Source organism: Pogona vitticeps, chromosome 1 (assembly GCF_051106095.1).
Source record: "Pogona vitticeps strain Pit_001003342236 chromosome 1, PviZW2.1, whole genome shotgun sequence".
Classification (NCBI taxonomy): Eukaryota; Metazoa; Chordata; class Lepidosauria; order Squamata; family Agamidae; genus Pogona; species Pogona vitticeps.
In genome coordinates, this window is record NC_135783.1 from 59,154,333 (window position 1) to 59,442,589 (window position 288,257).

The 288,257-nt window shown below is 41.1% G+C and overlaps 3 protein-coding genes and 1 long non-coding RNA gene across 10 annotated transcripts; 2 read left to right on the top strand and 2 right to left on the bottom strand.

Moving 5' to 3' along the window:
- Nucleotides 1-5,065: 5,065 nt before the first annotated feature.
- On the top strand, nucleotides 5,066-53,698 carry TARBP1 (tRNA guanosine 2 -O-methyltransferase TARBP1). 3 transcript variants are annotated; one of them, XM_078383148.1, is made up of 31 exons: nucleotides 5,066-5,236; nucleotides 9,224-9,321; nucleotides 10,152-10,221; nucleotides 11,675-11,823; nucleotides 12,743-12,795; nucleotides 13,846-13,943; nucleotides 15,306-15,441; nucleotides 15,525-15,621; nucleotides 16,150-16,239; nucleotides 17,876-18,014; nucleotides 27,716-27,815; nucleotides 29,576-29,745; nucleotides 31,055-31,152; nucleotides 32,073-32,234; nucleotides 33,787-33,977; nucleotides 34,386-34,638; nucleotides 34,737-34,925; nucleotides 37,769-37,968; nucleotides 38,130-38,201; nucleotides 39,090-39,287; nucleotides 41,167-41,287; nucleotides 41,926-42,036; nucleotides 42,333-42,482; nucleotides 43,076-43,162; nucleotides 44,584-44,780; nucleotides 46,527-46,608; nucleotides 48,431-48,602; nucleotides 48,828-49,019; nucleotides 49,697-49,821; nucleotides 50,901-51,037; nucleotides 53,371-53,698. In XM_078383148.1, the coding sequence occupies exons 1-31, from the start codon at nucleotides 5,119-5,121 to the stop codon at nucleotides 53,534-53,536; spliced, it is 4,221 nt and encodes a 1,406-aa protein (XP_078239274.1). In that variant the 5' UTR covers nucleotides 5,066-5,118; the 3' UTR covers nucleotides 53,537-53,698. The 3 variants fall into 3 exon arrangements, with proteins under 3 accessions (XP_078239274.1, XP_078239273.1, XP_072849414.2); XM_078383147.1 differs by lacking the exon at nucleotides 5,066-5,236 and adding an exon at nucleotides 5,282-6,264; XM_072993313.2 differs by lacking the exons at nucleotides 5,066-5,236; nucleotides 39,090-39,287 and adding an exon at nucleotides 5,283-6,264.
- Nucleotides 53,699-55,233: 1,535 nt separating this feature from the next.
- On the bottom strand, nucleotides 55,234-61,260 carry COA6 (cytochrome c oxidase assembly factor 6). 2 transcript variants are annotated; one of them, XM_020786932.3, is made up of 3 exons: nucleotides 61,175-61,260; nucleotides 57,386-57,537; nucleotides 55,234-55,593 (listed from the first exon to the last, which is right to left on the bottom strand). In XM_020786932.3, exons 2-3 carry the CDS (start codon nucleotides 57,527-57,529, stop codon nucleotides 55,501-55,503), a joined length of 237 nt encoding a protein of 78 aa, XP_020642591.3. In that variant the 5' UTR covers nucleotides 57,530-57,537; nucleotides 61,175-61,260; the 3' UTR covers nucleotides 55,234-55,500. The 2 variants fall into 2 exon arrangements, with proteins under 2 accessions (XP_020642591.3, XP_078239275.1); XM_078383149.1 differs by lacking the exon at nucleotides 61,175-61,260 and adding an exon at nucleotides 60,977-61,110.
- Nucleotides 61,261-74,424: 13,164 nt separating this feature from the next.
- SLC35F3 (solute carrier family 35 member F3) lies at nucleotides 74,425-241,146 on the bottom strand. Of its 4 annotated transcripts, none has more exons than XM_072993347.2 (8): nucleotides 241,048-241,146; nucleotides 239,957-240,189; nucleotides 117,859-118,183; nucleotides 91,332-91,551; nucleotides 83,844-83,969; nucleotides 79,894-80,086; nucleotides 78,868-78,957; nucleotides 74,425-76,302 (listed from the first exon to the last, which is right to left on the bottom strand). In XM_072993347.2, the coding sequence occupies exons 1-8, from the start codon at nucleotides 241,098-241,100 to the stop codon at nucleotides 76,058-76,060; spliced, it is 1,485 nt and encodes a 494-aa protein (XP_072849448.1). In that variant the 5' UTR covers nucleotides 241,101-241,146; the 3' UTR covers nucleotides 74,425-76,057. The 4 variants fall into 4 exon arrangements, with proteins under 4 accessions (XP_072849448.1, XP_072849457.1, XP_072849465.1 ...); XM_072993356.2 differs by lacking the exon at nucleotides 241,048-241,146 and adding an exon at nucleotides 240,494-240,659; XM_072993364.2 differs by lacking the exon at nucleotides 241,048-241,146 and adding an exon at nucleotides 240,481-240,630.
- LOC110075528 (uncharacterized) lies at nucleotides 146,292-148,878 on the top strand. Its single transcript, XR_002299982.3, has 3 exons — nucleotides 146,292-146,421; nucleotides 146,503-146,564; nucleotides 148,739-148,878. It is a non-coding gene; the product is annotated as an uncharacterized LOC110075528 (long non-coding RNA).
- Nucleotides 241,147-288,257: the final 47,111 nt, after the last annotated feature.

Here is a 288,257-nt window from a genome sequence, read left to right on the forward strand (position 1 = left end):
TGAGCGAGCTGAGATTAATTTCCTATCAAATTAAAGGGGTCTAATTTCAATTTACTTATATTGCATTTACACTACATAGTCATAGCTGTTTGATATTACTTTAAATGTCATGGCTCCATCCTATTGAACTGCAGGGTCTGCAGTCTGGTTAAGTGACGTAAGAATTCCCTCCTATAAATCTAGACAGCTCTTCCTATAAATCTAGACAGCTAATAACAGTGAGCATACAAATGCTAAGAAAGGATCAAACAAATGCCGTACAAAAAACATAAGCAAACACCAAAACACATTCAGTGCTGTAACGTGCAACAATCCATTTTAAAACCCCTCTCAGGCAGCCATTCGCTCAGGGAAAGCTTGCCTGAAGAGAAAGGTCTTTGCTTGCTTGCAGAGGGACAGCAAAGATGGGGCCATCCTGGCCTCCTGAGGGAAGGAGTTCCAAACTCTGGGAGCAGCAACAGAGAAGGGCCTCTCCTGTGTCTCCACCAGACACACCTGTGAAGGTAGTGGGACCAAGAAAACAGCGTCCTCTGATAATCTTAATACTCGAGCAGGGTCAGAAAGGGAGATGTGGTCCTTGAGACAGCTTGGACCCAAGTTATTTAGGGCTTTGTAGGTTAGAACCAGCCCTTTGAATTCAGCTCGGAAAGGATTGTAATGGGGGGGGGGGAGGTTATGTGATCCTTGTAACCAGAAACACAATGTGTGTTAATTAAAATAATTAGGACATACAAATGAGAGCCAGAGTTGATCTTTCCCTTATATCACTAGATGGTAAAATCCAAATATTTTTAGGATGATCTGTCTTTGATGCTTGGCAATACAGAATCTAAAAATATCCACTGTAGCTAAAGAATAAGAAGATGCTGCAGCAAGGCTGTTTGCTAAACCTCAGCATAGACAAGCTGACAAAATAAGGGAGAATTAGGACAGAGATTACTAGGCCATCAATCTCTTCTTCACTGCCTCTCCTTTGTTTGGAAAGATTGGGGTGAATGAGGCATTGTAATCATTTTATTGTCAGGGAGCTCAAAAGACGGCAGACCAAAGGGGCCCCTTTAGATCTCTCTGTGATTACACTGGATCTGCAAAGATTTCTCATAATTATTTAACAGCGGCACATTAAAATGTCAGTTCCCTTCAGTTCTGTCACTCATATTCCGTGCTCAGAATCCTTTGATTATATGTGTGTGCCTGTTGTGATGAACTGCTTGGGCTATTTTGAAGTTCTAGTGCATGTGCATGCACACACACTCCAAAATAAAAATCCCGAAGTAGATCCTGTAAGCTTGAAATCTGCTATTCTGGCCTTGAAAAAAATATTTAATTATTTTCCTCTGAGGATGATTATAACCCAATGTGATTCCCAGTGCAGTGTAGTGGATAGCGTGAAGGACTAAGACTTTGGAGGACAGGGTTCAAATCTGCACTTGGCCATGGAAACTCCTTGGGGGAGTTTCAATATCTTAATATCTTCAATATCTCACTTGCCTTGAAAACCTTATTAGGGTGGCTATACATTGGTTCCAACCTGATAGCATAGAAACACATGTAGTTATATCAGGAGTGGAAAGGATGGATCTTGTAGGTCTGCAAGTACAATGCCTAGATTTTCAGCTCCCTCCACCTAAGAATAACTAGCCCAAGGAGAGCAAAATGTGAGAGAAGAGTGGATCCACTGAAGTCCAGCTTATAGGACAAGAAAGGGAACGATCTCCTTTCTCCTTCCACCTAGTAGCTAGAACAGGCCACAGGCCACCTTCTCAGCTAAGAAGTAAGTACAATGGCAAGGAAGCTTACGAAACCAATGTAAGAAACAATTCTTCAGTTCAGTAGATATTAAATGGATAGAACTGCGAGAAGGGAACAGAAGCAGAAGATACATTTTCCCATGTATTTGGCTTCTCTTGGCTTCTCTTCCCATTTGCTACCTTGCCTTACTAATTCTGATGGAACACAAGTCGCCACAAGCATGAGCTGTATAAAAGGATGTATGCAACATATCAGGAGGTAGTGAGCATATAACATTGAGAGGGGATGAATATTGTGCTAAAAAGGATGGGCAACATGCATGGAATGTAAAAACAGTATTTCAGGCTCTGGTTCCATTTACTGCCTAACTGTTTCCCTGTCTTTACAGGCAAGAGCAAAACTGCAGCTTCTGTCTCTTCAGATCTATCCAGCATGGTGACAGTAACTTCGTGCTTTTCTCGACTTCATTATCAGTAGGACTTGTGCATTGACTTGGTTAGAGCAATGCGGGAAATGAAGGAGCTCAGGGCCAGCCTAAGGGATCTTATTACTTAAAGCAAAGGATAAAGATTTCCCCATTCCCTAAATAGCTGGATTGGTAGTTGAATCATCAATACTAAAAATGGGTCAGTGTCCTCTAAGGCCTCCTAAGGATAGTGGAATAGCTGCTTAAGGGAAGAAGGTAAGCAATGTGGGCGCAGTCATGTCCTTCAACACCTCATTTCCATTCTCTGTCTCCCACCATCTGCTGCTTGAGGTGATTGCCTTACTAAGGGTTATGGCTGGGACAGCCCTGACATGGTCATAACTTTTAATGGCAATGCCAAGGAGGCCATTTTATCAGGTGCATGTTAAAAATAAACTTAGGGTGTGATCATACGGTCACATACCTTGCATTTTGGGCTGCTTTTGGTGTGATCTGGTGCAGGCTATTGCCCTGCGATCACACAACATGTGGGCGATAGCACACAAGCTCAACCTTAACCCATGCCCAAGCTGTACCTTTTTGTTTCAGTGGCAGGGCGACTCCTTTTTGGGGCTGGGCTTGAGCATTTCCGATTGATGGAAAGGTCACTTCAAGGGAGATCGCCCCCGGCAAAGCAACTCTTTCTGGTGCCATCAGATGTGCACCTTTCTTGCCATCTGATCAAACCGTTACTATTAACCATCCTTAACAAAAAGTAGACAGGAGTAAAAAGATCTTATGGACCCCTCTATAAACTTATCACGAGAGACTGGAGTGCATATCCTTGGGCAAGGAATTTCACTGACCTCTTTTTACCTGTCAGGATTTCTCAAAGATCTCACAATCATTTTAATTTTTGATACAGATACAGATCAGTGTGCATGAACGGAAACTAATTGTTTTCTCTAATAGCACGGCTACAGGTGACAATGGTGGAGCTCACACCTCTCTCTTGTCTCTCCATCCTTGTTTTTAAAATTCCCTTTTCTTTACGTTTCTGTGCTCTTTAGGATTTTAATGTACAAACTGTATGTTTTAAGCTGAAATATTACATGTGCTTAATGGACTTGGAATGAATTCCAAGCATTGCCCTTGCTGGAGCTCCAAGTAGCTATATTATTAATAAAGTTATAAAGCAAATAAAATTATAAAAGAGATTCTGTGAGGTGGGTAAGACTGAGAGTGGCTGGCATGAGGTTACTCCATGATTTTCACCAGGCAGAGTAGAATCAGATGTTATATACACATATTGATTAGAGTTGAAAGCAAGTAAATGTTGGAGAAATGACTGAGGGAATCTTTTAGATTTGCAAAATCAGATATCAAAGGAACCCCAGGATTCAAGATTGCTGACCAAGCAGATCCGGCTAATTTACATATCCCGGAAAAGCCTCTGCCACAACACTTGGCCAAGTCCATTGGTTACAGATTTTCCTCTTGTTATGTCTATAATGTCTCTCTTTTGCCCTTTGCCCATTATAGCTTGGAGTTCTCATGCCTCATTCCAGCATCCTAACCACTACGTGACACTGGTTCTAATTTCCACAGTAGCCAGACAGATGCCTCCAGAAGGAGGATATGAAGACAAAAGCCCTCTTCTCTGGTACTCCTCCAGAAACTGTTTAGCACACTTATGCTTGAAGTAGGTGGTTCTAAATGTCTTGTGGCACAGTGGTTAAATTGCAGCACTGCAACCAAAACTCTGCTCACAACCCAGGTTCAATCCCAGGTAGCCAACTCAAGGTTCACTCAGCCTTCCATTTTATCTCTACACCTCTATAACTTTCCTAACATTCATATATTCAACCCAGTACTGCTGTGATGACAGCAACTGTCCTAGCAGTGTTTGTAACATGTGCAAGACATAACCACTGCACTAAAAAAATTTTAAAATAATAAAATGCACAAATTAGCTTTGGGTCACACCTTCCTCTCTAGCCCCATTAGTTGAGAGCAAGGCTTTGGGTGCCCAACAAATCCAAACCATAACTTTTGGCCTGCTGAGATCACCCACTCCTGCTCTGATCTAGTGAACACAGGAACTGTTGCAGCCTCTAGAAGTTTTCAGGGTGCAACTTTCATGACTCTTCAAGGTACAGTAGCAGTATCTCCTGGCTACAGATGACAGGCCCATGTTGTAACATCTAGCTGTCTAGCGGACCAAACTGTTCCATCTCCATCCCAGAACCATTTGCAGGGAATTACCTACGTACTCCAAGATTTAGAAAGCACCAGACCTTTTAGAGATAAATCTAGTGGTAAATATTAGGAAAATAAATGGGAATATACTTTCATTTATTTTCCTTTTATGAATATAAAACTTCCCTCTTCTTTGGAGTGGAGGTGGCACCATATTTTCCTCCTATTCCTTTTACATGGGGGGGGGCCCACGTCCATGTTCAAGGACAGACTGAGTGGGAGATCCCTCGCCCTAAATGCACAGTTACCCAGACCTACTGGGATATGTCACACAGTTACACTAAGCTGCCACCAACCATTCCCTGTAAGAAGTCACACAGACCAGGGATGGATTTTTAAACAATAAAAAGAATAAGGTTTATTTTAAATACACACAGGGAAAAATAAACAATCAGGTGAATAGGATAAAGTAACGTGGCTTATTCTCACACATACAAGCATACAGTTTGGTAACATCAGTGCTGTTATGTAACAGTAAATATTAGGAAAATAAATGGGAATATACTTTCATTTATTTTCCTTTTATGAATATAAAACTTCCCTCTTCTTTGGAGTGGAGGTGGCACCATATTTTCCTCCTATTCCTTTTACATGGGGGGGGGCCCACGTCCATGTTCAAGGACAGACTGAGTGGGAGATCCCTCGCCCTAAATGCACAGTTACAGCCCTTGCCATTTCCAAGTGATACAGTGAAAAGAGTCATGGGGAGGACAGAGATGAAGAAGACTGCCTCCCGCTCTTCTGCTTCTGCCTGTCCGATGGCTCTTCGGGGTGCCAAAAAGCCAAAGCAGAGGACGCGAAACCACCGCAAGGCCTGTCGTATGTACAGCCGTGCCTCGCTTTGCCCAGAGTCGCTTTAAGCGCAAAGGCTGCTGGGGGAGAGCGAGGGAAAAAAACCGGGAAGGCAGGCCTTCGCTGGCTCCTCTCCTGCTGCTGCCGGTCTGCCTTTCCGCCCGCCATGGATGTGGTGCTGGCCGACGCGCTGCTCTCGCAGTGCCCGGATTCAGGAGCGTTGCTGCGGGCGGTGCGCGGCGCAGGGGGGCCGTTCTCGGTCGAGCAAGCGGAGACGTTGCGTTTCCTCCTCGAACGGGCGGCGGCGGCGGGAGGTTGGCGCGGGCGAGGCGATGAAGGAGAGGCGGCGCTGAGGAAGGTCGCTCTGGAGGCGGCCCGGGACCTGTGCCTCCCGGCGCTGCTCGGCCCCGACGGCGGCGGCGGCCACTTGGCCGGTGCTTCCCCGGAGGGGCGGGCGCGCCTGGTGAGAGCCGCCTGCCGAGCGCTGCGCTGCTGCGCCTCTCTTGGCGGGGCGCCGCTGGCCGAAGGCTTAGCCTGGGAGGCGCTGGGCGTTTGCGAGGGGACGGCGCGGCCGCGGGCGGAGGCCGCCGTCGAGCTCCTGGCCGCCGTGGCCCCTTGGCTGCAGGAGCCGGCGCTGCTGGAGCGAACGGTGGGGGTGGCCCTCCAGCTCTTCAGGGAAGATGGCGAGGAGGCGCAAGCGTCGCTGGTGGCCGGCGAGCTGCTCCCGGCGTTGGGGAGGAACGCTGCCGCCCAGGGGCGCGTCTGGGAAGGGCTCCTGCGGTCGCCCCCGGAGGGCTCCCGGCCGGTGAGCCGGACCCTGCTGGTCCTGAGCGCCCTCTCGGACGCGCTGTTCCCCGGCGGCGCTGGGGCGGAGGGCGAAGCTGCCCCGTTGCTCGAGGCCAGGCGCTGCAGTAGCTTCTGGAGAGTGGTGCAGGAGGGACTGACGGAGAGCGACGCCCTGTGCAGGAAGAGGGCCCGCTACCTGCTGAAGCGAGCGGTGGACGCCTCGGAGAGCCTGCGCTGGGAGGGCAGGTGCAGCCAGGACCCTGGAACTGGTACCGCGCCGATGATTGACCCCCCTCGCCTAGCCGGCCACCCCAAAAGGAATATGCTAGACGCACAGCCTCTGTTCTTACACCTTTTTAATGAGTGATGTTTTTTTTTTGGGGGGGGGAGCTTCCCTGGTTAAACCGCAGAAGCCTCTGTGCTGCAAGGTCGGAAGACCAGCAGTCATAAGATCGAATCCACGCAAGGGAGTGAGCACCCATCGCTTGTCCCAGCTCCTGCCAACCTAACAGTTTGAAAGCATGTAAAAATGCGAGTAGATAAATAGGTACCACAACCGTGGGAAGGTAACAGCGTTCTGTGTTTAGTCGCGCTGTCCACATGACCACAGAAATGGTCTAGGGACAAACGCTGGCTCTATGGCTTGGATGAGCACCACCCCATAGAGTTGGACACGACTGGACTAAATGTCAAGGGGAACCTTTACCTTTACCTAGGTTCCCTGTGCTGATTTTCCCAGTTGTGGCCCACTGGTCTCCTCTGTCCAGGGTAGCTTTCAACTGTTGGTTCCATTCCATGTGTCATTTTAAACCTGGGTTAGGTGCAATCTGCTGAAAATTGCATCTTGCCTGTGGCATACGATATGGAACAGCTGGCCTTAGGCTGGAAATAAGGGGAGTTTGTACTGGATGGCTGCATTCAGAATTCAATCCTTTAAGTGGTTAGGTTGACTGGACTGTGTCTTAGAATTATAATGAATGTGTCACCACACACACACACACACACACACACACACACACACACACACAAAACTTACTTATACAGTTGTGTTCAAAATTATTCAACCCCCACTGAAATTGAATGTTTTGGCCATTTTGACATTGATTTTGATCATTCAGTCATCTTGCTTACATTTACATGAAAGAGGCACTTGTAGGTCAGAGAAATATAACCTTAAGTTTATAATGAAATAACCACAAATGTCTTTTCTGTGCTCACATCATTATTAGTTTTTATTCAACCCCCAAGTGACATTCAATCTTAGTACTTAGTACAACATCCTTTTACAGTTATAACAGCTTTTAAACGTGAAGCATAGCTTGACACAAGTGTCTTGCAGTGATCTACGGGTATCTTCGCCCATTCTTCATGGGCAAAAGCCTCCAGTTCAGCCAAATTCTTAGGCTTGCGCACTGCAACTGCTTTCTTTAAGTCCCACCAGAGGTTCTCAATCGGATTTAAGTCTGGTGACTGCGATGGCCACTCCAAAATGTTCCAGCCTTTCCTCTGCAACCATGCTCTAGTGGACTTGGAGGTATGCTTGGGATCGTTGTCCTGTTGAAAGGTCCAACGTCTCCCAAGCCTCAGGTGTGTGATGGACTGCATCACATTTTCATCCAATATCTCCTGGTACTGAAGAGAATTCATAGTACCTTATACACGCTGAAGCTTCCCTGTACCTGCAGAAGCAAAACAGCCCCAAAGCATTATTGACCCTCCGCCATGCTTCACAGTAGGCAAGGTGTTCTTTTCGTCATATGCCTTGTTCTTCCTCCTCCAAACATAGCGTTGATCCATGGGCCCAAACAGTTCTAATTTTGTTTCATCAGTCCACAGAACACTATCCCACAACTTTTGTGGTTTGCCCACATGACTTTTGGCATACTGCAGTCGACTCTTCTTATTCTTGGGAGACAGCAAGGGGGTGCGCCTGGGGGTTCTGGCATGGAGACCTTCATTAAGCAGTATGCGCCTTATTGTCTGAGCTGAAACTTCTATACCCACATCTGACAAATCTTTTTTCAGTTCCTCAGCAGTCACACGGGGACTTTTCACCACTCTACGCTTTAGGTAGCGCGCAGCAGTCGAAGTCAGCATCTTCTTTCTTCCACGACCAGGTAGCATTTCAACAGTGCCCTTTGCCTTGAATTTGTGAATGATGCTTCCTATGGTGTCTCTTGGTATGTTTAACTTCTTTGCAATCTTCTTATAGCCATTGCCCTTCTTGTGAAGACAAATCACCTCTTCTCTTGTCTTCCTGGACCATTCTCTTGACTTCACCATGTTTGTAACCACACCAGTAAATGTCTAGAAGGAGCTGAGTATCACAGTCATTTTAAAGCTGCCTAATTGGTGCTTATTATGCTTGATTGGTGCTCGGTGACATCCACAGATGTTTTCAATACCTGATCGAAAACACCTGAATGAACCTCTCTTCTTCAGAGTGGTAGTCTTTAAGGGGTTGAATAATTGTGGCAATGAAGAAACCACAAAAGAAACATTTACTACTGTATTACATAAACAATTGATGTTATTTTAGTTGCATTTGGTTCTTTAAAACGTCCTTGTAGGATTTCATTCTGAATACAATTCCAAATGTACACTATAGTCCCTAAACCCCTTTACAGCATTGGGGGTTGAATAATTTTGAACACAACTGTAATTCTCCTTAAGATATATATAAGCAGCACATCTGGAAATTTAGTAAATTTTTATGCAAGTGTTTTTTATGCAAGTGTTTCACAGAGAAAATTTAGTTGTGCAATTCTAATTAAAATTCTAATTTAAAAAACCTAATTAAAAAAATTAAAAATTAAAAACCCTAACTTACTACTGATGCTGTAGTTTTCAAGACTTCCAAAATGCCATCCCTCTAAAGGCTGCAGGCTCCAGCCCACAGGCTGCTAGGTAACTATGGGGGTGTTTGTAGTGTGGTACAAGAGGGCCTTACATCTATAGTGCTTTCCATTTGCCTTGGAGCAAGAGTAGTGTTCCAGTAACATGCAGAATGAGTTGGAGAGAAAGTCATACTGTTGGCCTACCTCAGTACTTGCTGTCCATCAACCTGGGAAGCTTGTGCTTTCAGTGAATCTTGCTGATTGTTTGTGTGGTAATTGGCTTGATTTGATTACTACTTTCTTGTTAGTACTTTCTAATCTATAGACCTTTATTTATATATTGCTGTTGCTTGGAGGAAAACTATATTTTATTTGCTTATCTGTCATGTAGGACCATGTCTGTTCTGGTGGTGTGCTGACAAAAATAATCAACTTACTCAGTTTTGGGAGAATTACATTTTAATTATGGAGACTTTGGAAGGAAATCAGGTAAACTTGCAAGATTTTTCCAAATCATCGCTGAGATTTGGTGTTTGTCGTTGATGGAAATATACAAAACAATGCCATGAATACTGTAGAAAGTAAAGGCGGAAACTAACATGTGGTAGTTGGTTTTGTTTATTGGTAAGCAAAATCTTCCATGCCTTTGGGACTTCTGTAAATATGTAGTTTATATAGTTATTTAAACTCCATTTTCTATGGCTGTGGGGAGGTAAGAGTTTGAGAAGCAAGCGACCTATTCAGTTTAAGTTCCACCGCAGTAGAGGACAATACCATGTGCAAGGAAAGTGCTGAACCGTGGTTAGACAGATATTTTGCTGTGTAGTCGCTACAATTTTTGTGCACGTGGAATTACAGTGGTCATGTCAGTTAGGGTGGGTGGAAGGCATAGACCTGATCTGCTTCTTGAATACTAGGTACTTCTCAGTAACTTAGTAAAACTTTTGATTTCTAGTTGTTTTGTGGCAACAAAATGACATCTTCCTCCTTGATCATACTGCTGGAAGTAAAACAGTTTGGGGGTAACTAGTTTATTTTTTGTTCGGAAGGGCTTTGAGAGCTGTTCCATTCTAGTACTTTAAGCAAATTCCTCAGCTCAGAATTCTTCCATTATAAGTCTATGTCTTTCGCTTCAGTTAGATATCTAGTACAGTATATAGGGTTTTTTAAAAAGGTAATTCCCACAAGTCTGAAATCTGCTTATATTTGCTGTAAATTGTTGGGACAAGTAGACCTTTAACTCTTAACTACACTAACAGTTCTTTTGATTTGCAGAGTAAATCAAACTAAATTAATAATGCCTATGTTTTAAATTTCAGATACATGTTGTAAAACCAGTGTTGCCCAAGTTAAATAGTTTATATGAACATGCAGTATCAGAACAAAAAGGTAAGATTATATTATGGATAATTATCATTAATTTGTCGGGCACTGAAGGATAGGTTTATATATATGTACTAGGAAACATATCCAGCTGCACCCAGTTAAAAAACCCATGACTCTCATCTTGATACTTTGCTCTTCTGTCTGGTCTTTCAAAGTCTTTCTTTCACACTGGGCTCTTCTCTTTCCTCCCTGGTACTCCTTCAGCTTATACTAGGATTTGGAAGCCCATCAGACGCACCCCAGAGGTGTACCTTTTTCTTTAGCCCATGACAATGTTTTCACCACACTAGTCTTTCTTCTCCCTCCAGCCCCCAGTACTCATGGGACAGAAGTGTAACTTCTTTTGACTCCAGCTGCCAGCATCCTTCGAGCTAGGAGGGCCAAGCAAAATATACCTTATATAGTTATTTAAATTGGTTAATGGATAGTGTCCTTGAAAAATGTGTTTCTAGCTCTGAACATTTTGCATATAAATCCACAAGTCCCATAGACCCTCTGCAACCAAGGCCAGTGAAGATATGCCATCCATTTATTGAAACTGAGATCTTGGTGGCGCTCATGCAAAATCACATGTTTCTGGCTCTTACCTTTCTGGACACTTTTTTGGGACAGAATCACAAATAGATTTTCAATTTTACTTGAATGTTTTTCAAGACTACAGAAGTTTTTGAAATTTGGTCGCTCATCAGTTTAAGTAATAGTTTTTCAACCCAGATTGTAGTCTGGTATTTCTTTCTTTACATTTCCTATAAAATGAGTAGTTATGGATTCTGATACTCCACCATGTTTAAAGAACATACAAAACATTTTGACTTAACAGCATGTAATTATTATGAGTTGATGTAGCTCAGTGGCTTGGAGCACTTGGCTGTGGAGCCAACAGCTCAAAGTTCATAGACCCAGTGTGCCTCCCAGAAAAGGGGCCAACTAAGATCACCCAAAGCATATGTGATGGATGGGCTTATGTTTTCTGCTGCCCTTGTGGATTTTGGCAAGCTGCATGGTCCCAAAGCACCAGCAGAATTAGAGACTGGAAAGCCACTTCTGCACTTTATAAATAATAATAACTTCAATACTTCCCAGCCCCACCTCCTCCAGTGGGTGTCCACGAAGGCAGTGCCCAGAGGTGGGGCAGGGAAGCCAGGGTGTTTTTTGCCCATTTTAATTATTAATTTAATAATAGTATGTATACCTGATAAGCTCTGTTTTATCCACTGTCCAATTAAATAAAAATATAATATAATAATAATATTTATTTATATTGCGCTCTATACCAGAGTGCATTCCAATAGTCAAAAACAGTTAAAATACAACCATAACATAATTACAGTAATAAAAACATACAGTAAGCAATTCATTCAATAAGACAATTATCAAAATAACTATAAAAGGTTGAGAGATGGCTGTCATTTAGAATCTTGTTGAAAATTTATATTTATCTTTTTTAACATCACAGATTGTTGGGTGCTTCATCCATCATGGCACATGTGCATTTACAAAAGAATGTTTGAGAGTGAAAACAAAACATTGGCAAAAGAAGGAATTTTTCACTTTCTTGAAATCTGGCAAGCCAAACATCTCCCCACATCTCCAGCTTTTTCAGAGGTACGATTTTCTGTTTCACTTTGAACGCCACTGTCTGTTTCCCTTGGGGAAAAAGTTAAAATCACTTGTCATTTTCATCATGCACATTTTAGAAATTATTATAAGCAAAGAGCAAAGGCAGCATACGAGTAGGATCATGGGAAAACAACATTTCTCCATCAGTATACAAACATTCTTCTTAAATATCTGGGACTCCCATTGATTGGTTTACTGTGATAATGAGGAGTAATGAGGGCAGGGGAATCGCTCAGTCTTTTGTCTAAATCAGAACTTGCATGTGCACACAGACAAAATAGGGTCAGGGCCATTGATAAGGAAGCTGTGCTTTAAGACTTTCATGCATCTTCTTAATGAGTCTCATCTCGCTGTGCAGGATCATAGCCGAAAAGCCAAATATCATAGGTGCTGTAACTGTTACGTGCATCAGCCTAGCAAGATTTATCTCACTTGGGTGCATGGGAGAAGTGGAGCTGGCAGGGGGTGGAGTAGTATCATTTCAGTTACAGCATTTCTGGAAGATATTTGTAAGAGTAAGTAATTCATATTTCTTTAGAAAGAAAAAATAATCTCGTTCATCAATTAGTACAGTTCTGGAAATACTTTAACCTCTCCCATTGCTTTCAAAATATAAAATTCAGTTGAATTTGTGGATAAAGAACCTTCGGTATTTTATACAGCTGATCTGTAACTCTTTTACACATTTTTGGTGGGGTTTAATTTTTCCCCCCTTTTTCTCTTAAAAAACCCATATTGAACACTTTTTAAGGGTGGAATTGCATAGTCTGATGTTATTAAGATGTCTGTTGGTGCCAGTTTTAATGAAGAACAGTTTTATGAGCATTTATATTCTGTACAGCAAATAAAATACTGTATTTGTTTGTGCTGTTTCTTTTAATGCAAATATCATTTCTTTATTTAGTTTGTCATTGGCCCTTTAATGGATGCTCTTTCAGAAAGTTCTTTTTACAGCAGGTAATGCATTATTTTCAGTTAAAGACTAAGTAGATTTCTTCAGATACTGAGAAATAAGCAGACTGTTTGAGTGCCAACCATATATTAACCTTGTACAAGGGCCAAATGTTCACAACTATGTTTTATAGCATTTGAGCTTGGATCATCCCTTAGACCATCCCTTCAGTGAGGAAACAGACTGAAAAAAACCTCAGCAGATGGTAACATAGCTGTTATCCTCAACATCCAGTTATATAAACCTATGGTATAACATACATTTACAGTACTGTAAGCAATTCAGATTATTCTGTCTAAAAAAAGGATAGAGAGAGGTCGCCAATGTACAGAAAAGTATTTCAGATGTCACAATTGCTAACTGGTGATAATTGAAAACAAGAATTGGGGATGTTTCATCCAATGTTTGACGTTCTGTTGGGACACAACCTTTCATCAGTGAACCTAGTTAATTATACACCCTTGCTAGTTTAGGCTGTGCTTGTGTTCAAATGTGTGGAACTAAAATTTTAAATGATATTTTAAAAAACAGAGAGTTGGATCTAGAAGTAAAGGTGCACAAGGGGCTGGCTTTTCTGCATCAAGAGAGTCCCCTGATCCTGCCCCAAAAGCCTGCTGCATGAGTTGAGGGATACTGCTGAATGTGGTGGATTGTGGCATGAGGGAGAAGGAGACCAAAGGTGACATGTAGGCCACCTGCTGTATTTGGAAGCTTTGATAATTGGAAAGATCTCTGTGTGATCCTTAGTAGCCACTCTTTTTTTCTCAGCCTTCTGTGTCTCAGCTAACACTAGGCTTTTTCAAGGGGGCTGAACACTGCCAGGGAGAGCAGAGGCAGGAAACTCAGCTCATGTGAGCCCCCTTGTACATTTTTATCTCTGGGACAAATCCAGTTAAGTCTTTTGCTAATTAATCTGTCATTTTATATTCCTCTTAAAGTATAGAAATATTGGCAGTATGCAAGTTGGCTTGTTCACTAATGATCAGCTAAAAGGTTGTCACCTGTTTGCAGGCTAACCTTTGAGTTTACCCAATATATTTCTCTGTTTTTAACAGGTTGCCAGGTCAGACAACAGGCACGTGTCCTTCACTAGGAATCAAGCTGCAAAAATTTCTGACTGCTTTCTTCACAAACCTCCCAGAGGAAGAAAAAAGTATGTTACATGTTTTATTCTCGTATTACTTGAAAACACTCATGCAGTAGCCAAATCCTGCTGTTTAGTGTAGTAAATCCCACGAGAGTATGCCTGTTGAATCAATGGCGACTTGGTGAGGCAGGTCCTCTGTAAGTTCCATTGATTCAAATGGAGGGGGGCTGTTTAAAGTAAATACGGAGGAGGTACGCACTAAATCCCCATTGATTCCAAAGCCGTACTCTAGTGTGATTTACCACTCTAAGCAACAGGATTTTGGCCAGTATGACCAGAGCAAGAAGCTAGTTGAGAAGAAGGAAATGCTCAATGCAAATGTAGCCCTTGCATTTAGACTGCCACCTTGCCTGTACTGTGAGCCTCTGTATTGAGAATAAGCAGCAGCTGTGCTCAGAAAGTGCCTTGCTGTCATTCTTGCAGTGATGTCACATTCATTTATTTATACCATGCTTTGTTGCCAAAATGTACATAATGGCAGACTCAGGATCACTGCATATATTTTCAGGTAAGATGTTGCTTGTTCTTGAACATGTGGGGAAAGACTGGGACATTTAGAACTTTTCTGAGATACAGCTGTTCTCAGATTCCTTCCTCTTTGCTCTCAATTTAAGACTACTGAGAGCAGGTGGAATGCTGGTGCAAGCTTGGCTGCGGATGGGAGGCTGTGCATGCAGGACCTTTTACATTGTTATTTAGCCATGGGAGGCTGATCACTAGCTTTCCATCATTTTGAACACTTAACTTGCTGCCATTGGATGACTTTTTTCACTGGAAACCTGAGGTCTGCTAAAATGGAACTGAACAATAGTTTAGTGCAGTGGTTCTTAACCTTGGGTTACCCAGGTGTTTTTGAACTGCAACTCCCAGAAATCCCAGCCAGCACAGCTGGTGGTGAAGGCTTCTGGGAGTTGCAGTCCAAAAACACCCGAGTAACCCAAGGTTCAGAACCACTGGTTTAGTGGAAGAGAGTGCTTATGAGCCACAGCATGGGAAGAACCTAACACCTGTTCTGATTTTGGGAAGAGAACAAGGCCTTTTGTTGTTGCTTGACCAGGAAGGGAGGGAGGGAGGGAGGGAGGAAGGAAGGAAGGATTTGCTGCAAATGATAGAAAGGTCTGCCAGTAAGTCATGATTCCCCTTCTGCATACCTCTCTTCTACTATACTTTGCTGGCTCATTAGTATTTATACATCTGTTGGTGGGGAAACTTGTATACTAGGCTTAATGGAGAGAATAGATATATCCAGAAATCATTTGCAGTGCAGAATTAGGTTCTTCAGGCAGTGCTGTAGGAGAGAGTTTTTGAATATTTGTTTTGTTTGTTTTATTTAGTGTCTAAAAATTGTTTTGGATTTTTTTTTTAAAGGTAGTTTCTTGTTAAAATTTATCCAGAAGATGAGCAAGAGGCACTGGTGTGCGGTACCTATTTTGTTTTTTTCCATGGCTCTGTCAAACATTCCCACATGTAGAGCACTGGATGCTGAAGGACTCCTGGCTCTGCGGTAACATTCTGATTTTTTGTTACTCAAATATTTTGCTACCTTGTTTCACTGGGCAGCTTTTCAACATACATCTTCTTTTGCAGAGATGTCCTGCAGTGTACTATGATTACACATCAAATTCTCCTACGAGGGGCGGCCCAGTGCGCTCTCCTGAAAGCAGCAATGCACTTGGTAGATACAGTAAGTGTTTCCAATCTGGAGTATAATTGCATTGAATTTTGAGGAAATTATTTTGCCAGATCTAGCTTAGTATTTTTTTGGAGAGTCCTGTTCTCTTATAATGTTCTTGTGCTGCTCTTTGACTGGAATAAATGCTACATTAAATTGCATTTAACACTGTGGATGTATAGACAGTCTTTGTGTGGTAACGATGATAGCTTTAAAGTCTACTTTAATCTTGATCACTATATTCTGAATTTTAAAAAATTAAGCTAAAATGAATATTGGTTACTAAAATTAACACTGTTCTTTTCATTTTAAATGAGCATTAGAGAGTAAGAGTTTGTAAAGCGTTGTATCATCAGATATGGTTAAGTGAACGTAACAAAAATGTATGTTTTTCATTGAATCAATGTGACGGAGTGATAATTTGCTTTTTTCTGTTTTATATAATTTATAAAATAACAGTATTTTGTTTCTGCTGTAACACTGAACAGAACATGTGTTTTCTTCGTTTCTATTGAACCCCACTTCAATTGGTTTATTTAGGAGAAAGTATCCCTTTCAGATATTTCAAACTTCATTGTATCCCTGAGACCAGATGAGTCATTAGGGAGAGGGACCACATTGTGGAGAGAGGTAAGAGAAATGGAATTGGAGGACGAAGCTAATTGCTCAGTTGTGTGTTTTGGGGATATCTCTCCTGATCATGGAGACAGTATCTAATACTTATGGGATCAGCAATATGAATGCACAGCCTGGCTTCTTTCCTGCTGCAGCCCTTTAAAAAGCCTCTTGTGCAAAACAAGGAGAACCTGTAGAAAGGCCTGGGCTGTCATGTGGGGACTGTGAGGAGAGTGGGAAATCACAGGCAAGAGGGTTCCATGCAGTATGAGCGAACAGGCCAACATAACCTGCCTCTTCTCAGTTTTCAGTTCTGTTATTTCAGCCTCTTTCTCTACATGTCCAATCTCAGACCTTTCCGAAGTGTCCTCTGAACCTCAAGAGAGGCTTCTTGGAGATGTAGGGGGTCACAACAGAAAAAAAAGCAAAGGTTTGGGAGACTTCTGCATTAGTGGAATCCTCCTTGAAATTCTTTGGCTCCAGCAGCTACTTAATCTTAAATATTTTTTCTGATATTAATAACATCATTTCAGTGTTGAAATACAACATCTGGCCATTCTGTTTTGCCATATTTATTATTATTACTTTATAAATCTCTTTATCATATTAGGGCAGTGTATAGGCAGGAAAAATGAGCAATACACTAGAATGCATTTTTGAGAACAAAAGCTGCAAATAACATTTGAAAAGAGAAATAACCCTTTGATCATGTTGGAACAAATAAAAATGTTTTCGCTTGGTGCTTAGAGGATAGCAGTGTTAACATTAGACTCTCCCTTGGGAAGACATTCAATAGGTTGGGCTATACAACTTCCTCTTTGGTATCTATGGCATTAAGAGAGTGATTAGGATGTTCAGTTTTAGCCAGCAGTGCTATAGCAGTTCAAATTTTAGAATTCACTCATATCTAAATAGATTGGTGATGTATGTGTTTGGTTTACAAGATTTCAGAGATAAGCTAAAATACTTCACTAGCTGTAAGCAGGCAAATACAATTTACAAATAGTTTGTAAAACAGCTTAATGATAGGCTGGAATAATACTATATATACTTGAGTATGAGCCTAGTTTTTCAGCACAATTTTTTTTTTTTTGCTAAAAAAGCACTCCCTCGGCTTATACTCAAGTTAGTGTCAAAATTACATGTTCTCCCCTGCAGTGCGGGTGTTCCCCGGACTCCCCCGCTCATCTATGGTCACCTGTAGCCTCTGTGGGTGGTCCGATGACCCGAGTTAAGTACACTGCATTTCCGCTTCCAGGACATTCCTATCCTCCTCCTGCTGCATATCTATGTACCCACCTTCCTCCTCCACCCTCCGTCTCCCTCCATCTTGTTACACAGCAGTAGAGCAGTAGATAATTGCAGCATCCGGTATGAGTCCTCCCTCCGCAGGCAGTGAAGTGTGTCTCGCAGCTTAGAAGGGCAGTATCTTCAAAAACATTTAACCTATGATGCCTCAATTAATATAATTTTATTGGTAATCTATTTTTATTTTTGAAATTTACCAGTAACTGCTGCATTTTCCACCCTCGGCTTATACTTGAGTCAATAAGTTTTCCCAGTTTTTTGTGTTAAAATTGGGTGCCTTGGCTTATATTCAGGTTGGCTTATACTCGAGTATATACAGTAATTTGTTTTTTTCTCCCCTTAGCTTTGCGATTGGTTGCTTATAAATGACAAACACTTTCGAAGACCTTTAAATTGCAGTTTACCAGAAGACAAAACTGTATTAAATACCTATGTGCAACTTCTTATGGAAGATTATCTGAAAATACCAGTTACAGCAGATTGTAAGTAGTTGTGAAAATATTGTAAATGATATTGTGTATTAGCTTAGTAAGGAGATCAGTAAAATTGTTTTAGAGGATAAAACTTTATTTACTTTAAAAGTTCCAAGTTGACCAACTTAGCATCCGTGCTACAGCTGACCAAGTCTGGGCCTGGTTGTTGCCTGGATGAAGAACCATTGCAAGATTCTTGTACTGTGCTTAGAGTTCTATGAATGAGTTCCATGGAGGAATACCAGACATCTATATGAAATATACATACATGAGTTAAACTAGCAAAATTATGACATTATATGGATAACACCTGCCTGTGACAAATTACATGATTGGTTTTTAGCTGCCCAGAGTGGTCGAACAGACCAGATGGGTGGGAGGCAAATCAATCAATCAATCAATCAATCAATCAATCAATCAATCAATCAATCAATCAATCAATCAATCAATATCTGTATCTGAAGATGTCCATACTAGCCTATATCAGTTGGTGTTCTTTGTTTTGTTTCTCTTTGATTTCCAAAGTAATGTTTTTTTCCTGGATACCTTAGTAGAGTGCCTAGCAATACAGAATTCCCTTCTGTGTGGGTGGCCATATTTCACCACTCCCTTATTGGCATAGATTAGGCATCCTTCAGTCTCGTGAGACTATGGTAATGTGCTCTGAATAGAGGACTTGGAACGGCGTCTAGTGTGGCTGAGGAGGCCAATTCGAGAGTGACAATCCCTTCCACACGGAAGACAAGTACAATCTGTCCCCTTCCAGCTCCCTGATTTTGCTGGTTTCAGGACTTCCTCTTTGCCTCGGCCTGCTGGACAAGCGTCTCTTCAAAATGGGAGAGGCCATGATGCACCACCTGCCTCCAGGATGAATGCTCAGATGTCAAAGTTTCCCATCTGTTCAAGTCCATTCCTAAAGCCTTCAGATCCCGCTTGCAGATATCCTTGTATCACAGCTATGGTCTCCCTCTGGGTTGCTTTCCCTGCACTAATTCTCCATACGGATCTTTTGGAATCCAACCATCGGCCATTCTCATGACATGCCTGAGCCAACATAGACGTCGCTGTTTCAATAATGTATGCATGCTAAAAATCCAAGCTCGTTCTAGGACTACTCTATTTGGAACTTTGTCCTGCCATGTGATACCAAAAACGTATATGAAACGTTTTAAACTTCCTCTCCTGCTGTGCACAAAGGGTCCAGGACTCACGGCAGTACAGGAGTGTACTCAGGACACAGGCTCTATAGACCTGGATCTTGGTATATGCTGCCAGCTTCTTATTGAGTCATGCTCTCTTTGTGAGTCTAGAAAACATGGTAGCTGCTTTGCCAATGTGTTTATCCAGTTCAACATCTAGGGAGGGGGTCTCAGAGATCGAGGTGGACATCCAGTCTTGGGAAGGATTGTAAAAAGGATATCCCTGCTAACCAAGTCAAAGGCCTTTGTAAGATCTATGAAGGCCACAAAGAGTGGCTGTCGTTGTTTCCTACATTTCTCCTGCAACTGTCGGAGGGAGAATACCATGTCAGTGGTGGATCTATTAGCTCGAAATCCACATTGCGATTCTGGAGAGACTCTGTCTGCAAGCACCTGAAGCCTCTTCAGCACAACATGGGCAAGCAGCTTCCCTACAACACTGAGAAGAGAGATGCCACAGTAGTTATTGCAGTCGCCCCTGTCTCCTTTGTTCTTATACAATGTGACAATGTTTGCATCCTTCATGTCCTGTGGTACTCCACCTTCGCTCCAGCAAAGACAAAAGACTTATACAGCTCAGTGGTGATGATCTCTTTACAGCATTTCAGCAGGGATGTTATCCTTCCCAGGTCTCTTGCCGGAGGTGAGGAAATCCAAGGCTGCTTTTATTTCCGCTAAAGTTGGTTCGCTGTCCAACTCTTCCAAGACAGGAAATGTTGAAGGTAGCAGGAAAAGAGGAAGACCAAAGATGAGGTGAATCAACTCCATAAAGGAAATTGTAGTCTTGAGTTTGCAAGGGTTCTTAAAGACAGGACATTTTGGAGATCACTCATTCATAAAATTGTGTAAGCCAGAGGTAAAACAAAAAGCAAAGCAAAGCATGTTGGTTATATACCACCCCATAGCACTTATATCACTTTCCGGGCAGTTTACAATTTAAATATGCATGCTAGACGTTCCCCCACCCCCAGCAAGCTGGGTATTCAATTCACCAGCCTCAGAAGGATGGAAGGCTGAGTCAACCTGGCACCGGCTACCTGGGATTGAACTTGGGTCGTGAGCAGAGTTTTGGCTGCAGTACTGTAGTTTAGCCACTGTGTCATGCGGCTCCTTAACACAAGACTCCTCGTGTTGTGTGTGTGTCAGCATACAAACACAACAGTAGCCTATCCTGTCATTTCTCTTGGCAAACCTGTTTTGAACCCAGGGGAATTTTGGAAATCCTAGTTGACATGATATACAGATCTGCTGTTCAAAGCAAAATGTCAAAAGTCCCATTGGTGCACAAAACCTTCAGCGTGCATGAAGTAGTTCTTTAGGTAAAAGTAAAGGTTCCCCTTAACAATTTTTGTCCAGTCGTGTTCGACTCTAGGGGGCGGTGCTCATCCCTGTTTCCAAGCCATGGAGCCAGCGTTTTGTCCGAAGACAATCTTCCGTGGTCACATGGCCAGTGTGACTTAGACACGGAACGCTGTTACCTTCCCACTGAGGTGGTCCCTATTTATCTACTCGCATTTACATGCTTTCGAACCTCTAGGTTGGCGGGAGCTGGGACAAGCGATGGGGGCTCACTCCGTCGCGTGGATTCGATCTTACGACTGCTTGGTCTTCTGACCCTGCAGCACAGGCTTCTGCGGTTTAGCCCACAGCGCCACCACGTCAGATCTGATATATTAATTTCTTGAGATTTAAGCCTCATTAAAATTATTTAGCATATTGTTTTCTGATATTACTGATAACAGGGTGATACTGATAACCTATGTTCTAGAACAAAGTCCAGGTAAATAATTAAAATCACAGAATTTTTAAAAACACATTTCTGACTTGTCAGTTCTGTGAAGCATGTTACACACTGTTTAATTGTTTATTTTCATTTAATTTTTTTCCCCTGAGATTCTTGTCACAGATTTAGTTACTGAAACACTTCTAAATCCCAACCATTGTTATCTTCTCTTGGTGGAAAAAGAATCAGTTATATTGTATATACATTTCAAGACATTCAGTCAAAACAAAGCTTGTGAAATGCACTGGTTAAGTGAGATGAATCCCAGTCTAAGTATGTTTGGAATCAGCTTGCCTGTTAAAATCCATGCTGTGATAATCAAAGGTTGTTTCATACTAACTATTTAAAAGTTAGTTTTTTTAAAAAAAGAAACACCTATTGATGTATATGAGGATTTGTTTTATATAAAAGGGCAACAGACTTTCCCTTCAGACATGCTGCTTTCCTTCATTCGTGAAAGTAATTTTGGTGCTATTCGATGCTTCTGACTCCCCCACTGTATTTTTGTTGTATTCAGGGGGAAAACTTATTATAAATCATCATAGTTTCAATCTTTTTGAAAACTTTGTGTATAACACAGTAATTAGGACAGTGGGTCAGATGTTGAAATAACAGCATGTATGATTTATGATTGAATGTCCTCACGGGGTCTTCAAAGGTTTGAAGAAATGTTATGATCTTTTGCAGTTAAAATAGAAAAAAAAAGAGTGAATAAAAGAAACCAAGAAAGGAAAGGAAACATAGAACAAAACCTTGATTTCCCTTGCTTGTTTGTGTCAAACATGGCTTTTCTAACCTACGTCTCCATTAAAAAAAACAAAAGTAAAACCAAGGTGAGCAATAACTGTCTCATAACTAGGCCTGAAGCCAGATTGAAGTGGGTCAAGAACCTCTGGAGAGGAGAGACCATAACCTGCTCTAGAACCTTCCCCAAGAATGGGATATTAGATATTAGTCAGTAATTACAGTGGTGCCCCGCATAGCGACGATAATACGTTCCGGATAAATCGTCGCTATCCGGATTTGTTGCTATATGGGGCAAAAAACCCCATAGGAACGCATTAAACTCTGTTTAATGCGTTCCTATGTGGGGGAAACTCACCATTATGCGAAGATCCTCCATAGGGGCGGTCATTTTTGGTGCCTCTAAAGCGAGGCAACACAGCAGGCGGCCATTTTGGAACCGCCGATCAGCTGTGCGAAAATGGGGCCTTTGGGAGGACCGCGGGGGAGGGCTCCCCTGCGGTCCTTCCGAAGCCCCCACCGGCATTTTTGCCTAGCTGAGCGGTGGTGGTTTCAGAAGGACTGCAGGGGAGGGTTCCCCCACGGTCCTTTGGAAGCTCCTGCCGCTCAGCTGGGGGAAAATGCCGGCGGTGGCTTTGCGAGCATCACGGGGAAGAGCTGCCCCGTGGTCCTTCTGAAGCCCCTGCCGGTCAGCTGGGGGAAAATGGGGCCTATGGGGAAAAATCGCAAAGCAATTTTTCCCCATATGCAACATCGAAATGCGATCGCAAAAAAGCCATCGCTATGCCGATTCGTCGTTAAACGGGGCGCCCGTTAAGCGAGGCACCACTGTATTCAGTATTGTGGGGTCCAAAGAGGGCTTTTTTAAACGAATGATCTTACTATTGCCTTCTTGAAGCAAGATGAAATCCCTTTCTGTTGCATCAGGCATTCACTGCTCCTCCTACCCAATCAACTAGCCCCTTTCTCATGGCTTTTATGAGCCAGGAAGGCCAAGGATCCATCAGGCACGTGGTAGCCCTTACCTCCTCGAGGATCCTGACCACATCATCAGGTTGCAGCAACTGAAACTCATCCATTAACACAAGAAACAGGGGACACTGTTACATTCACAGGGCCTGAAACAGCTACCACAACCCAAGAGAGAGTGCAGCTCAACTTAAATCTTTAAGGAGAAAAGGTTACAGTTTTTAAAATTGAAGACAAGATTGAAGTAGTGATTAAAAAGAATTGTGGCATCAGCGCCTATGGAACTGAAACTATGAGACGTTTCCAAACCTCACAAATTTTCTTGGTGCCATCGACAAAGAGTTGTCTGAGGAGGACAGATTACTTATCACACAACATTTGGAAAATGTGTAGCATAGTTTCTGTGAATATGTTCCTGGTACAAGCAAAAACTGGATTAGAGATCAATTTTTAGTTAATGTATATGAACTAGAGGGGCTCATAGGAGCAGGGGAAGACAAGCTCATAGAAATATCCACAGGTGGTGCTCTGAAACTGCAGTTCAAGGAACAAGCAGTCCCTTCCAAATTTCACCTACAAGCAGACTTTCCAGAACTATCAAAGAGACCTATGAAAGTATTGATGCATTTTGTAATGACATACTTGTGTGAAAAATCATTCTCTGCTCTAGTTTATCTTATAAGTAGAGAAACCATTTGAAAAACATAAGAGTCAGAACTCAGAATTCAAGTTTCAGCTATTAAGCCTGATATAACAAGGCTTGTAAGTGGAATGCAGCACCAGCCTTCTCATTCATTATACAGTGGTGCCTCGCTTAGCGACGTTAATCCGTGCAGCAAAAACCGCTGCTAAGCGATTTCATTGCTAAGCAATTTTAAAAAGCTCATAGAAACGCATTGAAACCCCTTCAGTGCGTTCCTATGGGCTCAAAAACTAACCTTATGCAAAAATCCTCCATTGCGGCAGCCATTTTTGGTGCCTCTAAAGCGAGGCAACACAGCGGGCGGCTATTTTGGAACCACCAATCAGCTGTGCGAAAATGGGGCCTTTGCGATGATCACGGGGAAGCGATCATCGCAAAGGTCCGCCGATCAGCTGCCTGAAAATGGGGGCTTTGCGATGATCGCTTCGCTGCGATCATCGCAAAGCGAATTTTCCCCATGGGGCCATCGCAAAGCGATCACTTTTGCGATCGCAAAACAGCATCCCAAAGCGATTTCTTCACTATGTGGAGAGACTGCTATGCAAGGCACCACTGTACTTATATGAATAGGATGTATTCGCTTTTTCCCACCTGACTTGTGTTTAATTAGGTACAATTTTGTACAAATTATATTCATGTCGTTATTTAGCTTTCATTTTCGTGTGACATTTTGTATAGGTGTATATTAATGATTTTATATGCTTGTAATTTCAGTTTCACCAGCAAGAATTTATTATTATTATTATTATTATTATTATTATTATTATTATTATTATTATTATTATTATTATTATTATTATTATTATTATTATTATTATTGGTGGTGGTGGTGGTGGTGGTGGTAGTAGTAGTAGTAGTAGTAGTAAACAATACCAGGCACAGTCAATCAACATTATAAAACACTGAGTGGTATACAGGTTTTAACCAAAAATGTAAGGTCTGTTAAATATTGATGCAGTATGTATGCTGTTCCTAATATTGCTAATTTTTGTAGTTGCTGCTGTGATGCTGATGACAATGATTAAATTTGTATGGAATCATTCCAATAAAAATATCATAATAGGAGTGTGAGCACTAACAGATTAACTTATTTCTCCCTTCTCTCCAAATTTGAAGACCCCTAATAAGAAACTTTAAATAAATATTTTATGCACTTTAGAGTTTTAAATCTTCAGTTAAGTCTTAGTGGCAAAAAAAGATATTTATTTATTTAACTTATATGCCACCCACACTACCCAAAGGTCCAGAGGTGGGATTGACCCGGTTCGCACCGGTTCCATAGAGGTGGTTGTTATTTTTTATTTTAGTTCGGAGATCCGGTTACTGGCCTGAGATGAATGAAGCTGGAGGAGCCAGGTGACCAGCGACGAGCGGGGGAGGGAGGGGGGCTATGTGTTTTTTTTCAAGTTAAAGATAACTAAGGCTGTTGCTCTGACAATTTGAGGAGACAAATGGCAGGCAGATTGCTTAATCAAAAACAGGAAGACAGCTATCAGTTTTTTAACACTAGTAAGATTTACCATCAGGCCAGAGTTGAAGAAAGCAGATCAACATATCAAAGAGAAATCAAAACTATCCAGACATTCAGGCTGGGGGCTGGAGGGACTGCAGGAGGAGGAGGGACTAAAGCATACTAATCAAGGATTTGTGACCAGCATCTTCAAGAGGACTGTGTTGAGATAGGTTTAAGTTTCAAGCTTTCATTTTTGAGATTATTCAAGTAAGTAAGTATAATACATAAAAGGCAAACTATGTTTAAGTATAAAGCTGGCTTTTTATTAACTATTTCCCTGCCTTAGCTGTTTGCCATGCAGTCTTGACTCTGGCAGGCAAAGACTTTTGTGGTAGGCTTTTTTAACATGCAAACTGCTGTGGAGAAATGGAGGGAGGGAAATGAAATGGGATTGCTTTTTTAAATTTTTATCATGTAAAATATATTTTCAAAATTATTTCAGCAGGATTCCCTTTAGAACCTTTTAGCATTTATGTATTATTGCATCTTTATGCTGCCTTATAGTGGGATGTAAAAAAAAATATTTATCATTGTGTCAGGGTTTGTGAACCACTGGAGACACTCTGCAGGGAGAAAGATGGGTTAAAAATAAAAACAAACAAACAAACAACCCAAGGCTCCAGGGTTTTAAAAAAACGGATACTTCTATTTTTTGAAAGAAATAAATACCTGAACTTTGGAGAAAAAAGGTCAGAAGCCTGTTGGTGATTAATTAGTTATTTAGATTTTCAGGGAGGGAACATGCCACTTTTTCCATTGGTATGCAGAAATCTAGTATTTAGGATCTATGGAAAAACTAATGGGGAACCAGGCTCTATCAGGTATTATATTTTATTATGATGATAAAAAATTTAAAAGTGGCTAAGGGCATCTATTTGCGAAGGCTTTCATGGCTGGGATCTGATGGTTGTTGTGGGTTTTTCAGGAAGAACAATTTTCAGAACACGGCCAAAGAGCCCGAAAAAAACCGACAACAAACAATTAAGGGAATAACCTTTCAACTTTCTGGAACTGGCAGTTAGATGCATAAAAAACCTGTTGTTGCTGTTATTGTTATGTGTCATCAAATTCCCCCCTACTTAGGGTGCCCCTAGGAATGAGCAATCTCCAACATGGCCTGGCCTCAACAGCCCTGCCCATCTATTGCAAACTCAAGCTTGTGGTTTCCTTAGGGAGTAGGTCTATCTTGCATTTGGCCTTCCTCTTTCCCTGCTGCCTTCTACCTTTCCCAGTATTATGGTCTTTTTCAATCTATGCCTGCCTTCTCATGATGTGCCCGAAGTAGGACTTTTCCACAGAACCTGGAATGGGGAAGGATTAAATGATTGTGGCATTGTTCAGAGACCAGTTCACATCCCAGGGTGGCAGCCCTCTCTTGCTTGTGCTACAGAAAAAGCTTCATTATTACTATTACTGTTGCTCTGGGGTAAGAACTTTTTTCCACGAAGGGGTCAGAGAATTTGAGAGTTATTCTCAAGTTCATCTTCGCTTTACATGTGTGTTACGTGCCATTCAAGATGACCCTAATGGGCCTTTCAAGGCAAGTGAGGTTCTCCTTCTTCTTCCTTCCCTTCTTCCCACACAACTACCTTCCTTGTTTCCCCAGAGCAGGGAATAGAGATTAAACCTGCACTGTATGGGGTTACACAGCACTCTCCCTGAAAACTAAGGCTTGTATTTTAGGACTCTTCCCTGAGGACTTGTGTGGGGCTGAAGGAGAAAAGGGGCAGCAGAGGAGGACAGAGGAGATGAAAATGGAAGGTGGAAATTTGGGGAAGACAGTGGAGGGGGGGGAGTCTTATGTTTTTGGTGAAACTGTGGCATGAAGGAAAAGTGGAAAATGAGAAGAGGAAGCAGCTGCCAGGGCTCTGAGGGAAGCCATCATCACTTCCAGCGCCGCCAGCAACACCAACACCCCCAAAGCGACTGACGAGGAGAAGCGGTGGGTGCGGGGTGGAGGGGAAAGATGGAGATGGAGGAGACCTCAGAGGAGTCAGTAACTGAAGGACCGATTGAGGTGGTGGGGGTGAGGTGGAGTGGCGACAGACTGAAAAGGGAACATGCCTTCCAAGCCAGAAGGAAGCGGGGGGGGGGGAAGAACTCCACAACAGGTGCGCAAAGGCGGCCTCCAGGTAACAACAAACAGGGCTATCAGTCATTTCAGGAGCAGGAAAGGGGAGGGAAGCATTTTTTACTGATGAGCTATAGGGCAAAATAGGAGGTAAAGGGAAGGAGAGATGTGTCAGTTCTCTGTCAAACTTGGTCATAAGCACCCACTGTGAGGTGTGTGTTTGTGTGTGTGTTTTTGGCACATGCCCATGGTAAGGGTAACAGCAGCAGTATGCCCAAACAGATGCACTTATCCAGATGTCTTAATTATGTGAGAAGTAGTTGTGATAATAGGCAGTAGGGGGACCACTGTGGAAGAAATCCTCATCAGATCCCACTGTCCTGGGCATTTACTTACTTATTTACATATTTATTTACATATTTATTTATATATTTACATATTTATTTATTTATTTATTTATTTATTTATTTATTTATTTATTTATTTATTTATTTATTTATCTATCTATCTATCTATCTATCATTAGGACATAGAACCTGTTGTTAATTTATTTGAATCCCACCACTGCAAAGGTCTCTATTTAAGGGGGGGCATGGTAAAGAAAAGGTTAAGAACTGTTGAATTAGAATATTTATAATTGAATTAAATAGCTTTCAGCACATCCATGTACATCAGTGCAACACTTAATTTCTTTTAAGTTATGTATACGTATATATTCACATTTACAGCAACAGAAGGTTCCCTGATGCCTGATTGGACTGATGCCAAACTTGTAGCTACAGTGATACTTCTGACTGCAGATGTGGAAGAAATGAGGCATGGATACAAGTAAATATTGTTCCATGTATATAATTGTGTTTTAAGTGCAGTAGGATGCCCCTATCCATGGGATCAATATTACCCATTGCCTGAAAATATTAAATTTAAAAAATTCGCAATGATGTGGAAATCCATGATGTAATTACCAGAACTGACCACTAGAGGGGCCTCAGAGAACTCTGTGCATAGGGTTCACTATTATCTGTGCATTTTTAGAATCTGTGCGTGGGTGGGGGGAAGCTTGGAACCAATCCCCCATGGATACTGCAGTTCTACTGTATCCTGTTTTTTTTAATTATTATTACATTTGTCAGTGTGAAAGACAATTAAACAAGTTTTGTCCCGTTAGTAAAAATAGTCCAGGGGAGAATTACAACAAAAGCAGTTATAATAATTCATATCTTTCATAGGAATATGTTGTATAGAAGGGAGTCAGCAGGTAACTGAGATAGAGAAATATTTTAAAATCTGATTTATATTTTTAAAATATTTTGTATACCATGGTTTTAAATTTTAATTGCTTTTAAAAAATTAATAGCTGGTTTTAAATTTTTGTATGCCACCTGAGGTAACCAGCAGGGGAGAAAAGTAGTATAAAAATCGAGCACAGAGAAGGATATCCCCAGTTTAAGTCCCCAGATCTTAAAAGTGTTGTAGTTTGCCGTTTGTTCTGTGAGTGAGTAGCTGGGAAGTCTATCGATCTGCGCGGTCATTCTTGAATCCAGCTTCTCAATGTGGTTATTAAAAGGAAGGTTATTAGAAGAAAGCGGCCAGCTCTGTCCCACCCACCCCTTTCTCAGTTGTAGACCTGAAAAAGTAGCAGAAACCTTCCCCTTAAGAGTCAGGCATGGGGAGAGCAGCGTCTGAAGAGAAGGAGTGCCATCCTTCTCTCACTGTGTTGACAAAGCTGAGCAGGATTTCAGTATAAGGCAGTTTAGGAATGAGGTTAAGCTTGAATGTTGTGGGAATCATATTCTTCCCATCTTAAATTACAGTAAGGCACTAAAACAGGCATGATATGCCATCCAAATGACACCACAGAAGGAAAGTTGGCTGGAGAACCGTGATGGTTTATAAGGTAATTGAAAGTGGCTTGGTGGGGCCAAATAGTGTAAATACATTTGGTCTCACTGTTGCGTCTGGTCAAATAAGCTTTGTTGGCTTTTGAAACAATACAGAAACAGAGACATAAGCAGAGTAAACGTACATAGGATAAACAATAAATAACCCTTAGTGCTTTTGAAAGGTGGAGGTGTGTCTTTGGTGACAGTAACCTGCCTTCCGTTGTAATACAGTGGTGCCCCGCTTAACGATGTTAATTCGTTCCAGCGAAACCACTGTAGAACGAAAACGTCGTAAAGCAAAAATAAAAAACCTATTGAAACGCATTAAAACCCGGTTAATGCGTTCCAATTGGCTAAAAACTCACCGTCAAGCGAAGATCCTCCATACGGCGGCCATTTTCTGTGGCTGTATAGCGAGGAATCCGTCCCTAAGCACAGCGGGGAGCCATTTTGAGCACCTGGCGGCCATTTTGAAAACCCGACGATTGTCGTAATGCGAAGACAGGGAACCGATCATCGCGCAGTGAAATTCCCCCATTTAAAACATTGCGATCACAAAAACATTGTCGTGAAGCAGATTCATTGTAATGCGGGGTAATCATTAAGTGGGGCACAACTGTATTAATGAATGTAGCTTATCTACTTAGAAATCTGCAAAGCAGACAGTAGAGTATGTTTATCATTTCTATGTTTGTGTAATACCAGGGGCAGTACAGAACGGGTTGAGCTGAAGTGTCTCCTAAATCCTCTGCTGGATGTCTTGCTGAAGCTTGGCGCTAATCCATACATCTCTTCATTGAAAACCAATAAAAGCCTACAGCTGCTATTGAAGCTACTGCAATTGTGTTCAGTCAAGTGTTCCAGCCCGCAAGCTGGTCAGTGCTGTATCTTCAGAATGATGCTTTTACCAATTCTAATCCTCTAAATGGCGTAACTAGTGACAAGCAACTGAACGACGTAACCAGTCGTAATAGTTCATGCTGAAACATGAATTAATAGCTCAGATCTTGCCAGGAGGTGAGACTGAGGAGCCTAACGCCGCAGGAGGCCCGGAAGGAAAAAACAAGAAACTGGGCCTTCTCGGTGGTGGCTCCTCGTCTTTGGAATAGCCTCCCTCCTGAGATTTGCATGGCCCCTTCCCGGGGCATCTTCAGACACCAACTGAAAACCTGGCTGTTCAAGCAAGCCTTTCCTCCATCCACCATCTGATTTTGTTTTTTGTGCCTTCTCCCATCTGGATCGTTGTGTTTTTTAGTAATATGTTGTTATGGTTTTAAACTGTATTTAGATTTGATATGTTGTTACCCGCCCAGAGTAGTCGGTACGACTAGATGGGCAAGCTATAAATGTAACAAATAAATAAATAACTAAAGATCAAGTGGTGATACAAAAGCTTCCAAAGCATCTTAGAGCAGTGGTCCTCAGCCTTGGGTCTCCAGATGTTCTTGGACTACAACTCCCAGAAGCCTTCGCCATCACCTGTGCTGGCCAGGATTTCTGGGAGTTGAAGTCCAAGAACATTTGGAGACCCAAGGTTGGGGACCACTGTCTTAGAGGGTATTAAAGTATCCCTAACAAATATTAGCTTTGATACAGGGACAATATAATATGTGTTCCTTTTTTCTTATTGTATGAATGAGAATTCTCTCCCCCCCCCCCCCAGTATTACTGGTTTTTAAATATATCTTTATTTCGTTATGTTGACAGTTTAGATAATCATTCAAAATGACCCCCAAGAGCTATTCCACTCTTAGAAACTGGAATAAAAGATAGTGCATTCCATTTTAATCTTAAAATATGTGTTTTGAAGATGACATTGAGCTGGTGTCTCGGTTGGTGGAAGGCTTCTCTCAGTGGAGTATGGGAAGGAACACGTCTCCTGATTTCCCACTCCCCCACCCATCTGTTCTGAAGGGTTGGAGGAGCTTCAGAAAAGATTTGGGATAAATGTGATGCCGCAAGGGGAGGAGAAAGTCAAACCTGTTCCCCTTTGCTCTGGCAAAAGCTACCCATCAATTGGATCCATATACCAAACTTTGGCTTTAATCTTAGATACTGTATATTCAGTTGTATCTTTTACCCATGGTAGAATATACTGTCTAGGGTTCTCAATTAGATTTCTGTTTTATAGCTTTGGGAGAAATACATGTGTGTAGTATTTTAATATAATTAATTTTTATACAGATGGAATAACAACATTTCTCCAGAAGGCATTGTTGCCTGCTACAGAAAGTATTTTGGATTTTTTCCTCAGAAGATTTGCAGCTCGTGAATTGAACACTGTGAGTCATCCGTGCAGAGATTAGTTTGGAGAAATTGTATTTGTTCTTATTCTGCAAGGAAGCAATATTATTGCTTCCTTGCAGAATGCTGAGAAAATTGTCTAAAGAGTAAATTGTTTTTTTTTTTTTTTGCTGTGTTTGATAATTGTTTACCAAAGCAGAAAATTTAAAATCTCTTTCCAACTTTGTAAAAATATTTGGAACCATGTGCAAAAAAAAAAAAAAAAAGTTTGATGGATTTTATTTCATTTTTGTGTGGCTTCGGTAGAGAAAAGCCTTTGGGAGTGTGTGTGTGTGTTGGGGAAGGGAATAATTAATTGATATTCATTTATGTAATGTGTCTTGGTTGATACTTTACTATGGAAAAACAGTGTCCATTTAAATATGGTGCCAGACTTGATTTATAAGAGTGTTGGAATAATGTGTTGCAGTGTTTAGCTGTCGGAACTCTGAAGCTTATGTAACTGGGATGGAAGGGGAGTAAGGGCTGATGAACAACAATATTGGCAACCCCTGGTCTGCTCTGGCATGTTGACTGCCTGCACACCAGGATGTGAACGGTAGAAATATCTAGGCTTTGTTGATCTCCTGTGGTATCCCTCTGCAGGAGAAGACCTGGGTCCAGCGAACTGCAGAAGTAGTTTTGTATGTGTGGATGTCTATGTCAGCAACCATTCATCCTGTATCACAAAGTAATTCTAAACTTGAGGGTTTTGAACATTTGCTCCTGAGATGTTATAGGGCAACCTGATGATGAGGAGTTGGGGGAATGTTTAAAAAAACTTATTGTGCTTCTGTAAAATAGATCTGTGGATTTCATTCATAAATCATATGGCTTAAAGTAATTATTAGAAATGTTTTTCTGTCTTTTTTGGGATTTTTAAAATGGAGTTCTGTAAAAAGGTATGCATTCATTTCAGATCTCAGATTTGCAGCACTGTAACTTGTATCTGGATGTGTTGTCAGAGATAACAAGCTTCTGCTCAGTCACTGGCTGGAATATGGGACCTTCTGTCTGCCGTTTCATCTCCTCTCTGATAGATGCCTCCCTCTGCAATCTGCAGGAGATAAGCAGTGAAGAGGTAATCTTGAAAGTCCTAAAACAGGAAGCTGAGTCATAACCTTACACTTCATACAAATGTTTTCACAAAATAATATGTTGTGCTTTCCATGATAGTAAACATCCGAGATAAGTGCAATTTAGTTTCAAACCTTGGCTTTGCTCTAGCATTCACCGAAGAAAACCTGATAAATACCATGTTAGATACAAAGACATTTTAGAAAACTAATTGTTTCCAATTCTTTCCTTGAAACTTACACAAAATTCCATTTATTAACAGAAAGCAGATTTATTTATTTTTAAAATTGTATTTATGTTTTGCCTTTCCCCCTATATATATTGTAACAAACATTATGATAAATAAATTACAATATCAAAAAAGATTAAATAATTCAGAAACATTCATGTTTAGTGTTCTAGATCAGTGGTCCCCAACCTTGGGCTTCCAGATGTTCTTGGACTTCAACTCCCAGAAATCCTGGCCAGCAGAGGTGATGGTGAAGGCTTCTGGGTGTTGTAGTCCAAGAACATCTGGAGGCCCAAGGTTGGGGACAACTGTTCTAGATAAAATACGTAGTAGCAGATGTGCAAATACTGATTTGTGCATCTGGCAAACCCCTGTGATCTCTCATGTGACCTGCCACGCTGCATTTGAAAAGGATGGGAAAACTGGGTTTTTATGACCCCTAAGTGTTAACTCTTTGGATTCAAGCCAGCTCCAAATTTAGCTAAGAAAAAAGGAATATAAATAGTAAGCCTGCCTACTCTTGTACATGCACGTGCATGCGAATTTAGCACTTTTAAGGGACTGACATCTAAATAATAGTTTTTTAAGTGTTAATAGAATGAAGCATTATTAGAATAGATTATGCCTGTTATTGACCAAAATGCATGATCTTTATCAGATACTTCCAGTCTTTTCTCTGGACAGATTCTGAAATTGCTTCTGTTATTATGGTTGCAATTGAAAATGTAACATACATTTCAGTCCAGTGTCACAAATACTTGGTTAGTTATGTTTGGAGACAGCAGACCCATTAAAATCAATGGTAGCTTGTCATTCAGCCTTGACAACCCAAGTACCACTGAATCGGTGGACTTCGTCCAGGTCTGAATCCTGCCTATTAAGCTTAGAGTTTGAACCTGGTTACCTCAGCTTATGGTGAATTAGATGTTACAAGTCTGACATTAAATGTAAGCATGTTCTCTCTGTCTTATTATATGTATATTTTATATCTATGAGGAACAACATTCCAAAAGAGAATCTTCCCTTGACAGTTCCTTCCAGCCCTGTTTTAATGGGCTCTTTCACTGTACACAAGCCCTCTTTTACCATACAGGCTTTTGCCTGTAGTCTGGCCCCCAGTGGAAACATCCTGCTCCGTCCCCATAAAGATAAAGAAAACCATTTGTGGTGGGGGAAAAAGTATACTGCTCATGATTTGTGCTAAAGATATTTTAATCTGTATTCAAATCAGTAGAAACATCTTTATTGATGCATTTCCCCCCATCATTCATTGGAGAACATTGTAATAAGTTTACACAGTGATGTGACTTTGTGCCTTCAATTTTAGGACACAAAACTTGGGAAACAGATTCAGAAGGTAGTGAGCATGGCATCACTGTCTGTGGTTTGTAAAATAATCCGTCAGAAGCCAGCTCTTCATCTTGAATCTCTGCCATCTGTTTTCATCTTGAAGAAATCTATTTCCTGTTTTCAACTTAACCATGTGTTAAAGAAACCTTGCTGTATGGAAAAAAATAAGTATGTGTGTTAATTTAAGTATTTTACTCAAATACTCTAATATTCTAAATTTTTAATCTGCTTTCTTTACTCCTACCTTAATCCAAAATGCAGAATAACTTGGTGACTTCTTTATCCTTCTGACTTTTCAGTTCCTGATGTGTTCCTATTATCACATTCCTACTTAGTAGGTAAGGATTTTAGGGCTTAACTAACCTTGTAGTCATAAGCACACTTACTTGGAAGTATGTTCCCAATAAGTGTCTGTAGGGTTGTGCTGTTAATGAAGTGCTGTTAGTAGATCTTGATCACTAGTCAGATATTAAATTTAGTCTCTATTTTGTTTGAGGAACTACTTAGACACCTTAAGTCTTTTTGTAAAAGAATTACAGTCTCCAAAATGACCTACAGGTATTCTTACCTTTACAGTTCTCTTGAGGAACCAGTGTCTCATCAAGGATGGGGAAAAGTTGTAGCACGCTACCTACATGATCAGTGGGTTTGTCTTCATTTTGTCATGAGTGGTTCTCAAAGCCAATCTAAGGACAAGAATCTGGAACAATTTTTGCCTGATCTTCAAAGGTTTACAGAAATCTTTCAGGCAGCATTAGAAGCACTAACAGTTCTACCATCTGATCATGTTTTACCTGTGCTGCATTGCATGAAAATAATGACTTCCAAGGTAAATTATTTAAAATGATGTATTTGTTTATAATATAGTTTTGATTATTACTATTATTTTGTCACAAACTATATATTATTTCTTCTTTTTGGCTGTAGCTTCTGGAATCTTCTGAATCATTGTGCATTCAGGCTTTTGACTTAGCATGGAAAATTGTAGTTTCTCTGTGCAACACACAGCTGATCTTTTGGCCTAATTTAAAGGCTTTTGTTCAGTTTGTGTTTGATCCTGAAATTCTTGCTGCTGCAGCAAAGAACAAAACCCAAATATACATGAAGATAAAGGAGGTAAAATATTTAAATCTCATGGCTAAATTTTTGTTGTCAATGGTTGCATTTAGATGATTCTGTTTCTACTTCAGCCGAGATATGTATGTGCTCTTGCATGGCTCTTTTGCGCACTGCTGAGCTGTGATTACACCAGGAATTGTGGATGTGAGCTTCAGAACAAGGTTTAATCTGGGGCATTAAACCTTGTTCTGAATTTGATTTAATATCCTAGTTTATTCTGAAGCAGCTAAGTAGTGTCTTCTACTGTCTAGGTCTATACAGTAAGCAGAAATGCTCATGCATATCTTGCCTCAACAAGCTTTTTCTGTCTCTGTGGAAGAACAAGTTTATGAGAAATGAGTTTCTTGATTTTTGTCCAACATGTTCACATAGAATATAAGCTTTTAAATGTTAACATTAAAACTCTAATCAATCTTTGTGTAAGAATGATCACTGGAGATAATATCTTTGTTGCCATACTTGGTGTGAGAATTGGAACAAGATTTTTCATTCCTATCATAATGAATTAAGAGTTATAGAAGCGTATGTCCCGGATCCGTTTCAGTCGGGCTTCAGGCCGCATCATGGCACGGAAACGGCATTGGTTGCCCTGCTGGAGGGTCTACTTAGGGAGGGTGTCAGGGGCAAAATGTCCTCCTTGATATCTCAGCCGCCTTTGATACTGTTGACCATGGTATTCTCCTGGGGAGGTTCTCTGAGTTGGGGATTGGTCGCCTTTCTCTCACTTGGCTCCGGTCCTTCTTGGAGGGCAGTCTTTAGAGAGTGCAACTTGGGGCGAATGTACAGTATTGGCCCCGGGGTCCCACAGGGTTCGATCATCTCCCCAATGCTGTTTAGCATCTATATGAGGCTGTTGGGGGGTGTCATCCGGGGATGTGGAGCTTTGTGTCGCCAATACACTGATGGCATCCAGCTCTACATCTCCTTTTTCCCATCTACAGTGGATGCTGTTCTGTCCCTTGGATGCTGCCTAGAGGCCGTTATGCAATGGATGCAGTCGAATGGACTGAGGTTGAACCCTAACAAGACAGAGGTCCTGTGGGTGGGTGGCCCCGATGTCAGTAGTTTGGGGAACTCCCTCTCTTTTTTGGGGTGTGTGTGTGACTCTCACCACAAAGAAATTGGTTTGCAGTCTAGGGGTCCATCTTGACCCGGCGCTTACCATGGAGACCCAGGTAGTGTCCGTGGTTTGGTCTACCCACTTACATCTTTGGTGGATCACCCAGCTGCATTCCTATCTAGACACGGGGGCGCTCACCACGTTGGTCCATGCGCTTGTAGTCCCAAGAATAGACTACTGTAACACTCTCTACGTGGGGCTTCCTTTGAGACTGATGCAGAAGCTTCAGATGGTCCAGAACATGGCGGCCAGTCTATTAACAGGGGTGAAAAGATTTTACCATATTTCCCCTATACTGGCCACCTTACACTGGCTACCTATTCACTTCCGCATTGATTACAAGGTGTTAACCATTACATATAAAGCCCTTAATGGTTTAGGACCTCGATACCTGGCAGGGCGCCTTCTTCTGCTCAGCTCTACCCATATCACCCACTCCAGTCAGGCTGGGTGGCTGAGGGGCCTAACGCCAAGAGAGGCCCAGTGGGAAAAAAACAGAAATCGGGTCTTCTTGGCAGTGGCCCCTCGGCTTTGAAACAACTTACCTGCTGAGATCTGCCTGGCTCCCTTGCTGAGGGCCTTCAAGACTAACTTGAAGTCATGGCTATACAGGCAGGCCTTTCCTACAGCCATTCCTTAGCCTATCTCCTCTTTTCTTCTTTTTCTTTTCTCTCCTTCTTCCTTTTCTCCCCCCCCCTTTTCTTTTTTCCTTTCCCATCTTGGGTTAATCTGGATTTTACCTTAGTTTTTTTTTTCTATTATATGTAAACCACCCAGAGTAGACCCATTCTAGATGGGCGGTATATAAATCTAATAAATAAATTTTTTAAAATATAAATTATGTGTTTTTCATTAGTACTTCAAGTCCAGATAAATAAAAGTGTATTGAACTTCTTAAAACACATGAAAAAGTAGGAGAAAAACATTAGAAAGAATCAAGTATCTTATGTTAACATAGTACTGCACATTAACATACTACTATGCATCCTCTCCATCACCCTTTTTACCACCTTTATTGCCATCTGTTTTAATTTCCCTAATCATGTATTAATTTATTTTTTATCATGTTTTTAATATTATTCCTTATAGAGTGGCCTGGTTGCCAGATGGTGAGGGATATAAATTCAATTAATTAATTAATTAATTAATTAATTAATTAATTAATTAAATAAATAAATAAATAAATAAATAAATAAATAAATAAATAAATAAATAAATAAATAAATAAATAAATAAATAAAGTCTCACATATTTTGAAAATGTACAGTATGTAAAACTGTGTACTTGAGCAGATTCTTGTTCACACATTGGACTTCCCCTCCTGTGTCCCTACAACCCTTCGAAAACAGCTCATCACAAGAGATCTGAGGTGTGTTCCACCAGTGGCCACACACATTTGGATGCAACCATGTGGTCAAGTATCCTTTAGGGCTTGCCTAGCTAGTGGAACTGTGTCTGTCTTCAGAAAGCATATAGACAGCAGTAGTTCTTCCTTCCACAAGCAGCCCCTCATGTTTCCCCAAAGCCTGCTTCCGTGCTCCAGAGGGCTGAAAGACTCTCTTGGTAAACCTTTTAGGTGTCATGGATGGCTGCAGGTGGGAGGGAAGGAGAGGAAAATCATTTAGTGTTTTCACTAGTGCAACGTTGTATTTAGGCTTTGGCTTGTGTGTTTGTATTTCTTATTAAGAAATAAGGCTATTATTTCTTTTCCTCCTCTTAGATCATGTTTCAGATGATAGAAATGTCTTCTACAAAAACGGGAGTGTTAAATGTACTTTTGAGTTATTGTTGCCAATCTTGGGTATGTCCAACTCCTGCTGACACAACTGTTGCAGAAAACGCCTTTTCAAATGCTTTGAATTATAGCGAACTTCTTATAGAGGCATGTTTGTTTGGAACTGTTTTCAGACGCGATCAAAGGTAAAAAAAGAGAGAAATATTTACTGTATATGGGGAATATTTCCTCTTGACTTACTGGCTGTATAGCCTAAACTGTAGTAAGTTATATTAAATAAATGAACAGTCCTTATTCTCCCCCCCCCTTTTTTTCTTCACCTTTTAAATAACAAACTAATACCAAGACTCATCCAGGAGGTGTGTGCTTTTGTAGAAGGCCTTGGATCTGGATGTGCAGCAAATGTTGTTACAGAGAGGTCAGTATTTATTTTATTTGGTTTTGAAATAACACTCAGCTTTGTGCCACTTTCTCCTCCATACTTCTTTGGAAACCTTTCAAAGAAGTATGATAATAAATGAACTCTATGATTGTATATGTTCCAGCTTATTAAATGTATGCATGAGATGTATGCAAATACATATTTTGATATTGATCCTGAATAAACCCAATCATCAATATAGGCATATTACAGCTTTTCTTCAGAATCATAGTTTAGCTGCAGTGTGTTTAACAGTAGGCTGCTAAGAGCTGACTGTGAAAAAGAAAGAACAAGGTAAATATACCTTGGTTGTTTTTAATACAACGTGCCTGTAATCCAAAGAACAACATGACAAGCTCTGTTCAACTCAGGGAACGTCCACCTTCTGTATTTTGAAGTGTGGCCCTCCATACCACATGGCATATCCCATCGGAAATCAACAAGCATTCCTAAAGCAGTTTGTGGCATGGGCCTAAACCCTCATCCCACCTAAAGTATACTTCTTGAACTGCTGGGATTATGATTCAATAGGTCTGCTGTGGTTCGAACTGGCAAATAAAATTTCGAACCACGGCACGAGGTTCTGCTGTTTATAGAAAACAAAAATTAGTAGGAATGGCCAAACTGTTTGAATACATCTAAAATAGATTTTGGCTCCATTGGCTGCTCCAGCCGGAGACAGAGTACAGTGGTGCCTTGACTTACGAACTTAATTGGTTCCAGAACTCTGGTCGTAACTCAAAATGGTTGTAACTCAGAGCAGCATTTTCCATTGAAATACATTGAAATGCAATTAATCCGTTCTGGCCGAAGGGAAAAAAATTACTAAAAAAAAAAATCACTGCAAGACTCATCGGAAACACGATTAATCTCTTCTGGCCAAAGGGAGAAAAAAAGAAAGAAAAGTAATCAAGCGTGCAAGACCCATCAGAAATGCAAAGAAAACAAAGCAAAAGGCAAGCAAAGCAAGCAGAGCACATCAGAAATGCAAGGAAAGCAAAGGAAAAAGCAAGGGAAGCAAGCAGAGCACATCGGAAATGCAAAGAAAGAAGAGGTGTCGGCATCTTTTTTTTTCTTTGCAGAGTAAGATACTATTCTCTCTTCTGCATTGAAATAATTTTAGCAAGGAACAGGGTTTTCCATTGTATATGTTACAATGGTTTTTCCATAGTTTTTTTGTGGATTGCTTCAATAGGATTAATAACTTCCTTCTCAAAGCTGATTTTGGTAGGGCATTTTATTCTCATCTGTCTGTAAAATCTGCAGGAGTGCTGTTTAGTCCTGCAGTCTATACTGCATGACTAAAACAGCATGCTTTCAGAGTGCTCACAACTCAAGCTAGAGTTGTAAGGCAGTTGCATATGTCTTAGGGATATCTGATAAGCTGTTTACACAGTAAAAAGCATTTGCTTTCAAAAAAGTGAGTGCACAAGGCAGCAGGCAAGCAGGACTCTTTCTCCTTCTACACCTTACCTCACTGCTGTTCTGCTGCTTTTAAAGCAATTTTTCCCCCTGGCATGGGAGAAAATTCCTCAAAGCTCAAGAGTGCAACAACATAATTCAGGGAAGAAGGCTAGGTGTTACTCTCTTTCTCTGCACACTCTCTTTTGTGTAAGATGTAGATTCCACAAATCTATTTTGACAGAAACATTTAAGTAACATGTTCTTGCTCTCCCACTTCTAGTTTGGATACCAGTGAATAATTATTCCAGAAAGTGAGGTTTCATGCTCCAAAGTTCCCTTCTCAGTTTTACTCACAGGAACGAAAAAGGTTTAGCTAAGACACAAGAAAATATTGTATTGTTCCATTTGTCATAATAGGACAAAATTCTTGCAGGGAAAAAAGATCTTCATAGGTTTGAGAACTGGGCTGAAAACATCAGAATGAAATGTAACAGGTAAAGTTCTACAGCTAGGGGGAAAAATCAAATGCACAGTTACAAGATGGGGGATATTTGGCTCAGTATTACTATGAGTGAGAAGGATCTTGGAATTGTTGTAGATCAAAAGCTGACTATGAGCTAATAGTGTGATGTGGCTGCAAAAAAGGCAAATGTGATTTTAGGATGTATAAACAGAAGTATAGTCTCCAAGGTTTATGAGGTACTAATTCCTCTCTATTCAGCACTGGTTAGGTCTAATCTAAAGTGCTGTGTCCAGTTCTGATCACCACACTTTAAAAAGGATGCCAATAAACTGGAATAATTTCAGAGGAGGGCAAAAAGTATTATCAGGGGACTAGAAATCAAACCCTGTGAGGAAATACAGAAAGGGCTGGGCATGTTTAGCCTTGAGAAAAGAAAAATGAGTGGAGATATGATAGTACTTTTCAAATACCTGAAAGGTAGTCATACAAAGGAAGCACAGGATCTGTTCTCGATCATAACAGAGTAGAAGGTATGTCATAATGGTTTCAAGCTAAAGGAAGCCAGATTTCGGTTGAATATTGGGAAAACCTTCTTAGTTGTTAGAGCAGTGTGACAGTGGGACCAATTAGGAGGTGGTAAGAACTCCAACGCTGGAGGCATTCAAGAAAAAATTGGACAACTATCTATCTGATCTACTTTGATGGATTCTTGCATTGAGCAGGGGGTTGGACTCGATGGTCTTAAAAGCCCGTTCCAACTCATTTGTTCTGTGAAATAATCTGTGTGAGGTGGTCTCATATCAGAAGCTGGATTTTTCCTTGTTTTAATTTAACTTTACAAAATATTCCACTTAGGCATGTACAGTCTTGTGCTGATTTCAGGGGATGCAAGTTCCATGGATTTCAGTGGGACTTGCTCCCCTGTTGATATTTTGGGCTCTTTTAATGAGAAATGCAAGGTAAAAATATTTTAAATAAACAATAAATAAATAAATACGTGCATGGTTGCGGCCTCAGTTTTCAAACCAGTAGTCAATATTATTGGGAAAAGTGTGATACCTAGTTCTGACACATATCTACTGTAATTTGTTACAGCGTGAACAGAGATGACCATTACGTGAGAGTTTGTGCTGTAAAATTTCTCTGCTTGTTAGATGAGTCAAATACATTGCACAAGAAGTTTATAGAAGACTTTGTTATTAAACTACTTGATAAAGTAAGGATCTTTACGTTCAAATATTCATGAAAATGCTAGATCTTGTCAGCTGCATGCCTGTCCTCCATACAGAGAGAGGATGGATTGTTCCTTACACTTCTGCTTGCTTGTTTGCTTGCTGTAATTGCAGTTTATACTAAACATAAGATAGATAAATGGCATTGTTTCAAATGATGCTTAACATCTGAGTACTTCTATTTAAATTTTACTGGCATGTTCTGTTGCTGCTCTAGCTAACCTCCAAATAGTTTTCCTAGAGAACTGAAAAGTTAAAATGGGGTTTTGCAATGTTATCAAAATTCAATAATTCATTGTTACACGAAGACTCAGAAATAAACTCTGGCACCTTCCCAATATTATATGGATAATATAATAACCAGGAAGACATCCCAAAAGATGCCACTACTGAACTTCAACATTTCTTCAAATGGTATATTTCTCGTTCGAGACACTGGTTTAAGAAGAAAGTTATATCTGTTCAAATTTATATTTGCAGCATTGGACTTCTCCATGTTGCAGAGGAAGGCTGGGGTGTAAATTATAAAATAAATAAATTATTGTTGCTGTGCTTTTTGGCAAATACTGAACTAATCCTATGCACCCAGAATATTTACTCTTCGTGTTTATATTGTTTGCAGGATGAACTCATGTCTAAATCAAAAGTCCACTATTATGTGAATTCTTCACAACACAGGATTAAAAATCGACTGTGGCAGACATTGCTAGTTCTGTTTCCAAAACTTCACGAGGTATTACCTTATGCTGATTTTGTTTTCATTTGCTTTCATGAGGTGTAATCTTATATTGAAGACGTACAATGAAAATGTGATAATAAAAGAGGGAAATGTAAATTTTGGTCACCAATTGTACATTAGATTATTTGAGAAATAGGGTGTTCTAATATTGTGAGTCATTCAAATTTCCACAAAATAAACCTCTTTTAAAATTATGTGCAATCTGGGAAAATTGTGATGGGTTCATGTGTGCATAGTGAAGGAGGTTTACAAAGCACAAAATATGTCTCTCTCTCTCTCTCTCTTTTAAGGATTTCTTAACTAGAATCGTTGACAGGATTCTACAGGCTGGATGTAGCAATAATCAAGCATCTGTAAAATATTTCATAGAATGGAATATCATCTTGATTCTACATAGATTTCCCCATTTTCTTCAAAAATTCTGGGATTGTTTTAACTTTGTGAGTATTCAGTTTTGAGTAATTCAGGCATACATGTGTTTCTTTAACAATGATTGCATAGAAGAACATCGGTCTTAACTGATTGATCAGGCAATGCAATAATATGCATTCCTTTGTTTAGATGGATTCTTTAGCTAATGTGCTGCCTTGAATGTTCTGCAACCAGAATTTTTATAGAAACAGAGGAACTGTAATTAAGGTTCAGTTTTATGGAGAAGCTGGCCAGTATCTGCATGTTTTAATCATCATCATCATCTTAGAACTGCAGAGCTGGAAGGGACTCTCATGAAGTGTAATAGCTCCATAGCTGGAGAATTCAGCATTTCCCTCTCCCGATTTCAGACTTGCAGTTATGCAATGCAGAGATTTATTGCTATCTGTGGGGTTAGTGGATCCCTCCCTACCCCCATGCAAGGAGTGGAAATAGAGGAACCACATGTAAAGTACATGGTTCTCTGTCCTTATTCACAAACAGAGTACTGACCAAAAGTGACTGTTATTACTAGGGCCAACATTGATAGAGAAGTATGATGAATGTGAAAGAAATATGTCATGAAAAAGTCTTTGATACTAACAGACAGCTTACTCTTCAGGATGAAGACAGCCTTAAAACATGTGTTTGCACGTTTTTAGCAGTACTATCCCGTTTTGACATAATTCTCCAGAATATATCTGAAAAGGTAAGTGTTGTTCTGCTTGAAACTGATTAATAGAATAGAGGGGGGGAAAAGATCCCTGACCCTTGTAAAATCCACCTGGGATTACTGCAGGACAGTCCATGAGGGGTTGCCTTGGAAAACAAATTGGAAACTCAGAGGCAGACCAAAGGCCTGTCTAGTCCATTGCCTGATTTCTCAAATGTCTAGGATGAGATGGTGCTTGTCCTCTCCAGTTGAGGTTGTTTCTCAGCAGCTGGCGTTGACACCCCTATGGATTCTTGAGATAATACACAGTGAAATAGAGGTGATACACAGCTGTCACGGCTTTCAGCCATGGATAGCTTAGACTTTGATGAAGTGGTCCAACCTCCTTTATTACGTAGGTGGCCATCACTACCTCTTGATGTAACAGGTTCCATAATTTTAACTACATGCTGTATGAAAAAAAATTGTCCTGAATTTCTATCACATCTGTTATGTCCTGCCCATGCTTACTCTCCTTTCCCCAATAAACATCAGTTAGCTAGGCTGCTAACAGGTACGGGTCATTTGGAACATATCTCACCTGTTTTCAAACAGCCAGAGTATCTTCCCATGTTTTTGGACTCTAGTGCAGACCTCTGGTTTTAAGATACAATGCTTGATACAGTTCGATAGATGCTATTTCAAAGCTTGCCTACTCCTCTCTATGAACTTGTACAATTATTAATTTCCAAAGAAATAGTTGTGTCAGTCTGTCTAAGAATGTTGGCAAAAGAACCCCCTTTTGGTCAAATACTGTGGTACTTTAAAGATTAGCAGTTTTATTTCATTTTGAATTTTCATGGATCAACTTCAGTGAAAGCTCCACTTCCTCCAATACAGGAAGGGACTACACAGTCTTCATATTTATACACATCACCACAACTGTGTTAGGATACAAGATAACTGACAAAATGGCAGAGATATACAGAAATGGGACTATCCAGCTGTTCATTATTTAATATATCAGGTCATAGGCAGAATAAAATACAGTAAGATAGGTGACATGGCTGTCAGAGGGATGCTGAATAGTGTTTCAGGGGCAGGGGCCAGTCTGTCAAGGGAGATGGCTTGTAAGCTCTCTGGATTTTAATCCTTGTTTTAAAATGCCAGAATAAAATGCTTAAACGAATAAAGTTTTATTAAATAAGGGATTTCAACATTTGCTGTATAATTTGGAGTCAGAAATTGTAGTAGTGAACCATAGTTAGGCATGAAGCTGAAAAGCGTTTCTGATATTCTGATGATGGTTACCTTGGATACCTGGAGAGAACTGCAGTGATGACTGAGCATCCAAGCTAATTCATTCCCAAGTATTAAATGTTACATGTACAGAAACTGGATCGATCATATGTATCTGATTTCTTCCACAGCTTTGTGGAAATCAGATTTATGAAGTAAGAATGCTTTTCTCCATTTAGATTCCCGCTTTGAAGAAAGGCCTTGTTGTTGTCCTGCAGTGGTGTTTCCATCACAATTTCAGTATCCGTCTGTATGCTTTAATTGCCCTTAAGAAAATTTGGGGAATGTGCAAAGCATCACACGTGGATGATTTTGAAACTTTAACTCCAGTTATTGAGAGTAGTCTTCTTCAAGCAGAAAGGATGCATGGAACAGGGTTAGTGGCACATTTTATTCAAAACATCTATCTATCTATCTATCTATCTATCTATCTATCTATCTATCTATCTATCTATCTATCTATCTATCTATCTATCTATCTTTCTTTCTTTCTTTCTTTCTTTCTTTCTTTCTTTCTTTCTTTCTTTCTTTCTTTCTTTCTTTCTTTCTTTCTTTCTTTCTTTCTTTCTTTCTTATTGTTCTCATATCCCTGCTTGGTCGTGGGAACTCTTTGGTAGGGTAGAACTGGTAAAACCACTTCTTAAATATCCGACTTACCTTGAAAGCCCTATTAGGGTCACCATAATTTGGTTCCAACTTGAAAGCACTTAACATAACACATAAAATTTGCTTGTTATAAATGTGTCAATCCTTTAAAACAGGAATATTTTAGATCACTTATGGATGAGTTAGAGCTTCTTTGGTATTTCTGTTGTGGTCATATGATTAAGTTTTTTAAAACAAATTCAGCAGCAACAGGTGGACTGAAATTACTCCAGTTGACTTCAGTCCTTAAAATAGGACAGACTATAAAATGAAGTATGTAAGCCTGTTTTAATTTTATTTCAGGCGGGCTTTGTTTGAGATTCTTCTCTTTAAAACACAATGGGTAAAAGAACTCAAACTCAGACTATCATTGCTGAGATTTGATGACAGTATATTTCACTTCCGCTCTTATTTCACATGCAGAGTAACAGGAGCATGATAATCATGCTGGTCCATAGATACAGCATGGGAAAACAAAGTTGTGCTTACAGAAAAGGTTTAGAAGGTACCAAATCTCTATCTTAATTCTGCTGAAGCAAAAACTTACTATTGGTGTTTATTTGAATAGGCAAATAGTGGAGCAATTTGTACTGTAGCTCTCCAGATCCTGTGGACTCCAGCTCCCATCATCTTCAACCACTGACCATACTGTCTGGGGCGGATGGGAGTCGGGAGTCCAACAGTATATGGAAGAGCCACCGATTCCCCATCCCCGTAGGATAGAAAATGATTTGCTGATAAGGAAGCTGAATGCCACTGCATCATTGCAGGTACTGGGGTGTCTGCATCCTGGGTGCTTCTTCCCTTTTCTGTACCACAGCTCTGAGAGCAGGACTGATGAATCCATGTGGTCTGCCAGATGCTGTTTGGCTGTAGCTGCTGCCCCCCGCCAAGTCAGTGGGAGGTAGTAAGGGATGATGAGAGCTTGAGTCCAGCTATATCTGGAGGGTCACATAATCACATAGTAGGTCTTAAACTTTGTAGGCAGCTTATACTTTTCCAATCTCATTTTTGTCAACGTTGAATATATTTCACAGGCTCAGGGGACATTATTCCAAGTGTTCATTTAACAATGGCTTCTAATGCCAAATCTTCCAACTGCATTTTAAATGCCACTGGACAATGAAGCAGTTGTCTGTCATTTTCTTACAGCACAAAAAAGACTAGAAGAAATCCAGTGCATACTTCTTGCAGTCATTGCTCAGTGGGTTGCAACCATACAGAGATCCACAAATCTGTGTACACTCATTTGTTATTGTTAAGTCCTGTCCGACTCTTGGTGACACTCAGTGGGACTCCCTTATTGATTCTGTGGCGAAAGCTCAACCTTGCATGAAAGGAATGTGTGTGTAGACCAGGGCCCTTTATAGAAACCATATGGAGCTCCTTATGTGCCAGGAAGAAATCCTTGGCTTAGCATGATGCTTTGTGACTTTCTAATTGCAATTTTCCTACTTATTATTTTTACAACATGCAGCAATGCTAAAAAGAATTGGCAGCGTATTCAGAAACACTTCTTCTTTGAAAAATTCCATCCAATTGAGGATTATTGTCTTGAGGTATGTACAGAATGCACGAACGTTCAGGATTTTTTTTTTAAAAAAAATCTGTTCTAGGTCAGTCCATCCATCTGTCCTATTGCTGAACGTGACCGTGTGGCAATGCCATGTTAAGATTAGTTTCAGGGAGACTGGCTTCACATCCCCATTTAGTTATGCAGCTCACTGGGTGATTGTGGGTCACTGGCTGTCTTGGCTTCATCTACCTCACAAGATTGTTCTGAGCAAAAACAAACAAACAAACAAACAAACAAAACAACTACAAAAGGGAAGAGCCCAATAGAGGTCTTCAATAGAAATCCAGAGGGAAAGGATTGCATAAAAACTAAATATGTCAACATTAGGGATGTTATATGAAATGAATGAAATGCAATTCTGGGTAAAGAGCTAGAGCATCAACCTCAAACTTTTCGATTTTACCATGTGTCATGCGCTGTTTTCACTGCAGAATCCAATAATGTATATTTTTCTAATGAGGCTTTGTCGGAACGATCCAACCGTGCCCCAGAAATATGGAAACCTTGTGTCACAGCAGTATTCATGCTTGCATTTGTACAATTTGATGCTCTATCTCGGGGGTGGTCAATTAATTTCTATAGGGGGCCACATGAAAAATCTGAACTGTGTTTGGGGGTGGGTAGTAATAGGCCCGCATTGGGTTGTGCGGTGAACGAACTACAAGGCTGACATAGTTAACTCTCTAAACCTTTTAGAGAGTTAACTATGGGAGCATTGTAATTCGTTCACTGCGGGGGGGAACCCCCCCCCGACACTGAGCTAACTCACCTGTCCTCCATTCCCCCGCAGCCTTCCACTCCGACTGTCTTCTATCCCGCGCAGGTGACATGATGTGTCATCACGTCACCTGCACAAGGATCGCTTCCAGCCTCTTGAGCCGCAGGCTCCACAGCCTGCGGCTCAAGAGTAACAGTCCCAGCATCGGATCTCGTGAGTTTTGCTTACTGCCATGTTGGGTGACCGGAGCTGGAGCTCCGGCTCACTCAGTGGCAACGGGTGGGCCAGACAGGAGCGGCTCGCAGGCCGCACTTTGCCCAGGTCTGCTCTATCTTGTGCATTTCTATTCAGAATCAAGCTTTACTGAGGCCAGTAAGATTTACTCCTCCATTGAAGATAGGATCACAAACTTATTCTGCTTTTTGTTGGCGGAATTTTACAAATTCCTGAAATCCTTCTTCCCAGATCTTTGGAAACCAAGCCCACTTCTCATGCCTTCAGGCCTAACTCTGTAAAAGACAGAAACTGGCTTTAATAAAGACCTTAGTTGGGCTGTTGAATTCTGTGTTTGCATGGAATCTCAGGATACACACAAACCATCACATAATATAGGAGACAATATCCTTTTCTGTGAAAGGTGAAATTGATGATTACTGACTGGCAATGTGTCTTTGTTTTATATACTGTATAGTTTCTGAGCAGATAAGGTTATCTGTGCCTACATCCCATTTAGGTCAGTGGGGTTTAAATCCTGATGGGAGACATTTAAGCGTGTGCTTACTTGTTTAATCTGTCTGTGGAGCCAGAGGTTGGGAGCTGGATTCCCCACAGTGCTTCCTATGAAGTAGAGCCAGCCTGTGTGGCCTTGGGCAAGCTGCACAGTATCAGGGGTGCCCCCAGAAGAAGGCAATGGGAAACCGCTCCTGTGTATTCTTTACCTTAGAAACCCCTTAAAGTCTCCATATGTCAGAATTGACTTGATGGCACATAATTACTTTTCTTTTAGAATAATTCTGTTTGGTTTTCTCAGCCACATACATTTTAATATTTTTAATTTTAATTGATTTTTGAAAATATTATTTTTCAGACAATATTTTACACACTGCCACGTCTTTCAGAAACTGCTGAGGAGGAGTGGATTTCTGTCTCTAAATTCACTGCCTTCCAAGACCTCCCGCTGAGCCCAACATTTCCGTGTTCTCATTCTTGCGCTGCGCTCCTTGATCTAACGCCAAGTGACTGGTCTCAGCAAGATATGGGTGAATAGTTTTTATTTTGAATACATGTAGTAGTGTGAACTTACTATAAAACAGCTATGTGTGTTTTATAAGGTACCAGTAAAACATATTATGTGGCATTTAAGAACACAAATGGCTATTGAGTAGGAATGGTATATTTGTCCTAAAAAACTGTAGTCCTACAAACTGTGGCTAGGATTTCCAAGACTTTTTTTTGCATTTGAATAATTAAACAGTATCTCTCAGGTCTGAATTCATTGGAGCCATGTAATAAAAGGCAATGGACAGACGTTCAAAAAAAAATTATTCCTTGGAAGGATAGTATTCCCGAGTTGGATCTAGAGCTTGTGTTTCAAGATCGGGCTACTAAACTTGGCAAATCAAACAGTAAACTGATTGTAGTGGCTTCGCTCCTCGATAAACCAACCAATTTGGGAGGTAAGATATTCCCCACTTTTATCAAGTAGCATTTAGAAAGCAAGTTATGTAGTTTATATTTTAAAAGTAACAAACATACATTGTATTTAACCATGGTATTATAAGAATTTTCAGGAGAGTTTCTTTCGTATTGGTAATTGAATGCTAGACGAGTTTGCAGCAATTTGTTATAGGTTATGTATATTTGTCATAAGCTGGCGGGATAGCTTAGTGGTTTTGGAGGTTGGGAGTTTGATCCCCAATGGGCCTCCTGTGCGTAGAGCTGGCCTGTGTGGCCTTGGGCAAGCTGCACTGTTCTAGGATGCCCCCAGAAGAAGGGAATGGGACACCACTTCTGAGTATTCTCTACCTAGAAAACCCTAAAAAATATCACCATTAGTCAAAATTGACTTAGCAGCACATGACTCCTCTTTCCTTCTCTCTCCTAGTGTTTTATCCAATTGTTGAAAGTTTCCCTCTTTGTAAAATGGTTTTTATTATTGCTGTCCCCTTTGTTGTGAGCCGCCTAGAGTGGTCAATCGACTAGATAGGCGGGATATAAATAAAATAAATAAATAAATAAATGATTATTATTTTTCATACCTCGTTTAAAATCTTGAAGGCAATAAGTGTTTGGGTATGGCCAGATTTGAAACAGAAACTGACCACATGCTCAAAATACTCTGCTTCTTTCATAGGGTTATGTCGCACATGTGAAATATTTGGTGCATCTGCTCTAGTTGTTGGCAGTCTTCATTACATAAACGACAAACAATTTCAGTACCTCAGTGTTTCTGCTGAACAATGGGTTTGCCTTATTGAGGTGAGTAAAAAAAAAGTTTAAAAATTGCTTCCAGTTGTTTTGAACAGGCATGCCTAGCTGATGCACCCAGAAGCTTTATTTCAGTGTCAAGATGTTGCACATAATCTACAGCGCTTTTGACTTAAATAGCAAGGGGCAGCTTGCCCCTGAAAATAAGACTTATGCATGTTTCTAGATAATATGACCCATGGCTGGACAGAGCACTGAGACAAGGCCCAGAGCCTTCCTGCCCTGCTTGTGGAAACGAGATGGTTCCCAGACTGAGACCGTAGCTTTTCTTTTGAGCCACATAGAGTAACTTATCAGACTATATAGCAGGTACCCAGTGCATAGTGGATAATGAGGCAGGCTAGGACTCTGGAGACCAGGATTCAAATCCTCTTAGTCTTGGAACCTTACTGGAGGAGTTAAATTGGTAAAACCACTCCTTAAATATCTCAATACCACATATAAGGCCCTAAACGGTTTGGGACCTCGATATTTGGCGGAACGCCTTCACCCACCAAGTTCTACCCGGACCACCCGTGCGAGCCAGGAGGTGAGGCTGAGGAGCCTGACGCCGAGGGAGGCCCGGAGGGAGAAGACGCGAAACCGGGCCTTCTCGGTGGTGGCTCCTCGCCTTTGGAACAGTCTCCCTCCTGAGATTCGCGCGGCCCCTACCCTGGGTACATTTAAAACTCAACTAAAAACATGGTTCTATGTTAAGGCCTTCCCTCCTGCCAGCATCTAATCTAATTTAATTCATTTGACTTTCCTTATCTATCTATTATTTATGATTTATGTTATGTTTTGTTAATTGATATTTTCGATTTATGTTATTATAATTGTATATATGTTGCTGTTAGCCGCTCAGAGTGATATAGACTTATCAGATGGGCGGGATATAAGTCAAATAAATAAATAAATAAAATAAAATAAATGTATGTCGGTTCCAACTTAATGGCATATAACAACACATGAAACTTTTGATTGATCAAACTCTGGCATGTTTGCTGACATAACTATTTTGTTATGTATTAATGAAGATGGTATATATATATTTTTAAAAATCTGTAACCATCTCATTTTTTAATGTGCAGGTAAAACCATTTCAGCTTGTTGATTATTTAGAGCAGAAGAAAATAGAAGGTTACACTATAATAGGTGTGGAGCAAACAGCTAAAAGTTGTGATCTAACAGAGTACTCCTTTCCAGAAAAATCCTTGTTACTGTTGGGGTAAGTGAAAGAAGTGTTTTCTTTCTTAAACCTATTTTTCAAACAAGGATGTGGAACCCTTACTGCTAAGGGCTACACTGGAGATCATCTATTTGGGGTCTGTGTGTGTGTTTGTGTGTGTGCGGGGGGTACATGCTGGGGGTGGCTGAGCATGAAGCCCTCCCCCTCCCTTACATCCACATCTCTCTAGTCAGCAGACTTCCTGTAACACAAATTTTTCTTGCAGGCAGTCTGATTTGCAAAGGGCTGTTTGCCCACGTGCCCATCACCACTCTGTTTAAGCATTTTTACTGCCTTTTTTTCTGGGTACTATATACAGTGGTGCCTCGCTTAACGAGCGCACCGTTTAACGAAGAATCCGTATAGCGATCCCTTTTTGGGGATCGCTATACGGATCAGCCCCAATCGCCGCACTCGCTTTGCGACGATTGGGGCGTCCGGCGGCCATTTTGGAGCCACCGAACAGCTGATCGGTGGCTCCAAAATGGCCGCCGGATGACCCGAAATGGCCCCTATCAGTGTTTTCGCGCCCTCCCCTTGCTTACGGAGGTCGCGAAAACGCTGCGGGGGGGCATTTCGGGCCATCCGCGGCCGTTTTAATGGCCGCGGATGACCCGAAATGCCCCCCCGCAGCGTTTTCGCGACCTCCGTAAGCAAGGGGAGGGCGCGAAAACACTGATAGGGGCCATTTCGGGTCATGCGGCGGCCATTTTGGAGCCGCTCCAAAATGGCCGCCGGACGCGAAAACATCGCTGGAGGGGTAAGTTTCCACGCTTATTGGAACGCATTAAACTAAGTTTAATGCGTTCCAGTAGGCTTTCCTTACCCGCACAGCGATGTTTTCGTATAGCGAAGGTTAATCCGGAACGGATTAACCTCGCTATACGGGGCACCACTGTACATGTAAAATTAGGCCAAGAGCCAGAAATGCTCCAGATTGACTGTAGAATCAGATGCTGTACAGAAACAGATGAAGGTCTCAACTTTTGGTCCCTCAGTGGCCCTTTAGTGCAGAGGTCACTTGCTCCAGAGTCCAGATGCTTGTTAATTTGTGTTTTAAAATCAAAAAATGCTTGTATATGTAACAATCCACATGCAGCAAATGGTGTGAAATAATACCCTCATTGAGGGGCAGAGTCTCACCTCAAAATATTGCCACCACTCACTTCTAGTGACTGTGCCTTAGCTAGTTACTCCACTGAAGAGGGAATGGAATACAACATATTTTCTGTCTTAGGTGCAAGTGAAAACAGAGATGTCTTAAATGCACTATTACGGTAGTTATGGAAGGGCATGAAGAGGAAGAGATGTAACTACTAGAAGTAGGCATGTTTGTGTTTTGCACTACTGCTCCCAGAATTTCCCAAAACGCAAACATATGCACATCCCTTGTAACTAACATAGTAACATCTCCATTATTTGAATCCTCTGGAGTTCCCAAATTCCACAACAGAGGCTGGACCTCTCAGATGTCCAGTCTACTTCCAAGCTGTTGGAAGTGCTAGGCTATATTTCCACAACCAGGATGAAAATACCTGAAGCTTCTTATTTAGTGTGTGAATATTGCTCTTTCGAATCCAGTACCATTAGCAGTTCTCCAAGGCCCAAAGCAGATCCTTGTTAACTGCTATCATTTTAGTTACCTCCCACATGGATTACTATAATGCACTCTACATAGGGTTTCCCTTGAAAAGTGTTTGCAGATTTCAGCAAGTCCAAAATGCTGTTGCCAGAGCGTTAACTGGAGCCGGTTTCGGGGATCGCTTAACTCCCTGCTAACAGCTCCAATGGCTGTAGGTCTGTTTCTGGGAACCATTTAGGTTTTGACCTATAAAACTGTGAACAACAACAAAACCCTGTATCTCCCTTTATGGGACTACCTGGGTTTTAAAATCATCTTACTTCTGCCACCTGCTCAGATGCATTTGGAGAGGACATGAGTGGACTTTTTCTGTTGCTGCTCCGAAGCTGTGGAACTCCCTCCCAGGTTGCCCCCCCCCTTGCTCTTTCCACAAGCAGTGAGAGAATCTTCTTTTCAGACATGTTTTTTCTCAGTAACTGCCTGCCAAAGAAGAGGTTCCTATAAACTAGGCTACTTTTAAAAAAATGTTTTTAAATACTGTATTTTATAAAATATTGAAAACCACTTCAGGTACTCTTGAAGAGTAAAATAGGGTATAAATATTTTATGTACATCAATAATAAATACTTTTTATCTGGTTGTAACATATGAATAAATATGCAACTGTCTATATGCAAAGCTTGTGCTCTGTTAGCAAATCATGGATCTTCATTGCTTACTGTAACAAATTGTTGCATTTTTTTCTGAGCAGAAATGAGCACGAGGGAATCCCTGTAAACCTGATCCAGCAGTTGGATACTTGTGTAGAAATTCCTCAGCAAGGAGTTATTCGATCACTTAATGTCCATGTAAGCGGAGCTCTGCTCATTTGGGAATATACAAGACAACAGATTTTGAAGGGAAAACAATCAAGGTGAACACATAACTCTTATGAAAACTGTTGTTCTGATGGTGCTATAAAATCCAATGAGTTTTTAATAACATTGTCGAAAGAAAGTTTATAGTTACATGCTTTTAAAAAATGTAAATACCTTAAACCATGACTGTATTAAAATTATCCAATAAAGATTCTTTCAATACATGGGTGTCTTTGTAGCTTTCTTGGTTGATGCTACTTAACTCTTGGTTCTGTTGCTCTAAAACCATGACCCAAATTCTGTTAGTTACACTTGCAAGTGTAACAGAAACAGCCTAACCTTTGGAGGTGAAATGCCTCAAGTTAAGAAATCACTGTAAACATTACTTGTTTTGTACTGAGACACATGACTTGGCATGCAACAAATGACATGCACAATGATTTCTTAACTTGAGGAAATTTGCCACCAAAGGTTATTCTCTTTGCATACTGCTAATGTAAAACCCCAACAGGATTTTGGCCAACCTGTATTCTTTTGAGGGTTTTGTTCTGTATTGACCAACGATATGCCTTGCATGCAGTGTACGACTACAAATGGAAATATAGGTGTTAATCCTCCTCTTCTGTGCACTGGACACCTAATTTAGCCAGACCCCACAGGAACAGTGGTTGCACAGAGCTGTAGGTGCCATGTAACGAGCCCATGAACACATACTCTAACACAAAGATCATGGGGCATCTGGTTCCATACTGTACTTTTTAGTCAAGGGTCAAGTACAGTGGTGCCCCGCATAGCGACGTTAATCCGTTCTGGATTAATCGTCGCTATCCGGAAACATCGCAATGCAGGGGGGAAACCCCAAAGTTTAATGCGTTCCTATGTGGCGAAAACTCACCGTTATGCAAAGATCCTCCATAGCGCCGCCATTTTCGCTGCCTCGGTAAGCGAAGAAGTCGCGCGAAAATGGTTGCGGTGGCCATTTTGGAACCGCTGATCAGCTGTTCCGCAAACGCTTACCGATCATCGCAATGCAATGTTTAGGCTATTAAAACATCGCAATGCGATCGCATTAGCGATCCCAAAAAATAGATCGCTATGTGGATTCGTCGTTAAACGGTGCGCTCGTTATGCGAGGCACCACTGTATTAATGATTGCCTGGCTTCAGTTTGAAAGATTTCATATTTTTAAATTATGTACTTTCATATTCACAGTACAAAGAATCCCTCCACATTGTATGCACATAGGTGTGTCAGCAAAAATGAAAAGCACTACCAAAAAGAACTATTCATTAGTAGTTAGGCCAGCCTAGGTTTACATACTCCTTCATTCTCTCTCAGAACTGCACAATAGGCAATACCTGCCTTTTCTTGATCAAGTAAGAGGGCTACTTGGATATAGGATAAAGATTCTGACTGTGGAAAAATTCAGTCAGTGCAACACTTAGGTGCATGCAATTTATGCCCCACTATGGGTACAATAGAAAATCTAGCAAATGGCCAAGACAAAGCTATTGAAGTAGCCCACTTCTTGTAAAAAACCAGTCTAATTATCTTATTTTATTTTGTTATTAATTTTACGTATATTTCATATATGTCCATAATTTTAAATTGTGCAATGCTCCGATATAAAGAAAGAATGCTTATCTTACCTGCATGTCAGAAAGGAAAATCAATATGTGAAAACCCTATGAATGGAGAGGAAACTATGTATAAAAGAAGAATATAGTGATGAATTCATAAGATGCTATGGAGAGGGATACCACATACTATTCACACTTTATTGGTGGTTGCAGCCTTTCCGTCATGATTGTTGCATGGGGGTCCCTTCCCTTCACCATGTACTTCACATGATGAGGTGAGCTGGAACTTTCAGACCAAGGCCGAAAAAACAAACATAGCTCCTCATATAATTTTTTAGGCCATTGGACTTATTTACTGATAATCAGTACTTTAAGTATCGCCATTGATACTGTTCTTCTGCAAACATCTTTGCAATTAATGTCTTTCCAACAGTCGATGGGTACCTACGACTTGTTTGGCGCTAAAGGTTCAAATCCTTTGGTTTCCAACAGTGCTTTGTATTTCAGATACTCTCTTCTTCTGTTGAAGTATTTAACCTGTTTTGAACAAGATTCCTATTAAATAACAAAGCAGGCATAAAAAAATTCTAGCACACCAACAAAAATATGAACTATATATGACATTTATGTTTGTTAGATTTACATCCTGCATTTCTTCCAATGAACTCAAGGCAGCTTGCGTGCCTCTTCCTTCCTCCTCCCGACAATCCTAAGAGGTTAAGTTGTAATGAAGTGCAGTAACTGGCCTGGGGTTACCCACTGAGAATCATCTTCGAGTCCAAAACACTAACCACTAAACCACACTGGCTCTCTCAGATTTTATCACTGCAAACATGTTCAACTACTTGGAAATGCTGATCTCAGCTAAGTCATGGCATCACAACACCTTTGGTGAAGGTCTTCTCACTTACACAAGAAGAGAGTTCTTGTGTCTTCTCGCTGTAAAGTAAGAGGGATAGGGATATGTCATAACTTTCTATTCATCAAGAGGTACAATTCTGTCTCCAGAGGCCTGCATCAGGACAAAAGCTTTCCAGCAAGGTTCCCTCTAAGGTACACGCCTGCCTACATGACTACCTGCCTCTATGCAGGGCTCCTTCTCCTTCGCATACCCACGGCAATTGATCTAGTCATGACAGAACCCGGTGCAGGAGGGAGGGAGTCGCAGAACCCAGAGTGGGAGGGAGGCTGCGTCCCACCCAATGGGGCTGAATAGAGGGAATGTCGCTGCACAGCATAATATATTTTTCAATGGACATATAATGCCAGGATGTTTGAGATACCAGCAACAACTGTTCTATGAATGGCCACTGAATAATTGTCACTTGTCAGTACTTTCTGTAATCAATTTCCCTCTGACTCACTGTTTACAATTTTGTTCTCCCCACTCTGTATTCATGAATTTAATATAGTTGGCATAGCCTGGGAAAGCTTATGCTATAATAATTTGTTCATCTTTAACATACAAGTTTTTTTATAATTAACAGTACAGTGGGGTCTTGACTTAAGAACGGCTTGAGTTAAGAACATTTTGACTTAAGAACCGCTCTCATAGGAAAATATTGACTTGACTTACATACTTAGATTTGAGTTAAGAACTGAAAAAAACCCACGTGGGAGGCAGGGAAAGTGCAAAATTTGAACTTTCAGTTAACTGTTGGCCAGTGAAAAGGGTGCCTGTCTGCTTCCTCACTTCTCCCAGTGTTTAGAGAGTGGATTGGGAGACAGTCTTCAGACTGCCTGGTACTGTACTGCCTGGACTGTATTTTCCCTGCCTTCCCTGAACCTTTCTGGACCTAAGAAAAAAAGAAACAAAATATCCCCCTCTAGTGGTCGAAGGCAGAATAGCAGCTTCCCATTAGTTTCTATGGACAGAAAAGAGCAGATACGGATCAAATGGTTTTCAATGCATTCCTATGGGAAATGCAGATTTGACCTGAGAACTTTTTGACTTGAGAACCGCCTTCCAATATGGATTAAGTTCTCAAGTCAAGACCCCACTGTATTAGTAGTGGTAGAGACAGAAAGACAAGTCTATTTTACCCCTTTGCCTCTATTTCAATTGCTTGGCCCAGTATGCTGTTCATTTGGGCCTCATGCAGAACAGTACCTTACATGCACGGTTTCTTTCTGGCTGCCACCTGCACAAGGGGGAAGCCACTGCTCCCCTGTGCAAATGAAGATCTCCAGCCTGCACAATCACAAGACAGAGATCAGCAGGAGGAAGTGTGGACGCCTCTCCCTGCAGAACCATCACACTCCATGAAAAGAAATGGGATTCTAAATTAAGAATTAATATTTCGTTGAATACCATGTTAGTGTTACTTACCCATTGCTGTGGGCATGTTTTCTCAAAAGTACCCTTACATGTTTCACACTTAGTTGTGTCTTCCAAGTTTTCATCTAAGCACTTCCAGTACTCATCCCGGGCCTCCCAGCAAGCCTTCCTTTCCTTCATTGATGGTGCTGACATTTTGGTGTCTAGTAATAAAAGAGTACAGATTTATCATTCTTGAATGGCTTGTGAAATTCTGCAGTTTAGAAGAATTACCAATCAATTTTGCACTTTACTTGGATGTCAAGTCCTTCTCATTTCACTGGCATTTATGTTCCAATAATATGCTTAGCAGTTCAACCAGCGCTTAAAATCAGTGAACAGCATGGATCTGAACCTGGATCTTGCCTGTCTTAGTCTATATTCTTTAACAACTGCCTGGAAGCAGGCGGTGCATCATGGCCTCTTCCAGTTTGAAGACACTTGTCCAGCAGGCCAAGGCAAAGAGGCAATCCCGAAACCAGCAAAATCAGGGAGCTGGACAGGGGACAGTTTGTATTTGTCTTCAGTGTGGAAAGGATTGTCACTCTCGAACTGGCCTTCTCAGCCACACTAGACGCTGTTCCAAGACCTCTATTCAGAGCACGTTACCACAGTCTCTTGAGACTGAAGGATGCTTACAATGCATGCTTACTTAGTACAGAATTAAACACTATTCAGTTACAGTTCAAAGCAATTCCTTCAATAAGAGTATTTTTTATTTTTACAATTTCAATATTTATAAATAATTGAAAAAACAAATGTAGCATCTAAAGGTGATTGAAATCCACTACTTTTTGCTAGCTGGAAATAGAATAATTCCATCATGGGGCTTGAAACTTTAAGTATATGCCAGAGCAGGCCAAACTCATTCAGCATCCTTATTACAGTGGATATAAAAAGTTTACATACCCCTGTCAAAATGTCTAGTGTCTGTGATGTAAAAAAATGAGACAAAGATAAATCATTTCAGAACTTTTTCGACCTTTAATGAGACCTATGAACTGTACAACTCAGTTGAACATTTAACTGAAATGTTTTGGGTGGAGAGAAGTAAAAACAAAAAACATTTTAATAGGGGTGTAAACTTTTTATATCCACTGTATGTCAGGCCATACTAACTCTGCAGTCAGTACTAACCATCAGAAAATGCTCAGGTAAGATTTCAGCAGGCTGTACTGTTGTTCCTTAGTCTTCTGATCATTCCACCCGCTCCCACATCTTAGAGTCTCTGGGGAAAACTAAAGCTGATATGCACCTTTAAAGGTGTGTTGTTTCCCTGCTGATGCTTAAGTACTACACACTGGTTTGGGGGCTGCCACTCCCTTGATTACTACAGTTTCAGTGTGAAGCAGTCAGATTTTAAATGGAACTATATAGTACAGTGAATGATTGTGTACTACAACAAATGCTTGAATGCGCAGGCCCCAGCAACTGATAAATTTCCCCATCCTTGCAGAACTGTGTCCAAGAGGTAACAAAAATCCTACAATCCAAAGACATGGTTGGGCAATACCATTATTAGACTACTAAAAAACAGAATATATCCACATGAAAACTAGCTTCCGTTTTTGATATTTTAGTGTTTTAATAAAAGTATCACTCTACCTTGTCTTTGGATTGTGTACAAGGACCACATGACTATCTTTTTTTGAAGGGCCAAAAACCATTCTTTTAGATATTACAGAACAGATGAACTGTCATTCTTAGACTGTTAACATGTATTAAACAGTGAATTGGTATACAGTACTAAGCTGCATACAGAAGCCTCAGCAGAAGAACTTAAATGCTCAAAATAATAACAGATTTTCAAATGAAGGTTTTTAACAATGCTGAAAGCATCTATTCCTGAGGATTTCTTCTATTATTTTTTAGCATTTTAAGCAGACAAATTATAAATGGCAAATATTAACTATTTACCATATTTTTGTATATAAGATGATACTTTTGTCTAATATATTTAGATTAAAACTTGAGGGTCATCTTATACAGGGAAATAAGGAGGCGGGAGGGATCAAAGACCTAAGCTTTCTCTTAGAGTAGAAACAGGGAAGAAGTGTTTCTCCAGACACAATTCTAGCCAGGTCATGACAGAATGCCATGCCTAGCAAGCTCAGTCAACAAGCTTTGAGGGCTTTCTCAGGCTCAACTGTACCAGCACAATTGCTATTGTTTCTTGCAATTATAACTTTCACACATTAATTGACACATCCTTCAATCCGGAAGAATTTTCACCAGAAGATAGAGAAAATATTGATCAGAATTATACTAGTTGAGTTAAGAGAATTTAAAAGGCATTTTTCTACATGAATGGAGAATTTAAAATTAAGACCCCTGTAGGAAAAAGGCAAGCTAGAAAATGATACAACAATTTATTTAGGAGTAAAGAACAGGGTTCATTTCTGAATAGACAGACATGAGATTGTGCTGTAGAATGTGCCTGGGGGGGGGGGCAGGAGACATCAAAAAACATCAGTGCTGAAACACTGCTGCAAGTATGCCCATCAACTGACTGGAAAAATCCGATACCAGTACATCTAAAACTGTATTTCTATCTTTGCCAGCAGGAAAAAGGCTCCAAGGACCATGTATATTCACTTCACAGTAACCTCCCAGTATTCAAATGTATATTCTACCTTTCACAAAGCATTCCAAAGTAGATTGCAACACAAAACACACACAAAAATGCACACACCGGGGAAAGGATGATAGATGTTGTAGTCCAACAACATCTGAAACATGGCAAGCTGCCCCTTCCTTCTTTCAACTACAACACTGATGCCCACTCCCCTTCTTCCTGCCCTGCAACAATCATCAAAGCAGGAAGCAGGCAATCTGTCAGGTGGTGAGGTTTGTATCCTGCCTTTCCTCCCATGAATTCGGGATATCATACATCAGCCATTCTCAATGGGGCCATACGGCCACTGGGTACATCTCAAGGGGGCCACAGACTGGAAACAATTCTTCACAAGCCCCCTTATAAGGTCCATTATGCAACTTACACAGTCCTGATTTGGCCTATATTTCTTTGAAATTATGTTTATGTTAAAGGCTCCCTTGCTCCTGACTTTAACCTCACAGGGACAAGGTCATTCCTTCCTTTCAGGGATCAGGACAGAAGAGAAACTTAAGTGTCCTAAGCTGTGCGCACACACGCACACGATAGCTGCCGTCATGAACTTTACTGGAGAGACTGTTGGGACGAGAATGGGCTAAGCCCTATTTGAAATTCCCACCTGCCCATGAAGTTTACTGGGTGACCTTGAACCAGTGCATCTCTATCAGCCTGAGGCATCTCACGAAGTGGGTGTGAGAATAAGAAACAGGCAGGAGGAGCTCCTCTGAGGAAAGACGGGACGAACATTCCCCCCCCCCGTCTCTTATCCACACGACCGGCGGAGACACGCCTCGGGGCGGGTGGGAGAAAAGCCAGGGGGGACCGCAGCCGCCTCTCGCACGGCATTTCCCCCCCCCCCCGGGGTCTCAAAATGCTCGAGATAACCGCAAACTGTCAAGGGAAGGTAAACGAGGTTCCCAAGAGCGCGGGCGGAAGAGAGAAGGGACCCCCACACACACCGCCCGCCCGCCTCCTCGTCGCCCGCTCACCTCGTGGAGGAGGGCGGCGCGGGTGGAGAGCCGAGGCCGGAGAGAGCGTCCCGGCGCCGCCTCGTACATCGGGCTGGGCCCTGCGGGGAAAGAAGAGCAGCGCCGGAAGCGTCACGCGAAAGGGGACCCACCAAACCTCGCCTTCCTGCAACCCCCCGGACAAGCGAAGGCTCCGAGAGGATCTCTACCGCCACTTACCTCCACGCTTCCGGTAAAGTTGAGGAAACCCCGGATATACAGCGAGGTGAACCGGAAACGTTTGGGCCGCCGGGAAGCCTGTAGGAGAGAGGAGGGCGTGTGCTCCCACCTGTGGTGCTTGGTCCCTGGGCGGTGATCAAGGGTGCCAGGGCGCCCGTGTGTGCAATTTCCAGTCACCCGCCGGGGGCTGCTGGGCTGTAAAATAAAAACGTTTGAGCGTCTATATGGCGTCGCCCCCATGTTTGGTCTTTCCAGCTTGTGATTTTCATTGCTCTTCGTGGTCCGTCTGCAGTTATGCCGGTTCCTGGTTGATTCCCGTTGTCTGTCGTTGACTCAACATGCAGTAGCTGTTATGTGCCATCAGGTTGCCCATGTATGGCAATCCTCCAGAAAGCCCTGGCATTAAGAATTGTGGTTGTTGTGGGTTTTTCGGGCTCTTTGGCCGTGTTCTGAAGGTTGTTCTTCCTGACATTTCAGCAATCTTTCTGGCCAAAATTTTCAGAGGACTGGAGTAGGAACTCTATGGACAGAGTTCCTACTCCAGTCCTCTGAAGATGCCGGCCATAGAGACTGGTGAAACATCCGGAAGAACCACCTTCAGAACATGGCCAAAGAGCCCGAAAAACCCACAACCATTAGATCCCAGCTGTGAAAGCCTTCGCAAATACATTAAGAGTTGTATTCATGTCCTGCAGACAAAAGGCTCTGTCTTTCTTCTGTTTAATTAGTCCCTGTCAAGTTTCGTTTTCCTCTCTTGCCTCTGCTTTCAACTTTTCCCAGCATTATTCTCTTTTCCAGTAAGTCTTATTTTCTCCTGGTATGCTCAAAGTGACAGATTTTACTTTCTTGGGCTCCATGATCCCTGCAGATGGGGACAGCAGCCACAAAATTAAAAGACGCCTGCTTCTTGGGAGGAAAGTGATGACAAACCTAGACAGCATCTTAAAACGCAGAGACATCACCTTGCCAACAAAGGTCTGCATAGTCAAAGCTATGGTTTTTCCAGTAGTGATGTATGGAAGTGAGAGCTTGGACCATAAAGAAGGCTGGCCACTGAAGAGTTGATGCTTTATAATTGTGATGCTGGAGGAGGCTCTTGGGAGTCCCCTGGACTGCAAGGAGAACAAACCTATCCATTTTGAAGGAAATCAACACTGAGTGCTCACTGGAAGGGCAGATCCTGAAACTGAGGCTCCAATACTTTGGCCATCTCACGAGAAGAGAAGACTCCCTGGAAAAGACCCTGATGTTGGGAAAGTGTGAAGGCAAGAGGAGTAGGGGACGATAGAGGATGAGATAGTTGGACAGTGTCACTGAAGCTACCAACATGAATTTGACCCAACTCCGGGAGGCAGTGGAAGACAGGAGAGCCTGGCGTGCTCTGGTTCATTGGGTCACAAAGAGTCAGACACGACTTAACAACAACAAATGCCCAAAGTACAGTAGTTTCTGTTTAGTTGTTTTTGCTTCTAGAGTAAGTTCAAGCTTGATTTGATCTTATACCTAGTTGCCTTTCTGGCAATCCAGGGTATCCTTGTGTCACACAATTTGATTGTCCTAATGTATAATCTATATTCTGAACAAGAGCCTGGTGTTAGGATAGACTATGGAGGAGAAAGATGATTTCTAGTATTTTAAATCTGTTCATTAGTGTGTGCTTATCATACAGAAATGTGTATCATACAGAAAACTGGATCACATTTGGTTGAAGTAGAACTGCAAATTAGTGGAAGAAATATCAATAATTAAGTTCACGTTAGCGAGACTTAATGTTTTACCCTCTAAGCTCATGGAGAGAAGATTTCAACATATACACATCTCTGATTGCCTGTGTCCATATAATGATGGCCAAGTGGAAACTGTAGGTTATATCATACTGTACTGTAGTTTCTATAGAGATCTACGTGCCAACCTCCTGAGCCCAATCATTCTCAGATATCCAGGGAGACCTGATGAATTTTACATCAAACTACTTCTTACCGATCAAGACTCCCTTATTACATGCTCTGCTACAAAAATTTGTGCAGCCGCAATGATACAGCGCTCCCTTATAGTCTCCTGTGTTCACAGGTTGACTGGTTTTAGCATGAGGGTGGTTTATTGTCGAGTGTAAAGAAATGTTCTGGTCCCAGCCAAAGGGAAGAAATATTTACAGATTTTTACAAATATGTAGGAAGGACTCCCTGTAACCCAAAGACCCTGTCCAAACACGATCCAATGATTCAAAGGATAGCTATAAAAATGCTGCAATTGATTCTCCCCATATTTTACAACCAGTACACAAGTATTTGTTGCACACTTTTTAAATTACATTTATATATTTTAACCATATAATATGTTTTATGAAGTGGCTGTACACTTTTTAAATTGCATATTTTATATTTTAACCACATATGTTTTATGAACTGATTGTACATTTTTAAACTGCATTTTGTATATTTTAGCCATAAATATGTTTTATGAGCTGGTCACCCGACCCTAATAAATAAATTCAATTAAGTTACACAGGTGATACCATGTTACTGGCAGAAAAAAGCAACTGAGTTACTGAGGGAGAAGGAAGAAACTACAAAATCAAGTTTACAGCTAAGGAGAAAAAAGTAGCATCTATACTTTCGTTTCTGAAAGTTGTAAACTGAAAGAAAAACTTCTCTAACATCTATTACTGTTTTTTTCATAGTTCAGCTTCTCGGCATAACCGTGCCTCTGTATTTAAACACAGAGGCACTTTAATGTAATTATTTAATTATATTAAAGCAGTCATATATATGTAAATAGGTGAGTTTTAATATTTAACAAAGTCTCTCTCTCTCTCTCGTCAGGTTATTTCAGAGAAAAGGCAAGCCAACATGGTTGCCTGGCAGAACAATTTTCTATTCAGAATGTTCTAGAACAGTGGTTCCTAATCTTGGGTAAACCAGGTGTTCTTGTACTGCAACTCCCAGAAACCTGGGCCAGCACAGCTGGTGGTGAAGGCTTCTAGGAATTGCAGTCCAAGAATACCTGGTTTACCAAAGGGTGGGAACCACTGCCATAGACAATCAGCTTAAGCCCATGTTACACTAGCCTAGGATACCCATTGTGGTGTGGTGGATAGAGCAAAGAACTAGGGTTCTGGAAAACAGGGTTTGAATCTCCAGTGGATCATGGAAACTCACTGGAATTGTGGAACTGATAAAGCCACTCCTTAAATATCCCACTTACCTTGTGAATTGGTGATTTTTCACTTACCTTGAAAGCCCTATTAGGGTTGCTATAAGTTGACTCTGACTTGAGGACACATGACAACAACGCTCTCCTAATTATAGGGATAGGATGTTTATACGTGACTTTGTTTATTTATGTTTTGTCTGTTACACTTGACGATTTCATTAGTCACAAGACCAATATGAAGTTCCATAGCCTTTGCTAGATTAGAGGAAGTTTGCTGATTAAGAAAACAAGAAACATCTATTTTTTTTCTTTTTCCTTAGAAAAATAAATGATTTTTGCTGTGGCTCTACTCAGTTAACATTGATATTTGCATGACAAGAAAACATAATAGGAAAAACAGTTTACTTTCGTGTCTTTAGAAAAATGAATGGGACTGTATCAGTTTGTTAATTACTCTGCAGTGACCTCTAATGGATATTCAGTATATTGCTACTTAGAAGGTTACTTTTTTTGGTGACAACTCAAAGCCATCTTTTTCAAGGTTACATCTACTTGCCCTAAAGTAATCTCTAACAGCCAAAGCATTGATGTTCAAAACTCCATGTTATGATCACATTTCACATTTCCAGAGCTGCAATTCTTTAAGCATTTCAACATTTTTAAGCAGTTCAGTGTTTGTTCCCTATAAATTACCAATGCCTGGTCTAGTCTAGCAGTGGCCTGTGAATTACATCTTGTCCTTTGGGGCAGAGGGTAGTTCCCCCCCCCCCGAGCCTGGAAGTTGAAGGGAACACAATATAGAATCACTGATGGAAAATATCTTGAAGCCTCTTTCCCAAGTAAATAGACCTCTGTTTTCAGTCAGGTCATAGCATTCTAAAGCAGGGCAGCTGTGACCTTCCCACAGTTTTTAAACTACACCCCCAAAATCTTGCATCACTAGTTGTAGTCATTAGGGTTGATGGGGTTTATAAGCAAATTGTATCTGGACAGTCACAGTTGCTTACCCTTCTGTTCAATGGTCAGTTCCAGTCATTCTAGAGAGTACAAAAGTTCTCATGTCATTTGTGAATTAATTTTCTCATCTCCCAAGAAGCAAAATGTATAGCAAAGTCGATGGAATATTCAGAACTTGAGGTACGGGAAGTGTCCTTGCTCTCCTAGTTAAACTATATTGTACTTATCTGGAACTACTAGTTGTGCAGCAATCTCAGTTGTCCAGCTTGCTTCCTCCTAGGGAGTGGGTGTGCTATTATGGGGTTTTCTTCAAGTAAGTAACTGGGGTGGGCTGACTGTCATTGGGCACAATGAGATAACTGTTTTAGATGAAGGATCTTAGGTCAGCAGCATCAGCTCCGTGGTCACTCTCCTCTGTTGGAGAAGACAGCTCCGTTTACTGCCCCCAAGCCAGCCTGCTGCACTCAGATGCAGTGGAAGATCATATCACTTTGCCACTGTTGAAGTAGAAATAACTGTCAGTCTAGTTTGCTTCAACAGGTGATTAGGTATTCTATTTTCTCTTTTGCCTGAGATAGCAGAGCATCTTAGACCGGAAATGGACAGGATGGCCTTTTGGCCCAGTTGGAAACCAGAGTGACCAGTGCCTAATTTGTCAAGTAACAAAGAACTGAAATTTTGGTGTACAGATGAGCAGTACTAGATAGAAAGCAAGCTATAGCTTCCAAACAATTATATATTCTTCTGACAACAGAATAAGAAGGGATGGCTCATGTTTCCATGGGAACTGTCAGGGTACTGAGAACACTTAAGTAAGGGCTCAACTTGGATGTTTGCATTTCTCAAAGGCCTCCAATAGAGGCTCCAAGCAGGCCTATGGTAGTACATTTGAACTCCCATGGCATACTTCTGTATGATTATGTCGATACCCGAAGGTGGTATCTTTATTTGTTCAAGGTTCCACTATGTTCCTTGCCTGTATAATTTTCTGTCTTGTGGAAAAAGATGGCCACGCAACTCTCATGAAAACCCCTTGCCACAAGAGAGAGAAAGAGCATGGGGGTCTATCTTTTGCTTTGTCTAAAATTTGCTCAAGGATACTCAGTTGCATATGCTGCATAATATTGTTACATATCTGTTTCTGGTCAACAGCATTTTGAAAAACATTCATCCTTACCAGTTCTGCATAGAAGTAGATCATGGAGTGGGCGGAAGGGACACCTTACACCAACATTTCAGGAACGGGAGAGTCCCCATTCCTGCTCTGGGCATAAACTGAACTTTTACAGAGTTTTTTTTCCCAATATTCTTTAATCAGAACCATATCTTTGCTGATTCTTCAAAACTGCTAAGAATCAGGAACTAGCAAGAAGTCTGTCAGAATTAGAACTGAAGCATTGTCTTTCAGGGGTTATACTTGCCCAGAATCAGTTATCCTATATTGTATGTTATGACACAAATATTTTTTAGAGAGGATCATAACACCTCTTATAGTACATAAAATGATCAAACAGACCAAATGGATTAAAAATTCAGAATTGTCTAGTCTATATACATACAGTACACTGAACCAGGTTAGACATTTAAGTGTCAGCATTCAGTAGAAGAGGCACCAGGACCCAGTCTAGAGCAAGACCACAGGAACAAGGTAGAACCAGCCCCACAGCCCAAGCAGAGACCAACCAGCTGGGGTTTTGAGTCCCAACAGCAGCCAGGTGGAAGGATGATGCAAATCGTGGCTGGGGATGCAGGACAGGCAAGGCAGAAATCAACAGGCAAAGGCAGGAACAAGAACAACACAGCCAGAGACCTTCATTGCTGAGGCAAACGTCTGTGGGGAAGGCCTGTTCTTATATAGTCCAGTCCTTAGCTTCCCCAGGTGGCACTCCTGAAGAGCTGATCAACAGCTGCAGGGACTTACAATCCTTAGAGCAGTTCTTCCCAGAGAGATGGGAACGATCCTGCCTGCACTAAGATTGCTGGGTTCCAGCAAGGCCCCAGTCCTGACACTAAGAGGGTGACTGCATTGGCATTTGTCTTGCTGTTTGGTCCACTGTGGAGGCTAACCAGCTTGCTTCTTTTGCCAGTAGCCAGTATTTTTTATTATACTTATTTGTCAGCATTGCTGGTTCTGTTAAAAATAATATAATTATCTTTTAATTTGTTTTTAATTATACCTATATTTCATATAAATCCATAGTTTTAAATTGTGCAGCATTCTGATGTGAATAAAGAGAGTGTTGTGGTTTTTTGGGGTGTACCGAAAAGTAAAGCTCAAAAATTAGGTGTCAGTTCCTAGAAATTTGCAAGTGAGATGACATGTGTCCAAAATTACTAATTCTGGAATTTTAGGAAGCAAATTAGGAACTATTGCCAATTGTTTTTGATGAGAGTGCTTGTAAGATTTTCTGCCTTTTATGCCACAGCAAATCAGCTGGTTTTGAGAAAGATGAATTCTGACATGGTGAGAGCACCGTTTGCTGGCCTGCCTCACACAGCAAAATGTTGTGAGTTCATTCTGTTTCAGGTGTTATTAAGAGACACTGGGTTTTTAAAAAGATTTTTTGGCGAACAGGTAGATTTTGGAAGATGGGAGATGAGTAAATCTTGTGCCTATCTTGGAAAGCTATGTACTGGTTGGCTTGAGGGTTACAATGGATAAAATTTTAGAACAGATTATTACAAGACTGGAGGCATCCTTCAATCTCAAGAGACTATGGTAACGTGCTCTGTATGGAGGACTTGGAACAGTGCCTATTGTGGCTGAGGAGGCCAATTCGAGAGTGACAATCTCTTCCACACTGAAGATAAATCCAGTCTGACCCCTGTCCAGCTCCCTGCTTTTGCTGCTTTTGTGACTTCCTCTTCACCTCAGCCTGCTGGATAAGGGTCTCTTCAAATTGGGAGAGGCCGTGATGCAATGCCTGCCTCCAGATTGAACGCTCAGATGTCAGGGTTTCCCATCTGTTGAGGTCCATTCCCAAGGCCTTCAGATCCTGCTTGCTGATATCCTTGTATCGCAGCTGTGGTCTCCCTCTGAGGCGATTTCCCTGCACTAACTCTCCATACAGGAGATCTTTTGAAATCTGACCATCAGCCATTCTCACAACATGCCCAAGCCAATGTAGACGTCACTGTTTCAGTAATGTATACATGGTAAAAATTCCAGCTCGATCTAGGACTACTCTATTTGAAACTTTGTCCTGCCAGGTGATACCAAAAATGCGTTGGAGACAACGCTCATGGAGGATGCATTGAATAAATCAAAGGTGTAAAGACAGAATATGTGAATCCTAACTTGGCGTAAGTTTATAGAAAGATGAATCACGATGTCTCAGTTAACTTGCAATTTGAATGTGAGCCAGAGGTGTAATGTGGCTCCTACAAACAGGAATATAATCTTTGGCTGCATTAACAGAAGCATAATATTCAGATTAGGAACAATAATAGTTCTTTCTCTATTCTGTCCTGGCCAGGAAGTATCTTCAGTACTATGCCAAGTTTGGGGCATAAAACTTTTAAGAAGAAACATTCAAAGGAGGTTGGCCAGGATAGTAAAGGGCCTGGAAAATAAAACTTATGAATTTAAAACAGTTGCCTATGTTTAACCTGAAAAAATAAGGGAAAGCATGACAGCTATCTGCAAATATATCTTATCATATGAAGCATGATTTTTGCTGCTCTACAGGGCAGAACTAGATCACTGTGTGGAAATTTGAAAGAAATATTTTTTTAAATTAAACATCAAGATAATCTTTCTTAAGGATAAAAGGTGCTGTACAGTGAAGCAAACTCCCTTGGGAGATTGTAGGATCTCCTTTGCTGGGGGTATTTTCATGGACAATGGGTGGAATCCCTCAAATATGTTACAGTTGCACCTATCACTGTAGGTTCTGCACTAAAGATATATAATTGTATGAAAACATACAGAATTTTATTTGAGACCTTTATAATCATACCTTTCTTTTTACCTTTATTGTTGAAACTTAATAAAAAATTTACAAGCAAAAAAATTGTTGTCCTTTCCCCCAGAACAGTGATGTTCTAACACAAAATCTATTCATTTTGATTTGACTGAGGAAATCTATAAAAATAAGAATACTCAGCATTCAAAACCCGATGAGTGACTTCGTGCTTCATTCCTCCCCACTGAGATCAATGGACATGACATTGGTTAATTTTTGCTGGCTTATATTCAGTCCATGCAGCAGCTTGTAAACTCCTTCATAAGTCCCAATGGATTGTAAAAATCCATAAAGAATAAAATTGATAATGCTTGTCTCGTTAAGAACTTTCTGAGTGAACCCCCCCCATGAAAACCAATTTGTGAGAATGGATGAAAAGTGAATTTCATTCACTTCACAAAAATTGTCATCCTAATATTCTGTAAAACCTCTAAGTGGAAAACCAAGGTCATTCATATTCATCCACAATTAGATGTTTTAATGAAGGATTTATTTCTTTTTTTAAAAAAGAATTGGTATTTTTTTCCATTTGGCTACAAAAGGAAAGGGTGAGTCTTGCCAAGATGAAAACATGTTTCTTGATCATCAGTCTTTGCAGTGATCTGCTTGTGGTGTTTCGGAACCTCTACAAAGTTGTTGGACACAGACTGTGGTACAGCTCACCTGTGCCTAAATTAATGTAAACGAGGTGCATTAGAAGTGACCCAAAGGAGCTGTACATAGAACATTGAACTAGTTGAACTCAAACCTTTACCTTTACCAAATGCTGAAAGAGAGCCACTTATTGAAAAAAGCTTGAACTTCCCTAGAGGCAAAGGCTAAAACAGGTAAGTGGGGGAAGAATCATTTAAGTAAATGCACAGCTGGCATTTTACAGTTGGCCATTAACTTCCCCCCTCCCAGGCAAGATTGGAGTACTTCCCTGCTTTCCTAAACCCATCACACAGCGACCTATGTATAACTGATTGTAACACAAGTTGTACTCCTATGATTTCCTATGCAGAGATGAATGTCAACTCTTTATCTCTGTCCAAACAGCCCTAATGAAATGTATTATTTTAACATGGAATTTGGATTTCCCCCCCCCTTGGATGGAGGCTCATAACATTGTACAGGAGGCAGCAACAAAAACCATCCCAAAGAAAAGGAAATGCAAGAAAGCAAAGTGGCTGTCCAACGAGGCCTTACAAATAAGCAGAGAAGGGAAACAAAATGCAAGGGAGATAGGGAAAGTTACAGAAAATGGAATGCAGACTTCCAAGAAATAGTAAGGAGAGACAAGAGGGCCTTCTTAAATGAACAGTGCAAAGAAATAGAGGAAAATAATAGAAAGGGAAAAACCAGAGATCTGTTCAAGAAAACTGGAGATATTAAAAGAACATTTTGTGCAAAGATGGACATGATAAAGGAGGAAAATGGTAGGAACCTCACAGAAGCAGAAGACATCAAGAAGAGGTGGCAAAAATACAAAGAGGAATTATACCAGAAAAATCTGGATGTCCCGGACAGCCCAGATAGTGTGGTTGCTGACCTTGAGCCAGACATCCTGGAGAGTGAAGTCAAGTGGGCCTTAGAAAGCATGGCTAGCAAGGCCAGTGAAGGTGATGGCATTCCAGTCAAACTATCTATCTATCTATCTATCTATCTATCTATCTATCTATCTATCTATCTATCTATCTATCTATCTATCTATCTATCTATCTATCTATCTATCTATCTATCTATCTATCTATCTATCTATCTATCTATCTATCTATCTATCTATCTATCTATCTATCTATCTATTTATTTATTTATTTATCTTATATGCTGCCCACACTACCCAAAGGTCTCTGGGTGGCTTATAACATTTAAAATGCAATAAAGTCAAAACAATTAAAATGCAATTACAATTTAAAATCTTAAAAGATGACGCTGTTAAGGTGCTACACCCAATATGCCAGCAAGTTTGGAAAACTCAACAGTGACCAGAGGATTGGAAAAGATCAGTCTACATCCCAATCCCAAAGAACATCAGTGCCAAAGAATGCTCCAACCACCGTACAATTGCACTCATTTCACATGCTAGCAAGGTTATGCTCAAAATCCTCCAAGGTAGGCTTCAGCAGTATGTGGACCGAGAACCCCCAGAAGTACAAGCTGGATTCCGAAGGGGCAGAGGAACTAGAGACCAAATTGCTAATATGCCCTGGATTATGGAGAAAGCCAGAGTTCCAGAAAAATATCTACTTCTGCTTCATTGACTACGCAAAAGCCTTTGACTGTGTGGACCACAGCAAACTATGGGAAGTCCTTAAAGAAATGGGAGTGCCTGACGACTTTATCTATCTCCCAAGAAATCTATATGTGGGACAGGAAGCAAGAGTTAGAACTGAATATGGAACAACTGATTGGTTCAAAATTGGGAAAGGAGTACGACAAGGCTGTATATAGTCTCCCTGCTTATTTAACTTATATGCAGAATATATCATGCAAAAGGCAGGACCGGAGGAATCCCAAAATGGAATTAAGATTGCCGGAAGAAATATCAGCAACCTCAGATATGCACATGATGCCACTCTGATGGCAGAAAGTGAGGAGGAATTAAAGAACCTCTTAATGAGGGTGAAAGAGGAGAGGAAAAAAATGGCCTGAAGCTCAACATCAAAAAAAACCCTATGATCATGGTCACTGGTCCCATCACCTCCTGGCAAATAGAAGGGAAAGATATGGAGGCAGGGACAGATTTTACCTTTTTGGGCTCCATGATCACTGCAGATGGTGACAGCAGCCACAAAATTAAAAGATGCCTGCTTCTTGGGAGGAAAGTGATGACAAACCTATACAGCATCTTAAAAAGCAGAGACATCACCTTGCCAACAAAGGTCAGCATAGTCAAAGCTATGTTTTTTCCAGTAGCGATGTATGGAAGTGAGAGCTGGACCACAAAGAAGGCTGACCGCAGAATAATTGATGCTTTTGAATTTTGGTGCTGGAGGAGACTCCCCTGAACTGGAAGGAGAACAAACCTATCCATTATGATGGAAATCAACCCCGAGTGCTCACTGGAAGGACAGATCCTGAAGCTGAGGCTCCAATACTTTGGCCATCTCATGAAAAGACTCCCTGGAAAAGACCCTGATGTTGTGAAAGTGTGAAGGCAAGAGGAGAAGGAGACAACAGAGGATGAGATGGTTGGACAGTGTTACCGAAGCTACCAACATGAATTTGACCCAACTCCGGGAGGCAGTGGAAGACAGGCCTGGCATGCTCTGGTCCATGGTGTCACGAAGAGCTGGACACAACTTAACAACAACAACAATATCTAACTAGCCCAATGATTTTTCCTATGTTCTTCAGTTTAAGCTTGGGTTTTGCTATAAGAAGCTGAGGATCATAGCCACAATCAGCTCCAGGTCTTGTTTTTGCTGACTCTATAGAGCTTCTCCATCTTTGAGTGCAGAGAACATAATCAATCTGATGTCAGTACTGCCCATCTGGTGATGTCCATGTGTAGAGTCGCCTCTTGGTTGTTGGAAAAGAGTGTTTGTGATGACCAGCTTGTTTTCTTGACAAGACTCTATTAGCCTTTGCCCTGCTTCGTTTTGAACTCCAAGGCCAAACTTACCTGTTGTTCCTTTTATCTCTTGACTCCCTATTTTAGCATTCCAATCTCCTATAATGAGAAGAACATCTTTCTTTGGTGTCATTTCTAGAAGGTGTTGTATGTCTTCATAGATTTGGTCAGTTTCAGCCTCTTCGGCATTGGTGTTTGGTGCATAAATTTGATTATCCTGTTGAAACATCTGCCTTGGATTCGTATTGAAATCATTCTATCATTTTTAAGATTGTATTCCAGTACAGCTTTCCCCATTCTTTTACAATGAGGACTACTCCATTTCTTCTATGGGATTCTTGCTTACAATAGTAGATATAATTGTCTGAGTTGAATTCACCCATTCCCATCCATTTTAGTTCAATGTCAGGCTGTCAATGTTTACAAGTATTCTTGCCATCTCTTGTTTGACCATAGCCAGCTTACCAAGGTTCATAGATCTTACATTCCAGGCTGCTATGCAGTATTTTTCTTTGCAGCATTGGACTTTCCATTCACTTCCAGGCACATCCGCAGCTGAGCATCCTTTCGGCTTTGGCCCAACCTCTTCATTAGCTCTGGAGCTACTTGTCCTCTGCTCTTCCTCAGTAGCACGTTGGATGCCTTCCAACCTGAGGGGCTCTTCTTCCAATGTCATATTTTTAGCCTTTTTTTTCTGCCCATGGAGTTTTCTTGGCAAAAAAACTGGAGTGATATTTCCATTTCCTACTCCAGGTGGATTACGTTTAGTCAGAACTCTCCACTATGACCTGTCCGCCTTGGGTGTCCCTGCATGGCATAGCCCATAGCTTCTCGGAATTACTCAAGCCCCTTCACCATGACAAAGCAGCAATCCATGAAAGGGCAGCAATCCATGAAGGGGATTTGCTGTAGAAACTCCCAAATCAGTACTAAGTATCTCTAAGCAATCTTGCATCCATGCAAGAATGGTAATATGGCATGGAACTTGTAGGACTGATGTTTAATATACTAGAAACCCTCAAATGACTACTAAGTACTCTCTAAGCACAGTAAATACATATATACATATGTATTTTCTGAACTGTTCTTTAGCCTTTTCTGAAGTCTAAGCTTACTTGCAATATGGGTCAATTACCTTTTTGTCTACACCAGTGGTCCCCAACCTTGGGCCTCCAGATGTTTTTGGACTACAACTCCCAGAAGTCTTTACCACCACCTCTGCTGGTCAGGATTTCTTGGAGTTGAAGTCCAAGAACATCTGGAGGTTCAAGGTTGGGGACCACAGGTCTAGACAGTATCATCATTTTAGGTATCTGTCTGATCTCACCACTTTCCTTTCAGTTAAGAGGGGAACATTTAATTGCCAAAGCTTTTTTGCCCATTATGGTCAGAATCCTATTGCCTAAACACACATCACATAAGCATCATCCCAAATGATATAGTGCTGAATGGACAGCACAAGCAATGTCAGTGTAGGTGTGACCCTGTGGAAAAAGTCTTTGTGAAGGTTCCAGTACAAGGGCCCTTTTCCCGTATCTCTTATATTGTCACTTTGGTCAAACAAAATGTTTCTTAGTAAAAATAACACTCAGAATGCAGGAAGCAAAGCAAACTCTTGATTTGATATGAACTTTCAGTCGTTTTTATTAATTTTGTCAAGCAGATAACTGAATCTGAAATTGATTCAATAAAAAGTTGAGAAGTGAATGCCACCCCCATTTGACATAAAAAATGCCATGGAGACAGCACGTATCATTGGGTTATGGCAAATTTCAAAATAACGTTTTTCATTTTGTATGCAGCAATGTAAACTTCAAAAATAGTAAACTATAACCTTTGCTTGCTTCTCTGTACATATTACATGGTCTATCACAGATAGAAATTTAATGGCAAACCAAAATTGGATAAGTAAACAGCTTGGTGCTTAACAAGTTTTGTAAAAAGTGTTAGCTTTGATGTAAATATCTTGCATGTTTTTTTTTTTAAAAAACAACTCTCATAGCAATGAAATAAAAGCAAGTGACTATTCATCTCATAGTCCCCTGTATTCTCCCTGGTATACACATCATAAGTTCTGTTCCACTGTAAGTAGCTGATTGTTTCATTATTAGTTTTTCAGCAAGGTTCTTATACACAGGATTTGACAGAAAGAAAGGTCAGGAGCAGAGTCTCCAAGACCCACGTACAGGGGGAAAAATCCATCTGTAGCAAAAGACTTTGTAGTCCCCGAATTCTGTTCTGCACTCCCGTTAATCAGTGGCTTGAATCAGGCACTCATTGATTTCTTTGGGAGTTTCAAAAACACTGCATCTGCAGAAGAGACTCCTCAAGTCATACGACCAACACAGGCAACTTGCAGTGTGACCTACTTCTACACAGACAGTGGACTAGAATTCTGTAGAAGGCACTATATTGTTCCCTTGCATGAGATTAAGCATGAGGTGCAGTTATGCACAGTAAAGGATCTGACACGCAAATCCCTTGAGAACTGTCCCTGGTGAAAGTCTGCTAAGATGGATAGAAGGTGTACAAGGTAGCCATATAGGAAGGAGGCTCCCATACTCTTGCACAGCTGCCGTTCATTTCAGTGGAGCTTTCACACAAAAAATTCCTGTCTGGTGGCGCCCCAGTAGTCTTAATTGCTCCCCCCCTCATGCTTTAGTGCAAAATGTAAAGAAGTACAGTATTCTTAATTTTATTATGGAACCAAGTGCACTTAATCTGCACCATGCAATCTCCCTCCCATCCAATTTCTCACCCTTGTGAAATATTTTCTTTTGGTTTATTTGAAAATGTTTAGCATATAGCTCTGGTAAAAAATAAGCTTACAATAGCATAGCATCTCTCTATTTCTCTTCTCTGTTTTTCTCTATTTATATATATAGATATATTATATATATATTTGTAAATCACAGTGTGCGATGTGTCATTCAGTACCTAATATTCAAAATATATGCCCTGCTTCTGATGATGACTGATCATTAAAACAATATATGCAAAGATTAGTCATTTATACATTACATTCATTTAAAAAGAGTTTCATTTTTGCCTTTCGTCAAAGAAATTCTCTCAAGTGAAAGATCTGATGTGAAATAGTGCAGGCAATTTGGACATGCTGATTCTTGATGCCTCTGAGACTGTTATTATCAAAACTGTACATCTATGTACACTGCATTGAACATATGTGCTTTGAAAGAAAACATCTGTGAATTACAGCATACAATGTTAAGAGTTTCCATTAAAAAAATAATATTAATGTGTGAACGATGACATGGATGGGCGTGTTCTCCTGCTTTTATTTTGCAATCCTGACACAATGTCTCCATTTCCCTCTGGAATCTCTTCCTTCTTTCGCACTTTGAGGCGGGTGAGCAGCTTTATTAACCATTCATCCCACTCCTCAGGTAAAAGCAGCAGGAGGAAGCCCAGGCCAATGATCACAATGGCAATGACACGGACGCTGTTGAAGACAATGTCACTCGAGTAGTGATCCACAACTGCATGGAACATTGAACAGATATCATTAGGGCCTAGAAAGCATTATCTATCTACGGTTGATCACATTCATACTCAGTAACACAACCAGACGTCCCATAGAGGCAAATAAATAAATACTGATGAAGTGAAGCTACCAGTGGTACTAAATCTTCCATATACTCAACCCTCTAACTCTAAATGTAGAGAGTTAGTTCTGGCACCTCCAAAGCCCTACACTAGCCCATCAGGATGACTCATGATACAGTGGTGCCTTGCTAGACAGTTACCTCGCATGACAGTTTTTTCGCTAGACATTGACTTTTTGCGATCGCTATAGTGATTCGCAAAACAGTGATTCCTATGGGGGAATTTTGCTGGACAATGTTTGGTCCCTGCTTCACAAACCAATTTTTGCTAGATGATGATTTTGACAGCTCCCTCCGCGCTTGCAAAACAGGTGTTTTTGGGACCTAAGCTTCGCAAGACAGCGATTTAAACAGCTGATCGGCGGTTCGCAAAGCGGCTTTCCTATGGCCAATCTTCGCTAGACAACGATGATTCTTCCCCATTGGAACGCATTAAACAGGTTTCAATGCATTCCAATGGGGAAATGCTTTCCACTAGACAATGATTTCGCTAAACAGCGATTTCAGTGGAACGGATTATCATCGTCTAGTGAAGCACCACTGTATATCAAAAACCGCTTCAGGCACTCCCCTCTATCCTGGATGTACTGTGCTTGTTATGCAGCATAGTGGGGAAAGAGCTGCTCTTCAAGAAACTGATGGCAGCTAGAATGAACCGTACTAGTTCTGTGTCTGGTTAATCTTGCCCAGCCCTGTGTCTGTTTGTTTGGAAGTTCTGTTTATATGAAAGGAACTCTGCTAAATTCAGCATGGCTTACTCCTTGCTCCCAATCTAGGACTGGAGTTTTAGCATGTTATCAGTATATTTTAGTATACTGTATGTTATTGTCCTGAACCTGTTCAGATCTTCAAGAGATGCCATCTTCAGAATGCTAACACTGGCAGAGGTCTGCCTTTATGACACAAGGGACTGAGTTACTGGACAAAAATCTTGTGTCACTGAATTGAAGTAAAACATTTAAGGTTTCCTGACATATGCTCACACTGAAGAAATATGCTTTGTATTTCCTTAGGTTTTAAAACACACTAAACTAAGGTATACTACCAATATTGTGGTCTTAACTACAACAAAAGGTATCAAATCTGAAATTGCCCTTAATCTCACCGAATAGTATAACCCAACAGTCACTAGACATTTGGATAGGCATTAAAAGCTGTTTTTTTTTCCTACTCCCCTTGCCCACAAACATCCACTCATTCTAAAGAAGAAAATGCAATTGACTAATGTACTTTAATTAAAAGGCTTTGGATCTGTATATGATAGTTTGCCTAAATAGATGAATGTGAAGAGGAATCATGGCATTGATGAAAAACCTGTGGATAAAGCTAAGAGTCACCTACAAAATTTGGGGGTGAGGCACCCCTCCTCTTGATTCATGAGCTGCCCCTGAAGAAAAGCTATTTTTTCTTCAAACATTAATATTTGCTTGAAATACTAAAGGGATAATTCTCTCCCTTGTTTTGGGTGCACCAAATGTTAGGTTCTCAGCTGAGAATTAGCTCATTTTACATTCTGGATCATGATGACTAGCTCTAATAGCTGTGAGTGTGTGCAGTTACTCAGTGGAAAAATGCAAATGGATCCACTGTGAAATCGGGTTTCCAGCAGTTAATCTGCTTCAGCCAAACATAGAAGAATCAGCAGAGAGAAGGGTGGAGTTCAGCCTTGTTTACAGCTTGCTAACCATTTTAATCCCATCCTCTCCACACCTGATCCTTGTTTCTAGCTTGTTAAGAAAAAAAGAGAAAACAGAGAGAGAGAGAGAGAGGGAGGGAGAGGACGTTTTAAGGTAGGTCTGCTCTGACCATCCAGATTTGCGGGAGACACAGTTAAAACAGAACTACCTTAAAACTTCTTCCTCTCTCTTTCTGCTGAGACCTCACTCTTTCAAACCATAATGTTGAAATTTTGCACAGGGCCCAAACTAACAGAAAAATTTCCTGTGCAAGTTACTTTAATACAAGTAGAAAGTGAACAAGGGCTTAGTAATCTGCCTGTACACAGTGCTTCATTCCACTGAAGTTGAAACTCTGGCCTTTCAATGTGAACATCAATACCATAACAGTATATTAATTACAAGTAGAAAAAATTAGGCTGATCACATTGCTACAATAAACCTCTTTGCTATTTAAATGCCAGAATCCTGTTGGTTAATTATGCTGACGTAAACTACTGTGGCAAAATGCCACTAGTTAACAAGATAACACTTGCATTCCTCATGATGTAGCTTGTCAAAACACCTGGTGCATGATGAGAGATACAAGTGGTGACTTATTAACTAGCAAAATTTCACCACTGCAGTTTATGTCATTGCATTTCATACCGGCATAATTATCCTCTGCAAATAAGATGTATGCCTTAATACAAATTATTTGTGGTTCAATCTGTAACTAGATAAGCATGCAATTTAATTTTTTTAAAAATAAAACAATTCTTACCAGCATTTACAGGTACGCTTAATACAATTCCAAGAGATATTAAGGTAGGATATGTAATAGCAATCCCAAAATTTAATAAAATATTGAATGCTGAAACAAGAAAAAAAATTGTTTGATCTGTTGAGAGATTGCTGCACATATTACAGATTACTTGTATAAAAATAAAAAGGTTCCAAGAGATACACAATGCATGTATTATAATACATGGTGCTGAAGAACAATACAAAATGTCTGGAGATTCAGGACAGATGAAAAAAGAATTACTTGTTCATATACCCTGCATGGTTAAACTATGGATTTGCACATACAAAATGTGATTATGGCCACTAAGCCAGATGGCTTTAAAAGGGAATTAAACAAGCCATGCGGGGCAAGGCTATCAAGGCTACTATATATATCTTTGGTACAATTGAGCAGGGCTTTTTCTTATTATCACTCTACCTAGTTGTCTGTTTATGTATTTATTTGAAGTATTCTTGTCCCATTTTCCTCCTTAAAAAGGACCCAAGGCATCTACATCATTAGAAGACAATATTTAAAAGCTAAAAACATTAAATATACAATTATTTAAAAGAATCGAACAAATGCCATACTGAACTCACAAAAACAGATTCAAAGCAACAAGGCATGACACTCCATTTAAAAACCCCTCCCAGGTAGTCAGTCATTCAGGGAAAGCCTGGCTGAAGAGGAAGGCCTTTGTCTGCTTGCAGAAGGACAGCAACGATGGGGCCAGCCTGGCCTCCTGTGGGAGGGAGTTCCAGAGTCTGGGAGCAGCAACAGAGAAGGGCCTCTCCCGTGTCCCCACCAAATGCACCTGCAAAGGCCATGGGACCAAGAGAAAGGCCTCCCCTGATTATCTGAACACTTGGGCAGCTCATAAATGGAGATGTGATCCTTGAGGTAGCTTGGACTGTTTAGGGCTTTATAACAGGTTAAAGCCAGCACTCTGAATTGTGCCTGGAAAAAGAATGGGAAAGGGAGGTGTTACCGTATAGGTATTAGCTAAGTAAAATATGTACTTACTCAATAATAGGACTGAAAATCCACAAATGCTTCCCCAAGGAATGGCATCAAAAGAACTCCAGTATTCAACTTTGGTAAAGTAAAGGATGACAGGGATACAGGTAACAAAAAGGATATTGAAGACTGCTAGCACTGACAAAAATAAGGCAGCTTCTCCATATTTAGCACTGCCCAGAAGAAGCTTAAACAAAACCTGTAACACAAAACAAGAAACAGTTTGAAAACCAGGGTTTACAAAAGACCTTGAAAAGCCAAAACCATGCATTCAGAAGTGGCTTTGTAGATGGGTCTCACCATCCATTGTTGCGCAGTAGCAAACTGCCCTCTAGCTGGGATGGTAATTCTACGCCACTCCGGTACAGTTCTATAATGGAAACTGCCTGCTCTTCAGTGGAATGGAGAGCAGAATGGAGAAAGAGAAAGCCTTGACAGATCCCACTGAGTAGCTACTGACAGGAGGTAACGACCTCTACTCAAGGGCATTTGAAAGCCCATTGCTGGGTGATAGGCTCAAGATTGCTGACATCAGTCTTTATAGCCTCAGGCTTTATCAGCCCAGCAAAACCACTATGAGACACTGTTAAGTGAGGAAACCGACTCATGCAAAAGCTGGCAAGTTGTGTGGACATTTAAAAAAAGATGGTTCCTGCCACTAGAAGGTGTGTCGGCATAGCTCATACTGCACCGTTCTGGAGATAAGCAAGGACTGTTATGACACTGATTTGCAGTACCTCTTACCAAAATTACATCTCAGCTATTATTGCCTATACTACTGCTGCAACTTAATCATCCACAATGGCTGTAATACAGAATCATAAATGAGAATAAAAATAAAAAAATCAAATAAATTAGAAAGCTCCCTTATACTCTCAATCAAACAATTAGCCTATCTAGCCAGATTTGCCAATTTTAACAGGCAACAGCTATTTAGCAGCTTTTCCTAGCCCTGGTTAGCAGTCCCTGGTGGTTTCCTGTAGCTGCTAAAAGCAAAGACTGAATGAGCCCAGGCTGGCTCCTGCCAGTGGTTGCTCAGGTATCTGGGGGCTGAGGCACTGACTAACCAGTTTCAAATTCCAAATGGGTCGCCCCTAATGTGTTATTCAGCATAGCAAATGATAGCACAGATCCTAAGCAGCTTTTGAGAGGTGCATGTACTAATTCAGTGCACATCCGACCCCAGATAGCTTGGTTAGGCATTTCTCGTGTGTGCAGAGCTGTATGTACCTTAGGGACAGATGCCACTGTGGCCGTGCAAAATGGAGCAGGACAGTGAACAGCTGGGGTTTTGCCCAAAATCCCTTCCACTAGCTTGCTACTGAAAGCATTCCTATCCAACTGCCTTTTTTCGACAACTGCCAGAAACTGCCATCCCACTGTGTGTCACATAGTGCGTCACACTGGGGCCACTTCATTTATTTCATTACACATTTAAAGCATAATGGGCACCAAATTACCACGATAAGCATAAGAAATAGAGACCGTCTATTTGGGGGACATTGCTCATTTCCACTGGGCTGATGTCCTAATACCACTGGATTTCATGCAGTGCTGGGTGTCTGCCGGCTTGCATGACAGCAGAATCCAATCTAGGGAGGCATTCCCCCTTCCCCCTGCAGCCCCCTGATCACCTCCAAAATGTGAGCACTCTCTGGAGCCAATTTCTCAGCGGCTCCTGGGGCTGGAGAAATGCACGGGTGTCATGTTGTTATGTGCTGCCAAGCAGGAACAAACTTATAGTGACCCTAACAGGACTTCTATGGTAAGGGAGATATTTAAGGACAGGCTTTACCACTTCTACACATACCCCATAAGTTTCCATGGCCAAGTGGGGATTTGAACCCAGGTTTGCAAATTCCTAGGCTATCAATCTCTCCACTGCACCACATGGGGTACCTTGTTAGATTTGGCTAATTGAATATTATTGTGTGGACCCATCTGTTTATCCATATACTTCTCATATGCCTTGTTTTAGGATATGAAAGGAAGGTTCTGCAAAGTTACTGGTATAGAATATTAATACTGTATATATACCAACTTGTGCTTTGCTAAGAAGCATACAGTATTGGAATGGCTGATTGCTATCAGAAAACTTGCTGACATACTCAAGGTCTCTGTTCTATTTACTGTCACCTCTCATTCTATTCCTTTTTACACAATTAGTGTTAATGAGATCTACCACCTGCAATTATCTCACATGTCCCTTTTATTTTAGTTCTCCTGACAGCATTTTCATTTAACCCAAAGGAATAAAGCAATGTCATTGACAGAACAGCAACAGAGACATCTCTTCAGAGAGACTTGGTCACTGTCTTTATATGCTCATCATGCCAACTCTCAGATACAGGCCAGTAGGTATTAAATCTGAAGCCAAGCTGCTCTTCTCACATCCACAAGACACCTGTCTGGTGCTCAGTTTGCTGAAGGAAAACAGGCAGTGGGAAAATGCCATGTTTAGCAAATGTGGGAGTCAGCTGCAACAACAGATTTAAGCCAACAACTGGTGGTAAATATTTCTTTTCCACCGTACATCGATGCAGGTACTATTCACAAGTGTTTAAACTCAATCTGGTGGATTCTGTGTGTTGTTTTTTTTACATAATTCTGAGTACTCAATTATTAATAACTTTGGAGAGTTTGCACATTCTGAAAAAAAAATAAAACCATTAAATCTTTGAAGCATAAGCAAAGTGAGACTAGCAGATTAGAGTCTTCATTATACTACATATGCCATAAACACTAAGGCCCTAATGTTAGAGAGTTATAATATGGCAAAGGAAAATATGTATTGCTTTCCCCCTATCCAGTGGTCATTGGGTAGACCCACTGCCATTTTTCCTCTTGCTCTACTGAATACAATAACCAATTGTAATTCAGTTAAAAACAATTCCTACTCTCTGTGTTTAAAAAACACATAAAAATATGGCAAAGGAATGTGTCGTAGAGAAACAAAATCCACACAATAATCAGCAAAGCTCCTAAAAAAGAATACTGGATAGTGGGAGACTTCTGCAAAGTGGTTGGCTTGATTTTAGAATAGCTCTAATGTTTAGCTGACGTAGTTGAATAGGAAGCAGTGGCACCTTTATGTCTTTCATACCTATTTTAATGAATTAATGAATTAATAATAATATTTTAACCCGCCTTTCTCCTAAAAGGGGACCCAAGGCAGTTTAATCATTAAAAACATAGTATTAAATTCTAAAAATAGTACATTATTCAATTATTTAAAAAGAATTAAATAAAATAAAATAAACATTATATTAAAATGTTAGATAAAACAATTTAAAAGCAACAAACATGCAAACGATCCTGTGACACGATGTAGAATGTTCTAGAGACAATCAGCAAGGAAACCTCCTTCATCCTCCTTTCATTAGAAATAGGAAAAGATTTATCCACATGGATGCAGGTGAAGTAGAAGCCCTCTCTAGCCATTTTAGGCAATTGGCAGCAAAATGTGCCAAGTCTCAAAAACAGTGAATGGTGCTATTTCAGAAACCTGGAACTAAATATGGCCATCTCCAGGCTGAGCTTTTAATTGTATAATGGACCTGCCTCATTCGTGGGATTTTTCAGAGGATCTAGGCAATGATGTCTTCAATTTATAATCTGTGTTTCCCCAGCTCTTTTTGGAATACCTTTTGATTGGCAATGCTTAGCTCCTTCTATTTGGAGGCACCTAGAGGGGCCCAGGGTCTAGCTCTTCAGCATCTCCATCAGCTATTTTCCTTCCAACCACTCCTCTGGCGCGATACCTAGCAATTCTGCTTTGCAGAATTCACTTTTAGGTTGGTATATTAAATACCATAACTCCTGTGTAGAGCTGTAGTCTTGTGTAAACAAAATGTACATCCTGATTCTTAGAAGTACTGAAGGATAGGTCTGAAGACACTTCAGTGTGCAAAGCTGGTCTACCTACAGGGTAATTATGAGAGACTGAACATACTTACTTTGTAGAGTGCTGACGTTGAGGCAGACCCCACAACCAGGGCTATTCCAATAACTGAATGACTGTGGAAACCATCAGCATATGTCATCATGACTATCCCTGCAATCGCAAGTATAGCAGCCACGATCTGTATGGATACACGGTACCAATGTGTTAAGTATTCCTTGAAGTCTGGGAGAGACACTCAAAAGCCCTCTCTAATAAGGAAGGTACCATCTAGCCTGTTTCTTCTAAAAGACTGTAACCAGTGTAATCGACCTTTATGTTGCACAGTAACAGCCAGCACTAAAACACACAAACACAGAGATTGTACTCTACTAAAAACCAACCCAAACTAAAAACTGCCACATTAGCAGTTATGAAGAGACTGTATCAGGCCCCAGTACAGCAAGCAAAAACTCTTTGAAAGTATATCCTAGCTAGCAACCATAATGTGGAGTAATACTATGGTAGCTAGCAGACTGTTGATGTGCGCTCTGTCATTGGAGGAGTCATGCTACATGATAAAAATAATAGACATGTATTTCAGAGTTACTGCTAGTACTAAAAATAATGCAAATCTCAGTTGGGTCATTATCTACCACTACGGGAAGTTTTATGTCTAGATCTTTCTGTGTACAGGTAGGACACAATTTTTTTAGGTGTGGCCCCTTAGTGAAAATCATCTAAAGTCAGTTTTGAAATAATAGGGAATAGAATATTGTGCTGATAGTGTTTACTTCAGAAAATAAGTGAACAGTTTTGACCATAAGAGCATTATCAATTTAAATGATTCACAGCAAGCTGAATCCAATGCCATGCAAGCAAACTTGTGCTTGTTTTATGAGGTGTTCCATTCTCATCTGTACTCTTCCACGCATACATCCCAAGCTTGGGAAGTCTCCTTACTCTTTAGAGCAGGATTTGAGGGCATGGGGAGACTGCAAAAAGCTGGGTGGGGCATGCCAGATCTTTGGTGGAAACAGTTCTGGCTTTTGGGGGAAAAACTGGATTTCAAATCTATTTGTATAAATTACAGTGAACTGGGAAGCTTGAAATTAACCCTCTTTCTCTGTAACAGAGAGGTTAGAATGGTCCAGTACCTGCTAATATCAAACAACATTACACTAAGACATCTTGCTGGATTCAGCAGAGATGGGGTACACACATTAACCAAAACATTACAATTAAGAACCTGTTTGGTTCCAGAAGGTGTAGAATGTTGAGATGTGAGTTGGTGGGGCGAAGATAAATTAATTGGCCAGCTGAAGCCTCTAAGAGGTTATAGAAATATCCTGGAGTTGCTGGGAGGCTGCCTCTGCCGTGAGGTAATACCTTTTCCTCACTATTCTAATCTTGTATGACCAACCACAGGATAACTTTTTATATTCTCATACTGAAGAGATGCAGATGTCACTTTATGAAATAATGGTTGAAATCCTGCTGCAAAGGTATGCAAACTTTTAGAGGTGAATTGCCGTTAAATTAGGAAATCTAGCTAGACATTACCTACTGCATGCTGAGTCATGTAATTCAGTATATAACAGATAATATTTATGAAGACTTCTTGTTGCTTAGTTGTTAAGTCGTGTTCGACTCTTCGTGACCCCATGGACCAAAGCACACTAGGCCCTCCTGTCTTCCACTGCCTCCCAGAGTTTGGTCAGATTCATATTGGTAGCTTCGGTGACACTGTCCAACCTCTCGTCCTCTGTTGTCCCCTTTTCCTCTTGCCTTCAGACTTTCCCAACATCAGGGTCTTTTCCAGGGAGTCTTCTCTTCTCATCAGATGGCCAAAGTGTTGGAGCCTCAGTTTCAGGATCTGTCTTTCCAGTGAACACTCAGGGTTGATTTCCTTTAGAATTGATAGGTTTGTTCTCTTTGCAGTCCAGGGGACTCTCAAGAGCCTCCTCCAGCACCACAATTCAAAGGCATCAATTCTTCGGCCGTCTGCTTTCTTTATGGTCCAGCTCTCACTTCCATACATCGCTACTGGAAAAACCATAGCTTTGACTATGCAGACCTTTGTTGGCAAGGTGATGTCTCTGCTTTTTAAGATGCTGTCTAGGTTGTCATCTCTTTCCTCCCAAGAAGCAGGCATCTTTTAATTTTGTGGCTCTTGTCACCATCATGGAGCCCAAAAAGGTAAAATCTGTCCCTGCCTCCATATCGTTCCCTTCTATGTGCCAGGAGGTGATGGGGCCAGTGGCTATGATCTTAGTTTTTTTTGATGTTGAGCTTCAGGCCATTTTTTGCACTCTCCTCTTTCACCCTCACTAAGAGGTTCTTTAATTCCTTCTCACTTTCTGCCATCAGAGTGGTATCATTTGCATATCTGAGATTGTTGATACAGTATTTTTTCTGGTAATCTTAATTCCAGAAGACTTCCTAACTACCATTAATTCACTTCCAAAAGTTGTACTGTTTGCATAACTGTGCATCAAGATTTCAGCCAATGTCAAAATGTCACAATCAATATATAATCCATCTATTCACACAATAAAAACAGCATAGGTACAGTTACAGAACTCAGTCCACCATGAAGAAAAACAACAGTAGATGTTAAAAGATATTTTTAATCTGAGAAAGGGGATTTGTCTGTGCTTGCTAGAATTAGTGCATGTTTTACTAATGACTCAGGAGAAGACTGAATCAAGATTGTCTTTCAAAAGCAGGACATAATGTTAATTCAGCTTTACAAAAAGTACAACAGCTTTCAATCAATCACCTTTGGCACCTTGATCCCCACTGACTCCAGTGACTCTTGCTCTCAAAAAGTGTGGATGACAGCTGAAATAGCTTCTTAGCCTAAACATGCAAAGCCAACTTTGCATGTTTAGGAAAGAAAGAAAAAATGTGCCTTTCTGCTTTCATTCAGGGAGACTTTCTTGGGAGACAGCTTAACCTAAACCTCTGGTCACTGGCCATCATAATTATGTATGACTGAATTCTCAATAGACCACACAGCATTTCCATGAAATCTGAACTGACAGGCAGCTTCTTTCCTCTGGAACCACAAACTGCCTGTGAGAGACAGACAATATATTGATTTTAAGGTGGTGTTTAGTTTCTTTTCCTTATAAGGGACTATTTGAGAACTACATTATAGATTTTCTGGCAAGTCAGCTTTTCCCAGTCAACATTGATAGAAAAGAAGGAGGAATTGTACAACCTAAATAGTCAGTTTCTTAAATCACTGACCAAACAATAACAGCAGCAACAAGAAGGTGTTCAAGAGGTTTATTTTGCACTACTGTATGGAAATGACTTTTCTCAGTGGATTTAGGCAGCCAGTTGCCCCAGTAATCTTGAACTAACCATTATTTGGAAAGCTTCTGAAGTTGCTTGTGAAAATGTTTTTAAAGACATAAAATCCATTTTATAACCATCTAATCTGAAGCTCTTGAGATAAAAAAAAATTCTCTCAAATTTGAGTACAAGAGTGTTGAAAAGAACTGGAAAAGATGAAGGCTGAAAATTAATTATACTTGCCATGTTTAAAAAAATGGTGCGAAATAACTATGTATAGGGAAGTAATATTATTTTAAAGATTTTACCCATGGATATATTGCTCATGAAGGCTAGATTTTAGGCCCATTGACTGCCAATTACGTGATGGCAGTCACATCATTCCTTCTCGGATGCGCACATTAAAATGATGAAAAGGTCCAAGTGAAGGTGAGAGCAATGCCATCAGGAGGCCAGACTCTGTTATGAGCCTGGACTCCTAGCAGCATCATGCAAGGTGGAATGGGCACAGCTGAGGTATCAAGGGTAATAGTTGCCATCAGCAGAAGAGAATGGCTAATTCTAATGGTGATGGAGATGACAACAGTGGTAGCTGAAGGTGACACTCTCAGAGGAGGCAACAACAAATAACTTCAAACTAACTTTTTTTAGTACTGCATGAAAGGTGGCAATCCTAAACCACTGCCTAACTTTTCTTACCTTGAAAACAGGAAGCAATGGTAAACCACTGTTTTTACCTTTATAACCCACACCAAAATGAAACATTAGCTAATGCTGGAAGATGATACTCCTAGGTTGAAAAGCATTCAAATCAGCTACTGGGGAAAAGCAAAGAACAAGCACAAAAAGTGCTGCTGCTAACAAGGGAACTAGATCAAAGCCAGAAGGACACTTAGTGACTGACGTGCACAGAACTGAAAATAAAGTCCGATGCGACACGGCACATACAATTAGAACATGGAATGTAAGAAGTATGAATCAAGGTAAACTGGAAACTGGAAAGCAAGTAATGGAATGCATAAACATTGCAGTGCTTGGTGCCAGTGAACTAAAGTGGACTGGAATGAGATATTTTCAGTCAGGCAACTACAAAGTGTTCTACTTTGGAAATTATAAATGGAAAGAAACCGAGTGGCTCTAGCACCGAGACAAGATGTAGCACAGCCAGTTAGAGGCTGTAACACAAGGTCTAACCAAATAATATCAGTCAGATTCTGTGAAAAATCTAACAACATAACCATCATTCAAGTCTATGCTGCAGATACAGATGCTGAACAAGATCAAATTGAAAGCTTTTATGCAAGCTTTCCAAGATAAAATCTTAAAATGTACAGAAGAACAAGCCTTGCCGAGGGGACTGGAGGAAAAGTCCCTTGCAGGGTACAAACCGTGATGGGGATGTATAATCTCCAGGCTTAAAAGTCAGGTATCTCCAAATGCCAGTGGCAGGGGAGGGGTACCAGGAGACAGGTATCTAGTTGCCTCATGTGTTCCCAGAGGCACTGTGAAATACATGAAACTGGACTAGATGGGCCCTTGGCCTGATGCAGCAGGGCTCTTCTTATGTTCTTATGCTCTTAAGCATTCAGGAGGAAACTGATCAAACACCAAAACAAGATATGATTATAATCATAGGTGACAGGAACACCTAAGTTGGAAACAAAGCAGAACCAACTGTTGTTGCTAAATTTGGTCTAGGGCAGGGGTCTCCAAACTTTCTAGTATGAGGATCAGAAGAGAGAAGTCTGGGGAAGGGCAGGAACTTTGTTGTTTCCCCGTGGCACAGAGAGCGAGAGCACGCATGTTAGGGTAGGGGACAAGTGGGAGACCAATCCTGTTGCCAGACACTGTTAGGGAAGGCAGGGAGGTGGGGGCAGGGTGGGAAAGGTCCTAGAGTCTGGACTGGGCTGGATAAAAAGGCAAGGCAGGCCAGATGTGGCCCACGGGCTATAGTTTGGAGATCCCTGGTCTTGGGGATGAAAAGGAATCAGGAAAATATAGAATTCTGTGAAGCCAACAATGTTTATTGCAAATGCATGCTTCAAGCAGCCAAAGAGATGACTGTACACACTGGCATCCCCAGACCATCAATACAGAAATCAAATAGACTATGTAGTTGGAAACAGGAGATGGAAAAGCTGAATTCTCCCTGCCAAAACAAGACCAGGAGCAGATTGTGGTTTTGATCATAAACTATTATATACAACATTTCAATAAACTGGGAAAAACACTGAAATAATTGCAGTGCCAAGATATAATTTAAACAACATTCCTGATTAATTTAATGTCCACACAAAGAACAGATCTGCATTCCTAAACTCAACTGACCATGAACCAGAAGAATTGTGGATTGAAACCAGGTATATCATTAGGCAACAATGCAAAAAGACAATTCCTGTAGTAAAGAAAAGGCTAGATGGATTATGGAAGAAACACTTAAAATATTAAAAGATGGGCAAGAAGCAAAAGTAAAAGGTGACAGAAATAGAATCAGAAGCCTGAATGCAGTTTTTTCAGGGATTGTTATGTAGAGACAAAGAGAACTGCTACAGAAGCCAATGCAAATAAATAGAGAACAACAAATGGGGGAAAACAAGAGTTCCAATACATCAAAGTGAAATTAAAGCCTATATTAGGAATCCTGAATGACCAACAGGGAAGCACACTATCTGACCAGGAAAAAATAAAGAGAAGATGGGAAATGTATATTGAGGACCTCTACAGAAGAATGGCAGATTCCTTTGCAGATGAATCCTATGATGAAAAACCTGCAGTTCTAGAAAGTAAAATGAAAGCTGCCTTGAATGCACTGGGAGGAAATAAATCACTTGGGTAGACATAATTTTAGAAGAGGTAGCCATGTTAGTCTGATGGGATACCAGTAAAACTATTTCAAGCCACAGACGCTGAATCTATCAAAATCTTAACAAGAATATGCCAACAAATACAGAAAACAAAACAATGGCACGCAGACTGGAATATAAATTTCAGTCCCCCAGAAAGGATATGCCAAGGAATGAAGTAACTAAAGGACTATTGTTCTTCTTTCCCATGCAAACAATGTGATGCTCAAGATGTTGCAACAAAGTCTTTTGCCTTATATGGTATGAGAAATGCTAGATTTTCAAGCTGGATTCTGAAAATGAAGAGGTACTTGAGATCACAATGCAAATATCTGCTGGCCCTGGAGCACACCAAAGAATTTCAAAAGAAGATCAGTGTATGCTAAGCCCCTGACTGTGTAGATCATGAGAAACTATGGGTTGTTCTGAAAGAAATGGGTGTGCTTCAGCACGTGATTGTCCTGATGTGTAACCTGTCTTGTGGGCAAGAAATTACCATTAGGGAAGAATATGGAGGGAGAGAATGTTTTCCTTTATTTATTTATTTATTTATTTGATTAAAGCAAGAAAATCAGAAAAAGGTGCATTTTATCTTCTTATCTCTTCAATATGTATGCAGAACGTATCTTACAGAAAGCCAGATTAGATTCAGATAAAGGAGGAGTGAAAATCTGGTGGAAGAAACATCAATAATTTAAGAGAAATTGCCAAAGCAGGACTACAGCCGAATGTTAAGAAAACTACACAACTTTAATGTTGGCAATAAATAAATTGAAATTGATAAAGACTTTGTATACCTTGGTTCAATCATCAAATGGAGACTGCAGCCAGGAAATCGGCAAGAGACTGAGATTTGGAAGGACAGCAATGAAGGAATTAGAAAAGATAATCAAGTGTAAGCATGTGTCACTGGAGAACATGATCAAGATCATTCACACTACTGTATTCCCAGTCAATATGTACGGGTATGAAAACTGGACATTAAAGAAAGCTGATAGGAAAAAAATGATTCATTTGAAATGTAGTGCTGGAGGAAAGTTTTGTAAATACACTGGACTGCCAAATAGGGGAACAAGTGGGTCCTAAAGCAAATCAAGCCTGAATTATCTCTGGAGACAAAAATGGAGAAACCAACATTTTCATATGGGCTCATCATTAGGATTCTATGAAAAAGACAATAATGCTGGGAAAGGTGGAAGACTGTAGGAAAAGAGGAAGACTAAATATTAGTGGATTGGCTCCCTAAAGGAAGCCACAGGCTAGGATTTAGAACAGCGGAACAGGGCTGTAGAGGATACGACATTTTGGAGATTGCTCATTCATAGGATTGCCATAAATTGGAAGTGACTTGAGAGCAGGTAAAAATAACAGTGACAATAGATATAACAATGAAAAAGAAAATATAGTTAATGACTTACCCTCACTCCCATGAATCTGTCCCTAAGAACAATCCATGAAAGCAAGAAAACAAAAGCTTTGTTGCAGCAGAACAACACGGAGACATCTGTAGTGTTTATTTTTTTTATTGCATGTAAGTACAGGTAGTTTGTGAGTGTCCAAAGAACACCAAAGGGTGCTGCCTTGGTAAAAAATGCCTTCAGTGTCAAGCCATTGTCTCCAAAAAAGCGACAGCACTCCCTAAAATGAAACAAACACAACAATATATTATTAAGCACAGTAGGATGCAAAAATCAATAGATTCCTTAAAGACTAACCTATACCTCAAAGCCCTCTGAAATTGCTTGAAAGTTGAAACTGTATTGGTCAAATGCCCATGAGTCACAATTTTCTGTAATTTTTTATTACACAGAATGCTCATGAACGTCATAATTCATAAGGACACTTAATTCTGTTGCTTTAATATTATAATTTGCCTTGAGGATAGTCTTGAGGAGAAAAAGCTCAGTATACATGTTTTAAATACAGAAATAAATTGCTATTTCTCAGGGACCCAGGATATCTGCTGTCAAACAGTGTGTATACTGTTTTCCATCAGAGTTGGGCATTCTACAAGCCATGCCGTGCCTGAAAGTTCTTGGTTTTCCCTTTCTTTCCCTCTCCCCCCTTTCCCTTTCTGTTTCATGTACTTTTAGAACTGTCTTGCTTTTCTTCATCCTGAAGCCATAAGAAGATGATCCAGTTCAAGAATGGAATATACTGCAAACAACAATTCCAAGAAGTACTACTACTACTAGATTTGTCCCTTCAACAGCGCTGGTGTAAGGGGCGCCAATACCTTTGTGTAGTTCAAAATCTGTGTATAACTCTTATGCCCCATCTCATGAGAAGAGAAGACTCCCTGGAAAAGACCCTTATGTTGGGAAAGTCTGAAGGCAAGAGGAAAAGGGGACGACAGAGGACAAGATGGTTGGACAGTGTCACCGAAGCAACCAACATGAATTTGACCCAACTCCGGGAGGCAGTGGAAGACAGGAAGGCCTGGTGTGCTCTGGTCCATGGGGTCACGAAGAGTCAGAAATGACTAAATGGCTAACAACAACAACAGATTATTTCTATGCCTTCTGTTTTGAACTCATGCCCCTGGTTGTGAGTGGCTAGACACACAGTATTTATTTATTTAAAAGCTGTGTAAAACCAAAACCACGCTGTTCAGACCTGTGCAGTTCAAGGGAGAAGTGTACTAGTAGTATTACTCAGAATCACAGAATTCTCCATTGCTCAGGTATTAGAAGATCCTATATGAGAAATCAGTAGAGGTTAAAAATGTTTTATCAGAACCAGTGATGCAGTAACAGCTAGGAGGGCAGAACCTGTATCCCTAGAGAGGGCCCTTCAAATATTTGATTTGGATTAGTCATAAGGCAGGAACTCAGGAGAGAGGACTCCAAGAATACTAGTCTGTTTTATGTCACATCTAGCCTGACTTTCAGAGACTCCTTTCACTAATGTACAGGACATACAAATACAAAATACTGTACTCTTGGTTCACAATGATATATAAGAGCAGTTTAAAAAGAATTAAACTCTGTAAACGCCTTAATTTTCCATTTCTGTCTTTGTACAATGTAAATTATATTATATAACTTTATGTGAATTGTGTAATGAAATCTGTGTGCATAAGACAATGTAAATCACACAAATATCACTTCAATGCAGCCCAGATCCAAAAGAACGGCAGGAAAATTAATTTATAGCTGAACTGTTGCTTAAATTCTCACATGAACAAAAGGTCCCAAGGTTCCAATACATGTCACATATCATTTGTGATGAAATTCTTAACTGTGTAACTAGGTCACCCGGAGACCCACTTAGTTACACATTCAGTGCACCATATGTGGTGCAGTCTATGAAGTTTAAAAAGCAGTTCTTGTGAATTGGTAATCCAAATAATTTCAAAACAACAACAACAACAACAAGCTGAAACAAAGATCAGGAAGGTGGATTTATTTGGCACTGAGATAAAGTACAAAAGCTTGCCAGGTTATATCGTTCGTTCGTTCGTTTAGTCGCGTCCGACTCTTCGTGACCCCATGGACCAGAGCACGCCAGGCCCTCCTATCTTCCACTGCCTCCCAGAGTTGGGTCAGATTCATGTTGGTTGCTTCGGTGACACTGTCCAACCATCTCATCCTCTGTCGTCCCCCTTCCAGGTTATATAACTGGAACCAAAAACATCATCCCTGGTGACTCAGTAATGAGGGCTTTGTACTGTACATTACAAATGCAAATCTGTTATAGTATGGAGTTTGAATGCAGTCTGCTGGTAGCTAAGGTGGCAGATTTGTGGCAGATCAGGGGTACCCCATTCCTTGAGATTTCAAACTTAAATCTTGAGACCTATAGGTGTGACCTGGTGATGTCCTAAGGGATATGTTCTTGACCTGTTACAGCAACAATTGCAAGATGCTGTGTCTATATAATGAACATGGTGACACAATGAAGGTAGCAACCAATGAAGTAATTTTAGCAAGGGTATACCTCTGCAGAGTCTGTTGGGAGAAATTTTGAAAGGTTAAGTTTGCAAAGAAGCAAATGCATTGCCAGATGTAAAAAGAACAGTTTTCTAAAGCAGAGGTGGGACAAAATTAAATTTGGGTTTACCGGCAGTTTTCTTGTTAGGATGTTAAGTGTAATCACCTTGAATGTTCACTACTTGTGTTAATAATGCCTCTATCATGATGGAGTCTTATTACTAGGAATATATGGCTGTCATGAGAATTTCAACATTCCCCAAAGATGCTTCCTATTCCACTTTATCCCATTTCCATCTCCAAACCATATACACTATGTATATATAAACGGTAGCCTAGATACCATATTCCATATGTCTGAAGAGAAGTACAGTACTGTAATCTAAAGCCCACATAAAATAGTTTTGTTACTCTCAAAGGAGCCACATTATTCCTTTTTCTGTTACATCTCTGTTCAGTATGTCAATATGATCCAAAAACAATATCAGGCTCACCAAGTCAACAGCATCCTATTCTCTCAGATTCTGTTCACATCCTGAGAGCTGTATGTAACCTATAGAGTTATCAGGTCTCAAACCTCAAGCCAGAGCTGGAGACCTGATAACTCTATAGGTTACATTGATATACCGATATGTGAGTGTTCCCAAGAGGTCAGCAGCACACTTTATCACAAGAATAAAAGAAATGCTCTGACCTCATTAACATCAGGGGTCAACAGGAACGTTTCCAAAGAGATCCAAAGGAGGAAAAGGCAGAGAAAAGCAACATCTTGCTTGTTGAGAAATGTGACAGTTTACTGAAAGAACAAGCTTTTCTTCTGGAATGTTAAGCAAACTGGATGCCAGCATCACTATACCAGTATCACAATGCAGATTTGATATAAGGGTAAGCATGCTGCTGGGGGAACCTGCTGCTCATCCACCACCACAAATGGGACCTATAAGGAAAGCACAAAGCCATACTGTACCTTGCTAGAAATCTGCATATTTTGGAGGACAGGTGTACTAATCGGGTGGGGGTGGGGAAATGTGTCTGCATTTTCAAGGAATCACAGCACATGTTAAGGATTTTTGTTCACATATTTTTTTTTCTGCACAAACTGCTATTAAAAATAAAACTCAGAAGAGTAACATACCCTAACAGTGCACTTCGTTTTTTTATGGTGTGCTGAAAACGTCTCTCATGAGAATTTCAACTTTCCCCATTCAATCTGATAGAAGACAACTTCTCTTCCAAAAGAACAGGAAACAGGAGAAGTTTTTCAGAAATCCAGGTTCAGGATTCTAATGAGGTAAGTGAGGATGTATGTAAAGGTTCTGTCCTGTCTTGTCCAATCTCCTTTTTGATAGCCAGCTCCCTCTGCAGGTTCCCACGCTTATTATTAAAGCTCAAGGCAAGACATTGTAAGCTATTTTCTTTCTTGGTTTTTTTTTTCCAGATCAGGAAGTATGAACAGCCAGAAATGTTGAAGAAGGATACAGATGTGTAAAAGAAACAATAACCAAATCCAGCATGCTACATGCCCATGCAATGTTTTGCTAAGTTCAAAAATATTACCAAAACAAATTCTGAAGGGACCTGATAATAAGACCAAAACACACACACCTCTTCCATGGAGAAATAATACTTTGGGGAGATAAAGGACAAAAAATACTTTGGGGAGATTAAGTTTGCATAGGTTTCAGGAGGTGGGCTAACGATTGCAAGCATTTAAAACAGGCTTCAAACAGTTTAAGACACTTTTACAGGAGCGAAAAGGGAGATTGGAAAGGGCTCTTTGATCTCCGTTTCCCTTTTAAAGCTCTTTCCGATCTCCCTTTTCGCTCCTGTAAAAGTGTCTTAAACTGTTTGAAGCCTGTTTTAACTGATTGCAATCGTTAGCCTACCTCCTGAAACCTAAGCAAACTTAATTTGGTGTTGTTCTGAGTCTTCATTAATTTTTGGTGATTTTTTTTCTCTCTCATTGAAAAGCATTGGACGGACGGTCCAATGCTTTTCAATGAGAGAGAGAAAAAATCACCAAAAATTAACGATGACTCAGAACAACACCAAATTAAGTTTGCATAGGTTTCAGGAGGTGGGCTAATGATTGCAAGCATTAATCTGTTCCAATTGGAACGGATTAACCGGTTTTCAATGCATTCCTATGGGAAATGGTGTTTCACTTAACGATGTTTTCACATAACGATTTTTTTATGGAACCAATTAACATCGTTAAGCGAGGCACCACTGTATCTTAATCAGTCTCCAACTCTATCTCTTATCTCTTCTGACTCTGACTCTCTCTCTCTCTCTCTCTCACCGAACCAAAGGCTCCACCTTTTAACTTCTCTCTCGGCTCTGCTGCTCAACCACATTTGCCAACATGAATAATATATGACTTATACCTAACAAAGGGTGAACGCTACATTGCTCTACATAAAGACAGCCTAGGCTATAAGAAAATTGCCAAAACCCTGAAATTGAGCTGGAGCACGGTGGTCAAGACCAAACAGCGGTTTAACAGGACAGGTTCCACTCAGAACAGGCCTCGTCATGGTCGACCAAAGAAGTTGAGTGCCCCGTGGTCAGCATCATATCCAGAGGCTGGCTTTGGGAAACAGACGTATTGAGTGCTGCCAGCATTGCTGCAGAGGTTGAAGGGGTGGGGTGGGGGTCAGCCTGTCAGTGCTCAGACCATATGCCACACACTGCATCGGATTGGTCTCCAGGGCTGTCATCCCAGAAGGAAGCCTCTTCTAAAAATGATACACAAGAAAGCCCGCATATGGTTTGCTGCAGACAAGCAGACTAAGGACATGGATTTCTGGAACTATGTCCTGTAGTCTGATGAGATCAAGATAAACTTCTTTGGTTCAGATGGTGTCAAGCGTGTGTGGTGGCAACCAGGTGAGGATTACAAAGACAAGTGTGTTATGCCTACAGTCAAGCATGGTGGTGGGAGTGTCATGGTCTGGGGCTGCATGAGTGCTGCTGGCACTGGGGAACTACAGTTCATTGAGGGAACCATGAATGAAAACATGTACTGTGACATACTGAAGCAGAGCATGATCCCCTCCCTTTGGATACTGGGCCACAGGGCAGTATTCCAACATGATAACAACCCCAAACACACCTCCAAAACGACCATTGCCTTGCTAAAGAAGCTGAGGGTAAAGGTGATGGACTGGCCAAGCATGTCTCCAGACCTAAACCCTATTGAGCATCTGTGGGGCATCCTGAAACGGAAGGTGGAGGTGTGCAAGGTCTCTTAACATCCACCAGCTCTGTGAAGTCATAAGGACTCCAGTGGCAACCTGTGAAGCTCCGATGAGCTCTATGCCCAAGAGGGTTAAGGCAGTACTGGAAAATAATGGTGGCCACACAAAATATTGACACTTTGTGCCCAATTTGGACATTGTCACTTAGGGGTGGCTCACTTTTGTTGCCAGTGTTTTAGACATTAATGGCTGTGTGTTGCATTATTTTGAGGGGACTGCACATTTACACTATTATACAAGTTGAATGCTCCCTACTTTACATTGTAGCCAAGTGTCATTTCTTCAGTGTTGTCGCATGAAAAGATATATTAAAATATTTATGAAATGTGAGGGGGTGTACTCCAGTGATATACTGTAAATCTCTATGCCACTCTTCAGAAAGATTCAATTTAATCGGGGACAATAACTAGGGTTGTAAATGCTGAAATAAACTACAGAAACCAACTTTGAAGATTTTGATATAAGTTCCAAAAATTTTCAAAATGTTACCATGTTGAGGAAAAAAGCGGCTCTAAGGATAACTGGTTACAGTTGGCTGCTACTCCCTTATACAGTATTACTGTTCATCTCTATACTGTACATACAAACCCATAATGAGAATGGCAATTTTTTTCTTATGGTATTTACCAAACTGAGTTTTAATGGAGATATAAAGATTAAACTAAACAATGTATAAAAATCCTACGGAATGTCATAAAATTGCCTCCCTAATCAAAGAATTGCTGGGTCCCTATTTACAAAACATTTCAGAAAATATTGAATAAATACATAGTTTCATAATATAGAACTAGCATTTATAATACTTATTCCATAGTGAGATGTTTGAACAATAGCACAGATCAAAACTGATATTACAAAGGGCTTTTGTAAAAAACAAAAAGTATTTTAACAGTAAGAACAAAAAAGCTGTTTTAATTTAAAACAACAAAAACCTGATTTGATTTTTTTTAAACTGTCTTGATCACAAGGCACACTTGAAAACTGCATCTGTATCCTATGCTCAGAATAGGCCAGCAGGATCCTCATGAGTGGGATAATCCAAATCAGCAAGTACAGTATAGGACATCCTATCCCCTGGCTGTTCAGCACCCCTAAGTTAATGTACTTAGTGTACCACCCAATACTTCTGGTTTGATGCTGCAATTGTTAATGGAAAAAAGCAGGGGGGTGCAGTCTCAGTAGCTTTCTACTTTAGACTACAAGATGATGTTGACAAATAAACAATTAAAAGCAATAGATTACCCAGTGTACCATTACAAAGCCTTTCCCATCTATTTTTCTTTTAAAGACAAAATAATCCCAAAATCTCTTTTAAGCAACTATGGATGGTTCTAAAATTGACTTTTAAATCCAAAGGTGCAAAATTCTGTCATGCTAAGTCCTCTTGGAACTGCAGCCCTCATGAGTTTAAAAAGTCACTCTAAATCCTCTAAATCCTTAGTAACTTTGGACAGTATTGACTACCATGCTTCATTTTATAAGATAATCTTTTACTATAAATACTTGTTCCGATGTCAATGTAAGAAACCCACACATAATAACAGATGGGTAGACAGTGACATCACCAGATTTTACATAACTCAGCCTCGTTTATTAAGAGAGCATAAAATTAACAAAATAAAAATACAATTTATTAAGTTTTTATTTTATGATTGCAACAAATTATGTATTCATTCTAACCACATTCTTTAGCAAAACAAAGGCTCTCATGAGTAGTTTACAGAGATCAATAATAACAGAGCCCCTCACTTCAAAGGGTCAAAGTACACATTATGTTAAACATATAGCGTGCAAATAAAGCTTCCCCTTTTTAAAACTCTGAAAATACGTCAAAGCAGCCTTAATCCAGATCAGGAAAAAGAAACTTACGTTTGGGAGGGTTAAACCTTTCTACATGTGTATTTTATCTATAAAATCCATCTCCTACTTTTAAAGGTGAAAAACAGAAGGAGAAAGTCTCCATTGAACTCAATAGATTTTTTTTTTTTTTTGGTATTTTGCTTTTTAAAATTACTGTGTCAATGGTCTCCTCCCTCAGATCTTGCAAATTTGAAGGGGTAAAAAACAGATGGAAGGAAAGTGTAAACTTTATTCACATGTACTGACCCTGATGCGTACTGGAACTGCACATACTTACCTGAGAGGTTTTTTAAAGTGATATCTCCCTATACAACATGCGTTTAACACAGCATGCAGCTTTGATCCTCAGATTTAGAGAATATATGACACAAAGACATTGGGAGAGAGTTGCGAAAACAGACTCACACATATACTCATACATTATTACAATTGCAAGATGAAATACAAACCATTGAAGAAGAAAACAAACCAAAGGTTTTTGACGGATCTAGCCAGAATGCAGATGATGCTAGTAGGCAAGACAAACGTAAATGGAAGAAAACTGATGAACCACTTGATGCTAATCTTGAATGAATTTAACTACTCACAGGTCACCATATATTACTGAGGCCATAGGGTTTTTTGAACAAATAGGGAAGCAGCACCAGAAGCAGTCAGATAGGGACCTTTTCATTTACAGTGGGGTCTTGACTTAAGAACGGCTCGAGTTAAGAACATTTTGACTTAAGAACCACTCTCATAGGAAAATATTGACTTGACTTACATACTTAGATTTGAGTTACGAACTGAAAAAAACCACGTGGGAGGCAGGGAAAGTGCAAAATGTGAACTTTCAGTTAACTGTTGGCCAGTGAAAAGGGTGCCTGTCTGCTTCCTCACTCCTTCCAGTGTTTAGAGAGTGGATTGGGAGACAGTCTTCAGGCTGCCTGGTACTGTACTGCCTGGACTGTATTTTCCCTGCCTTCCCTGAACCTTTCTTGACCTAAGAAAAAAAGAAACAAAATATCCCCCTCTAGTGGTCGAAGGCGGAATAGCAGCTTTCCATTAGTTTCTATGGACGGAAAAGAGCAGATACGGATCAAATGGTTTTCAATGCATTCCTATGGGAAATGCAGATTTGACCTGAGAACTTTTTGACTTGAGAACCACCTTCCAATACGGATTAAGTTCTCAAGTCAAGACCCCACTGTAATTCTAAACATTCTACTACCTATATTTGGTATAATTGGCCTCTCATTGAGGAAATGTACACACCAGACATACATCTGAGTCACAGCGGCTCTTTCTCCATACTATGGAATTCATAAACATCCTGTCCCTTTGACATTGTGGATCCATGCATTAGTTCGATATTGATCTCAATTTGCTGTTGTTTCTGGGTCTATTTTATTTTTGGGGTTATTGTTTGGATCTCATTAATTACGTCTTTATGGTTTGGGGTGGGTAGTTGTGTTTCTTTTTATTGCTGTTAGCAGCCCAGAGAAGTGCCTGTTCACTAGATGGGCAGGATAGAAATGTAATTAATAAAATAAAATAAATCAAATCAGTGTAAGTCCAATGTTATAAATTGCAGTAGCAAACTGTTGCTAGTTAAGAGGTCAACATTTACATTCCTCATTGTGCACTAATTGTGCGACTGGCTATGTGATTAGAAATGCAAGTCTTGATTCCTTAACTATTGGCAATTTGCTTCTAAAATTTATGTTGTCTTTGGCTTACACTGGTATATGTAAACAATAGTAACAAAATCACTTTAAAAACCATTTGCACTCCTTTCTAAAACAGATCACTCTAGATTTGATTTGTGAGTTTGGCACTGGTGAGCCTGGGAGATATCAGAGTTCAGAAATGCTTCCTGAAAGTCTGCATTTTAAAAATAGCACATCTTGGCTATGTGAAATGTTTACTTTGAGGAAGCAGCTAAGATTTGGTTACCAGCACAAGTCCACTAGCAAGCTGAGATCTGAAAGCTAGAAGTGCAGCTGCTGTAACAGTGAGCCTGAGCATTATGTCTAGCTGCCATTGATTTAAATGTCACAAAAGGGTTTGAGAAGTGATGTCACTAAAGGAAGACTTGGAAGGCATTAGTGTTTTAACTCAAAGATCAGTTAAAAACTTTTGTTGGATTAACTCATAGTTTTGAATAAAATCTTCTGGATGCAAATCAAGTGAGCAATTTTAGAAACCCCAGGTTACTTCTAGTTTGGTGGCTCTCAGTGCTACCAAATCACAGCTTTATGTTGTTGTGGGTTTTCCGGGCTGTTTGGCCATGTTCTTGAAGTTTTTCTTCCTAATGTTTCGCCAGTCTTTGTGGCCAGCATCTTCAGAGGACACTACTCTTGTCCAGTACTTCTGTGTTTTAAAATAGAACAGGAAAAACAGCCACCCACACATAAAGTATTTCCGCCATACATCAAAGGGGTCACAGACCACATGAGGAAACTTTTGAAAAAACACAACCTACAAACAGTATTCAGGCCCACCCCAAAATACAACAAATGTTATGGTCAGCAAAGGACAAAAGGGACCCCCCTCACCACTGCAGGAGTATACCGGATACCTTGCAGTTGTGGCCAGGTATATACTGGAACCACAAAATGCAGCATCCACACCAGAATCAAAGAACACGAGAGACACTGCAGACTAAAACAACCGGAAAAATCGGCAGTAGTGGAACATGCCCTAAAACAAACTGGACATGACATTCTATTTCAAAATACAGAAGTACTGGACAACACCAGCAATCATTAATCTGCACAGGGAAGCCACTGAAATTCACAAACACCAGCAGAAAAGAAGGAAGTTTAAAACTCAACAAAGCCTGGCCCCCAGCACTGAAAAATACAGCCTGCAAAAGGTCAACTAACTCTACCAGCCACAAGGGCCGGTGATCACTGCACACAAAAGACCAGCTGATGACACCCATCAATCACAGTGAAAAATCATCTCTTCCCCCTATCACAACAATACACTCACAACAAAAAAACATGCTGATCACCATAATCATCCAATCTCCTGAAAAGGACAAAAGCTGACCTCACTGCTATAAATAACTATCCAACAAACTGCACCAGAGCACAGACAGAGTTCTGACTCCTGTCTTCTGAAAATGCTGGCCACAGAGATTGGCGAAACGTTAGGAAGAAAAACCTTAAGAACATGGCCAAACAGCCCAGAAAACCCACAACAACCATCGGATCCCTGCCGTGAAAGCCTTCAAGGATACATTTTTGTTGTTCTGTGCATGCAAAGCAAAAATATCTGAAGAAAGGAGTCATGGCAATCCCTGAAGGCTCTTCATGTGAGCAAGAATCTTGATTTCCCCGTGTTATGGCCTACACTGAAAGTCTCCAGGGATTGTTGAGTCTGTTCAAGTCTGATGAGGACTAGTTTGCTCTACTCCTTCATGTGTTTAACCCACACAAAGAATAGGACTATTCTATTCGAGTAGAATATTCTGGAGCTTACTTTTAGACCAGGATGCTTGGACTTGTAAGTCAATCCAGTCACCATCTGTAAATGATGCTCTGCTTCTACCCAAAAATTCCTGCTGGTTTCTCCTCTAACTCCACCATCTTCCTCTGTCACAAGAAAAGTGTATTGGAGAGGTGATGGAGGTGGCTTACAGAACTGGGGTAAGCAGATCTCTTTGCTTTCAGATGCATTTCACTGCAGGGTCATGATATCCCTAGGGAACACTAGATCTCTGGAAATATCTCTCATAAAATGGGATTTAAAATTCTTGTCTGTGTGTTTTTTGATGCTGAATAAATACTTGGATTTTTAAAGGTTTCATCGTTTGGGGAGCATATGCTAGATGTTTGCAAAAAATAAAGGTGTAGAAGCTGTGGACAAATCAAAAAAGCCAGTACCGCTGGTCATTTACAGTTTTCAGCACTCACTCGCCTAAATCCAATTGTTTTTCCCAACTGAAGTAGACTCACTGAACTGAAAGGAATTACACCATTGTTGTCTTAATCATCTACTTGGGTCTAAAAATTGGATTTATACATTTTCTTCCAGTCTCTCTCTCTCTCTCACACACACACACACACACACACACAACACACACACACACACACACACAAACAGAGAGACAAAAGAGAGCAGCACAGGAGCCACATACGTGTTTTCCATTTATTTAAACAGATTTTGAACAATGTGCTTTTCATGCTTCACAACAAATATAAAAAGAACATTCCCCCCAAAACTAGCCAAATAAATATTATGATTATGGACAAAGTTAAAACAAATGTGTTTGTATTATGTGTAAACTCTGCCTTTTTTCAGCCAATTTCTCTTCTACTACTGTGCTTATTATAGTTATATTTCTATATTTATTATTGAACTCCCCTTCAGGGATTACAGTGGATGTACACATGGGGTGAGTGAGATTCCACTCCCCTCTTAGTCACTGCCTCTGCTTCATGTCTGGATGAATTGTGAAAAGAGTTTACATACAAACAACATAAAGGTTCCATCCACACAACTGGAAAACTTCTGTATAGGCAGAGGCAACCCCTGGCCATTTTACACATGTATCAGCTCTTAGAATACTCTGACCTAATGCACACATGGGTTGGAATCAGGAACAGCAACCACAATTCCTCCCCTCCTCTTCTGTGTAATGGATGAAAGGAAATTTATATTCCAGTTGTATTTAATATACCTGGAGCACATTAATTCCCTGGACACCTATCGTATCTACCTTTATCTACAGCATTATTACCTATTCTGTAGTATAGTTAAGCATAATACTATATTGTATATGCTATAATATACAAGTTGGCTGGATAACTCAGTGGTTTAGGTATGTGAGTTCAGTGTTAGAGGTTGGGAGTTTGATTTCCCACTGTGCCTCCTGCAAGTAGAATCAGTCTTTGTGGCCTGGGGAAAGGATCACCATTTCAGAGAGTCCCCAGAAGAAAGAAATGGTAAACTACTTCTGAGTATTCTGCACCTGGTAAACCCTGGAAAGGGTCACCATAAGTCAGAACTGACACGACAGCACATGATTATTATTCTAATATCCGTTACTTACCTGTCTAAATATACTGACAAAATCTTATTGGATGTTTATGTATATACAAGAGTATTTGCAGCCGAGTGTGTGTTGGATGCAGGCCTGGGACACAACGGGGTGCATAATCAGATACAACCAGCACCTGGTCAGTTACCCTCAGCAACCTCTTGTGACTGCTCTTGTGTATGCATAAAAATCCAGTAAGATTTTGGCTGTATTTACAATGAGTCTTTCCAACTATGACAAACGTTAAAATAGTAACAGATTCAAATAAAAGTACCCAGGTTTTCGCATCTATGTAATGTTTGCAATAACAACTGGTTAAAAAAAAAAAATCAAAACCCTAAGACTGATACTTAACGAATGCAATTAAAATTATACAATTAAGGTTTTTTTAAAAAAATTAAACAAGCATTATGTGGCAGTCTCTGCAGACACAAGTGTACCAATAGTATGCCTTCATTTTGCAGATTAAGCGATATGAATCTTTTACGGAGGACTCATGGATGGGAAGTTTTTCTCACTACAGAGAGAAGTTTTAACACAGTGAATAGTTCTAATGGTCAAACACAATCTAGTGCAGAGCACAGCAGGATCTGCACTCACTGACATCACATTTGTGTGTGTGTGTGTGTGTCTGTGTGTGTGTGTCTGTGTCTGTGTGTGTGTGTGTCCCCAACAGAATAGTTCTTTATGTCAAAGAGACTGTACGTGTGTGTGGGATTTTTTGGTTAGCAATGTGATTATGATATAAAAGTTGCTACTATGATGATTTTCTTTTTTAAAAAACCCCCCAAAAGCACCACCAAGATCCAGAGGATGCATGCATTACAACTAAGCATTCTCTGCCACCTTTGTGTCCTTGTAATGATGATTAATGATGGTTAATTGGTATGCCCCACATCCACGCCTTCCTTCATTAACACATAGGTACTCTGGAATAGAAAAGGTAAAAGTTAGAGCTTTAAAATTATTCTCATCCAAAATACCAAGGGTAGGAGTGGAAGTAGGAGAGGAAGGCCTGCAAACGGCAGGTGTCTGAATAAGCTCTGATCAGTTCAGCACTGCCAGGCAGAACTGACATAGCTCATACCTAATATGTTGCCATTAAGATACCAGCCTGCTTGCTTTTTTAATGATTTACCATGGGTGAGTCCAAGAATGGCCCAAATGAGCGGACACTGCACCCTGACTTCCTTTTCAGACTCCTAATCATGATGACACTAGACAGAAAAAGCAGAGAGACTGATGTTTTCTGAAATAGAAAATGTAAAGAAGATTTATGGCATATCTAGACAGCGGTTGCTCCTTTTCTATGAAAGCAGCTGGAAGTCTCGCCACTTGTCTTAAGATGGGAGAGGGGTTGGAAGGAGGGATTTGGAGCTGTCACTACAATGGGTAGACACAAGGTTGCCAAGGCTCTGCCTAGGATTGCAAGGCAGCCTTTGAAGAAGTCATGGCCGTCTTGATCAGCTGGATGCCAACGTGCCTGTTTTAAGTAAATTCCAAGTGTTTGGGAATGAAGACCTCACATGCAGCAGTGACCTCCATTCAAAGGTGAATCTTAAGCTTTTAAAACAAATTCAGCCAAATCTGTTTTGGTTCTTCTCCTTGATAGTGTGTGACATCAGGAATTGAGGTGGATAGTAAAGGTAAGGAAAGAGAAATCAACAATTTTAAGAAGTATCTGAGTAGCCAGTCTAGACACCTAGATGATGAAAAGGAGCTACTGATAGAAATAAGGCACATTTGGAGCCAGGGTTTCAATTAGTCCTGTTTAATCCTGGCAAATCATTCTGAGTGTTTGAAAGACCTGGACACCTTGAAACACTTGAGCTGTAGGATTCCTGTTTGTCTGTCTATCCATCTACTATATTTCTGCCTTCTATCTTAAGAAAGATTTCATACTTCATAAAGCAGAATAAAAACTCATAAAATAATCTCACAGGGCTCAAGAGATTAATAAAAAAAGAGGTATGATGTGCCCTGCAGGAAGTTGAGGTACACAACAAACTGACTCATCTATGCTATGTGTTTGGGGTTTTTTTTAAAAGACACAAACCATGTAGGAAACAGCCGAACTGCAAAAAGGTAAGTAAATCATGTTTTAGAGGAAAGAATTCAGAGAGAACTCACCCCTCACAAGATTTTTACTCTTTAGCCTTCTTTCTTCCTCTTTTGCTTCATCTTGTGTGTCAAAGACGGCTGAAGACTGGTGTACGGAACACCATGCATGTGATAAACCAAGCAAGCTAAACAATGAAACCAGATCATAGAAGCAGACTAGTCGTATCCCTGTGCAAGGTGCTAACATTATGAGTTAGAATTCTCATAAATAATCCAAGCTTTCCTTCACAGTTCTCCAAGAATTCCCAAAAAGGAATGATCCAATTATGATTAAAAATGAGGAATGTTTATTTCAGGACTGCCAGGTGATGCCATGAGATTTTGGAGGCAGAACAAGGGAGTAAAATAGTGGGAGGTGGCAGTTTAGAACAGCTTCTGGGCCAACTAACTGTGGAAACAGGCATGAGGGGAAGCTGTGCAAATGGGCCCAGAATCCAAGGAAACCCCAGGAAATTAATATGACAATCCAGACCTAGGAGGCATCTGTGCAGGTGGCAAAATGCCCCTAACAGCTTGCCGCCATTGTTGCTACTCCTGCTAGAGCCCGCAGCCTGCATGGCCTTCCTTGTAAAACACGTGGAGAGTTTTTCCAGAACCGTGTTGCAGCAGATTGCTGAGGACTATCAGAGGCTCATTACCAGACCATGGGAATTCCCCTCCTATCATGCCCCATGTTGTGACAGTGGCTGCTGCTGCTATTGGGGCTTGTGGATGAAGACAGTTTAGAGGTTGTAAGACTGGTATTCCAATTCCTGCCTTGCTCTGAAAGGCCTGATGGGGTCCAAGTGAATCCAGCTGCCAGCTCTCCTCTCAGTCCTCTGCCCTTGCTCCTGCTGTGTGATTGTGTATACACGCACATGCACAGCACAACTGCAGCAAACAGTTTCACACTGAGCCAGTGGCTCTTAGTGCCAGCTAGAATTGGGTAGAAGCAGGTATCTAGGGTTTGCCCCCTTCTTACCATATAAAAACCAAACTTTCTCTTTCTCCACTTGCCTTGAGATTTGTCTCCACAGCCGTTCCCTGAGATTTCAGCTGAAAACCCTACTTAATACTTATTTTACTGACCTCACCATTTCTCAGCCATCCCACTTTTTGAGAAGAGAAAATGTGAGTATTTAATATAAACCACCAGCCAAATCTATACATTACTCACAAATATAACATAGCACATCCGAGAAGAGAAGAATTCAAGAACAATTGCATCTTCAATTTATTCTGGTTAATGATTTTTTTTTATGTGTGATTTCATGAAAACATACTTGCAGATGATCTAACTTGACACTGAAGAATCCACAGGAAAGATTACTCTCCTTGTAAAACTACTCTTATGATAAGCCCATCTTATATACATTTCTTTCAATAGCATTTAATTACTTTTTTCTCTTAACACTTTTATCTAATGGATTAAAGGACTTTTAAGATTCTTATAGCACTCTATGTCAGCACTTCTCACTACACACTGAAGCTGAGAAGCACCAGCTCATGTAATTAACCCTATTCTCTTCAGCCGCAGATAAAGGGGCAGAGGCGGGGAAGGCTTTGGATGGAGTTGCAAATATATTAACATATATGTTGGCCTTAACATAATCATTGAACTGTATATTTTACACACTTCTTACTATTCCAATAACTGTTCACACAATTTTTTAGGAGCTGGGAACTAGTTCAGAATAACATGTTCAAAGCACCATCAATGAAAAAAAAAAACCCTGGTAATGAGGAAAGAAAGTTCTGCTTAAAACTCTGGAAAACAGCTAAAACAATGCCTTACCATTACCTTAAATAACAAAGAAAATTACATCTTGTTAGAGAAACATATCCATGATCTCTTATGCAACTGTTCTATCAAATACAATACATGGAGTGTTTCAGTGAATACTAATGTCAGGATAAGTCTTCAATCTCTGAATCTTTAGACACCGCTTTGCTTTTTGCTATATCTGACTTACACATTTCACTTACCCTCTGGAGCATGGGTATGGAATCACAGAGGGCAATGCACCTGTCTATCTCTACACCTTGGAGGGTCACACCCACTCATGTGACTCACAACCTTATCTAGATTGGAAACTCAAAACATCTCCTTACACTCTCTACTGGCCAAAATTTGAAAAAAGATAATTACTTTTCAGAGTAGGAAGCCTTAACTCATCTCAAAACATGGAAAAAATTTCCTTTCGACTTGTTGACTGACATGGCTCTGACTCTTTTGTAAAATCAGGGAAGATTTAAGATAAGAGTTCTCATGTATGGCCTATGCAAAAAGGATTTAATACTCCTTCCTGGCCACACATCTTAACATTACAAAGAGCCTTCAATATGTCAGGGAAGCTGAGAAAAACCAGGAAGCTAGACTCTATTATAAATCTAGATTTCTAGCAGAGTCATCCAAAGATGCATACTTCCTCTTCAGGAATTAGTGCTTGCAACAGGAGAAGAGAATTGAGAATTCTAATGGTGATGAGGCAAATTCTTGAAGGGAAGGTACTGGATCGTGGCAGTCATGAAGATAACGCTGGTGGAGGATGTCCCATAAACAACCGCGATGGTGGCTCAAGCTAATCATAGGTGACTGCAATACAAAAGTAGGAGGTGCAGCACAACCAAATATTGTTGGACAGTTTGGCCTAAGAGTCAGAAATGAATCAGGAGTGTTATTCAGAGAATTCTGTAAAGCCAGCCATTTGTATATGGTGAGCACAGATTTCAGGCAACTGAACAGTTACTCTTACACTATGTTACTCACCCAATACAGATTTCAAAGAGATGATATACTGTAACTGGAAATAGAAAAATGAGGAAACTCCATTCTTTCTACAAAAGCAGTGGGCCGTAGTACAAACCATGAGATGCTCATATCAAAAATTAGAGTGAACGTGAAGAAGAACACTAAAAATCATAGCACAAAAATGCAGTTTAAATATAATTTCTGAAGAATTTAAGAATCTTGCAAGGAATGGATTTCCATTACTACACTTAATTAATTGTGAGCCAGAAGCACTGTGGATTAAAATGAGGGATATTATCAGGGAATAATGCAAAAAGACTATTCCTAGAGCAAAAAGAAAATTTTAGATGGATGGTTAATGATACATTTTATAGCTAATAACAGACAAGAACCAAAAGTAAAAGGTGTCAGAAATAAAGTCAGATCTCTAACTGCAGCTTTTCAGCAACTTGCACATAGGAACAAAGACAACAATTATAATAATCATTGCACAGAAATAGAAGGGGACCAAAACCAAACCTAATCAAGCCAGGAGAAACAAAATAATTTCTTCCATAAGACCCAAGCAATTTCTCACATAAAACTCGAGCAATCAATTAAATCAAGCCTTCAGATGCAGAAAGATTTACAAAGACTTTTAACATCCAAGATAGACACAATATACTGGGAAACTATAAAAAGGAGATTTCAGGGATGACAGATTCCTTCAAAGAAGAATCCTTTGGCAAAACCTCACAGCTTTAGATTGCAAACTGGAAGCTGCTTGTGAAGGTACAGATGGAGTACAAATAAAGCTATTTCACACTATAGAGACTGAAAGTATCAAAATTCAAATAAGAATATGCCAACATAGATGGAAAATGGAACAATGACCTATAAACTGGAAATACTGAATATACATTTCCAATTCTGAAGTATGTATGCTCTTCTTACTCATTCTTTATAACTTTATACTCTTAATGTAGAACTAGATCATAACAAGAAAGCATTAATGGTTTCATGAGATTTTCTTCCTGGCAGTATGAAATATATTTGGCAATTTAACATGAGATATTTCCAAGATGAATCGGAAAATATTGCCTTGAAATGATGACTAATTAAATCTGATTTTCTTCTATGCTTATTTTATTTCCATTGATACTCCAAAAATATCAATGGAAATACATTACTTGATTTAGATAAACTATGTAGTTCATATGGAAAGTCCTTAAAGAAATGGGAGTGCCTGATCACCTTATCTGTCCCCTGGGAAATCTATATGTGGGACAGGAAGCAACAGTTAGAACTGGATATGGAAAAAATGATTGGTTCAAAATTGGGAAAAGAGTACGACAAGGCTGTATATTGTCTCCCTAGTTATTTAACTTATATGCAGAATACACCATGCAAAAGGCTGTACTGGAGGAATCCCAAGCCGGAATTAAGATTGCTGGAAGAAATATCAACAACCTAAGATATCCAGATGATACCACTCTGATGGCAGAAAGTGAGGAGGAATTAAAAAACCTCGTAATGAGGGTGCATGAGGAGAGCACCAGAAATGGCCTGAAGCTCAATATAAAAAAAAAAACCCTGAGATCATGGCCTCTGGTCCCATCACCTCCTGGCAAATAGAAAGGGAAGATATGGAGGCAGTGACAGATTGGGCTCCATGATCACTGCAAATGGTGACAGCAGCCACAAATGCCACCCCTGCTTCTTGGGAGGAAAGCAATGACAAACCTAGACAACATCTTAAAAAGCAGAGACATCACCTTGCCGACAAAGGTCCACATATGGTTTTTCCAGTAGCGATGTATGGAAGTGAGAGCTGGACCATAAAGAAGGCTGACTGCCAAAGAACCGATACTTTTGAATTGTGGTGCTGAAGGAGACTCTTGAGAGTCCCCTGGACTGCAAGGAGAACAAACCTATCCATTTTGAAGGAAATCAACCCCTAGTGCTCACTGGAAGGACAGATCCTGAAGCTGAGGCTCCAATAGTTTGGCCATCTCATGAGAAGAGAAGACTCCCTGGAAAAGACCCTGATGTTGGGAAAGTGTGAAGGCAAGAGGAGAAGGGGATGACAGAGGATGAGATGGTTGGACAGTGTCATTGAAGTGACCAACATGAATTTGACCCAACTCCGGGAGGCAATGGAAGACAGGAGGGCCTGGCGTGCTCTGGTCCATGGGGTCATGAAGAGTCGTACACAACTTAACAACTAAACAACAACAATGCAGTTCATTTGAAACAAAATCCTTGTATCTTAAGAGGAAGATAGTATAGTACTGATTTCTTTCACCATAATCAATATGTAGAACCATATATATGGTATGAAGGCTTCTGATATTTGTCACTGTGGTTGGAGCTGTGGCCTGTCCTTCTAATGTTATTAAAACAAAGAAAGTTGATACTGGAACCATTGGTGATGTATTCTAAAAATAATCAAACAAGGAGTGTGCCTTTAAATCAGAATTAAATAAAAGCCTCCCCAAACACTGTAACAATCAGCTGTAATAAAGTACCGGCCTCTCCTCAGTAAGCCAAAGTTCTAATTAGGGCCAATTGTACCATTGGGAAAGGTGTTCCCTTGAGACAGACTAGCATCAACAATGTGAGGCTTTAAGAGTTACCACAGGTTTACTTTGCTTTAAAACATTCAATGTAGCCACCCCCTTTTAAAAAGGAAATAGTTTTAAGCAGCAGCCTTACCTCTCTATGCATGTCCACATAGTGAGCAAATTCTGAAACAACTCCTTGCAGAATACAGTGGGCCCTTGACTTACGAACGGCTCTAGTTGCAAACTGTGACACAAACGTTTCGGGTTACGAACCCGATCTCATCGCAAGTAGCAGACCCTACTTGTGAACGCAGATCGAGTTATGAAACCCAAAGGCAGGGAGAAAGGGCGGGAAATCTGAATTTCCTGCCCTTCCTCCCTGCCTTTGGAGCTTTCAAAAGGCTTCCTCCGACATCGGAGGAAGCCTTCTGAAACCTCCGAAGCCAAAAAGGCAGGGCGAAAGCGCAGGAAGTTCGGAAGGAGGCTTCCTTTGAAACCTCCAAAGCCAAAAAAGAGGCAGCCCCGGCAGCATTGGGTGAGAGGAGGGAGCTGATTTCTCCCTGGCCGCTCGGCTTGCTTCTCCAAATGAGAAGCAAGCCGGGCGGCCAGGGAGAAATCGGCTCCCTCCTTTCACCCGATGCTGAGTCCCCTTCGCGCCGGGCTGAGCTCAGTCCCTGGCCCAGTGTGAAGGGGACTCAGCAGCTGTGGCAATATCAGGGGAAAAGCCTTGCTTCCCCAGCACCTATGGGAGGACTTCGGCCGGAACGGATTAATTAGTTTTCCATGCATTCCTATGGAAAATGCTGGCTCAATTTACGAACTTTCCAATTTACGAACTGACTTCCCGAATGGATTAAGTTCGGAAATCAAGGGTTGACTGTACAAGCAAAACCCACCTTTCTAGTTGCTACTGCAGCCACCCATTTCGCTGCTTCTACGCCTCCATGCTCCAGAGCAATCAGGAGGTTTACGATAAGCAGAGGCTCTTTGTGCAATTTCAGAAGACCAAAGAAACATGAACAAAGGAGAACACTGGTTACAGAGCCAGAGGGTACAGAGCCAGTGGATACAATCATTCCGAGCAAGGCAGGGAGTGCAGTGCCAAGACTTAAACAGGTGTACATTCTTGTGGCTCAAGCACTGGCAGTACTGCTGCAAGTCTGAGTAAAAGCTCCTAGCAGACAGGCAGTGAGCCTTCCATCAGCCTGGGCAACCCCACATGTGATCTGCCCTTTAAGGTCATGTGTGATGTGACAGCTAATGGGAACTGAGGCAAATGCTGCAGCTGCTGGACATTTTTTGTGACCTGCCCAGCAGCAAAAAAATATGATGTTCCTCCCTTGGTTAGCATATTACCTAATCCCACCCATCTTGGACTCCTTTTCATGTTAGAATCTCCTGTCATGGCACCTTACTTATCATTGTTTATTAAACCAGATTTAATAATGTTGCTAATGAAAGAGTTTCTTCTGCGACTTCAGGTTGTGTGCAATTTTGTCTCATTGCGTGTGTGTTGTGCTGAACACATAATCAAATTTGGGTCACTATGACTGATGTCATTCCAATTATGCCAGCAGTGATACGCAAGAGGAGAATAGCCAGAATGTTAGAAAAAGAGGTGAGCAAGAAGAAGATGCAGAACTGAACAGAAAATCATCTCTCACTTCTATGTCAGGAAAATTATAAAGTCAGTTACTTAATTACCCATATACATTCAAATAACCACAAAAAGCCACATAAACAATGAAATGTACTAGTTACCTTGAAGATACCATCAAAATATCTATATACAATACACTTATGAATGAATGATGTTCATGGAAAGAAAGAACACAGATAATTTATTTTAAGTTTTATAGAATGGTCAATGATTTTTTTTGAACTCTTAGTTATAATCCACAGATAATATTTTCCCCAAAAGGAGTTTTATGGTTTAACAAAGGATAGTTTTTTAAAACAAACAAACAAACAAACACAAACAAACAAACAAACAAGAGAACTCTAGTTGTTTGCTTTGATATATCCAAAATAAATTTTAATGACTTATTAATTAATTTGGTTATGTTTTCAGCTTTATTTCTTCCAACTAGACCACATCACAATCAATTATATCAATCAGAAGAATATAAATGGAAAATCAGGCTGCAGTACCGTATGTAAACAGTGACTCATTTATGAAGAACATTAAAAAATCAATAGGAGTCTTCTTCAATGCAATTCCTTCTCTGCCATGACCTCAACAGATCTTATTAATCTAACCATGGTCACCTGACTGAAGACAGTCATAGTTCAGATATCTTGAAAAAGCCAGAAGAACTGTTGACTCATACAGCACTGTCCAAATATCAATGGTGGAGTTTTTCTCTTCATTGATCAATGTGATTTTTTCCTCCTTTCATGCAATTTTACCTGGCTAATTCGATATCTGTATTCCTGAAGATCTGCACAAGAACTAACCATAACTGTAATGGCACCATTACCATTTGTTTTTGCTTGCTGTACTGTAGATCCATCCATGAATCTGGTATAACTTTGGGATTCTAAGGTAATGCTAAATACGTATACTAAGACATGTTCTTTGTGAAATCTTTGCATCCATGTGGAGCTGATGGGCAAAATGACATCCCAGGTTATATCTGCTACCTCTCAACCCACCTCAATTCTTGAGTAAGAATAACATGAGATGTCGAAACTTCATTTTCAGGAGCAGGGGTTGGGGGGTAGGGAGTACCAGCTGAATTCTGAGTCAGCACTGGGTTCAGCCTGTTTGCTCAGTGCTTGGGAGACTGGCTCTGGGCACCATTCAGCAACTCTGTAAGTAAAAGGTGATTGTTGAGACCGATTTCACGTCTGCTTCTGATACACAGAAACCATCAGCAGCACATTCTAGCCTGTATACAGGGGAAATACTTGAAATATATCAGGTAGATTACTAGGTAATGGGCAAACTAGTCTATCGCCATGGCAGGCATTTTATTCTTGTTTCTCCATAATCAAACTGATTAAAAATATGGCTTTCAAGTTCTGCTAGCAGTTCATCCATTGTCTTAAGCATTTTATTGTCCTGATGTCCATTTTTGTTTCTAAAACTCCCCATGGCTTAAATGCAAGAAGAAGAAAAAAATGCTTTCATACCAAATCCTGTCAGGGTATTAGCCCTTATTTCCCTTTGAACATGGCTGTAAACATTCACAGCCGCAAATGCAAAACAAGAAATAAGAAAACTCTTGGTCAAGATTTTAAAGGCTTAGGAACATAGGCTGCTTGTTCCTAACAGAATATAAACATAATCCTTTCACCTTTCTCAAACTGGCACAAAATATATAGCGAAGAGAAGATGAATGTCTCTTGAGGCTCCTCTGACACCAGAGGTTAAAGAAGGAAGGAGGAATCAGCAAAAATCATTGCACAATTTCCGGCAAGGAAATTCATTGGACGCCATCCCTGCATTTTTTTTTCTGCCAAAGAAAGGAGCCCTTTTGTTCACAGTGAATGAAACACACACACACACAAAAAAAATCCCTGAGATTCAATATACAAACATGTTTCAAGCCACATCACCTCCAAACCCACAGATATATTCTGATGTAAATGAAGTTTGCGAAAAGACAACTAGATTGTTCAGTTCGCCATCCATAAACAGAGACATACCCAGGAAGACCAGAAGATCCCAAAAACAAAATACAAGTCAGAATACTGCTGTTGACTTGAGGGAATTTTTCCACAAGGGACACTACATTCAACCCCTGGTTGTATTTACAGTATTTTCATATTTAACTTGCTTTCCTTGGAGATTATTCCTTAGCAGCTTGAATCAATAGTCATTAATAGGAACACAAAGTAGAGAGGATGCACTTGTGAATGCTGTATTTTAGTGGTTTTCAAAGTAACCATGAAGTTTTTGTAGGAAGTGGTACTGAGTAAACATGCTAAAGGAAAAATATTACTTTTGGTAATGTGTGTAGTTTTCATTCCATAAGGGCAACAGGATATCACCCTGATCAATTAAAGAATTCATCAAAGAAAGGAATGATTATCTTGTCCCATAGGATAAGCATTTATCTGAATAAAAGCTCTGAACTTTCCAAAAATTTCCAAAAACATGAATTAGGCTTTAAAGAAGTGACCTACAAAAGCATTTAAAGTAAAATAGTATTTGAACTAATGACTCTATACTCTGACACGAGGATGAGTCTGACTGAAAGGTACCCTTGTAATCTCATCAACACATAGAACTACATCACTGCAACACCAGGATGATTCCGGTTGGAGAGCCCATTGGTCAACATGTCTACCAGGAGGTAGGCACACATCATTTCAAATGGACTTAGCAATTAGATCCCAGTGAGCTGTGTCTGTTGCACAGCAGCCCTCCAGGAATAAAGTACTATAGAACTACGGTAACCATGGGGGATTGGTTCCCAGCTGAACTCCCCTCCCACAGATGCCAAAACCTCTGGGTATGCAAACCTTATACGGTATATAGCATAATTTCTGGATCCATCTAGTGGCCATTTTGGATAATACAACTTGGAAATGCATATCTCTGGGGAGGGTGTTATTTAATATTTTCAGGCAGCAGATAACTGAAACTGCAAGTAGTGATTCTGCAGTTATGGCAGCCCTACTGTACTCAGAAGTGGTTCACAGCCCCCCCCCCCCGGTGCCATTCTGGAACTGCGCAAGTACACCATAAAATCATTAGCCATGTATATATACTGGATGATCTTGGTTGAAGATTCAAAATCCCAGGCTTTGCCTCTGCTGCCAGATGCTCCAACACACTTGCTTTAAGTAAAGTAAATGTAGGATGATGCTGATGTTATCCTCTTTCTTCTTTGCCTTCTACTGCTGCATCCTGACTGCCTTGTCTATACAGTGGGGTCTTGACTTAAGAATGGCTCGAGTTAAGAACATTTTGACTTAAGAACCACTCTCATAGGAAAATATTGACTTGACTTACATACTTAGATTTGAGTTAAGAACTGAAAAAAAACCACGTGGGAGGCAGGGAAAGTGCAAAATTTGAACTTTCAGTTAACTGTTGGCCAGTGAAAAGGGTGCCTGTCTGGTTCCTCACTCCTCCCAGCGTTTAGAGAGTGGATTGGGAGTCAGTCTTCGGACTGCCTGGTACTGTTCTGCCTGGACTGTATTTTCCCTGCCTTCCCTGAACCTTTCTTGACCTAAGAAAAAAAGAAACAAAATATCCCCTTCTAGTGGTCGAAGGCAGAATAGCAGCTTCCCATTAGTTTCTATGGACGGAAAAGAGCAGATACGGATCAAATGGTTTTCAATGCATTCCTATGGGAAATGCAGATTTGACCTGAGAACTTTTTGACTTGAGAACTGCCTTCCAATACGGATTAAGTTCTCAAGTCAAGACCCCACTGTAGTACTTCCATTTGTACAATTTTGGTATTTATTCTTTTGGCAGATTGAAGGAAATTAAAAAGAAAAATATTTAATAGCTTCAGCTAGAGAAACTGATAAACCTCTACATCATTACTCTCTAAAGGATGAGCTGACACTTTCCCTAGCAATATCCACATCTAGCTAACGGGTTAGCATTCCAAGTCATTTCAGTTTGTCTGAAATAAAACCAGTTTCTCTACATTGTGACCTCTCTAATTCTCTAAGGACTTTGGCTAAACCATAATGGGTAAGCAACTTTTTTTTACATGGACACCAAGTGAGGACTTGATAATCTGAGGAGAAAAGCACGTGCAGGAGGCCTCAGACTGAGCTGAGAAAAACAGAAATGAATATGTTGCAATATTCCAATATATCCAATATTAATTTGTTGCAATATTTGTTGCAATTTTTAAAAAGCCACTGAAACTAGCATTTATACTGAAATGCATTCCTTGGTTTCAACAATAATGAGGGGGGGGAAATTAAGGCTATACAAACATGAAAACAAATAAGAAAAATAATATAGCTCAAATAGGAAAAGAAGAAAATGTGGAGACTATTTCAGCAGCTTTCTATGCCTCATAACACTGAAACCTTTTCTTAGATCAGTGGTTCCCAGCCTTAGGTAATGCAGATGTTCTTGGACTGCAACTCCTAGGAACCCCAGTCAGCACAGCTAAGGTTGGGAACCATTGTCTTAAATGCAAAAGAAGATGGAAAAAAATGCATCACACGGCACTCAATTTCCTAAGTACCACATGGACATGCTTACAGGAAGTATGCATAGATTAGTACTATCCATACCTGTTTATATGGTATTTTTGAACAGCACTAAAACTGAAAGTGTTGCCATTAGAAAACCTTTATTTAAATCAGTACAGTTTTCCTCTACTCTTCTGCTATTTCCATTTCTATTTCTCTTCTGTGAAACACTTCCCTCCTTGCAATTTTCGTCAGAAAAGTTATAGTCATATCTTGCAACAACACAAAGCTGTTTAATATACCATCTGTGAAAAGTACATAAAACAAAACTATTGAAAATTTAAATCTCCCTTACCTGTATCTTTGCTGTGGAGATTGTTTTTCGGCTGATTTACAAACATGTCCAATGTAATACAAAGGAAAGAATAAAAAGTTCCAGTTTGTTGCAAACCACGTCAAAGTGAAGGGCGCATCAAGTTTATTAAAGGTCAGTTTTGCTAGCTGGGTTGAACCTGACCAGGATGAACAGACGCCAAGTACCACCACTACTCCCCAGAAAATTTTCTTAAGCAGGGTTGCAGAGCATCTCCAGCAACATCGGCTTCCTCTACCACCAGTTTCCATCCCAGCTTGTACTGGGGCTTCTGCTGGGGCTGGGGAGTCATGAGAATGCTCCTCCCCTGGAAAAGAAAGAAGGAGAAGGTGCAAATGTTAGAATTAGTGACCATTACCCTCCACTATTTTTACTTCCAAAGCAATAAGTCACAAACTACACCATTTCATGGTTCTGTGTACCTAAGTAAATAATGTAGTATCTGAATTAGAACTCTTTTGCAGAGCCCAACATGGCATGAATAACATTAGTATCAGTGAGAGGTAACATAACTGGAGTCAACAATAAAACTAACCAATCATCCTCCAAAACTTGTAACTATGACAAACAGAGAATACATGGATACAGATTTAAAATGTTAAAAGTATGAAATAAAATAAAAAGAGAGTATATTATCTTATTGAGAACATTAACTGATTGTTGCTTTTTACACTCTTCAGGTGTATCAGTAATAGAATAAATGGTTCAATTTGCACCCGATGTACTTATTTTTCTCTTATATGTCCGAAATAAACAACTCATGGGTATTGATTCTCAAGAGAACAAAATCAGCTGGAATAGATAAGGATGCATGCACAAGTAGCATGAATCAAGATATTATTATCTATTAATAAATACAGAATAGCTGGCTAACAATGATATGTGGCGTATCCCAATGATCCTAAGACTGGAATACAAACTAAAAATATTAGAGAGAAAGATATCTCTATCGAATGCAAATTGAACTGTTAATATATATTTCTGCGTCTGTAAGCAGTAACAGGTTTCAGTCAGCCTTACTCATAATAGATTTTGTTCCTTAGATACAGTTGGATGATGCATTCTTATCTCTGAAAACTACTCACTGTGCACACTGATAGCTCATTTAGGGATATAAAAATACAACTATTGTTCTTAATATCAGTTGTGCACCAGTCCCAAAAATGAGGAAGCAAAGTGTGTATACATACATGCATTTGTTACATTTAACTTTTCCCTCCATGTGCACTCTTAAGCCAAGTGTTAAATACAGTGATAAAGGTGTTTACTCTACAGAAACACTGTGACACACAATAGTCAAGTATCACTTTACTATGAAAATGATCTCACACATCAGGGGTTGAATTCCAAGGATGCTCCTTCGATCTCTCACTGGAAGGAGTAAAACGTACACCAGCCAAAAAACATGCTACTCAATTTTGGAAAGTAGTGCACAATCTTAGACTATTTAATCTCTATCTATATTGACTTACACTAAAATGCACTCTCCATCCTATAATATAAAGAGCAGCTTCATAAATTTCTTTAAAAACAACAACGACAACAACACTCCAAGACAGTAAGACAGTGACATAAATAACCTCTAACACTGAAAAGGTGGTCATAATCCTCCATAGAGTAGTGTCCAGTAGCTAGAGTCAAGGCCAAGGATTTCAAGAAATGTTCCCTGTCACATCGGAAAAGCAGAACCAATGACAGATCCATCAGCTGATTTAATTACATGAACAAATTTGGTCACTGTGCCTGTTTTACTGATAGGAAATCAGCCGCTATTACCTTGCCCCTGATAGCTAGCCCCTGCCCCTTTCAACTGGGTAAGAATGGAGCTAGCCTACAGCTTGTTGGGAAGTGTGAAGGCAAGAGGAGAAGGGGACAACAGAGGACAAGATGGATGGACAGTGTCACTGAAGCTACCAATACAAATTTGACCCAATTCCGGGAGGCAGTGGAAATGAGGAGGGCTTGGCGTGCTTTGGTCCATGCGGTCATGAAGAGTCGGACATGACTTAACGACTAAACAACAACAGCCTACAGCCATGTTCTGCTGCAAACCATAGAAAATTTTACATGAGACTGCCCTCCCACAATGAATTATTATTCTTACTCTCACTTGGCATTATTACCCACTCAGATGCAGCTTACCCTCTTATGTATCAACCCTCACTTTCACCTACACAGGTTTCGATTATCCCACAGTGGAACTTGGTATTTATGGAAACAGAACAGCACCATCCCATGCTGTGAAACAAACATAGGCTCTTCAGTATCTGACATATTTATGAGCAAGTGCTTCACAGCTTGAGAGACTTAAATGACTAAAATAGACACATTCTATTGTTCATATTTTCTCCATTTCTTATTCTTATGTCACATTAACCATCTGCCTTGTTGTACGATCCTATGACATGTAGTATGAGTGCTGCAGCATTCACAGGAAGAACAGAACATCATAGTCATGCCCACTAGCGCTTGGTGGCTTTGTATGAGACAGGCACTGTGCCCTGTAGTGAACTGCGCATGTAATAGGGGGAAATGTGAACTGCAGTCAGTGTCCCTAAGTAATATGTTGAGACACTGGAAAAGGAAAAAAACTACACCATGGGTATCCTTTCCTGGCAGTGCATCAGATGGTAGGGTGCCAAGCCCTGCTTGCCAAAATAAAGGCCCTTGCTTTCCTGTTGTGTGTGTTTCTGTGCATCCCAGGAATGGGAGAGTTATGCTGACGGTGGGGAAAGAGAAAAATGAGAAGAAAGAGAGTATCTGCAGAGGCAGGTCCCTCTCTCCACTTCGCAAGATGCACATGTAAGGCTGATGCGGGACATGGGACAGATAGGTATTTTGAGATGTGGAATGCTGCAGGTGAGGTCTGTGCTTGACCCTGATTGCAGGGGCTGAGGGTGGTATAGGAGTTCTACATCTGCTTGAGAATATACATTGTTTCTCAACAACATACTGCAGTTCTTTTCTGCTCATGGTTTCTTCAGCAGTGGCAAGAAGTCCTTCGGCCTCTTCTGGATCTTATGAAGGTAGAGATTACCTGGATCCCTCTCTCACCCCCATTCACAATGGGACTATGCCACCAGATAATATATTTTGGGGTTATTCCCCACACCACATTCTCTGCTATCGTTTTTAAATCAAAGAGACCAACAGGATTGTTAGAATTGTTTCAGCAAAGTCAGTGTTATTATGCAATGAACATGGAATAAACAACGTGAAATTGATTATATGTAAATGTTTGAGGGCCAAACTATATGTTATAGATAACTTGCCATTAAGAGAGAGTACTGACTGCTGATTACATGTAATTGCAGAAGAACTTTTTCACCTTCCACAATTTGCAATTTACCTTGCTTTTTTTCTTCTTGGTCTTCAGGATGTAAAGCAAGGCAAAGCAAAGCATGCTGCTTATATACTGCCCCATAGCACTTCAAGCACTCTCTGGGTGATTTACAAGTTAATAATGCAGGCTACACATTGCCCCCCCCCCAAGTGAGCTGGGTACTCATTTTACCGACCTCGGAAGGATAGAAGGCTGAGTCAACCTTGACCGGGCAATATGGATTTGAACCCGGGCACAGGAGCATAGTTTTGACTGCAGTACAGCAATTTAACCACTGCACCATGAGGCACTTTTCTCTTTATACATCTATTTTCCCAGACATGCAACACTGTTCTATTCATGTCTCTTGAACACTAAAATGTATTCTGTTCTAATTATGGGTTACATATAATAATATGAACTTTGGCCCTGAGATGTTTGTAGAGTGTTATGAAGCAATAAATTCTCTTTGGAACACCAGATTTAACCATTGCATAATTAGGTAACCTGAAGAGAAATCTTGATTACAGAACAGAATTATTAATACAGAATAAAGTTGGATACGTGCTCATTGTGAGGTGAATCAGAGTATCCAGTATAAAAAATATATGCAAGTAAACTGGAAAGACAGTCAAGAATCCAGAAAAAAACTGAAACTAGCAGAAAGATGTATAGACAATTGTTTATGGAAAGGAAACAAAGAGAAAAATAATGAAGTTCTAAATTTAAACATAAAGATAGAATGCCTCCTTTCCTGCAACAATGAAACCAGGTGTTAACTTGGTTGTTAATCCAGCTTTTTCTGGCGAATATCTCAATTATGTTTGATCTGATACGTGAAGATTAAAATGTAAGGTTTGCAAATTAATGAAATGCAGGAGAGTAAATAAAATAATACATTTAGCATAGTCAGTTGTATAACTAGTCCATGCATTTTCTCCATGCTATACAGATGTCTGCTTAACACTTTGTACACAGTACTCCTTTTGTAGTTAATGTTCGTTCATTTTTTGCACTGACGTGCTACTTGGTTTCTTATTTAGAAACTGGTGTTATCTCACCAACAAAATCTTCACTGCTAGCTATCCACTGCTAGCCAGTTCGATAGGTGTTGAAATCAGTATTCCTTATGGCAAGCCAAGAATCCTTATCCTGCACTGGCTGCATCACTTGCACTTGCCAAAAGGAAGCTCTAATTGAAAGTTGGGCAATACATAAATTGACCTTCAGCAACAGACAGCCATGCTGGCAAATATTAGCTATAGTGGTTATGCCTATTTACTTCCAACCATTGTTTCTGTCGAAAACATTTTTTAAACTGCAGTCTTTACATTTAATCCATATTGCATGGTTTAAACCAGCACAATTATCTTCACATTACTGCTGCTGCCATTTCATTCTTTTATACTTTGACAGTAACAATTTTTGGGATTATGCTTCTAAGCAAATATTACCAAATAATTTATTAGGATACAATTCTCTGCTATGTCACATAAAATGTAACATACTTGTTGATAATTGTTAAACATGCTATTTTTGCTACAAGTGGCAAATAATCAACACACTTCACATGGATATAATCATCTTTTAGTAAAATGCTACACTGTTCACATCATTAAATGGCTAACCATTTGCCCTTATTTACATGCTGTTTGTGATATATTCAGCACAAATAAAAAAACTTGTACTGAGATGACAGATTATACACAGGACAAACCGCAGCAGAACTAAAGATGCATTCTTTTGGGGGTGCTTTCAATGCCTAAGCATGTAAAGTCCCAGACCTTCATGCAATGTAAGTGCTACTTTTCAAAAGATAAAAGAGCTCTTCTCTAAGAAATCTGAAAATAAAGATAAGTGATATCTATTATTGCCCACCCTTGCTTTTGGATTGTGTAGGAGGACCACAGAACTCTTTTCTTTCTTTCACCACACAAGGTTACAAATACATTTTCTTTGAAGATGAAACATGTATTTGACACACAAACAGCTCTGGGGTGGGATAGCTGAGTGATATGAAGCAAAGAAAGGGCACATGGGGTTAGGGAAAGGTTTATGACCCCAGCCATTCTTCCCTCCTCCTAAAGCTGGTTTTCAGGAAGTGCTATTTTCTACGAAATCTGAAAATAAAGGAAGGAAGGAACTCTGAAGTTTGGTTATACACACATATGTAACATGATGTTTGTCTCTTAGAAACACAAAATCAATAGAAGTGATTTTGCTACATTTTATCTGCTGAACTACAATTTACCAAGCAGCTGTGGTTCAGTTCTCTCTATAAGGCCTAAATTAGGGTTGCCTGTTTGCAACTACACTATATATATTAACAGACGTGTTAGGATGTTTGTGTTCCATCAGCAACACAGCTTTGTAATAATCACTGTTAATAACGTGATTGTCACCATCCATATTTTATTTTTTTTCACATTCACTGGAACCTGGACACCTGCCTTTCCTGGAATATTCCACTTGTGATTTGTCTCATCAGCTACAGGCCCTGGAACCTGACTTTGGTTTGCTACCTATCTAACCTCAGTGTTGTGAGCCTGTTACCCATCAGATTACATATTACCATTAAATACTTGCATGAAAATAACTTCCATGTCAAGCTGTCATAGGTAATTGCTTGAGCAGAAAAAGCAGTCTGACTTCTGATCATATAGAACCAATAGCTTTAAGAGATGTGTACCATTCAGCATTGCTAATCTTTTTGACTACTTTTATTAGCTCATTAGTAGAACTGAGATAATGTTTCACAGATAATATATGATAATGTAAACTACAATGATAAACATGCAGCTGGAACCCTATGTGAGGATGAAGAGATTCACAGTCGGAAAACAATGGCTAAAGAAAAAACCTCCTCCCTCCCTTTTGTGCTAGAGATGCATCTGCAGACATTCTTAATTTCCCTCCTGTAGACCTGGTGTGCAATTTAATGGCTGTATTTTCCAAAAATGTAAAGCATTGCCAGACTGGGTAAACCTGGCTGGGGATGGGGAAGGGGCTAACTCACCCATCCCAAAATCTTCAAATACCCTCTTCTCTGTTCCAAAATTCTATTCTTTTCATATCTGCTTCTTGTTTAGTTGCTTTCTGAAACTTGCCAAGAATCTCTTCCTGATATTTGATGAAACATGCTGCTGTCCCAGAGAAACTACTTTGATGCTGTCCCAAGACAGGGTGATGATTTGAAGGAATATTTTTTTCTTCTTCCTTCAAACTCAACTTCAGTTTGCCATGTGTTTACAAACAATACTTCACAAACTGTAGCCTGGCAAAAGATAAAAGTTCTTAATGAAGAGGACACAAACCAATCACGAAAAAAAAGATCTTTGTCTAGCTAGGCATTATAAACTATGGCAGAAGGTGAAAGTAAAACTGGTACGTATTTTTAAAAGAGGGAATTGTGGCCTTCTAAGGTGAAAAGAAAACTGTACTTTTTGAGTATAAAGCCCTGATTTACAGATGTTTAGACATTCCTGCTAAAAAGTACCACTAGAAAGAAAGAATAATTATTGTATATGTCATGTTTATTTTAATTTTTAGTCTTAGTCTTATATTGTTATCAGAGATTACATATTTATAACTTTACATTTTAAGAGTTATTTCATGGACCAAGAATTCAAGTTTTACATTTTTAATTCAAAATGGCAGAGTGAATATCAATTCGCGTTTTCCTGCTAATGGAAGGGTTCTAAAGTGATTACTCCCTTCTGTTTTTACTAGAAATTGTTGGAGATCCTCCGAAATAAAAGTTTGGGAGCACGCAAGAAACACCTGGAAGACAGATTGTCCTTCCTCCCATTCCAGTGGCAGAGGTCTTCCAAAGGCAGTAAAACAACCGTAAGAGGCTTCTTGCCTTCTCCCTCTGCCTCAGTATAGGTAGCACCAATCTACCCAAACATCAAGCTTCCATACTTTTCTTTGTCCTTGTTCATTATCCCTTAAGGGATTTTTTAAAAGAGAGCCTGAATTTGGGTGGCAGGTAATCTCACAAACCAGGTGGTTTCTGCGCTGATGCTGATCTGATTCCTGCAGTTGGGTGGATTAGATAACCTCTAATACACTGATGACACCGTGAGGGAGAAAGTTCCTTTGTCTTCTAAATTTCTTGCTGCCAGACTGATTAACACCTCAAAGAAACAGACGTACTATCAAGATAAATAGAAAGGAGCAGTTCACTACCTGAAGCTCTTTTACATTTCACCAATGTTTCTCAGACTCCTCAAGGCCACTGTGGTCTAGGGGTCAGGGTTCTAGAACAGGACTTAGAAGACTTGGCTTCAAATTGCCACTTGGCTAGGAAACTCACTAGACAACCTCAGGCTAGTCATAATCTTTCAGCCTGTCCTACAGACAGGATTATGATGAGAATAACGTAGAGTGGCTAGAGCAGTGGAAGGAGAGCCATTCACACCTAACCTAACCAATCAACATATATTTGTGGCAAAATGCTCGCAGTTAAATTTAAATAATCACTGATCAAAGAAAGGATTAAAAAGAAACTACCAGATGAGAAACCTTATTTTCTTTCATTACAATTAGGATTTATTCACATGTTGAAACATCCCTTTAAATCAGGCTTGTCCAACCCGTGGCCCGAGGGCCGCATACGGCCCAGGTCAGCTTGTAATGCGGCCCAGTGCAATTTTTTATTTTTAAAGAAATTCTGAATTTTCAAGTTACACTGCTGGCGCTTGCGGCCAGAATGTGGCCGGGGCATGTCACAACAGTAGAGGGGGAGAGAGGGAAGGAAGGAAGGGGAGGGAACAGGGGGGCTGCTTGACTGCATTGCGCCATCCCCGTCAATAGGTGGACCCCCTCCCGGCCCCATAAAACCACCGGAGTCGAAGCTGGCATCCTCTGCTGTCTGAGATCACAGCTACCGGTAAGCGCGCTTGGAGCGGGGCTGCGGACAGCTACGGCTGCCCCCCCCATGCGGCCCAAACCAAATGTATGTGCGGCCCAAACCAAATTTTCATCTTCTAATGTGGCCCAGGGAAGATGAAAGGTTGGACACCCCTGCTTTAAATCCACAATATGACAAGTATTGACTTCTCAATTAGGAGTCTAAAACCTTTTTTTTCCTGGAAAATAAAGTGAGATTCGAATCCCTACTCAGCCAGGGCAATTCCCTGTGAAAATAATAATAAACTATTATTTGATCATGTAAAATACTTCCAAAGGGGGGGGGGGAAACCCTGTTTGGGTTGCCCAGGTAAACCATTAAAGTTGCAAAAGAATGTTCATTGTTTGCATCTGGTCATTTGATATTCATACAGTAACAATTCAAGACTTTTAAAAGCCTTGTCTAACCTTGCTTCTGTTCATTTCTGCTTTCTTCCCCTCCAAAAATTGGCTCCATTTCTCCTGAGCTTATTTCTCCCCACTTTCCTGTTTAATATTTCTCTCATTTTTAAATGTATTCCACAGTTTTTTATTTTATTGTACTGTACTGTATTTTAAACTTTACTGCTTGTGTCCCTTGCATCTTAAAGGCTTCAACAGGCTTTCCCACAGAAAGAGAACAGGCAAGAAAGGCATATTTTAAGATGCTACAGTTTCACAGAATTTGTAAGACAGCAGAGGGGGGAAGACTTTGCATGGGGGGGTCTATTTTATATGTGAATTCCCATCACCACGGGTCACTGGTCATGCTGGCTGCTTTTGGATTTATAAACACATCATCATTTGGGTAGGCACCTGGATGCCTACCCAAATTAGGCCCTTCCAGTTCTTCTGTGAAGTCTGGACTAGCCTTATGTGACTTCTGTAAAACTTACTTTTGAGTAAATAGTCACAGGTTTGGATGACACCTTTCAAATCCTTTCTTGGACATTCCTCTTTTCTCCCCAGAAGAGGAGAAAAATCCTTCCTCTTTTCTCTTTGCAAATACATTATATTTTTCCCATTTTTAAATTTTTCCCCCCAAAGTTTCTTCCTTCTTTGTCCTCCCAGCAGCACAGATATCATTTCTAAAGGTATAGCCACATTACTTTAACCCCTTACAATACTTCCATGCCTTTTCCCCAGTCCTTCAAATTCTGCGCTCCCTCTCTCCCCATCATGAGTAGGTTACTCACACACTTATAGACAGACAGACACACAGAGAAAAGAAAAAGCACTTTTTTCTGAATATCCCAGCCAGCACAGTCAATCCAAGTTGCAAACAAAAAGAAAATGCTTTTCCATCTCTGCCTTCCCTGCCTTCTCTTTCCCTCATTCACACTTATCATAGTAGCCATCCTGCAGCTTCTGCCAGAAACTTATAAGCACACTGCTGAGCACAGCAGGACTGCAAATGTCTCTGCCACAGGGATCCTTACACTCTCTGGCTCCTCTTTCTGCACACCACCTCCTCTTGTCAGCCTGCTTGGTGGGCAGTGCACCGCGCTGACGTTTCTTGCCCAGCTCAATTTGCCATATTGGTGCCTCAGCTCCAAAGAGCATCCCCTTAAACAGCTACTGCCACTGTCCAACTGGCATTATTGCAAAGCTCCCCCTGAACAACCCTGGGCATCTGAATCGCATCTCTGGCTGTCGGTGAAACCGGGGATAAACCAAGGGGATCCTTTTAACCTGACATTAGCAATAATTGTCTCACTAAACTAGCTCAGCAGGAGTCATGATCAACCCCCAATCCCATTCCAAACTGTGAAAGGAGTTTGGGTTAACTGGTACCATAACACAATCAATGTCTGTCTTCTCCTCCAAATAGCCAGAAAACTAAAGGATGCACATCTTAGACTATAGTAAACAAAAGCTATATAACAGAAAGAAATGAGGGCTATAGAGCAGTATAGCTATTGGGAGGGGGCACCACAGAAGAACACAGGATTCCGCGTCCCCCCAGGACCCTCCTAAAAAACGGGTGCCTGCCAAATTACCACATGTCTACATGTAAGCCCCCAAATGGGGGAGTCTTCAGGGAGTCTTCATCATCTGCTGTCCCTCAGGCACTGAGTGAGAGACAGTGTGGTTGTACTGCTACCGGTTGCCAGCCTTCCTGGGGGAGTTTGGCTTGGACTCCCTCGGCCTTGCGGGACTGGGCCCTTGCTGCCTCTGGCTGCCCCACCCCCTCCTCAACATCAGCCACCTGGCTCGGAGGGGAGAAAGGGCTTTAAAAGAGGTTTTTATTGTGATTGCCATGAGGTTACGTAGGTAGAGACCCACAGTAGATCTGAGGGAACAGAAAGGGGGGAGGGCATTGGAGGGGGCAGCCGTTGAGGTGGTGCTGGGTAGGGGAAGGAATGGTGGTGGTGGGTCGAACATGCCCACATAGGAGAAGAGAGATTAGATATCTTACATCTATCCCTTCTTCTAGTCCTACCCCCAACCAGATGGTATCAGGTGACCCTATCAGCAAACCCTCATCCAGATGTAATTCTGGATGAGGATGCTGACCTGGCGTGCATTACTGATACATGGGTGGGAGAGGAGGGTGGTGTTCCCCTCTCCCAGCTGTGTCCACCTGGGTACTCGGTCCAGCACCACTGTCGCTTGGAGAGTCAGGGAGGGGGAGTTGCTATAGTCTATAGGAGTTCTATCTCCTTGACCAGGCTTCCTATCCCTTTGAGAGCTCCTGTATTGTGTGTTGGGCTTACGAGACAGATTGGGGATTCTGTTGGTGTACCGCCCACCCTGCTGCGTACCAACAGTCTCCCTGCCTGAGCAGACGGAGGCAGTCTCGGACCTGGTGTTGAGGACTCCCAGGCTGTTGGTGCTGGGGGTTTAATCCATGCCGAGGCTGCCTTGACTGGGACAGCTCAGGACTTCACGGCCGCCATGACAACCATGGGGCTGTCTCAATGTGTCATCGGCCCGACGCATGAGAAGGGCCATACCTTGGACCTGGTTTTCTCACTGGGACTGGAAGATGGTGGTATGGATGTGGAGGGGTTGGTTGTGACCCCATTGTCATGGTCAGACCACTTCCCGATCAAGCTTAATCTATTAGCTTCTTCTCCCCTCTGCAAGGGTGGGGGATCTATTAAGATGATCTGCCCTCAGAGACTAATGGATCTGGATGGTTTCCTGAATGCTCTGGGGGATTATCCATCTGATATGGTCGGCACTCCTGTTGAAGCTCAGGTCACCGTACAGAACAGAGAGATGACCCGGGCAGTTGACACGATTGCACATAAGCGCTCTCTCCCTGAATGCAGAGCCCAGACAGCTCCTTGGTATATATCTGAAATGCAGGCGATGAAGCAAGATGGGAGATAGCTGGAGTGCAGGTGGAGGAAGTCCCGCTGGGAGTCCGATCGAACATGACTTAGAGCCCATTATTGGGCCTATTTCATGGCAATACAGCTGGTGAAATGGCAATATTTCTCCAGCTGTATTGCTTCCTCAGAATGTCATCCACCAGAGCTGTTTTGGGTGGTCTGGGATCTTCTTCAACCGGGAAATCCAGTTGAGGTCCTGGACTGCTCATCAGCTCACTGTGATGAGTTTGCCATTCATTTTGAGGGAATCACAGGATGCGTCCAGTGTGCCACGCTTAGGTCAAGTATTAGTGGTTGAGTATCAATTATTGAGACCTGAGGATGTGGACAGGGTGCTTGGATCTGTCCATTCTACCACCACTCCGCTCGACCCTTGCCCAACTTGGCTAATTGGAAGATCTGCTGGGGGGTTCGCACCTGGGTCCAGGAGGCCATGAACGCCTCTTTGAGAGAGAGAGTGGTCCCTACCACCTTGAAACCTCCCTTATTTGGGCAAAGTGTTGGAGCGGGTTGTGGCCGAACAACTCAAGGTGTTGATGGATGAAATGGATTTTCTGGATCCATTTCAATCGGGTTTCAGGCCGGGTTTTGGTACGGAGACTGACTTGATCACCCTGTACGATGACCTTTGCTGGGAGAGAGACAGGGGGAGTGTGACCCTGCTGATAATCCTGGACCGCTCAGCGGCTTTCGACACCATCAACCATGGTGTCCTTCTGGATAGGCTGGCTGGGTTGGGAGTTGGGGGCACTGTTTTACGGTGGTTCCTCTCCTTCCTAGCTGACCGTGTCCAGAAGGTGGTGCTGGGGGACAGTTATGCTCTGTCCCATGGCGTTTATGTCATGGAGTTCCTCAGGGCTCGATACTGTCCCCCGTGCTGTTTAACATCTACATGGAACCGCTGGGAGAGGTCATCAGGAGGTTTGGGCTGACGAGTCAGCAATATGCTGATGACACCTCTCAGCTCTACCTCTCATTTTCCACCAATCCAGGCGAGGCAGTTTCTGTGCTGAACTCATGTCTGGACCTGATGACGGATTGGATGAGGGTTAATAAACTGAAACTCAATCCAGACAAGATGGAAGTGCTGTTAGTGGGTGCTTCACTGGACAGGTTGGAGGGCCACTTCCCTGCCCTGAATTGGGTTACACTCCCCCTAAGGGACAGGGTCCCCAGCCTGGGGGTGCTTCTGGACCTCAGTCTAACTCTGAAAGCCCAGGTGGACTCAGTGCCCAGGGGTGTCTTCCTTCAGCTGCGGAAATTATGCCAGCTATGGCCCTACCTGGATGAGTGGAGTCTCATGACAGTTACGCACACAGTGGTAACATCTCGTATAGATTACTGCAATACACTCTACGTGGGGCTGCCTTTGAAGATGGTCCAGCGACTGCAACTGGTCCAGATTCGAGCTGCGCAGCTGGTGAGTGGTGGGGCCAATAGGGGACACGTCAAGCCGATTCTGTTTAACTTACATTGGCTACCAGTTGTTGCCCGGGCCCAAGTCAAAGTGTTTGTTTTGACATATAAAGCCCTAAATGGCTTGGGTCCTGGATACCTGAAGGACCATCTCCTTCCATATGAACCTACCCTGCAGTTAAGATCTAGCCAGGGGGCCCTTTTGAAAGACTCAAGGAGGTAAGAGGGATGTCTTGTAGACAAAGGGCTTTTTTGGCAGCTGCCCCCAGACTATGGAACACCATCCCAATTGAGATTAATCTGGCGCTGAAGCAGGTCAAAACCTTCCTGTTCCAGAAGGCTTTTAATTGAAATAATATCAACTGTGGATCCTGATGGCAATTTTAGAGTATATATTTTAACTGTATTTTCATTATCTTTTTTTTACTGTATTTTAATCGTTGCAAGCTGCCTAGAGACCTTTGGGTAGTGTGGGCGGCATATAAATTAAACAAACAAACAAACAAGCACAGCGTTAGACACCTTCCACTATCAACTGCGATTTGTGAGATAAGGGTTCCCCCACTGCACCAAGTTGACACCACCGACTCCTCCCGTGTCTACCTTGAATCGGCGAAGAGAACTTCTGGCAGGGCACAGGGCAAGGGCCGCCTTCTCGTTCCAATGCCCCGCTCCCCAGAGAGAGGGGCCGAGGGAGGGAGTCGGGCTGGAAAGGTGACATTCAGGGCCCCCGGACTGCAAAGTCCGCATTGGCGAAAGCTTCCTTTCAAGGGAGCCCAGTCAGGCATGTCCTAATCGGCCCCTTTCTCCCTCCCCCTCACCAGTCCTTCGCCAGGAGGGCGGGAGAGACTGCAGCAGCAGCGGCAGCGGCGGTGGCAGGCGGGCAAGCCCATCGCCACCCGCCGCCCGAGCGGGGCCGCCCGCCGCCCCCGCTCCCTCACCACGCCCGTCGGGGACACCGCAACGCAGAGCAGGTGCCCGGCATCCCGCCGCAGTTGGGCTTCCGCGGAAGGGGCTCGAAGCTCGCCCTCGCTCTCGCCGGGAGGCCCCGCGGCCGCTTGGCGCCCCCGAGCAAGGGCTCTCCTGCTTGCGAGGCGGCGAAGGCTACAATCCCACGCGCAATCTTTCCCTGCGCGGGGCTCCTGCCTAGAAAAGAGGCGCGGGGTCGCGCCGCCTAAGCCGGCGGTACCCGCGCCACTCCGTCCAGCTGCGCGCAGGATTACCTTCCACTTTGGTGAGAGTCAGCACGGGGCTGTTGCAGGCGCTCAGCGGGGCGACCCTGGCCGAATGTTTCTTCATGATGAGCCCTTCTGCCAGCGAGAGCTCTTCCGCCGATCGCCTACATCCTGAAGCCGCTTGCAGCTGAGCGCACGGCTCCTTTCGCTCGCCCCGGCGGCCGGCGCTGGCAGCCCGGCTCACTTTCTCTCTCGCACCTTCGGCGGCCGCTGCAGCTTTTCGCCACCTCCTCGCTCGGCACGCTCGCCTCTACTTGCTGCAAACAAAACGTCACCCACCAATCCCCGCCCTTCGCACCGGCGGCGGCAGCGGCGGCGGGGGCGCCACGTTCTTCCCCCGTCCGCGCACCTCGAAAGAGGGAGAGCCGGGCGCCCCCTCTCCCACGCGCGCGATAAAACCACGAGGGCTAGCGCCTTGAGGTGGGGTGACCGAAGCCCCGGCAGGCCCCACAGGAGAGACCCGAAAGGCGGGCGGTGGCTTCTTGCGCAGCTTAAAGTTTGCCCTCGTGAAGATTCCGGTTTGGCAAAATCTCTTGAGCGAGAGGCTCGGCTTATCCAGAAAAAGTAAGGCTTCTGTGACCCCATTTGACAAAACTTATCCCCAAGCAGATCGTTTGCCACGAAGGCTCTTGAATCTATTTTTAGTCTCTTCTTCCGAGACTTCCTGATTAATTCTGTCCACGTTCTTGGGATGCAAGGACTCATTTGAAATAATAGTAATAATAATAATAAAGATAATGAAAGCTCGCTCAGATTTTAAATTGCTGGCTAATATTTTTCTTACACGTTTTCCTTACATTTTGGGCAATTTTATGCCATGGGAATAATATCTCTTGTCTCACTATTAAAGCCACACTGTTTCTTCTGAGTTTACCATTTTCACAGTAAAATACTTTGAAATGATCTAATGAAAATACCTCATTCCAGTCCATTTTAGTTTTCTTATGCCAAGTACTGTAAATATTAGAATGTTCCATTTCTTATTTTATTATTTCAAACTCAGCTTCATATTCATATTCCAGTTACATGCATTGAGTTGCTTTGAGTTTTCCCTTTGCCTCTGTGCACATCAGCAGCTAGGCATCCTTTTAACTTTAATCCAGGTGCTTAATTATAAATGGCATTATTTGTACTTATCCTTTGCCCCAGTAACTGACTAAATGGTTTCTGACATATTTCTTTTTTCATTTTAGATAGTCTTAACACTGAGTTTCATGATACAGAGTATTCAGAAGTGGTTTACCAGTACTGCCTTTAGTACAGTACTAAAAGTGTTAGCTTGAATGTCACCACAGTTGTCTGTGAAAGATCCTCCATCAGCATTGCTTTCCACTGCTGTTTCTGCTCATCAGCTAACCTTCAAGAATCAATAGCTCTCCCTTTCTGCTAAGTGAAAAAGATCAGATCAGAAAAAGAGCAAAACACCTTTCCTTGATCTGTTCAATATGATTCCACTACTCTCCTCTCTCCTTCCTTTCTCTACTTAGTCCAAAGAGAACTCAGTGAAGTTCCAAAGTGTTATCTGTACCACTGTGCTCCAGGAAACACAATAGCAGTGCAAATACAAAGTGCTTCCAATTTTAATGCAAAAAATAAGCATGCTGCAACTACAAGATGTTTGAAAAACAGTGGTTTAAATTCTAGGAAGCGTATGCACAATGTTTGTAAATAATGTTTTCCATTCCTGTTGCCTTCATTTCCCTATGGTTTCCAGAATTATCGCACAACATGTTACAGTGTTTAATACTTCTCAGTCTAAATCACTTGTCTACATGGGACAGGAGAAATAAAAAAGAATAAAAAATGTTCCCCAATCCATATCAACTTAATAACTTGATTATGATAATTAGCTGCGGGACAATGTTTTCTCCTTCACACTGCATTGTAAACAACTGTATCCTGCATGTGAATATTACTGCAATCAAGTTTTTTGTATTACTTGAATGAAACTGAAAATATTAATGCAAAAAAGAGGACCCATCAGATAGGCTTTTTTCATGTCTATGTGGGGAAATGATTCAGAAAAAAAATATTATTTCATATTCTCAAGTATGTGTTGTAGAAAGCAGGTGTCACTTGACAATTGAAGTGTAGCTTCAATTGTCAACTTCAGTAACTATTCTATTTCTTAATGGATGCTTGGGGGGAGGGGGGGAAGGCCCCAGCCTGTGAAAGCGTTCACTAATTCATACTGAATGAAAGATGAACAAAGCACAGTCGGCTTTCAACATTTTTTTCATATTCATAAATTTGTTTGGGACAAAAACTGTTATGCATGACTAATGTTCACTGTAATAGTCTATCAGACAAATATTCAGAAACCAGAAGATTAAGATTCTGCCTGTGACACTGAACTTCTTTGGTGTCAGATAAAACAACTTCATGTTCTTTGAAATGTGGTATCATCAAATAGTAAGCTTCTTTCTTTCTTTCTTTCTTTCTTTCTTTCTTTCTTTCTTTCTTTCTTTCTTTCTTTCTTTCTTTCTTTCTTTCTTTCTTTCTTTCTTTCTTTCTTTCTTTCTTTCTTTCTTGGATTTATATACTACCTCATTAATGCAATGCACTATTCTGGGCAGCTTACAGCAGGCTAAAACACAATAACCATAAATTAGATCAAACAAGTAAATAACACTTTAACCGAAAACTCCAAAAGGCATAAATTACAGGATAAAAAGTGGCACATGAGGTGAGGCATATACGTAACAAACAAAGCCGCAAGAGAAACTCATCAGTATTGCCAAAAACGCTTCTCTCTAAGCTAAGTACAGTAAGTTTTACCAATTTAGACCTATATGCATCATACTAGAATATCTACAAAAAGTCTGTCTTTCTACACTTGGCATCTGAGAAATCTTTAGTGAATTCCTCAGACTGTACAGTATCTTCTTTAGGACATTGCTCTCTACATCCAGTAGCCACAGAGCACTTAAGTCTTTCATTGATCATCATGGTTCTTGGATAATTCTTTATTAGTGTCAATTTGCAGAATTATCTCTCTCCTGAACAACTAGTGACCACCAGGCTCAAATATATTCTAAGAGCTACATTAATATTTGGAAAGATATAAGTGAGTATTTCATCATGGAGTAAAACTGCCTGTTGAGATGGAGTGAGACATGACCTGAGTTTTGGCAAAGGCTGCAAACTGGACAGTTTCATCTATGAAAGCCTTGCTGAAATCATGAGGGGAAGCAGTGATACGTTCATCTGAGACTGATGTTGTATTCACATCATAAGGTTTGTTTCTCTTTCTTGGCCTCCCTGTAGTTGCTTTGTAGTCTGAGTTGCCATAGAGGTTCCTGGCATCCAGTTCCAACTCTTCAAACCTATCCTGAAGTGATTTCAGAAACTCCTCCAGAGAATAAATTAGGTCCACCACATTCTTCAGATCAGATCTTTGAATAGCTTATTGTCTGCTGTTGAACAGTTCAAGATTTAAGTTCCAGATTTTGGCCCTCAGAGCAGTCTCAAGAGAATCCATTTTGTCTGTCAATGCCTGAGCTTCATGTCTTGCTTTAGGTGTTTGCTCCAAGTCACATTCGGTATCTCTGAGGGCATTTTGAATGCAGTTGTATCCATATACTGTACAAAGGCTTCAGTAGTATCAGATCTTGCTGGCCAATGAGTGTCTGACAGGAGCTTCACAGTTGGTGCTCTTTTATTCTCTCTCTTCCAAATATTTCGCTATATTTGCCCATCTGTGGGTTGTGGGTTTCCAGTTCCTTCCAGCTAAGTGGAAGGAAGCATGAGATCTGTTCTATCTAACTGGAAGGAAACAGGAAATCAGCTCCAGATCTTTGCTTTGGCCAAGGCGAGCAAAAATCTAGTCTTCCTTTCGCAAACTCTGTGGGGTCTCCCACTTCCCTTAAGGACCTAGACACATGCTTATTTTGCTTAATGGTTAATTCTGGCACTTTTACATATGATTGCAGGCAAAGTATTATTTCCCAATATAAATTTTAATAAAAGAAACTAATTTTTAATTCTTGTATTTTTTTTATGGGGGAGCCCTTCTGGCAGGGATATTGGGCATTTGTCTCCTTTACTTCCTTATAAATCTAGCACTGCCACCAGTAGTTATTTCCAGAATAACTGGAAGTCCCTATTTCTGGTGGATGATTTCCTGGTCTCCCTTGAAGTGGCTATGTGGAGGAGTATTGCCTCAGAAGAGCTAGTAGAGCAGTAGGTGAGCTTAGGAAAAGATGTTCCAACAGATAACATGGCCCCAAATTGTGAAGGGCTTTATAGGTGATAATCAAAATCTTGAATTTGACCTAGGATGCCACAGGTTACCAGTGGAGGTGAGCCAAGACTGGGGAAATGTGATCAAACTTCCTCACACCAGTCACCAGTTTGGCTGCCGCATTCTGGATCCTGCTGCAATCTATATGTTGTTTAAAGAGGTCATGAAAACATGAAACCATTTATGCATCATAGGTAGAAAGTCAGGCAGGTATAGATACCTGTTCATAATCTGAAAAACTGTTAATTTGCATGAGCAGTCCAAAGACAGATGGACTGCTCGTGCAAATTAACTAAACAAAATGCAAACATTTTGCTATTCTACCATTATCAGAGGGGATAATGGAGCTTGTATTTTTAGCATGTATAGATTACTGAAAGAGTGACATCTACGTTGGCTTGGGCATGTTGTGAGAATGGCTGATGGTCAGATTGCAAAAGATCTCCTGTATGGAGAATTAGTGCAGGAAAAGCGCCCCAGAGGGAGACCACAGCTGCAGCACAAGGATATCTACAAGCAAGATCTGAAGACCTTAGGAATGGGCCTCAGCAGATGGGAAACCCTGACATCTGAGTGTTCAGCCTGGAGGCAGGCGGTGCATCATGGCCTCTACCAAGGCAAAGAGGCAGTCCCGAAAGCAGTAAAATCATGGAGCTAGACAGGGTACAGATTGTATTTGTCTTCAGTGTGGAAGGGATTGTTACTCTTGAACTGGCTTTCTCAGCCACACTAGACGCTGTTTCAAGTCCTCCATACAGAGCAGGTTACCATAGTCTCTCGAGACTGAAGGATGCCTAAATGGAGCTTGTGCAGTGTACAAGAGTTTGGAAAGGAGAAGACTAAAAAGGAATGTCTTTTTGCAGTGAGGAACTGATGGTGAATTGCTGGATAGCTCAGTGGTTTTGGTATCTGCCTGCGAAGCCAGAGGTTGGGAGTTCAATTCCCCAATGTGCCTCCTTGACTACATCTGGACTTGGTGATCCATAGGGTCCCTTCCAGCTCTGCAGTTCTAAGATTATATATATAACGTATAAGGGGCATCATGCCATAGTGGTTAAACTGCAACACTCCAGTCAAGACTCTTATCACAAGCTAAGTTTTATCCTGATGGGCTCAGGGAGCTGGTGCAGGGTTGACGCATCCTTCCATCTTTCTGAGGTTGATAAATTGAGTACCCAGCTCATGGTGGTGGTGGTGAAACAATGTGCAGCCTGCATAATTAAATTGCAAACTGCCCAGAGAGTGCTTTAAGTGCTATGGAGTGGTATATAAGCAGCACACTTTTGCTTTGCTGTACAAACCAACCAACTACCTATTTCCAATAGCTTGCTCCACTTTTCTGGCCAAGATAACTCAGCATCCACTGCAATTCCCCTCCCTCCTGCTGCCATTGTTACCAGGACTACTATCTTCAATGGACATTAGTATGTATTCTTTCTCCAAGCTACAGATTTTTCACTATAGGCTTCCAGTTTCTCACTAGTATCACCACTTCTCGTTTGTAAACAACTTTATACAAAAAAAGCGCAGCATTTCATCAATGTCAGTGCTTCATCATTCAGAAGCAAAAAACCTGTTAAACATACTAGGGCGATGGTTCAAAAACAAAACACTGAACCACACAGGCACTACAGTTTTTTGCTTTGCCAGGCTGGTGCATGACTCAGTAAGAAACAGAAATGGAAGAGTGGCTGCATTACCTCCGACTGAATGCTTGCTGAATATGTCAACAGCAGAGCATTTTAAACTACTGACTTAAAATTTTATGTGATCTCCTTAAAATTTTGCACTGGGAAAATATTCAACAAAGTATATTAAGGACCAAACTGTAAAATCAATTATCTGCAATGTATTTCAGAAAAAGGCATAAGTGGAAGCTTCCAGTCTGAATCTACCTCAACAGTGAGGAAATAAAACGCTGCAAGGGAATGTAAATTCAGTTTACATTTCCTCAGCAATGGAAGCTGGCTCCAAGTGCTAAACATGTGGTAAGGGACACTGTCCCCAGCCCTGATGAATGGATGAGGTTTCCTAACATGAACCAAATATTTTAAATGAGAAGAGAACCAGGACAGGAGGTAAACAAAAATATTTATTGAACAATTCAGTCAGTTTTCATCTTCTCTATGAGGTTAATGTGAAAGTGGTATAAAGGGGAAACATTTCGCTAGTTTTGCAACAAATACTAATGGCATAGTAGTACAATATTTTGTTGTCTACTCTGGACCAAGAGTTCTATTGCTTCAAAAAGTCTCAACTGTCTTATCCTTGGGCTCAATGGAGACCAACTGTTAGGTAAGTATGAAGAATCTTTTACTTATCCATCTGTGGCATAGAAACTGTTTTGTGAATACATGTACTGTACAGCAAAAGTGTACTACCTGTGGCCTTAGCATCATCCCCCAGGCCTTTGACTGTTCCCCACCCCCATAATCTGCACCCTTGACATCAAACTCACTCTCTTCCTGAGATCCTAATACAGCAATGAAAGAGTGATCTATATGAGCATTTCTTCCAGGGAGGTAGAGAAATTGTTGTGTCCACGCCCATCACCACAGCACTGTCTGGATACAGATTGCTCTTATCCCAGTGCTACTAACAGCAATTAAAACAATTTATATCAGGATCCCTGGATGTATGTATTGGTGTATAAGACAGTATGTGTAGATGTGTGCATGCATTAGGCCCTGTATCTCAAGCCAACATTATGTGTAGCCATTAGAGCCAAAAATGTTGCATATATCTGAAATACACCTTTAGAAAAGTAAAAAAAACTGTGACAGATGACATCACGCAACAAATTAACTCCCATGTGCTGCTTGCATTTTGTCTAGCTATACAAAATTATACCTTTTACATACATTTTATTTCGTTCTTTCTCTGAAGCTATGGCATGCAAAAAGAGATCAATGGAAGGGAGGTTTAACCCTTTGTACTGCAATTTGCAGACAATAGAAAGCAACAAGATATACCTCCCCACTCCCAAGTCATATGAAATATGTAAAAGAAAAGGAAAGAAAATGTGGGGACTATGCAGCAGTTTAAGTGGGTAGATCATCACAGAACACAGATTCAAGGTCACCTTGCAAGAACAACTGAACAACTTTGTGTGAGCCAGGAATATAGGATGAATTTTGCTAGCTTATAGGACTGGACACCAGACAGATTGTTTTTCTAACAGTACATTTGTTAAGAAGATTGAGTAGCAAGGGAAGAGTGAGGCTGGACAAAACAGTTTTATGTAAACTGGTCCTAAACATGGATATTTATTTATTAGCAACCTTGCATCAAGATCACTCTATCTAATGGGTTTTCACTATGAAATTGAAACTGGGGTTAGTATATTGTTCAGAGCATAAGGAAATCACATAAGCTTACTCATTTAGGCAAAGCCAGCTGGTTCGGCAACATGTCTCAAAAACAGTGTGAAACTAAGCACACAGCAGGAGCCTTTCAGAGAATGGGGAATACAGTACTGTAGTCACAAATTCATAAGTGCAGGATCCCTCCATGGAACCTAAACAAACATGGAGGCAGCAGCTGTTTTCCCACTATTTCTCCCCTCTGCTCTTCTATATTGCCCTTCCTCCTTTTCCTGCTGAACAACAGACTCGGCAAAATACACATGCCTGCATGCACATGCGCACTGCACACGTGCACACAGAGAGTTGGGTGGGGCAGAAAGAGCAACGTTTTGAAAGCAGGCCAATGAATGAGTTGCAAGTTGGACACCTTGTGTGTGTCACACAAATGTTAAGGCACAAAAAGCTACCCAAGCAGGCAGGCAGACAGTCATGTGAAGGAACAAGCTGGCTTCTCCTGCCTTGGTGAGAGTGCAAGGCAGGAGACAATTTCTCACCCAACCAAAGGGAAAAATTGGCTGAAGCAGGGCATCATACATGTCCATGTGTGTGTGTGTGTGTGGGGGGAGGATAGAGGATGCGATCTGACAGAACCATAAGGGAGGGTCCTAGCTGCAGAATTGCCCAACCTTTGATCCCCCATGGGGTGGCATGGCTCTATCACTGTATTATTGCCCTTCTGTGATCACATAACACAACAGAATAATAGCCTGTTTTTTTCTTTTAAGGTAATAGGGATTAACTATTATTTCTACACTTAAACCCAAGCCCTTGGGCTCTGCAGATACACATGGTGATGCTGAAAAAAGAGTTGATAGCTGTTAGAACAATACTTTGGAGTAACTTGGAGAGTGAGTTCTTCAAACACCTTTTAACATGTACAATAGCACTTATGGAAAGGTCCATCAACAGATAAATAAAGCTATTTTGATTATTTAATGTGTTGTTCATTAGCTTTATATACTATTTTTATTTGAACTGTGCTACATGACCTTAGTTGCATTCGTAGAAAAATGATATATAAATATTGAAATAAATAAAGGTGATTCATTTGCTTCAGGGAGTCTCCTCCATTATGAGCCATTAGCAGTTCCTATATTAACCCATGCTCTTGTTTTTCTCATGGATATACTGCGTGTCCTTCAAACTCCAGCAAGAAGGAAAACAGTTAAATTGCCCACTAAATCCAACAAACAACCATAAAATAGAATATAACACAGATAATAGATAAAAACATATCCAGAATTACAGCAATAAAACAGCAGATTGACTAATAAAACACATGAACTAAAATCCATCTGAAACAGGTGAGTTTTAGATAGCTTTTCAAATAGTAGCAACTGAGAGCAGTTTTGATATACTGTACTAGTGGGAGATAACGTAAAAGGCCCTGTCTTTAGTGCCCACCCATCTGAATGATTTTAAAGAATGATCAACATTTTAGGCTTCTGAGACTGATCTTATTTATTTATTTATTTATTTATTTATTTATTTATTTATTTATTTATTTATTTATTTATTTATTTATTTGGTTTTTACCCTGCCCATATGGATTCAAACAAATCTACTCTGGGTGGTTTACAGTCTCAGTAATATAAAACAAGATTTAAAACAGATAACATCTTAAAGCACAGGTGGGTTCATATGAGTGGGTGCTAAACCCATTATTTTGCTTCCACAAGAACCAAGAGCAAAATAGAGAGATTACTTATCTGTAACTCTGTTTCTTCGAGAGGTAATCTGTGAATTCACACTAATGGGTTTAATCTGCGCTTGCGCAGAGGTCTCTGGAATATTCTAGAGCTTTCTTTCTTTCTTTCTTTCTTTCTTTATTTATTTATTTATTTATTTATTTATTTATTTATTTATTTATTTATTTATTTATTAGATTTTTATCCCGCCCTTCTAGATAGGAGTCTACTCAGGGCAGCTCACAATATATTGTGCACAAAACGGGTTTAAAAACAATTAAAATCTATAATAATAATATAATCAAGATGGGAAGATAACAACAAAAACCCAAGAAAAGTGGAAATCAAGCATTGGCAGGAGGGAAGGCCTGCCTGAAGAGCCAAGTTTTTAATTAGCTCTTGAAAACACCCAGCAAGGGTGCCAGGCAGATCTCTGGCGGCAAGCTGATCCAAAGTTGAGGGGCCACTGTCGAGAAGGCCCGGTTTCTTATTCTTTCTTTCCAGTCTTTCCAGGCCCCTCTTGGCGTCAGACCCCTCAGCCATCCATCCTGGCTATAGCGAGTGACTCAGTAGATCTAGGTGGGAGAAGGCGTTCTGCCAGGTATCGAGGTCCTAAACTGTTTAGGGCTTTGTATGTCATCATTAACACTTTGAAGTCAATGGGGAAATGAATGGGCAGGCAATGCAAAGCAGCCAGAATGGGAGAGATATGCTGGAATTTTCTCGCTCCACTGAGTAATCTGGCTGCTGCCTCATTCTGCACCATTTGAAGCTTCCACATCAACCTCAAAGGTAGCCCCACATAAAGCACAGTACAGTGGTCTAATTTCGAGATTACAAGCACATGGACCAGAGTGGTAAGGGCACCATCATCAAGATAGGGACGCAGCTGGGCAATCCGCCACAGATGGTAATTGGTGGAGCGGACCACTGACGCCACCTGGGTTTCCATGGTGAGTGCCAGGTCCAGATGTACTCCCAAGCTGCGAACCTCACTTTTTGTGGTGAGAGTCACACACCCCCAAAAGAGAGGGAGTTTCCCAAGGCACCAATTGAGGGGCCACCCACTCTCAGGACCTCCGTCTTGTCTGGGTTCAGCCTCAGCCCATTTTCCTGCATCCATTGCAGTACAGCCTCCAGGCAACGCTGAAGGGACAGAATGGCATCCACTGAAGTACTGATGGCACGAGGCTCCACACCTCCTGATGACCTCACCCAGTGGCCTCATATAGATGTTAAACAGCATTGAGATCGAGCCCTGCAGAACCCCACAATTGAGACTCCACGGGGCCAAGATATTCTCCCCAAGCTGAATTCTCTGAGGATGGTCCTCCAAGTAAGATCGGAGCCAGGCAAATGCCAGGCCACTGATTCCCAATCGGAGAGCCTCCCCAGTAGGATACCATGATCAACGGTATCGAAGGTGACTGAGATATCGAGGAGGACCAACAAGGACATTTTGCCCTGTCAGCCTCCCTCAAGCGGTCATCCAACCGTGCGACCAGTGCTGTTTCTCTGCCATAGTGCGGCCTGAAGCTCGACTGGAATGGATCCAGGGCATTGGTTTCATCCAAAAGAGCCTGAAGCTGATCAGCCACCACCCTCTCGACCACTTTACTAAGGAAAGAAACATTGGTGATGGGCTTATAAGTGCCAATATCGTCCGCCGCCAAATTTGGTTTCTTTCTAATGGGCTTAATGAGTGTCTCCTTGAGGGCAAGGTTCCTCTTGCCCTCCTGGAGAGCCCCATCAATTATCACAGTAGCCCATTCTATTGTTACAGGCCTAGCTACTTTGATTAGCCAGGCTGGGCAAGGGTCAAAAGAGGAGGTGGTGGCCCGGCAGCGATCAAGCACTTTGTCCACCATATCTGGCATCATAGGCTGAAATGATATGTTCATCAAGGACCGCCCACGTAGTCCACCCGTCCTGGCAATTACCTCAGTTCCGAAGAACAGCCTGCCACTGCATCAAAGTGATACAGGAGTGACGGACAGAGGGGAGGATGGGCAGGAAGTGTGAATTCACAGATGACCACTCGGAGAACCAGAGTTACAGGTAAGTAACCTCTCTTTCTTCTTCATGGTCTCTGTGAAGGCACACTAATGGATGATTAACAAGCTAACTTACCGGAGGAGGGATGTCATGGAAGAAGAGAAGAAAGTACAGCTCTCCCAAATGGTGCATCCTTTTTGGCTCTCAGATCGAGGCGATAGTGGGTGGCAAATGTAGATGGCATTGCCCATGTGGCAGCTTTACAAATGTCCGGGAGTGGTACTTCATGAAGAAAGATTGCTAAGGTAGCCAGAGCTCTAGTAGAATGAGCCTCAATACCAGCAGGTAGAGGCTGTTTGGCGAGTTGGTACGCCAGCTTTATAGTGGAAACAAGCCAACAGGATATAGTTTGAGAAGAAATATGGGAACCTCTATGAGGGAGGTGTGGTGTTACAAAAAGTTGATTTGATTTGCAGAAGGAAGAAGTCGGTGAGACATAGAAAGCAAGTGGATGTCTAACATCAAACACGTTTAGAGATTGTTCTAGATCAGTCGTAGGTGATGGAAAAAAAGGTAGGTAAAACAATAGGTTGTGAGAGGTGAAAATGCAACACAACCTTTGGTAGAAAGGAGACATCAGGGAAGAGGGTGACGAAATGAAGGATCGACCCTGAGGGCACCAAGTTCCAAGACTCTACAAGCAAAAGTAATGGCGACCAGGAAGAGTGTTCTTGAGGGAAAGGAGGTGCTCTGAGACAGTAGCAAGTGGCTCAAATGGAACACAGGTAAGCCAGTGAACAGGTAGAGACCATTGTGAGGAAGGTGCGGGAGCAGAAGGACGCATATTGTAGACACCTCGAAGGAACAGTTTCAATGTGGGATGATGAAAAAGCAGAGCAGCATCAGAATTTTGAGGTTGATGAGCTATTATAGCAGACAGGTAAATCTTGAGAGTAGAGAGGGAGAATTGTTTATGTAATAGATTCTAGAGAAACTGGAGGACAGCTTGCAGGGTTGTAGGAGTGGTAAGAAGAGGATGCTGAAGAGCAAACTTTATGAAGGCAGTCCATTTATAGGAATAGAGCTTAACAGTGGCAGGTTTTTGGGTGTTAGCTAAGACGGCGTCTACTGAAGGTGAATCCTCCACACCGTGAGATGGAGAGTGTGAAGATTGGGGTGGTGAGTCTTGCCTTGGTGCTGTAAGAGGAGGTGAGGAATGAGAGGCAGCTGGAGGTAATCTGTGGCAATGGAGCGGAGCATGGTGAACCATGGTTGTCTTGGCCATCAAGGGGCAATGAGGATTGCATTGGAGCGATCATGATGGATTTTGGCTATTGTTCTGAGAAGGAGAGGGATGGGTGGGGGAAAGAGATAGATGAAGTGTGTGGTCCAGTCTGCCATCAGTGCATCTCTGAGGGATCCATGTCCCATGCCTGCCCTTGAATAGAAGAGGGTGCATTTTGAGTTATGGGATGTGGCGAACATGTCAATTTGTGTTTGACCCCAGCTCTTGCAAAGGTGGAGAAATGCGGACTGGTCTAGACACCATTCGTGCATCTGAGTATGCAGTCTGCTGAGGGTGTCTGCTGCAAGATTGTCTTCAGTGGCAATATGTACTGCTACAGGAAAAATGTGGCATCCTAGACACCATTCCCAGAATTGGATGGTGAGATATAGCAGTGGAAGGGAGTGTGTGCCTCCTTGCTTGTTTCTGTAAAACAACATGGTGGTGTTGTCGGTTGTAACTTGAATGGCATTGCCGAGAATGATTGGTTCGAAGGCTCGGAAGGCTTTGAAAATGGCTAAGAGTTTGAGATTATTTATGTGAAGAGCCCGCTCTGCGTGGACCAGGTAGCATGAATATGAAGGTCATTGCAATGAACCTCCCATCCGGTAGGGCTTGCATCAGTGGTGATCTGAACTGATAGTCGAAGGACTGTCTGATGAACAGGTTGGATGGAGTGTCCCACCGGAGGAGCTGAGAGAAGAGCTTGGTGGGTCTGTCATAGGATTGAAGAGGGAGAGATACTATAATTGTAGAGAGTGCATCTTTAGCATGGTGTTTTGAATGGCCAACGTGGTGGAGGCCATAAGGCCTAGGAGATGTTGAGTCAAGTGCACTGTGATGAAAGAGTGAGGAAGAAATTGACCGATGAGTGTGCGAAGTTTGATCACCCTTTCTAGAGGAAGAAAGACTCTTGCCTTGGTAGAGCCAAAGACTGCACCTATACAGTGGACCCTCGACTTGTGAAATTAATCTGTAGTGGAACAGTGGCTGCAGGTCAAAAGGTCTGTAGGTTGAGGCTCCATTGACCTACAACGCATTGAAAACCGATTAATCCGTAACCGGCCATTTTTGTTCCGTTTTTGTTCCATTTTGTTTTTTTTCTGGTCTGTAGGTCGATTCTCCGGCTGCAAGTAGAATCTAAATTTTGTGGCCAGAGAAGTCTGTAACTCGAAAAGTCTGTAAGTGGAGCCATCTGTAAGTCGAGGGTCCACTGTATAGACAATGTGTTGTGTGGGAGTAAGAGTGGATTTTTCTTTGTTGCTTTTGAGGCTTGATGGGTTGGATTCATTTTAGTGTAACCATACGAAAACATCTCTGAATGATGTAGTAGTTGAGGTCCTGAAGATCGAAGATAGGTCATAGACCGCTGTCTCATTTTGGAACAGTGAAATGGTGGGAGAAGACCCCTGGATCGTCTTCTGAAGGATCGACCGGTGATATGGTGTCCTTTAAGAGAAGATATCGCGGAGGTGGGAAGATGAATTCTATGGCATAACCTGTAGCGATGATGGTGAGGACCCAGGAGCCGGTGGTGATAGATGCCTAAGATGGAAGATGGCCCAAAAGACAAGTGACAGTGGGTGAAGAAGGGTAAGCTGAGCAGATCTGGGGGATGAGGAAGTCAAAGATTCTGTTTTTGTTTCTTATCAGGGTGACAGAAAGACTGTTTGGGGCGGTGACGTTGCACTGCGTGTCTAGGTTGAAAGGAAGGAGCAGGATGTGGAGGATACCTATTCTTGTCAGTGAATGATCTGAATTGTTGGTAAGAGTAAGGACAGTGCCATTGATATCGTTGTGGCTTGTAGTATGATTGGGTGTTATATGATCATGCTGTCTTTTTCAGTTTTTGCAGGTTGCCCAGTATGTCATCGGTCTTTTTGTCGAATAGTCCGGTACCATCGAACGGTAAGTCTTCGATTATCATGTGAGTGTCATCTGAGATATCGTAACCAGGTATGTCTACGGAGGGCTATAGCAGTAGCCATGTGCCTGGATGATGCTTCAATAATATGTCTGGCTGTGATACGCTCCTGACGTGCAAGGGCCATGGCCTCCTGGTGGAAAGCAAGGCCACAATGTTTGTATTCACATGAAGCTGATTGCAGTGATGGGAGAGCTTTGTTTCAAAGATAACAATGATAAGTTCCCATAGCTGCTAGATAATTGGCAGCACAGAGAGTAAATGAGGTGAGGGAATAGATTCTACGGCCGACAATGTTTAATTTTGTTCTTTCCTGTGTGCGACTTTGGTACTGGAGGGGGTGGTATGAAGTCATCATCCGACGAGGAACAGTAGAAGCCATGATACCGTGGTCGATATTGAGGGGAAGGGGAAGATTCAGAGAAGTCAGATTGGTAATAGTATCGGTGTTGAGGGTGTTGACGGTCCGTATAGAAGTTGAGCTCAGGTTGGTAATACCGATATGTTCAATGTTGAGAGTGTTTGAATGTAGGGTCATAATACTGTGGAGGCTCATAGAGCATGACTTGTTTGGAGTGGTGATACTGATTAGAAGGCTCTTGAGATGCCAGAGACCCAGTTGGAGTCATGGGTCATACGGGATTGGCATCAGAATGACACATCTGTGACATGTGATGGGTCTTCCTTAACCTCTTGCACAGAGGTGAAATGTTAGGTGATTCGGAATCGTCCATAGAGATGGAACAACCCGTGGACATGAGGCTCAATTGTGCCAATCTAGGCAGGATGGTAACCTAAGCAGGATCGAGCACAGAAGATGGAGAATGTGCAAGTAGTGGAGATGGAGGTTGACCAGAAGGAGGAAGAAGAGTCTCTTCTTGTGAATCAAGGCGGATTGTAGGCTGGTCGTGTAACGGTGCTAGGTCTGGTATCCCTTTCTGTTCAGTTGGATATAGGGAGTTTTCAGTTAAGTATTTATATATAGATCTTGCAAGTACTCCTGTGAGGAGTTTGAACATTGCTGGAAGACATGTAATTGGTCAATAGTTACTGGGTTCATTGTCCTTTTGATTAGCTTTTATTATCAGAATGTGCAGCCTGTTTTGTCATCCAGTCTTCAGTTGTAAAATTTTGAAGTAAATGGTTAAATTGCACTGCTATATGTTGATGGAGACTTGTTAGAAGCTTTAAACAAAATCCGTAAAGCTCATCTGGACCAAGAGCACTCCATTTTTTCACATCCTTTACTTGCCTCTTGATCATTTTAGTTGCTATTAAAATAGCATCCATTTGTTTTCCTTGAGTTTCTTGACAAATGTCTTTAATCCATGAGGTGTTTTTGTTACGTCCGGTTGGGCTTTCCCACATTACTTTCTAGAATTTTAGAGCATCATCTTTACATGGGTGTAATGAGCTCTGTATTTATATATCAGAGATATAAAATGGCAAATGTTTATACAACACATCAAAATACAGAGATTGTGGTTGGTTGGTAAGACAGTCAATGGGATTTTAAGCCTAGGTTGGTAGTGTCTTTGATATATAGGTATATCTCATTGAAGCTTGTCCTATAAAGGATGTAAGAACCTCTGTCATTAATAACAATGGTAGAATAAGTAAATTATACTGGTGAGACTGGCCTTTTACAGAGCGAATGACATTTTCTTTATAGGATGTCTGGGGTAATTCACACATCACAATAGATTACCACAACAGCAAAATAGCAATGAGTTAAGACTCTCTGGTTTACCTTTGGAGTATTTTAGGTGGATCTGTTGAGTGTGGGGGGATACATCTGGGACATACAGTACAATTATCGTAATGCTAATATTTTGTAGTTTCCTAAAAAGTTTTGGCTTATAATATATTTTATCTCAGCTGTCTCTCTCTGGATTCTTGTTCTATAGTTTCTTTTTTCCAGTATAGTTATTTTTAGATTGTGTACAATGTCCTTGTAAATTAAAATAATGTGAAACAGGTTTCTCTGTATTGTCATTCCTGATGTCTGATTCTTTTGCATAGAGATTGTTTCATTTGTCCTATGTAGAGTGCAGATGGGCACTGTTGGCAAAAGATGGCATAAATAATATTGGCAGAGGAACAGATGAAAGAACCTTTGATACAATGTGTGACATTGTTCGGTCATTGTTTATTCCAGCAGGAGAGTTAATTTGACCCTACCAAATCCACAGACTTATTAAGAGGAACCAAAATGGATGACAAAAATGAGAAGACAAATGAGAAAACAAATTAATCAAGGACAAGAAAACTGTATAAATGAGACTTTTTGACTGAAAAGATGGAGTTTCTGTATGAGCAAGTAAGCCCTTGTGAAAGATGGAGACAAGATAAGCAATGTCTTGTTCAGCAGCTCAACAACTTCAGAAATTTAACAAGACAGAAGACAATGGCATCCATTTATGAGACTATGTTGAAACACGGTGTACTTGCAAAAAATAAAAAAGGACTGAAAGTCTACATGGACACCAATGACATTTTTCCCTGACAAAAGCATGAACATATAAATGAAGAGTACAGATTTTCTGGACCTGCCTCTAAGCACTGTAGAAATCTTTAGCTGCAACTCTGATCAACATAAAAAGTCCAGAATGGAATTCCCAGAAGGGAATAGTATGGGGAATTGCCATTTCTCTTCCATGTGTATCACCCACTTTTCTGCTTCTCTGTCTTCTTTTTTTGTTCCATGCCTGTGCTAGAGTATTGTAACTATGAACTCCTTAGAATGCTTAGTAGCTTAGCATAAACTAGAATGATTTAGCATTTAAATGGCCCAAAGGGAGTTTAGAATGATGAACGTATTATGCAGGAGAGCTTGGTTCTCTGTTGTTGTATTATTCCCAATAGCTTTATTTTGCCATTGTTGAACATCACTATATTATTTCTTTACTCCTGTTCTTGAACCATTTACTTTTCTTTTATCATCTTATGTAGCTATTTAGTCACACTATGATATCTTTATTATCTCTCTATAATGCACTGCAGTTCAGGAAAACCATTTAATTTATTACAAATACAGTTTTGAGACTTCTGGTTCTTTCTACTAACTCAGCTTTATCCATGGATATACAAATTATGAACCATCATGGACAGTGGAAAATTCGAAATTAGTAAGCAGAGGTTTCTGATGCCTTGATATTCTAACAATATCAATAATGGGAAAGTGTTCTCCTTAAATAAACTGTTAGGACTCCCCATATGTAGCAATGTCACCAAATAGAGATCTTAAAGAGAAATAGAGCTAGGTTTGTGAAGGAGACACACACACATTCACCCACACAAGCACAGGGTGTGGAGAAGGCAAGGGAGTATGGAAAGCATCCCAGTGAGTGGCAAACTTCACAGACACAATTTATACAAGCAGGTGCATTCACATGAGCCAAAACAATTGAAAACAAATTGATTTCCCAAGTGAACAACCTTCACACAACTGAGTAAAGTACTTCATCTTCCAACTTTTAAAAAAACGTCACAGACAAAACAAAAGCAAAAAACAAAAACACCATGTGAATCATGGAGACACTTTTTAAAAATATTATTTCAAACACAATAACCCAATTCCAGATGTAACCACACTCTAAGATGACCTTATTTTGCTATATTTCTGGTAGAGTTGGAATTGGTTCTCCCTTCAGAGCCCACCTCTGAGTTTATGGGTGTTCTTGTTGAAAGTGGTGGTCTATTAGATAACTCAGTTTAAATCATTTGGGGCTTCAAAGCTTGCAGTCAGCACTTTGACATCACAAAAAAAAAGCCCTGCTGGATCAAACCAAAGGCGTACAATAACCCAACGTTCTGTGATCAGCCAACCGCAGAGTATGAATGCAATAGCATATTCATGCCCTTTTCCCAGTAACCGTGAATTGGGAAGCATTGACTTTGAATTAGTACTAAAAGAGAACAGGAGCAAATGAAGTTGGGAAAATATTGATGTTATATGTTCTGGCAGAGAGGTTTCTGCAAGCATTCTAGCCACAGCATTTTATACCAGCTGAGATTTATGGATACTTTTCAAAGCAGCTCTAGAAAAACACCATGTACAGTACCGTATATTAATGAAATCATTCAGGTGGTTCTTTGTTGGATTCAGAAAACAAGGCATTTTCAATTTGTAACAGTATTTTTTTACCTTTAGAAATTAAAGAAAAACTAGAATGTAAGAATTTAATGAAAAAAACTTTAAAAAAACAAACCAAAATAGATACAAATATTTTCTGGAGATGTATAGGAAAATTTGGATATTTGGTAAAGAAAAGACTAGATTAATAGTGAAAGCAACTGGGCACGAGAAAGATTAAGAAAGGCAAAAATACTAAAAGGTTTCTCAGCCAAGGATTTCAGTGACAAATCTGCCCGGAAAAGAAATCTCCATTAAGTCTGATAATATTCAGCAAATTGCAATATTATACCCAGTTTCCTAGAAAAAAAATTCTCAGTATATTCAGTGGTGCCTGTACAGGAATGTAAGGCAAAATCCAAAGAAACAAAACAAAACAAAAACAAACAAGACAACATGGGGCACCTTAAAGACTATAATATTTTAAAGTGAACTTTTGTGGACACACCCACTTCGTCAGACATATGGACCCAGAATGAAATTTGGTATGAATTATTAGTTTCAAAAGTAGATTATTCTGAATATTCATTGGCTACAGGCAGTAATTAGGCCTATGTTTGTTTTAGGGTTCAATTGTAAAAATTACTCCAGGAGACAGAAAACAGACACCAGGTCTGAGAAAAGGTTGGGGGGGGGGAGAAAGAAAAGTGAGAGAAAGGGTAGGTTTGTTTTTTGTTTTTGTTTTTCTAAGACTTGGGATTCAGCTAGGAGCGTGGAAAGGATTACATAAATATAAATATAAAAGTGAAAGAAGATTCCAGAGGAATCACGTATACAGAAATGTGCTGGTAAATATATATTTTAAAACTGAAGTATCCCATTAAATAAGCACACAATTGCCTTTTCCCTTTCTGAAGCAAGACATGGGGAAACAGAGATTAATGACTGAAGATACAAACAACCGATCTTCTAATTTTTAGAAGATTTTGCCACAAGGCAGAAACTATCATAGTTCTGTTTTGCATAATCTATACAATTTATGTAAAATTGTGCTCCCCCCCCCCCATATGAGAACTCTCACCAATAACGGCACATAATATTTTGCCATGTTCCAAGTGGAAGAAAAAGTTTGTAGTCCCATGTTTTTGTTCACAAGAGCAAGACAAGTGAAGATATAAGGGAAGTTTTAGTTGATCAATAATACCTTAACTTTGTTGAAATAGCCTTTTCAATGTAATATGCTAGTAGTCTAGCAGTAAGGTTTTCGTGACCTGTAATCCACTGAAGCTAAAAAATAGTGTGATACCATGGAAAATAGATATACAGATGGTTCATTATGCAGGCAATACTGAAAAGACTGCAAATGCATAAGGCTTAAAGAATTTTTGCTCAAACAACAATGCTAAAAATGTATAACACAAGTAGTGCTATATATTACGTATTATTTTTTTAAAATCAGCTTCAATGTCGTATACCATAACTGTGTTATATAATGATTTCTGCCACCCAACAATTCACAAAGTACTAGCCACTGTACATACGCAATTACATTTCATACTTTAATATTGTTAAAATATTTCAAAATACAAAATGTGTTTTAATATGTTCCTACACAAAGGATGTACACTAGAAAAGTCAACTAACAAAACGACTGCAGCAACTCCAATGCAAGATTCTATATTGTTGCTTATAACTATCTATTATTTGTAAATAATAATAAAAAAGTAAACCTTCCTGCAGAACCAAATGCCAGTTAAACATGGGAAATACAATGGAGTGGAAAGAGATCAAAGAAGCAAGTACAACAATGAATGGCTGCGGGCAGTGAACCCAAAAGTGAGAGGAACCACTTTGTTGTATCATATTATTTCACTTTGTGAGTACTAAGGACTCTCAGGGAAGTTAATAAGCATCATGTCACTAATCATCTGAAATAAACTCCAGATTTAATAATGAACCCATTATCTGACTAAGCCTCTCACTGTAAAGGGCTATTGAGTATCTGCAGTTCATATTGATTAAAGTCATCCCATGGAGAAGTTAACAAAGGTGCTGCACTGCTCTGTTTGTGGAATCTGAACCATAGTCTAAAACTCTTACCTGTGTTTAATCTGTAAGACTTATTATTTATTTATTTATTTATTTGATTTTTACCCCGCCCCTCTAGACCATGTCTACTCGGGGCGGCTTATATGTTAATTAATGGGAGGCGTGTTGGATTCACCACAATTTACTATACAATGAGAAACTGGCATACAATTTACACTGAACGATGCAAAAAGGGTAAAGTGGAAACACCGGTATCTTGAACACCTACAATATCATGCTGATTCAAAAATTAAAATGTTGTGGCACAACTTGCTAAGTACAAAATTGTCTACATGTCAAATCCAGACACAATGAATAGATGAAGCAAGGATAACATTATAGGTCATCTTACCTCACAAGAATTAGCATCTCTTCTGGAAAAAAAATGTTGAATTGCATTTTATCTGGCTTAACGTGCACTGAAACAATTAGCATAGACAAAGGGTACATGCAGAAAGTGTAATTACAGCTCTCCTATGTAAATGATGTAAGCTGAAATACAGACCAAATATGCCCATACTTCACCCACATCATCTCTACATCCTTCCCTCTTCCCTTGGAAAGGTAAAATTCCAGCATCTGGTCTGCAGTACCTTGGGTGCTTTAACTGGGAGAGACATGCCATAAAAATGAAAGTAACTCAATAAATTCTAGTGCTGGTGGTGACAATGACGACGACGATATGGTTATACTAATACTTTATGCCACATTTTGTATGCATGACCAGGGCATGAAGATTTCCATTGTTCTATTGCTCAGATATAATGCACTGCTGTTCACCACCTGTGTGAGCCAACCCTCAGTTTCATAACAGTGTTTGGTTATTCGTGTACAGCTACTGACAGATTAGCTGTTATTGCTGTGGCATATTTTGATGAGTCTCAAGGACATGCTGTACAGATGGATTTTTGAAAGCTCTAATTAAAAATATGATTTAGCTCTTGTATTACTGAAATAATGTGTCTCATTATAAACCAGACAGTGTAGCTGTGTGCTACTGCCAACATTATTTGCAATATTTAGAGGGGTGATTAACAAGATGATTTTGCTGAACTGAAGTAAGCCACTATTGGTCAAATTGTATAATATATTAAATTCACTGTACAGTTTTGTGAGCAGTCAATTAAAGAATCATAGAACCATGGAGTTCGAAGGAGCCTATAAAGACATCATGTCTAACCCCCTGCTCAAGGCGGGAATCCAAATTAAAGTAAACATCACAAATGTCTATCTAATTTTCTCTTGAATGCTTTCAGAATTGGAGTACTCACCACCTCCCAAGGTAACTGTTTCCATTGTCATACTGCTCTAAGAGTTAGGATGTTTTTCTTGGTACAGTATTCAACTCGAATCTGGTTTCCTGTAACTTACATGTCCTGTATTCTGGAAGGATTGAAAATAGATCCTGGCCCTTTCAAGTATTTGAAAAGTGATATCATTTCTCTCCTCAGTCTTCTCTTCTGAAGGCTAAACATGCCAAATTCTTTGAGTCTTTCCTCATAGTATAAACAGACATTAGTTATGCCAGGCAACATTAAAAGAGTAACACTTCTACATTGCACAGCAAATGTTAAATACAATTTTCACTAATTTGTAAAAATGTTAGGCAAGGTAATGATTTTGCAAGTCTCATGCTGTTCCTCTCTGCATAAAACAAAGCATGTAAGTATGAAAAATAAACCAAGATTATGACAAGAAGCAAGAGGAAGATAGAATGCAACAAGAATACAGGGGGGTGTTGTGTTATGATAACATTCCTCAAATACTTGAAAAGTTGCCCTAGTATAGAGGAGGGGCAGGATCTCTTCTCGATCATCCCAGATTGCAGAATATGTAATAATCGGCTCACGTTATAGGAAGCCAGAGGGGGATATTTTGTTTCTTTTTTTCTTAGGTCAAGAAAGGTTCAGGGAAGGCAGGGAAAATACAGTCCAGGCAGTACCGGGCAGTCTGAAGACTGTCTCCCAACCCACTCTCTAAACGATGGGAGGAGTGAGGAAGCAGACAGGCACCCTTTTCACTGGCCAACAGTTAACTGAAAGTTCACATTTTGCACTTTCCCTGCCTCCCACGTGGTTTTTTTCAGTTCGTAACTCAAATCTAAGTATGTAAGTCAAGTCAATATTTTCCTATGAGAGTGGTTCTTAAGTCAAAATGTTCTTAACTCAAGCCGTTCTTAAGTCAAGACCCCACTGTAGATGGCTCTAAGAGTGGCCAGTCAACAGACGTTGTGCAGCTATTCCATCTTTCATACCAGATTTTCTGTGGTAAACCAAATAGACAAGGGGTGGTGGGAAACCATGGGAAGATTACAATTTGAAGATGCCATAATGCAGAAGCACACATAGCTGGTAAAATTTTGAGAAATATAATAAATGGTTCTGGTGGAAGAACCCCCAGGCAACATCAGTGAAGTTACGCTGTATTCTTAAGCATCTCTTAAACAGTGGCAAGCTTTATATGCATGTTTCTCAGAAAATCTTAAATGTGTCCAGAGAGGACATTCAATAACACAGCAACAATAGTGCTTTCTCTGCTGTCTGACATGGTTACCTTCAACCCTGCGGTTTCTAATATTTGGATTGTAACGTACAGAAATCTTCTTTCCTTTCCCTACAGATGACTTTCTTTCCTTCACCTTGGCTTGCTTATTTATTTATTTATTTTTGTTATTATTTACATTTATGATCCACCTTTTCACTACAAAGTAGTGTTCAAGGCAGTTTACAAATTTCCCAGAAACAAGAACAAAAGCAAGTAAAGCCAAATATAACCTAAAATAATTAAAGATAATATAGAATTACTCTAAAAGATTTGTAGTAAGGAACTTGGTTAAGGAAATTAAAGGGGAAGATTGGAACAAAAATACAGAATAAAAGAATAATTAAAAATATGTCTGTAAGAATTAAGGAAAATTATTATAAAATAATGTGGATATGGTATTAACATCAGTGAAGCTGAATATATTAAACAAAAATGTACCATTTCTGTGTTAGAGATGCAAAAAAGAAAAGGGGATATATTTACGTATGGGTTGGTCTTGCGAAATAAGGAAGAAGGAATGGTTAATGATTTTCAAGGAGATAAGGAAAATAATGAGTGTGTACAAATGTCCCCAGTAATTAACTTGTTGAATATGGTTAATAACAATCAATTGAAGAGGGAAGAAAAGGAATTAATTATTATAATGGTGATGTGGCAAAGTTAATATTGCAAAGAATTGAGAAAATAATAACCAATTTAGCATGGAAGAATGGTATAAAGAAATGTGGAATGTGGCAATTGATGATAAATTAACCTGTGAAACTAAGATCAGAAGAGGTATATCAAAATGTCAATCAATCAATCAATCAATCAAGGCATCCTTCAGTCTCGAAAGACTATGGTATCGTGCTCTGTATGGAGGACTTGGAACAGCGTCTAGTGTGGCTGTGAAGGCCAATTCGAGAGTGACAGTCCCTTCCACACTGAAGACAAATCCAATCTGTCCCCTGTCCAGCTCCCTGGTTTTGCTGCTTTTGTGACTTCCTCTTTGCCTCAGCCTGCTGGGCAAGGGTTTCTTCAAATTGGGAGAGGCCGTGATGTACCGCCTGCCTCCAGGCTGGACGCTCGGATGTCAGGGTTTCCCATCTGTTGAGGTCTATTCCTAAGGCCTTCAGATCTTGCTTGCAGATGTCCTTGTATCGCAGTTGTGGTCTCCCTCTGGGGTGCTTTCCCTGCACTAGTTCTCCATAGAGGAGATCCTTTGGAATCTGACCATCAGCCATTCTCATGACGTGCCCAAGCCAATGCAGATGTCGCTGTTTCAGTAATGTATTCATGCTGAAAATTCCAGCTCATTCTAGGACTACTCTGTTTGGAACTTTGTCCTGCCAGGTGATACCAAAAATCCGTCGGAGGCAACGCATATGGAAGGTGTTCAGCTTCCTCTCCTGCTGTGCACAAAGGGTCCAGGACTCAATGCAGTACAGGAGTGTGCTTAGGACACAGGCTCTATAGACCTGGATCTTTGTATGTGTCGTCAGCTTCTTATTGAGCCATACTCTCTTTGTGAGTCTAGAGAACATGGTGGCTGCTTTGCCAATGCGTTTATCCAGCTCGACATCTAGAGAGAGGGTATCAGAGATGGTTGAGCCGAGGTACACAAAGTCATGAACATCCTCCAATTCTTGAGTGGAGATGGTAATGGAAGGAGGTGAGTCCACGCCCTGGCTCATAACTTGTGTTTTCTTCAGGCTGATTGTTAGTCTAAAGTCTTGGCAGGCCTTGCTGAAATGGTTCATGAGTTGTTGGAGGTCTTCAGCAGAGTGGGCAACAATGGCTGCATCATCTGCGAAGAGGAAGTCCCGCATGCATTTCAGTTGGACTTTGGTCTTCGCTCTCAATCTAGTGAGATTAAAGAGCTTTCCATCTGATCTAGTCTGGAGATAGACACCTTCTGTTGCAGTTCCAAAGGCCTGCTTCAGCATGACAGCAAAGAAGATCCCAAATAGGGTCGGCGCAAGGACACAGCCTTGTTTTACTCCGCTTCGGATGTCAAAGGGATCTGATGTTGAGCCATCAAAAACTACAGTGCCCTTCATTTCCTCATGAAAGGACCTGATGATATTAAGGAGCTGAGGTGGACATCCAATCTTGGGAAGTATTTTAAAAAGGCCATCCCTGCTAACCAGATCAAATGCTTCTGTAAGGTCTATGAAGGCCACTAAGAGTGGCTGTTTTTGTTCCCTGCATTTCTCCTGCACTGTCGGAGGGAGAATACCATGTCAGTGGTGGATCTATTAGCTCGAAATCCGCACTGTGATTCTGGATAGACTCTGTCTGCAAGCACCTGGAGTCTCTTCAGCACAATACGGGCGAGCAGCTTCCCTACAATGCTCAGAAGAGAGATGCCACGGTAGTTATTGCAGTCGCCCCTGTTTCCTTTGTTCTTGTATAATGTGATGATGTTTGCATCCTTCATGTCCTGTCGTACTCCACCTTCCCTCCAGCAGAGACAGAAGACTTCATACAGTTCAGTGGTGATGATCTCCTTACAGCATTTCAGCACTTCAGCAGGGATGTTATCCTTTCCAGGTGCCTTGCCGGAGGCGAGGGAGTCCAAGGCCGCTTTTATTTCTGCTAGGGTTGGTTCGCTGTCCAGCTCTTCCAAGACAGGCAGGCACTCAATGTTATTTAATGCTTCTTCAGTTACTACATTCTCTCTGGAATATAGCTCAGAGTAGTGCTGTACCCAGCGTTCCATCTGCTGTGCTCGGTCCTGGATGAGCACACCTGTGGCAGACTTCAAGGGAGCAGATTTCTTTGGTGTTGGACCTAAGGCCTGCTTGATACCGTCATACATTCCTTTGATGTTACCTGTGTCCGCTGCTATCTGTATCTGAAAGCAGAGCAGAGCTGGAGCCAATAATCATTGGAGCATCTCCTGGCAGCCTGTTGGACTTGGCTACGAGCAGCTCGAAGAGCTTGCAAGTTGTACTTGCTAGGACAGGCTTTGTATGCTGCTAGAGCTCTTCTCTTATCCTCAATGGCTGGCATTAACTCCTCTGAATGGGCTTCAAACCAATCAGCCATCTTTTTGGTCTTCTTGCCAAAGGTGGACAGGGCGGTGTTATAGATAGCGTTCTTGAAGTGTTCCCATCGTTCAGGTGCATTTGCATTAGCTGGACCTGGAAGGGCTTCCTCAAGTGCTTGGGCAAATTCCTTCACTTGTCTTTAATCGCAAGTCTTGCTGATGTCAATACGTGGTCTTCCTTCCTTTTTCGTGTGATATACTCTCTTTGTTCGCAGTTTTACTCTACTACACACCAGAGAGTGATCAGTATCACAATCAGCACTCTGGTAACTGCATGTGATCGTAATGCTAGGAAGGCTAGAACGTCTAGTGAGGATTAGATCGAGCTGATGCCAATGCTTGGATCTTGGATGTCTCCAGGAAACTCTATGTTGCAGCTTCGTATTAAAGAATGTGTTGCTGACACAAAGACCATAATAGCAGCAAAACTCCAGCAAGCGTTGGTCATTTTCATTCATCTTTCCAATGCCAAAACGGCCTAGACAAGTGGGCCAAGAATTATGATCAGCACCAACTCTAGCGTTAAAGTCTCCAAGAATGAATACTGCCTCTCTTTCAGGGACTTTTTTGATAGTAGCTGCCAGATCATCATAGAATTTGTCTTTCACTTCTGGAGTGGATGACAGTGTTGGTGCATATGCACTAATGAGGGTTACTGGTCCTGCTGATGAGTGGAGCTGCAGAGACAGGATTCTTTCACTCCCCACAGTAAGTGGAACAATGCATCTCAGAAGCGTATTTCTGACTGCAAAGCCAACACCATATTCCCTGGTCTCATTCAATGGTTTTCCCTGCCAGAAGAATGAGAAGTTTTTTTCTTTGACAGATCCCGAGTCTGGCAGTCTTGTCTCTTGCAGGGCAACAATGTCCATCTGCAGTCTACTCAGTTCCATGTCAATGACAGCTGTCTTGCGCACATCGTCTATTTCTTGCAGGTCGTTAGGAAAGCCATAGTCAGGAAAGCCAGGGGTCATTGTCCGTACATTCCAGGTGCCCAGCTTTAGGGCAGAAGTTTTCTTATGATTGTTGCATGGTGCACGGTTATCGATCTGCTTGTCGGGTTTGACCCTAAACCCCATGCACCCCGTGAAGTTAACAGACCGTGGTGAGGTAGCACCTTACTGGCTGGGGGCTGCCTAGCTTAAGGCAGGCGGTATCTACCTAGTGAGGTGCAAAGACCTCTCCCACCGTCAGAAGTAGCCCCTGGCGTCATGCTCTATGCCAATTGAGCAAAGACTTATAACCGGTAACTGCTACTTCCCGTGTTGTTTCGACGCTGTATGCGAAGCTGGAGTGTCCTCTCCAGAGCAAGAAGCCTGGGTAAAATAATGTGGAGGATAGGCTGTTACCCAGGCAGGAAATCCCCCCTCTCCACGTCGCTGAAATGGTCCAGTGGAAAGGCAAGAGCCAATACAACTGGTTCCAGTGACGTCGCAGGAGTTGCCAGAATGACATGAATTGCCTCCGGGAGTCTGGCTCCGGATTTTTCCTCGAGGTTATCTCCTGAAGCCTTTTCCATAAGTGGATATAGCCACAAGGCAGTGGAGGCTTAAAATCGGAGTTTTCCTTCTCCTAGATGGGCTACCTTCCAGGGCTGACGAGCCCCACCTACCCGTCCTGCTCTCTAATACTGTGGAAGTATGATCTGACCATACTTCATCAAAACATACATACATCAAAATGTAATGATTTTATATTTCATATTTCTTTAAAATACCGATTCTTCTCCTGGTGTAGAATTCTGGTGTAGTATTCTTCTACTGGTGTTTTCCTTTCTGAACCACATGTACAACAGCAGAGCAGATCAAATATCATATGTCCTTTAGATCAGTGGTCCCCAACCTTGGGTCTCCAGATGTTCTTGGACTACAACTCCCAGAAGCCCTCACCACCACCTCTGCTGGCCAGGATTTCTGGGAGCTGAAATCCAAGAACATCTGGAGGTCCAAGGTTGGGGACCACTGCTTTAGATAGTCAGATTCCAAACCATTTACTGTAGATCTTTACAGGCTAAAAACAATATTTTGAAATGAGGTCAATCCATCTCATATTTGGTCTTCTTCTTTTCGTCCTGCCTGCAGTGTTTCTCTGCATTTTCCAGAGTATCTTGCCTACTCATGATGGGTTCAAAGTAGGACAGAATCTTTTACCATTTCCATGTCGTCATTGTTAACATTAAAGTTGTGTGGTTCTTCTATAGTTATGATTTTTGTCAAACATTAGTAACACATTACTCTGAAGTTAAACTATTAGTATACATTGAAATATTAATTCGGGGATTCCAGCACTAGTTTTTCTGCTTGCCCATTCACAATGCTAGAAGAAAGTGCAAAAATACTTTAAAAATATACCTAAAATGCCAACCCCCCAAAAAAGAAGGCCTGAGCTGATGACAAATAATTAATTATTAAGTGATGGGTAATTATTAATCTATCCATCATATTAACACAAGACATTGGAAAAGTTAATTTCAGCACACCGCTCCCCAAATCCCCCAGCCTAGCCATACCAACTGAGAGATTCTGGAAGCTGGAGTGCAAAAAAGTACTTTTTCCAAATTTTGACAAGTCAGAACTGACTTATAGCAACCTCAGCATCTCCTGGTAAGTGAGATATTTAAATAATAGTTTTACCAGTACTGCTTGTGACAAACCCAGACCTACTGGGATATGTCACACAGTTACACTAAGCTGCCACCAACCATTCCCTGTAAGAAGTCACACAGACCAGGGATGGATTTTTAAACAATAAAAAGAATAAGGTTTATTTTAAATACACACAGGGAAAATCAAACAATCAGGTGAATAGAATAAAGTAACGTGGCTTATTCTCACTCATACAAGCATACAGTTTGGTTCACCCAGAACCCTTAACTTAAAGCACAGACCCTGAACCTATCAGTTCTGGCTAACCAACAGACACCTGAACCTATCAGGTTGGTACTCTGACACACAGAAGTACCCTGTCTGACACACAGACTCCCACAACAGCTTCTTCTTCCCAGCTGCTGCTTCGTCACATCCCAGTGTCTCACAGTGTCTCTTCACCACACACGCTCCACATATTTATACAGTACAGCCCCTCCTCCTGATGTCCCGCCTTCCACTCCCCATAGGATGGAACTTTCCCTCCAAACCCATGACAGACAGGTAACATCAGTGCTGTATGTAACACCTCCCCTCTTTATAAGTTGTTTTGTAGGGGGAAAGCTAACGTGCTTTTCACCAAAAAACAACCTGAATAAAACATACAACAACAGTTATACATACCATATAATACCATACTTACACTCTAAGTTAACCATAGCAATTATGCATTTAAACATTTACCATTAACATTACATCAATTTACCTTTATTCATACAAACCAATTCAAAAACAGGTACATTTTACTTTTTGTCATCATTATATACACATAGTCCATGTTCTTTCGCCGTCTTCAATCTTCAGGTCTTCTTGATAAGGCGTCAGCAACACAGTTCACTGACCCTCTGACCACCTTCACTTCAAAGTCATAGTCCTGTAGATTTAAAGCCCACCTCATAAGTTTGCTATTGTGGGTTTTCATTGTCTTTAACCATTGCAATGGTGAATGGTCAGTACACAGAATAAAATGTCTTCCCCAGATGTAAGGCTTGGCCTTCTGGATCGCGTAGACTATGGCCAAACACTCCTTCTCCACGGTTGCCAAATGTCTCTCACCTTTTTGAAGTTTCCTACTCAGGTAGGACACTGGATGCTGGTCACCATTCTCATCCTCCTGGCACAGAACTGCTCCTACCCCGCTGTTAGACGCATCGGTGTAGATGATGAACTCCCGGTCGAAGTCTGGAGCCCGCAGGACTGGATAGTTGATTAACGCCTCCTTCAACCTCTGGAACGCCGCCTCACAGTCACTGGTCCAAGGGATGCGGTCATCAGCCGTCTTCCTCGTCAGATCGGTCAGCGGAGCCGCAATCTCGCTAAACCTCGGGATGAACTTTCTGTAGTAGCCCACCAACCCAAGAAATGATTTGACTTTTTTCTTGGTGTTGGGTCTGGGCCAATCACGAACAGCTTCTATTTTGGCCTCCAGGGGTTTTATCATTCCTCCCCCTACCATGTGACCCAAGTATTTTATTTCTGGGCTACCCAGCTGACACTTGCTGGCCTTTACTGTTAGCCCTGCTGCACTTAACCTCTGCAGCACTAACTCCAGGTGTATCAGGTGATCTTCCCAGGTATTACTGAAGATCCCTATGTCGTCAATGTAGGCCACTGTAAAGTCACTGAGCCCTGCCAAGGTCTGGTCCATCAGCCTTTGGAATGTGGCTGGTGCATTTCTGAGACCAAAGCTCAGGACTCGAAACTCATAGAGACCAAAAGGGCTGCAAAAGGCAGTCTTTTCTTGATCCCTGGGATCAATTCTTAATTGCCAATATCCCTTTACCAGGTCCAATGATGAGATGAACCGACAACCCCCTATGGTTTCAATCAGGTTGTCTAGCCTGGGCATTGGGTAGGCATCAGGAGTGGTTACACGGTTTAATTTCCTGTAATCGACACAAAACCTAATGCTCCCATCAGGCTTGTCCACAAGGACTATCGGAGAGGACCAAGGACTAGAAGAGGGGACGATTATGTTCTCCCTCAGCATTTCGTCCAGCTCCTTCCGCACCTTGTCCCTATAGGGTCCCGTTACTCGGTATGGGGATACTGCCTGCGGGGGTGCATCCCCTGTGTGGATCCGATGCATCACTCCCTTCACTATCCCCGGCTTGTTGGAAAACACCTGTTGATATTTACTAAGCAGCATTTTTAGTTCTTGCTGCTGGTCTTGGGTGAGTGCAGGACTGATCTTTACCTCCTCTGGGTTGTATTTTACTTCCCCTCTACCCTCCCAGAAGGGTAATTCAGCTTCCTCACTCTCAGCTGCTTTTATCGCGAATAAAACCCTCTGTTCCCCTCTGTAGTAGGGTTTTAGGGCATTCACATGAACCACCCTCCTTGCTTGGTTCTCCTCCTGCTCTATAAGGTAGTTCAGGTCTGACATCTTGGAAATGACCCTATATGGTCCTGCCCATTTGAGCTGCAGTTTATTCTCTCTGCAGGGCCTAAGCCAAAGCACTTCCTCCCCTGGGTCAAAGTGCCTCTCTCTAGCTTTGTGGTCATACCATGTTTTCTGTCTGACCTTCTGAGCTTGCAGGTTTTCTGCTGCCAGCTCTAGATTTCTCCTTAGGTCATTCATCAAGGTGTCTATGTATGTCACAACGTCTTGTGGGTCATCCTGGGTGATCTGCTCCCAATTTTGTTTGATCAAATCAAGGGGCCCTTTCACCCCTAAGTGTGCAGCAAACATGTCAGAGTGACCCCTTTGTAAGATCATGGGGCGATACTTTTCAGGTACCACCAGCTGACTTCTGATCCCTTCTCCCCCTTTTGAGATATTCCTCAGGGTTTCTCTATATAAAATCCCCTTTTTCTCCAGAAATCTCACTGGGGTTTCAGGTGTTAGCTGGGCGTCAGTCACCTGTTCAAAACACTTTTGGAGAGTGGCGTCTGCCTTTTGCTCCTGTCCAAATCTGCTGTTTGTGGTTAAGGTTTCCACCACAGCTTCTGAACTCCCCTCTGCTTCCGTCTCTGGCTCATCATTACCCCCCTGAACTGTCCCTGTGGTGGCTTGTGAGCGTGTAATCACTAGCACCCGTTTCACATGTTCAGCCAGGTCATTTCCCACGAGCACGGCTGCTGGCAGAGTCGATGAAATCGCTAGCCGCCAATCTCCCCTCCAGCCTTGAAAGTTGACAGGTACCTCTGCTACTGGCAGAGAGATTACCTGCCCCTCAATCCCTGCTACCTTCATGCTCTCATTTGGGATTATAAACTCCCTGGGAATAATATCTGGATGGCACAGGGTTACCTGGGAACAAGTGTCCCGCAGCCCCCTATACTGACGGTCAAGTATTCCTACGTCCACCCCTGCTGTCTCAAACAACTGAGAATCTGTTTTTATCAGCAAGCAGCGCTTTACCTCCACAAGAGGGCCATTTTCCTCAGCCTGATCAGCAGCGGTAGCTGTTCCAGACTGAGTAGCCATGGCAACAGGCTCCCTCAGTGAGACTGAGCCTTGCTCTTTCTGGACACAGAACACAGCTTTTGGCTTGGTCCCACTAGCATTCTGAGGCACCATTCCTTTTAGCTGCTTTAATTTCTCACACTCTGAGATTAGATGACCCTTTCCCTGACAGAAATAGCATTTTCTGGTGTATTTTGATTCTCTCTCATCTTGTTTTGGTTTTCCCTCCAAAATCTGAGGTCTTAGTTTCATGTCTGAGGGCTTCCCTTCACCATGGGCCCCTCCCCCTTGCTGGCTTTTCCCTGGTCCCTGAGAGTACTTGCTGTAGGTTTCTTTGGGTTTACCTACAGATTTCCCCTCACCCAAGGGCTTTCTTATTTGGGAAATAAAATCTGCGATCTCTGCGGCTGCTGCCACAGATTTCGGTTTCCTTTCCCTCACCTGGAATTTCAATTCCCCATGCAGGACTGAATAGAACTGTTCCAGTGCTATCAAGTCTTTAAGCTGCTCATAGGTCTCCGTCCCTTCCTGCGATAGCCATTTCTCAAGCAGCCTCACCAATTGGGCCCCCACTTGGGTAAAAGTCTGTTCTGGTTTCTTGGTGAGGGACCTGAATCTTTGTCTCAGCTGCTCTGCATTTATCCTATGTCTGGCAAACACCAGTTTTTTAAACTCTGCAAAATCTTTCATCAGTTCCTCAGGCATCTCGGCATAAACCTCAGCCAGGCTACCACTGATTAAAGACCGCATGATGGTCATCTTCTCAGTTTCCCTCACTGAGAAGTCCACAAACGCTCTTTCCACTAGGGAAAAGAACACCTCAGGACAATCTCCCTTGTGGTACACAGGGAATTTCTTCAGGTCAGCCTTAGACAATTGGCCTCCCTCAGAATCCCTATTGTTATTATTGTTCTGGTTCATCAGTTCCAATTTTTTTAATTCAAACGCCATTTTCTCTCTCTGCAATTCCAATTCAATTCTCTGTATTTCAAATTGCCGCTGTTTCTCCCTTTCCCTTTCTTCTCTTTCCCTTTCCTCCATTTCAAATTGCCTCATCCTCAGTTCATGCTGTTGGGCTATGAGCAATTTTCTAAGTTCTGGGTTCTGCTCTCCTGTGCTGTCACCTTGCACTGAGCCAAATTCATCCTCAGAACCTTGGTCAATCTGGGGGTCTTTCACTTCACTCATGTCTGCTACTTGGCTTCGAGTCAAGGGCATAATCCCCCCTCAGAACAGGCTGCTTTAAAAAGTCAAGCCTCAGAATAAAACGACCACTTTTTTCCTTCTTGCCTCAGAACCAGCTCTCCCTAGAGATTGCTGCTGTTCTTCAGCACTAACTTGCAACAGTATCGAGTCAGAGCCTACCCCCCTCTGCTGGGCCTCTCAGCTGGCAAGCTAGATCACTGTTACTACGCAGTTTTGCCTCAGCTTTTTCCCGCCAAAACTAGGCTGCCTCAGAGCACCTCAATCTAAGTCTCCCCAGTTGGCACGTTCTTCTACTAGCGCACCTCCCCGTGAGGTACACCTAGAAGATTACCTACGCGCCTCAGACTGTCCCTGACTAGACCCCCCTTGCTCTGGGCACACTTGCCAAGGCTTTGCTGGACCGCTGGACAACTGGACCAGTCGTATCCCACCGCTGCCACCAATCAATGTGACAAACCCAGACCTACTGGGATATGTCACACAGTTACACTAAGCTGCCACCAACCATTCCCTGTAAGAAGTCACACAGACCAGGGATGGATTTTTAAACAATAAAAAGAATAAGGTTTATTTTAAATACACACAGGGAAAATCAAACAATCAGGTGAATAGAATAAAGTAACGTGGCTTATTCTCACTCATACAAGCATACAGTTTGGTTCACCCAGAACCCTTAACTTAAAGCACAGACCCTGAACCTATCAGTTCTGGCTAACCAACAGACACCTGAACCTATCAGGTTGGTACTCTGACACACAGAAGTACCCTGTCTGACACACAGACTCCCACAACAGCTTCTTCTTCCCAGCTGCTGCTTCGTCACATCCCAGTGTCTCACAGTGTCTCTTCACCACACACGCTCCACATATTTATACAGTACAGCCCCTCCTCCTGATGTCCCGCCTTCCACTCCCCATAGGATGGAACTTTCCCTCCAAACCCATGACAGACAGGTAACATCAGTGCTGTATGTAACACTGCTTTCCAGTGAGTTTCTGTGGCAGAACTAGGATTAAACCCAGGTCTCCTAAGCCCTACTCCATAACTCTGCCCAGTACGCTACACTGAGTACACCCCTTTCTAATACTACTTCCACTTTAATTTGTGTTAAAACCACTGAGATTACTTCTAATACCTTATAAAGAACTGTATAATTACTCACTGTTAAAAAAAGCAGTACTGTGATATGAGCCTGAATATTTATTTGAACAGAGTCAACACTGCATAGGCATCCTTCAGTCTCGAGAGACTATGGTAACATGCTCTGAATCAAGGAGTGTCCTCTCCAGAGCATGAAGCCCGGGTAAGGTAATATGGAGGATAGGCTGTTACCCAAGCAGCAGATCCCCCCTCTCCACATTGCTGAAATGGTCCAATGGAAAGGCAAGAGCCAAGATGACTGGTTCCAGCAACGTCGCAGGAGTTGGCAGAACGACACGAACTGCCTTCGGGACTCCAGCTCCGGAGTTTGCCTCGAGGTTAACTCCTGAAGCCCTTTCCATAAGTGGATATAGCCACAAGGCAGTGGAGGTTTGAAATCGGAGTTTTCCTTCTCCTAGATGGGCTGCCTTCCATGGCTGACGAGCCCCACCTACCTGGCCTGCTCTTTAATAGTGCAAAAGTATGATCTGATCCTTAAAACTTTCCTGACTCCCCGGCTTATGCAAATCTAATTGGCTTTCCTATTTACCATATTAAGGCCAGGGAAAAGGGTCCAGGGTCCTGGGACACGCTCTTTTAAAGCAGGAAGTCCCACCCCTAGGCCCCACCCCCAGGCCATGTGGTCAGGAGACAAAAAGAAAGCCCAATACAGTCAACACTGACTATTGATTTCTGCTAGAATATGTACAGTAAGGTTGCATTTAAATCAACAGTTGGGAGGGGACAAGGTTAGGCAGCTTGCTCTTTCTTGGTTTTCCCTAAGTGACCATTGGTCGACTGTTGCCCTTAGGACACTTCTTCCTCCAATTACATCTACCTTCTGTAGGAACCAAGTACTGTAGTTGTTCCTTGTTGTCCTCTGTCTGCAATTGAACCAGTTATGAGAGGGCCTTAAACTTGGCTTTCAGCACACTTGAACATATAGAAGCCAGGTCTAAGGGCTTCTGCACTCAAGTCTAGGTTTTATCCTGATTGGATTTCTTGGAAAAGTACCCACAGATTTTTCCTCTTACCTTGCCATGAGTGATTATTCTGATTCATAGTCACAATCTCATTTTACTAGTCTACAATACTGTGAAAAACATAACTACTAAAAATTCTAGAATGTCTGTGTAACAGACAAAAATTTGGAGAAAAAAAAAGACAACAACCATGAAATGTCAGGGTTTTCTTGAAGTATAGCATTAAAGGAAAAATACTGTTCTTCTCATAGAAAGAAATATAGTAGGGGAGAAAAAGTACACTGTTTTGAAAGCACATTCCTGTGGTGCCATCTTGTGTTCAAAAGTGATATGTGGATTTTTCTGGCACAAACGAGATCTAATCTTTCAGAATATAGGAGGGAGGACAAAGTTCCAAATAGAGTAGTACTAGAATGAGCTGGAATTTTTTAGCATGTATACGTTACTGAAAGAGTGATGTCTACATTGGCTTGGGCATGTCGTGAGAATGGCTGATAGTTGGATTCCAAAAGATCTCCTGTATGGAGAATTAGTGCAGGGAAAGCATCCCAGAGGGAGACCACAGCTGTGATACAAGAACATCTGCAAGTGGGGTCTGAAGGCCTTAAGAATCGACCTCAATAGATGGGAAACTTTGACATCTGAGCATTCAGCCTGGAGGCAGGCAGTACATCACATCCTCTCCCAATTTGAAGAGACCCTTGTCCAGCAGGCCAAGGCAAAATCAGGAAGCTGGACAGGGTACAGATTGTATTTGTCTTCACTGTGGAAGGGATGGTCACTCTTGAATTGGCCTCCTCAGCCACACTGGATGCTGTTCCAAGTCCTCCATACAGAGCACATTACCATAGTCTCTCGAGACTGAAGGATGCCTAACCTAAGGAGGGAGTGAGACAAAGGAAGGTGAGTGACACATTCACCATCCCTGAGGCATCATCTGGCCTTAAGGCACCAATCAGAGTAATGCTCCAAAAGCTGTGTTTTTAACGATACCTTGCTTACATACTGTTGTTATGTGGCATTATATTGTACCCAATGTATAGCTGCACGAACAGGATTTCCAGGCATGTGAGATATGTAAGGAGTGGTTTTACTATAGCCAGCCAGCAAGCCACCACCCCATGTGAGTTTCCATAGCCAAGTAGGTTCCCATATACAAGTCTTCTGAGTTCTAGTTTGACACTCTTCCACTACACCACACTGGTTCTCTTTGCTTACACATTGCGATGAACGCAATATAAATCTGTTACTAAATATACAGAAAGGGGTCCTGCTCTTTTCCTGGCAATTGCTTAGGCATACTTTGGCAAGAAAAGCAGGCAGTTAAATATTGTAAGGAAAAACTGTGCACCTATCATTTGCAAGTGAAGCAAGGTAATTCATGTTGTATGTGCAAAATACATTGTCATGTTTAGATTAAAGACTTAAACTGTTTTTTAAATAGTTACTTCTCCAACCCAAGGAACACCAGCAACTATTATTTGGAGTTTTTGAAGTGGTAGCCATGTTAGTCTGTGCACGCTTATCAGACAAGAAACAAAACAAAACAAAAACACACACAACATAAAGAAGACAAAAATGTGGCACCTTACAGACTAGCTGCTATGTCTTAATTCACAGCAGGATACAGAATAAGGAGGGTTTGCTATTACTACAGTGAGGGATAACAAGATCAACTGGCATAGCAATTTGTATCATTGAAGTGATATACCCACTGCAGTGATAATCCTAAAAAGCATAAAGTTTCAGTCCAGTAGCAAGCACAGAAGGAAAAAAAATACTTACAAAGGTTCTGTAAACCTCTAGCTCAGTGCCATAAGTGCTGGCATATTTGCATTCTTTTACAGTGCTGTTATGCTCATCCATCTTATTAAAGAAAAACCACTATCAAACTGATCATGGAGGTTTATCAGTACGCCATTGTATACCTTTTGATGCATACAGCCCATGATCCAAACAGCTGTTTTGGGATAAAATGCTCAAATAGCATACTACCCCTTACCTTTGATCTGTCATTCACTGTCAAGGATTTGATTCAAAACATATAAAATGTATTGCCCATTTGGTACATAAAGGTAAAACAATCCCAAACCCAGCAGATTTTACTATTACTCATGAAACTCTTCAGAATGTGAAATAAAGGCCATTGTTCCTAAAAGTTCAAAACAATGGATTATAATCCACTCTCTAACATACTGGTGATTATGACCTCAGACCACATAGATGTTAGAGATGAACAAGACCATGATAAGCATGAACACCTGAGTGCCACAGCAAGAACTTCCTTCATCTCTGGGATTATGCAGATTAGTTTGCTTTGTTTGGTGATTGGTCCTTTGGATTTAAGTGTGGAAATCCTTTGAATTTTGATTTCACAAACAGAGAAAGACTGCTTCAGTCACTTTATTGTTACACCAACATGCTTTTAGAGTTAATTTAGATCTAATTACAGGCCATAGAGCCTTATGCAGTATTACCAGCACTAGGCAACATATGGAAGATCAGATGCCCAGTCTACGCCAATGGGTCCCTTGAAAAGGTTTGTTCCCCAGTTTCTCATTAAAGCTGCAGTCCTATTGCCTCCCATGAATGGGACTGATGTTTGCGCAGGTACTCTACAACACCTATGTGGCTTAGCAATCTTGGGAATGGCACCCCCACAGCGGGTAACAATACCTTGACCACACTCTGTGATGTCACTTTTTGTCAACTTTATAAAGTCTCCAGCAGAGACTTTAAGTAGAGTCATCATGTCCTCAACAGAGGAAAGCAGCTTGGCAACAACTCCTGAAAACCAAAAAGTGGAAAAGAGAGAAGACCTTTCCTGCAACAAAACAACTGGGGTGAGGAAGTCAAATATATTTCACTGGACTGAGCAGGATGCTTCTGACATAGTTGAGGAAAGTTTTCTTCCAGGTACTCCTTTTAAAAATCTGCTTGTAGGTTTCCTGAAACATCCTATTGGGCATCCTAAAATATACCTTTGTTTTTTGGATCCTAAAGGGCTGCTTTAACAGCCTGATTTCATTGCAGAAGTACCAAAAACATCTGCAATGAAATGGTAACTTCTGAAAACCAAAAAGTGCAAAAAGCAGAAGAGCTTTCCTCCAACAAAACATCAGGTGAAGTATTCTAACAGTTTGGGGACTGAAATAGGCGGTGGGGAAGGATCACCAGTGACCACAAGTTACAACGACTCTGAAGAAGATATGAAATTGGAGGCATGACACCATAATCAGAAATGGAAGATGAAAGGCAGCTTCATCCAGCACTTTGTCAGCGGCTTCTGCTTAGGAAAGGAAAACGACTTCAAACCCCCACTGAGGCGCCGTCATCGTCCTCCATGCCATGAGGGAACAGGCTTGGTAGGTGGGACTCATTCAGCCCTGGAAGGCAGCCCATCTAGGAGAAGGAAAACTCCGATTCCGAACCTCCACTGCCTTGTGGCTATATCCACTGATGGAAAAGACTTCAGGAGTCAACCTCAAAGCAAAATCCGGAGCTGGAGTCCCAGAAGCAGTTGGTGTCATTTTGTCAACTCCTGCGACGTTGCTGAAACCAGTTGTATTGGCTCTTGCCTTTCCATTGGACTATTTCAGTGACGTGGAGAGGGGGGATTTGCTGCTTGGGTAACAGCCTATCCTCCATATTATTTTACCCAGGCTTCGTGCCCTGGAGAAAACACTCCAGCTTCGCATACAGCATGAAAACACTAGACGCTGTTCCAAGTCCTCCATACAGAGCATGTTACCATAGTCTCTTGAGACTGAAGGATGCCTATGAATTACAGGCCATCTCTGGTGTTAGTTTCTGGTACCTGGTGCACCAGTTCCTAACACTGAAATTCAGTTGTTATGAATGAAAACCTGTAGTTGTGTTGAAGGTTATGCTGAAGATGCCACTGAGATACAGAATATTTTATATTAGTTGAAATATCTGCAGAATTCTTCCCAGTTCAGACTATATACCGCACCCCAGCCTGTCTAGGTGGTGCCCTGCACTGGAAAGCTGGAAAGCACAAACTGCAAACTTAAACTTAAGTTAACATTATTGTTCTTCTTCTATAATTCTATTCTACCAAACAGAATTCCTTGACCTATTTTAGTTAATAGTATTTTGTAGTTTTACCACATTAAAATGCTGTTTTACAATATGCCAAAATAGATTATACTGCAGGAAATATCTGGAAATTGAGTCATGGCAACTCAACTTCTTTCTTGTCAGGCTGAAATGTTTTGCTACTCATCCAAAGCAGCTTCTTCAGTCTGTGGAGAGTGGGCAGGAGACCCCTGATGTATCCTCCAGTGACCAAGAACCTTCACAGATATACTGCAAGAAACAGCGTAAAAATATTTAAATAAATAGATAAAAAGGAGGAAGATTCAATGGAACATATGAAAAAGGAAGAAGAGATATATACACAGGTAAAGGTAAAGGTTCCCTTGACATTTAGTCCAGTCGTGTCCAACCCTAGGGCGTAGTGCTCATTTCTGTTTCCAAGCCATAGAGCCAGTGTTTTGTCCGTGGACAGTTTCCGTGGTCACGTGGCCAGCGCGACTAGACACGGAACGCCATTACCTTCCCACCATGGTGCTACCTATTTATCTACTCACATTTGCATGTTTTTGAACTGCTAGTTTGGCAGGAGCTGGGACAAGTGACGGGAGCTCACTCCATCACATGGATTCAATCTTATGACTGCTCATCTTCTGACCTTGCTTCTGCGGTTTAACCCTCAGCACCACCACATCCCTCAATATATACATTGGGACCTATATAAAGGGCACAATGAACCACTTCATTGACTGGATACTCATTTTTAAGTTCACACTGGGGAAAATTTAGAACATCCTCAGGATGGAAAAGAGGGCTTGCCCTGTAGCTCCAAGCATTAAATTTCACATAGTTCTGGAAGGCCCACCCACTGGCCTCTGGAACAGCATTGGAGCTGGCACTAGTGGCTGCAAGTGAAAAGACGAATCAAAGATCAGTTCCCTCCACCTGTAGTAGCAGTATTCAGACAAACTCAAATCTAGATCCAATTTATTATACGCCAACACTTGCTAGTGTTAGAAGATTATAATTACACTTAGAAAGTTGCACCAAACTCAATAAAAACACATATTAGGCTATGTTATAGTTAAACTATGTAACAATTACTAGTGTTACACTGGCATTCAAAAACTTCAGAGCTGAATTTATATTATATCAGTTAAACTATCTTACAATTACTAGTGTAACACTGGCATCCAAAAAATTCAGAGCTGAGTCCTAGTTTTCTTAAGAATTCCTATAATTTCTTGTGTGAGTCAAGAATATGGATCAAGATTATTCCACTTCAGGTAGTAACTGAATGTAGCGGACTGCAAAAAGGTGACATCATTCCTGCCTGTCAATCACAGCAGCTAAGGGGGAGGAGCTGAGGACAGAGCAGGAGGAACGGAGTTAGAATGACAGTTAGAAGGAGTTGAAGGACAGTTAGAGACAGTTGGAGTTAGGGAGAGATAGAAAGAGTCAGGGACCAGAAGATGTACAGAGAGTGCTAGGGTTTAGGAACAGGTTAAAGAGTTTAGGAGAAAACACTGAAAGTAAAACACATGTCACAAGCAGGAATGAATGCACAAGCATAACAAGAGAGATATTAAATTGATAGTAAAGTGATTGATTGCATGAACTCAAAAGTATTAACACCTGAGCCAATTTACATATGATTTTCCTGTTGAATAATAATAAAAGAATACTTAATCAATCATAAACCCTGCTTCCTAAAATATACTGTATGACCTTTTAGGGTTCATTTAGATTAAAGTAAGAGTTTGGAATATGTATTTGTGTAAATTAAATTGACTCTGAGTTATATGGCTTCATGCAGTGTTTGAATCACATCTCGCATTTTACTGGGAGAAACAATCTGGTGTTTTTGAAAAGACATCCTCACCAGATGTGTGCAGTCCAAAGCTGGGATTCAGAGAGGTGAGTGTGTTAGCACCCTATTTTAGGTTTCAGTTGGTTTCAGTTCTCCGGCAGGGAATAACAGGTAAGACAGTGCATCAATCAGACTATATGTGAGTCAAATTTTTATTAAACATATAGCTGGACCTCGTCTTAAAAGGCAGATCGGGGTCCAATCATCCATGTAATAAAGCATTTTATAAGATTCTTACACAAAATACAATAAGCACAGCATCCCCTTATTGGTCTCCTGAACCTTATAGGTGCCTGTTAGATCATCCTATTGGCCGTGGTAGATGTGAGAAAAAATATCCAAATTGCATCCCAGGGTTAGTGGCTGCCACATTTGTGAATGTGTGAACCACTGTGTATTTAGAAACATGTTACAGTCCTTGTCTGAAGCACTGTGAATGTTATTCTGAGTTGGCCTTGGTTCTTACAAAGCTGTGTAAGAAGAGACAGTTTGATACTTTGATACAAAATGCATTGACTATACAAAATGCTTATAAGGTACATATATAGAATCTCATTATAGTAAGGAAATAGTGAAATCATATTTCAATTACAGGTACAAGGTATGATTATTTGTGTAAAATGCTGATTATGAATGCTAAGTACATGTGAATCAAATAGCATGTGTTGTCTTAAATTGTAAAGCCAGTACTTTGTATATGTTATATCAGAACCTCATCCTTGCCCCCTATCTATCACTGGGACAAACAATCTGGTGTTTTTGAAAAGACATCCTCGCCAGATGTGTGCAGTCTCTCTCCAACCCAAAGCTGGAATTCAGAGAGGTGAGTGGGCGTATATATGTGTACACCCTGATTGTGTGCACCCAGAGGAGAGATGTGCAATAGGAAACAGCCAAGCAAGCCAGAGCTAGAAAAGCCTTTGCATGCACAGTGGTGCCTTATGACCCATGTAGCAAAGCCAAGTAGCGACAGGCAGCTGACACACACCAAAAAAGCACAGACAAAACACATGCACATGGAGCTGGGGTGGAGGAGACATGGGCTGAAACTGGCTGGCTGGAGGGGGAAAGAGAGAGGTGGAAGTAGTGGTGGCATTTTGTCTGCCTGCTTTTCAGCCGCCGGTTCCAGGGTGCTGCGCCAGCTTTGTGAAGAGATGCCTCCTTGAGCTGATCATGCCTTATCCATCCCCCCCTGCTCACACCACTGCTGGAGGAAGATTTTGGCAAGCAAGCAAGCCAGTGGTAAGGGGCTCCAGCAGGCTGGATGCTTGGCAGGCAGGCTTCTCCCTCACCCTTTGCTTTTAACACAACAACAGCTGATTAACGTGGACAGAGGCATTCACTTAAGGGAAATTGATTTAAATGAGTCGATTCCATATCTGTGTTAAAATAAACAGACCTCTGGTGGAGGAGTAAAAAACTCACTGCCACGCCAAAGAACACCATTCCCCCTCAAACTAATCTACACTTCTACTGTACATGCACTGTGTATTCACCCACTTTTCCAGTGATTAACCATGTAGCCAGATATACATATTTGTTGCAGAAATAACTAAGAAGGTGGTTACCTCACTTTAAAAAACATTTAATCTGTGTTTAACCATTTAACGCAAATTAAATGTTTTTTAAGTGATGTAACCACCTTCTTAGTTATTTTTGCAACAAATATGTATATCTGGCTACAGCTGTTAAATCATATCCAGAATGATGTTAAATGAAGGGACAGATCCAGTGAATTATTTGTATCAAAGTGGCCCCTTTTAAACTATAATCTGGAGAATTTAACACTTGCAACTCCCATTTGTATCTACTAGAATGCACATCTCCTTTCCAAGTTATTCAAGCAAAAATGAAGTTGAGCATGAACAAGCTTTACTAAAGATACAGGGAAGGTCTGACCAGCCACTAATCAAAACCTGGCGAAATCTTGCATGAAAATTCTGCTTGTTTCCAAGAGCTTCTTATGCAAGAAGAAGTGTCAGCACAGATTAAAAAAAGAAGATAGTTTTAAAAACCTAGACCCCTTTCATCCTTAAAAATCCTGTTAACATGCAAATGCAGGAGCCTTGTGCAAAAGCTTCAGGGCTAGTTTGCCGAAGTTAATACAGTTACAGGGGAACCATAGATGTGACCTCATTTCATCTCCACAATATAATGGATAATCTATCCCACATTGTTCCTATTGGAACTTGAAATATTAAACACAGGAAAATAGTCAGACAGAGATCTTAGGAATCAGAGGTTTAAAGGGGGTGGTGGTATTTCTTTTCCCTTTTTAAAAAAAGGACCTTAGAAGTTGTACTGGAGCCATGCAGAGAAATGGAGCTATGGAATGGGAAAAGTTGGATTGTATTTTGAAGCATAGAGTTATGCCAGATCAGACCGATGGAATACAGGTATTTGTTTCAGGATTCTATTCAAATAGCAGCCATTTTTTCACCCTGAGAGAACTGTAAGACATGGATTCAACTGCTTCACAGGTTGTTTTTGGATGCTATGAGCACGGTAGCAAGGACAAAAAACAAAGGATCCTTCGTAAACTGAAAATGTGGATTCACAGATATCATGAAACAATCTTGTTACCTGGCAGAAACTTTATGTAACTGCCTAGACATAATTAAAAATGACAGATGTGTTTGTGATGAAAATGAATGACATAATTTCAACAGTTGTTTTCCTTTGTAGGTCATATATTTTGCATAGGCTAGCTCCTACTTTTTCATTTTTAAGCTTTGAATTGTTCAAGTGTTTATGTTGTTAATGTTTCTACATAATTTGTTTATTGTTATCTTTCCAGATTAATTTTCCACTTGTTTACATTATAACCACAACAATCAATTTACTTAAGACCAATTTTGGAAGTCACTAATCTAGCATAACTTACTACATTAAGCAATAGGATTTCAGCCGATATCTATGTCATTATTGCCTTCCTTAAACTGGATGTCACTGTTTTTATTGAATACCTAATAATTAACTGCAGTCTTTGGTAAATTCATACTCTTTCTTTCTTCTGCGAACCCTTTCATCCCAAAGGTTCAGTTTTCAAAAATCTTCATTATGAATACCCACCACCACCAACAACTGTATTTGTTTGGTAGCTTGTTGGCTCAGGAACTGTAGGAAAAAAAGCCCAAGAATATATTAGAGACTTATTACATCCTTGTATGACAGAATACATTGAGAACTGAGCTACTAAAAAGGGACATTCCAAGTCAACAATAATTGCAACAATAATATATAGGACACGACTTAATGACTAAACAACAACAACATGGTTGAATTTAGTCAGTTTATATACATAAGCTGACTAAATTCAACCATGTTGTTGTTATTTAGTCGTTTAGTTGTGTCCGACTCTTCATGACCCCATGGACCAGAGCACACCAGGCTCTCCTGTTTTTCACTGCCTCCCGGAGTTGGGTCAAATTCATGTTGGTAGCTTTGGTGACACTGTCAATCCATCTCGTCCTCTGTCGTCCCTTTCTCCTCTTGCCCTCACACTTTCCCAACATCAGGGTCTTTTCCAGGGAGTCTTCTCTTCTCATCAGATGGCCAAAGTATTGGAGCCTCAGCTTCAAGATCTGTCCTTCCAGTGAGCACTCAGGGTTGATTACCTTCAAAATGGACAGGTTTGTTCTCTTTGCAGTCCAGGGGACCCTCAAGAATCTCCTCCAGTGCCACACAATTCAAAAGCATCCATACTTTGGTGGTCAGCCTTCTTTATGGTCCATCTCTCACTTCCATACATCACTACTGGAAAAGCCATAGCATTGACTATGTGAACCTTTGTCGGCAAGGTGATGTCTCTGCTTTTTAAGATGCTGTCGAGGTTTGTCATCGCTTTCCTCCCAAGAAGTAGGTGTGGCATTTTGTGGCTTGTTTGCAATGATCATGGAGCTCAAGAAAGTAAAATCTGTCCCTTCCCCAGATCTTCCCCTTCTATTTGCCAGGAGGTGATGGGACCAGTGGCTATGATCTTAGTTTTTTTTATGTTGAGCTTCAGACCATTTTTGTGCTCTCCTGTTTCACCCTCATTAAGAGGTTTTTTAATTCCTTCCCACTTTCTGCCATCAGAGTGGTATCATCTGCATATCGGAGGTTGTTGATATTTCTTCCGGCAATCTTAATTCCAGTTTGGGATTCCTCCTGTCCAGCCTTTCGCATGATGTATCCTCCATATAAGTTAAATACGCAGGGAGACAATATACAGTCTTGTCGTACTCCTTTCCTAATTTTGAACCAATCAGTTGTTCCATATCCAGTTCCAACTGTTACTTCCTGTCCCACATATAGATTTCTCAGGAGACAGATAAGGTGATCAGGCACTCCCATTTCTTCAACCACAATTCAAAATTCAACCATAGGTGTCAGTAATACTCCATCTATGCAGTACAAAGACCTCTGGTCTGTCTAAGAGCATCACACAGAGCAACAGTTTAAACCATTAAATTCTGTTCACTAACTGTCTTCTTGAGCAGGTTTATTACCTGACCCGACCACTGTTTGTTTACACTCTGGGAAGAAAAGTGTTTTTCATTACATTGAAAAGGGATCTAGAAGACTTGCATATTTATTGTTGTGTTTACTCACAGTCACGTGTCATACAAAACTTAAATTTTCCTAGTGTAGACATTGCTTATTATAAACTATTATCTTTCTGAGAGAAATTAAATTGAATATCATTATGTTATACTCAAGTTGCATTAAGTAAGTGAACAGACAAGGAACAAAACCATTATTTACTGAATAATTGTTATGATGAGAACATAATTAAACAGATTTCACTGTAATTTATCAAGGAAATAAATCTTTAAATTTTATTTACCACTATGATCATGAAAACTACATATTAACTTCAGCTGGGTAACTGTTGCCCAATTCATCTCAAATGTGCCCAGTTTTGCTGAACTTTCTAGGACATAGTTGTTGTAGGTTTTTCAGGGTGTTTGACCATGTTCTGAAGATTTTTCTTCCTAACATTTCACCAGTCTCTGTGGTGGCATCTGTGGCCAGTCTCTGTGGCTGGCATGTTTAGAGAGCCACTATGATATAGTGCTAGAATATTGGCACATAGGTCTAGAGAGACCTGAACTCAAATTCTCACTGAGTCATGAATCCCCCTAGCCATTAATCTATCACAAAGATGGAGCCACCTCCGTCCCCTGGGAAAAGTGGATAGAAATATGAATAATAAATAATAACTAGGAATGAAGTCATTAAAAAATAGGAAAGATAAATATGTTAATCGTCCTTCTCTAACAACTTCCCCTGTTCAACCAAGCTTGCCATTCAAGAGGAAGGCAGAAGCAACAGGGGCTTCACAGGAGGTCAAATGGACTGTGGAAGCCTCGTTTTAATGGCATGTTTTCCTACACATAACTGAAGTCAGCTGAGGAGACACTGCCAAATTGACAACTGGGGAGTGTCTACAATCCCAGGCAATGCATGGGTTTACAGAATTTGATAGATAACTAAAAAGAGCTCACAGTGATTGTGTTTGTACTGAACTCAGAATTCTGGGCAGTCCTGACTTATGGCGAAAAAGCAGCCTACAGTGGTGCCTCGACTTACGGCCATAATCCATTCCAGAAGATGGGCATTAACTCGAAATGGTTAAGCACCATTTCCCATAGGAATGCACTGGAAGATGATTAATCCGTTCCAGAAGAAAATAAAATAAAACACTCCCATAGGAATGCACTAGGGCTGAAAAACAAACACACCAAAACACACACACACACACATACAAAACAACTGCAAGCCCCATAGGAATGTGTTGGGGCTGGAAAAAAGTTACCAAAAAACAAACAAACAAACAAACAAAAATCAATGCAAACCCCATTGGAACCGGAATTTTTTTTAACCAAAACCAAAACAAAAAACAAAAACAAAAAAACCCCCAAAAAAACACCACAGCCAGCCCCATTGGAATGCAACTGGGGAAAAAACACACAAAAACACCCATACATATAGCCAGCCCCATTGGAACACGATGGGGCTGGGGGGAAAAAAAACACCAAAACGCACACACACACAAAAAAATCACAGCACAGAAACATAACCCCCCCAAACCCAAACCCACCCTGCAAAACAAAGTAAATGTACTTACTCAGGAGCAGAAAGCAGCTCCAGGCAGTCCGAAGCCTCCTCTGATACACTCACTCTAACCATTGGGGAGAAAGAGCTACAAAGAAGCAGCTTCTTTGCCTACCAATGGTTAGCAAATTTGAATTCCCCGCCTTTTCCCTCTGCCTTTTTCCGGCCACATCTCGAAGCTCCGGCTGCAAGTCGAAGCAAAATTTTGCGGCTGGAGCTGGTCGCAACTCGAAATGGTCATATGTCTGGACATTTGTAAGTCGAGCACCACTGTACTGGTGTACCCAAGGCATTTATTCCTGCTTGGCTTTTCCTGCTAAAAGATGAACCTCTAGCAAACTAGAAATAGTTTCTTCAGTATGTGGTCTGAACTGGGAACTCTGGCTTTCTGCTCTTAGACAAATCACAATTCATGAGCCAAGAGCAAACTTTTGTTTATAATCCCATTTTAGACTGTAACTTATGCAGCAGAGAAAACTGGGTTTTCTTCAAATTTTTTTGAACTGGGTATCTGCTAGTTTCCACAAGTGAAATCACTGTAGCCATCCATACCAATATGATCAATTATCATGTTGCAGGGATCCACAGGGGCAGAGGCAAAAAGTTGTCAGCCGAGCCATATTTGCCGAGACTGGCAAATTCCATGGGTACCGCCCCTTTCCTTCATTCTGTTTTGTCTCTACCCAAAGTAACATAGCCCTTATCTGGAAGAGGAATACTGTTAGCAAGCAATTTTTTAAAAAAGAGGAGATATAACATACTCAGTTGAGAGGAACTGATGTAATAGGGCACTCACTGACAATCCCATTTGCAAGAGGGTCATGTGCCAGAAGGTGGAGAAAAGCGACACCACCGGAGTTGGAGCAAAACAACTACTCCTGGCCAGATGAACAAAACCAGATAATTTTCCAATGAAAAGCACTGAGCTTTGCTGTACTTTGCTGTAGATTGTACAGCTAGAGGTTCTTACTTTGATTTTAGCCATGCCAAAGCAGATGCAAACTGCCAGAGTAGTCACTCTGTCAGAAGATTGGAACAAGCAAAGATCTCCAGACAATAAATTGCAGACACCGTTCCTAGCTTGTTTTAGCTATTTCATCTAACAGAACGGACTGTCTACATTAGAATGCAGCTCTTTCAGGCAAAAATAAAACAATAAAAATAAATAAATTCATTGTGGTGTTTTAAAGACCAACTATTGTATTTCAATTTAAGTTTTTATGGATGCATCCACTTCTTCAGACATACTAGGTAAAGGTTCCCCTTGACAATTTTTGTCCAGTCATGTTCGACTCAAGGGGGCGGTGCTCATCCCCATTTCCAAGCCATACAGCCAGCATTTTGTCCTAAGACAATCTTCCGTGGTCACATGGCCAGTGCGACTTAGACATGGAATGCTGTTACCTTCCCACTGTGGTGGTACCTATTTATCTACTTGCATTTGCATGCTTTCGAACTGCTAGGTTGGCGGGAGCTGGGACAAGCGACGGGAGCTCACTCCGTCGCGTGGATTCAATCTTACAACTACTGGTCTTTTGACCCTGCAGCACAGGCTTCTGCGGTTTAGCCCACAGTGCCACCACGTCCCTTTCTTCAGACATACTAGAGTGAAGCAAAACCACAGGTTATATACAAGATAGGTACAGGAAATGGATTAGCAAGGTGACAATAGCAATATTAACACAAGCAATTAACCAAACTGTGAAGGGCTTTATAGGTGAGCATCAAGACCTTAAATCTGATCTGGGATGCAACAGGTATCCAGTGCAGGCAGACCAGTACTGGAGAGATGTGATGAAACTTGCTCACACTAGCCACAAAATGTAAAATGTGGAGTATGTGATTTAATCTGGCCATGACAATAGCTCCCCACTTTACTGCCTCTTTGATGGCAGTGTTGGGATAGTTTTGATTCACTTTTATCCATCTGAAAAAGTAGAAGTATCCATGAAAATTGAAACTGAAATATAACAGCTAGCCTTTAAGGTGCCACAATGGCTTTTTTTTTTTTTTTTTTTGGGGTATTTTGTCTTTGTGCCTGGATAGGCTTGCACAGACTAACACAGCCACTTCTTTAAAAGCTTATTCAGGGTAAATCAAGATTCTTCAGTGAATCTAATTTCTGCACATCATGTGCTAGCCCATCATCAGACAAAACATTGTGGGAACTGTCTGAAGCTCTGATGAAGCTTCAGATGAAGCTTCAGAAAGAAAGAATTTCAGGAAGTTCTTGGTCTAGTAGAAAGGAAATCCATTTCAATCAGAATGGAATCACTTTACTTATGGAGTTGCGCTCCAGGAACAGGATGCTTCAGAGCATTATCAATGATTTTTCAAGGGGGATTTTCTCCAGAACAACCAGAATGGAAGCCTGACCATTCCAAACATTTGTTTCGGGGCTTTACTGAGCTGCAAAAAAGGTAATTTACAAAAAAACAGAAACTAAACTAAATTGGCAGTTATGCTTTCATTTTTTAATATATGGTAGGAGGAATCAAATGACAGACAGTCTGCATTTTCCTCACAGGTCTACCAGTGCTTGTCTAATAACTGAGTTTTTTCTTCCGCTTGCTTGTTCTTAGGTGCTTTGAATGATGCTTTTTTGTGGCTGCACTGAGCATTCTTATGGAAAAGCAGAGTGTTTTGCATTACTCATTGGTGACTCTGGAAACATAGTTCCATCGCATGCATAGTCCCACATTACACTCAGGAAAAAGACTAATGTATTCTTATGGAAACAGAAAATAGATGGTCTTGCTGCCAAGAACACTACCCTGTCAGAATGCAATAGGTATGTCTGTTCTGTGCAATAGGTATGCCTGTTCACAAGATGTTGGAAGGTTAATAATGAATTCTGACAGATTCAGGAATGTAATGGCTATTCATCAGAATTACTTATGTCAACACATTTGAAAAATGAAATGTGACCTGGACATCGAAAAATGTTACATCAATTCTGAAATATGACAAAGTACAAAAAAAATGATATTCACTATCTGATATCATTGCTATTAATAAAATCTGATGGACATTACAACAAATGATGTTACAGCAACCCTTCAGGGATGTTTTTAAAACATTAATCCTGCATAGATGAATTAAACATTTAAAAGATTTGCACTATGAAAACAATCAGATTAAGTAACAATTAAACTTTTGCTTTAATCCCTTCTGGGGAAAAAATCCATTTTATTTGGATTTCAGATATACAATCTTTGGTTTTCCTTGGCTAACTAAATACCATAGTAAAATAAATCTTCTTGCACTGAGGTCAGGTGAAAGGTTGGGTTAGTTTTATTATTTTCTACAAGACTGTGGTATTTTTCTTAACTACACCCAAGGCAAAACCTCTCTGCCTTAAGGGATCATAAATCAAACATTATTTAAAGTGTCATGCAGTGCAACTTTAATGCCATCATACTGAACTTTTTTCATAAGCTATAATTCCTTAAGACTGCACTCAAAAAGCAAGGAAGGTATCATGCCAGAACTGCACAGGAATCATTGGAGTGAGATCATCTAAAATACTTGCTTAAAGCTTTAATAATGATGAAGGACAAGAGTGGCAAAGCTTTCAAAAACATATCCTCAAAACTATACTGTAGTTAGACCAGTAGTTCCCAACCTTGGGTCCTCCAGCTATTCTTGGACTAGGGATGGGCAGGAACCACAGTTTGACAGTTCGAGCCCAGTTGGGTGCAGTGCCCACACAGGTGTTCCACAGGCACCGCACACTCCCCTCTCCTGCCTTCTCAGTGCGACTGCCCACTCACCAATCGCAGCACACATTTCCCTCCTCTGCCTCCTCCAGTGGCTGCCCATTCAAAAGCATTGCAGTGGGCTTCCTTGACCTACCTCCTTCTCTGAGTGGGTGGCCACCAGAGGAGGCAGAGGAAGGAAGCATGTGCTGCAACTGGTGAGTGGACAAACATGCTGAAGAAGTAGGGGAGGGAAGTACACCACCCAAAGTAGACCTTTGGTCTAGATGGGCGAGATAGAAATCAATCAATCAATCAATCAATCAACCAACCAACCAACCAACCAACCAACCAACCAACCAACCAACCAACCAACCAACCAACCAACCAACCAACCAACCAACCAACCAACCAACCAACCAACCAACCAACCAACCAACCAACAAACAAACAAACAAACAAACAAACAAGCTTCACCCAGGGAATGGGTGAGCATGCAGAGGAGGTGGGAGAGGGGCATGCGCGGCACCTGCGGAAAACTAGGCTGAACTGTCGAACTGCAGTTTGTGCCCATCTCTGTCTTGGACAACTCTCAGAAATCCTGGTCAGCATAGTTAGTGATGCAGGCTTCCAGGAGTCTAATTTTAATTTTCTGTAATGATAAGAATGCAACATTGTCCTTTAGGTTAAGTTAAATTAATACAGGAAAAGTGGCTAACAATATGTAAATCTGAAGCAAAAGTATAACTAACTAAGTGTTAAGAGAAAAAACTTATAAGAACAAACTGCTTTTCAAAGGATGATAACCAAGAATTGTAAAACTGTTGCTAATTTAATGATAAACTATAGGTGACAAAAAATGGACATTCTCTGTAATCAAACCATTTCCCCTCTTACAACATAAGCTCCTTATAGATGCTTACCTACAAACTGAGCTGATATTCCAATGACTAACCACACAACAAAGCATGCAAAAATGCAACATGTGGAGGTGAGGAAAAATCCGTACTAAGGAAAGAAATAAACACAGTACACTACTAGAGAAAACAGTGCCTTTAAATACATATGATGTACACAGCCCAGTTTTATCTTTGGCCATGCTAGCTCCCAGAGATCTCTTTGAACCAATTCAGTAATTCACATTATCAATTCAAACAAAATGTTAAAACAATTTTCCTGTCAAAATTTCTTTAAACGATACTGTTTGAGCTACTAGGAACTAACACATGAAGGAGATCCATGATTAGGATCTTCCATTGTTCTAAAAATCAACATGCACATACATATATCTCAAATGAAATTGAGACCATGCTGTATGAGAGGGAATTAACTCCTTTTTCACTACTGCTTCCTGCTAAAAAGAAGTAAAAACAAACTGTCCCCCAAAAACTAAAACAAAAAAAAACTGTCTTCTACAGCTGTAAGTTGCCTTGTGTACAAAAACATACAGCTATCCATATGGTCATGGATTTCCCTAGTATCATGCTCCGTCTAATCCCAACTCTGGAATTCCACTGGTTTGCCAAGAACTTTGCACTCCAGAATCATTTCAGGACACCATTTTTACCATGCACAAGGCCTATGTATACAACACTGATCTGAATCCTACATTATTAGCAGGACATAAGAGTCATTCTTACACCTTTATGTGAATCAGTCCTTCAGTATTTCAGCTTTGTTAACACTTATCTTTTTTCACTTCCAGGCAGGGGAAGAACAAATGAAACATGCATACACATCAACACATTTAGAACAATGCATGTGCTTTTTAAAAAAATGCTAAGATATAATCTATGTTCTCCCTCTTGGTTGCACACCTTAACATTGTAAGGTGGTCTGAGTATGGAAACACTGAGTGCAGAAATGTTTGCTATACATTCCAGTTCCTAAGAAAGGCGATGCCAAGAAGAGTAGTAACTATAGGATCACTGCATTAATTTCCCATGCAAGCAAAGTGATGTTCAAAGTGTTGCAACAAAGATATTACACTCTGTATAAAATAAGAAATGTCAGATGTTTAACCTGGAATCTGAAATGGAAGAGGCACTTGAAATCATATCACAAATATACACTCGCTACTGGAGTGCACCAAAGAATTTCAGAACATTAGTCTATGCTTTATAGATATAGGAAAACAGTTGACTATATAGATCAGTGGTTCTTAACCTTTGTTACTCGGATGTTTTTGAACTGCAACTCCCAGAAACCCCAGCCAGCACAGTTGGTGATGAAGGCTTCTGGGAGTTGCAGTCCGAAACTCCTGAGTAACCCAAGGTTAAGAACCAGTGATATAGATCATCATGGATCATGAGAACCTCTATAGGGTTCTGAAAGAAACTAATGTGCTTCAACACTTGATTGCCCTCAGCTCTGTGGATATCCTGAACCACCAGAAAGACAAACAAATGGGTTTAAAATTAGCTCAACCGTGAATGTTCTCTGGAAACAAAAATCGTACTTAAGGTGCATCCTAAGAAAACACCAGAAAAGATAATAGTGCTAGGAAAGGCTGAAGACAGCAAGCAAAGAAGAAAACTAAATATGGGATGGATTCCATAAAGGAAGCAAGAGGCTTTTTGAAGATCATTTGTTGATAGGGTTGTCATAACAACATAATCCATGCTATGTACATGTGCAACACACACTGTAAAAAGAGAACATTGTATGAATACCTAAACTGTATTAGAAATCATGATCTGGGACATTTTATTGTACACAATGTATACAACACTAAGGGAAAAGTCAAGGCGGTATTTTGAGAGTGAGCAGAATTTTTAGGGAAAGATTTGGCCAAATATTTTCTTTACCTGAGGAAGCATAACTCAGCAACACAGAACACACAGAAGGACTCATGGGGACCAATCCCTAGCATGGCCTGTTGAAAGAAACATCTGATAGGTTTTAATGCATTGCTTGTTGAAAGAACTTTGGATAGCTAGTCTAGTTTCTCTGCTGGAGCCTTGGAAGTCACCACTGAACAGAATATATAGCACTGTGTTAGAGGAAATGATGGTTTGCCAAATAACATAATATATTCAAATGTTATTAGGGGAGAAAAAGCAGAGAAAGCACAACATTATTTAGCATGGTTTCTAGCCATCTGGTTAAATCACAATTGAGTACCTAAAAAATTCTTGTCAAAATTTCAGCATATTAAATTGCCATTGCACTTAATATCATAATTCAGCTATGCTGCTACTGTATTGCCAAGAAAAGCTGATCTGAGGTTAGACAAATAAAACAGCTGTTTCTCATTGGAATATGAAACATTTCTATTAGAATGCACTTTAACAACTGTATTCATGAACTCATTAACCATGGTTGTGAAGCACGGGTTCTTTTGGTTTTTGTAACACAAAATTACTTAATTAATTAATTAAATTTATACCCTGCCTATCTGGTCTACGCACGGGACGTGGTGGCGCTGTGGGCTAAACTGCAGAAGCCTGTGCTGCAGGGTCAGAAGACCAAGCAGTCATAAGAGCAAATCCACGTGATGGAGTGAGCGCCCGTCGCTTGTCCCAGCTCCTGCCAACCCAGCGGTTCGAAAGCATGCAAATGCAAGTAGATAAATAGGGTCCACCTCGGTGGGAAGGTAACAGTGTTCTGTGTCTAAGTCGCACTGGCCATGTGACCACGGAAGATTGTCTTCGGACAAAATGCTGGCTCTATGGCTTGGAAACGGGGATGAGCACCGTCCCCTAGAGTCAAACACGACTGGACAAAAATTGTCAAGGAGAACCTTTACCTTTACTTTATCTGGTCTACTCGACCACTCTAGGCGGCTAATGCCGTAACCTAGCACATAAGCAGACAAATATTTCTTTATTTATATTTCTTTATTTATTAGATTTATATACCACCCATCTAGAATGGGTCTACTCTGGGCAGTTAAATATAAGGAAAAACATTTATAATTTTACTGCCATTAATTCATATTTCCTAATTTTAACAATCTGAACCTCAGCAGTTCCAAATAATTATTTAGATCCATCTATATCACTAGCTGGACCTTGAGTTTTTACGATGGACACTAACATGTAGGAAGAAAATTAGCAACACAGTGGAGTAGAGTTGATAAGAACTGTTACTGTACTTGTAATGCTAACAAGGTGAAAGCATAGCCTTTGCTTGGTTCTACATTCTGGGTCTAGCACTACTCTTTTCTACATACAAACATCACTCTCCACTGCCTTTATAATGTAGCTCAAATAATATCATTCATTCTTCGTCATGAAAACTGCAGACTGCCTTATTACCTAAGAGGCCACTGTTAGGACAGAATATGAAGAAACTGTGTGGTTTCTAATTGGCAGAAGTGTCAGACAAGGTTGTATTTTATCTCCTTATATGTTCAATCTGGATGCTGAAAATACCATTTAAAAAGTTGGGTTGGATTCAGATGAAGGATTGAAAACTGGTGATGCAACACCAGTACTTTCAGCTAAACACCTGACATTGAATCATTAGCAGAAAATAATAATGTTTTAAATGAATTTTAAGATGAAGAAATAAAGAGCAAAAGCAGGGTTATAGTCAAATATTAAAAAGACTAACACAATGAGTACAGAAGAATTTAACAACTTTAATATTGACAATAAAAATTATTTTAAAATTCCTTTATCTTTTCTACTAATGATTTTTCAAGAAAACATGGCAGCTTTTCCTTGGAAGAATAAAAGATTTTCAAATGTAAGGATGTTTTGTAGGAGACCAAGGCCAAGATCACCCATTCCTAATTACTATGCACAGATGTGAAAGACATACTATGAAGAAATCTGATAAGAGGATAAAATGACTCATCTCAGATCTGAGGCTTGAAGAAAGCTTTATGGACATGATGGACTTTTAAAAAGACAAATAAATGCATCCTAGATCAAATCAAGCCTGAACTCTCACTGGGCAAAATCCTGTTGGCATAATATTGTGTTGCATAACCTGGATCAGCATTTAATTTAAAGTAATTTAAAGCTTGCTGTCCTCTGTCTGGGGAAGCCTTTGGGAACTTTGAGATGTGAGGAGACATTAATAGTTTGTTTTTTTTAAAAAAAAACACACCCAAAAAACCCTGCTGCAAAGTCAATGCCAGTGGTTCCAATTTCAGTGGTGGCAATTTTTTTACTATTAAATCCCACCCACCCCAATGTCCCAAGGATCCCAAAGGCTTTCCCAGGGTAAAAGGGAGCCCTAAAAAGCTTTGGAACCTAAAAGAGGAGGATAGGAAGCTTTTAAATACTCTAAATGGTATTGGCAAACCAGATCATACTGGTACAGAGCTACACAGCAGGATTTTGCCCATGATTAGTTAAAATGATTAAACTGAGGGTATTCTGCTTTAGAAACATTATGAGAAGAAGAAGAAAAGACTCATTGGAAAAGACAATAATGCTGGGAAAATTTGAAAGTAGTTGGAAAAGAGGAAGACTGAATATTATATAAGTTGATTCAACAAAGGAAGCCACTGCCTTTAGTCTGCAAGACCTGAGCAAGGCTGTCAGCAATAGGATCTCTTGCAGGTCATTAATTTATAGTCAGAATAGAGATCAGAACTGATTCAAGTCCCCACTCTGCTATAGAACCTCAACAGGAACTTACAATGGTGAACTTCCAAATGAAGACTCACATTCCTAAAAAATTATATCAGAACTATCATAACTAAGAAGTGACATGGTGGCACATGATTACAATTCAAAGGATTGCTATAAGAAGGAAGCCACCTGATGGGACCTAACAACAACTATGGGGAAGCCAGTTTTGAAGCTACTTATTTCTAAGTATACTAACTACTCAAAGGCAAATGAGTGAGGGAAATAAAAACTATGAAGACACAGTTTGCTGTCCTCTGAAGATGCCGGCCACAGAGACTGGCGAAACGTTAGGAAGAACCACTTTCAGAACACAGCCAAGAAGCCCGAAAACCCCACAACAACCATATGAAGACAATATTGCTTAACTACCACCACTGACTGATCCAGGTGATTCATCTACCCATTAACTCCTATGGAAATCTCAAGGGCATTTTTCTCATTTCATAAATTTCTGAATCTCAAAATGTAACCAAAATGGGCGTTTCTCCATCACAAGAGCAGTCCCCTGAGTGTGAAGGGGACTGTAAATACTGTTTAGGGGTACAAATTTTGCCCTAAGGCCTTGTGTCGCAGCTCCCTAAACTATAATATCATTTTGAACTTAAGAGAAGGAAAAAGAAAGGGGGGTGGGTGGAAAAACTCCTTGACTCCTTGCTTTGAGATACAGAACTCTTAGACAGATTTCTTTTGAAAATGAGAAAAACTCTGAGCTTTAGAAGAAATGAACCTTCCCTTATTTTCTTCTCCATTGGACATGGCAAATAGTTTGATAAATGGTTTCTTGAATGGTTCCCTTTCATCCTGCACCTGCTGGCAAATCGATAGAAATGTTAATCTCCTGTGTCTTAGACAGACAGTAGTTTGATAGAATTGAAGATGGTGTGACAGGAATTCCCTTGGTTGAGATGTACACCCATTTCTCTCTCTCTCTCTCAAAATATAATCTCTGTCAAACAGAATTTTGAAGCACACAAAAATCTGTTAATTTTTTAAATTAGGAACACAACAAGAACATCAATACATTCTCAGGGCAGGAGTACCTATTTTATACTGCTCTCTGACAAAAAAATGATGTTGGTCTCCAGTTTTTGCGGGAGCCCACCTGACTCAGAAATTCATATGGACACCAATTACCTCAAAAGGTGCTAGACTCCAAAGTAGTACGATAATATCTTGTGCAACTTGACACAGAATGTAACAACAAAACATGTCTCTCTAATCTTCTTGGGGGGAAAAACTTGCAGTCTGATCTATTAATAATTCATATAATTTTAATAACCATAACTGAGTCCCTGAATGCTGGTTTTTAGCTAACTTTGTTTTTAAAGTTTTAAATGTTTCTAATCATTCAATATATTTTAATTACTATTGTAGTTTAATTGTTTTAATGTGGGTTTTCGTTCTTTACACTGTGAGCTGCCCTGAGTCCTCTCACCTGGAGAAAGGTGTCCTATAAATGAGTCAAATAAACAAAAAATAGTAACTTAGAAGTAAGCCTCTCTGAGTGAAGATATTATCGGGTAATTATGGAGATGACGGAGCTGTTTCAGTGCAATCCCAAACATATTTTACTAAGAAACACATGCCACAGAGTAAAATGGAGAAATACAGTGTTTTAAGGGTGATTTACGGTCTAGTTGTTAGAAATATCAATGTTTCAAGAGTTATTTACATTGTAAAAATCTATTTATTTACTAATTCCAGAGTCTATAAGGTTGTTACTATTCAGATTTGAAAATATATGTGGATATGTGTTTTGACTGTTTAAGAATCTACTGTAGAAATGCCATGATGATGATGATGATGATGATGATGATGATGATGATGATGATGATGATGATGATGATGATGATGATGATGATGTTATAATAATTGTATATTATTACTATTTAATGCCGGGTAGGTGGGGCTCATCAGCCTTTGGAGGCAGCCCATCTAGTAGAAGGAAAACTCCAATTTCAAACCTCCACTGCCTTGTGGCTATATCCACTGATAGAAAAGGCTTCAGGAGTTAACCTCGAGGCAAAATCTGGAGCCGGAGTCCCGGAGGCAGTTCATGTCGTTCTGCCAACTCCTGCAACGTCGCTAGAACTAGTTGTATTGGCTCTTGCCTTTCCATTGGACCATTTCAGCAATGAGGAGAGGGGGGATCTGCTGCTTGAGTAACAGCCTATACTGTACTCCATATTATTTTACCCAGGCTTCGTGCTCTGGAGAGGACACTCTATCTTTGCATACAGCATCGAAACACTAGATGCTGTTCCAAGTCCTCCATACAGAACACATTACCATAGTATCTCGAAGGATGCCTATGTAACATTATTAATCCACAAAGAATTTACATATGGATAAACTAAAAAGGGGCGCAGAGTGACACTGACAAGATCCAGGGACACAATAAAACAAAGGCATAATAACTGCATTATCAACCAGACAAAAAGTAAGAGATTATGAACTATAGGCACCAAACTATACGTCTCACCTCATTCTGCCAGGATTAGTTAGTAATAAACTTGGCTCTATGAAAGAATGAATTTTACTGAGTTGAAGAGCTTCACTTGAACTAGTGGATGGTCACAATCGCAACTCAGGGCACTACTTAAAACAGAGGCTTTCAAAATCAATAGCAAAGTAAAAGATTCCATTCAACATACTACACCTGGCTATTAAGTTAAACAGATTATACTCCATGTCATAATTTTTCAAAAATGGATAATGTAGGGAAGGAAATATTGCGTGCATGATTATTACTAACTGTGACTACAGATTATTCTGGGACAGTTACAATCACACACTAGACTGCAGTGAAGAATAGGACTCTGACTGATTATGAACTTTCTTTTTACATAGATGAATGTACAGTACAGAATCTGGAGGGAAATTGGGATTTTTAGGGAGAAAAATACAGAATCTCTAGCAGCTGAACATGATGTCACAAACCCTAAATACTTATCTCAACAGGTTATTTCACACACACACACACACACACACACACACACACACAGAGAGAGAGAGAGAGAGAGAGAGAGAGAGAGAGAGAGAGAGAGAGAGAGAGAGAGTCACTCTTCTTTTAGTTTTCCGATTCTTTTGTGGCTTTACAAAAGAAAGCCTCTTAAAAAATAGATACAGGATTCTAAGAGAAAGGGTAATGGAACTATCATATTTCATTCATATTTCCTCTTTTCTCAGTTTGACCCTTGTATGCAGAGTTGATATTGATATCATTATTGATATTTCAGCAGAGTGTCACAAGTCTGATGAGGAAGGGTATCAGCTGTCAATTAGGATTCAGAGAATAATGTGGCAGGTCGTGGCGGCGCAGAATTTGAGAACTGGAGAAGTTGCTATTTAGCTGCTTGGTAATTTGTTCACTGTTGCTGCTGAGAGCAACTCTGACTTCTTTGGATTGATTTGTTCTTTCTTGGCCTGCTAGTTCTACTGCTACCGCTGTTCTTCTGTTTCAGGTTACTTTCTTTTTAAAATTGTTATCTTGATGCTGTTCCTTCACATTTGGATTACTTGAATTTTCTGATTTTTAGCCTTTTTATTTTACTGGTTTTTGTTTTGTTTTTGTTTTTAATGGATTAGCTCAGCCATTTTCAAACTTTTCTTGGCCATTGCTATAAATACAACATGAAATAAATACTGTACAGGCCAAATCAGGATTGTACAAGTCACATAACAACTCTCATAAGGCAGTGTGTAAAGAATTGTTTCCAGTCAGTGGCCCCCTACAAATGTGCTAGGGTCCCTCAGTGGGCCACATGGCTTCTGCTGGGAATGGCTGGAGCAGGCCCTATTTCCTGTATGATTGTTTGGAGTGTCTGTGTGCTTTTCACTTGGTGCTGCTGGACCAAAGCCATGGAAATGGTAAGAGTGAGAGGTGTCTTCCCAATTGGATCTGGAGGGTTTGATTATATTGCCCCTAGTGAATGTGTTTTTCATCATTATTATTCTTATGTTAATGATAATTTCTCTTTCTCATCTGTACTGTTTCCTGCTGATAAACTTTTAAGAATGATGATATGATGAGAAGTGTGAACTCTGAAGTACTATTAGTGCCTCCATGGGTCTGTGGATAAAGGATAATGCCATGGCAATAAAAATGTAGAACATAAATCTTCATAATGCATACATAAAATCAACAAAGAAGGTTCTTCCACAGCAGCAGCAATACTTGAATGAAGGTTTAATCCAGTTCCAGGTAGGTTAAAGGTCCAAAAATCCTCTTTCTTCCTACTGCTATTCCACTTGCTGCTTGCACCGCCTCTGCTGTTATCATTTATTGTGCCAAACCTGTCCTAGCTTATCAACGTCTTTTCACAAACATGTCGAAACCAGCAATAACAATTAGAATGAAATAATCATTTATCACTTACAAATCATAGTTTCTGTTTAATGAAATCACATGTGTTTTCTGCCTTGTGCTACACATAAGTTAACAAATGATTAAGGTAAATGGAAACCTGAGAATAATTAATAATAATAATAATTACATGCTGTCTAGTAGATTCCAATTTATGGTGACCCTCTCCAAGGTTTTCTAATTGCAGACTACGTACTCAGAAATGGTTTATCATTCCTTTCTTCTGGGGACACTCTAGGGCTGTGCAGCTTGCTCAAGGCCACATACACTGGCTTTTCCTGTAGAAGGCACAGTGGGGAATCAAACTCCCAAACTCTGGCTCTGCAGCCACATATCTAGTATCACTGAGAGATCCAGCCTACTTACCCCTCCTTTCTACCTCAAGTTTTTTTTCCTCCCACGACTGAGCATTACTTGCTACCCACAGATGCATTGTGCTTTTGGATTTCTCAGTACTATGTACCTCTTCATTTGTTGTTTGTTGTTTCTCCACATTTTTTTTGCATCTTCAGTTCATGTTCATTGCTTTCTCTTGCCTCACACAGCAATACTTGCTTCCTTTCCTAGCCTCCACTCTGCCTTTGGGTAGTTTTCTTCAAATTTGGATTTTTCATTCTAGTTTCTGGTGCTAGACTCAACTGTTATTGAAATATTTGATATATGCTACCTGGTTTGTCCTTATGAATTTGCTGTGGTATTGATATGTCTTGCTTTATTAATAGTTTATTGTGTCTCTTGTAATTCAAAAACTTACTAAAACATCTGTAAAGTGTCCCATATCAGCAGATCACAGGGTCGGATATGATCAACAAAACAACTGGATTTAGAAGTGTAAACTAACAGCAATCCATAATCCAAACAAAATGGATCATTATGGATCAATAATTCGCTTCATTTGTCATCTTGGCTTCACTGAATTAGTTTAGTTTCTTGTTTGTTTTGACCCTGAAGCTTATTTTAGATATATACAGCCATTCTTCTCAGTACCTGTACAATTAAAGTCACAGCTACACAGAGGAAGAACATCAGGTTTAATGCGCTTGCTTCGTATTTTTAAAAACCAGATCCCTATTAGTTTCCACTGTGAAAAACATGATAGCTGTTCACACTAATAAGATCAATTGCCCTGTTGAAAGATTCCACACTGTACTTCCCAACTGCAATCCTCTGCACCTCTTCCTTTTATCCCATCCCCTTTAAGTGGAAGCATAAAGTTTGGATTCTTTTCTTTTCAAAGTGACATAGTGCTACTTTGAAAAGCTTAGTCTCCTGCAGACCTAGAAACTGTGCCATTAAAAGCAGAAAGGTGTCTTTTGATTCAGACAGAACGTAGAATATGAATGATAAATAAAACTACATTAAACATGTAATGAAATAAAATCTAAACTGAAAAAATCTACTTTAAGGAAACTGAATAGACACCTTTTCTGAAGACATTTTTAGAATTATTTTTAGATATTAAAAATTCTCTAGCTAGTGAGACAAAGAAATTACTATCAGATTTTATGTTGTAGATTGAAAGGGAACAAGACAGGCAATTTTCCTTTGTCAAGATACGGAGGTGAATATGTTACTTTCATCTTCATTACATTTCTCAGTATCTCACCAGCTAGATGTTAGTCTGCAAAATATTTTTCAGCACAGGAATAATGCATATTTTCCTTATGTACCTTTACTTGCATATAGCTGGGAACATAAAATAATCTTAAAAAATTGGGAAACTGATAGATGTATATATGCTTTCATCAACTGTGAATACAAATCCCTGACTATTAACTATCAGAAGACAAAGATAGTTGCCTTTGGACATAGAACCAAGATTCAGTCATGGCAAATAAATGGATACAGTATTGAGCAGGTGAATAGCTTCAAATATCTGGGGGTAGTTCTATAGGGCTTGGGATTTAGGCTTCAGCACAGTAAATATGCGACAGATCAGGGAGAAAGATCAGCAAATAGTATAGTAAAATTCCATCTCTCCCAAGGAGGGTCCTTTATACTAGCAGCCTTCATACTTTACAAAGCAAAGGCTTTAGCTCATTCATGGGGCCACCCAGCTCTCATTTTGCATCACAAGAAATAGTTCAATCTAAATTTTTAAGAACTATACTCCAGGTTCCAAGATGCATGTCAAATGCAAGGATCAGGCTAGAAACAGGATGCCTTAAAGTAGAGGCTTGGATTAAGATCCAATCTATATATATGTGGCTAAAGGGTCAGTTAAACCCAAAAGGCCTATTTTCTTTGATATTCAATGATAATTATCAATCCAAGTGGGTCAAATCTGTCCAGGGTTACTTGGGAAAAATTGGCCTCTCGCCCCAGGCACTTATATCTTCTGGAATAGAGCAAGCAAAACAAATAGTCAAACATAGAATAGAGGACAATGAATATCAAACAGACTTCTCTAGCATTCAAAACATGGCAGTAAAGACTTACCGTATTTTTTGCTCCATAAGACGCACCTCACCATAAGATGCACTTAATAATGGAGTGAAAAATACGGTCCATCAAAGGGAAAAAGGCAGGGGAAAAGATGGGAGATTCGAATTTCCTGTCCTTTTCCTCTGCCTTTTTGCCTTCGGAGGTCTGCAAGGGCTCCCTCCGATGGTGACGGGGGACCCCCAGGAGGTCTCCAAGGGCTTCCTCCAAGTCATCGGAGACCTCCTGGAGGTCCCCCGTCGCCGCGATCCAACCCCCAGGAGGTCTCCAAGGGCTTTCCCCCCACATCGGAGGGAGACCTTGCAGAAGTGTATTCGCTCCATAAGACGCATACACTTCCCCCCCACTTTTTTTGGAGGAAAAAGTGTGTCTTATGGAGCGAAAAATACATTATCAAAAACTGTATGGAACTGGCCAAATACTTAACGTCTCTGGAAATTAAAGGAACTAGAAGAGCCTTTACTTTGGCGAAGTGTTTGGCCCTCTCTTCTGCTGTACTAGAAGGAAAGTATAAAAATACTCCTTATGCTGAAAGGTTATGTTCCTGCCACCTGAGGGAGGGCGAGACCGTACATCGTATGTTCTTCACCTGCCCATTGTATGAGATAGCCTGCAAAAAGACTATTACCCCCTTAATAGAAAGAATCCCAGGACACTCAGAGGGAAATAGGCTTGAGTTTCTTCTCTCAGATGTTGATACGCAGATCACCTGTCAAGTTGCGAAATTCTGTGTAGCAATACTTTGATTGCGGAAGTCAAATTCCAACTAGATAGTAGCTCTCAGCTGTATGTATGCCAACAGGTTCTAATGGAATATTGAAACAATAAAATTTTGTAAGGTTTTATACATATGTGACTGGTCTAAGGACTGTAAATAAACAACAGACCATGAATCTCATAATTGTGTTTTTTAAACATTCCTAGCCATTGAGAGGAAAACATATCCCCACAGAATCTCCTCACAGATATGTGTCTCAGCAACCAGACTTGCAGATTGAGGCACTTTAATTGTAACAGTCAGCGAGAGACTGGGCAGGTAGTTCCTTCTCTAACTAAGGGATTAGGTATTCATTAAAAAACAAAAATATAATCTAGTTTGATCCTCAATTTCTTTTTCATCCTTACTTAAGGATAAATTTTCCGCTATTTCTGGCTATTTCTCATAACAGATTTATAGTAAAACGACCTTTTAAAATGCTTGTAGATCTTTAGGCTGGAAGGAGTAAATGAATATGTATTTACTACTAAGCATTATTAAACACTTAGTTGAATAGTACAGTAGTTTGAATGGAATCCAATTACTTCAGTCTTTTTGTCTGTTCTAGGAGCATTTAAAATAAGTAAGTGATGCTACAAATTCTCCAAGCTTTCAAAATGAGCAAATATGATTCTGTGGTGTAGTGGCTTGAGAAAACAGTCTGCAACATATTTCTTTTTATGAAAGTGTACATTTCAAGGCTTTCTTATTTGAAGCATGTTGACTGTGGCAGAAAGCCAGGTTTCCATGCTGAAAAACAAAGTTAAGACTAGTTAACTATTCTGAAACCTTTTAAGACAATGGTTTCTTGATAAAATAAATGTGCATTCTTTTCCTAATTTGTGGCAGACATTCCAAATACCTTAGAAAAAGAAATACTAAAACCATACTCGCTGGAAGAACATGATTTCTGTTAAAATACCCCATCAAAGTACTGAGTAATTTACTAATTCCCTTACCTAAACTCAGAGATTAAGGTATTATTATACAGAAATTTATCTGGCTGGACAAAACACCCAAGGATTGTGGAGGGAATCTCCTGAAAAAGAGGCTTTGAGAACCAAACCATGAGGAATATTATTAAGCCTGCCAAGTGTAGCCATGCGATTTCTAAATAGGGTCTCCACGGGGAGCTAACTGAGGCAATCTCATTGTTCAGTGCCCCTCAACAATTTACTATAAGCTAAAGCTGGAAATCCATGGGCCCGACCCCTAGCTGGGGTCTGAAAGATTGGACTTACAGTTCAACATCTAAAAGGGCTAAAGTTTCCTCAGCCTGGTGTAAAAGAAAATAATGAGTAATATATACTCCTTCTTCTTGCATATTATCAGGTTGATTCTGATTTGTAGTGACATTTCCAGGGTTTGTGAGGTATAGAGTACAATGGTACCTCAATTTGCAAACTTAATCCGTATTGGAATTAAGTTTGCAGGTCAAAAAGTTCGTAAATCGAGTCAAACTTTCCCACTGGAATGCATTGAAAACCATTTAATCTGTATCTGCTGTTTTCTGTTCGTAGGTTGAGGTGCTGTTTGTAGGTAGAGGCATTAGTGCCCATAGGAACTAATGCAAAGCCGGTTAATCCATACTCTACCACTAGGGGGTGATTTCTTCTTCTTCTTCTTCTTCTTCTTCTTTTGACCTAAGGTGAACTTAGGTCAAAAAAAGGGCAGGAAAGGTTGTTTTTTTTTTTTTTCGGTTTGTAAGTCAAGGCTCCGTTCGCAGGCTGAAGCGACTTTTTGCGAACAGAGCCATTTGTAACTCGAATCGTTCACAAGTAGGGACAATCACAAGTCGAGGTACCACTGTAATTGCCAAGAAAGCACTGTGACGTTTACCATGTGACCCCTGCTTGTTTCCTCAGACAAAGAGCTCACACTATGTTTTCCCACTAGCAGATAATAATTGGGGTGTTCCCCCTTTTTCTCACTGCCACCAGTGGATTTCCTTTATCCACAATTTATATAAAGAACTTTAGTCAGAAACTAGTCAGGTTGCTGCCAACAGAACTTATTTATTAAACTGTATTAACTTTAATCAGAATCGCAGATGTTCTTTATTCAATACAATCTAATCATTCAAATATCATATATCTTGCCCCAGTCACCACCTGGTCTATCTATTTATCTTGACCAGCTTATCTCTATTATTATTTTTTCTCTCTATCTCCCTGACTATCTCTCTATCTCTCCCTGCTTCTTTCTTCTTCTTCCTCTGCTTATCTCTGCTTCTTCCATTTCTCCCTGCCACACCTTCTTATATCCGCTGGCTCCGCCCCTCCACTCCTCACATAGGCTCATGCAAATGAGATCCTGGGTGTGAGTGACAGGAGTGACGTGGGATGATCGTTACAGGCGCATATAGGGAGATATGGACCTTCGTGTAGACTGGACCCAAGCTATACAGGGCTTTATAGGTAATGACCAGCACTTTGAATTGGGCCCGGAAACGGACTGGTAGCCAGTGCAATTCTTGTAACAGGTGCTTTATATGCTCCCTGTAGTTGGCCCCAATCAGTAGTCTGGCTGCAGAGTTTTGCACCAGCTGAAGTTTCTGAACCATCTTCAAAGGCAGCCCCACACAGAGTGTGTTACAGTTTGGATAACTGTAACACACTCTATGTGGGGCTGCCTTTGAAGATAGAATGTAACTAAGGTATGTGTCACTGTAGCCAAATCCGACATCTCAAGGAACAGCTTTAGTTGTGCAATTGCAGTCCTGGCCACCGCCGAGACCTGGGCATCCAAGCTTAGGGATGAATCTATGAGTACAAGCTGTGGACCTGAGTTTTCAGGAGGAGTGTAACCCCATCCAGCACAGGTAGTATCTCTGTTCCCTCATCTGCTTTCCGACTGACCAGGAGCACCTCTGTCTTGTCCAGATTAAGTTTTAGTTTGTTTACCCTCATCCAGTCCATTACTGATGCCAAGCACTGGTTTAGAATTAAGACAGGTTCCCTGGAATTAGGTGGAAAGGAGAGAGAGAGAGTTGGGAGTCATCCACATACTGGTGACACTGAACACCAAAACTCGAGACAACCTCTCCCAGCGGTTTCATGTAGATGTTAAAAAGCATGGGTGACAAAGCAGAATCCCGAGAAATGCCACAGGCCAATGGCTAGGGCGTTGATCACTCAACACCACCTTCTGAGTTCTCCCCTCCAGGAAGGACTGGAGCCACTGTACAGCAGTGCCTCCAAGTCTGATCTCAGAGAGACGGCCCAGAAGGATACCTTCATTGATGGTATCAAAAGCTGATGAGAGGTCCAGCAGAACTAACAGGGACACATTCCCCCTGTCCCAGTTCCTGGTGTAGGTCCACCAAGGTGACCAAAGCTGTCTCTGTCCCATAGCCAGGCCTGAAACCATATTGAAATGGGTCTAGATAATGATGAATACAGGCACTCAATGGCTAATATCCTGTGCTTAGCATAGCAAGATGCAACAAGAATAAGGCCATTTGAATAAATGGAACTGGAACTGGCTCACCAAATCACCACTGATTCAATGGGCCTACTCTAGTTGCTAAGCAACAGGATTCAGTCACAATGTTTGATTATCCAAGAATCACAGTCTTCATGTGTTGTTGTACAATAATACAGAAATGTTTTAAATAAATAACTATAAATCCCCCAGCTTGCCTCACTTTTAAAAAGCTGAAACATTAGCATTGGATTATAGCTAACATTCAGAGATTACAAGGGTTATTTTGGATGAAGGAATTAACTGCAGCAAACAGTTGTCTTTTACTTCTTTGACTTGCTCAGGAAGCTGCCCTAAAGGCAAAAAGGCACAAATCTCTCCTATAAACCCTTATTTTCTTTCTTTTTTTAAACACAAAATCCCTACTAGCAGGATTTTTGTGGGTTTTCGTTTTTAATAAAAATACTTAAGTCTGATTTAATTCCTTATATATTTTGTACCCTTTCCATTTAAGGCTCAAATCTGCAGTCTTTGTATCAAAATCCTGAGCAAATCTGTTGCCTCTTACTATAAGGTGATCAATGCTATTATTTCACAGAACATATTTCCATTAAATCAAAAACATTGGAACAACATTTTTCCATTATAGCATTCAAAATATCAATACTGATGATATAATTAATAAAAAACCCATATCAGCAGGAAGACATGTGGGGTAAAATCTCAAGTTCTAGAGCAGGCAGACAATAGCTTGGAAATGTTAATTATTTTGACTACAGCTCCTAAAATCCACAACTAGCTCTGGGCTTCTGAGCTCTGAAGTGTATTCTGGATCAAGCAGATGAGAATTTAAAGATCACACATACATAAAACATAGTTTTTAAAAAGCTGGTGATTAGAGTCTAATTTAAGCAGGCTGGACAAAGTAGCCCATGGGACTACTAAGTGGAATAAGTTTCTTAGGTGAAGTAACCTCATTCACAGCATATATAATTAATAATAGCCATGTGTCATCAAGTCAATTCTGATTTATGGTGACACTTAACAGGGTTTTCCAGGTAGAGAATACTCAGAAGTAGTTTCCCATTCCTTTTTTCTGGGTGTACCCTGGGACTGCAACTAGCTGTGAGGGTTCGGGCTGGCTCTCAAATTGTCTCCCCTCCTCTCATACACCCGCATCTTCAAACACAGACACCAATCATGGTTGCAAGGGTTGAAGATTTATTTTAGAACTATTAAATAAACAATTGACTTCAACTGGAACATAGTCTTTCTCCTTTCCATCCAACTGGGCTGGAAAGGGTTTCCACTCTTCTTGAACAAAACAGTTCCCAAAAATCAAATTCCACAGGCCCAGTGGCTCAGCTGGTATCCAGTCCTTTATTGCTGTCCCCGTTGATACATGCAACAGGGGCACGGACGCTCCTCCCACTGTGTTCCCTCCCCAGGAGTAGTTAAAATACACAGCATTCATCAAAATCAATTTTGACAGGTGCACTGTCCCTGTGAGGCGGGACCAGGTTGCACGATTTCCCAGGCTCTCTCAGCTCAGGTCTCCACTTCATCTTCCACGCTTGCCATTCACTCCTTTCCTTTCTTGCCCCACTTTCTCCCTTTCTTCCCTTAATCTCTTGGCTTCTCCCTAGTATGATGGCTTTGGGGGAATCACTGTTCTTCTTTTATGATCTGCTCTCTTGGATAACTTCAGTCTTTCCCACCTTTGGGTCAAAGAGTCTACTAGCTAGATCCACTCCCTATCTGGTGGTAGTGTTCCATCCTCCCTTATCTCCTCTCTTTCCCCTGCTTCTACCTCTGCCTCCATCTTCTCTCCGCCCCCCTCTTCCTTCTTCTCTCTCCTCCCCATGTTTTCTATCTGTTCTCTTAGCTCTCCCATCCCCCTTAGGCCCTGGGACGGTTCTTTCCCTTTGGCCCCCTTGAGGGAATCCTCCATAGTGCTCTTTGAGGGAGCTGCCAGTCCATAGTCCCCTTCACCCTCTGATTCCTTTGTGGGAATGGATGGCACTCTGGTGAGAGGTGCCTCTGTCTCACCTCCTGGCTCACATTTGCCCAAAACCAAATAGACTGGCTCTTCTAAAATGCATGTTGGGGAACTGAACTCCCTAACTATCTAGCCAGCATATATATAGAATAGGGATGGGCATGAACTGCTGGTTCGGCAGTTTGGCACAGTTTATTGCCCAGACACACAGCTGTTCTGCACTTTGGTGCCTTGCCCCCACTAGTGGATGCCCACTCAGAGGCAGTGCCCCAGCTTTCATGCCCTGCCTTCTTCAATGTGCTGCCTCCGAGTGAACATCCACTGGTGAGGCAGAGCACTGAGCCATGGATCAGTTGTGTGGCTAGTCAACAAGCTCTCCCAAACTGCGGAAGTGGTGGTTCATGTCCATCTCAAATATAGAGGTAGTCACATGGTCTTGACCAAGGTGAGCTGCTACAGTACAAATTTTGCTATAAAAGCAGCATTGAAGCCCAAGAAAGAATGGGTACCTTAACACTTTCAAGCTTGTGAGATGTTTTAGTGGTATAAGGAGTGAGGCACCTAGGAATTGCTGCTCAAGACTCTTGTTTAAATCTCCTGGCATTTTACAAAAAGATTTTAATACTGAAAGAATTACTCCGTTTCTATTTCTAACTCTAATGTACAGTAAGTATATTAAATATCATAAACTGCTACCAATTCTTTGAAGGAGATCTTTAAAGCTGTATGCATTGACTTCAAAATGAATAGTAAAAGAAAGGTAATAATCTACAGCAAAGCTTGCAGTAAAGCATGGATGGACTCAGTGGAATTTTAAGAGGCATAAGAAATTAGTGATCTGTAAGTTCAAGCCTTTGCTAAGGTCCTATGGTAACAATTTTTATGACTCAAGTTTTTATGAATACTTGGGGTGATCATGCAAAAGAGGGACTTGGTGGCACTGCGGGTTAAACCGCAGAAGCCTCTGTGCTACAAGGTCAGAAGATCAGCAGTCATAGGATCGAATCCACGCGATGGAGTGAGCTCCTGTTGCTTGTCCCAGCACCTGACAACCTAGCAGTTAGAAATGTAAAAATGCGAGTAGATAAATAGATACCGCCTTGGTGGGAAGATAATGGCGTTCCATGTCTAGTTGCGCTGACCACATGACCATGGAAACTGTCTTCGGACAAACGCTGGCTCTACGGCTTGGAAACAGGGATGAGCACCCCCTCCCCAGAGTCAGACACAACTGGACTAAATGTCAAGGGGAACCTTTACCTTAAGTTCAAGTCTTTGCTAAGGTCCTATGGTAAAAAAATTTATGACTCAAGTTTTTATGAATATTTGGGGTGATCATGCAAATGCATGCAAAATGTTTAATGAGCACTCAAAGTGACACCAACATTTCTTTCTTTCGCCCACAAACCCCAGAAACTTAATTTAAGACAGTACCAGCAATCAGTAAGGAACACAAGGGACACTGCCCGCCCAAAATCAAACGTGTTCTTCCTTCCTGGAAAAGAATGGCAGAATTAATTCACAGAAAAGACACAAATCTGTCCTTGCCTTTGTGTTTTTCAAAAGTATTAGAGTAAGTGTTTTGTTTTGAATGCTCCTACTTAAATGTTCATGATATTCTTGTAAGAAAAGAAAGATGGTCATTGCAAGAAAGAGACTAATCTACCCAGTCATTCATGCCTTCATAACTTCAAACCAATGGATGCTTTTGAGAAGTATCTGAAAACTAAATAATAATAATTGCATGCCATCAAGTTGATACTGATTTATGGTAATCTCTTCCAGGGTTTTCTAGGTAGAGGTTATTCAGAAGTGATCTCAAATGTGATTTACTATTCCCTTCTTCTTGGAGCACTCTGAGACTGAGCAGCTTGCCCATGACTACACAGGCTGGCTCTGTAGGCTCACAACGACACTCCCTGGCCTATCAGACTTTAATTAGGCTTCAGCAGTTGGAGAATATTATTTCCAGTTACAATATTTACCGGTTATCTATCAGTTTATTCAAGTTACAGATTGTTACTTTTTTTTAAAAACAACTCTGCATGGTTTGCGACCTGAGTCTCTTAAGAACCACATTATTCTGCTTACATATATTCCCCCCTCTACACTCACATTTCATCAACGTATGAAATGGAGGTCCAATCCCTGGATCTCCCATTTTGAATGCAATCCAAAGCCACCAAGATGGCCGAGGACGGTGTGAGCTGACACAAAGCCAGCTGAAGTGGTACTGAATCCCAGCCTCTACGTGGCCAGGCACCTTGGAAATTATATAGGCCTATGCAGACCCTGGCCTAACTCTGTAGTAGTATAGTGGATGTGAGTCTGGGCTGCACAGTGTTGGGATCTGGAATAAATCAGCTCCTCCTTTCCACCCACCCCTTCTTTCCTCTTCTGGCAGCAGATCTCAGGCATCACAGCAAACAGAGTCAAGTCAGCACAAGAAGCTTTTGCTTATTTCAAACCCACTACAGCCAGGCCATCTATCAGTTTAGATTATACTGTTACTGAGGTTTAATAGTCTGATATGAACAACAAAGCTGTCCAAGCTATGGTGCTGACAATACAGAACACTATATAGAATGAGACCTTAGAAAAGTATTTTTTTTAATTACTAGTTGGAGGTTTCTGGGAGTAATATTCCGAAAACCAAATTTTTCAAACTCTGCATGGATCTCTTAAGAATTTTTTTAAGATGCTACTTTCAATGTATTTTTAAACATTTTCTATTGCCAATGTGCATGCTTTTGACCTTTAAAACGATCTACATAAATCTTTAGAAAAAATTCACAATATCTTTACCTTTGCGGAGTGAGAGCAAGGAACACAGCAGTTCCTCAGTCATTCCATAAAAGTCTGCCGAGACCTTTAAGAAGAAACTATGTAAAGGATCAAAGCATTACTGATGATTTCCAAAGCTAGCAAGTAATCCCAGTATAAGTGGATTCAGGTGCATCCAACATGAAAGAGCCTATTTTTAGTCTATGCTTTAAAAAAAAACAACTAAAATGTCCTTTCATGCAACTAAGTAACATTTTCTTTTAAATCCATATTAAACTGACAATCAATCAATTAACCTATGTAAGGCTAATAATTTAAATTTAAATGCAGTGCAGAACAAAGTACCAGTATTAACTGTGGTTTTTAATCTGACGTAAGTCTTTTCAAACTCAGAGCATATCCTGAATCCCTTTAGATATAGCCAGAGCAAACTCCATAAAAACTAATTGGCTTATCAGTAAAGCATGTTCTTTACAGGATAAACACTGCAGTGTAAGACCAATGACCTGGCTTAGAATAAAGATGATTTCTATCCTATTAAAGAGACAGGACTATACTTCTGAAACAGGATAGACTCTAAAACAAGTATTGCAAATGTGAACAAAAGTGTCAGAGGAATATTCATTTGATTTTTACTTGTGTATTAATAAGGTAAGATAAACTGGAACATTTTTCCCTACAGCAAGAGGTACTAAAATCTTAAATCACTAAAATCTATATGTTTTGCTTTACTGTGTTTTCTAGATCACATCCTGGCATACTTATACTAAATAATCCTAATTTTCTTAAACCAAGACAGAGAAAAAGACAAAAGGTTGCACTCATGAAGCAATTAAAATAAGTACTTGATCAATATTTGCACCTTTTGGGGTTCCTTTTAGGGGTTGCTGTCTCTGTGTTTTTTTTAAGTGTGGTTAGGATCATTCCTTGGTCTAGTTTGGCTCCAGTATGCATTATTGCTGGTATCAAATCAAAGCAGCTGGACAACTGGCCCTCTCTGGTGAAACCACCTCATGATCTTGAGAAATGGAAAGCTTCCTTTCTGCTTGTCTGGAAGGGAAACAGAAAGAAACGTTTCCATTTCATTTTAATTGTTACTAATGTATCAGTGATGTTTTGAATTTGCTTCTTTAAAAGTCCTATCAAAGCATCTCTGATGCACTGTCAGTTAGCAACAATTTTTAAAAAATGGAACATTTTTTTTAAATTCAGGCAAACAGACTTTCAATTTTTTAAGATCTTTAAGTGGCTTCAACAAAGGACAGCCAGCCAGCCAGCCACTTAATGATCTTGGAAGATTGGTTTTGATTGTGCTTGAGGTATGATGTGGTCAATCCTTGCATGTAGATGTGAGGATCATCCCCAAATCATATATCACACCCCAGGGCAGGATAATTTGGCCACATAGCTGCATCCTCAGATTATTTAATTCTGTTTCTTGAAATCTTTGTAGGAGAACTGATGTTGATATATACACACTGCAGAGGAGTTTGCCAATGAATAATGATGACGGCAATGCATAACTCCCTCTCAACTAGGAATTCAGAAGATACTATTCTTCCAGAGTATTTTGTTTCTCTTGGTAGCTAAAGCAACAACAACAATGTAAATCTGAATTAGAAATGTTATCCCATGCCAGGATACTCCTACTGCTTCATTTCATGCAACTGCAGAGTTATGTATGCACCAGCACCCCACCTGGAAGTTAGCCAGATAAACTTGCTTGCAAGATGATGTCTTCAACTTGCAAGTCTTAATCAATGCCTTTTAATGTCTTCGCAGACTTCTTGCAACAAGCCCTGTTCTCAACCAACAAAAGGGCTAATCCTGATGAATGGCAAACACCATGCATATGTATGTGGCCCCAATTCTTTGAACTTCTCTGCTGACAAGTAAATACGTAGTATAGAATGCAATGCCCTGTGCACTAGTACAACATTAATCAAAATCCGTAGCATTGCACTGGTACCATCAAACTATATGCAAAGAGAGCAACAGCAGACACACTTGAAAAATCTACTATAGCACAGAGCTGAGCAGACTAAGGATGTGTTGCAAGACAACTGGGACCAATTCAGCCATGTAGCATCTTAGAGGTCATTTGACCTTCATGGAGTTCATGAGGATTCAGATAATCTGTGTCAAATAATGGGAGCAGAAACTGCTGCCAAGACTCAGCAATGGAGCCCTAACTTTGTAAGGGTGTATAAAAGTATGGGATAGAGACTGAAGCATATCAAAACAGAGAAAAATTGTTCAGATCCAAGTCAAACTAAGATGCTGCTGCAAGTAGGTCAGTATGAGCCATTCAGTATGTGTCACCTCAGTAACACACAACTACAGAAATACTAATTTATCTTCTTTGCCTACTGCCTATGAATATCTGTTTGCATGAACACTACTCTAAAGAAAGTAAACTGGATGGAAGAATCCTAATATGCTTTAATGTGTGTTGTATTCTGTACTGTCAAGTCAGAACCGACATACAGTGATCCTAAAAGGGCATTCAAGGTAAGTGACATATTTAAGGAGTAATTTTACCCGTTCCAGTACCCCAGTGAGTTATCATGGCCAAGCATGGATTTGAACTCTGTTCTCCAGTCCTAGTCCATCACTCCATTGACTACACCACACTGGGATCTCATGGTTAAATTTAGAACTCTTAAATTTTAAACACTACTGCCACAAATAAAAACATTTTTATACATAGGTAAAAAGTGGAATTAAGTTTGCTCTTTTTTTTACTGTAGTTGCCAGGCAACTATAGGTCTTTAAATATCTGGATTGTAAAAATTAATGTAGTTAGAGTCATTCTGGCTTTCAATATGAGGGTCTGACTCATCAGCAATTTGTCTTGAAAAAGGTATAATTAAAGATTACTGTAACTGAATGTAACTCATGGTTTTTTTACAGTTGGTCTTAGAGTAACATAATTGTTGAGGGCATAACAGCAGCAAAATATATATTGATTAAGTTCAGACAACAAGTTCTTAGGTTAATATACTGACATATAAAAAGAGTCAATTTCTCTGGCCCTCTTTTGAGCTTGCCACAAATAACACCAAAAGACTTCAATTAAGTTTATCTGTTATGTCTTAATTGGGAAACTTGTTTCAGAGTCTGAATCAGATTAAAGCTGTGCTTCAAGACCCTGGCTTGTTCCAAACTAGGTAAGCGCAACCCATCTGTTCAGGAACAATTGGAAATGAGGGTCACTTGAAAGATTCCTGTTGAAATGTGATGTGAAGAGGTGGTCACAGACCCAGAGCGTACTCTTGGTTTACTAAGCTGAAATAAAACTGTCTTTGGGGCTGATATCACTTACCTGCTGCTAAAGCCTCGTGGTCCTTGTAAGGGCCAGAGCTGACCTTGTAACATGGGGCAGGTGACCATGTGGCAAAAATGCCTAGAAGCAACCACCACAGCTTGCTTGCCTGTTCTGTCTTACTGAGTGGTGGTAGCAGTCATTCCTCTAAGAGTATCAATTTCTAGATATCCAACCACTGTAATAAACAACAGATGTCACCTTCTGTCTGCCATATTGCAGAGAGAGGAAAGAAGAGCAGAGATGGAATATTTTAAAAAATGATGTTAATGGCTGAAGCCACCTATCAGTGAGCAGTTAGTAGGAGTATTTTCTGGCTTCCAGAATATCATCCAGCTACTGTGCAGTCACAGATGGCTTCAGCATGTAATTATATTTATTATTTAAAAAGTAACTACCAGCACAGCACAGATGTAGACAGAAAGGAAGTCAGTCTTCCCAAAAGCAGGCAACAATGGAAAGGATTTAATAAGGAAACACATTGTATGGCATCTTGCTGCAAGGATCCCATAATTTGGAAACCTGTCCTTCAAGAAACTGTTTTGTGATGGACCTCTTGGACCTCACTTTGCACTTAAAACAGTCTTTTGTTTCTGTACTGGAGGAACCACACTTTCTGGGCTGGTTGCAACTCAAAGAACTTTGCAACATTACTCTGAATGGGCTGCCATGGGAGAAGAAGAAGCTTCCCCACTCACAAAATAGCTGTCGTGGTGGGTGTGGCCCATAAGAGCACATACATCTCCCAGAAGATGAACAAGTGAGGATGAAAGAAAAGTAGCTTGCCCCAGAACCTAAGTATGATGATCAGCTGGGACGTAAACTCCAGAACACAACACTACTCTTCTAAACCCACTATTTCCTACTCTTATCATCCATCTCAAACAAGATAAATCTATAAGGCCAGCAGATAAAGAACATGGGCAAGAAACAGAGTACAAGGCAAAGTTGATTGTGGAGCTCCAGCTGCCAAATACTTGTCCTTATGAACCACAATAAAAATAGTCATTTCACAGAAGGCAAACTAACATTGTCCAAGAAACACATGCCAGGCAGACAAAACACACATACACATGCACACACACACTGTCTCTACCTTGGACAAAGGCTCACAAAACAAACCTGATAACATCCTTCTTCCTCAATAAGAACACACATGGACAACAACAGCAAAACACATACTCAAGCCTGACATCCTTTCTGTTGTTTTAGTTTACCTCACCACCCCTTCTAGCCTCCAGGATACTCGCAACCACCACTGCACAGCCTATCTGTTTCTTTTCATCTGGACATACATGAACTTATCAGGAAAAACTCATTCCTTGAGTTTTTCCTGATAAGAGTCCTCTCTGTAGCCTTCAGCCACTGATGTGCCATTTAAAATAAAAAGTGTGCTTATTATTAAAACTCTGTAATTAAGCCATTATGCTTTCTCAGCAGGGACAGGCTACTCCCCGGCATGAACTCTCTGGCTCCTCCCTCCTCCTGCAGTGCCTCCCAGATACCTCTCAAGGCATATATATTTGAGCATACTTGTGTAGCTTCCTGCGGGGCCAGAGGAATGTGCTATTTAAAATCTTTTCCTCGCTTCCTCAAATCCCATCTAGTCATACCCACAATGCCATTTACTGCTCGCTTTCTTCTGCTTTTCAGCTCTGAATATACTGTAGATAGAACACCTTGGTGCCCCTGCCACATGTAGAACCATCCCATTTTATACCCCCATTTTATTTTGTTAGACCCCCAAATCTGCAAATAGTCAGCCACTGCTCTATTCTGCTTTCCTTTTACTCAGAACCTTTTCTCTGTTGTCTCTGCTAGATTCTTCCCCTCGGGGGCCCCCTTCTCTTCCAGCTTTCCATTCCTCTGAGCATTTGAGATGTTTATTCTTCTCAAGATCAGATTTCTCCAGGCTCCTTTTCATCTACTCTGTCTAGCAGAAAAACATGATTTCAAAACACGAGAGATGTACCACATTATGTATGATATAGCTGTTACAGTGTTGGTTTAGGTCTTGAGAAACCTGACTTTAAACCCCATTCAGGCATGAAATTCACTGTGACACCTCCAGACAACGACACTCTCTGAACCTGACCTACCACACGAGTTTGCTTTTAGGGTAAAGTGGGTAGGAAAATAGCCATACCTTGTTAATTAATTCTGAATATTCTCCATTTCCATTTCTCTGTGCAACTAGGATTTTGATTTTTTTTCTAACATGTCCCTCTTCTCCTAAGAACAGTTTCTCATCCCTCTCTTGTATGTTGACCACTTTTGTTCCTTTTTACTCTTGTTTGATGTCTTGTTTCTCCATTAAACAACCATTTCATGGAAGAATGAGAGATCACACATATTCACCTTGGTGTTCAATCCAACCAAAATGTGTGTGGCTTCTTCAACAAGCATTGCTGCACAGATGCTACCTTTAAAATTACCAGAAGTGAAATCCTTAAGGTGTGTGCGAGAGAAGGGACATGGCTATAGAACAGACTTCAGAAAGGCAACTGGACAAGTGATTGCAACTCCACCTGGCAGAAGGGTGAAATACCAGCATGAATTCAGTATACCTGGGTGGGCATCATATAAGCCTCTCAGCTACATGCAACCCTCAGTTCCTAAGAACCAACTCATAATAACATGGCCCTAAAGACCCATTCCAGCTCCCCTAAGTTTAAAAATACAAAAAGGAGAGAGTTTTGCATCCCCCCCAATGACCTATCCTTCCCTGGTCCCTAAATCCTCCCTTCCTCACCCCCCAATTAACATTGAAATGAAAAAACAAAACTGGAAATACCAGTCTTAGCATTTCTGTTTACATTTTTTATAGGTTGAAAATGGTCATTTCTGGGGAAGCCCAGTCCAAGCCCCTTGGGGTAAACCACTCCTATTTGCAACACACTTATTTGTCGGACCAGTCTTGCCATTAGCCCCAATAAGGCAGGTGGTAGAGTCACCATCACTATCCTACTGTTTGCCAGACAACCCCCTGGTTCTCCATAGGCTGGCTGCTTTTTGTCAAGCTATTTCAATAATGCCTGGTTCTAAGTGTGTCCCTAGGCTTAAGGCATTCTGGAAGGCATGGCCAAAAATAAATTAATATTTTAAAAAATATTTCTTCAGAGGATCACTTTGGAGTCAGGCATTACTGAAACAGCCAGCAAAAAAAGTGGCTTTAATTTACTGTGCTTTTAAACATGGACATTTTAGATACTATATGCTGCTTTAACTCCCTTCCATGGGAGAAATACAGAGTATAAATAAAGCAGGCAGGCAGGCAGACAAGTATAGGTGGCAGAGAGGAGCAAGGGCCTTCCTAGTTCAATGGCTTCTCTGCATCCTTGACTTATTTTGGACCATATGGTAGACTGCCACTGTTGGTTTCACCATTGTCATTGATTCCTGCCTCCTCTTTCTCTCCTCTCCCCCCTCCATAATGTTGCTTCTACAGCCTCAAGCAGTGGGGAATAGCACTACTTTTCCTGCCATCGGGTGGCAAAAAAGTGTGTGCTCCTTGCCCCGGCTTACCCATGCTGGTGTTGCTGTGGAGTGGCAAGTAGGAGACTGGAATATCTAAGGTTAGGAAAAGGACATGATAAGGGCTGGGATTACAGTGAGCTGATGAGAGAACAAGTACGATTTACAGATCAAGGAGATTAAACAGGCAGTAAAAGAATTGCACAATAAATTCTGCCTCTGAAAATGCCCTCCTTAAAAAAGGGAGTGGCAGAAGCCAATGCTTCACTTTTTTTATACAAACAAATCTTGAAAATTAAAAGGAAAATCAGAGAAAGCTGTTTGCCCAGCAGATACCAGAGGATTTTCTGTAGCACAGAAACTATGTGGAGGAACCAGAGTCTACATGATCAGCAGGCATAGGTTCATAGCAGAGCAGTTTCGATATGGATCATTGTTGTTGCTGCCATTGTTCCTTTCTTCCCCTTTCCAGGACTAATGTTTCTTCTTTCTCTCACACAACTGAGATGACATCTTGTAAGTCTGGCAAAGCAGAGTATGAAGTAACAAATCTGTAGGTCTCAACATCAGGACAGAGGGCACACAGATATGTCACTGGTCTTTATTAAAGATAGAACACAATTCTTCATCAATTTAAAGAGGTGGTGAGTTGGTACATGAGAATTCAAGCAAATGTTTGAGGACCCCAATTACTTTATACCTGATGTCTGAATTGCTTATGATTTCAGTGCCTTTGTTTTATTTGTTTTATGATGGCTCATGCTACTTGTCCACTTGCCCAATCTCCTGTGCCATGTTTTTAAACATCTGTGTAAGAAGCTGATCATAATCATCATCATCTTAGAACTGCAGAGATGGAAGGGACTATATCTAGCCCTTATCAAGGAGGCACAGTGGGGAATCGAACTCCCAACCTCTGGCTCTGCATTGAGCTATCCAGCAATCTGCTGGATAAATATACAAACACACACACACACATGCACAAAATATGTGAACAGTTAAAGATTCTACTTTGTAAGGAAAAAAATCTATTCTGTACAGTGACAGCCCCAAAAGATAGATTAATGCTTGCATCATAGTGAGCCTACAAGTCTTATACAGGAACACAGAAAACTGCCTTATTTTGGGGTGAGGCTGTTGGTCCATTTAGCCCACCACTGACTGGCAGCAGCTCTCCAGGATTTCAGACAGGAGTGTTTCCTATCCCTACCTGGAGACACCAGGAATTGAATCTGGAATGTTCTGCTTGCTGAGCAGATGCTCTTACTCTGAGCTACAGCCCTTCCTTCCCTCTGTGTACTATGAAGGCTGTATCCACTAATTCATCTGGAGTTCCAGATGTATTATCTCTCCTCCCAGTTATTTACACACACAATTAAGTGGAGGTCTCAGTTTCATTCAGCCTTTGCAAGCTGCCCTGAATTCCAAGGAGAGGGGAACTGAAAGCACCAAAAAAGCACTTATTCAGAATATGTATGAAGAAGAACTTTGGCTTTCATGAAGTTGCTATAATGTGCCTCAAGCCAGGGTGTAAATATAATAAAACAGTTGTGAAAAAGCATGAATTAACAATGAGAAGCAATGTCCAAACAATTAATTTCTCAAGATTCAGAAAATTATGTGAGCACATAATTTAGAGTTTCCATACTACTGGGTTTTACGCAGCTTTTAGGCAGGCCACCTGATACCATCAGCTGGATTCTGAAGGTTGTGTTGTGTTGTGTTGTGTTTTAGATAAATCTCTAGCCTGAGATATAAAATACTATCTCCAAATGCTTTTCAGGAATGGGGCCTTCAGTACGATTAGCCAGTGAGTGAAGTCATCCACAGTTTGACAGGATTCTATAGACATATAAAACTTGCTTAATTCACAGGTACTGTAAATGTTCCAGCTGTGGGAAAGCTGCTCCCTAGAGAGTTTGCAGAGAGCTAATGTTTGCAGAAGTGTCAGTAAATAGGGAATGAAAAGCATTGCAACTACAGCAGTGCCTTGCAAGATGAATTTAATTCGTTCCGAGGTTAATGTTGTCTTGCGAAATGCGTTTTCCCATAGGAATGCATTGAAATCTAATTAATGTGTTCCTATCGGCAAAAAAAGTCAGAACAAAGTCAAATTTGGTTTACAAAGGGTTTATTAAGTGCTCTTTAAAGCCATACATATTGTGCAGATGATTTAAAAAATTTCAATAAAATTTTTTAAAACTTTTTAAACATCATAGAAAACCATTTAAAAATCAGCAAACATGAGGCAGGAACAAAAACTGGGAAAAATTCTTCTTGTGAAGCACGGCCATAGGAACATTTGCCTTGTGAGTCATCAACCCCATTGCCAAAACCATTTGTCTTGCGAGTTTTTTGTCCTGCGAGGCATTTGTCTTGCAAGGCACCACTGTATAGGAAGGAACGCTGGCTAGAGGAATATGGGAACTGTAGTCTAAAAAAAGGGAAAAATTTCAAGTTATATTATGCATTTTCCTATGCTTCTAGAAACACTATATTTTATTTTATCATCTATGGATTTATGGGAATTTAGCTGGGATATTGTTTAGGTGTTACTCTGAGGGAAGTAAAAGCTGAGAAAAATAGGAAGAGTGGAGGAGGAAGAGGAACAGAATAAATTATTAGAAACTTCTGGTTATGGTTGCTGTGAACCTTATATTCTGAAAATAGCATTCAAGCAGTGCTAAGGAAATTACAATGTCATTTTGATTTTACATGTATTTGCCTTGGGGCACTTGGCTCTTTGAACGGCTTACTCAGATACATGTTCTACTAAGTGAAATGGGTCTTCTACCTCAGTAAATGTGCACAATGCATTGATAGATTTGCATTTATTAGGAAGCAGAGGTTAGCAGGGTCACTTTAACTGCAACTCTGAGAATCCCTAGCCAATGTTTTCAGCGACTATTCTGACTAAGGGATTCTGGATGATGTTGTCCCAAAATAAGTAGAGTAAAAGCTAAGCAACAAAGAGAGTGTACCGCTGTACTAAAGCTCTCAGTGAAATAAACTGGTCTGGTGTCTGAATTTCTTTCCTTTTGCAACTATAGCTTCACCATAACTTTAAACTATTTTCTTTTTGAGAATAACATTCACAATAAGATCAGGCTAAAGTTGATAAAATCTTCAGACAAAAAGAGTTGCCAGGGAAACTTGGAAGTTTTGCTTGGAGACTGAATCCAAATCTAAGTCACTGCAAATTTATAACGCATTCATCAAACTGTGTCTGGAACAATGTGGGATGTTTGTACAATGCAGAGGTGCAGAAATGGGTTGCATTTCCATAAAAGACCATTGTGTGCTTCAATAATCTTCAAATCAAACCAATACAACATGCATGTTTAACTCTCCTGAACAGAAGTCACTCCCCTCTGTTGTAAGCTGCTTTCCAAGTTCTTCTTTACAAAACAGCTTGAGATCTGCCAGTGTTGACTGCGAGTTGCAACAGACACTGCTGCTGTTAGTTGCATGTCCATGCATTTAGGCAAATGCACCAGAATACATCCAAGAACATTGTTTCTTGCATTACTGACTACACTACTTATGTCCTAGATCTAGTTGAAGGCACTTAGTTTGAAAGCACTTAAAGAAGCATGTGCAGTGGCTGCTTCACAATTATGGAGTTATTATTGTCTTCTTCACTAGGATGGACAATTATTGAGCCTCCAGATATTGAGCTCCCTTCAACCCTCACTGCTAGCTATGCTGGCTAAAGTGCTGTAATTCGACAATATGTGAAGAACCACAAGTTAATGACCTTATATAATGTTCCTTGAAAGCTGAATCTAGACAAGCGGTTCCTAACCTTAGATCCCCCGATGTTCTTGTACTAAAATTCCCAGAAGCCTTCACCACTAACTGTGTTGCTAAAGATTTCCAGGAGTTGTAGTCCAAGAACATGTGGGGAAACAAGGTAGGGAACTACTGATCTAGAGCATTTTTGTCTAATGCTCTAAAATCTTATTTATTGGTCTGTGTCAGCCAATACAATAGCCAATTTGGTCTAGAGACCAAATTGCTAACATGCGCTGGATTATGGAGAAAGACAGAGAGTTCCAGGAAAGCAGTCAACTTCTGCTTCATTGACTACACAAAAGCCTTTGACTGTGTGGACCACAGCAAACTAGGGCAAGTTCTTGAAGAAATGGGAGTGCCTGGCTACCTTATCTGTCTCCTGAGAAATCTATATGTGGGACAGGAAGCAAGAGTTAGAACTGGATATGGAACAACTGATTGGTTCAAAATTGGGAAAGGAGTACAACAAGGCTGTGTATTGTCTCCCTGCTTATTTATATGCCGAATACATCGTGCAAAAGCCTGGACAGGAGGAATCCCAAATAGGAATTAAGATTGCTGTAAGAAATATCAGCAACCTCAGATATGCAGATGATACCACTCTGATGGCAGAAAGTGAGGAGGAATTAAAGAACCTCGTAATGAGGGTGAAAGAGGAGAGTGCCAAAAATGGTCCAAAGCTCAACATCGAAAAAACTAAGATTATGGCCACTGGTCCCATCACCTCCTGGCAAATAGAAGGGGAAGATATGGAGGCAGTGACAGATTTTACCTTCTTGGGCTCCATGATCACTACAGGTGGTGACAGCAGCCACGAAATTAAAAGATGCCTGCTTCTTGGGAGGAGAGCAATGACAAACCTAGACAGCATCTTAAAAAGCAGAGACATCACCTTGACAACAAAGGTTCATATAGTCAAAGCTATGGTTTTTCCAGTAGCGATGTATGGAAGTGAGAGCATGAGCATAAAGAAGGCTGGCTACTGAAGAACTGATGCTTTTGAATTGTGGTGCTGGAGGAGAACAAGAATGACTTGTTGAGGGAGGCCGACAGCGGTAAAATTTCTTTGTTGGTCCTCCTCGACATCTCAGCGGCCTTCGATACCGTCGACCACAGTGTCCTCCTCGGGAGGCTCTCTGAGTTGGGTATCAGTGGCTTGGCTCTAGCCTGGCTCCATTCCTTCTTGGAGGACCGCCCCCAGAGAGTGTAGCTTGGGGAGAATATTTCGGCCCCATGGAGTCTCAATTGTGGGGTTACTCAGGGGTCGATCATCTCCCCAATGCTGTTTAACATCTATATGAGGCTGCTGGGTGCGGTCATCAGGGGATGTGGAGCATCGTGCCATCAATATGCTGATGACACCCAGCTCTATATTTCCTTTTCACCAACTGCAGGTGATGCCGTCCTTTCCCTCCAGCACTGCCTGGGGGCCGTACAGCAGTGGATGCATGAGAACGGGCTGAGGCTGAACCTGGACAAGACGGAAGTTCTGAGGGTGGGTGGCCCTGTGGATAGTGGCTTGGGAAACTCCCTCATGTTCGGGGGGGGGTGGCCCTGGCCGCGGAGAGTGGGGTCTGCATCCTGGGGGTACACCTGGACCCGATGCTCACCATGGTAATGCAGCTGGCTTCGGTAGTCCGCACCGCCTTTTTCCACCTTTGGTGGATTGCCCGGCTGCGACCTTACCTAGACACGGGGGCGCTCACTACCTTAGTACTTGCGCTCGTAATTTCTAGATTAGACTACTGTAACGCGCTCTACGTGGGGCTTCCTTTGAAGCTGATGCGGAAACTTCAAGTGGTGCAGAATGCGGCGGCCAGACTCCTTACTGGAGTGAGAAAATACCAACATATCTCTCCTACTCTGGCCATGCTGCACTGGCTGCCCATCCATTTCCGCATTGACTTCAAAGTGTTAATGCTTACATATAAAGCCCTAAACGGTTTAGGACCTCAATACTTGGCGGAACGCTTACTCCCAACTAGTTCTACCCGTGTCACCCGCGCGAGCCAGGAGGTGAGGCTGAGGAGCCTGACGCTGAGGGAGGCCCGGAAAGAAAGAATTAGAAACCGGGCTTTCTCGGTGGTGGCTCCTTGTCTCTGGAATAACCTACCTCCGGAGATTCGTGCTGCATCCTCGCTGGGTACTTTTAACAACCAACTAAAAACATGGATGTATAGGCAGGCCTTCCCTTCCAGTTAATTCCTGTCCTCTTTCCTTTTTTTCCTCTTTATTTGATTTATTTTGTATTTTTTCCATCTTATAGAATCATTTAATTAATTAATTGTTATAAATTTTTTTAGAACTTGTTATCCTTATGTTGTAAGCCGCCTAGAGTGGTCGAAATGACTACATAGGCGGGGTATAAATACAATAAATAAATAAATAAATAAATAAATAAATAAATAAATAAATAAACAAACAAACAAACAAACAAACAAACAAATAAATAAATAAATAAATAAATAAATATTGATAGTCCCCTGGACTGCAAAGAGAACAAACCTATCCATTTTGAAGGAAATCAACCCTGAGTGCTCATTGGAAGGACAGATCCTGAAGCTGAGGCTCCAATACTTTGGCCATCTGATGAGAAGAGAAGACTCCCTGGAAAAGACCATGATGTTGGGAAAGTGTGAAGGCAAGAGGAGAAGAGGATGACAGAGGATGAGGGTGGACAGTGTTATTGAAGCTACCAACATGAATTTTACCAAACTCTGAGAGGCAGTGGAAGACAGGAGGGCCTGGCACATTCTGGTCTGTGGGGTCATGAAGAGTCAGACATGACTTAAAAACTAAACAACAACATCAGCCAAAGTCAAGGTGAGTTAGTTACTGCGCAGTTTCTCTTTACAATAATTGTAAAATTAAATTCTGTAGTTTTCATTTGAGATCAATGCCTAGATTGTAACATACAACAGAGATGGACATGTGCCATATGATTGCTTTTTATAGCAGCAGAAAATATAATTATGTTATGTTGTATTTTTTAAAAGGTGGATATAAACCATGCAGGAAATGAGATTATATTCAAGTATTATTAAAGAAACATGCAAGCACTCTCTCAGTACCCAAACAGCACTATAACAATTTGAACCATTTGAAACAATAATAAAATATAATTTGAATTCAACTGCTAATTTATGTTTCTGAAAGTGAAAGGACATGAAGTTGTGATGGCAAACTGCTGCTGATTAACAAGGTGCTCATTGTGTTCCTGGGCTCATGCCAAGTTATGCAATTAGGCACACAACTGGGAATGTAACCAACACCACACCAATTAGAAGCAAATTAGTACTACAATTTATGCAGTTTCATTTACAAATCCACAAATCAGCCATTAGATTCTGGCTGCTATTTGTTTGGGAGGGGGGGAATCACATATTAATCAGAGGATCTGACCAGAGAAGATTCAGTATTTCAAGACACTGGGCCAAACCTTCATAGAGTAGAAACTGGAAATAACCAGAGAGGGAGGGTTTGCATGTTCCTCTTAAATCATCTGGGGGCCACGCACTCCGTCATGTCTGTAACTCTGTAAAAGATTCATGTTGCCAGTAATCAGTAATTTTAAGATAGGTTGGTATATGGAGGAGTTTGTTTCTTTTTAGATTTCTAATTTATTGGTTTCTGAACCCTTTTAACTATACAAACAACACCATATTTCCTTGCCCGTGAAGTAAGCATGCCATTCCCCCAGCTGCAATTCTTTCTGTTCTACAAGTCTATTATAGCTTTGTTGTTATTTACATATAAGCTCTCCAATTCTCACATCTGGGCTTGGGGGCTTCTCTTATCGGGATAGAAATATCGAAATACTGTATCTCATTAGTTTCAGACACCTTAAAGGTGCTAATTTTCTGTAATGATTTGATGTTTTCCATTATAATTTGTTCATCCTGCTGCCTTTTGAGTAACGATAAAAACCAGTTTGCTATCTTAACAAGCTACAGGTCACCTGTCTTCCAGATATTTCCAATAGTAGTTGACCACTGGCAAGACTGGTTGGGGTCATAACATCTAAAGGAACTTGTTTATGGAAGGCTGCCTCAGATTGAGACACGGATAGATATTTTTGCTCAATTTTTTTTAAAAAAAACAAAGTCTGTGTATAATTGTTTACATTAAAATTTAGAGCATTTCACATGCTGCTGCAGATTGGTTATGTTGCTACTGTTCACATTAAGAAAGGCATTTTTAAAAAAACCTACCAGCTATTTTAATTATTAAAACCTGTAAACTGTCCTTCTGTGACTTGAAAATGCGACTTAAGTTAAAATATATGTGAAATATCTAGGTGACATTGTATCAGATTCAGTGAAGTATTATATTTTACTTTGCCAAAAAGTCTATATCTAGGAGTGGCTGCTGTTTAGAATACATTTGCCACTAAAGGGGAATGGAGAAAGCAATTTTAAGTCATTTCCAGAAGAGAGCAAGCATATGCTACCCAGCAAGGACTAGCACTGTGCACTGAAATGTTGAATCCAGAAGGGTGGCTGGAGACAGCTTGTTCAATACCCTGGACAAGTCCAAGGCATCTGATTGGTTGTTCTTTGAGTGTTCCATCTGATCTGAATTCTTAAGGCCAAACTATGTTACAGACAGCCTGCCATAACAAGCTAAAAGTTGTATCAGAGACCCAGTTCTGGCAGGTCTTCATGACTAAACAATCGCACCTGCTGACAAAACCTGTGCATACCTCTCAATTGCCATCAAGTCACCTCTGACTTATGGTGACCCTATGAATCAGAGATCTCCAAAATGTTGTGTCCTCAACAACCCTGCTCAAAGCAGAGCAAACTAATTTGCAAACTGCAGGAGGTATGAAAACCTCCTGTTGTGAGAATCAAATGTTTTCAGTACTTCAGAAATTCCCATTTCTAGTGACAGCTTATCTGTAGTCTGGTTCTTAGATACCTTTCCCACTAGTGATGTGCAATGACTACAAGATTGGGTTCAAACACTAATTCAGTGATTTAGAAAGCAGATTGATTCAATTTAGGTCTAAATCTGAATCTTGATTAGAAAATCCAAAACTTGTACTTCTCACTCAATATATTTGGAAGCTGAAAAAAACCTTACAACTCTTTTAACATTTTAACACTTTAACCATGTTTTTAGAGCCTCAAAATTACTGGGGTTCCCATCCTCAAATTTTTTAAAAAACAAATTTTATTTCTTGCGCCATTAGACAGCATGAACGGACTTTGTCAGCAAACAATAACAACTTTTCAATATTAAATCTGTTCTTTGTTAACAAATACCTGCTCTAGCAGCCTTTACAAATATTAACACTATTAGTACAGTGGTACCTCTACTTATGAATTTAATCCGTTCCAGAAAACGTTCGTTCCCATAGGAATACACTGAAAACCGATTAATCTGTTCTGGCTGAAGAAAAAAAATACCCCCTCCCCCAAAAATTAAACAATAAAATACAGCAAGCCCCTGGGGCTGCAAAAAATGAAACAAATAAAAAAAGAAACATAACCCCACCAGCCAAATCTCACCCTGCAAAACTCACCCAAAACAGTTTCTAAAAGCAGCAGGTCTCCTGAGCTCCAACTGCCACTGCCGGGCCAGGGTTTCTCCACCACCACCGCAGGCTTTCCCAGGGTTCGCCGCAAGTGCCACCTTTCTCCCCTGCTGTGCGGCTTCTCTGCCACCATGGGAGGCTTTCCTGGGGCTTGCCCCAATCGCCGCCTTTCTCCACTGCCATCTGCTGCCGGGTCACGGTTTCTGCACTGCCAACACAAGCTTTCCCGGACTCGTAAACCGGCCCTACCAGGAGAGGGCTTCCCTTGGTAGGGCCAGTCTACCTAGCCTGGGAAAGCCTGTGTTGGTGGCGTGGAAACCCTGGCCTGGCAGTGGATGGTGGCAGAGAAAGCAGTTCTTGCAGTTAACTCTGGGAAAGCCTTCCATGGCAGTGGAGAAGCCACACTACAGCGGAGAAGGGTGGCGATTGGGGTGAACCCCAGGAAAGCCTGCAGCAGTGGCGCTGGAAGCCCAGGAGGCTGAGCCCAGCCGGGATGGTCCGGCGGCTTGCCTCCCGGTGGCGGTAGCAGCAGTGCTGGAAGCCTGGGAGGCTGAACTTCCCTTTTCCTAACCATTGGGGCAAAAGAGCTACAAAGAAGCAGCCTCTTCGCCACCAACGGTTTGAATTTCCCACCCTTTTCCCCTGCCTTTTTCATTCATTTCTTGAAGCCGGCCACAGGTAGAAGCAAAATTTTGCAGTGGGAGCTGTTCGTAAATTGGTAAGTAGAGGTTCCACTGTAATTATAAAAATGCACATTCTTTGCTCTTATCATTCCCTTCAGTTCCCTTTTTTTGGGGTGTGAAGTTGTGAGACCACAGGCAAATCTGATAAGTGGCCCTCAGTCCTGCTGAGATCACCCACTCTGATCAAAAACAAAAAACAAAAACCAAAACAAAAAAACCAACCAAAAAAACCCCTTATATATCCTAATTTGATTTGATTTTCTATCAAACAAGCCTAGCCCAAGAAAGAAAGAAAGAAAGAAAGAAAGAAAGAAAGAAAGAAAGAAAGAAAGAAAGAAAGAAAGAAAGAAAGAAAGAAAGAAAGAAAGAAAAAGAAAGAAAGAAAGAAAGAAAGAAAGAAAGAAAGAAAGCCAACTGGATTTTGAAATAACTGTGTCTTGAACATGAATTTTTCAACTGCTGGGACTACATGAAAATGCCAATTTAAAGCAACTAGATGGGGAAAGGAAACTTAATGTACCATGCAGAAAGTAGCTGCTCTGTACAGTTACTGGCTTTTTCTTTCACCTTGAAAAGAAAGTGGCAATTAGGACAAGGGGGGAAAAACAGTAAATCTGGAGGCCAGGATTACAAAACATTCTCAATGAAGAAAAAACAACTATCCTGTCTATAAAGACCAAACTACATATGATGTGGGAAATCCATGATTGGGCCAATCAACTTTTTTCTATTATTTCACTTAGGACCAAGAACTGAACAATTTCACCATATCATTCACACATTTCTAATCTCTCACTTATATGCTCACACTCCACCCCACTTGCATTTTATGAAAAACCTTTCTAGTTTCACAAACATCTCTCCTTCCCTCTGAATTGTCTAGTATCTCCAAGAATTCCCCCCCCCACTGTCCTTGGATATACCATATGCTTCAAGGCAACATAACTAGTGCCTCAGTACTGAACGTCTTGTGTTGCTAACAAAGAGTCCCTGTAGTGGCTACCTAACTCTCCTGGCAACCCTGATGATAATCAGGCGACCTTCTTGTGACCACCATTATTCTTCTCTGCAGTATTGCTACACTGTTATACACAGCAGTTCTCCAAAGAATAATTATTGCATGTAGAAAAGGCAGCTGGCCTCTCAAAACATCTGCCGACCTACTTGTGTTTCACTGCAGGGACTTGCAAGAAAAAGATATCCATCTGTGATCCCCTCCTGTCTCTTCCAGACCCTTTAGCTGGGGAATTTCATTCATGATAGGAGACAGGTGGTTTTCAATTCAACAGTTTTTATTAACTTTGAAGGAAACCTTTAAATAACAACTTCCAACAGTTCATTCTCAATATCTTGTAACCATGGTTTAATCTCACAATTCTGCAGTCACTATTTCCCACTGTAATCCCCAGCTAGAATTTCCTTGGGATGTTGAGGTGGATGACAATGTCCAGCTAAACAAAAGTTATTGTAACAGGGATATTTGGCCCATTTCCAATCCCCTTTCTTTATCCTTTCCTCCTTTTCCCTCAATGGGTGGGGTCAAATTGTTGATTTCCTGAGGTGGTCCCCGTGGACCCTCCATAGACTGAGTACCTCCTCCCCTCTCTCCCCATTTTCTTCTTATGTTCTCACCTTTCTCTCCCCAAAAGGAGGGTTTGGGAAGGGGTTGTTGTCTCCTCCTTGGTTACCCTCAACTGGGCCAGATCCCCAGTCCACAGATCCTCTTTTATTACCCACTCCACATCTTCTGAAGAAACTAATCCAGCCCTCTCCCTCATTTCTGTCACCCAAGCCTCCATCACAGACTCAGTTTCCTTCTTTTCCTCTCATTTCCTCTCCCTGCCTTTTCTCCTCTTTTTATCTCTTAATCTCCTCTAGCTCCTCTTTCCCCATCAGTCATTTCCCAAGCTTTCAGGTGTTCCAAAACTCTTTGGTCTTTCAAAACGACAAGACTCAATCAAAGTCTCTCCAAGCTCTGTGGGGGAGCTGGAGATGGGTATCTCTGTTGTGTCATCCAGGAGAGAGGACGGGACACTGACATGATTGCTGTCCTCCCTGTCCTCTTTCTCGCAGCATCTCAGGAACTTTTCTTGCTGCAAGAATCCCTTGAAGTCCAGGTAACTTTCGCTGCTCCAAATGGGAATCCCCTTCCCCAAAAAACAATGAACTATAATCTTTTGATAGTGCTGCTATAGATATTTGATTAAATTAGAGATCCACAATCAAATACAATAGAATGGAGACTCTCCAGCATATCTGATGATATGACACAGCCTCACTTAAAAATCTGTTCACTGGGAAAACCAGTGCTAATGTTGCCACTTGTGTACAGAATGGTTTTTCAAAGGCTTTGGGCAGTCAGGATGTATTGGTCCCATCTATTTTTCATGTAAACTGTGTTAGTCTCTATGTTCCTTGGAGGAGTGAAATAGGAAAGTAAGACATAAAACCAAAAACAAATAATAAAAAAAATCAAAGAGATGCAGCATGAACATTTGTATTTAAAAGAGTCAACAGCTCCCATTTTACAATAAAAAGGCTACAATTACTTCTTTCAAAACCTATTGATAAATCATCAGAAAAGTATGTCAACCATCCTGATGCCGTCTTTTCAATATTGGAAAATAGATTCGTGATAATGAAATCTTTAACTCACTGAAAACAATGTCTATATCTTATGCAAAACAAAGCTGGAACTTAATATATGTTTGGGCCCAGGGTCAGATATGAAGATAGGATAATGTGGTTGGTGAACTGTGTTGTTTTTTTTTCTTTTTCTTCGTATTTTTTGTTTTTCCCTCAGCTGTGTTTGTTTATGCTTTAATGCTCTCTGAAATTTGGGAAAGTTGATCTATATCGAGGTCTGAACCCTTGTCCTCAAAGGGGGGAGGGTGTGGGGTAGTTTGTAATCCAAATTAATAATAATAATAATAATTTAAAAAAAACCAATGTCTATATCTAAAACATCTGCTTAATTTTTAAAATGAAAAGGGAACCCCCTTCACATTTTCCTTGAAGACATTACCATTTGAAGGCGTGCTCCATTTTCATGATTAGTGAGAGCGTGAAGGGACATGGTGGTGCTGTGGGTTATACTGCAGAAGCCTCCGTGCTGCAAGGTCAGAAGACCAGCCGTTACAATATCGAATCCACGCAACAGAGTGAGCTCCCGTCGCTTGTCCCAGCTCCTGCCAACCTAGCAGTTCAAAAGCATGTAAAAATGTGAGCAGATACATAGGTACCACCACGGTGGGAAGGTAATGGCTTTCCATGTCTAGTCATGCTGGCCACGTGACCACGGAAACTGTCTTCGGACAAACGCTAGCTCTATGGCTTGGAAACGGGGATCAGCACCGTGCCCTACAGTTGGACACGAATGGACTAAATGTCAAAGGGAACCTTTACTGTGGCGTTTGGCCTTGTGGCCCCTGCTTATTTTGCCCTCACAAAGGCTCATGTCATTTTCTCTTCTCACTGCCACCACTTTGTCGTGGCCACCCAGTGCCCCTGTTTAATCTCCCTTAAACATAGGTTCACCCTCTGGATGCGTTTCCACTTTACACGCTGCCACCAGGTATTATTCACCTTATACCAATTATGTATTTCAGACACGTGTGCTGCCAAGTATAACAGGTTTATTGAACTTTTGAGTTTGAGAATAAGAGGTTTAAATTTAAATTATTGTCAAGTAAATCACAATGGGTAAATCACAGATGTTCATCATCGTTCATTAAATAGGATTTGTTTATACATTGGTTTGATGGTACTTTTATTCTGAAGAACAATATACTTTTACTAATTATCTATTCTCTATTACTTATAGCTCTTTCCCTATTCCCTTTATCATTCCAACTATTCAATGTATGAACCTTCTCAATTCCCTCTCCTAACTCTCCCTCTCCAAATCATTATCTATCTTCTGTTTCTCTCTAACTCCTAACTGTCATCTTCCTTCTCTCTCTAACTCTTAACTGTCATCTTTTCCCCCCAACTGTCTCCTTTGACCCCGCCCCTCCTGCCCTATCATTGGCTCCTCCCTTTGGAGCTTTCATGATGGACAGACAGGAGTGATGTCATGTGTTGGCATTTTCGCCAGTCGGACATGAATGGATTAAATGTCAAAGGGAACCTTTACCTTTACCTCTATAATGAATTGATGATATTCTGCACATTCTTATTCTGTCTATGCTTTTTAAAAATACAAGTACTAGACTTTAAATTTTATGGCTCCAATTGAATCTTAAAATAATTTAATACAATACATTTTCAACTATTATGTTTTAGCCCTCCTTCTTTTCTACTTAATTGGAACTAAATACACAGCCTCCATCCTTTTTTGCACTTTATTCTTTCATCCAGACCCCAACCAATAGTACATTTGTTCTTAATTTCCACAGATAAACAAAGAAATTGCATTTGAACTTTGGACAGTTCAGTTGGTTATACGGCAGCCAAAATATTAGTTATGACAATCAGAAAGCAACTGAGACTGTTTCAATCTCTTGGAAAGAAGGGTTTCTCTGGGTTTCTACAATGACCCACATAATAACAACCATATGTGGATTTATGTGAGCCCCATTGCTACTGCAACATCCATATGAGTAATGTAACATAACTAGCAAGCCCATGTCATTATACTATTTGCTTCCACAATCCCCACTGCAAATTTGTTTGATGATAATAAACTCAACCTGACTGTTCAATAACCTGAATCCTGTGGAGATTCATGCTGAACTTTGTTATTAATAAAATAAATAGAGATGAAAGCACTGCACACACAATAAACCTTTCCTGCCTTTGACCCCCTTTGGAATTTGCTCCAAACATATTCACAGTTTAGTCTTTACTTTGTCATTTCACAACAGACAAGCTTAGTTTTCCTTGACTGGCATTCACCTACTTAATATGTTTATTTATAGGGAAAGTGTATACAGGTTTGATTACTCAAAACTACTATGTTCAATGAGACATATATGATTTTATATATGATTTTAGTTGGAAAGCAGTTGACTTTTTAATGCATAATGGCTGAAATCATGTTGTGCAGATTCACATCCATACTGTGAATGACATCAGCAGCCGTGACAAGTTGTCTGCAGTTAGAGGATTCTTTTGGAGATTTTGAGGAACATGAATCTCATACACAATGCAATACAGTCACATGCACCTGAAATTGCCAAAGAGGCCTTTAATCATGACAATTTTCTGCTGCTGCAGATATCATTCTTGTTGTGCATGCAGAGAGACATAACAGGATTTCAACCAGTAAATATATCAAAAAATAAAGAGCAAAAACTTATTTTAGCTGTAATTAGTTACACCCACAATGTCCCCAATGGAGTTAATCCCTGTTGGGGTTCTTTCCCTGATATACTAGTCACTGTTGGTGTTTTTAAAAGTAACTAATGATTTCCCCTCATTAAAAAAATATTTAAAATAATTATTGTGTATAAAGGTGTATTTGTATATGTGTTTCCAACTCTTTATTGAAATACAGAGCCTTCTTGTCATGCAGTGACATAATTTAAGTGCCTTCTTTTTCATTAACACACTTGCTCAATATAAGGCCTATGTAACCAGTCTTATTGGGCACAGAATACAATTTTTCTTTCTTTTTACACATGTTGTTCCTTGCTACTTTTAAAGCAAAGCTGAAGTGATTTCTTTGTGTATGTACCAAGGTCCAAGAAACTTTAACTTACACATCTTTTAAACAATTTAGATTAGGCCCATTGAATCAATGGGGATTTGGTGAATCAGCTCCTTCCTAAATTCCATTGGTTCTAACTGTGACTCACTTTAGTACAGTAATTTATTTTATTTATTTATTTATTTATTTATTTATTTGATTTATACCCCGTCCATCTGGTCTTCTGACCACTCTGGGCGGCTAAATTGCAGATAAACTAGGCCTACTTGAATCAATGGCACTTTCCAAGGAGTTCTCTCATTAAATCCCCATTTAATTCACCAAGTCTACTCCAGTGCGATTTAGTATGCTAGACAACAGAATTTCAACCAATATTTTATCTTCAGTACAGATGAGCTTTCTCTAAAAGCACAATACTGTACAGTTTTACTCAAAAATAAATCTCACTGTGTTCAGCGGCACTTATCCACAGCTTGTGAAAAACATTGCACCTAGGTAAAATCTTATCTGGAAGGTGAGTCATGGCAGCTGGACTTTCTTATTAGGCTGAAATGTTTTGCTACTCATCCATGTAGCTTCTTTGTTTAGATACCACCATATATTTTCATGTTGATCTTGATGGTCAAATATGCACTAAAAAAAAGCCTGGTTTCCCATTAGAAAATACTCTAATGGTAATACTCTAATTATAAAATACTCTAATTCTCTCAGAATTTCACAGAAGGGAGCTTTTATCCCCACTGCCATTATGGGTGTGGAATGGTGTTTTGAGTTTGCATGATTTGCCATATGAAAGGAAACAGGCAAGGTCCTTCCCCAGAATCTGTGATCTTCATTATTATCCCCACCATCCCTACTTTTCTCAAGAGCTGTCATCTCCAGTGAAAATTTGCCTCCAATATAAAAGTACATTTAAAATACCTGCTAGTTTTGCCATCTCATCTTATATCAGCCTTACATTGTTGTGCAGCATTCTATCATATCTTGCAATTTCAGTTCAGCTGCTTATGTATTTCAGTCATTACATTAATTAGGTCTCTTTCATTAACTACTGTTTTTTTTAAAAAAACACTACAAGAACTAGGCTAATGTTAAATAAAATTACGAGAATAATAGCAATACTATAGTATAACTTAGTGATTCAATATTACTTGTAGAAATTTCAGTGACATTTACTTTCTCCAAAGAGCTTTAAGAACAAGTGCTGTTGAGATCTATTATAATAAGGCAGAAATCTTTAAAAATTACCTAAAAGTAGATTCATCATAAAACTTGAATACGTTAAAATGTGAGGGGGAAGACACCACTGGAGACCATAGTGGGTCGGCCATCTTCACTTTCCCCTTGAGCCAGTGAAATTTGAGACCACCAGCTCCCCAAGAGACTGGGAAGAGTTTTGGCTGAATAGGTAACTGAGAAACCCAGAGATAGAGAACCCAAGGACTGAGAATCTAGATCCCTCACTGATGTCAGAGGCGAGGTAACATCAGAAGAAGACCTGGGTGGGGGAACTAGGGGGAGGAGGGGGCAACTGGGCCCTGGGAGCCAGGCAATATATACAGTGGACCCTCGACTTACACACAGCTCGACTTACAGACTTTTCGAGTTACAGACTTCTCTGGCTGCAAAATTTAGATTCGATTTGCAGCCGGAGAATCGACTTACAGACCAGAAAAAAACCAAAATGGAACAAAAATAGAATAAAAACTGCCAGTTATGGGATTAATCGGTTTTCAGTGCATTGTAGGTCAATGGAGATTCGACTTACAGACTTTTCGACTTGCAGCCACCATTCCAATACGGATTAATTCCTTAAGTAGAGGGTCCACTGTAGCAGGATCTAGAGGGAGGAAAGGGTGATCAGGAGGATGGAGACAGAGAAAAAGCAGAACAGATGAGCAATTGCCTTTCAGACATAATAGTGGAGGAGGGGGACTGGGGAGATGCCTGAGACGAAGGCTACCAAGTGGAGGTAAAGTCCCCAGAAAAACCAGAGCCCTCAGGGGACCATGAGTATGTGTACAAAGAAGGCCCCTGGACTAGGAAGAGGCTGAGAGATACCTTAATTGTAAGTCTTTCCCCATGCCCAGTTACTAGGGAGAAAGGGAATGCTGGGAGCAGAGATTTTGGCAGTAGGAAGCCCAGGCCCGTAAATCAGCTACAACCCAACTAAGAGGCTGGAGGAAGAGCTGAAAAACAATCCCCAGCTGAGGGACAATGATCTACTAGACCAGTGGTGTCGAACTGTGGCCCTCCAGATGTTCTTGGACTTCAACTCCCAGAAGCCTTCACCACCACCTCTGCTGGCCAGGATTTCTGGGAGTTGAAGGCCAAGAACATCTGGAGGGCCGCAGTTCGACACCACTGTACTAGACAGAACTGGGACTGCCATTGCTGTCTACAGTGTGGGCATATAAACCCTCCCTTTTGTGGAAGTTGAGGCACTGGACACCAAGACTCCACCTGTTGCGAAGAGAGGAAAAAGAAACTGCACTGGTAACACTACTTGAGGGACTCTTAGACTCGAAAGGACACTTATGGGAAGTGAAGTATCCAGAAAGAAGCTCCTTTTATTGTATGTGTTTCCCTGTCCCTGTTTCAATAAATCTTGTTATTGTTGAAGCCTTTTTGGTGTTTTCTACGAAATCAGGGATTGCTCTCCTTCATGGATAGCTGCTCCTTCACGGATTGCTGCCTTGTTGTGACGAAGAAGCTATGGGCTATGCCACGCAAAGACACCCAAGACGGACAGGTCATAGTGGAGAGTTCTGACTAAATGTGATCCACCTGGAGCAGGAACTGGCAAGCCACTCCTGTTTCTTTACCAAGAAAACTCCATGGGCAGAAACAAAAGGCTGAAAGATATGATGCTGGAAGATCAGCCCCTCAGGTCGGAAGGCATCCAACATGCTACTAAGGAAGAGCGGAGGACAAGTAGCTCCAGAGCTAATGAAAGCCCAAAGGATGCTCAGCTGTGGACGTGCCTGGAAGTGAAAGGAATGTCCGATGCTGCAAAGAAAAATACTGCATAGGAACATGGAATGTAAGATCTATGAACCTTGAAGCTGGATGTGGTCAAACAGGAGAGGGAAAGAATAAACATAGACATCCTGGATGTCAGTGAACTAAAATGGAGGGAGAATGGGCGAATTCAATTCAGAAGATTATCATATCTACCATTGCGGGCAAGAATCCCGTAGAAGAAATGGAGTAGCCCTCATAGTCAACAAAAGAATGGGAAAAGCTGTACTGGGATACAATCTCAAAAATGATAGAATGATTTCAATACAAATCTAAGGCAGACCTTTCAACATCACAGTAATCCAGGTTTATGCACCAACCACCAATGCTGAGGAGACTGAAATTGAACAATTTTATGAAGATTTACAACACCTTCTAGAACTGACACCAAAGAAAGATGTTCTTCTCATTTTAGGGGACTGGAATGCTAAAGTAGGGAGTCAAGAGATAAAAAGAACAACAGGTAAGTTTGGCCTTGGAGTTCAAAATGAAGCAGGGCAAAGGCTAATAGAGTTTTGTCAAGAGAACAAGCTAGTCAGCACAAACACTCTTTTCCAACAACACAAGAGGCGACTCTACACATGGACATCACCAGACTGGCAATACTGAAATCAGATTGATTATGTTCTCTGCAGCCAAAGATGGAGAAGCTCTATTTAGTCAGCAAAAACAAGACCTGGAACTGATTGTGGCTCTGATCATCAGCTTCTTATAGCAAAACTCAAGCTTAAACTGAAGCAAGTAGGAAAAACCACTGGGCTAGTCAGGTATAATCTAAACCAAATCCCTTATGAATACACAGTGGAAGTGAAGAACAGATTTAAGGAACTAGATTTGGTGGACAGAGTGCCTAAAGAACTATGGATGGATGCCCGTAACATTCTACAGGAGGCAGCAACAAAAACCATCCCAAAGAAAAGGAAATGCAAGAAAGCAAAGTGGCTGTCCAACGGGGCCTTACAAATAGCAGAGAAGGGAAGGGAAACCAAATGCAAGGGAGATAGGGAAAGTTGCAGAAAATTGAATGCAGACTTCCAAAGAACAGCAAAGAGGGACAAGAGGGCTTTCTTAATTGAACAATGCAAAGAAATAGAGGAAAATAATAAAAAGGGGAAAACCAGAGATGTGTTCAAGAAAATTGGAGATATTAAAGGAACATCTCATGCAAAGATGGACATGACAAAAGACAAAAATGGTAGGGACGTAACAGAAGCAGAAGACATCAAGAAGACATCAAGAATGCACAGAGGAATGATACCAGAAAGATCTGGATGTCCCAGACAACCCAGATAGTGTGGCTGCTGACCTTGAGCCAGACATCCTAGAGAGGGAAGTCAAGCGGGCCTTCGAAAGCATGGCTAACAACAAGGCCACTGGGGGTGATGGCATTCCAGTTGAACTATTTAAAATCTTAAAATATGATGCTGTTAAGGTGCTACACTCAATATGCCAGCAAGTTTGGAAAACTCAACAGTGGCCAGAGGACTGGAAAAGATCAATCTACATCCCAATCCCAAAGAAGGGCAATGCCAAAGAATGCTCCACCTACCGTACAGTTGCACTCATTTCACACGCTAGCAAGGTTATGCTCAAAATCCTCCAAGGTAGGCTTCATCAGTATGTGGACTGAGAAATAACAGAAGTACAAGGTGGATTTCGAAGGGGCAGAGGAATTAGAGACCAAATTGCTAACATGTGCTGGATTATGGAGAAAGCCAGAGAGTTCCAGAAAAATATCTACTTCTGCTTCATTGACTATGCAAAAGCCTTTGACTGTGTGGACCACAACAAACTATGGCAAGTCCTTAAAGAAATGGGAGTGCCTGACCACCTTATCTACCTCCTGAGAAATCTATATGTGGGACAGGAAGCAACAGTTGGAACTGGATATGGAACAACTGATTGGTTCAAAATTGGCAAAGGATTACGACAAGGCTGTATATTGTCTCCCTGCTTATTTAACTTATATGCAGAATACATCATGTGAAAGGCTGGACTGGAGGAATCCTAAAATGGATTTAAGATTGTCAGAAGAAATATCAACAACCTCTGATATGCAGATGATACCACTCTGATGGCAGAAAGTGAGGAGGAATTAAAGAACCTCTTAATGAGGGTGAAAGAGGAGAGTGCAAAAATTGGTCCAAAGCTCAACATAAAAAAACACACCCTAAGATCATGGCCACTGGTCCTATCACCTCCTGGCAAATAGAACGGGAAAATATGGAGGTAGTGACAGATTTTACTCTCTTGGGCTCCATGATCACTGCAGATGGTGACAGCAGCCGCAAAGTTAAAAGACACGTGCTTCTTGGGAGGAGAGCAATGACAAACCTAGACAGCATCTTAAAAAGCAGAGACATCACCTTGCTGACAAAGGTCTGCATAGTCAAAGCTATGGTTTCTCCAGTATGGAAGTGAGAGCAGGACCATAAAGAAGACTGACCGCCAAAGAATTGATGCTTTTGAATTGTGGTGCTGGAGGAGATTCTTGAGAGTCCCCTGGACTGCAAGGAGAACAAACCTATCCATTCTAAAGGTATCAACCCTGAGTGCTCACTGGAATTAATTTTAAAAAATCCTCAAATTAAGCATTTATTCCATCTCCAAAAGACTAAATGAAGTTTTACAGTTTTAATAAACTAATTGGATTGTCTTCACACTTCCCTTTTTCCTGGGGGAAAGAAGATATCAACCATAACATTCTGCTACACTTTAAAAGTCTTCAAAACTGGATGTTGTTTTACTGTAAAGGAATAAAGATGCATTTATACCTGTTATAAAATCAGGCTGCTTTTTGTATTGGCAATGTAATACCTAATAAAAGAAGGTGAAAAGATAGCCCATATGTGAGCATTCTCTTCAGGTATTAAGTTCACTTGGTCAGAAAGACGTGGTCTAAAATGACTCTCTTTCCACCTGCAATCTAAATCAATTCAATATAGACACCTGTATTCTCCAACCTCGGAAATATTTTTAGTTGTGATTTTAATTTTGGCAATAACATTGGATTAGCCGGGCCTCACTCTAAATATTTACTTGCTTGCACAACAAGCTATTTTTTAAAAAATTATTAATTTTATGTGTACTATACTAATACAGCTAAGGAAGTTTCTCAGAGCAACAGCTATTGGAACAACAGAACACTAGTAGAAAAGTTACTGAATTTTACCTACTGTCTGAATGTTCCTGGGTAGCACATTGAAAAGCCCCCAAAACATTAGCTTTTGCATTTCTCCACAGCCAGCAGCTATCAAAATTCTTAGACAGGTCAGTAGCAGCTGGCCTACAGACTACTTTCCTACAGATGGCAGACGGAGAATCTATGTGGTTCCCAGCACTAGATGTTAAAGGATTGTTCCCCTGTCCCGTAGGACTGGATTTAACTTTAAAATACAATATTAATGGAATTACTACTCTCAATGAAAATGTGTTTCTAGGCCTCAATGCATAACATGAAAATATTTTCACAAGGAAATAACTAACTGCCTGTAAAGTAAGACCACATTATAATTCCTCACATCATTTTCATAATTATTCTCTTAGACATGTTACAGTTTAATGTTTTGGCAGATTCCAAATAGCTGAAAAAACAAATAGACAGTGACAGAAAATATTGCTTCCAGGTACACACAGAAAGAATGGGTCCTGTGGCCATCCAAAGGTCAGAAGGAGTACAGGCAGGAGGAGGGTAGCTTAGAACGACCAAGTGGAGATACTGGTGTGGTGAGAGGCCATGGTGAAAGGACCTGGTCCACACATTCACAGACAGTTCAATGAAGGACACCAAGAAACAATTCTGCAGTGCCCAAGGCCAAAGAATGAGGCACAGAAGAAACGGCACTAGAAATCTTTGAACTGCTCCTCACAGAAAGCATTCTTTGCCACATAATTCTTGATATAAATAGAGAAACTATTGTGTCCTTTCAGGACCTATGTTGGTTTCCTAATGGAGATTTTTCAAACAAAGATTTTATTGTTTTGAATAAGAAATAATAGTAGTAGTAAAAGTAGTTTGAAAAATTTGTGTTGGCTAACCTTTCTGCAAGAATAAATAAATAAATACTAAACTAATAAAAATAAATATGAAGGGTAATGAATATTAGTTGCTTGAAACAAATGTTCACATGTTCCAGCTCATGTGGACATGACTTTCCAGGTTCTGGGTGTTTGAGTGCTATCAAATATTTTTGTTTCGGCATCCACAAGAGCTTCTGCGGATGTAGGGCATTGCCATACACTGCAATACATCTAAATCCCCATAGGATCAGAAAGTACCCCAGAAGTCACTCAAGGCAACTTTTAAAAATCTGCCCAGATGAAGGTTAGGCCCCTGATTTTGAACATTTTAAATTGGTAATTGAATTGATTTTGAGAAGTCCTAATTCACAGTAAGTACTCAAAGACACATAAACCCTTTACAAGCTTTACTGAAATTATTGCAGTTTTAAAAACAAGTAAAAACTTGTCATTTGTTCATACTACAGGAATAATTTTCACTTTTTGACTACTAGAGCAATGAATTTTTTAAAAACCTTCTGTAAAAGTCTGACAAATCCTGGAAGCAGATGGCTTAGATCCATTTAAATAAGTCACATATGTTATCACTTATGTAGGCCAAATTCAAAAATTGAGTTCATTACAGCCCAAGCCAATGTCAAAGGAAATGGACACAGCAGCATGCCACACTTATATTATCTTGGGCAACAAATACTGTAATTCCCTCCCAAAAACTCAAACTAGCGTAGTGGGTAATAATTTGCACAAAATCAGCCTATAATACCAGCTGCTCCCAATTATCTTTCTTCCCTTGTGCTCCCCTTCTTTCAGCTGTGTTCTATGTACATCAAAGTCAACAACAGTGCTCCTTCCAGTGCAAATTTCTTCATGGCAATTCTAGTGGTTGCAATTAAGCGGGAATAATTATTTCTGTTTCATTGAAAGGATATGCAAAAGGAATCATATATTTTCATATGCAGAGTTGTTTCAAATGTACTGGCTTCTATCCAAATGCCCCAAATAATATTTTTATTTTTTTCCCCCAAAATGGTTTTGATCAAATGCTTTTAAAACTTACCATCACACAGGTAATATAACATTATCACTTATCTTTCTCAAAAAAATAATATTCAAAATAAACATTTTGCATGTACAGCAAACCAAAACCAAAATACAGAGTGGAAAATTCCAACAAAGGATTACATATGGTTACAAATTCTTCTCTGGGTATAACAAACATGATTACTTTTTTTGTGGAGAGTTCAAGTTGCAATTAAGCTCTGGTTACAATTAGTTTTTCAAAGGCAATTCTTATATCGTATTAAACAGGTTCTAACTGAACCATGGACATGACCTTTCTTATTTCAGCAAGACTACACACAGTTGCTCAACATGAAGTCAATTGGCCTATTAGTCATCATGTCAGAAAGGAGCGTTAATATCTACCTCAAAAGCTGTTCTTCTTATAAGGCCCAATCCAGCAGAAACACCAATAAAGAAGTTTCTCTTAACAACAATACAGCTATTCATAAAACAAGTTACTGCTTATTTCAAAGCTGAATGAACAGAGTCCGCAAGCTAGTAATTACCCAAGATGTACATAGATTTGCCAGTTGTTGCCAACAAAGCAAAAACTCCCAATACTTCACTTAAGAAGATATATTTCCTCTTACATCTTTAAGTAACATTTTTAATAAACTGCAGATACTATGCAAACAAATGTAAAAAAAAAAACACCTCACAATGAACAGACATGAAATCTCCCTTATTTTGTTACTATAAACTGCTTTTTGGTCAAATAACAAAGGTATCCACATATCAAGACAATCTGAATCAGAAAGTCCAGGACTTGTAATATTTTATCAAAACAGGAAAGGCATGTTCTACAAATGAAATTGTTGATAATGAATGCTTTAAAAAACTTTTACATTAAGAACCTATCTTTTCCATCCTTGTTGTGGTATGTCTTCAATTTGTGGGTACTGCTATAAGATCCAACTCAGAAATCAGCCCTTTAAACCATCAAAATTTTAGATTTTAATAGGAATATATTTAGCTTGCTGTTCTCAGAAGAAAACTAAAGATAGTACACAATATAAACATCTCAAAATATAGAATATAAAATGAAGTAATTGTTGGATATTCGAGTGGAGAAGCTATGCCAATAAACACAACATTATTAAAAGCTTTTGGGGGGGGGGTCGAATTTCTTCCCAAGAAACAAAAAGCAAAGCTTCAGATGTTTTTTTTTTCCAGGGCTGAGTTCTGTATTACAGTTCCATCTCTTAGGGAATTATGCTCCATGCAGCACTAGACAGAAAAGTAATAACCGGTGCCTAATGGAAGGCAGCCTTTCCTGAAGTTCCAAGTAAACTGGCAGGCATATTTAGCACCTAAACGTTATAGCTTTTGATGTCATCATCACTTTTCATTATTTCTGATGAATAAAATAATCTAGTAACATTGCAGATGCCATAATAAGTATATAATAAACAAACAAACAATAAATGAAATAACTTGTTCACTGTCTGAAGTATAGAATGGCTAGCTAAGGCAGAAGTATCACTCATAAAAGAACTGAATTTGGAAACTCACACTGTATCCAAGCCTAGCAAACAGCACTCGAAGACTGGCAAACATAAAATGCTCAAACTAAAATCTCCATCAAGGAACCAGTGTTTGTACCCCTTCAAAGGGACTGTGTACCAAATCAGTATATGATCACAGAGCACAGTTCAATGGAGAAGGAACAAAACACCAAGCTCAAGGACAGAGGTCTTCTTTGTTTAAGGAATCTAAATTTTCCTGCAAGGAGAGAGCCAGATAATCCAGTTGAAGAACCAAAATGGCAGCTTTGATGTGCCTTGGGGACAATTCCCTCAATGCTCACCCTACCCTCTCCCTGGCATCACCAAAAAAGCTTTAGAAATGTCTAGAAATTACTTCCATATCAAAAAGAGAGAGGACCATTTAGAGGCCTTTTTTTTTGCACACAGATATAAACAAGGATGCACTTGTTCTGTGGAAAAACAACATTTATTTCAACACAATTTCTATTGTTTAATATATTCTTTCATTTGACAGGAGATGGGTGAGACATCTGCAGTCTCCAGGTCCTGAAAAGAGTTCAGATAAGATGTCAGATAAATGCTAGGTCAGGAACCTGCTCTTTTTACAATCATCTCTCTTGTGGGATCTGTCCAAGGTACTGAAGGACCTGCCTTTGACCCCTCTTGTTTTTCTAACCTGTAACTTTTAAGTGGGAGACAGAGAAGTGTGTGATTAAACTGCTAGATTGGGACTTAGGAGATCAGTGCTGAAGTCACCACTTAGGCATGAAACTCACTGGGTGATCATGGGGCAGTCACTCACTTCCAGCCTAATGTACATCTCAGGGTTTTGGTGAGACAGAAGTGAGGAGAAAAGTAATCTGAATCACTCGGAGCTTCTTGAGGAAAAGTGGGATAAAAACATGAAGGAAGAGCAGAAGGAGGAAGAGAGTGAATGCAGTAGTTGCTGTTGTCATTATAGTACTAATGGATATAGACTCTCTGCCTGATAATCCATAGTTCTGGCTGCTTATTTCAAATATCTCCCAGATGTGCTTCCACCAAACTAAGACTGGCTCCTCTTTATTGAGACTAAGAACTCATGGCATATGCCTAATCTGTTTCTATTGCCCCTCTCTGGAAGACAGATGGGCAGCTAGTAAAACACAGTTCCAAATAAAGCATGTTATAGTAATCAAAAAATGTTTCAGAAGCATGAGTAATCCTTGCAAGATCCCTGTGCTTCAGGTATGGGTGTAGCAGCTGTTCCTTCTACTGAAGCCAACAGGTGAAAGCGGTAACCAAGAATGCATTCTAAAAATACCGACTAATCCAAACAGCACCCATAGATACATATTTGCTCAATTACAAGACAGCAAATCTCATCAAAAATAGCTTTTTCAACTGTGATCATTTATGCTTTCTCTGCATCCAGTTTTAAACTATGAATTCTCCTCCAGTCCATTGTAACTGCCAGACATTGGCCCAGGAGGGACCTTTTGCTCCTGGATCACAACAGAAAAACAGAAATGTTATCAGCATATTAATGACTTCACTCCAAAGCCTCAGACTATCTCAGCTATGACTTCATGCAGGGATCAAAACACAAACCTGTGGCACTCCACAGGTCATTTTTCCATGGAAATGAATAAATACTTTTTAAATATTTAATTTGAGTAAATGCCTGGATGCATTTTTCTGAGCTGATGGGATGAGCTCTTGAACAAACAAGGTTCATCATTATGGAATATTCAAAATATCCAGGTTCATCTCCTGGCCTCATGTCATCTCCTGATCCAATATGTAGAGGAAAAGAAAAACAAAAGTGTGAATGTGGTTTCTTCTGGACATGTATGATGTATGTGGTCATTGCTGCAATCTGTGCAGGTACACAAAGCTCAAAACTTGGAATGTGGCATCATACATGAGTTCCAAACCTGAGAAAAGACTGTCCTTCAGTATGCTACATGCTTTCTTTCAAAAAATGAATACTGTCTGCCATCACTAGTGCTCTGATATTTCAGGAAGATATTTTCATCAAACTTTAGAAACAGAAAAATGAACCAGTGTTTGAAATTATAATGGCTGATATACATACTCAAGTACTAGTTATAATAATTTTAATCCTCTATTTACAGTATATAATGTATTGTAACAAATTTACATCCAATTAGACTATGACATCAGAAATCATTTCATTAACAGACCTGATCACTGTTTTTCCTATGGTATTGAAAAACAAAATTGCTGTATTTTATTACTAAAATTAACATAATCAAAGCTAAACTACCAAGATACCACTTTCCTTAGATTAATACAGTATCTGATGAAGCAGTCTAGAACATGAAAGCAATTTATTAAATCTCCAAGCTGTAAGACATTTTCCTGCATTATAATCAAGGACTAATTGCTTGCTCTGAACATGCAAACTTCACTCACCACTCAAAGTAACAGCTTCTCCCTTAAACAGGCTTTGTGCCACAGTGACCATTCACAAAATTTGCATTTGATCAGAGCTTGGGCACTAAGCTGAAATCCTTTTCCCAATCTGAAGAATTATTTTTATATAATAAATCACTACTTTTACAGACATCCAGAAAGTTCAACTGATGAAGTCTTATATAAAATCATATTCAGCTCATCAAACTGTCACAATGTTCTGAAACACTAACGTGCAATATGTACTCAAAAAAATAAAATAGAGCATATCCCTCTTGCTAACAGTCCACTCCACTCTCAGACTGAAATATGAACTAGAAGAAATATGGCTTTCAACAAATAATCAGAAAGAAGGAGAGATGGAAAGAGAATTGCAGAAAGCAGCAAATTAACCAAAGGGTAATATCTAATCTACTTGGATCACACAAAATACAAATTTCAATCCTCATGATCTAGGAGAAGTCGAACAGGGTTAATTAACTCCACAGTACCGTCTTCTAAGCCCTTCCCCTCTGCACGCTTCAGACAGCCAGAGAGCAGGCTGATTCCTTGCTGACAGAAAGTTGAGTGTGGGGAGGGGGTGGGGGAGGGGGAGAGGTGTATGAAGAGAATGGTGGCTGTAGCTGCGGGTGGGCAGTGGCACCGGCTGCCGTGAAGGAGGAAGAGACGGGGGGGGGGGGGGATAAACCAGAGACTTACTTTTGTAGCTGGCAGCCCAGGGCTGATAGCCGTAATAGCCAGTAATCCTCAGGATCCTTTCCTCGATGGAAGTGAGCCCGACGGAAGCGCCGCCGGTGAGGTCTTCCATGGATCGGGACCATTTCAAATCCTCTTTAATGGCCTCATCCACCACAAGATACTTTAGCTGCCGGAGCTGAGGGCTGATGTCTGACAGCCTCCGGGGGCTGACATCTGGAGACCTCCTCATGCCACTAAAAATGGGGGTGGGGGTGGAAAAGCAGTTCGGGGGGGGAAGGGAAAGACAAACAAGGATGTTATGAATACAAGACCTCTCCAGAACATAATCCTCACAAGGTATTACTAATCATAATATAATAATGCAAGAAAAAACACACACACACAGAGAGGGGGGGTGCACACATGGAGAAGGGGGAAACTGAGGAGGGCAGTCGACATAAAGGAAAAGCTGACTTCATGCTTCCTAATACATAAGCACTCCACACATACATACACACACACAAACATAAACCACACACACACACCACAGAAAGCCACCTCTTCAGAGCCCGCCAGAACAAAGTCCTGAGATCCCTCAATGCATCCCGAGATGTTGCGGGGAAGAAAAAAGAGCGAGCGAGTCAGAGGAGAGTCGAGGCGCTCCACTTCCACGCCTTGCCCGGCGAGAGAGTGAGGAAGGAACGAAGGACGGCAGGAAGGCTTCAGGCGAACTTTAAGTCCTTGCCCGCCAAAACCATCCTCTCCCTCCCTCCCTCCCTCCTTCCTCCCCGCACGCAGGAGAGAAAAGTGGGGGCAGGGGCTGAAAACTTTCGAGGCCCGGCCCTTGGAGCCCAGGGCGGCGACGGCTCCGGCAGCGCAGGGACCCGGGGGGCGGCGGCGGCGGGTCGTCTCTCCCCTGCCCGGAGGGGGGGGGGTCTTCTTCTTGGCGCGCGCGCGGGCACAAGCCGAGCAAACGGCGCTGCCTCTGCTGCAAAAAAAGAGAGCAGGTGTTGTCCCGCTTCTCGCGCCCGCGCGCCCCCAACCCAGCCCAGCCTTCCCCACTCGCCCGCCCGCCCCTCTCCCCGCACCCGATGCCCGGCGCCGGCACTCACATCGCCACGGCTTTGCCCCTCGTCGTGCCGTTGGGGAACTCGCGGATCCCCATAGGGAAGAGGAGCGGCGGGGGAGGACGGGCTCCCCGACGTTCAAGAAGGCGCCACAGCACGGCGGGCAAGGAGGCGGCGCGAGGAGGAAGAAGAAGAAGAAGAGGCGAGGGCAGCGTCCGCACCGGGCAGGGCGGCGGGAAGGCGAGCCGGGCGGGCGGGCGGGCGAGCGCCCTTGCTTCCCACAGCAGTAGCAACAGCAGCAGCAGCAGGAGCCCCGAGTTCAGGGCTGGCGGTGGCCGGCAGAAAAGAGCTGCCGCCCGCATACGCGAAACCTCACGCATCCACAGCGGAAGGGAGGCAGCGGCTCCCGAATGCAACCTGCCGTCGCCGCTGTTGCTACTGCGTAGGGAGCGCTGGAGCCAAGGATTGGGGGGGGGAGAGAGAGAAGAAACGTTTGTCGTCCGTTCACAGGCAAGCGCGCTCGCCCTCGCCGGTTCTCCGGCGCTGTCCTTTCTCTAGCGCGCACCCGTTCTCTCCCCTCTAGGGGGCGCCCGCCCGCGCTTTCTCTCCGAACCCCCCCTCCCTCCCTCCCGCTTTTCGTCCTTGAAATTGGCGCGGCGGCCGACAGGGGGCGTCGAGGGGCCGTCGGCGGGGACGGGACCCTTCCTTAGGGGTCGCTCGGCGCCGCCTCTTGTCTTGGATTCATCCGCTCGGGAAGCGTGGGAGGAACGAAGAGCATCTGTGCCAGGCACCTAAAACCAATCTGTTTTTCATTTTCATAGACTGCGCTTCGCATATTTTTGAAGAGAAGAACGTTTTATCCACCGATTTTCAGAGGAGGAGCCATGTCAGTTGTGGCAAAATATAATAATCAAGAAATATAAAGAAATAGATATTGACCTATTAATACATTTTTCTATAAATTCATGGTTCTTGTATCATCATTAAAAGGAAGGTACCTCAAAGTGCCAGGTGAAGGAGAGGGGTATCAGGAGACAGGTATCTAGTTGTCTAGTGTGCTCCCAGATTAATTAAACCAAAACAGTTTTAGAACTATGGGATGCCCTCCCTCTGAATTAAAAACCTGATTTCCAGCAAACTGCGTTAATTGTTAAAGGCCTGCTGGAATGAAACTATTCAGAGGAAGCACAACAGGGTTCTGGCCAGCCTGCCTTCAAAGAGAGTCTTCCACCCCCAGAAACCTTGTTGTGAGCATCAAACGGTACACAGTCTCTTTCTTTGCAATCAACACATCCAGTGGTTCAATCATTCACCCTAACAAAGGGAATTATGGATGTTTGGGAAGGGCTATAACCAAGGGAAGATTGTGACTGTGATGGGGGGAACTTACCCTGAAATGTTGGGGTGAGATGAAGCAAAGTGTGCCCCATGCTGATACACAGTTTTCACTGGCTCAGTTTTAATACAGCTGATCGGCAATACAGGAGGTTCTGAGCTCCGTTCCTGACATTCTAAATAGGTCCTTGTGAAAGATTCCAACCTGAAATTTCTGAAAGCTATTGCCCTGAGTCAGGAGGGTGACCTTTTCATAAGGTAATTGCCTTTGTTCCCATTTTAATTTTTGTTTATCAAACACCTTTTCTTCCACTGCTGAATTCTTGGCTGAGACAGACAGAGAGAGATGATAAGGGTGTGGGGGAAAGAGGAGGAGGCAGAGCTTCAAAATGAAGAACATTCAAATTAGAGCACAACAGCCCCGGAATGCTGACTTCACTTGACACTATTTGTGAAAGCCAAACGGGAGGTGAGATCCCTTTCCTTTGACCCTGAGATCGTTTTACTTCTTCATTGAAAAAAAACAAGGCAAAGCCAGAAGCAACCCCTAAAGAGGAGAGGTGGTGGCTGCCATTAAGAGTTCTAGGAAGAATCAGAGACAACTCTGACCCATGGGACACTATCTTTTTGCTTCTGCCTCCCCCCCTTTTTTTTAATGCAAGCCTCCTCCCATCAAAATGAATGTGAGTGGGTCACAAGCTTACAATGCACCTATGCAATTCAAAGTCATTACAATGCAGGGGAGAGCCCCCCAATATGTTGTGCAGAACGTTTAGTTGTGGCGGTTAAGTTAATTGGGATTGTCTTCCTCTGGCATCTGGCATCAAACATTCTGTTTTGCTTTGCTTTGCTTTGGCTGTCTCTAGATACAGTCAAGAGAAACAGGTATGATGTTTGAGAGGGTTCAACCCTCACTCCTCAAGGCTTGTGTGCAAATAGCTGTTCCATAACTTATGCAGAGCTTGCTGCTGGGTGTATGCTCATAACTGGCTGCAGCAGTTTGGATTCCTGACCCACATATTAGCTATATGGTACACATCTGCAGTATTCAGAACAGGTATATAAATGCACACCTAAATCAGACATAGACCTTCTTCAATTCAAGCCAGTAAGGATTTTTCAACCTTGCTTTTCTTCCATAAACAGTCTGCTTAATACAGTGAAGTCTCCAGGGCCTTGTGTGATTTATGTCCTTTGCAGCTTTTGGGTCAATAGCACCAGAGAGATTCAAACATTGGTGGAGGCAAGGAAGCTCATAAACAACTCTTTTATGTATCTGCTCATCAGTTCAATCAAGGTAACTCTCAAAAGAGCGAGTGGCCCTGAAGTGTCATTGTGCAGCATTTTCTGCCTCTGATTACTAGCTAGTTGCACATCACATGCAGTAGTCTCTGGAACTCTATTTTAGCAGTGTTCTGAAACTTAGAGTAAAGCAGAAGACAAAATATGGAGTTGATGCTCAAATTATTTCCTTTTTTCCAGTTCCTTACTTTTGACAGTGCTGAGTTTTTCCCCCATCCCACCCCTGTAAAATGATTGAAGTCCTGCCCTGCCTTTTTTCCTTGTGTTCTTCTGTAATGCACACACCGAATGCACACAATGTAATGCACATACATACATTTTTAATGTGTTATATGAATCAATCAACACTAAAGGCACACCCACTCTCTCCTCCAGATGCATTTAGCACAGCACTGGGATCATGGCCATTTTAAACACTTCTTGGCCAGAATCTTATTGATATTCACATAAGGTTTGTGTAACCTGCAGCTGCTCAGGGCAAGCTAATTGATGAGGTGCTAGGGTGCATCTTTGTTGTGCAACTGGATGTTTGAGTACTCGGGATGTCCCAGCATTTTATCAGTTAGGAGCAACAACTGACTATAGTAAGTTACACAAACCTTATGCAAACAACTAACAGGAATTTGGCAATTCACTTGCAAACTCCCTATTCAAGAGAGACTTCTCTTTAGACGTGTTCGGATGGAGCATTTCTTCCCACCCACCCCCTTCCCCATGTACCTGGATACATGGATTCTCTTACTAAAGCAGTGAGAACTGTTGAGAAAACTAGTTTCTTTTTGTTACTGTTTGTTGCAAGGGATGAGGTTTTATATTATATATGTACTTCCCCATAAGTTCATTTCCTTTTGTTTGGTTGTTTGTAAGGCAGTAACTTCCCTGAATTTGGGGTGGGGGCACCAAAACTGGGTATACTCATGTAGGATGTATTTCAAAAATTTATATTAACATTTCAAAACTAACTAATTTAAATTTCAAAAGGTCTCACTTCACAAAGAGGGATTTTTAAAAAGTTATTCTCACCCCCAAACCATTCTATTTACGGAAAACAACTGGGGACAAATGAGACCACCTAGTTTAGAAGGCTTATTAAAAAGATATAAACATTTCTTTTCATACTAAGCACTAGAAACTCCTTTCACATTGTGATTTACAACTAACTAAAAAGTCATGGGGCAATATCTTGTTTACTGTGCCTTCTACTGCTGTGATAGTAGAAGAGACAATATGAGTTGGGCTCAGTATATGGCTATACATCTATCAGTGATGGTGTGGAGCAAGAAACTGATTTAATGGATCCTGCTTGATGGATATCTGATGAATATTTTATTTTCATATATTCATAGAATGATAGAATCATGAAGTTGGAGGCCATCAAAACTAATCTCCTGCTCAGTGCAGGAATACAAATCAAAGGATACCTGCCGGGTGGTTGCCTTAATTTCTCTTGAATGCCTCCACTGTTGCAGCACTCACTGCCTCTCAAAGTAATTAGTTCCATTGTTGTACTGCTCTAACAGCAAGGACATTTTTCCTGATAGTCAACTGAAATCTGGCTTCCTGCAACTTGAGCCCACTGTTGCATGTCCTGCATTCTGGGTTGATTGAGAACAGATCCTGCCCCTCCTCTGTATGACAGTCTTCCAACTATTTGAAAAATATTATCATATCTCCTTTCTGTCTTCTTTTCTCAAGGCTTAACATGCCCAGTTCTTTCAGCCATTCCTCATAAGGCTTGGTTTCCAGCCCCCTGATCATCCATGTCGCCCTCCTCTGAACTTGTTCCAATTTGTTAGCATCCTTTTTGAAGTGTGGTGTCCAGAACTGGACACAATACTCAAGGTGAGGCCTAACCAGTGCTGAATAGAGGGGGAGTAGCACTTTGCGGGATTTAGAAACTATACTTCTGTTAATGCAGCCTAAAATATTATTTCCCTTTTTTGTAGCTATTTGATATTAATTTTCATAGATGCACAATGAGTATAAAGAGACAGCAGAAGAGAGTTAACATATTAGATTAGCTAGTTGGTGGTGATCACATGGGGTGGGGCACTGCAGTGCATGCGCAGGTAGGTGGGGCACTCGCGGGTGGGTGGGGCACACTCACATGTGTGCAGGTGGGCGTGGGTGAGGAGTGCATGCAGTGGGCAGGAGATCTGTCTCTGTGGCCCAGTCCTGCCAAGGCCATGGACCAGCACCAGGGGACCACTGTGTTAAAGCAATGTCCCAAAACGTCTATTTTCCCCTTCAGCCCCTTGTGCTTTGTAATGCCCATCCTGAAGTAAGGTCCTACTTGATGTGAAACCTATTGGTGTTAATGCAAAGTCTGCATAATTTGCTTCAGCTAATTGCAATCAAATGACAAGGTACTAAGGTGTGCCTTAGTTACATGCCTGATCATGCACCTGAATGTACAACTGTGATGCACCCCAGCAACGTGATGATTAGCTGTACAAATTAAATGAATATTACATGAACACCAGTAAGATTCTGGCCAATATTTTAGTGGCTCAGTAAAAGTACCACTTTTCTTTTTATTTGTATTTTCTCTTTGTTACCCAGAATCATTTGAGTATCTTTCTGGACAGCAAGGACTTCCTAGACAGCAAGAACTTACACTATTGCTTGACAGTCTCTATCATGAATCACCTCTTGCATTGTTAATTAATTCATTCTTGTGGCTGTGCTTCCTGGATTTATAACACTTTCATCCTCATTTGTTTGCATAAAATAAAATAACTGAATGAAGAAATGGCTCACTGGTATGACTAGCATTACACAAATGGCAATTTAAATGTGCTTAGGCTGGTGGCAGCAGATATAATATGATTTCTCATCAGGGGACATGAACAGTAAAGGAAATTAAAAGTAGACAATAGACATTAAAGGCAGTGCAAAACTAGCTTTTTCGGCTGCAGCAAGCGTATTCTTAATGTGGGACAGAAAGCAAGAAGAGATCAGTTTGAAAACATCAAGTAGTATTTTTTTGTCTGATGTAGGCTTTCTTTCTTTCTTTTTTTCTTTCAGAGCACTGCAACATTTAAAATTCTAGATGCATATGAAATATAGGTAAAATTCAAAACAAATTAAAATGTTAAGATAATTAGACTATTTTTGACTGGAAGCGGGCTACTACAACAGCGCTATCTCAGCCATGTGCTTTTGTATGCATTGTAGGGCATAACTTGCATGTTACAAGCCATGGTGGGGTTGTATAATCTCCAGGCTTAAAAGGAAGGTACATCAAAATGCCAGATGAAGAGGAGTGGTATCAGGAGACAGGTATTTAGTTGTCTCGTGTACTCCCAGAGGCATCTGGTGGGGCCACTGTGAGATACAGGGAGCTAGACCAGATGGGCCCTTGGCCTGATCCATCAGGGCTCTTATGTTCTTATATACTCATTGCTGATGTATTTACTGGCAACAGTCAATTTTGTGGTAACCTGAGTCAAAACCCTTGATCATGCAAGACCAATAATTTTGAAGACTTTAATATTTTTGTTCTAACCATCTTTGACTATGGTCTAACTAAAGCAACTGTGGCAACTTTCAAGTATTAAGAACAACAACTGCAGCAGCAACATGGATAATATGTGTGTTTTCCTAATAACTATATTAAAAGCATTCTGCTCGCTTTCCTTTGGCTTGCTCTTTTATTGTATTATTTTTTCCAATAAGTTCAGGTGTCTTCTGTTTCCTACGAGACTGTCTCTCAGGGCCCTTCTTTATCATTTGGTCCAGGTATAAGAAGAGGAATGTTTTCTCAAGATCTGAAGTATAGAGCGATTATGCTTTATCCTTTATGAACCCCTAGAAGAAGGATTTCACAAAGCTTTCACTAAAATCTTTGGAAGAATACTCTGAACTCAAGAACATTCCCTGAGAAGACCTCCCTACATAACATCTTTGTCTTCTCCATGCTCTGTTCATCTGATTACTGGGTAGGTAAAATACATGGTGGGCTGGGGCTAAGCCTCAGTGAAGTAATTCCATAGGAAGATATTTGTGGCTGATGATAAGAATGCACACTGTCATATATTCAGCATCATGTAGGTTATTTTGAGAAGGACAGTAAAGACAATATGCTGAAACTATCCACTGCAAAACAATTGCAGGTTGGCAACCTGAATCACATTCCAAACTCTGCACCTATTTGTATGTATTCCATAATGACTGGCATTTTAATTCAGTGGATCCCAAGAAAGTATTTTGTAGCAGCTTAAAACACCTGTCCATTTGGCCCACTCTTATCTCTTTCAGCTGGCAAGAGCCAGCAACTGGTCACAGGCAGAGGACTTTCATCCTATTTTAAGGGGACGTTGCCAAGGACTGGGTCTGACCCCTTGTGTGTGCAAAGCTTTTGCCACTGCTAAGCCATGTGTAAATCATGGCTGTTCAGATTGAAGCAGAGCCTTTGAATTCATGCAATTAATTTTTATACTTAAGAAATCAAGCTGCAAAATTGTCTTGATTAGAAAACTCTTTTACTGAGCATCTTGCTGACTAATTACAAGATGCGTATAACCCTACACAGAGCCGGAGCTTCGTGATTTGGATATCAATTATACTGACATTCACATTGGTGCAGATTTTTAATCTGAGCTATAGTTGCATCAACAGTTTCTGAGACAGCCAAACACAGACATTACAGTATTTGAAAGTACTGTATACAGAGATGGCCTAGTGATATTTAGTGTTACCTGGCCCCCTCACATTAGAGTCGATTATGATATTTGTCCATGTGTAGGGTGCAGCACTACTCTGAGCTATATTTCAGAGAGAATGTAGTAACCAAAGAAGCACTGAATAACATTGAGTGCCTGCCTGTCTTGGAAGAGCTGGACAGTGAACCAGCCTTGGTTTCCCTCACCTCCGGCAAGGCACCTGGAAAGGATAATATCCCTGTTGAAGTGCTGAAGTGCTGTAAAGAGATCATCACCACCGAACTGTATGAAGTCTTTCATCTTTGCTGGAGGGAAGATGGAGTACCACAGGACATGAAGGATGCAAACATTGTCACATTATACAAGAACAAAGGGGACAGGGTGAATACAATAACTACCGTGGCATCTCTCTTCTTAGCGTTGTAGGGAAGCTGCTTGCCTGTGTTGTTATGAAGAAACTCCAGGTGCTTGCAGACAGAGTCTATCCAGAATGACAGTGTGGATTCCGAGCTAATAGATCCACCACTGACATGGTATTCTCCCTCAGACAGTTGCAGGAGAAATGTAGGGAACAACAACAGCCACTCTTTGTGGCCTTCATAGATCTCACAAAGGCCTTTGATCTGGTTAGCAGGGATGGCCTTTTTAAAATACTTCCCAAGATTGGATGTCCACTTCGACTCCTAAACATCATCAGGTCCTTTCATGAGGGAATGAAGGGCACCATAGTTTTCAATGGCTCAACATCAGATCTCTTTGACATCCAAAGCGGAGTGAAACAGGGCTGTGTCCTCACGCCAACCCTGTTTGGGATCTTTTTTGCTGTCATGATGAAGCACGCCTTTGGAACTGCAACAGAAGGTGTCTATCTCTGGACTAGATCAGATGGAAAGCTCTTTAATCTCTAGACTGAGAGCAAAGACCAAAGTCCAACTGAAATGTATGTGGGATTTCCTCTTCGCAGATGATGCAGCCATTGTTGCCCACTCTGCTGAAGACCTCCAACAACTGATGAATCGCAAGGCCTGCCAAGACTTTGGACTAACAATCAGCCTGAAGAAAACACAAGTCATGGGCCAGGGTGTGGACTCACCTCCCTCTATAACCATCTCTACGCAAGAATTGAAGATTATTCTTTTATGTCTGAAACAGAAACCTTTATTGGCATGCTGCATAAATAACATAATGACACAATAAAATACTGGGGAAGATTATTCATGACTTTGTGTATCTTAGCTCAACAATCTCTGACACTCTCTCCTGAGATGTCAAGCTGAATAAACGCATTGGGAAAACAGCTACCATGTTCTCAAGACTCACAAAGAGAGTATGGCCAAATAAGAAGTTGACAGCATATATCAAGATCCGGGTCTATAGAGCCTGTGTCCTGAGCACACTCCTGTACTGCAGTGAGTCCTGGACCCTTTGTGCATGGCAGGACAGGAAGCTGAACACATTCCATATGCATTGTCTCCGATGCATTTTTGGTATCACCTGGCTGGACAAAGTCCCAAACAGAGTTATCCTAGAACGAGTTGGAATTTTCAGCATGTATACATTACTGAAACAGCAACATCTACGTTGGCTTGGGCATGTCGTGAGAATGTCTGATGGTCGGATTCCAAAAGATCTCCTGTATGGAAAATTAGTGCAGGGAAATCGCCCCAGAGGGAGACCACAGCTGCGATACAAGGATATCGGCAAGCGGGATCTGAAGGCCTTAGGAATGGACCTCAACAGATGGGAAACCTTGACATCAGACTGTTCAGCCTGGAGGCAGGTGATGCATCACGACCTCTCCCAATTTGAAGTGACCCTTGTCCAGCAGGCCGAGGCAAAGAGGCAGTCCCGGAAGCAGCAAAACCAGGGAGCTGGACAGGGGACAGATTGTATTTGTCTTCAGTGTGCAAGGGATTGTCACTCTCGAATTGGCCTTTTCAGCCACACTAGATGCTGTTCCAAGTCCTCGATACAGAGGACGTTACCATAGTCTCTCGAGACTGAAGGATGCCTAAGAAGAAGAAGTTTTAGGATCAGTCTGTGGCAAATCCACTCAGAATCTGAAAGAACTGAAAATAAGGCCCAGAAAAATTCTGGTACCAATGAAAATAGGTAACATTGATCAACATAATAGACTATTTTATTTTATTTTTATTTATTTAAACATTTCCCCTTCAATTTGGTGGCCAGGCCAGTTACTCGAGAGACCTTCCATAAAAAAGAAGAGTGACTTTTTACAACTCTCAGAAAGTTTGGACATCAGTCACAGCGGCTGTGGTGTTCTGGCAACAGAATTCCAAATTCTAGACCAATCTCAATGAAGATGAAAAAGCAGCTAAACCGAACCATAAGGCCAGGAGAAACAACCATGTTTTCACTTCGCACTAAAATGAGAATAAAGATGGCTACTGGTAAGCCTTCTGTTCCAAAAACATAATATCACAATAAAAAATACACTGTCTTCAATGACCGCAGGCCTTCTTAGAGGGACTGGGGACAAGGAGCAGGAGGTTTTTGACACTTATTTATAATGATGTCTATTCCCCAAAGTATTTTTTTTTTGGCTGTGCAGGAATTTATTATTTCCCATACTTTGGAACTTGTATGAGGAACCTCCAGGAGAAAACATCCAGACTTTTGGAGCCAGGTTGTCATCAGTAGTTTGTTGACACCCAGATATGTTTCTTTTTTTCTATCTGAAGCAAGTATCAGAAAGCCATAAGTGACCTTGGTAGTGAGCAGCTGAAGGTGAAGGAACTGCAATTTAATCCAGGGAGAACAGGGCACAATCCTGGAAATGGAGAGAGAGTAGAATTCCATGTTCTGGGTCAGAGTTGCACTCCCCTAAGAGATTTTTTTTTTTTGAGATCTTCAGCTTTCTTGGCTGCAGAGAGGGGCCAGGAAGAGCAGCACTTCTTGGCATCATTATCAGTGGATATTCCAGCTGCACCCCTTCCTGAACAAGCAAGACTTACACAACTGCCATACATACCCTGTTGCATCCTGACTGGATTATTCCAATGCATTATAAGTATGGCTCTCAAAAAAAAAAAAAAAAAAAAAACAAAAAAACAACCCTATTCAGAAAGTTTAGTTGGTTCAGACTGAATGTAGTTGCCCGTCTTCTGAGTGAATTGCATAAACTCCTGTGGTTACCAGATTGTTTCCCAGCTAATTTTAAGGTGTTAATGAGCCTTAATGACCCTTGCATGAAATATCTGTGGAAATATTGATCTCCCCAGTCAAAGATCTCGTAATTCATACTTCATGTAGGCTTATTATTGCCCTCAACAACTAATTAGAGTGTCCTCTGTTGCTGTCCCATATTTATGAAACTCATCTCCACTGAAGATTCATCAGATCTGAAAGATTTGCCTTGTTTAAAACTTTTAGTTTTATGTTTAATTTCCAAGCACGATTCAATGTAAACTGTATTAATCTCCCTGCTGTTAAGAAAATGCCACCAATATATATTGTTTTTCTCTTTGTTGGCTTGCTTTTTAAGCAGTAATTAATAATGGTGGTGACAATGATGTTCCTTGTTTCAAAATGCATGTGAGGTGAAAATGGATAGGAATGCTTGGATAAACAGATATGTGGACAAATAAATAAACAGCCGAGAATTGTCTGTCCTTCCTGTCTGCCTCATGTAGAATTCTGTAAAAATCTGTTTATGAAGCTTGTTTGATTTCCAACAACATAAATTCTTGTCTAAGAAAAGGTCTTCGTATATTTATGGTGTACCCCACCATCTTCTGATATATTTCTACTGTAAATAAATTTCCAAGTTATCCATTTTAAAAGCGATGTTGAGAATGCATTAAGTGAAAGTATTCATTGATTTTTTATAGCTGCAGTTTTTCCCTTGTAAATCTAATTCTATGGGGACCATGATAAAGCACGTTCTTGATTCACTCAAAGTTCCTAATGTAAAGCTTGCAGGAATTTTATGTACTGGTAGTTTTCAGAAGTAATATTTTCTTAGAAATGATATTGAGATAAAATCTGTTGATTACGGAATTTTGCCTGTTGTGAATTCTGAATAGAAACTCCAATTACTTCTCATTGTCAGATGAAATAAAATGGAAGGGTAGCTGGTTTTAGGGAGGGGGAAAGAATGGCAATTTTCTTTTGGAGACACTCAACTGCCTGAATTATTCCATTCCTAAGGGGTGTCCTAATTATGCATGTGCAGGTATATCTGTCAGAACAGCTTAATCTACCTATTTATTACGATAGCTTCTTCATAGGATTGCCATCTTTCTTTCCGACAAGTCTCATATTCCTTCAGCTACCTGCCAGGTAGAAATTCAATGGGAAAAACTTTCTTGCTAATTGCATCTCCATGCTGGAAAAGCTACACATGTAGAATGTCAGCTTTTGGCAACAACTGCTAAAATTACAAAGCCTCTGCTAGGTGAAAAGGCAGCATTCTTTGTGCATACATGTTGGAGATTTTTTTTATATCTCCCCATACTTCACCCATCATCCTTCAATTGTTTCTTGAAGTAGAGAATCTTAGGGGATATCATCAAGATGGCTACACATGCTTTTAGAATCATTGCAATTGAGGCTTTGTCCTGTACCAGCCCATCTTCACACTGGCCGCCTCTCACAGCCCCTAACTGGTGCTGATATCAGGTTATTTTAAAATATTTTCAAAAATGTATTGCAGTCTGCTTGTAGGGTGGCCATCTTCCAGGGATGTGATCTGAGGGAATCAGCCTGGAGATGATTGGCATGGAAAGCATGGGATGGGACCCTTCAGGACCCCTTCACAGTAAAACATTATATATTCACAGAATTTCAAAACTAGTATTTGCATCATTTGCTCCTTTGGTTGGTTGAAAAACATCTTTCCTGAGTAAAAAAAAAAATCATTTTCAGCTACCAGTAAATCGATCATCTTGCCTGTTGAACAGATAAAAATGCCAAGGTGCTTGATGAATATGGTTGGCACTGTGCTCAATTGGCAACAGCAGGCTCCAGTGCTGCCAAAAGGTGCAGTACGTGGAAGTTCAGGAAGCTTTGGATAATCTTTGTTAAAGCTGAGTCAGGAGCAGATGACCTTCTGAGAGGACTTTGATTCTACAGTAACCTAGTAATTTTTCTCCACATGCAGTGGTGCCTCGCTAGACAGTTACCCCGCATGACAGTTTTTTCTCTAGAAATTGACTTTTTGCCATCGCTATAGCGATTCACAAAACAGTGATTCCTATGGGGGAATTTCACTGGACAATGTTTGGTCCCTGTTTCACAAACCAATTTTCGCTAGACAACAATTTTGACAGCTCCCTCTGTGCTCACAAAATGGGTGTTTTCGGGACCTAAGCTTCACAAGACAGTGATTTAAACAGCTGATCAGTGGTTCGCAAAGTGGCTTTCCTATGGCTGATCTTCGCTAGACAATGATTCTTCCCCACTGGAACGCATTAAACAGGTTTCAATGTATTCCAATGGGGAAATGCTTTTCGCTAGACAATGATTTTGCTAAACAGCGATTTCAGTGGAACGGATTATCATTGTCTAGTGAGGCACCACTGTATTGTAAGGAAGCTTAACAGGCAGAACAAAAGAAGCAGAACATGGTGCATAGGCTATTAGTTTTATTATTCCATCTTAGAGAAGTGATGGGAAACCTTTATGGGCAGATGATGGATTCTCTATGGATCCCTCCATGACACCAGTGTTAGTAGGTCCCTGAAAGAAGAGCTGGATGGAGCATCTACAGGAAGTGCATCATCCCAAAGTCCACCTTTGTTCCTATTCCATGTACTTCCACCAGCTCAGGCCCATCCTCTTGGAAATGATGGGTAAGTTCCCTTTGCTCCTACTCTGCCTTCCCCATGCCAACAAGGTAGGTGTTAAGTAAAGAGCCTTCAGTTGGCATTTTGAACAGGTGGCTAAATCTTAGCATCAAAGCTCAGCCAACTCCTGGCAGCACCAGCTAACTCTACAATGTATTTGGCTTTTCTGCCACCTTCTCTTCATGGAAAATGTGGGGGATAATCTAAGAGCACCTCAGGGGATCCCCATTCTTCCTCCAAACAGTAATTGGAAATAACAGTGGAAATTTATCTTCCCACACACCTTCGAAGGAGTGTAGGAAGGACAGTGGAACCAGGGCAGAAAACATCTATGGACTAGGTTAGGTCCCATGGACAGGAGGCTAACTGGTCCTGTTTCAAAGCATCTTGATGAAATCCAGTTTTGATACATTTTCCTGGCCATCAAAATACAAATTTTAAAGTAGAAGCAATCTTCTTGTGCTTCGCAAGGTACATGACATCTATTGAAATAATCTTAATATAAACTGTATATGCTAACATTGATTGCTATATTTAAAAATACATAAATGAAAGTTAATAGGATACTTGGGAAATTCTCATTTTGTGCCCATAACTCTGAAAATTATGTCTTCCTGGAGGAGAGTCAGTGATGATTTGCATATACGTATAGGCACATGACCTGATCTTTCATAAATGTAAGGCTGTTGCCATTATGTGCCATCAAGCTGCTTCCAAATTATGGTGACCTTAATTGGGTTTTTGAGGGACATGAGATGTGTAAGGAGTAATTTGCCACTACTACCCTCCCATAAATTTGCCAAACAGAAATTTGAACCCAAGTCTCCTAAGGCATCGTCTGATACTTTATCCACTACATGACTCTGGCTACTCCTGTACCTCATTGAGTTCAATGAGTTAGGCAAGCAACGTCAGACTTAATTACTCAACAGTAAGCTTTGACTCAAAGTCAGACTTTATGAAACCCTTCTTGCAGAAGATTCCTATGGAGGATGCATTGGGAAAGCATATTACCAGGTACAAGTGCCTTCCTGATGCCAACAAATGAATGAATGAATGAATGAATGAATGAATGAATGAATGAATGAATGATTTATTTATTTATTTATTTATTTGATTTGATTTGATTTGATTTGATTTGATTTGATTTGATTTGTATCCCACCCATCTGGGCTATGCAACCACTCTGAGCGGCAGAGAAAAGATCAGAGACAGGATTCCCTGATGTGCTCAGTTGTCTAGTCAGGCATTATTTTCTTCACACCAAAAATGTTTGGAAAGCCAGTGTGGTATAGTGAATAGAGTGATGGTCTAGGACTCAGGAAACCTATGTTCAAATCTCTGCTTGGCCATGGAAACTCACTGGATGGGGTGACACTGGCAAAACCCACTTCTTACATATATTACATACCTTGAAACCCCTCCTAGAGTCACTGTGAGTCAGACTTGACTTGACAACTTGAGAACAAGAAGTCATCAGCTCGTTGCAGATTTCTCAGTGTAGCTCCCACAAGATGTTTGGTGTTAACAGGTCTGATCAATCTCAACCAGCATTGACAATGGTCATGGATTGTAGCAGTCATTCAAAACACGAGAAGGCATCAGGCTGGGAAAGGCTGGTAGACCAAAGGAACTGTCTTGATGATTTACAGATAATTCTGTTGTCAATGACTAGCCATGGCTTGATGTTGCAATTAGGAGGTGATGGATATGTGTATCTGAAGCAGCCCTGCTGGTATGTGCCCACATCATGACATAAATCAGTGAGAGACTCATTTTTTTGTCATGTGCCTTGCTAATGGAGCAATTAATTTTTTCCAGGCATGAACTTCTCTTTCTTACTTCTAAGGAACAAGGAAATAACTTATGTGATGTATAGGATGCTTTCCATCTTTGTGGGTCTTTGTTCATGCTTGAGAACTTTTCAGGTTTACGAATGCCTTACAGAATAAATATTCCATATAACACAGCCATTTTTACTGCCTTCCTGATTCTGTACAAACAAAAATGAGTTTCTGTAGTCTGGACTCTTGATGAGATTGCGCGATCAGAGTCTTCAATCAACATGGCATTCATCGTAAATCATACATAACCAACTTCCCAGATTCTTTCTACTCCCAACACATTCACCTTGAATTATGTAGGAAGGGAACAGGCCTAGATCTCAGCAGGCCACAAGAGAAGAATGACCTGTGGTTAGAATAAGAAAATCTTGTCTGACTCTACTTCCATTCCATAAATTCCCACGGTTCTACATTTTAGTAAAGGTAAAGGTAAAGGTTCTCCTTGACAATTTTTGTCCAGTCGTGTCCGACTCTAGGGGGTGGCGCTCATCCCGCTCTTCAAGCCATAGAGCCAGCGTTTGTCCGAAGACAATCTTTCCGTGGTCACATGGCCAGTGTGATTTAGACACGGAACGCTGTTTACCTTCCCACCGAGATGGTACCTATTTATCTACTCGCATTTGCATGCTTTCGAACCGCTAGGTTGGCGGGAGCTGGGACAAGCAACGGGCACTCACTCCGTTGCGTGGATTCGATCTTACGACTGCTTGGTCTTCTGACCCTGCAGCACAGGCTTCTGCGGTTTAGCCCACAGCGCCACCACGTCCCCCCTACATTTTAGTACCTCACCTTTATTGGAGTAGACAAAGGGCATCTTATGAGGAAAATGCATTTGCTTTCTTTGTAGCGAGTGCGTAGATATTAATATCTTAAAGTATGATCCTATAGAAGCAAATATATAATTATAAGGTGGAACAAACCAGGGAGCCATGGCCAACTGTATGATTCCATCGTTTGTTCTTATATGTTCACAAGCAGACATCTTTCCTACATGTTTTATGACATGTTCAGCTTCAAAAAAGACAGTGCTAGGCCAGCAGTGTAAAATATGAATGTAAACAATCCAGGTTAAGATCCCTGCGTATCTATGAAGACTATCAGGTTGATAAATGTCACAGCCTGAGGTCTGTTAAGTTACAAACTCAGTATATGAGGTGCATCTTTGCATCAAAGGCAATATTTCATCTAATGTGCATATTGTTCAATAGGAACATAGCAGGTACTGCCGGAGTGCATGCTAACTACTGGGATCACAGATGATGCCTAAGCGCAGTTTAACACTTTTGAAGCTGCTACTTGCATTAAGAGGAAATCCTCCATTAGTACCCAACCCTTTATGATGCAGTCACCCAGCCTCATCCATAGACTTTTAAAGGAAGTTCAAAGGTCAGCATCATTCTGGTAACTCTCCCATTTTTTCTTACCTTGACCCCATTCATGGAGGAGGAGCAAAAGACAGGCTAGCTGTATAGTGCTTTCTGATCAAGTAGTAGTAGTAGGACCACTGTATCTGAAGCACCAGCATCTCTCGACTCAAACCTTAGCTTTGGAAAAGCAATCTTTGGAAACATAGGAAGGGAGGAAAAGGTTATTAACCTCTTTCCACCTGCTTGATCACAATAATTATCAACCCCAACCCACTACATTATTTGCATTTTAGAAAAGTACACAGTAAATCTGGGGGAGCAGAGCAGGATTGGTGACATCCACCCTGTCTGATTTTTTGTAGCCACAGAGCCTCCAGAAGCAGCCACCCTTCAGCAACTACAAACAGAGCCAAATTCAGGCCTTGGGGCCCCTGGGGCATTTCAGGTTCAGGGGCCCCCTCATACACAGGCATTAAAACACACAACCAATCACCAAATTTACACATCAAAGTCCATTGGAACTTATACATACATACATACATACATACATACATACATACATACATACATACATACATACATACATACAGACATACATACATACATACATACATACACACACACACACACACACACACACACACACACACACACACACACACACACACACACACACACACATACATACATACATACATACATACATACATACATACATACATACATAGAAAGGTTAAATGAATTCTAAATCTGAAGTAAATGTGTGTATACATTTAAATACACACCAGCAAAACTCCAGGTAAATTTTTATGTAAGACAAATTACAAAGAATACAGCTTTGCTGCTATGTACTCTTTAGTTTCCACAGATAACAATGGCTAACTCAACAATTTACACAACCGAATTAAACTTGGAACCTGTCAATGCAAAAAATTTAAGTTTATTTAAGCTAGGTACATTACGTTTTACTGACTTATAGCTATGTGTATCACTCTAGAGTATCTACAAAAAGTCTTTCTACACTTGCCACCTGAAAAAAATCTTTAATGAACTCCTAAAACTGCATCTTCTTTAGAAAATTGCTCTCTTCATCTAATAGACACAGGGCACTTAAGTCTTTCATTGATCATCGTGGTTGTCAGATAATTATTTATTAATGTCATTTTGGAGAATGATCTCTCTCCTGAACAACTAGTGACCACCAGGCTCAAATATATTCTAAGAGCTACATTAATATTTGGAAAGATATAAGTGAGCATTTCATCATGGAGTAAAACTGCCTATTGAGATGGAGTGAGACATGACCTGAGTTTTGGCAAAGGCTGCAAACTGGACAATTTCATCTATGAAAGCCTTACTGAAATCATGAGGGGAAGCAGTGATGCATTGCTCAGCTTCAGTTCTTATCTCTGTCTCAGGTAAACAGCATACGTTGACTGTGACTTTGAACTTGTCATGCACTGATTGGTATGCTATCCTGTGTTTTCGAAGGGCAACAAACAACTGATCTAAAATGACATTGGAAGTTCCATATCTGAATTCTTCTTCTGAAGAAAGGACAACTTCATCTGAGACTGATGTTGGATTCACTTCATAAAGTTTATTTATTTATTTATTTATTTATTTATTTATTTATTTATTTATTTATTTATTTATTTATTTATTTATTTTATTTTATTTTATTTTATTTTATTTTATTTTATTTTATTTTATTTATATCCCGCCTATCTAGTCGATTGACCACTTTTCTTTCTTGGCCTTCCTGTAGTTGCTTTGACGTCTGTGTTGCCCCAGAGGCTCCTGGTATCCAGTTCCAACTCTTCAAACCTATCCCAACGTGATTTCAGGAACTCCACCACTTTCTTCAGATCAACGTCAACTCTTTGGATAGCTTATTGTCTGCTCTTGAACAGTTCAAGATTTATGTTCCAGATTTTGGCCATCAGAACAGTCTCAAGACAATCCATTTTGTCTGTCACTGTCTGAGTTTTATGTCTTGCTTCAGGTGTTTGCTCCAATATATCTGAGGGCATTTTGAATGCAGATGTATCCATCTACAAGGGCTTCAGTAGCATCAGCTCTGGCTGACCAACGAGTATCTGATAGGGACTTCACAGTAAGATGGTTAGTGATACATATGACTGCTTAGCATGAACCAGGGCCAGATTAAGACCTTTGGAGACCATAAACACTGAAAAGATTATGGTGGCCCCTACGAATATAACACACGGTGGGGCCTAAGGCTTGGAAAAAATGTGCAGTGTGCCTGTTATATGCATGAAAACATGGTCATTTCATTGTGTAGCATGTGGCAAAAAAGAAAAAAAAAAGAAACACATATCATACACCAAACAATATGTACAGTCAAATTACTGGCTTCCAATCAAATCATGCGCGTTCACACTTTGATTAATGTAGACAGATTTTGTCAGAATCTGTAAACTGAAAAGCTCAGACAAGAACTTAAAACCCCTTTTGGGGTGTTTTTAACAGTGACTGTTTTTGTTTTTTGTGTTTGGCTTGCATAGATAGTGTAGAGGCCATGGGTCTAAAAGATCAGCAGCTCTTTTTATCCTTATCCCCACCCAACCTCCCAAAATACAGAATTTAAAAACAACAACAACCCCACACACTAAGTGATGATGATGGTGACTGGTGATTTCACTCAAAACATGAATTTTCTCACTAGTCAGGTCTTCATTCTTTTTAGTTTTTGATTCATACTCAATTACTTTAGATAGGAAAGTGGTTTTCTTGAGGGAGGGAGGGAAGAAGGGAGCTGAGGATGAAGGATGGATGGATGGATGTGGCTTGTTAAGGAAGGTGCACTGTTTGCACCATGGTCCATGGTAAATCCAGCACTAGAGAAAAGAGCTCTGTGGTGCCCCCTTCCCTTGTGCACATGCTCATTTTGCTTAATAGTTAATCAGGAGCTGAGCAGGGACATGAACCAGCACAGGGAAAACCCTGCTTCAAAAGGCAGAAGGACAAACTTAAAATGGACTTTCTTCAAAGCCCTCTTCTACCTGCGGACCAGAGTCACCAGTGCAGTGCCTTCACCCTGAGAGACTTCTGAGCAGTTTGCAAAATACCAGATAGTTGCTCTCCTTGGCTGAAGCAAAGATCTAGAGTGGAACTCCAGTTCCTTCCAGCTAAGTGGAAGGAAGCAGGAAATCTTCTCCAGATCTTTGCTTCAGCCAAGGAGAGCAAAAATCTAGTCTCCTTCCTTTTGCAAACTCTGTAGGGGCTTCCCTTTCCTTTGAAATGGAAAATTGCCATTATGATGGCACCTCTTTCAATCCCATATTTCTCCATTAGGCCCATTAGAAAGAAACTGAGCTTGGTGGCGGACAACATTGGCAATTATAGGCCAGTTGCCAATGTTTCTTTTCTCAGCAAGGTAGTTGAGAGGGTGGTGGCTGACCAGCTTCAGGGTCTCTTGGATGAAATCGATGCCCTGGATCCATTTCAATTGGGCTTCAGGCCGTGCCACGGTACAGAAACGGCATTGGTCGCCCTGCTGGATGACCTACTTAGAGAGGCTGACAGGGGCAAAATGTCCTTGCTCGTTCTCCTTGATAGCTCAGCCGCTTTTGATACCGTCGACCACGGTATCCTCCTGGGGAGGCTGTCTGAGTTGGAGATTGGTGGCCTTGCTCTTGCTTGGCTCCAGTCCTTCTTGGAGGGCCATCCCCAGAGAGTGCAGCTTGAGGAGAATGTATTGGCCCCGTGGTCTCTCAGCTGTGGGGTCCTGCAGGGTTCGATCATCTCCCCAATGCTGTTTAACATCTATATGAGGCTGTGTGTGTGTGTGTGTGTGTGTGTGTGGCGTCATCCAGGGATGTGGAGCTTCATGTCACCAATATGCTGATGACACCCAGCTCTACATCTCCTTTTTTCCTTCTGCAGTGGATGCCGTTCTGTCCCTTGGATGCTGCCTGGAGGCTGTTCTGCAATGGATGCAGTCGAATGGACTAAGGTTGAACCCAGACAAGACAGAGGTCTTGCGGGTCGGGAGCCCCGATGTCAGTGTTTTGGGCAACTCCCTCTCTTTTGGGGAGGTGACTCTCATCACAAAGAATTCAGTTCGCAGTCTGGGGGTCCATCTTGACCTGGCACTTACCATGGAGACTCAGGTAGCATCCATAGTTCAGTCTGCCCACATACATCTTTGGCAGATCGCCCAGCTGCGTCCCTATCTAGACGCTGGGGCACTCACCACACTGGTACATGCATTTGTAGTCTCAAGAATAGACTACTGTAACACTCTTTATGTGGGGCTTCCTTTGAGACTGATGCGGAAGCTTCAGATGGTCCAGAACATGGCAGCCAGGCTATTAACAGGGGTGAAAAGATTTCACCATGTTTCCTGCACTTCGGCAGCCTTACACTGGCTACCTATCCACTTAATGGTTTAAGACCTTGATACCTGGCAGAGCGCCTTCTTCCGCACAGCTCTTCCCATATCACCCGCTCCAATCAGGCTGGGTGGATGAGGGGCCTAACGCCAATGGAGGCCCAGTGGTGGAGGGGAAACAGAAATTGGGCTTTCTCGGCAGTGGCCCCTTGCCTTTGGAACAACTTACCTGTTGAGATCCACCTGGCTCCCTTGCTGAGGGCCTTCAAGACTAACTTGAAGTCATGGCTATAAAGGCAGGCCTTCCATTACCTAGCCTATCTCCCCTTTTCTTCTTTTGCTTTTCTCTCCTCACCCCTTCTTTTTTCCTTTCCCATCTCAGATTAATCTGGATTGTATCTTAGTTTATTTTTATAATATACGTAAACCACCCAGAGTAGACCCGTTTTAGATGGGCGGTATATAGATCTAATAAATAAATATTGAAGCCCTAAACAGATGCTTATTTTGCTTAATGTTTAATCCAGGCACTTTTAAAGATGATTGAGGCAAAGTATTGTTTCCCAATATTCATTTTGACAAAAATAAAAATTATGCTTTTGTATAGCGTGGGGAGGTTCCCTGTAGCAATTGCCCCCTTTGCCCTCTTATAAATCCAGGTCTGCCTGTGCTTAGATAAGGAACTGGACATGGTCCTGGGCAAAAGCAGCCTCCTCTCTCCCTCCTTCCTCTGCCAGTTGGCATGTTTTGCAGCCTTTGCCTGTTCCCATTGTGATGGCACCTCTTTCAACCCCACATTTGTTCTAGCATTGGTTGGCATTGAGAGCAGACGGCTGTTTGGCCACCCCATCCCTCATTTGCTTCTGGCCCCTTTTTCTTCCCTGTTCAGCAGCTGCAGCAATCCAGACAGTCCACTTCAAAAGCTTAAACAGATAAAATTGTTACGCCAGCCTTTAAAACAAGGCAATGTTTAAATCAAGCAGTATCAGTGTATATTTGTTATGTATTCCAGGCATGGATCCTCATGGATCCATATGATTTTTAATTTAAGATCTTCCTCAAATCATGGTCTTCTTCCATCGTAGCACTGTTGGGAGTGATTAGATTGTAAGCTTCTTTGAACAGACATGTTTTCCGCAAAGAACTATCCATGGAGTGGTGATGGTGACGAGGCTTGCCTGGTCTCACAGCCAGGAATGGTGGTGCTCTCCTGAATCTCCAGGTTGGGGGAAAATCTCAGGGCCAGTGGTGGAATGGGAAGGGAACAAGTCTTATTTATTATCATGGGGTGACCATAGTGTTTGGGTACATTCCTCCTACCCTCTCCAAATTGGCACCAGGGCTCACTGGCTTCCTGTATCTCTGACATATAACATATTTAGGAGGCAGTACAGGGTATCCATAATGCCTCCCAGACTCTGTCACACATGCATGCATGGACATTAATTTGCCATTGTTAGAGAAGCTCCTGCCTCCTATGACATCACAAGGCCCCACAGCACGACCTCACAAAGACCCACCCCATGCCATTTGGCCCCAAGGGGAAGATGCTCCCATGGCAGCCCTTGAAAAATACTTTTCTGAAAAATACTTTTATTGGTTTTTGAAAAGAGGCTAAACAGGACTCCTGGCCCTCAGCAGAGACAGCCTGGTTTAGCTCCAGCAGGATGTCCGCACTGTGGTCCTTCGCATCATCACCCTGGGGAAGAGGAAGCTCCTGACCCTGCAAGACAAAGAGAGAGAAAAACACCAACTAAGGGGCAAGCTCATTCACCGCCGTTAGCCGGCTTCAAACCAGACACTTCCAATGACCAAAGTTCTAGCAAAGTTCATCCCGAAGTTCCACCTGCCAACATTCACTGGCTTCCACCAGGAATATCTGCCCATTCATCTCTTCCACTCTGCTTCTGAAGCCAGCCTCCGCCAGCTCCCGAATGTTTAGGTCACACATACACCCTGGCGACATCCCCATGGAATGCCAGCCAGCCCCATTCACTCCACCACTCATACACACACACACGCCCGGGCTTCCATCCACCGATATCCACCAAGCTTCTGCCAGCTGGTTTCAGGAGGCTAACTTCCACTGGCTTCATCTGCCAACCTCTTGTGACATCAGCCAGCTTCCACCGGCAGATTCTACCAGCTTCTGTCTGCCAACATCCACCAGCTTCCCCCTGGTCCATCGCTGACATCGGCCAGCTTCAAGCCCAGATCTCCATCAGCTTAAAGCTGCTGACTCTCAAGCTCCCTTAGCAAGTTCAATAGAGAACTTGCCTGGTTGAGACGGTCTGTGTCCCCAGCAGCCACTCTCTTGCTGGACTGCTCACTGGCCGCTGTCCTCTCCTCTGGTCTCCTGCCCTGCCTCTCAAGCCCCTTTTATCTGCAAGCAGAGAGGTGGGCCCCCTGTGATGTCATAAAGTCCCAGGAGCATGTGGTGAGTTGCCAAGGCAGCAGCAACAGCAGCCCCTCAGGATTGGCTGAGTCCTGGTGATGAGGTCACCAAGCCCTCTGAGAGTAAATCTCCCCCTTTTTGGCCTTTGGATATTGTTCTAAGCTGGTGTCAGAAAAAATAACTTTTGGGGCCCCAACCCCTGAATCTCCCATCCAGCATGTACACCAAAAGGAACATTGCCAGGGTTGAGATAGGGAAAAAATAATAATAAATGAATAAGACACTATCACAGAAATGTACATGGTTCATTCTTTTTAGATATTTTTTCTTGCCCCTGCTATGAAAAATATATTATAAGTCCATAATATATAAAATATATTAAGTATTTTAAGCGCATAACAGTATTATAACAGCATCCAGGAAGTTTTCACTGATGCAGCTGTTTTTCAAAGATGCTCCCAGACTTTGGAACTCCCACCCACCGTTGCCCAGGCTGTCCTCATCTTTCCTGTCCTTTCACAAGCAGGTGAAGACCTTTCTCTTCAGGCAACCTTTCCCTCAGTGAATGGTCACCTGACTGGGGTTTTTGAATGGGCTGTTTAGCCTGGTTGCTTTGAATGTGTTTTTGGTGTTGCTTTTGTTTATTAATTTTTAGTGTGGTATTTGTCAGCAGTTCCTCCAGACTGCTTTTTAAACTGTGGCTGTCAGGGACTGAACCTGCAACTGCCTGCACGACAGACTTGGTGCCGGCCTCTGAACTGGGTTTCTGCCTTCGTGTTCTCCTTGCTGAAGCCAGCTTTGGCTTTACGTGGTTTTAAGTTATGGATTTCAGCCAATAAATGTAACTATTACAGGTGCATGCACACGGGTTTTTGCCTAAGGTCTGTGCAACTTGCCTTGGCTAATTGAAAGGTGCTACGGCGTGTCTTGGTCACATGCTTGTTCATCTGCCAGATTGTGCAACTAGGATATACTCCAGCACTTCATCAATTAGCTGCAAGTAGCCAAGGCAAGTTATTCAAACCTTATGCAAGCCCCAATAATAGGATTCCAGCTATAATGCCTTTAAATAGAAAGTGGTTCCTTTCTGTCTCTCTTTCAGCATTGAGCACATTCCTTCAAAAGTACTTCAGAGAGTCAAGTAGACATCTGTTTCTCTCTGTCTGGAGATACTTTCTGATTCATATACTGTGTTTTCCATTTCCAAGATCACTCCCACTGTGGAAGAGTATATATATACTTCCCCCAGTCCATTGTTGACATCGGCCAGCTTCAAGCCCAGATCTCCACCAGCTTCAAGCTGCTGACTTGCAAGCCCCCTTAGCAAGTTCAGTAGAGAACTTGCCTGGTTGAGAAGGTCTGTGTCTTCAGCAGCCACTCTCTTGCTGGACTGCTCTCTCGCCGCTGTCCTCTCCTCTGGTCTCCTGCCCTGCCTCTCAAGCCCCTTTTATCTGCAAGCAGAGAGGTGGGCCCCCTGTGATGTCATAAAGGCCCAGGAGCATGTGGTGAGTTGCCAAGGCAGCAGCAGCAGCAGCCCCCTCAGGATTGGCCGAGTCCTGGTGATGATGTCACCAAGCCCTCTGATTGTTACAGTAAATCTAATTTTAAAACAAAACAAAACACCAAGCAGTGATAATTCTGATCTATCATTTGACTGAAAACATGAATATTATTGCCAGGCATGTAATACTCAATTACTTTTGGTAAGGAGGTGGCTCTTGAGGGAGGGAGGGAGGGAGGGAGGGAGAAAGATAAAGGTGAAGGATGGATGAGTGTGGTTTGTTAATGAGAGTGTATCATTTGCAGCATGGTACATGGTAAATCCAGCACTGAAAAAAAATTATGTGGTGCTCTCCTCCCTTGTTGATCACAGAAGCATAGAAAAGTGAAGTTGAAAGGGGCTTATGAGGCCATCAAGTCCAACTCCCTGCTTGATGCAGGAGTACAAATGAAAGGATATCTGCGAGATCATTCTCTAAGTTTCCCTTGAATGCCTCCAGTGTTGGAGCATCCCCACCTTTCGAGGTAATTGATGCCATACCAACAAGCCCTCTTATTTTGCTTAATGGTTAATCTAGAGCTGAGCAGGGGCATGAACCAGCACAGGGAAAGCCCTGCTCAAAAAAGGAAGATCCCTAAAGCAGAAGGACGAACTTAAAATGGACTTTCTTCAAAGCCCTCTTCTTCTTTCGGACCAGAGTTGCCAATGCAGAGCCTTCCCCCCTGGGAAGGACGGAGACTCCTGCCCACTTTGCAAAAGATCAGGCAGTTGCTGTCCTTGGCTGAAGCAAAGATCATCGGTTTGTTCCAGCTAAGTGGAAGGAAGCAGGAAATCTGCCCCAAATCTTTGCATCAGCTCAGGAGAGCAAAGATCTGGTCTCCTTCCTTTTGCAATCTTAGTGGGGGCTTCCCCTTCCTTAGAAGCCCTGAACTCATGCTTATTTTGCTTAATAGTTAATCCAGACACTTTAAAAGATGATTGCTGGGAACTAATGTTTCCCAATATAAATTTTAATAAACTAATTTTCATTTTTTATATTTTGTAAAAAGGGGGTTCCCTCTGGCAAGTGGCCCCAGGCCAATTGCCCCCTTATTAATTCAGCACCAGCTACAAATAAGGTTTCTAGGAAACAGAAGTCATCTTTTGATTATACTGTACTGCTTCCAGCCCAAGGATATGGGTGGCCTTTAGTAGTAAATGATAGCACTTTTCAAACACTTGAAAAATTGTCAAATATAGGAAGGGTAGGATCTGTTTGCAATCATCCCAAAGTGTAAGATACATAATAATGGGCTGATGTTACAGGAAGACAGGCTTCAGTTGAATAGCAGAAAAAACTTCCTAATTGCTACAGCAGTAAGACAATACAATCAATTACCTTGGGAGGTGGCGAGTCCTCAAATGGTGAAGGTCTTCAGGAGAAAAATAGACAACGATCTGTCTGATTTGATTCTTTGGATTTCTGCATCAAGCAGAGGGTTGGACTCAATGGCCCCTTCTAACTTAGTTTTTCTGTGATTCCATGTTTCTTGAGCGGGGGAGAAGAACTGACTAAACATGCTCATTCTGACTTAAAGCCACATCCTAATTGGACCTGATTTAGTTTGGAAAATGGTGGGGTATAAATGTAGCAAACAAAACAAATTTCTCTGGTTTTTATTTTTCCTATCATTTTCCTTTTGCCACATAGGGAAAAAAACTTTTAATACAAGCAGCTTTAATGATTTTTTTGGGGGGGTACATTTTGTTTTTAAAATTCCATGTGTTGTTTTCTTTTTGAAATTTCACTCTTCAGATCTTGCGTCATGATAAAGGTGAAACTTGCCTTGTTGCTTGCTGATGTTTTTCTATTGCTAGACGTTCTAAAGCCACTAGTGTTTGAAGGATTGATTCATCTACAGGGCTTTTGAGACATACCAGTCTGTCTCAAATCCCAAACATTTCTGAGGAAAGCTGTAGATACTAGCCACCCACAGCTTTTGAAGAGAGCTGTCACCCAGCAGAATGTTCTTAATTAATAGATTAAATCTTCAGGAATCTGCATATGAATTAAAAATATTTGTTTTCAAAATGTGTCTGTGATTCTATGTGGTCGATTGTGCCATGCTATTATCTTCTTATCGTTGTAAGCCACCTTGAATACTTTCTAGAAAGCTGGGATATAAATCAGTTAATAAAAATCCTCACACTATAATCCCCTTCTTTTTAGGCAGTACTTGCTTGTATTACAAATAGGCACCGTCTTAGAAGGAGCATTTGCTCCTTTGTCTGAGAAATATACAGTATGGAGCCCACATTTCAAAGAATGTTCAGTCACCTATATTGCAGATCGTATTTGCCATGGGGGCCAGGTATGTTGCCTGAGTAAGAAAGAATACCTTCTGAATTACTGGAAAGATTACAATCAGTTATGGTAACTCGTTAATTTGGGAAGTTGCAATATTGGTGACATTTTCCTTCCTTTTTGGTGTGTGTATGTGGGGAGCCCTCATGCTGTTATTACTGTTTTTTTGCTTTCCCCTTTTTGGAAAAAGTAAGCAGGTTCTTTGTGACTTACTCACACACTGAATTATTCTTACAAGCTCCCAGAAAAATACAGGGAATGTGTTTGTTTCGCATATTTAACACACTACCTTTTTCCAATGCAGAGGCCCAGGGTAGCTGACAAGATTATTTGTAAAAATCCAAAGCAGTTAAGAACACAATAAATTATAATATTAAATCACAGTCAAATATACAATACTCTTAAAAGGCAACTAGCTCTAAACAATTTTAAGTTTTTTAAATTGTATTTAAAAGAACAGAGAAAGTATAGCATAAAAAGCCTCCTTTTCTCAGCCTGCTCAGTTGTCAAACACCTGCTCATGCTTCTGCGCCTTACAGTACATTCTTATCTATGTCTACTCAGAAGTAAATCTGATAGTGTTCAGTGAGGCTTATGTCCGAGTATGTGACTGTAGTTTTAATGTTCCTGCACCTTAATCTCACTAAATGTGATTCACTTTTTCAGAGTGATGTTGAATATTGAATTTAGTAAAGTAATCAAAACCATCTGGTTGCCTGAGGCTCCTTCACGCCCAATTCGTATAATCTTACTGACTATAAGAGACTACTGGGAAGTATTATTCCCATAGCTCTGAGCCAAAAGCAGTACTTGCATTACTTTGTTTGCTTTCTGTGTAGGGTGATCTAAAATTAATTCTCAGTTTTTAGAATAAGTTCTCAAGCCATCTGGGATGGTCATTCTGAGACACTGTCCATTTCTTTAGAGGTCACATTTTACATCTCCATCTTGATTTTAATGCCAACCCTAAGAAGAGATATCACTCTCTTCATGCCCCCACAAAGTGGAATAGAAAAAGGTGATATTTGCAGATGGGGGGTGGTTAAATCACAGGTCCTCCCTCTTTGATCAATCATAGCAGGCATTCCAAAAGTTATGTTTTCTGCCAACTGTCATTTGAAAGGAGTAAGCAACAGTGACTTGCTGAGACAAATGGTATCAGGCGCAACACTGTGGGGGTGGACTGGTAATGGTTGCACATGCTGTTAGAGAAACACCAATATCGAGAACATGTTCTAAAAATCTTGGTGCGATACTTGAAAAACAAATTTCATTGGTTCTGCTCCCACCAACTAATTAAGATTGGAGACAGATTAAGGCTTTTTTTCCTCTAAGAAGTATTTGCATGTGTTATACATACTCATCACTTACTTCATCTTCACAGGACTGTTGGGTCAGGCAGCTAGTTCAGGTGGCAGGTGCCATATACTCTTGGGCAGATGTCTGAGAAAAAAAGAAAACTTCCTCTAATTACAGCAGATAAAATGTTTCATTCAGGAACCTACAGAGCAGATTGAGATACAAGTTTCCATTAGTGAACCACCCCTTCTTTGTTAGTTTACCTCAACTGGCACTAACTGTCTCAATACATTCATTCAGAGACTCTGGTAATGAGAAAGAAAAATGTTTCAGTTTACTCATAGTTCTTCTTTTATAAAAACAAACATATTGTGTGGAAAATTGTTAACTGGTTACATTTCTGAGTTTAACTAATTAACATGCGTCATACTGACTAGCTGACTGGTTACATAGCTGACAGAACACTTCACTCTAACTCAGTGGTTCTTAACCTTTGTTACTCGGATGCTTTTGAACTGCAACTCCCAGAAACCTTAGTCAGGACAGCTGGTGGTGAAGGCTTCTGGGAGTTGCAGTCCAAAACTCCTGAGTAACCCAAGGTTAAGAACCAATGCTCTAACTGACCACTTCTGACAGATTCCATTGCTAACACTGACGGAACCCTGACTGGAAAAAGGTGGGGGAAAGTACCTGAAGTCGAGAGGAAACAATTGGCTGCTACTGAGCTGACTGACAGCAAACCCAGTCTAAAAAAGGTGCTCCCAGTCAAAACTCTTAAAGGCATCATATGAAGGTTGCAATACATCCAATATATACTGTGGTGTTTCTTTTTTCATATGCCTTAAGCTAGCCTGCTGCCTTCAGCTGACGTGGAGGAGGCAGAAATGTCAGCAGCTGTGAAGTAAGATCCAGCTGCCAGTCCAGTCAGCTTTTGTGGAAAGAGTCGGTCACCTTCTTGGGTTTCGCTGCAGACCGCAAAAATGGTAGCCCTGAATTTCTTGGCCAGTTCCAAGGACACACTGACAGCTGGCTTTTGTAAGTATGTTGCTCTCATGAGTGATCAATTTGCATGATTACTTTAAATATTTATGTAAAAGTGAAAAATTGCAACGTTCAATTCTCCCTCTCTGATGGAACATTTGGAAAAGTTGTGGGACTGTTTTTTTTAAGGCTAAAGTTCTGAGGCTCCCCCATTAGAATCATCTGTCCAGCAATTTCTAATCAAGGAATGTCCTATAAGACTGATGAGTCCCACATTATCTTCTTCACAAACACTTTGAACATTGTTATTGCCATTCTATAAAGCTTTTCTTTAAAAAGTGTTAACATCATATTGGTATTCAGATACTGCATTTATCTATTGGAGACAATGAGATGAAGCAGAAATGCCAATAGCAATGGGCATTCTAATTTTGTTCATTTTTCCCTTACTGACTCATTTTATTTATCTCAGAAATTTCTAACCTGGCACCAGGAAACCTCTGGCCTAAAAATATAATATTCTATCATTTTCAACCCATGCCACATATTAGTAATTTTTGTCATGTCATGGTTACTTTATTTAAGCCATTTACATTGTAGTTTAAACTGTCAGAATTGCTGTGATTTTTTTTTTTTAAAAGCTCCTTGTTTAAGATACCGGAATCACCATCACCATAATTATCATCACTGCCTTCATCATATTAGGTAGTGCTGGAAAAGAGCTTTTTTTGGCACAGTGTTATCTAAGATACTTCCACAAACATATATTTTGTTGTTTAGTTGTTTAATCATGTCTGACTCTTTGTGACCCCATGGACCAGAGCACGCCAGGCCCTCCTGTCTTCCATTGCCTCCCGGAGTTGGGCCAACTTCATATTGGTAGCTTTGGTGACACTGTCCAACCATCTCATCCTCTGTCGTCCCCTTCTCCTCTTGCCTTCACACTTTCCCAACATCAGCGTCTTTTCCAGGGAGTCTTTTCTTCTCGTGAGATGGCCATAGTATTGGAGCCTCAGCTTCAGGATCTGTCCTTCCAGTGAGCAATCAGGGTTGATTCCTTTAGAATGGATAGGTTTGTTCTCTTTGCAGTTCAGGAGACTCTCAAGAGCCTCCTCCAGCACCACAATTCAAAAGCATCAATTCTTCGGTGGTCAGCTTTCTTTATGGTCCTGCTCTCACTTCCATACATCACGACTGGAAAAACCATAGCTGTGACTATGCAGACCTTTGTTGACAAGGTGATGTCTCTGCTTTTTAAGATGCTGTCTAGGTTTGTCATTGCTTTCCTCCCAAGAAGCAGGGGTCTGTCATTGCAGATGGTGACAGGCACTAATTTCGTGGCACCTGTCACCATCTGCAGTAATCATGGAGCCCAAGAAAGTAAAATCTGTCACTACCTCCATATCTTCCCCTTCCATATGTTAGGAGGTGATGGGACCAGTGGACATGATCTTAGTTTTATTGATATCGAGCTTCAGACCATTTTTTGCTCTCTCCTCTTTCACCCTCATTAAAAGGAAATGGTGCTGGGCCCATAACCTTCTGTTAGTGTTTCTTAGCGCAAATCGTGGTTTTAGCAGAGTAATTCGCAGTCCAGAAATAACTTACGCACACTCCAGCAGCATTTCCTCCACCAATGTATATTTACAGAGTATTTACAACAGTCTGGCAGCATGTAGCAATGATCTTCAAGCAGGAAGATACAATTGACTGTACAACTCACACATATATACATATACAGAACCAATCAGATTACATGTTGCATCATCCCTGAGTTGCATCATCCCTGAGTTGCATCAGCACTGCTGAGTCATCATGACTCAGTTTTAACACATCTGTTCATTATGGATTCTCATTAATATACTCCATTCTGCTCAGGCCTGTAATATTCTTTGACACATCTTTCTTTGGTGTCAGTTCTAGAAGGTGTTGTAAGTCTTCCTAGAATTGGTCAATTTCAGCCTCTTCAGCATCAGTGGTGGATGCATAAACTTGGATTACTGTGATGTTGCAAGGTCTGCCTTGGATTTGAAATGAAATCATTCTATCATTTTTGAGATTGTATCCCAGTACAGCTTTTCCCACTCTTTTGTTGACTAGGAGAGCTACTCCATTTCTTCTACAGGATTCTTGCCCACAATAGTAGATATGATAATTGTCTGAATTGAATTCACCCATTCTCATCCATTTTAGTTCACTGACGCCCAGGATGTCAATGTTTATTCTTGCCATCTCCTGTTTGACCACATCCAGCTTACCAAGGTTCATAGATCTTACATTCCAGGTTCCTTTGCAGTATTTTTGTTTGCAGCATCGGACTTTCCTTTCACTTCCAGGCACATCTGCAGCTGAGTGTCCTTTTGGCTTTGGCCCAACTGCTTCATTAGCTCTGGAGCTACTTGCACTTGTCTTCCGCTCTTCCTTAGTAGCATGTTGGATGCTGTGCCGTTAGCCCTTGTTGCCCCTGCTTCTTTTTCCCTCACAAAGGATCATGTCGCAATTCTTTTCGCTGGCACCAGTGGATTACCTCAATCCACAATATAAATGACATTTGTCAGAACCCTTGTCTTGTGAACACAAACAGAACTTATTTATTCAAGTGAAGCAGATTGAATAATAACAGAAGTTCCTCAGATACACATTATACATAATCATTACCACTTTCTCTACCTATTTTTCCTAACCAGCTCTATCTCTCAGTATCTGTTCCCTCTCTCTCTGACTAACCAACCCTATCTGACTCTTCTTTCTCCCGCCAAGCCTCATGCAGCTTCTGACTCTGCCTCTCCAGTCCTCTCATAGGTTCATGCAAATCAGCCCATGAATATGAATGGCATGATGCCTTCCAACCTGAGGGGCTCATCTTCCAGCATCATATCTTTTAGCCTTTTGTTTCTGTCCATGGCGTTTTCTTGGCAAAGATACTGGAGTGGTTTACCAGTTCCTGCTCCAGGTGGATCACTTTTAATCAGAACTCTCCACTATGACCTGTCTGTCTTGGGTGGCCCTGCACGGCATAGGTTCTCTGAATTACTCCAGCCCCTTTGCCACGACAAGGCAGGAATCCATGAAGGGGTATCATATATGCTAAGGTACAGTGGTGCCCCGCATAGCGACGATAATCCATTCTGGATAAATCGTCGCTATCCGGAAACATTGCTATACGGGGCAAAAAAACCCATAGGAACGTATTAAACTCAGTTTAATGTGATCCTGTGGGGGATAAACTCACCGCTAAGCGGGAATCCTCCATAGGGACGCCATTTTCGCCACCTCGGTAAGCGAGGAATCAGCGCGCAAATCCTGTGGGCAGCCATTTTCTTGATCCGGCGGCCATTTTGGAACCACCGATCAGCTGTTCTAAAACATCGCAATACGAAGATCGGTAAGTGAAACGCGATGTTTACCCTATTTAAACATCGCAATGCGATCGCAAAAGTGATCACAAAAATGCGTCACTATGCGGATTCGTCGTTAAACGGTGCGCTCATTATGCGAGGCACCACTGTATATGGTAAGATCTTTGCCATTGAAAAATGTGTGCATCAAATAGTGTCATTTATAACTTTGGCTGTGCTAGGGAAGCAAATTTAAACTACTATATATTGAAATAATTAACAATTCCTTTTCCTGGCCAGATCAACCTAGCATGTAAATAGATACTGCAGTGCGGTCCTCTGCATTCCTGCTGTTTACAAATCAGCTTTCCAGTGATTGCAAATCAACTCATGATAACATTCAAAAATGATTTTTAGGTCAGTTCCTTAAATGGCAAAGCACTAATTTGAAAATCTCTTCTAACATTTAGAAGCAGGGACTTCATTTTTGTAATCTTTTAGACTTTACATCTCAGTGCTTAGACGGGGGGCTTGTCTTCATATTATCATTGTGTAAATTATGTGTAGTTGTACCTGATGGGAATGAGTGTCTGGGTATACGAATGTTAACTACCAAGTTACTGGTTAGAAGGTGCAGAAGATTCATTTAGGTTGGCTTTCCTCAAGCTGATACACTCAAGTTCCGTGGTTTCCAGCTTTGGATAACCTGGGTGTTTTTGGCCTTCACCACTAGCTGCACTGGCTAGGATTTCTGGGAGTTACAGTCCAAGAACACCTGTCTTCCTTTTGTTGAGTCAATGCATCTCATGTTAGGTCTTTCTCTCCTTATGGATGCTGCTGAGACAGAAAATGCCCAGCCATTTTTGAGGCCTCAGATCTGATCAGCCTAGCTTGCCCTGCAATAACTTCAGCTGCACTTCCAGAGGTAACAGGCCAGTGTGGAAGCTGTTTGTACAGTTAATTGTTGCAGCACCCGGCTGAAACGATAAGGAGAAATGGCTGAGCTTGGAATGCACAGAAGGTTCCTTTTTGGACAATGACTCCCAGAATCCTCAAACCAGTATAGTCACTGGTAGATTATGTCCAGCAACACTTCTTAGGGCTTGGCACCAAGTGATCTGAAAGATCTCATTCTCCCTGCCTAGTTTTTAAGATGTTCATCAGAAACCTTCCATCTAGCCTTATTTGGGCATTCATAAGGTGAGAAGGAATTAAAGAACCTTGTAATGAGGGTGAAAGAGGAGAGTGCAAAAAATGGTCCGAAACTCAACATCAAAAAAACTAAGATCATGGCCACTGGTCCCATCACCTCCTGGGAAATTGAAGGGGAAGATATGGAGGCAGTGACAGATTTTACTTTCTTGGGCTCCATGATCACTGCAGATGGAGACAGCAGCCACGAAATTAAAAGACGCCTGCTTCTTGGGAGGAAAGCGACGACAAACCTCAACAGCATCTTAAAAAGCAGATACATCGCCTTGCCAACAAAAGTCCGAATAGTCAAAGCTATGGCTTTTCCTGTCGTGATGTATGGAAGTGAGAGCTGGACCATAAAGAAAGCAGACCGCCAAAGAATTGATGCTTTGAATTGTGGTCCTGGAGGAGGCTCTTGAGAGTCCCCTGGACTGCAAGGAGAACAAACCTATCAGTTCTAAAGGAAATCAACCCTGAGTGCTCACTGGAAGGATAGATCCTGAAGTTGAGGCTCTAGTACTTTGACCATCTCATGAGAAGAGAAGACTCCCTGGAAAAGACGCTGATGTTGGGAAAATGTGAGGGCAAGAGGAGAAGGGGATGACAGAGGATGAGACGGCTGGACAGTGTCATCAAAGCTGCCAACATGAATTTGACACAACTACAGGAGGCAGTGGAAGATAGGAGGGCCTGGCGTGCTCTGGTCCATGGGGTCACGAAGAGTCGGACACGACTAACGACAAAATGACGAAACGAAGGTGAGAGTAAGAAGAGAGCTATATATGGTGGGGATATTGATGATGCATGTAATCCTACCACAGACAGACCTTTGTACATTGTGCTTGGAACCATGTTTGGCTGAGTATGTTTACAGAGCTTTGGTGACTGGGAATCCTGGCAAGGCAGCAATCCTGATTATAGAAGCTATTAAATTACCTTCAGCCAAACATACTTCCAGGTTCCTCTTAAGAGCTTTGTGCTTAATGCCTAAAAGGTCTGATTGTCTCGCAAGTGTGGAGGACATGAAAGACTGCTTCTGTTTGCATCCCTGGCCCTCATCACAAATGGACTTCTCTATTCAAAGTCTGTGCAGAGTGTCCTGTTCCCATCTCCATCACAAATATCATTCCCTACAGGCACGACAGCTCAGTAAGGTTTCTGTCTCACCAGTATCTGAAATAGGAAAGCAGAAGGACAAGAGTTTAGAAGAGGGTCATTTGAGTGGTCACTTGCAGGTTCTGGAACTCCTTTCCAGGGAAGCCTCACTAGCCTCTTTTCTGATGCCTTTCTGCCAGCAGACAAAGACACAGCCTTTGGTCCATACGTTGATTTGCAATTATGTGGCAGTTCTCTTTACCCATGTATTTTGTTCATGTTCTCATGTTTGTTTCTGTTTACTATATTGTTGTTTCTTTACATTTTGTTTTATATTACCACTCTTACTATATAGTCTACCATAGGGTGGAAAGATAAGGCACAAGTTTAACCCATAAATAGGCACATAAACATATGGAAGGCCGAGAAGCTATGGGTAGTTTTCAAAATGCTGTAGGTTTTAATCAAATATGGAAACTGGTGCAGAATCAGTGTTTGAGCAAATGTCTGCAGATACTGGCAGAGAGTGAACGAACATGGATCAGCTTGGATCGCTGCATATTTTTGTGGCAGCATGTTGCCAAGGAAATTATTGTAATTCTGAAATGTCATTGAATAGCATAGCAGAGAAGATCCCACAGGAAATATTTTCTTTGAAATTCAGTATTCTCAGTAGATGGCAAGAGTGGCAGCTTATTTCTTTATTTAAAATGGCTTTCATTATATAAAATTTGTCTTTCCTCCTGAAAGAAATAGCCTTCACCCAGGGAAATGAACAAAGGCACAGGGTTAACCGCTGCCCTTAATATCAAGAGAAAGAAATACAGTTTATGGCTCTAGCATGAGTTCAACTCTTCACGTCTTCATCACAGATCTTATTCATTTATTTTCTCTGTCGTCACCGATAGGATCTTCAAGTAAATTCCGTCACCACTACATACACATGGGAGACATTTTGAGAGATCCGTAAGAGAAGAGTATATGATAAGGACAGTACATCCAGCTTTCACATTTTATGGACAGCTTCATCTAGCATAAAATTGAACATCACCAAGCAAGACAGTAGATAATGCTATTTCTATTCAGGGCTTCCAAGGCTTCTAATAAAATGCCTAGAGCAAATGCCTTCTATTTTCAGATTAGTGATTTTCAAAGATAACAAAAATATGAATATGCATCGTTTCATCACAAAATCAGGGGCACTTTTCACTGACACAGTGTTACTTGGCAAGTTAGTGCACAAAGTGCAGAATGGAATAGGAGCAGAAGGTTGAATTCTTGTCTGTTGCATGCATGTGTGCAAATGAATGAAAGCAAGTAAGCCTGAGAGCTAGAGAAAACAGACAGCACAAGAGAGCTGTAATTAAACTTTAAATCAGGCAAGTGCCAATTAAAATTGAATACTATAGTTAGCACATACAGAAAGGGCTAATTGTTCACATTTTGCTGTCTGAGGGAAACAACAATGGATGATGAATCTTAGTTCCACACTTATGAGTGGACAGAATCTTCCACTCCACCAGGGGGCAGTAGGCTAGTTTGGGAGGCTCAGGGCAGGCACGTGCAGCTCTAGCATCCAGGACTTCACCAGTCTTCTCTTCCCCTCCCTCACTTCTGCTGTCTGAAGCAGCTGCCTCACTTTGCCTCATAATAGGGCTGGCTCCACTCAGAGATGAGGGGAAAAACCCCTCATATATATAGGCAAATATGAGGCATATTTGCCTGGGTTTTCCCCCCTCATCTCTGAGTAGAGCCAGCTCTACTTGCATATATAGAGGGCATATAATGAGATATAATTCAGGTGAGATTGTTACACTTTTTGTCGACTGTGACACATCAGGTGGAAGGCAATGGAGAAAATGACAAGACTGATTACTCTTCTAAAAATCTAAATGTCATGGACCATAGACCTAGGCTTTCAGAAACCCCATGTAGTGAAAACATGAGGAACAGAAATGCAGCTTCTCCCTTCCATTCCTGTTGTGCTCTAAGAAGGGAGAGTGACTTTCTCAATGGAGAGTATCATCTTGTCCATAGAAGATTTCCTCCATCCAAGAAAACCTACATGTGATTTCAAATTCAAAGTCAGATGAAGAGTTTTCACAGATGGATAGTCACTCTCCCCATGCAAAATGAAAGTGAAATGGTAATATGGAGGAAGGGGCTGGCACACTCCCCCCCCCTCTGTTAGCTGTACCTGAGTCCGAAATGCCTCCATAGGATTAGGGTGAAGCATTCCTTCCAGATATTTTCTTGATGGGGGTAGTTTGGGTTGTGGCCGATATTGTGAGAAGTAGGTGGGGAGCCAGAATGCTAAATTAATTCCTCCAGTAGCTGTCACTGCTACCACCAAATGATTGTATTTTTCCTCACTCATGGTTCATGGACCAAGCAGAACATGGCCTTAAGCCACCATTTTACATCATGAGCTGCCTCTTGAGTTTTCCTAAGGAGTAGCTACCTAGTCTGTCTTAAGCTAGTGCTAAGGCAACTAAGCTACCTACCCTTTCCTTAAGGAATGGACAGTTCTCCAACTATGGTCCCACTCCTCTATTGTCCTCATTGCACTTGTTGTGAGCTACACTCAGATACCAGTTTACTACAGCAGACGGGAGAAGAAGGTGACAAGAGTGCAACAGTCCACCTTCAGCTAGTTGGTCGATTTACAATTGACGTCTGATCACAGGTGGAGGAGATGGCAATTGCAGGCTAGACTGAGCAGGTGTTTCCACAGTTCAGTGTAACTATCACAGAAAGTATTCTAAATTTAGCCAGAAATCTTGCTTTTGTAAACATCTGCTCCTTAAGATTGCAGACGGAGTGATGCAGCTCTATATCTAATTCTGCAGTTCTCATTTGGGTTTTTTCTTGCATCAGCACTGGTTAGAAACTTGTTAAGGGATCAGGTTTAACAGAAATCTGCAGAAGATTTTGCTTATAATTAATGGCTCTCTGTTTCAGGGATGAAATCATTTTGAACCAAAGGGTGATTTTTCTCATCAAAGGCACTTGAAGAAAAACATTATTGTGATTGAAACATATAATGAAGTTATATTTTCAAGATGCAAAGCATGAACAGCTCTTCTGCCCACAATTCTTATTAGATTTATGACATTGACTCTCATGAGAGTTCAGAACACCCACAGATGTACAGATTTATGATTAAAAAGGACTGACAAATGGGAGCTGGTTGTGAAGAACTTATTTATTACATTTCCTCTCCTCATCATCATTCTGTGAAATTCAAGGTGTCCTGCTTGGGTTTAACATACCTAAACACTTTTAAGGGGAGGAAAGGCTTGTGTATGATAGCCCCTCTTTAACTATCCCCAACTTCCCTCTATTCAGCAAAGATTCCACTCACGTTCACCTGGATATGAACAAAACTCTCCATGTGATTAGGGCCCTCCCTCCTCTCAAGGCTCCTATCCCACTGAGAGATCTACCTCTGTACATATAGAAGCTAGCAGAACCATTATTCTTGCCATACAATGCAGCAAGGTTGAAGACTGAGGGTGTTGAGTCAGCAGGAGGTGGGGATGGAAGCAGTATATACCCTGATCGGGCTTCATGCTTGAACAGGACTGCATAGATATGGCTCCCAATACAATGTCTCCCAGTCAAGTACTAACCAAACCTAAATCAATTTTGTTTCAACATGGTTGATATATTGTATGCTTGTTCAGACCCTACTGTGGGACCTCATACAGTGGTGCCTCGCACAACGGGCGCCTCGTAGAGCGATGAATTCGCTCTACGAGGCCGTTTTTGCGATCGCAAATGCGATCGCAAAACGGTGCCCGTATAGGCGGGAAATCGCAGAACGAAGGTCGGTAAGCTGCTCGCTTACCGACCTTCGCTTTGTGACCCGAGAATCAGCTGTTCCGCGGCTTCAAAATGGCCACCGGAACAGCCGAAAGGGGCCGGGGTGCAGCGTTTTCGTGCCCTTGGTAAGCAAGGGGAGCGCGTGAAAACGCTGCCGGAAGCCCCGAAATGGCTGCGCTCAACCATTTCGGGGCTTCCGGCAGCGTTTTCGCGCGCTCCCCTTGCTTACCAAGGGTGCAAAAACACTGCGCCCCGGCCCCTTTCGGCTGTTCCGGTGGCCATTTTGGACCCGCCGGACAGCTGATGGCAGCCATTTTGGCACCCTCGTTGTGCGAGGGGAGGGTGCGAAAATGGCTGCCGGCCCCTGGGAAACATCGCACAGTGGTGAGTATTCTATGGCATTGGGATGCATTAAACGCTGTTTAATGCGTTCCAATGCCTTTTTGTGTTCCGTAGTGCGATGTTTCCCACAGCTGTGCGGGGCACCACTTGTATATTAAACAAATATTTAAATAGAATTCGCTTGTGCTCAAAGACATTCTGTTGGTCTCCAGCAGGTTCCAATGTAGACATTTTACTGCTTAAGGCAGAGTAGCAAATGGTGCCTAAATCAAGTCAAGGAATATTCAAGTCAAGGAATATTAACCCAAGTTGTTTTGGCACCTGAGCACATTTTTCCATAGTAGTTAATTACATCTCCCAAATTAATTCTGACTTATGACAACTCTCTCTAGGGTTTTCCAGGTAGAGAGTATTCAGAAATGATTTACCATTCCCTTCTTCTGGGGGTGATCTGGGAACATGTAGTTTGTCCAAGGCTACACAGGTTGTTTTTTTTTTTTCCTCTGCACTATGGGGAACTGAACTCCCAACCCACTGAGCCAGCCAGCCAGCTTTTTAATTTAATCTTCTAGCTGGAAGTAAAAGTACAATAATTGTCAAAATCCTATTGCAGAGTTATGCTCGCCACATCCCAAGCTGCTAGGCGGGCATTCTATAAGGCATTGAAGTGGTGACTCATTAATTATTGCCAATTTCCCAGTGAGTCATGCTATTGCCTTCCTGCCAGTGTAGCTACTCCACAGAGTTTTGGCCAAAGATAAACTGAATAAAAGAAAAAAATCTTATGCCTTTTCATGATATCCAAATTCTGAAGTGTAAGGTGGCTGACTCCTTCTGTCTAATGGTGAGGCTAGCCATCTAGCTTGGTGCTGTTTCTGTTAAAAAGCTAAATACTAATTACAAGCACATACTGCCAGATGTTCTCTGTTTTAATAAACAGAGAAGAGAAATAACTGGTGTGCAGAAATAAAAAATTAAGGACTATAAATAGTCCCTGTTTGACTACTTGAATTAAGAATGTAATAAAACTTATCTGATAACAGCTCATTTCAGCACTGTTCATAGAAAAAAATGGGTTAGCTTCAGTCAGAAAGAAGCGTTTTGTGGATAACACCTGCCAGTGCTGGTGGTGGTTTGTTACCAAGTCAATATGCTGCAATAAAGAAGGGAGGGATTTGCCATTGACAGATTTAATTGTCCTAAAAGGGGACTGAGATATTTCTGAAATGTTCGGAAAGAACAAAAAGTGAAAAGTGAAGAATGTATCTTGGGGAAGAGGCTTTTCATTTAGGATTTTGTTCTACAAGCTTTTGTTTGGGGAATAAGAAATGGATGGCACAATGACTTCTGCAAGACAGAGACACTGGAGAAGCAGGCTTCCAGTTGCCTTGCCAATCCGAATAGGTTGTTAACCAGAAGCTTTTTTTAGCTTAGACTGTGCCTTAATCAACTGCCTTTCCCAAACACATGCAGCGCCACTCCTGTTCCTAGACAGAATGAGGCAGCTGTTTCACGTGGCTGTTGCTGGGATGGAAATGCTGGAAGGTGAAAAAGAACTGCAGAGTATTAGACCCGAAGCTGTGTGTGCCAGATAGCCTGTCCTTTATGCTCTGACCAGTTAGCCTGTTCCTTTCTGGGGAAATGGAAGATATTGTTCCATCACTATTGTTCAGCTTTGTATAAAAACAAGAGATAGTGAAAATAGCAGAAAAGCAGATTTGGGCCATCCTGACTCCTGTACTCCCCAGACATTCCTCCTGATTAACATAACCACCGGGTACACAAGCAAGGCTAGTTTTGTGTCCCCACCACCATTCACTCTGTGCTGACCTTTCATGATGTAAGCTGGAAATCAGCAGGAAAAAGAGATTTCCCAACGTGTCTTGGAAGTTTAATCTTGTGCTAGCAATCTGTTTTCAACCTCTGTTTGCCATGACTGGTGAGGCTACAAGTGAGCATGTGCATGATTTTCTTATGGCCACACAGAGGCCCAAATGTATTAGGTCCTTCGGGTGAGTTGATTTTCCATGGAGCTGCTTTTTACAGCCTGAATCCTTCATTTCAAGCAGTCTAGCTTCTATTGAAGATTTAATGGCCAAATGCGATGGCCCTAAGAAAGCTGATTGAAGTTTCCTTCCAGGGTTGCAAAATGTGGTCTTCCTTGCCCATTGAAGTCCTGGCAGTCCCTTGACCTCATGTTGTTACTGAGAATGTTTTATTCTTTGTATTTACTCCTAGCCCACTTCCTACTTCTCAGTTTGGCCACACTTTCTAACAAAGTTGTATCCAAGAAGCAGAACCTCTTTTGAGGATAGGATTCTGCCCCTTGGAGAGCTCATGTAAAATTCAGGCTAAAACCTAACCCAGATTCACTTTCCCGTGATATCAGAGCCATCAGTAGAGATGGGATTTTCTGATTTCTTGGACTACAAATCCCATAATTGTTTATTCTGGTAATTATATCTGACACACAGATCCCATACAGGCAGGTAAAAATGCTTTACCTGAAAGAAAGGCTCCAGCTGGAGGCCTTGAGCTTGAACTAGGATTAGTTCTGATCAGGTTTTTTGTTCCTGGCCCCATGCTAGTTGGGAGGTTTCTTTCTGAACAATAAGAAATGCAGAGCTAAGCCTAGCTCCATCACAAAGTCTTCCAGACGAGACCTTTCTCCCAAGTAAGCCACAATTAGGTATCTATAAGGTGTCCATCACATAGAACTCACAGAATGGAGAATTATAAGGTTTGTAGTCGTAGTAGTAGTAATCATCATCATCATCATCATCATCATCATCATCATCATCATCATCATCATCATCATCATCATCATCATCATCATCATCATCATATCTTTAGCCACCAGCCTCCTACTGAGGGAAGAACTACAGCTGAGTACATATTTTGTATACAGACAGTCGTCAGTTCAGTTCTGGGTAAAGTTGGGAAGGACCTGAAATCTTTCACACGTGCTGCCTGCCATCATCCATAGCACTGGTATGGCTCAGTATGAAACACATCTCTTGCATTCCAGAAACATGATCTGAGACAGGAAGAAAGAGCAGCATCACTATGACTGAAATTAAGGTGTTTGTGCAAGATTTGTCATTTTAGCAGCAAACTGTTATTCTACGCCAGATTTTGTGAGTGAACACATTATTTGTTGGACTATCTTCAAAGAGGCAACTGTAGCCCTTCCCAGATGGAACACTTGTTGTTCCAAATATACCTGATACAGATATTTTTTCTGCTATCCGTTTGACATAGGTTCGTTGTTGTTGTTCAAACACTGACAAAATCTGTGATGTTGCAAGCCTTTTTGTGTTTTGCCAAATGTATTGTGTGGACATTTGTCTCTGTTTGTTCTATTTGTTGGGGGAGGTAGAGTGCTATGGGAAGAATTATTTTTAAAAAACATATATTTTAGGGCTGTAATAGTCCTGTATCAGTTTTGATAGAAGATTGTACTAATGAAGTTATTACAATAACAGGATTTTAAAAAAATGAAACAAAACCAAGGATTCTTCTGGGGACATAGAAGATCCTAAAAATTTAAAAGTGCTATACAGGAATAGACTAGCGTTCAAGTTCCTGTTCAAATAAATTGAATTTCAGCACTGTTCATAGAAAAAAAAATGGGTTAGCTTCAGTTGTTCATTTATATTCATTTTTATTACTACTACTTTCTGAACAGCAAAACCACTACATCCAATATATTAGAACTAGTTGAATTGTGATAAAGGACAAGTTCTTAAAAATAATTCATGACAGATAGAGCAACAGGTATTAATTTCTTCTTTGCAATAATGAAGGTAGAAGTGTATTACCCTGTGTCTGTAAACTAACAAGAAATAACAACCCACTCATTTTGGAGTTAACTGTAACTGTTAGTTATTTCTATGATTCATTCAATGGTAGATGAGAAATATCACATAGTTGAAGTTGTGCCTTATGCTGCCTCACATGCTGCTGCCTCATATGCCATGGTACATGTGAAGGAGATGATGATAATCTGGAGAGGGAAGATTATGCAGCGTTCTCATTTTAAAAATGTAACCAAATGTAGCTAATTTAGTTATCTCTGAGAAACAAGAAAGTAATTTTTAATTCCCAAGAAATGAAAACTGACTACTTTGGGGGACTTTGCACTACAATGGAAATACAATACTTTTTCAAAGAGACTTTCTGAATTTTGAGTCTTTTATATAAAGGTCCATCATAGATTTCCCAGGGTACATTTCTTGTATCGCAAATCAAATATTACAGAATTATATTCACACTGTTTTTGAGCATCGGTCAAAAAGCTGGCTGTTGCACATGCAGCTGAAATTTATGTTGCATGCCAAGATGCAGGTGTTAATACACAATAGCTCCTTGGGATGAAAAATAATCAGTTCATCCTTTGACTTGTATGAAACAGCTCTGGAGAAGCATCCCAATCTCCTGCTGTTGATGGGAAAATGGATGTAAAATGATAATGAAGTCATGTGTTTGAATGCTTCACCAACCTGAAATGTGAACTTAATCAGGTTCTATTTTACCGAAGTGATTGGCACCAAATCTTTTAGTCACAGCACAGATCGTGGAGTCCATCTGTAGGAGAGGTTGGGGGAAATCTTTTCATGCCAGATTCTGAATTGTCACATGACTACTAGTCATATAATAGTCATGTATGTTCAAAATATCTGTATACTTATCTTTGGTATGTACAAAGCCCTGCTTTTCAGTGTTTGGTGTTAAGAAGTACTAAAAGCAAAGCAAAAAAACAAAGTGTGCTGCTTATATACTGCCCCATAGCGCTTAAAACACTCTCTGGCTGGTTAATTATGCAGGCTACACATTGCTCACACCCCAGTGAGCTGGGTACTCATTTTATGGACGTCAGAAGGATAGAAGGCTGAGTCAGCCTTGAGCCAGCTACCTGGAATTGAACCCGGGGTCATGAGCACAGTTTTGGCTGCAGTACAGCAGTTTAACCACTGCGCCATGAGCAGTAGATATCAACTTAAAGTGTCTCCTTCCTTTATGGAAAAAACAGACCATATTGCCCCTCAAAAATTGGAACTGGAAGGGCAGACAAACTAACTGAAACTTACTAAACAGGGGCAGACAGACTAACAAATTTAGCAAAGCTGTTAGTTAAACACTGAACGCTCAGCTATATTCTCAATATTTTAACTGAGAACATAAGAAGAGCTGTGCTAGGTCTGATCAAATGTCTCTCTAATCCAGCTTCCCGTCTCCCACAGACATCTGTGGAAAGCTCAAGAGTAGGACATCAGGGCAATATCCCCTCTCCCATTCTTGTCTCCCAGCAGGTGACTTTTAGGAGTGATTTTTGCTGCTTCTGATCCTAGATGTAATCAACAGCCACCATGACAAGCGACCCGGCCACCCCTAACTGCTCTTCAGGAGAGCTGTCCTGCACATAGGAACACAGATGTCCTGCTGCTCCACAACTACATGGGTGCTACTGGACTCTCTCCAGCTACAGGAACAGTGTTGGTGGCAAGACCTCTCAGCACCCATGGAAAGAGAGAGAAAGGAAAAAAGTTGTACGACAGCCAGCAGACCCACACAGCCCCAATCAGTAGCTGAAAACAGCCCCTTTTGCCCAAAGAGAAAGAGAAAACCAAAAGGGTTGGGTCTGCCTTGCTGCAGTGAAGATTCATATGCACCCCCACATAAGAGGACAAAGAGGAGGACATGGAAGCAGCAGCCACTTGTCTCACACACACTCTGCCAAGGACTGGCTCTCCAGAGTCAACTCTTGCTTCAAACAATGCCTGCTTGCAGGAGAGAGACATTTCCTGTAGATTCTTTTGTCTGGGAACCCCTCAGAAGACAGAAAAGTAGGCAAACAGAAAGTGAAGGGACAGTACTCAAAATAGGGGGGACAGGGTGGCACCTCCTTCTTGCCACAGGTGTCAGGAGACCTTGGACCACCTCTAACCCAATGGGGGACTCCATTTCACTAAACCCGTTTAATGCTAGCTGTTGCTAGTAATCAAATTGTACAGATTAAATATGTACTCTGTGAAGAGGTACTTCCTTTTGTTTGTCCTGAATTTGCCATAATCCAGCTTGATTGGATGACCCTGGGCTGTGGCATTAGCAGAGAGGGAGAGAAAGTGCCCTTCAGTTTCCTTTTTCCTTTTATATAGCCCTGTCATACCCCATGCCACTTGCTTCTTTCCTATAGAGCCTCACAAGGTTGCAACTTTCCTTCATAGCAGAGTTGCTCCATCAACTTTCTCATTTGGTTGTCATCTTCTGTATCTTTCTCCAGCTCAGCAATTGCCCTGAGGCATGGCAAGCAGGACTGTATGCAGTATTCCAAATGCGGCCATGCCATAGCTTTTGTATAAAGCGATTCCTCATATTGATAGTTTCACCTGCAGTCCTAATTGGCCAAGATGACCAGGGGTCAGATCAACTGACACCAAACCTGCTCAAGCTGCGCTGAATCCAAGCTCCTTCCAGCCTAGGGATGCTAGAAATTGCTTATACTTACCTTTACCCTTGTCTAACTTTGTGCTGGCATAAGGGCTGTGCACTGGGAGGGGGGAGAATTTGAACAAGTGCGGCTTAGAAGAAGGTTCTCCTGGCACAAGGACATGTCAGCAGAAGTGGCATCCACTCGCACAAGTGGGTTCTGCTCGTTCTTAATCTTCTATAACCAATGCACCATTGAGCTAGGCAGACACTATTAATGTTTTGTCCCTGTCCTAGCAATCCCTAATAGCATTTTCACAGCTGCCATGTATTAACTCAACATCTTAGGTGAGAAACAATCAAAAACCTTGTGTCACTTTAGCACGTTTTGCTTGGCAGAAGCTTTCATAGATTGTAACCATCAGCTACCCATCATGAGCCCTTTCCTGGTCAGTGACTGCCAGCTTAGACCCTATCAGCATATGTGTGAGGCTATGTAGTGTGAGGCTATGCTGAAATACACTTTATTTTTGATTCATCCAGATTGGAGAGATCCTTCCAGAGCTTTTCCTAAACTTTTTTGTTTTGTTTTGTTTTGGCCACCCTGAATCATTAGGCATCATCTGAAAATCTGGCCACCTCACTACTTATTAATTCCAGATCCTCAATAACCAAATTATTTATTTCATAGCCACCTATTTTAAAAAAAAAAAACACCATGAAAATATATAACAGAAACAAATGAACAACATCATACATTAATTGCTGGACCCATTTGAAAATCTGCAAAAACCACATGTACAACAAAAAATCTCAGTTAAAAGATATTGAAAGCAAATATATTTCAAAACTCCTTTTTAAAAGCCACAATACAGGGAAACAGTCATATATATCTCTTGGCAAGGAACAGGAGTCAGGAGGACTGAGAAGGTAATGGGTGTCTCATGACAGAAAAAAGAGGGGAACCTCTTCCCACTAATTTTAAGGAGATGCATCCTCCTGTCTTGACTATGGTAACCTTCTCCTTTACAGCAGTCAATTTGTGCATATAGACCAGCTTCCTTCTCCGATCCTAGTCTCTCATCAGCCACAGCACACATGTGAAAAGCAGAAAAATCAGGAAAACCTTTCTTTAAAAAATCCACACCAAAAGAATTTCACTGAAAAAAGGTAGAAAATATACTTGTGTGTGTGTGTGTGCGTGCGCGCGCACGCACGTGCGTGCGCATGCACGCACGCATGCACGCGCGCACACACAACTCCATGAATCCAATATACTATAATAGCCAGTGGCCCCAGTACCCTTGGACAAGCTAAAGATGTGTATCCACAGAAAATCCAGTATTTTCTGATTAAAATATTTTTGGGCCCCTTCTGCCTGAGACACAGTATCTAGGAATCTAATTCTGATAAAGGATGATCTAATTCTTCAGGAGTAGGACAGGAAAATTATATTCTAGTATAGAAAATCAACAACCATTATAATTTATAACCCCTTCTTAATTTTAGGGGTCACGATGCTTGGAAGTTCTCAAAAGATAGTTTGGAAGCCAGCAGTTCTTCATTAATAGTAATTACATGCTGTCAAATCAGTTCCAAATTATGGCAATATTCTCATGGCTTCCAAACATGAAGTACCCAAACGTGATCTAGCAGTCCCTCCTTCTGGTGGTGCTCTTGTATTGCACAGTTTTGCCCTAGGCTGCTCAGGTGACAAGGCATATGGCTCTACCAGTCACATACACTGCAGGTGATCTCAGCTGGCAGCTCTCCCAGAAAGCATTGCCCGGATTCAAAGGCCATGCTCCACAACTAGACCCTCAAACTCACTGAGCT

Coding starts and splice junctions, on each gene's coding strand:
- TARBP1 (XM_078383147.1), top strand. CDS start 5,376: ATGGATGTGGTGCTGGCCGACGCGCTGCTCTCGCAGTGCCCGGATTCA. Junction 12,796..13,845: donor GAAAGTTCTTTTTACAGCAG/GTAATGCATTAT, acceptor TGTTTTTAACAG/GTTGCCAGGTCAGACAACAG. Junction 34,639..34,736: donor TGAAAATAATGACTTCCAAG/GTAAATTATTTA, acceptor TTTTGGCTGTAG/CTTCTGGAATCTTCTGAATC.
- COA6 (XM_020786932.3), bottom strand. CDS start 57,529: ATGTCAGCACCATCAATGAAGGAAAGGAAGGCTTGCTGGGAGGCCCGG. Junction 55,594..57,385: donor AAACATGCCCACAGCAATGG/GTAAGTAACACT, acceptor TGTTCAAAACAG/GTTAAATACTTCAACAGAAG.
- SLC35F3 (XM_072993347.2), bottom strand. CDS start 241,100: ATGGGGATCCGCGAGTTCCCCAACGGCACGACGAGGGGCAAAGCCGTG. Junction 240,190..241,047: donor AGGGGCAAAGCCGTGGCGAT/GTGAGTGCCGGC, acceptor CCCCATTTTTAG/TGGCATGAGGAGGTCTCCAG. Junction 78,958..79,893: donor ATTTTCAGTCCTATTATTGA/GTAAGTACATAT, acceptor TTCTTGTTTCAG/CATTCAATATTTTATTAAAT.